The sequence below is a fragment of the Oncorhynchus nerka genome, linkage group LG22, assembly GCF_034236695.1.
Source record: "Oncorhynchus nerka isolate Pitt River linkage group LG22, Oner_Uvic_2.0, whole genome shotgun sequence".
Classification (NCBI taxonomy): domain Eukaryota; kingdom Metazoa; phylum Chordata; class Actinopteri; order Salmoniformes; family Salmonidae; genus Oncorhynchus; species Oncorhynchus nerka.
In genome coordinates this window covers 74,443,067-74,731,424 of record NC_088417.1, presented here as the reverse complement: position 1 = coordinate 74,731,424, position 288,358 = coordinate 74,443,067, and the positions used below count along the sequence as shown (strand labels likewise).

Genomic DNA, 288,358 nt, shown 5'->3' with positions numbered 1-288,358 from the left:
GAACCTACCCAAAGAGGAAAGGTGTGATGGGATGTTTTGTGTCAGTACCTACCCTCCATACCCATTGAGGAAAGGTGTTATGACAATGTTTTGTTTCAGAACCTACCCATAGAGGAAAAGTTGTGACTGGGTTGTTTTGTGTCTGTACCTACCAATATAGGAAGGTGTGACGGGAATGTTTTGTGGCAGTACCTACCCTACCTACCCATAGAGGAAAGTTGTGAGGGAATGTTTTGTTTCAGACCCTACCCATAGACAAAATGTGTGAGGGGGATATGTTGTGACCCTACCCAAAGACAAAAGGTGTGAGAGGGATGTTTTGTGACCCTACCCATAGAGGAAAGGTGTGAGGGGGATGTTTTTTGACCCTACCCATAGAGGAAAGGTGTGATGGGGATGTTTTGTGTCTGTACCTACCCTACCTACCCATCGAGGAAAGTTGTGATGGGGATGTTTTGTGTCACTACCCATAGAGGAAAGGTGTGATGGGGATGTTTTGTGTCAGTACCTACCCTACCTACCCATAGAGGAAAGATGTGATGGGGATGTTTTGTGACCCTACCCATAGAGGAAAGGTGTGATGGGGATGTTTTGTGTCAGTACCTACCCTACCTACCCATAGAGGAAAGATGTGATGGGGATGTTTTGTGTCACTACCCATAGAGGAAAGGTGTGATGGGGATGTTTTGTGTCAGTACCTACCCTACCTACCCATAGAGGAAAGATGTGATGGGGATGTTTTGTGACCCTACCCATAGAGGAAAGGTGTGATGGGGATGTTTTGTGTCAGTACCTACCCTACCTACCCATAGAGGAAAGTTGTGATGGGGATGTTTTGTGTCACTACCCATAGAGGAAAGGTGTGATGGGGATGTTTTGTGTCAGTACCTACCCTACCTACCCATAGAGGAAAGATGTGATGGGGATGTTTTGTGACCCTACCCATAGAGGAAAGGTGTGATGGGGATGTTTTGTGTCAGTACCTACCCTACCTACCCATAGAGGAAAGATGTGATGGGGATGTTTTGTGTCAGTACCTACCCTACCTACCCATAGAGGAAAGGTGTGATGAGGATGTTTAGTGTCATTACCTACCCATAGAGGAAAGGTGTGATGGGGATGTTTTGTGTCAGTACCTACCCTACCTACCCATAGAGGAAAGATGTGATGGGGATGTTTTGTGTCAGTACCTACCCTACCTACCCATAGAGGAAAGGTGTGATGAGGATGTTTTGTGTCAGTACCTACCCCACCTACCCATAGAGGAAAGGAGTTATGGGGATGTTTTGTGTCATTAGCTACCCTACCTACCCATAGAGGAAAGGTGTGATGGGGATGTTTAGTGTCATTACCTACCCATAGAGGAAAGGTGTGATGGGGATGTTTTGTGTCCCTACCCATAGAGGAAAGGTGTGATGGGGATGTTTTGTGTCACTACCTACCCGTAGAAGAATGGTATGAATAGGATTTTATGTCAGAATCTATCCTTAGAGGAAATGATGGGGATGTTTCGTGTCAGTGCCTACTCATAGAAGAAAGGAAATCCAGAAGAAACAATTATTCAAACGATATACAGATGTTCAGGGAGGGATGTGAAATATTTACTCTTTCTCTATCGCTTCTCTCTCCTGCTCTCTTTTTCACTCTATCACGCTCCCTCCATCTACCCCCTCTCTCTCTCACTTCCCTTTTTATGCATGGCCAGTGGACTGCCTGGACCCTCAGTGTTCTGGCCATGGTGTTTGTGTGAAGGGGGAGTGCCTTTGTTCTCCGGGGTGGGGAGGCCCAGACTGTGAGAGTCCCCTGCCAGCGTGCCAGGAGCAGTGTTCAGGCCATGGGAACTACCTGCCAGATTCTGGCACCTGTACCTGTGATTCCAGCTGGACAGGCTCCGACTGCTCCACCGGTGAGTACAAGAACCATGACGTACACTACTGTTCAAAAGTTTATGGTCACTTAGAAATGTCCTTGTTTTTTGTCCATTAAAATAACATCAAATCGATCAGAAATACAGTGTAGACATTGTTTATGTTGTAAAAGACTATTGTAGCTGGAAACGGCAGATTTTTAATGGAATTTCTCCATAGGTGTACTGAGGCCCATTATCAGCAACCATCACTCCTGTGTTCCAATGGCACTTTGTGTTAGCTAATCCAAGTTTATCATTTTAAAGGGCTAATTGATCATTAGAAAACACAATTATGTTAGCACAGCTGAAAACTGTTGTCCTGATTAAAGAAGCAATGAAACTGGCCTTCTTTAGACTAGTTGAGTATTTGGAGCATCAGCATTTGTGGGTTCGATTACAGGCACAAAATAGCCAGAAACAAATAACTTTCTTCCGAAACTCGTCAGTCTATTCTTGTTCTGAGAAATTAAGGATATTCCATGCGAGAAATTGCCAAGAAACTGAAGATCTCGTACAAAGCTGTTTACTACTCCCTTCACAGAACAGCGCAAACTGTCTCTAACCAGAATAGAGAAACGAGTGGGAGACCCCGGTGCACAACTGAGCAAGAGGACAGGAGTGATGGAACACAGGAGTGATGGTTGTTGATAATGGGCCTCTGTACGCCTATGTAGATATTCCATTAAAAATAATCTGTTTCCAGCTACAATAGTAATTTACAACATTAACAATGTCTACACTGTATTTCTAATCAATTTGATGTTATTTTAATGGACAAAGAATGTGCTTTTCTTTCAAAAACAAGAACATTTCTAAGTGACCCCAAACTTTTGAATGGTAGTGTACACACAACTTACGTACATGCAGAGTCATATATGAATATATACAAATGTCTCTATCGATATACTGTGTGGTTATTCCTACATACAGATACACACCCTTGAATACAGTGCTTTCAGACTCTTACCGCACATAAACAATTCACATCCTTAGAAAGGGCTGTAGTGACTTGTGAACAGAGTTGGAAAGTCCATTCCCAGACTCTTAGAGGGGAACCTTTGGAGATGAATCACATCCTTAACCTCCCATAAAAGGTTTAAATGTAGTCAAGCCGCTACTGTTGGTTTCTGTCTGGCTGTGATTTAGATTACGTTTTCTGGACATGACGCTAACTTTTGGTCTTACCTTTGACTGAGTGACACAGACCCTGGCCAATGTGTTTTTCTGCTTGTAATCTGCCAGCTCCTAGCAGAAGCAGAACTTCACACACCCAGCAGTCTATCAGACAACTGAGCAATCATTTCTCTGACATGCTGTGTGTAAATTGGACTACACACCATGGCTACCATCTAAGCCACTTCTTGTTTCTTTATCAATACTTGCATATCTTTTGGTGGGAGTCATGAAATTGATGCATACTAATGCTAGTTTATAAATTCTTCCTTTTTTAATATGCCTCCTCCAGGGAACAATAATGCCATGGTTAGGATTCATCCCGAGATATGCTCATTTGTACAATTTTAATCTGTTATTTTTAGCATACTGTTGGTGTTATCTGTTCATCAGCTTTTCGTATTTGAATTTAGGTCACCTTTCTGGCTGTTTATACAGAACAAATTAAAATTATCTTCACTGCACTCACTTGTTAGTACACTGCGACACTTGAAAAAGTAGAAAATGTCTTTGCATTTAATTTCAGTCTGTCTCTTGTTGAATACGTGGTAAACAGCTCTCTTACTGAAATGTTGAATTCATTTGTTTGAGTCAGAGGACATTGATAATGAGGGTTGCCACCAATGACTATGGTTCTTACTGATAGTAAACAGCGTTGACACAGTGGTTGTAGGAACGTCTCAGAGAAGCTGTGTGAGCCTCAAAGAAAATCATGAAATTTCATGTGAAAACATGTGTTTTTGGAATACTTCACGTGATCACATGGTTTCACATATGTAGTTTCATGTTATCACATTCATTTCACATAAGATCATGTGATCACATGAAAACATGTGTTTTTGGAATACTTCACGTGATCACATGGTTTCACATATGTAGTTTCATGTTATCACATTCATTTCACATAAGATCATGTGATCACATGAAAACATGTGTTTTTGGAATACTTCACGTGATCACATGGTTTCACATATGTAGTTTCATGTTATCACATTCATTTCACATAAGATCATGTGATCACATGAAAACATGTGTTTTTGGAATACTTCACATGTTCAGGTGAAATGCATGCATTTTTCTTTCCATAAGGGAGATGATGCTGGATATTCGTTTGTATAGTTTGTCATCTTTGTCTGAAAGTTGTTGTTTTTGTTTTGTTCAGCCAGTGATACAGATGTAGATCTCATGTAGCAGGCAGATCACAAAGGAGATCAGATTCTTCAGTAGCCCAGGGCCAGGTTTACAGATTAGCTGCCTGCTGCTATAGCTGCCACACAACACAACAACACACTAACACACACCCTACTGCTGGTGTCCCCGCTTATGGAGAGGGATGGAAACCGTGCCAACGATATTATGGAAGCATCCATCCTTTTGAATATAGGGTGCCTGTCATATACATTTTTCCTCATCTTCATATTATTAATGGTTCTCTTCCTTGAGTCAAGTAGTGCTACATGCCAAGCCTTTATTAAAGTTGGGTGAAAAACCTGAGAGGTGGGCTGCATATTAAGACATTCCTCAAAAGGCAAAGTAATCCCTCATTCTTCATTATTTTTCCTATCAATTGTGTTTTCAGTGATGGCCAAAGGGGAAAACAGCTCATGTGGAGGCTATTTCACTTTCCAATGAATTGAATCTTGGAGCATTGTGGTGCCTCGGTTTCCGTAACCATGAAAGAATTGGGCATTCACTCAACCCACACTTTTTTTCCAGCCTTCCAAAGCAAAGTTCAGGTTTTCTATCCAAAAGTGAAAATTGATTTTATGTTCACTCAAGTGTATGTAGAATTACTTGTAATGTTGACTGTGTGTGACTGCACTGACAATTTCATTACTATGGAGTAGACATACTGTAACCTCACTGTAAGACAGTGAATTATATCTATCAATGTGCAGTATTTGGTTTTTAAAACAGAAATATAAAGGCATTGAAGATAATGCCAACATTCAACCGTTATTATTAAATAGTTTTAGATGGAAAACATGTTGAATTCTATTGCAAGCAGATGCATAGAGAAGATGGATTAAATGTCATATGCTTAATGGTAGAAAAATCGAGATTAATAAAATGCAAATTGAGTTGTTATGGCATGATTAAATATGATGTATATTTAAATGGGAATGCCTTTTCCATGTGTGGGGATAAGTGGCCTTTCTGCGCCAGCAGCTCTTTCTTCTCCCTGCTGATTGGCTACTTGCTGATAGGATGGACAGTACTCTCCATATTCTGCTGAAATTATTCATTGAATACCATTAAACCTCTAAAACTTTAAGCATTGAATGTATTATAACAGCACCTGCAGCACTCTACATAGAAAGTATTGCCTGTTCTGTATTATAACAAACATTTTCCAATTCCTATTCAAAATTAAAGTTTCAAATCATGAGTATGTAGAGTAGAGATACCATTAGAATAAAAATGGTAATGATTTTCATTATATTCCTTTTTAAAATATTCATTTTTTAGTTATATTAGATGAACTAGCAAGACAAGATGAGTGCAGAAATGAGTCTAGGATCCTGAATTAATTCGTAGGAAATGATCACGTGTATTTTGGGAGCAATGATGCAGCTGACCTTTGACATGTCCATCTGGCCGATGTAGAGGTGTACTGTCTGTTGCCAAGTGCAGTAAGACCCCTGCCGGTCTCTCTCTCTGTCCGTGTGCAGAGGTGTGTCCGGTGCCCTGCAGTGCCCACAGTGTGTGTGTGGGAGGGAAGTGCCAGTGTGAGGAGGGCTGGGAGGGGCCAGGCTGTGACCTGCAGGCCTGCCACCCTCGCTGCCAGGAACATGGCCAGTGTAAGAACGGACAGTGTGAGTGCCACCCCGGCTGGGAGGGAGAACACTGCAGCATCGGTGAGTCTCGCCCCCGCCCCCCTCGGACTGACACTACCACAGGAGGTTAATACAGAGAGCATGTAACGTGACTCTAGTAGCTATTGTTCTGTTTAGGGGCATAGGGGCTGATTTACTGTACCTAGGTTTTAACATGTTGTGGCATTGGGACTATAAGGTTCTATATGTAAAGCATAGTTCTGAGATATTGAGAATCAAAATCTCAGAACAGTTTTGTAGTGAATTCTTCTTGCATAACCCATTAAGGTCCACACCGTAACGGTACCTAAAGTGCAGAATATCAAAATCCTGAGACATTTGTAAATCTTTTTTTTTAGGGGGTGCCATCGCAGATAGAACCTTATGGCTGAGTCCAGATTGACATTCCGTCTGTATTTGTTTTGTCTTGTGATTGGATTGCAAGAAGAGCCTTATAGCACTAAGTTCAAATGGGTTTATGCAGATAGAACTTTCTAGTTTTCTTCATCCAAAATGTACTTCGCAGACATATGAAGAACCATCTGAAGATCAATTATATGTGACTAACAAATGTTTGACAAAAATGTCAGAGAGAACGTTATAGTCCCGAGGTCGTAATGTCTTAATCTGGGCCACGCTTTACTAATGTTGTTTTTTTTGTACTAATGAAAGGTGTGTGAACCACTGATTTTTGCAGATACAAATCAACGAAAATGTAATCCATGTGCGTGCATATCACCACACATGTTAAATACAGTAGCAGTTTAGCAGACCATTCTCAGCCAATCATCCATCTGCTGTATAATATAGACTTGCAGTTGTCAGATGGAACCCATGAGTCCTTCTTGCCTGGTCCTTCACTCAGTCTGCTAGAAGAGAACAGATGAAACACTGGTACCAAACCTTAAGAGGGAGGGTCACATGTTACCATGTGTCTTAGAGCCACTGGCTGGGGTTCAAGTGATGTCAGTGCCCTGCCTGTCAGTTATACAATTTATCCACTTCATTGCCGTTATTTGAGAATGAAATATCAGAGTCACAATGGTTGGTTGCCGCCAGGCAAATTTTCCATCAGCCATGCCCTCCTCCCTAGAGTGGAGGCATTTTTCTTTCTCTTGCAACTGAATAATTTGCTCACCAAGTTCGAACGCACTCAATTAATGTGGATACACCTTGATAGAACACTGCAGTTTGTCATCTGGGACTAATGGAATTGGGTTTTGCCAAGTGACTGAAAAGCACATTTTGTGAAAGAACCAGAAAACTTCAGAAATGCAAGAAAACACTCCTTTGAAATCCTTCTTCTTGCCTTTAGAGATGGGGAATTGGAGATGGGCTCTGTGTCTCTGTGGATGTGTGAATCAAACCATAAAGCTTAGCTCCTGGCACATTAATAGGCTGTAATTATCTCTTCATGTGCCCTGGTGCTAGCATATATCTTTGAGGCTCAGTAATCTAATCTCAAACACTTTTTTCTTTCTTCCTTTTATCTTCATGTGGTATATAGCGTATTACCTGGATCTCGTTGTTAAAGGTAAGATGCGCTCTCATTCTTTAGGATTGAATTGTTTCATAGCAGCAGGGGTTTTAAAAGGTATTCCTGCACTACCACCAAAGCACATTTATTGAGATGTTAATTAATTCTAAGGAGAAAGTACGATGCCCAAAGCAATGGCAGAACATTCACTATATTCAATTTATGTAAAATAGAATATAACAAAATACACTCCCCTATGTATTTACTTGGACAGTGAAGTTAAAACTTTGAATTTGGCTCTATACTCCAGAATTTTGTGTTTAAGGTCAAATGTACAGAATGTAACCTTTTATTTGAGGGTATTTTGAGAATATCTATTTTACCGTTTATAAATGAAAGCACTTTATGTATGTAGTCCCCCCATTTAATGATGTCATAACTATTAGGACAAATTCACTTATAGTGTATAAATTTACTAAGACGTTTAGTATTTGGTCCCATATTCCTAGCATGCCATGACTACGTCAAGCTTGTGACTACACAGTTCTTTCATGCATTTGCAGTTTGGGTTGTGTTTTAGATTATGTGGTGCCAATAGAAATTAATGGTAAATACTGTGTGGTTCCATTTTAGGGTCACTTTTATTGTAAATAAGAATATAATATGTTTCTGAACACTTCATTAATGTGGATGCTACTATGATTACGGATATTCATGAATGAATTGTGAATAATGACGAGTTAGAAAGTTAGAGGCATAAATATCATACCCCCCAAAAATGCTAACCTCCCTTGTTACTGGTAATAGTGAGAGGTTAGCATGTTTTGGTGGCTTGATCTTTAACCCTAGTAGTCTCGAGACACCAGCAACAATTGTAGTTTCATTTATCTGACTTTTATTTATCTGCATGTCCAGCCCTTATATTTAGGCTCACAATGAAGTGTTTAACCATTTTATTTTTAAGACAATTTGACATAAACAGTTGCATTCATTAGTTTTATTGACAACAAAAAAAGTCTGCCAGAGCAAAAACATGATAAAAATGAATTGATATGAATGCTGTAAAAACAGAAATGGTTTGCTTAGTGGGAAATGAATATCCAACTAGTCAATGACAACTGTGTGGAATTTGTGACAGCAACTATGTGAGCTTATTACAGTATTATAGACACCTTGACCTGGGACTTTCTATGATCTTCTACGTAAATTAACCCCTTACCTTCTAACAACTCGGCTCAAAGTTCTGTACCCAATCTTCAAGGAGAATAGATTAAAAGGGCAGCATGTATCTCTCGTAGACGATAAACTGTATATTGCTAGCCATAGTAGGGATTGAAATAATATTTATTTTTTAAAGTAGAAAAGCAATCAAATTAAACAATTGTTAAATAAACTACAACTACTCTATAGCATTCAAGATAGGGAATGTTGTAAAATAATTATTTAACTATTTTAGAAATGGATAAGACGGCATCTGATGTATTTATTTGTTTATTGTCCTGTCCCCAACCCTATACCCTAGACACCCACCTGAGCGACCCATACACTAAAGAGAAGTCCTTATCTGTTTTATGGGCTTACTGTAAGTTGCCTATATGCAGCCAAAACAGAAAAAGGAATGTGGACAACGACCTACTGGAGCAGCACAGAGCCCTCAAGATTTTAAGCCTGCCTGGCAGGGTTGGTCCTACAAAGCCAGAGCCCCCTGATGGGAGAGCATAATATACAAGGAAATTATCAAAGCTACTAATGAGAACCTTGACAACCTTGTACCTAGCTGGTGGTGATTCCGGTGGGGTACCCCCACTCTGGCAGTGGCTGTGCTGGTTACACTGGCTGCAGTAACCAATGGGGAGGGGGTCACACTCGGACAACAGGGGGCATATTATTTTGACCATGGTGGCACAGAGATGCTTGGGGAAATGGTCACCACGGGGGAACAGTGTGAGTGTGTTTCAAGGGAAGGGGGTGTATCTGATCTCCATCACCTAGGACTTGACAATGGTTAATCAAATCTCCCAATTTTTGCAAATTTTGGTCAATGTCAGTATTTTTTAAACATGCAGTACCAGTCAAAAGTTTGGACACACCTACTCATTCAAGGGTTTTTCTTTATTTTTACTATTTCCTACATTGTAGAATAATAGTAAATACATCAAAACTATGAAATAACACATATGGAATCATGTAGAAAGCAAAAAAGTGTGAAACAAATAAAAAAAATGTAGATTCTTCAAAGTAGCCATCCTTTGCATTGATGACAGGTTTGGACACTCTTGGCATTCCCTCAACCAGCTTTATGAGGTAGTCACCTGGAATGCATTTCAATTAACAGGTTTGCCTTGTTCAAAGTTAATTTGTGGGATTTCTTTCCTTTGTAATGCTTTACGCTTCGAACACACCGACTGCGTCATTGCGTTTTGATAAACCAGAAGTACATTCAGAAAGTAGCTAAATGTGAATGTTGAATTTTTGTTGCACACATATCCAGTAAAAAAAATGTGGGATAACATAATAAAAACAGTTTGACTGGAGAATTTATTTTAAAAAATGTATTCATTTATTTACCAAGTATATTATTTATTCGAAGACATCCACAAATGAATTGTGAGAGCCTATAATATAATTTCGCAAAATGCAATAATAAATAGTCAAGATAGCAGAGTAGGCTCTCTCAACAATGAGACCAACGTTGAGGAAGGTGGTCTTGATCGCGCTGTTGGGCCGGGACCAGCCCCCCCGAAAGCACTGGTCTGTGTGGGTCCAGAGATGGTTAGAGTCCCGAAAGCAGGCAGGGGAGTTCCACCGTCTCATTCAAGACCTTTGACTGTTTGGAGAGGAATTCCGAAGTTACTTTTGTCTGGACTGAAGCCAGTTCGATCACCTGCTCCAGATGGTTGGAGCCAGGATCGCCAGGATGGATATCAACTACCTGGAGTCCATCAGCCCAGTTGAACGCCTGGCGATTTGTCTCCGGTAAGCTAAATTCTAGTACATTTTTAAAGCCTTTGATACCATAATTGACTGATATTTGATACATTGTTTTATGTGCAACCTAGCTAGCTAAAGGGCTCTGTAGTTAATAGTCCCTATTTGACATCAGATGTACTTTTACAGAATTTTCATTAGGACTATAACTTTTCCCAAAGTTGGTTTATAATCCTCTTTTAATTATGCAATGTTACCAAATGAAAAGAAAGTTGAGGTGCCTTCTGCCCTGATGAAGGTAGGCTAGTCTTCTCCAGGACCCATTGTTATTCAAGACAGTTACAGTCATTCATTACATTCTTATTGGACTCACATACACTCTTAGAAAAATTGATATAGTCATAGACTGAATTGTACTGTTTCAAGGAATTGTTAATGATGGTTGATGAGTATTACAATATAATTAGTAGAACATAATAAACAGTAATGAGGTAGCTATCTGAGTAGATATAATATGTGGGTGGAATTGAAGTTACACACAACATTGATCATTATTTTGAATTATATTTCAGATTCTTGGTGACAGGGGACACCTACAGGACCATCGGATTCAGCTTCCGAGTTCGATGGTCCACGGTGGTAGGCATTGTCCCCTCTGTGGCACAAGCCATTTTGGACTGTCTGGTTGGTGAATACATGCCAGTCCCCAAGGAGGAAGACTAGAGGGCCATTGTTGCCGAGTTCCTGGAGAGATGGAAATTGACGGGAAACATATAGTAATCCAGGCTCCACTGTGCTCGGGTTCACAATTCTCCAACTACAAGGGTACATATTAATTTGTACTCTTGGCTGTAGTGGATGCCATCTACTGTTTCCGTGTTGTCGATGTTGGTGCTTAGGGACCTTCTGGGACTCTGCCTTCTTCCAGGCACTTCAGGATGGCACTCTGGAGATTCCACCACCTGCATCACTCCCTGGGGCTGAAGACTTGGGACCTGTTCCCCACGTCTTCATCAGCGACGAGGCCTTCCCTTTAAGACCCAACCTCATGAGGCCCTACGCTAGACGCCAGCTGCCATTGCCAAAGCCTGTAAGGATCTTTAACAAATGACTGTCCAGGGCAAGGTTAGTTGTTGAATGTGCCTTTGGGATTCTGGCAGCCCGGTGGAGAATGTATCAGAGAGTGCTTGGTCTCAGCCCCTCAAATGTCGATGCCTGCGTGAAGGCCACATGTGTTCTCCATAACTACCTGCGGAGGTCATTCCAGGAGCCGCTCCGGGTGGAGATGGGCATGCCAAATGGTCACCTACCTGATGTCACCAGGGCAGGTGCCAACAACGCCCCCAGACAGGCACTCCAGTTGAGGGAGAAGCTGACCACTTTCTTCTCATCGCCAGCAGGTGAAGTCCCATGTCAGCAGCGTGGAGTGAAACAGCTCTTTTAAGAGCCTCCTAACACCAAGGTTATTTTAAGAACCATCCACCATTGTCCATAAAATATAATTTTTTTCCCCAGATTATTTTATGTATCGTTGTCTCTCTTCATTTGGAAGTTAAATTTAAGTGAAATTTGGGAGTAAAGACCATACCTTAACCCCTTCCCTCTCCCATTAACATCAGTATTATACACACCTGGCATGGTACATCAGGTGAGCAGTAGCACTAATTAAAGTTATACGACATACAGTTAGTATGATAACAAAGGGAAAGGGTAACCAAGGGTCCATACAAATAGTACAGTTTACCACCATGTTCACTGGCCTGACAAAATACAGGTGGAAAAGAAACGAATTAGGAAGAGAATGTGTTTTTACTTTCATCTTGTCTTAGATCTGCAAAGGTATAGGGAAGAAATACGCAGATTAAGTCTAAATGAAATATTAATAAACAAATGAAACAACTGACTATGAAAACATTATAATGTAATAAGTATTCAAGTACAGGAAAGAACATGACAGGTATGTGTGTTGTAAAAATGTTAAAAAAATAAAAAAATAATTGAAAGAGGTGTGTGTGTGTACGTGCGTGTAAAAATAAGAAAATGAATGTGTAACCTGTAATCTGTAAGATAACAGCAAGAGCATGTATTTTTGGCACAATTGCAGACAGACACAGGGACTACTTATAAAGCCTATACGTAGTTGGAGAACTTCAGACACGGCAATAAAGAGAGAGAGGGCAGGGCGCTTGGAGATCTGAGGTACAGAGAGGAGTGGAGGAGAGGTGTGTGTGTGTGTCTCTGTCTCTGAAAAAAATAAAATAGTGTGTAGCCATAACACAGCTAAACAAACAAATGGCCCCTGGATGTCATGGACCAGTCGATGGAACATAACTTCACAAAAAGTTTCAACACCCTGTTTTTCAAGTGGTTTTAAATTAAATACATACAGTGGGGCAAAAAAAGTATTTAGTCAGCCACCAATTGTGCAAGTTCTCCCACTTAAAAAGATGAGAGAGGCCTGTAATTTTCATCAGAGGTACACTTCAACGATGACAGACAAAATGAGAAAACAAATCCAGAAAATCACATCAATTTATTTGCAAATTATGGTGGAAAATAAGTATTTGGTCAATAACAAAAGTTTATCTCAATACTTTGTTATATACCCTTTGTTGGCAATGACAGAGGTCAAACGTTTTCTGTAAGTCTTCACAAGGTTTTCACACACTGTTGCTGGTATTTTTGCATATTCCTCCATGCAGATCTCCTGGGGTACAGTAGTATCTACCATTTCTATTACTATTCATCTGACATACACACTCACACTCTTTCAAACATGATTATTTGGGCAAGTTATCAGGGGTAGTAAACTAGCATCATTTATATTACTATTTTTTCGCACACACACACACACACACACACACACACACACACACACACAGCTCATTGGCTAGGTTAGCAAGCTAGGTTAGCTAGCTAGCTCACTACTAAACTGACCTGGCAATCCTACTATTGTGGACACTTGTCCCCAAGCAGTATTTTTTGTGTTCATGTCCCTGTAGCTGTCAGCAGTTGTGTCAAAAAGACACGGTTTTGAGGATACTGTGAAAATGATCATCTCCTCCATGTGTCCAACCGCATGCAACCATCTGCAAAAGATACCTGCATCAGTATAGTTGCCTAGCTGCACAAAATGTTATGCAGCAGTGATGCAATGAGACAGTTTGTGTGTTCGACGTGTTAGAGCCAATCAGTTAGTTGTGTTGTGACAAGGTAGGGGTGGTATACAGAAGATAGCCCTATTTGGTAAAATACCAAGTCCATATTATGGCAAGAACACCTCAAATAACCAAAGAGAAACAACAGTCTATCATTACTTTAAGACATGAAGGTCAGTCAATCCGGAAAATTTCAAAAACTTTGAACGTTTTTTCAAATGCAGTCGCAAAAACCATCAAGCTGTATGATGAAACTGTCTCTCATGATGATTGCCACAGGAAAGGAAGACCCAGAGTTACATTTACATTTACATTTAAGTCATTTAGCAGACGCTCTTATCCAGAGCGACTTACAAATTGGTGCATTCACCTTATGACATCCAGTGGAACAGCCACTTTACAATAGTGCATCTCCCCTGCAGAGGATAAGTTCATTAGAGTTACCAGCCTCAGAAATTACAGCCCAAATAAAAGCTTCACAGAGTTCAAGTAACAGACACATCACAACATTAACTGTTAATGAATCAGGCCTTCATGGTCAAATTGCTGCAAAGAAACCCCTACTAAAGGACACCAATAAGAAGAAGTGATTTGCTTGGGCCAAGAAACATGAGCAATGGACATTAGACTGGTGGAAATCTGTCTTTGGCCTGATGAGTCCAAATTTTTGATTTTTGGTTCCAATCTCTGTGTCTTTGTGAGATGCAGAGTAGGTGAACAGATTATCTCTGCATGTGTGGTTCCCACCGTGAAGCATGGAGGAGGAGGTGTGATGGTGTGGAGGTGCATTGCTAGTGACACTGTCTGTGATTTATTTAGAATGGCTACCACAGCATTCTGCATCGATACACCATCCCATCTGGTTTGCGCTTAGTGGGACTATCATTTGTTTTTCAAAAGGACAATGACCCAACACACCTTCAGGGTGTGTAAGGGCTATTTGACCAAGAAGGAGAGTGATTGGGTGCTGCATCAGATGACCTGGCCTCCACAATCACCCGACCTCAACCCAATTGAGTAGGTTTGGGATGAGTTGGACCGCAGAGTGAATGAAAAGCAGCCAATAAGTGCTCAGAATATGTGGGAACTCCTTCAAGACTGTTAGAAAAGCATTCCAGGTGAAGCTGGCTCAGAGAATGCCAAGAGTGTGCATCAAGGCAAAAGGTGGCTACTTTGAAGAATCTCAAATATAAAATATTTTGGTTACTACATGATTCCGTATGTGTTATTTATTCTACAACATAGAAAATTGTACAAATAAAGAAAAACCCTTGAATGAGTAGATGTGTCCAAACTTTTGACTTGTACTCTATATTATGTAAATATATTTGAAACGTGTATCTCATTATGGTAATTGTTGAAATAAGTATAACCAGTTTGAAATGGTTTAGCAGATAATAAGAAAAGATTAACAATATTGACCTGGCTTAAAGAGAAGGATTATAATATCTATTGTTTACAGGAAACTCATTCAACAATTTTAGATGAAGTTGTGCGAAAAAAGGAGGGGGGGGTCGAAATTGGGCGGGCGAAATTTGCTTCTCCCATGGGCAAAGAAACAAAAAGGGGTGATGATATTAATTAACAGTAATTTTGATCCTAATGTGCAAATTTTACAAACAGATCCTCAAGGTAGATGGATTATATTAAATATGTTATTGGATATGGCTCATTAACCTTTATGGACCAATAATGATGATCCACATTTCTTTGAAAATACATATACTGAATTATCAACTCTACAAGTAATACAAGACTTATTATGGTGGGAGATTATAATACTGTTTTAAATACCTCAATGGACTGTAAAGGAAATTACACTATAAACTATCACCCTCATGCTCTTAAGGAAATCGCGAATGTCATGGATATATTGGAACTAGTGGATATATGGAGGCTTAAATATCCTGACCTAGTGAGATATACATGGCGGAGGCTCAATCAAGCTAGTCGTCTTGACTACTTTCTTGTGGCATTCTCGTTGGCACCAAAAGTTAAAAAAGTGTTGATAGGTGAAAGAATGCGATCGGACCATCAGATAATTGGCATATACATTACTCTAACTGAATTTAATCAAAGCCTATTGGATGATAACTTGTTTTTAACTAGGACAGAGGTATTTATAATTGAATTTTTCCGACATAACATAGGTACAACAGATCCCCTTACTGTATGGGACACTTTTAATGTGCCTTTAGAGGCCATGCAATTCAGTACTCATCTCTAAAACAAAAGCAATTTAGGTTCACATAATCCATATTAACAAAGGAAATAGAAGGTCTGACAGAACAGATAGATAGCAATAAAACTGTACCTTAGAGAATAAGTTAGAAGAAAAACAAACAAAAATGGAGGAACTTATTTAAGAAAGATCAAGTGTAATATATTATAAAAAATAAACCAAGCAAATTTTTTAATCTTCAACACAGAAATGCTACCAAAAATAATTTACTGACACTTGTTACAAATGGAGTCACCCATGATTCACCAAATTATATTTTGAAAGAGGAAGCAAAGTACTTTAAGCATATGTTTTTGTTTCTGTCTCCTCCATCTCCTCTAACCGAAGCTAATTGTATGGATTTTTTTATTAATAATGTAAAACAAACAGCTGTACAGAAAGACTCATGTGAAGGCGACATTACAGAGGAGGTACTTCTTGATTTAATTAAAGCCTTTAAGTCCGGGAAAATTCCAGGGCTGGATGGCATACCAGTTACGATTTACCAAACTTGTTTAGATATACTCAGAGGACCGTTATTAGCATGTTTTATCCACTCCTATGTAAATGGTAGATTATCAGACACTCAACAAGAAGGTCTGATTTCATTATTACTGAAACAGGATATTGGTAAATATTGGAGGCCCCTTACACTTCAGTGTTGTGACGTAAAAATTCTAGCAAGATGTATAGTGCATAGAATTTAAAAGGTACAGTATTGTCGGATATTATTCATTCTAATCAGACAGGTTTTTTACATGGACGATACTTTGGAGATAATATTAGACAAGTACTGGAAACAATAGAACACTATGAAAAATCTGGGAAGCCAGTCCTGCTATTCATACAGTATCTGACTTTGAAAAGGCTTTTGATAAAGTACGACTGGAGTTTATATATAAATGCCTGGAACATTTGGAGAATCTCTTATAAAATGGGTTAAAGTCATGTATAGTAACCCTACTGTAGGTGTAAAATATTAAATAATTGCTACTCAGAAAGTTGTCAAGAGGAGTAAAATAAGGTTGTACACTTTCGGCATATCTATTTATTACAGCCATCGAAATGTTATCTATTAAAATCAGATCCAACAATAATATCAAGGGGTCCAACAATAATATCAAGGGGTCCAACAATAATATCAAGGCATCCAACAATAATATCAAGGGGTCCAACAATAATATCAAGGCATCCAACAATAATATCAAGGGGTCCAACAATAATATCAAGGGGTCCAACAATAATATCAAGGCATCCAACAATAATATCAAGGCATCCAACAATAATATCAAGGCATCCAACAATAATATCAAGGCATCCAACAATAATATCAAGGGGTCCAACAATAATATCAAGGGGTCCAACAATAATATCAAGGCATCCAACAATAATATCAAGGCATCCAACAATAATATCAAGGCATCCAACAATAATATCAAGGGGTCCAACAATAATATCAAGGGGTTAGAAATCCAGGGCTTAAAAACCAAGATGTCATTGTACGCTGATGATTCATGTTTTATTTTAAATCCACAATTTAGATCCCTGCACAGTCTCATAAAATATCTAGATACTTTTTCTAACCTCTCTGGATTACAACCAAATTATGATAAATGTACTATATTGCATATTGGATCATTGGAACTTTTACATTTGGAACTTTTACACTACCGTGTAGTTTACCAATAAAATGGTCTGATGGTTATGTGGAGATACTCGGTATACATATCCCAAAATAAATAAATGATCTCACTCCAAAACATTTTTATAGAAAGTTAGCAAAAATAGATAAGATCCTGCTACCATGGAAAGAAAAATGCCTGTCTATTTGTAGAAAAAAAATAACCCTGATTAACTCTTTAATCTTATTCCAGTTTACCTATTTGCTTATGGTCTTGCCTATACCTAGCTAACAGTCATTTAAATTATATGAGAAAAAATATTCCATTTTATTTGGAACGGCAAGCCGGACAAAATTAAACGAGCCTATTTAATGATTTTGCTGCAAGGAAACAGAATCATTAGATAATTTGTTTTGGTACTGCCCATTATGTAGCTTGTTTTTAGTCACAGGTTCAGGAATGGCTGAAGAATTGCAACATTTATCTGGAGCTAACTCTGCAGATAGAACTGCTGGGTGATCTGAAAAGTCATAGTCAGGAGGTTGAGGTTAGAGGAAGGACATGAGTAAAAACATACAAAATATAACTATTGTAAAATAGACTGTGCCCATAAAATGTATATAGTATGTATAAGCTGGAAGTAGAAGCCTAAGCGTTGTTGTTCACTAATTTGTTAGTGATGCAGACAATTACATTGATGGAAGCTACAATCTATCGGCAATATTTAAGCTGACCTAACCCCCCCCCACCAAAAGACTTGAGAGTCTCAGCTTTTGATAGATATATTTTTAAAGTTTGAATCTCAAACCATTCTGACTCTACAGACGTTTTTGTGAAAAGAAAGACAGCCCAGGCCCCTTCGGGATCCTCCCTCCACCACCCTAGCTCAGCCCCCGTTAATCACACAGACGAATGGTTGGTACCAACGTATGCAGAATAAATATTCAAATCAGTCAGTAGCACAAACACACAATGTTTAAGAGGGGTTAGAAGTTCAAAATCACACCAGCACAACAGTGGGATTCACTGGGTTGAGGATCTATAACTTTCTAACTCATCATTATTCACGATTCATTCATGATTATCCGTAATCATGGTATGTAGTGTTCAGAAACACTTCTATTCTTATTTACAATAAAGTGACACCACACGTTATTTACTATAGATTTTTATTGGGCACTACATAATATGAAACACAATCAAAACAAACTGTAAATGCATGCAAAAGGTTTGTAGAGTCACTCGCTTGAGTCACAAGTTAATTTGTCCAAATACTTGACACCTTCAAATTGAGGGACTGAATACGTAAAGTGCATGTATTTCTAAATGATAAAACAGATATTTATGAAAATACCCTCAAATAATTCTGTACTGTCGCCTCATAAAACATTTGATCTCAAATCCAAAATTCTGGAGAGTAGAGACAAATTAAAAGTTTTAGCTTCACTGTCAAAATAAATACGTAGGGGAGTGTATGTAGCAAATGTTCTCGAATGGCCAGACATCTGGATTTTATGTAAATTAACAGAGAGCAGCATCTGTCCCCATCTCCTTAATCATGAGGAATGACCCGTTGTTTCTGGCAGTGTTCTGATACACAGACTGTCTGTCTTCTCTCCCTTTCTCCATCCAGACGGCTGTCCAGGCCTGTGCAATGGCCACGGTCGCTGCACCCTGGAACAGAGCGGGTGGCACTGTGTGTGCCAGGCGGGCTGGAGCGGCATGGGATGCAATGTCGTCATGGAGACAGAGTGTGATGACAACACTGACAACGACAGAGGTAAGGTCCCTGTGGATGGTGGCCTGTCTGTGACTCAATAATGATTAATGACTTGACCTCCAGTGCCGGTGAAGGTCAGGATGAGGAAATATTTAGGACTCCACTTCTCCTTCCCTCCATCTGAGCCAACGAGCCTTTTCATTTTCCTTTTTGTTTTCCTTTTGTTAGATTCTCGCTACAATAGTTGCCATGGCTCTCAGACCAAGGGGACCTCTAGGTTTTCTCTCAGTAATTTGCTGATGATGTGCTGCCTGTTGCTTGGCTCCTCTGAGGATTAATTCTTGAACATAGCCCCTAGTGTTCCAGTGAACAGGGAACCAGATATGAGGCTTTGGAGCTCGGGTTCAATGCCCGTGTCTTTGAGGGAAACGTAAAAGATGGAGAAAAAGGCCATTTGTAAAAGCAAGGGGTAACCTAGTTGTTCACTGACTTACATGACATGTTATTGTTGTTTCAAAGTAAAAAAAAAAGAGAAAGTCAAGTTTACAATTATGTAATATGAAGTGTAAAACATGGTTGCGTAATGTAGTAATTACTGTAGTTTGGTAAAAAATACAAATTGTGATTGACAGGTTACAAAACATACTGCTTCTGTTTAGGCACCACGTCTCATCGAGTGCATGAGTCAGCTTCTTAATAGAAATGTCCCTCTGTATAGGAGGTGTACATTGGCTACACTAGACTGCATCTAGTTCTTTTGTATGTGGCAAAGGAGATAAAAGCATAATACAGTTGCTGTACAGTCAAGCTACCATCTGGAAACAGGGATGTGGTTGGAGCGTGAACTCCTTTTTCTTATGAGTTTATGATGATACAACATGAGGTGTAATATGTATAAATGAAGAGTCATTATGAAATCATTTAAAGTGACAGGCTCCAAAATATACTGATTCTGTTTGAGTACTATGTCTCATCCAATTCCACTACATGGGTCAGATGTTTAATTAAAATGTACATCTTTATATAAGGTGTAAATTAGCTACATTAGACTGCATCTAGTTCCTTTAAACATGCAGACAGGAGGCTGCGTTTACACAGGCAGCCCAATTCTGATCTTTTTTCAAGTAATTGTTCTTTTCAACAATCAGATCAGCTCTGAAAAAATATTAGATGTGAAAAGAGCTGATGTGATTGGTCAAAAGAGCAATTCGTGGAAAAAAGATCAGAATTGGGCTGCCAGTTAAAACATAGCCAAAGTGTCAGAGAAGGTAAATGCATAATATTGTGCACAGTCTCTACATTCTAGCTAGTGTCTGAAAAACAGGGAGATGTGGATTTGAGCGTGAATTCTTTTACCTCACCCACTCCTCAGGGTTTCCCGGCTCTGGCTGCTTTTACCATGACCTCTTACCTTGACAGTGTTAAGTCAGATCCTAGGAAGCTTCTAGATTGAAGCAAAACATGCTTCTTCACTTTATCAAGTCTTCATTCTTTGCTAATTTTCACAGTTTCTTTAGCCGTGTTAGTGTGCGTTCCCCTGTGTGTGCCTGTGCGTGTGATAAAGCAGGCATGTGCAGCGTGATGTTAGTGTATCTTTGTTTTGTTTGTGTTGATCCTAAATCATGCACTGTATTTTCTTTCCTCACCCAATACAATAGAAAATAAAATCACGCTCAGTTCAGTGATGTGCGGCAGCCTGGGCAGTAAACGTTCACTCTGTCATTCTACAACCTAATTGAGTGCTATTCACGGCAGCTATGACTCTCCCTTCAAAGATGATACCTCCGCATTGTGTGTGAGTTCTTATGACTGATGGGAATCTTGGATGATGTACATTCATTTTGGCCCTCCTTTGATGTAGAGGGAAATTGTAGGAGGCTCAAATTGTCCCGACACTCCAACAAAGGAGGAGGAAATAATCACCCCATGCCAATTACTTTCTCAAGCCAATATATATACATCACAACCCCAGAACATATTCCTATTTTCATCTCATCTCAACTCCATTAGAAATGCCATTTATATTCCAAATGAGGCCTCATTGGAGGCATTGTTTGAAAAAACTAAATGGCAAATGATCACCTGAAAAAGAGCAGTGATTAAGAGAAAAGATAATGACTTTTCCAACCAGCTGTAAATGAGTTGCTATAACCACAAATGAACATCCAGCCTTCATTATGAACATGGTGGCTGTGCACTGCTGATGCACTATGCTTTGTTTACTTTTGCAGCTGTGGAGTACATTAATTATACAACAATAGATCCAGAACATGGACAGCAATTCTCCCCCAAATAAATGTTTTCTTCATTATTTCATTGCATTGTTTATTTGTTGATTATCTAAGTATTGGTTATGGCTGAGCACCAGGCCTAGAATTTCCCAGGGGCCATGACTGTCGCTTCCCCCTTGTGTGGCTGTAATGCCCCCTAAATAAATCCATGCCTCGTGGCCATTGTGCCCTTGGGCTGAATATAATCATTATAATTCCCTTCTCCCTGCTGCCAATCGCCATGCTCCGAATCACCTCTCACTCACGTGATCGCATCCTTCTCACAGGCATCGCAGCTCCGAAGTAGGCTACAAGTGAAGACTGTGGCTTTCATATTGAAGATGTTTGAAGAACTGTCCACATTTACTTTTCATCAGCCAACAAGATGAGTAGGTCTAACAAACAGCAAAATCACTAGCCTATGTCAATCTACTATCCCACATAGTAGAGAAGATTATCAATTATCTTGGTCTGCTAGTCCTTCCTTCAAAAGTGCACAGCCAAATGTTAGCGGTTTCATATGACTGAGATGAAAATATCATTCAGAAATGTAGAAGGAGGGAAGATCTAAAGACGCAACAACTAGCATGGGTTGTTAATATGACTAGGATTATGTATTTTGCTGCTCGGCAATGAAAGAAAGTTGACAACATGACAGTTGCTAATAATCCCCTTAACATTATGGTCAGAACACGGTGAGACATGCCTCATAAAATGACAAAAACTTCCAGGTTTTAATAAACAATTACATTTATGGTTAAATAGTTTCAAAATGTTGACTGCCTTTGCTCAGATTGCAAGGTGGGTGATGTTGCAGTGCTCAGCAGGTACTGACCTTTCTCTCCTATCTGAATGAACATGCCTCAAGTATGTCGACAGAATCAAGCATTTAGACATTAATAATGATGCTACTTTAAATTTGTCAAACATGACTGGCGTTTAGCCTATATATAGAGTATGTAATTAAAAGTCTCATTGAAGTTTGGCTACATTTTCAGGCGACTCCCTCATGTCAGCATCAGTCTGGACATGAGGCTATAGCCAGTAGCATAATATCACCTACACTTCGACATGTAGGCAAATTTTTTAGTTACATACGCAATTTTATTGGCTATTGTCATGTATACTCCCTCTCGGGCCTCTAGGTCACCAGACTGCTAATTATTACGCACACTTGTCACCATCGTCACGTGCACCAGCGCTTATTGACACTCACCTGGACTACATCACCTCCTTGATTACCTGCCCTATTTATGTCACTTTATGTTTCTGTATCTGTTTCATGACGGTGCGCTGTTCGTGTTTCTTGTTTTGTTCATGTTCGTTTATTTATTAAATATATTCACTCACTGAACTTGCTTCCCGGCTCTCAGCGTACATCGTTACAGCTATTTTGGTTAATGGCCTTGGTGCCCTGGCAGATTCAGCAACTCTTGAAGGCCAAATGGCCTTGCCCCTAAAATCACGAAATTCCAGGCCTGGTGGGCACAGTGCCTCCCTTACTTTGGCAATCCAGCACTGGATGGGGATATTATGGCTCTCGGCCCAGTAGCTATGCTGTTGTGTTAGCCAGTAGTTTACTGAATTTAAGCTTGTCAATTTTATTTGGCACATATTGTGTCATTACACCTTGTTACATTATGTTAATATAGTTAGTATCTTATTACATTACCTTAGTATAGTTCCTGCCTTATTATATTCTGTAAACATACTTACTGTTACACTTTATTCTGAATTAATTCCACATTGCACTTATATTTGCCATCTCTAATATAAGTAACCACACTTTTAAAATGTGTTATGAGAAAGCATGTTTACATATCGCGGAAGGTATGTACAAAAGACCAAGAGACATTATTCTGCTTTTAATTACCAATGCAATTTTGCTGTGATGAATGTCAGCATTCACTTAAGCACTACTGAAACTGGCTGTGTGAGAGGAGTCTATGGATTTAATGGAACCAACGCGCTGCCTTTGCTCAGACCCACATTGTATTAGACATTAAAGAGAACATAGTTAGGAAGGCACTATATTGCAATTATAGAGCGGCAAGTAAGTGCAGTATACATGTACTGTATTGAGACTGTATAAATCAGAAGTGCGTTTTGCTCCTTGTCAGAAATGATCTAGATCAGGGATCTCCAACCTTTTCTAGCATGAGAGCTACTTTTAAATTATGAAACATGTCGTGAGCTACTCATAATTTTTTCCTAGCTTTCAAATAGGCACTATCTATATTTTCCTGAATTCTGTTTTTTTCCTCTTCAGGTTTTCACTCTCAAAATTACAATTATTCATTGAAGTGGAGATGCTGATGAATAACAATATATCTAGCTGCTAGATATATTGTTATTCATCAGTATCGTTATTCATCAGTATCTCCACGTTTTTCAAGTTTAAATCATCACAGCAAAGACATCTTGATTACTGTGTGTTAAAGGCTCAATAGGGTGGAGTGGATGTCCTCCCACTAAGGAGAAACATTATCGATTTATTCTATATCATTTGGAAATTTGATGTACAGTTTCAAACCACTTGAGAGATTTTATCTCAATTTCACATGGTCCTCTGTGCTTTGAATGTTATTCAACCCACCTGTATTACATTGTGAGCCTGAGATACAGTGTAGACTTAGCTGTGATGATGTTGTATTATTGTGTTGTTGTAGATGGCCTGACGGACTGTGTGGACCCGGACTGCTGCCAGCAGTCGAGCTGTCACAGTGGGCCTCTGTGCCAGGGCTCCCCGGACCCCCTGGACCTGATCCAGCAGAGCCAGACCCCCTTCGCCTCGCTCCTCTCACGCCTTTTCTATGACCGTGTCCACTTCCTGGTTGGGAAGGACAGCACCCATGTCTTCCCTGGAGACATCCCGTTCGACAGCAGGTAGAGTATATTATAGATAGTTTGCATGGATGAACAGAAATAGCTCTTATACTGTAGAATTGCACTGAACAAACATATAAATACAATATCTAAAGTGTTGGTCCCATGTTTCATGAGCTGAAATAAAAGATTGCCGAAATTGTCCATACACACAAAGAGCTTCTTTCTCTCCAATTTTGCGCATACATTTGTTTACATTCCTGTTAGTTAGCATTTCTTCTTTAGTAAGATAATCCTTCCACCTGACAGGTGTGGCATATCAAGAAGCTGATTAAACAGCATGATCATAACACAGGTGCCCCTTGTCCTGCAGACAATTAAAAGGCCACTCTAAAATGTCCCACAACACAATGTCACAGATGTCTCTCAAGTTTTAAGGAAACATGCTATTTTTATTTTATCTTCATTTAACTAGGTAAGTCAGTTAAGAACAAATTATTATTTTCAATGACGGCCTAGGAACAGTGGGTTAACTGCCTGTTCAGGGGCAGAACGACCTTGTCAGCTCGGGGGTTTGAACTTGCAACCTTCCGGTTACTAGTCCAACGCTCTAACCACTAGGCTACCCTGCCGCCCTGAATGCAGGAATGTCCACCAGAGCTCTTGCCAGAGAATTTAATGTTCATTTCTCTACCATAAGCCGCCTCCAACATCTTTTTAGAGAATTTGGCATGTAACCACGCCAGCCCAGGACCTCCACATCCCGCTTCTTCACCTGCCGGATGGTCTCAGACCAGCCACCCAGACAGCTGATGAAACTGTGGGTTTGCACAACCAAATAATTTCTTCACAAACTATCAGAAACCGTCTAAGGGAAACTTATCTGCGTGCTCACCGTCCTCACCAGGGTCTTGACCTGACTGCAGTTCGTCATCGTAACCGACTTCAGTGGGCAAATGCTCACCTTTGATGGCCACTGGCACATTGGAGAAGTGTGCTCTTCACGAATTAATCCTGGTTTCAACTGTACCTGGGCAGATGGCAGACAGCATTTTGCTGCAGTTTGCTGATGTCAACAGTGTGAACAGTGTGCCCCATGGTGGCGTTTGGGGTTATGGTATGGGCAAGCATAAGCTACGGACAACGAACACAATTTAATTTTATCAATCGCAATTTGAATACACAGAGGTACCATGGTGAGATCCTGAGGCCCATTAGCGTGCTATTCATCCCCCTCCATCACCTCATGTTTCAGCATGATAATGTAGGCCCCCATGTCGCAAGGATCTATACACAATTCCTGGAAACTAAACATGTCCCAGTTCTGCCATGGCCTGCATACTTACCAGACATATCACCCATTGAGCAGTTTGGGATGCTCTGGACCGACGTGTACAACAGTGTGTTCCAGTTCCTGCCAAAATCCAGCAACTTTGCACAGCCATTGAAGAGGTGTGGAACAATATTCCACAGCCCACAATTAACAGCCTGATCAACCCTATGCAATGTAAATGGTGGTCATACCAGATACTGACTGGTTTTCAGATCCATGCTTCTACCTTTTTTAAAGTATCTGTGACCAACAGATGCATATCTGTATTCCCAGTCATGTGAAATCCATAGATTAGAGCCTAATTTATTTATTTAATTTGACTGATTTCCTTATATCAGGTATTCCCAAACTGGGGTACTTGCAATGCCATCGGGGTACACCAAATAAAAAATGTGATTCACATTCTTCACATTTTCAAACAGTACATTTATATTTTCCAATGGGGCTATACATTTGGGTGAGTTTTTTTCTCGCCTGAGTAGCCTCGTTTCACTGCCAAAAATAAAATTTAACCATCTAGTGTTCAGCGAAATAACAACACAATGTCAAATACAGGTAGCCTAGTCAAATAATTAACATCAAATCACATTAACCGTTACTCTCTCGCAGGAAACATTCACTCTTACAGAGACATTTAGAAACGAAACATGACCATTTGAAAAATTAGCCATGAGAGTTTTTTGAGTGAGAATAAAGGTGACTTTCGAGTAGTAAGACATGTATAATAGCAACAGATACCGTTAGTAAGAAGGGGCTTGAAGCGTCTTATATGGTGAGCTACCGAGTGGCTAGGACAGGTAAGCCCCATACTATTGTGTAGGACTTAATTCTTCCTGCTGCCGCGGATATAGCCAGGACAATGCTGGGGGATAAGGCCAAAAAAACTGGCACAGGCTGGCACAGCTCCTGGTATATGTCCGTTGTGTTTATGGGGGGTCAATTAAGGAAGACATCCTTTTCTGCAAACCACTGGAACCATGAGAGGATATTTTTAAAGTACTGGACAGCTTTGTGACATCAAATGGACTTTGGTGGTCAAGATGTGTTGGTATCTGTACTGATGGCGCAAAAGCCATGACATAGTGACATAGTGGAGTGGTAATGAGCGTGCAAGCAGTTGCTCCCGACGCCACTTGGGTACACTGCAGCATCCACTAAAAGGCTCTTGCTATCAAGCGAATGCCTGACAGCTTAAAAGACGTTTTGGACACTACAGTGAAAATGGTTAACTTTGTTAACCTGTTGCGACGAGCAATCCCGTATCCGGGAGTGTAATTATAGCCTCAAGCTCATTACCATAACGCAACGTTAACTATTCATGAAAATCGCAAATGAAATGAAATAAATATATTGGCTCTCAAGCTTAGCCTTTTGTTAACAACACTGTCATCTCAGATTTTCAAAATATGCTTTTCAACCATAGCAAAACAAGCATTTGTGTAAGAGTATTGATAGCTAGCATAGCATTAAGCCTAGCATTCAGCAGGCAACATTTTCACAAAAACAAGAAAAGCATTCAAATAAAATAATTTACCTTTGAAGAACTTCGGATGTTTTCAATGAGGAGACTCAGTTAGATAGCAAATGTTCAGTTTTTCCAAAAAGATTATTTGTGTAGGAGAAATCGCTCCGTTTTGTTCATCACGTTTGGCTAAGAAAAAACCCTGAAAATTCAGTCATCAAAACGCCAAACTTTTTTCCAAATTAACTCCATAATATCGACAGAAACATGGCAAACGTTGTTTAGAATCAATCCTCAAGGTGTTTTTCACATATCTATTCGATGATATATCATTCGTGGAAGTTTGGTTTCTCCTCTGAATCACATGGAAAAATACATGCAGCTGGAGATTACGCACCAATTTCGACGGAGGACACCAGGCGGACACCAGGCGGTTCTGTGGCACTCACAGACAATATCTTTGCAGTTTTGGAAACGTCAGAGTGTTTTCTTTCCAAAGCTGTCAATTATATGCATAGTCGAGCATCTTTTCGTGACAAAATATCTTGTTTAAAACGGGAACGTTTTTCATCCAAAAATGAAATACTGCCCCCAGAGGTTCAAGAGGTTAAAGCAAGGCCCCTGAACTCTCGTGTATTTTCTGCGTTATGCAATGATATGGGCAGCGACCATGTAATAATTTTACAACATATAGAAGTGCGTTGGTTATCAAGGGGAAAAGTATTGACACGTTTTTTTTATTTGAGAGATGAGCTTAAAGTTTTCTTGCTGACCATAATTTTCACTTGTCTGACTCCATGCATGATGATGAGTTTCTCACATGACTGGCCTATCTGGGTGTTTTTTCTCACTTCAATGATCTGAATCTAAGTACAGGGACTCTCCGCAACTATATTCAATATGTGGGACAACATTGAGTCTATGATTAAGAATTTGGAGCTCTTCTCTGTCTGCATTAACAAGGACAACACACAGGTCTTTCCATCATTGTATTAATTTTTTTGTGCAAATGAACTCAAGCTTACAACAATGTCAAACGTGATATAGCGAAGCACCTGAGTGAGCTGGGTGCGCAATTACGCAGATACTTTCCTGAAACGGACAACACAAACAACTGGATTTGTTTTCCCTTTCATTCCCTGCCTCCAGTCCACTTACAGATATCTGAACAAGAGAGCCTCATCGAAATTGCACAAGCGGTTGTATGAAAATGTAATTTAATCAGAAGCCACTGCCAGATTTCTGGATAGGGCTGCGCTCAGAGTATCCTGCCTTGGCAAATCGCACTGTTAAGACGCTGATTCCCTTTGCAACCACATACCTATGTGAGAGTGGATTCTTGGCCCTCACTGGCATGAAAACTAAATACAGGCACAGACTGTGTGTGGAAAAGGATGTAAGACTGAAACTCTCTCCAATACAACCCAACATTGCAGAGTTTTGTGCATCATTTTAAGCACACCCTACTCATTAACCTGTGGTGAGTTATTCACAATTATTGATGAACAAATAAGGTTTTATATGTGAGATGGCTAAATAAAGAGCAAAAATTATTGATTATTATTATATTATTGTTTGTGCCTGGTCCTATAAGAGCTCTTTGTCACTTCCCACGAGCTGGGTTGTGACAAAAATTCACAATCATTCTTATGTTTAATAAATGTATCGTATAGTGTGTGTGGCAGGCTTACAATGATGGCAAAAAAAGAACATTTGAGATTGCGCTGACCCTGGTGCTAGAGGGGGTACGCAGCTGGAGGTTGAATGTTTGAAGGGGTACGGGACTATAAGAAATTTGGGAACCACTGCCTTATATGAACTGTAATGCAGTAAAATCTTTGAAATTGTTGCATGTTGCATTTATATTTTTGTTCGGTGTATAATTGCCACTGAAGTACAGATCCCATTCTACGTAGCTATTTGTAGGCTACCACAGTGTATGGATATAGCACTTTTGCATTTGTCAACTGAACTGGAAAACACTTCAACTTGTTATAGTAGAATGTATTTACCCAGTGAAATAAACCCTGCTCTCTCCTAGCCGAGCGTCAGTGATCCGGGGGCAGGTGGTGGCAGTAGACGGGACCCCACTGGTGGGTGTGAACATCAGCTTCCAGCAGTACCCCGAATTTGGCTTCTCTGTCAGTCGCCAGGATGGGAGGTAGGTAGATAGTGGTCAAGTATTGTATGTGGATAATAGTGGTGCAACGGATCACAAAACTCACGGTTTGGATGGATCACGGTTTTGAGTCACGGATCGGATCATTTTTCGGATCAGAAAAAATAAAGAGGCAGACAAATATAACTTTTCTTTACATTTATTACTTAAAGAACACTTAAAGCAAGGAACTTTTCGATGTTTAAATGAAATATTAAAATAAAATATACAATACTCAATTGAATTAAAGTGCAATATGAGGCAATATGGCACTTTATTCCTTTGAACAATAGTGAATGAAAAAATAGCCCGTGTCCACATTATTAAAAAAAAAAGTAAAGAAAGAAAGCAAAGCAGACCTGAGCTTATAACTTCAAATTATTTTTCAATAAGATGAGGATGTCTACATTGTCTGGGGAGAGGGTAGACCTCTTTGCAGTCACCATGTCTCCTGCCTTGGAGAACACCCTCTCGCTAGGAACTGAAGTGCCAGACACAGCCAGGTAGCGTCTTGCCATCATGGAAATGTGAGGGTATTTACACATTGCTTTTCCACCATGCCAGTGGATCACCATCCACTGGAATGCCACTTGCTGCCTTGTACGATGACACCTCCTCTTTGATGGTGTTGGCAAACGTCTTGCCTGTGTCCTTGCTCGCAAAGGTTTCCCCGAAAAGCTCCTTCATGGCCAAATTATTTTGTGGAGGAGATGCCTCTGAGTCTGCTCCTGTTGGCTCTGTGGCTTGAACCTTGGATCCAGTGGAGTAGATCTATGAAGGTAGTCCTGTACATTAGGGGGGTATCTGGGGTTCAGGTCCTCTCTAATGGCAGCCTTGACATATCTAGTGATGGTGCTGTCTTCCTCACTTGAGGTCATGGATTGTAGAAACTTTGTTTTCAGAGGTAGGATCATGGACAGACACTACAGTTTCAGTGCTCAATGTTGATATTTTCCTGTTCATAAAGATCTGGCACGATCTTCATACTGAAGTGGGTGCGCAAGGGGATTTTGTAGCGTGGCTCAAGCACTTTCACCATATTTTTAAACCCTTTGTTTTCCACAACAGAGTATGGCCTCATGTCTGCAGTGATAAACATCCCAATAGATTTTGTGATGGCTTTAACCCGGATTGGATTCTGCAGCAAAGGGCTTAAATGCCGCGGTGAGAAGTTGTTGTCTCTTGGCTGTGTTGGCTCCCGTCACTGACACACAAGGGTGATGACGCTTTAAATGTATGGCCATGCTCAATGTATTTCCATGATCATACGGCTTTCTTGTTGCACAATGCCTACACACCGTAATGGTGTTGCCCACCACCCTTCTTCCGACATCATATTTGACAGGGAAGCCAAAATGCTCCCGTACATGAGACTTAAATGAAGCGGGAGGCTTTGCCAGTTCTTCAGCTCCTCCGCTAGCCATGGCTGTTACTGCTCTTTCTTCTTTGTTTTTTGCAACGCGAGCAGCCAAGTTTGATTAGTTGGGATTCAACATGCCCCGTTCACGTGAACAGTACACACAACTGCTTTAAAAAAATAATCAAATCAACCTTCAGGCTTCAGATCACGCATCTGTCTTGTCTTTTATCTTTTCACTGCAGCTCTGCATCGAGATTTAGAGAACTATTACTTTAAAAAGTAACAGCGGCAGTAGAACTGTATTTCACACTATGATGGTTAAACTTTGCAATTGATCCGCGGTTCACATGCGTGCCGAATCGTGGGGGGGGGGGGGGGGGGGTGATCCATACAGATCACGGATCAACTACGGTCCGTTACACCACTAGTGGATACTATAGTAAACTGGCTTATGATGCTGAGATAGTCTTGCTCTGATTTGTGTCGATTCTGTTCCTGTAGTTTTGACCTGGTGGCTGCAGGGGGAATCTCAGTCTCCCTGATCTTCCAGAGGGCTCCCTTCCTCATGCAGAAACGCACCGTCTGGTTACCATGGAACCAGTTTGTGGTTGTAGAGAAGGTCACCATGGCGAGGGTGGAGTCTCGCCCCCTGTATGTGACCTGAAGAACCTGGTCAGTCCCTACCCAATCGTCCTCCCCTCCCCTCTCACCCGTTTCGCCAGCACCTGTGAGGAGCGAGGCCCAGCCATCCCTGAGCTGCAGGTACAGTAGACTGCCCACTCACCAGCCAGTAATAAACATAATATATATGGTAATATACAGTATTAAGTCCCAGTGGTACTCACTCAGCTTTCAATTACAACCTATACTCTACTCGGAATATCATGTTATGATGACTTCCAGGTGTAAGTGAAAAATGGTTGTTTTTATTCCAATTCCTAGAATTTTTCTTTAGTAGGATATTGAAATGTATTTTTTTTGCGTTCTTCCCGCATCATGTCAAATTTTCAGCAGGCTCATATTGTACCTGTGAATCATCTTAGAATCTCACACTAATCAGTTTCCGGGGCGCTTTATTCACAGAGCTGCCATCTGCTTGCTATTTTCTCCCCCGAACCCCCTGATATTCCTACCTCTTTGGAACTGTGTTTTGCAGTGTGTAGATGACTAGACGTCCTAGTTTGTTGTGGAAGATAATGAAACTGATAGTGATTTTAATGAGGACCCAGTTCAGAATGATTGAATCTGTGAGCAGTGAAGGGTGGGAGTGGGGGTTAGATCATCAGCAGTAATTAAAATGTCCTCCTGTACGTTGCTAATGATATAGGATATATAGTTGCTATTTTGTATTCCAGGGGCATAGTGTTACAAAGAATTTTCAAAGTTAAAAAAAGTGTCAAGTATCGTTATTTTTGATTTGCTTTCAAGAAATATACAGTACGTGCAAGTATATCTTGGAGCGAGTACAAACACTGAGTGATCAAAAATTCTTGTAAAAAGTTGTAAAAGTTTTCTATATGTACAGTCGGTATCCTTGGGGCTTTTGAAGCCTTTCCAACTCCTAGTTACCAATAGCATGTAATAACAGCAGGTGAAATGCTTTCTCCTCCTTCTCAGGCTGTCCAAGAGGAGATCACCATCCCTGGCAGTTTCTTAAAGCTCAGCTACCTGAGCACCCGCTCCCCTGGCTACAAGTCTCTGTTACGCATCATCTTAACCCACTCCATCATCCCCACTGGCCTCGTTAAGGTGCACGTATCCTCCGCCATCGAGGGACGCCTCTTCCAGAAGTGGTTCCCTGCTGCCCCCAACCTGGTCTATGTCCTGGCCTGGAACAAGACTGATGTCTATGGGCAGAAAGTGTTGGGCCTGGCCCAAGCTTTGGGTAAGACAGTATGGAGCACTTGAATCATATACATTCAGATTCCCTATATGGCAAATACAATGTGCTGTATTTCACTCCTTTGACAATTTACACCCAAGGGATGAAAGCAAGTAAGCATTCTCCATTGGGTAACTACGAGAGACAATCTGTAGCTAATGGAAGATAAAAATCTATAAAGACAGTATAATGTTCAACAGTGTAACAGAAGAACAGCATGTTACTTTTGTTATACTTTATCTTTAGATAATACAATCACACAGAGCTCTAAAGTGGTTGTCAGTGTGTTAATGGTCAGTAGTATGAAAGCCTGAGAGATTTATGAAGGGCCACATATAAGCTCTATATCAGTGGTTGATTTAATGTGCCGTCTGCCTATTGGGAGCACCAGCTCTTAATGGAGAGAGTGTTACAAATCTAAATGGAATAGAAAGCAGGAGAGACCCAGCTAGCACATTTGGTTCCTTGGAAGTTGTGGGAACGTATGTTTTTGGTAGCCCATTGGTTCTGGGAAGGTTCCTGACCGGTAAATCTGAAAGTAGTTTAAATGTTCTGAAAACGGGAAGTGAACATTTCAACTGTTCTGGGAACTAAAATGTTTAGTTGTAAAGGAGGTTTTGAGAACGTTTTACTATGGCTCCCTGAAATGTTTCCTGGTAGGTTTTATTACTGTTTTGAGATCGGAAATTATAGGTTATTTTGAGGTTTTTGAATTACTTACTTGAGGAAACCTGCCGAAAACGTTATGCTGTAGTACTGAAATTCCCACACGAGAACATTGTTTCATGAAATTTCTCTGAACTACTTGAGAACATTCCCAATGTCAAACCAGTTGGAGAACGTTCATAGAACATTACTAAAAAATGTAATTAAATGTAACCATGTTTAGACTTTTACGAAATGTTCTGTTAAAGTAATGAAATACCAAGAAAATAACTTTATTCTGTCAAGTTCCTTAAATGGGCTGAGAATGTTCCCAAGCCAAGCAACTATCCTGCTCCATTCCCAGAATATTGTAGGAAGGTTGTATGCAAAATAACCATAAGATGTTCACCAAGCTCTAAGAAACATATGGTTCTCAGAATGTCATGTGCTAGCTGGGCACTCTTATCTCCTTCACACTATGAGGATTTGTCTCTTGATTGCTCCATGTATTACTATCAGATAGCAGAGTGTTTCTTGATTGCCTGGCTGGTGTGCATGCGTTGGAATCCTTTCTCACTGAATGCACAAAATAATTTGTGTGTATTCAGCTCCTTGATGGTGGATATGATGCACTGTGGTTAATAGTCTGTGATATAAATAGGAAGTCCTGGAGATGTTACGGACCGAACACATGACACAATTAGGAACAACATCCAAACTAAATTCAAATTCAAAACACACATTTTGTTATAGGGCAAACATATTTTCATCCACACGAAACCAGAGGAAGAGATAAGGAAATGAGACAGGCTCTAATTTATTCATTTATCTTTATGTACCAGTGGGAATTGAGCTCTCTCTCTCTCATGCTTTCTCTCCCTCCTTCCTCCTCACCATCTCTCTCTCCATTGCCGATAGTAACAGGCTGATCTATCATGGTGAGACAGGCAGGAGCCTGTAGCTACTCTGTGTAACTGACTATATCCTGCTTGTTGTGTGTGTGTGTGTTTGCGTGTGCTTCCTTCGCATGTGTTTGTGTGGGTGAGAGAGGAAGAGAGAGAGACAGCAAGACAGAGTGACAAAAATTGTGTGAGCATGTACACATACTGGGTGGATGCAGCAGAGCATGATGGTATCAGTGATGCATTAAAAAGGCTCCGGAGACTCGCAGATTGTTAGCACACATCCAGGCTCCGCTATAACCACCGTGCTGCATCGTTCCAGCCTCTGCCTTGACCACAGCAACTCCAGATTCAAGCAATTGTACACTGTGCAGGAGCTAGCCGCACCATCACAAAAGCATTAGGGGTTGTTGTGTTCCAGGAATGTCTCTTTGTAAATGCAATAATAACAGCATAATGAATGCATTTGCGGCGTCACATTAACGGCCTAGTGGTCTATTGTGTTCCAGTCTCTGTAGGCTATGAGTATGAGTCATGTGCTGACTACATTGTGTGGGAGAGAAGGATGGCTCAGCTGCAGGGCTTTGAGATGATTGCCTCCAACCTAGGGGGCTGGTCCCTGGACAAGCACCACATCCTTAACCTCCAAAGCGGTGAGGGCTCTTTCTGTTTCTCTGTATCACAATTCCATTCAACAGTACTTTACCCTAAGCCTACCTGACCTGACACTATTTCATACCTGGTTATCCAGTAGCAATATTGTGAAGACATTCTTGCCAAACTATCATTTTTTTAAACTTCCATTTCAAATGACTTGATATAGACTAGTCATTCCTCTGGATTGGATTATAATTACTAGTTGTCCTTAAACTCCAGGTGTCCTACACAAAGGGAATGGAGAGAACATTTTCATCTCCCAGCAACCTCCAGTCATCCACACAGTGATGGGGACGGGGAACGTGCGCGCCATCCCCTGCCCCAACTGTAATGGGCCTGCCCTGGGCAGCAAGCTCTACGCTCCTGTCGCTATCACTTGTGGCTCCGACGGCAGCATCTACATTGGTGACTTCAACTTCATCAGAAGGATTCTACCCAACGGATTTGCTATTAGCATTCTAGAACTGAGGTGACACTTTAAGACTAACAGTTAAAGCAGCAATATGTAACTTTTTGGGCGACCCAACTAAATGCACATGGAAATAAATCAAATCAAATGTTATTTGTCACATACACATGGTTAGCAGATGTTAATGCGAGTGTAGCGAAATCCTTGTGCTTCTAGTTCCGACAATGCAGTAATAACCAACGAGTAATCTAGCTAACAATTCCAAAACTACTGTCTTATACACACAAGTGTAAAGGGATAAAGAATATGTACATAAAGATAAATGAATGAGTGATGGTACAGAGCGGCACAGGCAAGATGCAGTAGATGGTATCGAGTACAGTATATACATATGAGATGTGTATGTAAACAAAGTGGCATAGTTTAAAGTGGCTAGTGATACATGTATTACATAAAGATGCAGTAGATGATATAGAGTACAGTATATACGTATACATATGAGATAAATAATGTAGGGTATGTAAACATTATATTAAGTAGCATTGTTTAAAGTGGCTAGTGATATATTTTACATCAATTCCCATCAATTCCCATTAATAAAGTGGCTGGAGTTGAGTCAGTGTGTTGGCAGCAGCCACTCAATGTTAGTGGTGGCTGTTTAACAGTCTGATGGCCTTGAGATAGAAGCTGTTTTTCAGTCTCTCGGTCCCAGCTTTGATGCACCTGTACTGACCTCGCCTTCTGGATGATAGCGGGGTGAACAGGCAGTGGCTCGGGTGGTTGTTGTCCTTGATGATCTTTATGGCCTTCCTGTGACATCGGGTGGTGTAGGTGTCCTGGAGGGCAGGTAGTTTGCCCCCGGTGATGTGTTGTGCAGACCTCACTACCCTCTGGAGAGCCTTACGGTTGTGGGCGGAGCAGTTGCCGTGCCAGGCGGTGATACAGCCCGATAGGATGCTCTCGATTGTGCATCTGTAGAAGTTTGTGAGTGCTTTTGGTGACAAGCCAAATTTCTTCAGCCTCCTGAGGTTGAAGAGGCGCTGCTGCGCCTTCTTCACGATGCTGTCTGTGTGGGTGGACCAATTCAGTTTGTCTGTGATGTGTACGCCGAGGAACTTAAAACTTACTACCCTCTCCACTACTGTTCCATCGATGTGGATAGGGGGGTGTTCCCTCTGCTGTTTCCTGAAGTCCACAAATATGTGTTATAGATATGCCATTCTCATTGAAAGCAAGTCTAAGAAGTGATAGATCTGTTCTATGTGCGCTATTTCTATTTTTCCTGTTCTTAAGTTTAGTTTTTGCGCCTTTTACTTTCTGTTTTGTACACCAGGTCTAAAAGGTTGAAAATACAATATTTTTGGTTATGGAAAATTTATTTCACAGTGGTTTAGATGATAAAATTATTCACTGCACTATACTTGCTTGTTTTGTCACATGAACTGAAATTAGGCAAACTATTAGAATTTTAGCAACCGGGAAATGCAAAGCAATTTCTCCATAGTGCATCTTTAAATATGTTTTTCAGTGTTTTTACGTTTTTATGTATTTGTACATTATCACAAGCACTATTTGAGGTTGAAGCATTTGACATATACAGTATAATAAAAGTTGTTGTAGTGCTAGTTGCCCAAATATTTTGCTGTTGTTGTTATGACTGTTCAATTTTCAAGATCAAATGGAAAAAGATGAGAAAATAAGTAATTTATTGTGCATACAGTATACGAACAAACTGAACAGAAAAGTTTCATTGAAATGCTTTCATAAGTGTAATCATGGATCGAAGAAGAGACATTTCTCCAAGGATAAGAACTAATACTGTCTTTCTATCTCTTTAATACAACGCTGCTAGGAATCGAGATATCAGGCACAGGTACGTTTTCAATACCATATTCATTCATAATGTATTTTCCTCAAAACTGTTTTTATGACACTGCTGCATGAAGAGAGCGGTGCTTCAGTTGCAAACCGCCAGCCTCCCTTTCATGGATGAAAGAAGACGTTCTCATTTGGTTACAGAATACAGGATTAGAAGCGAGGAGAGTCAGTCAATATGGAAGTGTATTGACCTGGATTTAAAAGTAGCAGGGATCAGAAATGGAGAGAAATACTTTGGAGAAAAATACAAACGAGGCGAGGTCTTTAAAGGGTGCCTCTTATCATAGACAAGCCCCAGCCTTTCATGTGTGTTTAGATGGGAGAGCGCCCCGCTGAAGGCCAGTGTAACACTGTTGTGTTGGGATAGGCTTCTCATACTCTCTCCCCCGAACGAACAGGCTCTCATCTCTCCCAGAGATATGATTCATCTTTTCAAGCAGCTGTCATGTTCGCAATTGATTCTTTCTCAATCAAAGCCTGTAAAAAAAAATCACTGAACTAGCTGGGCTTTTTTCTTCACTGCTTGCTTGTATGGGATGGCACATTCAGCTAAAGCCTGAGATGAGTAATGTTCCTCTCCGAATCAGCATCTATAATCATAGCTTAATATTTACAGAGAGTTCACAAGGAAGCACGCCATCACACATAGCTCTTACACTCTGTCAGGGCTCATATTACACAGGCACTTAGGTTGCCTCCATCATTTTTGTCAGGATTTCAGTCCCCTTTCAGTTGCAGTGAATCAACTGTAAAGGTGATACAGCTGTCAGAATTAGCGCTGTAAGGCTTTTAATAATAACTTCTGATGAAAAGATGGAGTCTGTCTGTGGTTGGCAGATGTTTGTTTCACGTCAGCGAGATGTTAATGTCGGAGCTGATGACGTGGTTCCTCTTGAGCAACCATTTAATATGAAAGACTGTCAGAGGCAACTGAATTGGTGTTTAGTGATAAAAGCCAGCTCTTTGAAGATGGCTCAGTATTGTATATGTGTATTTCATACAAACAGTACATTGTTCATGTTTTTGGTACTTTAGACCTAAGAGACTGGGTAACATTTTGCTCACAAGTCTGTTCTTTTCAGCACCAGCCCAGCCCATAAGTACTACCTGGCCATGGACCCAGTAAGGGAGCTTCTTTACCTGTCTGACACCAGCAGCAGGAGGGTCTACAGACTCAGGACCCTCACAGAGCCGAAGGACCTGGCCAAGAACATGGAGGTGGTGGCAGGGACGGGGGACCAGTGCACCCCCTTCGACCAGGGCCACTGTGGAGACAGGGGCAAAGCCACCGAGGCCTCCCTCAACAACCCCAGAGGTACAGCATCATCATTACCTTAATATAGCAATTAGTCTATAATCCTAAAAAAAAATCGGGGCTACCTTATTGTTTTCAATTTGAAATTTTGCTGAATCTATTGTATTTTGTGAAGTGTGAGATTTAAAAGGACACAGCTATTTACAGTGCTTTTAGAAAGTATTCACACCCCTTGACTTTTTCCACATTTTGTTGTATTACAGACTTTGTGTCACTGGCCTACACACAGTACCCCATAATGTAAAAGTTGAATTATATATTTTTTATTTTTTACAAATTATTACAAATGAAAAGCTGAAATGTCTTCAGTCAATAAGTATTCAACCTCTTTATTGCATGGACTCACTCTGTGTGCAATAATAGTGTTTAACATGATTTTTGAATGAGTACCTCATCTCTGTACCCTACACATAAAATGATTTCTAAGGTCCCTCAGTCGAGCAGTGAATTTCAAACAGATTCAACCACAAAGACCAGGTAGGTTTTCCAATGCCTCAGAAAGAATGGCACCTATTGGTAGATAGGTAAATGTTTTTTAAAAAGCAGACATTGAACATCCCTTAGTAAAAGATGCCGGCGTCCTTCCTAACTCGTCCTTCCTAACTCATTTGACGGAGATGAAGGAAACCGCTCAGAGATTGCACCATGAGGCCAATGGTGACTTTAAAACAGGTAGAGTTTAATGACTGTGATAGGAGAAAACTTAGGATGTATTAACAACATTGTAGTTTCTCCACAGTACTAACCTAAATGACAGTGACAAGAAGGAAGCCTGTACCAGAATCCAAATATTCCAAAACATGCATCCTGTTTGCAATGAGGCAGTAAAGTAAAACTGCGAAGAAATGTGGCAAAGAAATTAACTTTATTTCCTGAATACAAAGCATTATGCTTAGGGAAAATCCAACAAAACACATCACCGAGTACCATTATTCATATTTACAAGCATGGTGGTGGCTGCATCATGTTATGGGTATACTGGTCATCGGCAAAGACTAGGGAGTTTTTGAAGGATAAAAAGAAATGGAATAGAGCTAAGGACAGGCAAAATCCTAGAGGAAAACCTGATTCAGTCTGCTTTCCAACAGACACTTGGAGTCAAGTTCACCTTTCAACAGGACAATAATCTAAAACACAAGGCCAAATATACACGTAGAATGTTCCTGAGTGGCCTAGTTACAGTTTGGCCTTAAATCGGCATTAAAATCTGTGGCAAGACTTTAACATAGCTGTCTAGCAATGATCTACAACCAACTTGACAGAGCTTTAAGAATTTAAAAAAGAACAATGTCCTAATATTGTACAATCCAGGTGTACAAAGCTCTTAGAGACTTACCCAGAAAGACTCACAGCTGTAATCACTGCCGAAGGTGATTCTAATATGATTGGACTCAGGGGGGTGACTTACTTACGTAAATGAAATATTTCTCTATTTCTTTTTCAATAAATTTGCTAACATTTCTAAAAACATGTTTTCACTTTCTCATTAAGGGGAATTGTGTATATGAGCGAGATACACTTTTTTATATCCATTTTGAATTCAGGCTGTAAAATGTGGAATAAGTCTAGGGCTATGAATACTTTTTGAAGGCACTGTATATGCATTCAGCAACCAGCCCTTTTCTGAACCTGAGAAGTATTATGATTCAGGGTCTGAATATTGACAGATATTAGCAGAGGTTCAATGTGCTTCTGTCTTGTCAATGGAAAGTCCTTGAAATTGGTTTGTCCACCAATGATGATCCCATTCATTTTCTGTTCTCAAACAGCGGCGGCTTTGAAGTTCAAACAGAGTGTCTCTCCTTTTTGTCGGGGTTGAAATTCTTGTCTGCAGTCTCCTCTCTACAGTGAACATGTGTAAGAGCCAAATTAGAGCAATGTGGGCACATCATTTAGACTGGCTTCAGCCCGGGCATGATTTTTTGGCTCCAGTGATGAGACGCTATTAATTCCAGCTATGTGCCCGCCCCTCCCCTCTCCCCCTCCCTTTCCCCCTCAGCCTTATCGTCTGGGCTGGGTGGAGCTTAGTTAGACCACACAGTACAGTATGGCAGCAATGGAAATGAATTTTGCTGCTCCTCCAATACACAATACCAGGGATCCCAGGCCCCGTAGGCACCAAAGTAATGCCCTTATCACAGGGGTGGGCAACATACGGCCCCACGGACCAAATTGAATGTGCTTGCGGTATGTATCCGGGGGAGGTTTGAGTAAAAAAATCTACAATTATAATAATAATAAAATAAATGGGGGGGGGGTATTATTTTGGGTAAAAAAACACTCCAGGCCATTCTTGAACATCTAAAAATAGATTTTAAAAAGTATGTAGAAATTATAATGGACCTCTACATTTGCAAATAACTGCCCTTTTTCTAGCCCACAAATTGCTTTTGACGAACAAATTGTTCCCCCAAAAAATCTTTGTGGCCCTTTGCTGAATTTTAAAATCCCGATGTGGCCCTTGAGACAAATGTATTGCCCACTCCTACATTATCAGGTGATAACACACAGTCCCTGCATCACACACAGTCCCAATAACTGACTCACCCCTGGTTTGTTCAATGTCATTTCAGCGAGCCATGACACCCAACATCTCAGATTGTTCTTGAATCATTTATGTAGTTAGAACCGGCCACATTATTTTGTTGAAATATATCTCTGAGAAATTAAGGTAATTGATTTTTACCCAAATTGGCCATTTTAATATATAGGGCGGCAGGGTAGCCTAGTGGTTAGAGCGTTGGACTAGTAACTGGAAGGTTGCAAGTTCAAACCCCCGAGCTGACAAGGTACAAATCTGTCGTTCTGCCCCTGAACAGGCAGTTAATAACCCACTGTTCCTAGGCTGTCATTGAAAATAATAATTTGTTCTTAACTGACTTGCCTGGTTAAGTAAAAGTTTAAAAATATATATATATAAATATTCAATAAAAATAGTACCTAATATCTGATTTGGACAAAGCTTTTTTCTAATAATGAGTAAGACACGAGGAATGGGATGGCAAGATGGCGGACTGAACACAGCAATGTAGATCACCTCAAGATAAAAATGTAATATTCAAAATCGGTAAGTTAGACCTAATATTAGTACTTCACAATCTGGTGGGTAATAACCTTCAATCTGGATAACAAAACAAATTATAAGACTAGAGAAAATTATTGACAAATATTACAAAAACAGCAACACCCAAACATGACGGAGAATAAGACTAAATCCAACTCAAAAGTGTACACCGCTTCGGACAGAGAGGACAGAGGTATGAACGCCCAATCTTTGCCAAATTTGCTTTCTTTAAAGATAAAATATTGGTTAAAAGCCTGGGTAAAAGACTTGTTGGCATGAAAATAGGCATAAATGACCAGTTCCCGAAGGAAATTGCAGAACGGCGCAAAGTTCTGTATCCAATTTTCAAGGAAAATAGATTGAAAGGGAAACGCGTAGCTCTCGTAGTCAATAAAATGTATATTGATAACCAATTGACACAAAGACTACTCCATGGCTATTCTAAAAATGAAGCACACAATACTAGCTTTGGTATGGATTGTAATAATACAACAAAACATATAGCTTTTCTATCTATCTTCAAATATAACTAATTGGAACACAAAAGCACTAATTCAACAGGGTGGAGATAAAAACACAGCAGACAGAAGGCACAGTATGTGGGTATGTGTGGAGGTATTGAGATGGATGGTGTGTGTTTTTTGGTGTTTAGGAAAGTGTGGCATTAAATGAGTGAGAAAGGAAATGGTTGCATATCCCAGAACCAATGTATGTCTGTGAACAGGTGTCGTGAGAGAGTTTTCAATTCTGTGCAGATGAGGGATATACATTTTATAATGAATTATACATCTTATTTATTATCCTATCATGGTGGAACAGCATTTAAAAATAAATTATACACCTAATTTATTTATTGTCCTATCATGGGGAACTACATTTTTAAAATAAATTCTACACATAACTTATTTATGGTCCTACACTACCGTACAAAAGCTTGGGGCCACTTAGAAATGTCCTTGTTTTTGAAAGAAAAGCATTTTATTTGTCCATTAAAATAACATCAAATTGATCAGAAATACAGTGTAGACATTGTTAATGTTGGAAATGACTATTGTAGCTGGCAGTTTTTTTAATGGAATATCTACATAGGCGTACAGAGGCCCATTATCAGCAACCATCACTCCTGTGTTCCAATGGCACGTTGTGTTAGCTAATCCAGGTTATCATTTTAAAAGGCTAATTGATCATTAGAAAACCCTTTTGCAATTATGTTAGCACAGCTGAAAACTGTTATCCTGATTAAAGAAGCAATAAAACGGGCCTTCTTTAGACTAGATGAGTCTCTGGAGCATCAGCATCTGTGGGTTTGATTACAGGCTCAGAATGGCCAGAAACAAAGGACTTTCTTCTGAAACTCATCAGTCTATTCTTGTTCTGAGAAATGAAGGCTATTCCATGCGAGAAATTGCCCAGAAACCAAAGATCTTGTACAACGCTGTGTACTACTCCCTTCACAGAACAGCGCAAAATGGCTCTAACCAAAATAGAAAGAGGAGTGGGAGGCCCCAGTGCACAACTGAGCAAGAGGACAAGTACATTAGAGTGTCTAGTTTGAGAAACAAACACCTCACAAGTCCTCAACTGGCAGCTTCATTAAATAGTATCCGCAAAACACCAGTCTCAACGTCAACAGTGAAGAGGCGACCCCGGGATGCTGACCTTCTAGGCAGAGTTGCAAAGAAAAAGCCATATCTCAGACTGGCCAATAAAAGGTAAAGATTAAGATGGGCAAAAGAACAGACACTTGACAGAGGAACTGTCAACTGCATCCTGGAGTTTCCTCTTCACTGTTGAACACTGTTGTTCAGAGGAGCTAGCCAACAACACAGCTAACTAAATCACTTCAAACTGAAGATGGAAAGACTGCAAACTAGCTGCACTTTGTTTTGTTTGACCTTTTTTCAATTGATATTTCTTTGTATGTATCCATAAAAATAATGCCAGCTGATTCATCATTTCGGAGAGACTATCAATGCACAAGGCGAGACCCAGATGGTTGGAGTCTTACAATGTTTATTAATCCAAAAAGGGGTAGGCAAGAGAACAGGCAAAAGGTTGTGTACAGGCAAAAGGTCAAAACCAGTTCAGAATCCAATAGGTACCGAAGGGCAGGCAGATTCAAGGTCAGAGCAGGCAGGATGATCAGGAAGGCATGAAAGTAGGCAGGGGTCAGAACCGGGAAGACTAGCAAATGAGAATAGAAAAGGAGTACGGGGAAAAACACACTGGTTGACTTGACTAAACATACAAGATGAACTGGCACAGAGAGACAGGAAACACAGGGATAATACACTGAGGAAAATAAGCGACACCTGGAGGGGGTGGAGGCAATGACAGGGACAGATGAAACAGATCAGGGCGCGACAGAGACAGAGAGCAAGGTTTTTCAAATATCCGCTGTTGAAAACTAAATGTTAGTCTAAAAGAAATGTGAGACAATGTGTAGCTGCTTTTTATAGTGGAGATCAAGTTTATAAATTGCTTGGCTGGGCTGATGAGACAGTGGATTGCGCAGTCAGGTGGAACAGAATAAATATGCATTTTAACATCAAATATTTAGCTGGAATGCAGTTTTAACCAATCCGCATTCAAGATTAGACCCACCTGTTGTACAGAACCAGTCAAAAGTTTGGACACACCTACTCATACCTGGGTTTTTCTTTATTTTTACTATTTTCTACATTGTAGGATAATAGTGAAGACATCAACACTATGAAATAACACATATGGAATCATATAGTAACCAAAACAAGTGTTAAACAAATCAAAATATATTTTATATTTGAGATTTTTCAAAGTAGCCACCCTTTGCCTTGATGACAGCTTTGCACACGCTTGGCATTTTCTCAACCAGCTTCATGAGGTAGTCACCTGGAATGCTTTCCCAACAGTCTTGAAGGAGTTCCCACATATGCTGAGCACTTGCTGGCTGCTTTTCCTTCACTCTACGGTCCAACTCATCCCAAACCATCTCAATTGGGTTGTGGTCGGGTGATTATGGAGGCCAGGTAATCTGAATATAAAATATAAAACACTTTTTTGGTTACTACTTGACTCCATATGTGTTTTTTCATAGTTCTGATGTTTTCACTATTATTCTACAACCCTTGAATGAGTAGGTGTTTCCAAACTTTTGACTGGTACTGTATAATTAAGTGATAATGCCTGAGAAGCCAGCGTTTGGAGGATATATTGGCACTGGTGTTGTTATGCCCGGGACGTATTTGAGGGCCGGCAAACCATGCTAATTGTTCCTCCAAACACAGGCTTTTATACAGTGGGCTGCCAACATATTCAAGTAATGATTGGCATATTTTCATTTAAAAGATTATTTTGATTAATTTATTCATACTATTTCATCCTTCCACAAGATATAGTCCCAACACAAATCTAGGGTTGCTACCCGAGCTGGCTGGTTGTTCGCTCTAACGCGACCCAGTCGTTCAGTCTTGTTGTTCTGTATCTATGGGTGCGACCCAGTTGCTTGTTCAAAATGTTCCTTTGCCAAACTGGCTGGCAACATTCTTATCCCTCGCTTGCTAGCTAGCCAAATACGGCTAATTTACAGTCACATCAAAAGGTGCAGCCAGAATAACAGCAAAGTAGCTGCATTTGCATTTGTTTAAGCTGTTTTCTAGTGACATTTATTTGGATACATCCTTAACAATGAGCTAATGAGGCGCGATTTCACCTGGCATAGAAAATGTGCTCACTCATCAGGACACTGTTGTTCAGAGGAACTAGCTAACAAGACCGCTAACACAATCACTTCAAACTGAAGCTGGACAGACTCAAAATTATCTGCACTTCATTTCATTTGACCTTTTTTCAATTCACATTTCTTTGTATATATCCATAAAAATGCCAGCTGATTCATGATTTAGACTGGCTGAGAAATGCCTGTCTGTCTCGTCATGACACGTTCATTACTATGGGACAGCAGGAGATCAAATTTGAATATTGAAACAATGTTGCAAATGTCGGAGAGACAGACAGCAAGGTTTATACAAATCTCCACTGTTGAAAACTAAATCTTAGTCTAAAGAAATGTGAGATAATCTCTTGATGCTTTTTATAGTGGAGATCAAGTTTATAGATTGCAGTTAGAAGGAACAGAGTAGTTCAGGGGCAGAATGACAGATTTGTACCTTGTCAGCTTGGGGATTTGAACTTGCAACCTTTTGGTTACTAGTCCAACACTCTAACCACTAGGCTACCCTGCCGCCCCAGTTTTAACCAATCAGCATTCAGGATTAGACCCACCCGATTAGACCACCCGATTAGACCCACCTGTTCTGACCACTAGATGGTGCTGTTTTTTTTTGTGTGGTTTTTTTTGTTGTATTTTTTACGTAAAATGTATAGTTCACCCAAATTACAAAATTACATATTGGTTTCCTTAAGCAGTCTATGGACAACGTATGATGCCCATGCTTTGGTTTTGTTTACCTGGCCACTCTTTCAAATAGGGGTCGTTGTTCTTTAAAAAATAAACTTGGAACAGCACCATCTATTGGTCAGAACTTGGTAATATTAGGCTGTAGGATGGAACATAAATCAAACAATTTAAAACTCGTTCAGGATTGGTGGGTCCCCTGTGGGACGGTTGAGCTAACGTAGGTTAATGCGATTAGCATGAGGTCTGTTGAAGGACTTCCGGGTTGGAGCGAGCGGTCGCATCCGAGCGCTTCGGTCTGCAGGTAGTATAACTTTTCATTACATTTCATTACATTTCATTATAGTACAACGGTTTGATTTGTCTAATCTTAGCAATTTCTTCTTAGCTAGCTACATAGCCGTCTTTGTATCAAAGATAATTGCGTAATTATTGTATTTCGTCGTCCTAACGTAGTCTACACTGCTATCTGCCCAGCAGCTAGCCAGCTAGCCAGCTAGCAAACGTCCACCGTCTTCCGAATAGCAGCACTGTAAAAACTATTACACTCAACTGAACGACTTGATAAGTGTAGTGTTAGCTAGCTACATAGTTGTCTTTGCTGTCTTCGTATCCAAGATAATTGTGTAGTTTAGAGTGTGTAGTCTTAGAGTGATTATCTTAATTTACCGAGGTTAGCTAGCCAGCTATTTGTCGTCCTCAACGTAGGAGACACTGCTAGCTAGCCAACAGCTAGCCAACGTCTACCGAATAGAACTTCCTCACTCAACAACCCGGTCGCATTCGCTCCACAGGTAGTATCACATTTTCATTTCATTACAGTACATCGGTTTGATTTGTTTGATCGTAGCTAGCTACATAGCTAGCTACATAGCCGTCTTTGTATCAAAGATAATTGTGTAGTCTAGAGCGATTTTCTAGGTTAGCTAGCCAGCTATTGTCGTTCTTTTAACGCAACGTAACGTAATCAACACTGCTAGCTAGCCAGCTAGCCCCCGAATAGCACCACTGTAGACACTATCACACTCAACGGAACGACTTGATTAGTGTAGTGCCAACAACGCAGCCACTGCCAGCTAGCCTACAAAGTCAACAACGCAGCCACTGCCAGCTAGCCTACGTCAGCAGTACTGTATCATTTTAATAATTTTAGTCAATAAGATTCTTGCTACGTAAGCTTAACTTTCTGAACATTCGAGACGTGTAGTCCACTTGTCATTCCAATCTCCTTTGCATTAGCGTAGCCTCTTCTGTAGCCTGTCAACTATGTGTCTGTCTATCCCTGTTCTCTCCTCTCTGCACAGACCATACAAACGCTCCACACCGCGTGGCCGCGGCCACCCTAATCTGGTGGTCCCAGCGCGCACGACCCACGTGGAGTTCCAGGTCTCCGGTAGCCTCTGGAACTGCCGATCTGCGGCCAACAAGGCAGAGTTCATCTCAGCCTATGCCTCCCTCCAGTCCCTCGACTTCTTGGCACTGACGGAAACATGGATCACCACAGATAACACTGCTACTCCTACTGCTCTCTCTTCGTCCGCCCACGTGTTCTCGCACACCCCGAGAGCTTCTGGTCAGCGGGGTGGTGGCACCGGGATCCTCATCTCTCCCAAGTGGTCATTCTCTCTTTCTCCCCTTACCCATCTGTCTATCGCCTCCTTTGAATTCCATGCTGTCACAGTTACCAGCCCTTTCAAGCTTAACATCCTTATCATTTATCGCCCTCCAGGTTCCCTCGGAGAGTTCATCAATGAGCTTGATGCCTTGATAAGCTCCTTTCCTGAGGACGGCTCACCTCTCACAGTTCTGGGCGACTTTAACCTCCCCACGTCTACCTTTGACTCATTCCTCTCTGCCTCCTTCTTTCCACTCCTCTCCTCTTTTGACCTCACCCTCTCACCTTCCCCCTACTCACAAGGCAGGCAATACGCTCGACCTCATCTTTACTAGATGCTGTTCTTCCACTAACCTCATTACAACTCCCCTCCAAGTCTCCGACCACTACCTTGTATCCTTTTCCCTCTCGCTCTCATCTAACACTTCCCACACTGCCCCTACTCGGATGGTATCGCGCCGTCCCAACCTTCGCTCTCTCTCCCCCGCTAATCTCTCCTCTTCCATCCTATCATCTCTTCCCTCTGCTCAAACCTTCTCCAACCTATCTCCTGATTCTGCCTCCTCAACCCTCCTCTCCTCCCTTTCTGCATCCTTTGACTCTCTATGTCCCCTATCCTCCAGGCCGGCTCGGTCCTCCCCTCCCGCTCCGTGGCTCGACGACTCATTGCGAGCTCACAGAACAGGGCTCCGGGCAGCCGAGCGGAAATGGAGGAAAACTCGCCTCCCTGCGGACCTGGCATCCTTTCACTCCCTCCTCTCTACATTTTCCTCTTCTGTCTCTGCTGCTAAAGCCACTTTCTACCACTCTAAATTCCAAGCATCTGCCTCTAACCCTAGGAAGCTCTTTGCCACCTTCTCCTCCCTCCTGAATCCTCCTCCCCCCTCCTCCCTCTCTGCAGGTGACTTCGTCAACCATTTTGAAAAGAAGGTCGACGACATCCGATCCTCGTTTGCTAAGTCAAACGACACCGCTGGTTCTGCTCACACTGCCCTACCCTGTGCTCTGACCTCTTTCTCCCTCTCTCTCCAGATGAAATCTCGCGTCTTGTGACGGCCGGCCGCCCAACAACCTGCCCGCTTGACCCTATCCCCTCCTCTCTTCTCCAGACCATTTCCGGAGACCTTCTCCCTTACCTCACCTCGCTCATCAACTCATCCCTGACCGCTGGCTACGTCCCTTCCGTCTTCAAGAGAGCGAGAGTTGCACCCCTTCTGAAAAAACCTACACTCGATCCCTCCGATGTCAACAACTACAGACCAGTATCCCTTCTTTCTTTTCTCTCCAAAACTCTTGAACGTGCCGTCCTTGGCCAGCTCTCCCGCTATCTCTCTCAGAATGACCTTCTTGATCCAAATCAGTCAGGTTTCAAGACTAGTCATTCAACTGAGACTGCTCTTCTCTGTATCACGGAGGCGCTCCGCACTGCTAAAGCTAACTCTCTCTCCTCTGCTCTCATCCTTCTAGACCTATCGGCTGCCTTCGATACTGTGAACCATCAGATCCTCCTCTCCACCCTCTCCGAGTTGGGCATCTCCGGCGCGGCCCACGCTTGGATTGCGTCCCTACCTGACAGGTCGCTCCTACCAGGTGGCGTGGCGAGAATCTGTCTCCTCACCACGCGCTCTCACCACTGGCGTCCCCCAGGGTTCTGTTCTAGGCCCTCTCCTATTCTCGCTATACACCAAGTCACTTGGCTCTGTCATAACCTCACATGGTCTCTCCTATCATTGCTATGCAGACGACACACAATTAATCTTCTCCTTTCCCCCTTCTGATGACCAGGTGGCGAATCGCATCTCTGCATGTCTGGCAGACATATCAGTGTGGATGACGGATCACCACCTCAAGCTGAACCTCGGCAAGACGGAGCTGCTCTTCCTCCCGGGGAAGGACTGCCCGTTCCATGATCTCGCCATCACGGTTGACAACTCCATTGTGTCCTCCTCCCAGAGCGCTAAGAACCTTGGCGTGATCCTGGACAACACCCTGTCGTTCTCAACTAACATCAAGGCGGTGGCCCGTTCCTGTAGGTTCATGCTCTACAACATCCGCAGAGTACGACCCTGCCTCACACAGGAAGCGGCGCAGGTCCTAATCCAGGCACTTGTCATCTCCTGTCTGGATTACTGCAACTCGCTGTTGGCTGGGCTCCCTGCCTGTGCCATTAAACCCCTACAACTCATCCAGAACGCCGCAGCCCGTCTGGTGTTCAACCTTCCCAAGTTCTCTCACGTCACCCCGCTCCTCCGCTCTCTCCACTGGCTTCCAGTTGAAGCTCGCATCCGCTACAAGACCATGGTGCTTGCCTACGGAGCTGTGAGGGGAACGGCACCTCAGTACCTCCAGGCTCTGATCAGGCCCTACACCCAAACAAGGGCACTGCGTTCATCTACCTCTGGCCTGCTCGCCTCCCTACCACTGAGGAAGTACAGTTCCCGCGCAGCCCAGTCAAAACTGTTCGCTGCTCTGGCCCCCCAATGGTGGAACAAACTCCCTCACGACGCCAGGACAGCGGAGTCAATCACCACCTTCCGGAGACACCTGAAACCCCACCTCTTTCAGGAATACCTAGGATAGGATAAAGTAATCCTTCTCACCCCCCTTACTAGATTTAGATGCACTATTGTAAAGTGGCTGTTCCACTGGATGTCTTAAGGTGAACGCACCAATTTGTAAGTCGCTCTGGATAAGAGCGTCTGCTAAATGACTTAAATGTAAAATGTAAATGTTGTAAGTAACAAGAAAACTTCCCAGGACATAGACATATCTGATATTGGCAGAAAGCTTAAATTCTTGTTAATATAACTGCACTGTCCAATTTACAGTAGCTATCACAGTGAAATAATACCATGCTATTGTTTGAGGAGAGTGCACCGTTCTGAACATGAGAAGTTATTAATAAACAAATTAGGCACATTTGGGTAGTCTTGATACAAAATTTAGAACAGAAATGCAATGGTTTATTGGATAAGTCTGAAACTTTGCTCATAACCTGATGCCATCTAGTGGCCAAAATCTAAATTGCACCTGGGCTTGAATAATACGTTATGGCCTTTCTCTTGCATTTCAAAGATGATGGTAAAAAAATATATGTAATAAATGGTTGTTTTTTTCTTTGTATTATCTTTGACCAGATCTAATGTGTTATATTCTCCAACATCCCTCTCACATTTCCACAAACTTCAAAGTGTTTTCCTTCAAATGGTACCAAGAATATGCATATCCTTGCTTCAGGCGGTTATATTTGGGTATGTCATTTCAGGCGAAAATTGAAAAAATATGGCCGATCCTACCAAATGACAAATATCTCTGAAAGGGGGGGGGGTCAACAAATTCACTGGGAGTACTTTACATAGGATAAAGAAACAATACTCTGAGCCGCAGCTAAACAACAGAAACAATTTCAGACCAATCTGAGATGGTGGGTGTTGAAATCCTCTTTCTTGTGCTTTTGAAGGGGGAATGACCCCCCTTCAACGTACAGGCCTTTACAGGACTGTTTCAACAACATGTGACACGGTCCCCGGTCCCATGCAGACAGTTTATTATTTTTTTGTGTGTGTTTTGTTGTCACATGGGAGTAAATGATGACAGCCAAATCAAAATAAAGATGTTACTGTAAAACCATGACGAGTGATGAAACTGTTCCTAAATCAGGGCACCCAGGCTGGGTGGGAGCAGAATAGTGTATTGCTAACAGGATTTAAGTGTGTCATGGCTTACAGATCTGCAACGGTAGGTGAGAGGAAGAGAGGCTGCGGTACTCCACGGCGAGGCATTAACCTTCAGGAATAATGGGTATTACTGGCTGTCACAGATACAGATGCAGTCATTCTGAAGCAGCTGCAGTCCATACATGCACTACTGTTTGGGCCTTCATTGATATTGATGTTGTATTGACACTCTCCTCAGTCCCACGGTTTTTGCAGTGTCCCCAGAAGCACATAAAACATTAGAACTATTAATTATAATAGCTCCCTGAACCATGAAACCACAACATCAGTTCATCACTGTCAGCTCAGCCAGCCTTGGATTCATCCTCATTTTGTGCATCCTGCTGAATTACGTTGTGTTGCATAAATAGGACACTAAGAGAAAGGGCTTTGGATTATGCGTTTTTATTCCAACTATACTCTTAACTCGTCTGGCTATACTATTAACAGGCAGTATTACATTTAGTAAATTGTGTTATGTTGTTTTTTGGGGTTATACGATCATCTTCACTTCCCCAATGTGTCATAATCAAAGTAGTTTTGTTTTATGGATCATTCTTTGAGGACATATAAGGGTGTGATTAAATCAGTGAAAACTATTTGTACAGGCACGATCAAAATCAAGGAAACTGTCAGGTCAATTGCAATGTGCAAAAACAGGGGTAGTAATAACATCAGATTATTCTTTGTCTGAGAAAGAGGTGTTTTACTAACCATGCCACACACAGTAATGAGGCTGATGCAACAGATCAGACCTTTTAGCTTAAAATGTTGATTCAGTTTTATTTCTTCATATAAGCTCGACAAGAAGTTTCATGAGACAAATATCTGTTTGAAATTAAGAAAGAGGGGAGATCTAAAGATACATCCACTAACATGGGTTGCTAATATGACTAAGATTATGTCTTTGGCTGCTGGAAAATAAAATAATGTTGATTTGAAAAACCATAGAACACGAGAAAAATGATTTGTTCAATAGTGTGTCTATAAAATAATTTTCTCAACATTTCTATGGTTATATTTTTGGCTAGACTACTTTGAAACAAGGGAAGACATGTCTCATAAAATTACAATAAAGTTCATGGTTATATCATTTCAAACCGCCTCCGCTCAGATTTAAGTCAGGTGATGAGCGGTGTGCGGTACTGTCCTTCGCTCAGGTCTTTTGACCATTTGACCTGAATGAACCGTACCTCCAGTATGTCGACAGAATCAAGCCTTTATCCTTCATTATATTTGTCAAATATGACTGGTGTTTAGCCTATATTTATGTAATTAAAAGACTCATTAAAGCTTGGCTACATTTTCCTCTTCCTCATGTCAGCATCTGTTTGGACATGAGGCTGTAGGCCAATATGCATATCACATACGCTTTGACATGTAGGCTTTTTTATTTAGGTACTTGAGAAATAGATTTAAATATTATTCCAATGTTGGCCTCTCTGATCAAAATCTGATCTGAGTAATTGTTTGATATTGTGATATTTGTGTGATTTATTCTTCTTGTCCGACAAATATTTTGACTTGTCCCGGACAAGAGGACAAGCGTTAATGTGGAGACCTGGGTTTATTTTAATATAGTCATGTGAGGCTGATGAATGGCTCAGACATGATGAGATGACACTCCAGATGGGGATGGATTAGTTGGTCTGTCGCTCATAACAACAGCGAAATTGAGATCAATCCATTCCCCCTGGTGAATAGATTCCCATGTTGTTACGGTAACTGCAAATACTACATTGTTCCACCTGCAAGCGACTGTGTACTGTACAAGCTAATGTTCCACTTGGCCTGAATAGAAATACGTTGCATTAATGTGTGGATTTTGTGATTAGTAATTTGTATGCTTTTGGTGATGATGGTTGGCAGGATTGTTGTGACTAGATGTTGTTAGATCTGGCATACAGAGGAAAGGTGCTGTCTATTTGCAGTTTGATATAATAAACACACTTTGCCAGAGCACCTCACACAGTAATGATGTATTATTATTCTTTAGAACAATGCTTTAAAATAACCCTGACCTTTAGCCCAGCACTTGTGAAGGGTTATTTTTTTTTTAGCTCCTTAAGACAGCCTGAGGGAGAAGCTAGATTATGAAAGATGACATTGGCACACTTTTTGCTAAATCAAGCAGTGAATCAATTAGGTGTGTTGGCGGGTCTTTAGTTGATGCTCTGTCATTGTCACACAGATTGTGAGTCTTCCTTCATCAGCTTGTCAGCCTTTCTGATTGACAGGAGAGGGTGCGAATAATGTAGGCAGATGCCTTTAATTTAATTTTTGAATGGTAAAGAGGCCTTGCATTGCCAAGTTAATGTAACACACAAAGACGTTTTCTAATTAGTATATGGGTTCATGTTATTTTCTTATGCATGTATTAGTAATATGCATGGCCTGCTGGTCTTGTGTATATCATATGTTTTTGCTATTGGTTGAAGTAAGGAGATTGGAATATGTGCAAGGCCAAAACTTTCTTCAGGGTTTTAAAACATTGTGATCGTGAAGCAACTTTTATGAGTTGATGTTTCCAAAGGAACCAGACTGAGCCTAGGTGTAAAAGTAGAGGGATTAAACAAAGTGGATGGCAAGCGGTACCGGAGCGCCAAGTCTAGGTCCAAAAAGCTTGTTAACAGCTTCTACCTCCAAGCCATAAGACTCCCGAACAGCTAATCAAATGGCTACCCAGACTATTTGCATTGCCGTCACCCCCCCCCCCCCCTCTTTTACGCTGCTACTACTCTGTTTATTATCTATGCATAGTCATGCTAACTCTACCTACCCTGTACATATTGCCTCAAATACCTCGACCAACCTGTGCCCCCGCACATTGACTCTGTACTTGCTCCTGAGTGGCGCTGCATCTCAGTGCTAGAGGCGCCACTCAAATCCAGTTGGCCCAGCGTCGTCCGGGTTTGGCAGGTGTAGGCCATCATTGTAAATAAGAATTTGTTCTTAACTGACTTGTCTATATGAATAAAGGTTAAATACAAATTATTTAAATAATAATATAGCCTCGCTACTGTTATTTTACTACTGCTCTTGAATTATTTTTATGTGTATTTTTTACTTAACACTTATTTTTCTTAAAACTGCATGTTGGTTAAGTAAGCATTTCCCTGTTGTATTTGGTGCAATTTGATTTGATTTGAAAAAGCTATTCTAACCAAGAGAACATCTGATATGCCATGAATAGCAACAGGTTAGGATATGTTATTGTAAACGTGGTAGTTGTCATTGTAAACATGGGAACACATATTCATTCCGTTGTTATATAACCAGGGAACTGTAAAGTTCTGAGGGTATTGATTGGTAGAACATATTAAAGTGTAAGCCAACAGACAGGAAACCAATAGACTGAACAAGGATGAGGTAGCGACTGACTGTCGTGGTTGGAACTTAAACATGGATAAGCAGTAATGTAGACTGGCTACTTCTTAAACCGAGTTCAAGTCTATCCATTAGTTAATGCATATCCAATGATCACTGGCGTAACACACACCCCTGCAAGGCAGGGAGGCCCACAGGCAGGAAATTATCTTTAAAAATGCAAAATTCACTCAGCCTCTACAAAATGTGTAGAATGACATGAGATGAACTATAAAATACACATTTTTCTCCCTGCCCTTTGGCAGTATGTGTAGCATTGCATGAAATGAGCTTTAAAACAGAAACAAAAGTTCTCAACATCATGGCAAAATGTGTAGAATAGCTTGATATTAGCTATAAAACTGCACATTTTTCTATTTGCCCCATGGTGAAATGTGTGGAATTGCTCAGACCTTGTGGGTGGGGGGGTTATGGCAAGAAACTGCAGTACGCCACTGCCAGTGATATCCTGTTGCTTGATGCATCTTAGCAAGAAGAGGGCAGAATAAGTGGATTTTTCCAACAATTGTATACTGAGTGACTAGGGCTCTTAAGGATGAACAAATGCTTTTAAAGAAAGATAAGGTCATTGGCAGACTGATTCAAATGTCTGATAACCTGACACCAGGTCCACATGCTTCATAATAGTCTACTCAGAAAAAAATGAGCTTTTAGAAAGTTTTGCCCCCCAAAAATTAAGTTGCACACTTCTAAAATATATTTTCAATCAATACACTCTTGACCTTAAAGCAGTCGATGGTCCTCACCCCACGGAAATCTGAGAGTTGTTCTTTTCTCACTCTAGATTCTTACCACAAAAATAGTGTAGCAGACAACAAAGTACTCAATACCATCATATCCAGAGATGTACTGTATATCGGATATAAATGCATTTAACTGACTGGAGGATTTCACTGTGTTAAAGATCATTGTTGAAATCCCTGGTTTACTTGTTTGTTTACTTAATGCAATGCCATTTAGATGCAGTGTAGAGGGTCTGTAGTGTCTGCTAGAAATGTATCTGATTCTAACAGTAGCAGCAGCTATCAAGCAGCAGCTATGATGTGGTTAAACAAACATTGGATTTACTTCACTTTCAGTGGATTCATATTGACTGGAAATATGGTGACGAACCGATTACAAACAAAAAATAAATGCAACACATTGCGCATTGATTAAGTATTTTCAAGCTGGAGAGAGTGCTTGGCCATGAAATAGATGTAGAAGTGTTTTTCTTCTTGATTATCCATAAAAAGATCTCCCAGAAGTAGGTCAACCACTAGGTTCCGTAGAGTATCTGGCAACACGTTGCCTCAAGTGGGCCACAATGTACTGTAAACAAATTGGTATCAATAATACTCCCTCCTTGTATTCCATTGTACAATAGCAGTAGTGGTAGTAGTAGTGTTTCAGGTGATATACTGTACCTCCCTTCCCAGTCTCAGAACACCAGTCACTTTAGCCCCCAGCCTTATTCACCCAAAAAGAATGCCAAACCCTTTGAAAGCCCACACTGGATCTCAATATTTTTCAATAACAAAGGTGGGCGTTAGCTATACCAGATACACAGATCCCATGGTTTAGTTTCAATGTGGCAGCATTTCAAAGAAATTTATAAGCATTTTCCACCACGTTTGTGGCAGTTCTCAACTTAAACATATATGTCCAATTATCGACCTCCCGTGTGGTGCAGGAATCAAGCTGCCACACACGAAAGCCCTCTCCAGAGAGAACAAGAGCTGTCCGTACAATCATTGCATAGGACGTGTACACTCCACGTTATCAGTGCGAGACGGCATGGAGGCTGCCAGTGCTGTTTTAATGAGGAAGCATGCATGAAAGTGGCAGGAGCAGTCATCTGTGAACACACGTACGCTCAGGCAGGACCCACATATCAGTCTCTCTGATGTGGAGCAACTGGCTGTGGAAGCCAGGGAGCGGCACCAGGCACCCAGTCATCCAGGCATCCCAGGCAGACACATTGCAGCTTCCTCCAACCAGCACTGGCCAGGCTAGGCTGCCCTGGATATGTTGCGTTTTGCCCCAGCAGCAGGGACCAGAGATAGATCAGGGTCAAGAGCTTCTCCTCAAAATTAATGTTTTACCTTCTTTATTTTATTAAATACATTGGCCGAGGTATTAACGCTGGGTCAGACCTGGTGACTGGTCAATTCATCATTTTATTTCCCACCTTTTCCCCAGGGCATCCACCTAAACTTGTGCTGTGAAATGTTACATGATACCCAGGGTAATAGCTTTGGACTCCTGGCATCTGAAGTAGCATTCTTTTTGTCTGTGCCATAAATTATTTGGTCTCTCTCGTTCAGCAGTGGATTTAACTCACCAGGCCGATGTTTGGGGGTCAAGGATTCAATGAGGTAACCTAGACATGATTAATTTACAGAAGGCTTAATCATATCTGGATGATTAATCTATTTAGCCCTACTTTTAGACCTCTCATATGCATAGGTATCAGGTAACAGTGTCAGTGTTCCATATATATTTTCTACCATAGAAAACGTATATTTGCATTTAAAATGATGCTTTGAATATATTTCACTATGACTATAGAAAAAAATATTGTGCGAACACTACAGCAATGCAACTACCACAAACAATATACCTGGAGTATAAGAGAGCTTTAAATATTAGACACAGTAAAAATTCTCCCCCTACTGTTATCCTAAAGTTGCTCTCAATATGTGGAAACTGGAGAAGACCTGAGGTAGTAGTGGTCAATAATTCCATCACCAGCATCACACAAATCAAAAGAAGTGGTTAGATTTGCTCCAACCCAGCATTTCTAGTATTCCTGCCTCTAAAACTGGAACTAATCCTCATATCCAACATGTGAGGGTAGCCAACCACTTCCACCACGCTCACCCTCAACACGGGGGCCCCTCAGGCATGTGTGCTTAGTCAACTCCTGTGTGATAGAAAAATTACATCTTTACCTGATCTATATGATATTAATGGTTAACAATTAATATTTAACTAATAGTAAGACATTTCTGTCCTACTAGTGTCTGTGTTTTTATGGTCTCCACTCTAGTTCCCTGTAGCTAATCTAGGCGTATGGTCACTAGAGATGGAATGAGCTGACAAATTAGTTAAAGACTGCATTACATTGACAAAAATGTATTTTACTAGAGATAGCTTAGGAGTAGAACAATCCCTCATTGTCTCAAAAGAATCCTTATAACGGTGAACCTAAGCCAGGGTGGGGTTAAGAAAACAACCCCGTGCAGATAATGACATGATGTACTCAGAGTTGCTTATGATGCCCTATTCTGCATGGGAGGGGTGGAACCAACCATGACTGAGCATTCTTAGTGTCAGCTATATAAAGAACTCTGCATTTGTGTAAAGGTTAGGCTACTCTGCCCAACAGTCAAGACTGTGGGGTTGACTAGTCTCATTATTACAATAATTAATATTAAATAAAGATGATTGTTTGAAAAAATGACAAAGTCTCAGTATGAATTTCCACGACACCTGTACTCTCTGTTCACCCACGACTGCTTGGCCACGCACAACTCCAACATCATCAAGTTTACTGACGATCACTGATGGTGATGAGACTACAGGGAGGAGGTCAGAGACTTGGCAGCGTGGTTCCAGGACAACAATCTCTCCCTCAACATCAGTAAGACCAAGAAGCTGATCGTGGACTACAGGAGAAAGAGGGGAGAGCATGCCCACATCCACATCGATGGAGCTGTAGTCAACATGACCTCAAAACGTTCTACAGCTGCACCACTGAGAGCATCTTGACTGGTTGCATCACCACTTGGTATGGCAAATGCAGCACCCTCGACCACAAAGCACTACAGAACATCACTGGGGCCGAGCTCCCTGCCATCCAGGACCGTTATATCAGGCGGTGTCAGAGGAAGGCCTAAAAAATTGCCAACGTCTCCAGCCATCAAAGCCATAGACTGTTCATTCTGCTACCGTCCGGCAAACAGTAAGCGAGCATCAGTCCTCGGACCGACAGGCTCCGAGACAGCTTCTGCCCCCAAGCAATAAGACTGCTAAATAGCCATAAGACTCCTAAATAGTTAATTAAATGGTTACCAAACCCTATATTGCACTATCTTGCACTGACTCTATGCACACTCACAAGGCTAAATAGTGCCTTCTGAAATTATTCATACCCCTTGACTTACTCCACATTGTGTTGTGTTACAGCCTGAATTCAAAATTGATTAAATATATATTTTTACTCACCCATCTCCACACAATACCCCATAATGACAAAGTGAAACATGTGTTTGTACATTTTTACTAATGTATTGAAAATTCAATATTTAAATATCTAATTTACATAAGTTTTCACACCCCTGGGTCAATACTTTGTAGAAGCGCTTTTAAGTCTTTCTGGGTACATCTCTAAGAGCTTTCCATACTTGGATTGTGCAGCATTTGCCCATTATTATTTTTTAAATTCTTCAAACTCTTTCATATTGTTTGTTGATCATTGCTAGACACCCATTTCCAGGTATTGCCATAGATTTTTAAGTAGATTTAAGTCAGAACTGTAACTTGGTCACTCAGGAACATTCACTGTCTTGTTAAGCAACTCCAGTGTAGATTTGTTTTAGGTTATTGTCCTGCTGAAATGTGAATTAATTTCCCAGTGTCTAGTGGAAAGCCGACTGAACCAGGTTTTCCTCTAGGATTTTGCCTGTGCTTAGCTCCATTATATTTATTTTCTATCCTGAAAAACTCCCCAGTCCTTAACGATTACAAGCATACACATAGCATGATGCAGCCACCACTATGCTTGAACATTTGGAGAGTGGTACTCAGTGATTATATTAGATTTGCCCTAAACACTTGTATTTAGGACAAAAGGGTATTATCTTTCCACATTTTCTGCAGTATTACTTTAGTGCCTTGTTACCAACAGGGTGCATGTTTTGGAACATTTGTATTCTGTACAGGCCTTCTTTTGACTCTGTCAATTAGGTTATTATTGTGGAGTAACTTCAATGTTGTTTTCTCCTATCACAACCATTCAACTCTGTAGCTGTTTTAAAGTCACTGTTGGCCTCATGGTGAAATCCCTGTGCAGTTTCCTTCCTCTCCTGAACTTATTTAGGCTTGCCATAACAAAGGGGTTGAATACTTATTGACTCAAGACAATTCAGCATTTCATTTTTAATTAATTTGTAAAGATTTCGGGGGAAAAAATCGTAATTCCAAATTTGACATTATGGGGTATTGTGTGTAGGCATGTGACACAAAATCTTAAATTCAGACTGTAACACAACAAAATGTGGAAAAATTCAAGGGTTGTGAATACTTTCTGATGGCACTGTACATACACACTCACACTACACTGACACTCTCACACAATACCCACACACATTCTCATGCATTACATACAAACGAACACACATACACTCACGCACACATACACACACACTTTTACACTCCTCATATGCTGCTGCTACTCTGTTTTTTATTCTACTCTTATTATTATCTATCCTGATGCCTATTCACTTTACCCTGCCTTTATGTAAAGATCTACCTCAACTACCTTGTACCCCTGCACATTGATCTGGTACTGGTACTCACTGTATATAGCTGCACATTGATCAGGTACTGGTACTCCATGTATATAGCTCCATTCTTGTGTATTTTGTGTTACTCGTGTTACTATTTTTCATTTTAAAACTCTGCATAGTTGGGAAGAGCTCGTAAGCAAGCATTTCACAAGAAAGACTACACCCGTTGTATTCAGCGCATGTGACAAATAAAATTGTATTTGAAGTAAACATGTTGCCCAGCGTATTAACAGCTTCACCCCCAAGGTCACAGATACTTGCATTTACATTAAGCTGTTTTGTATTTTGGAATTTTAATTAGATTAAACTAAGATGAGTTCAAATGTACAATGGGGGTTTCTGCTCTGCTCTCTATTTCGGTACGCTCTCTGTTATTTGGGTTTCTGCTAGATGACACAGCCTTAAAGTCAGATTATATTTTGGGTATTCATTTAAGGTTGTGGTTAGGCATAAGGTTACCAATGTGGTTAAGGTTAGGTTTAAAATCCAATGTTAAGAAGTGAAATTGTTGAAATGGGCAGGGTTTAGCCATAATTTTGACTTTGTGGCTGTGTTAACTAGTGACAACCTGTTATTTGGTACACTATGAAGGGTATGACAGGACCACATCATGCATAATTAACTAGATGATGAGGGTGATATGTCATGCAATTAAGCTCAATGATGAGGTACAGTATGTCTCTATACAAGTAGTATTGAAGCTAATGTTGTTCGAACATGAGTATTTTGGTTGAAATATATGGATTCTTAAATTATGCATTTAGAGTTCTATTATTCATGGAAACATGTCTGGCAATCAGTTAAAAATATCCTCTGCAGTATCTCTGTGTCTTAAACAGAATGAGCCCTTAAATTTGAGGATAAAATATGGACTGTGGAATTTGTTCAGAATGCTGAAGTAACATTTTCCAGGAAAGCCTAAACACACACAGCATCTGTAGGATTTCAGTTTCATCTTATTTCACTGTTGAAAGAAACTACTTTTAATTAGTTGGTTTCATCATTGATTGGTCAGAGGAGTGAGTCCAATCACCTGGCTTCTCAGGCCCTGACCAGAGTCTAAATGAGAGATAACTGGCAGCAGACAGACAGCGCCCCTGGAGGAGTTGGCTGGCCAGCCCTGATGTAAACACTGTGTGGACCTGGACACAAAACCAATAGGTTCAAGGCTAGTCCCAGTCCCATAGAAGCAGCCAACACAATGCCCTTCGGCCCACCAGGCTTACTAAGTGCCTGACTCAAACAGGATATCTCAACCTGACCTTGGGTGGTAGGGGGGGCAGGTAGCCTAGTGGTTAGACTGTTGGGCCAGTAACCGAAATGTTGCTGGATTGAATCTCTGATATGACCAGGTAAGAATGTGTTGTTCTACCCACCAGGCTTACTAAGTGCCTGACTCAAACAGGATATCTCAACCTGACCTTGGGTGGTAGGGGGGGCAGGTAGCCTAGTGGTTAGACTGTTGGGCCAGTAACCGAAATGTTGCTGGATTGAATCTCTGATATGACCAGGTAAGAATGTGTTGTTCTACCCACCAGGCTTACTAAGTGCCTGACTCAAACAGGATATCTCAACCTGACCTTGGGTGGTAGGGGGGGCAGGTAGCCTAGTGGTTAGACTGTTGGGCCAGTAACCGAAATGTTGCTGGATTGAATCCCTGATATGACCAGGTAAGAATGTGTTGTTCTACCCACCAGGCTTACTAAATGCCTGACTCAAACCGGATATCTCAACCTGACCTTGAGTGGTACAAGGATTGATGGCAGAATTGTTTTGTCAGGTTGTTCACACAAACATAGTAAAGAAGTCCATTCTATAGGCTCTCCATGCCAAGGCAATCCATTTACTGTGCTGTACCTCATAATTGTGTATTCCTGATAGACATGAAATGCACAACCATTGTAGGGGTGGCAGGTATCCTAGTGGTTAGAGCATTGGGCCAGCAACTGAAAGGTTGGTGGATCAAATCCCTGAGGTGACAAGGAAAAATCTGTTATTCTACCCCCAAGCAATGCAGTTAACCCACTGTTCCCTGGACACCACAGATGTAGATGTAAATTACAGCAGCTCCCTGTACCTCTCTGATTTAGAGAAGTTGGGTTAAATGTGTAAGACACATTTTAGTTGAATGCATTCAGTTGTACAACTGACTAGGTATTTGGCTGTTGTATGTCCCAGCTGTTCATTTCAGCTCCCAAGCCTACATCGACTACATCGACGGTCTTAGTTGAAAACCTACACATACAGTACCAGTCAAAAGTGTGGAGACACCTACTTATTCAAGGCTTTTTCTTATTAAAACTATGAAATAACACATATGGAATCATGGAGTAACCTATTTTCTTTTAAACAAATCAAAATATATGTTATATTCTTAGAAGTAGCCACCCTTTGCCTCGATGACCGCTTTGCACACTCACGACATTCTCTCAACCAGCTTCATGAGGAGTGTTTTTCCAACAGTCTTGAAGGAGTTCCACATATGCTGAGCACTTGTTGGCTGCTTTTCTGTCACTCGGTGGTCCAACTCATCCCAAATCATCTCAATTGGGTTGAGGTCGGGTGATTGTTTTGGCCGGGGTAGTCCGTCATTGTAAATAAGAATTTCTTCTTAACTGACTTGCCTCGTTAAATAAAGTTTTATTTTTTTATGTGGGGGCCAGGTCATCTGATGCAGCACTCCATCACTCCTTCTTGGTCAAATAGCCCTTATACAGCGTGGAGGTGTATTGGGTTCGTTGTCCTGTTGAAAAACAAATGATAGTCCCACTAAGCTCAAACCAGATGGGATGGCGTATTGCTGCAGAATGCTTTGGTAGCCATGCTGGTAAAGTGTGTCTTGAATTATAAATAAATCACAGACAGTTTCACCAGCAAAGCACCATCACACCTCCTCCTCCATGCTTCACGGTGGGAACCACACATGTGGAGATCATCTGTTGTCCTACTCTGTGTTTCACAAAGACACGGCAGTTGGAACCAAAAATCTCAAATTTGGACTCATCAGACCAAAGTACAGATTTACACCGGTCTAATGGCCATTGCTCATGTTTCTTTGCCCAAGCAAGTCTCTTCTTATTATTGGTTTCCTTTAGTAGTGGTTTCTTTGCAGCAATTCGACCATGAAGGCCTGATTCAAGCAGTCTTCTCTGAACAGTTGATGTTGAGATGTGTCTGTTACTTGAACTCTGTGAAGCATTTATTTGGGCTGCAATTTCTGAGGCTGGTAACTCTAATGAACTTATCCTCTGCAGCAGAGGTAACTCTGGGTCTTCCTTTCCTGTGGCAGTCCTCATGAGAGCCAGTTTCATCATAGTGTCTGATGGTATTTGCGACTACACTTGAAGAAACTTTCTGGATTGACTGACCTTCTTGCCTTAAAGTAATGATGGACTGTCTTTTCTCTTTACTTATTTGAGCTGTTCTTGCCATAATATGGCTTTGGTCTTTTACCAAACGTATAGAATTTTTTTTCAATGGTCAGTGTGTTAAAAACGTTAAATTCGTAACACCCTTTGAAACCTCAAAAGACTATACTTTTTTATTAACATTTTACTTTGACCATATATTTTTTTTTTGCAGAGAAGGGACTCTGTTGTGTTGACTATTTTGTCATATTTTTCAATTAACACAATTACAGAGGATGCTGCTCAATGCATGCTGCAACTAGCCAAATTGTTGCCTTGAACCTTTTCAAACTTAAATTTCAGAATTGGTTTTAAGGATGTAAGCTCCTCTAAGACGATTAAAGCTGCCTCGTTCATTGGGATTGGAGAGTGTTGGAGGAATGCGGCAGCCAGCAGCATGTGATCTGGAATCTGCATTGCTTTGTGAGCTCTAAAGACTCCCAACTTGCATTGCAAATCTCATCAAATAATACCCAGACACTTGATTAAATTAATTGGCTATTATTATCATGCAGCACACATCTCTGTGGGGAAAGGGGACTGATGACAGGGATAAAAGTAGTCACTCACTCCACCATGGAGCCAGGCTGTTCACCATAACAATGTGATGAGAGAGCGAATAGACTGCTGTTGCAATCTGTTACTCCTTAATGGGAGCTCTGTTTCAATACCATCTTGGTCCCGCTGTTCTTTGAAGGATTTTAGTTCATAATTCACTCTTTTTGAACAAACATGATTCAGACTCACTGTTGTCTACTGTAGGCTACAGTATAGGCATATTGTCCAATAAGGAATGAATGGGTGTATAAAGATGACATACAGCATTTCATTCTCTCCCTTTGAAGGTAGTTCAGTAATAATATGCCTATTTGATTGTTATAAACAGCCTTTATCACAAGACTGGTCTCTTCCATAATGTCAAAGTCTGGTGAATGTTGTCATAAAGTGTCATCACATGTAATGTCAAGCTTATAATATTGTCAGAATAATCACATCTATGACAACAAAGTGTTACTGCTGTTTCTTTGATACTGAGCTGTGCGCTCATGCATTGTCTCTCCTTCCCCTTCAACAGGGATTGCAGTGGACAAGCAAGGATTAGTCTACTTTGTTGATGGAACCATGATTCGCAAGATCAATGGAAAAGGAATGATATCAACTGTCATTGGTTCCAATAGCCTGACTTCCACTCAGCCATTAAGTTGTGACGCCCGCATGGATATTTCACAGGTAAGATGACTAGATGGCACACACACACACACACACACTCACTCACTCACTCTCACTCACTCACTCACTCACTCACTCACACACTCACACACTCACACACACACACAGTGAGCTAGGAATGTATGGTATCCCAAGCCTTGCATTTACATAGGGCAGTACTGGCAGACTGAACGGACAGAAAAGTATTTCAAATGAAATTATTTACCCCTTATCTATGATTGATATCATCCTCTGGTTCCAAGGATCTTATCATGCAACGATTCCCTTTTAATCTATACACAGTCATATATAAGTAGCACAGTTAAGTCATCAATAAGTAATGTAGCAAAGCATTAAAACTGATATTAGCGATGAGCAATTAGACAATAATGTCCAAGAGAAAAAAAATAAACAAGTAAAGACAGATCTTTTATCTATCTGACCTATAAAAATGGAGAGGCCTGATATCGAGAATGAAATTTCCTTTGAGACGTTCCCGCCATGATTAACTGGCCTTAGCGGCTGAATGCTCCCTCTCAATGGAGAGTTTTATTCTTGCTCCTGTCCCTGCTCTCATGAGCAACTGAGGCCCAGATAGGGCATGGGATGCACCCTGACTCAGAGAGCAATTATTCTCAGCCCTCAGACCTTGCCATAGGAAACCATCTTTATCAGAGTGCAAATTAGGCTACACCATGACATTCAAGGGGTTGGCGTGTGCACGGAATATTTTTAGCGGGCCTATAATAAAGGTCAAAATTCATTACCTTTTAATGTGGCATGAACACAACCAGTCATGATATTTTTATCTGATTGTCAAACAAATCACTTAAAAAAGTAGGCTTCCTCTGCATGTTTGTCCACTCCAAAATAATTCCAGCATCCAAACTGCATGTACAGTGCATTCAGGAAATATTCAGACCCCTTGACTTTTTCCACATTTTGTTACATTAATGGATTAAATTAGTAAAAATCCTAATAAATCTACACACAATACCCCATAATGACAAATACCCCATAATGACAAAGTATGCAAATATCTTAAAAATAAAAACAGAAACACCTTATTTGCATAAGTATTCAGACCCTTTGCTATGAGACTCGAAATTGAGCTCAGGTGCATCCTGTTTCCATTGATCATCCTTGAGCTGTTTTTACAACTTGATTGGAGTCCACCTGTGGTGAATTCAATTGATTGGACATGATTTGGAAAAGCACACACCTGTCTATATAAGGTCCCACAGTTGGCAGTGGATGTCAGAGCAAAAACCAAGCCATGAGGTCGAACGAATTCTCTGTAGAGCTCCGAGACAGGATTGCATCGATGCACAGATCTGGGGAAGGGTACCAACACTTTCTGCAGCATTGATGGTCCCCAAGCACACATTGGCATCCATCATAATTTTAAATGAGAGAAGTTTGGAACCACCAAGACTCTTCCTAGAGCTTACCACCCAGCCAAGCTGAGCAATCCGGCTCCCAAGTGGCGCAGCGGTCTAAGGCACTGCATCTCAGTGCTAGAGGTGTTACTACAGACTCTGGTTCGATTCCAGGCTGTATCACAACTGGTCGTGATTGGGAGTCCCATAGGGCGGTGCCCAGCGTCGTTGGGGTTTGGCCGGGGTCGGCAGTCATTGTAAATAAGAACTTGTTCTTAACTGACTTGCCTAGTTAAATAAGGGTTAAATAAACAATTTAATTGGAGGAGAAGGGCCTTGGTCAGGGAGGTGACCAAGAACCGATATGGTCATTCAGACAGAGTTCCAGAGTGCCTCTGTGGAGATGGGACAACCACCTTCCAGAAGGACATCTCTGCAGCACTTCGCCAATCAGGCCTTTATGGTAAAGTGCCCAGACGGAAGCCACTCCTCAGTAAAAGGCACATCACAGTCTGCTTGGATTTTTCCAAAAGGCACCTAAAGGACTCTCGGACCATGAGAAACAAGATTCTCTGGTCTGATGAAACCAAGATTGAACTCTTTGGCCTGAATGCCAAGCGTCACGTCTGGAGGAAATCTGGAACCATCCCTACGGTGAAGCATGGTGGTGGCAGCATCATGATGTGGGAATTGTTTTTCAGCGGCAGGGACTGGAAGAAAAGTCAGGATCGAGGGAAAGATGAACAGAGCAAAGTACAGAGATATCCTTGATGAAAACCTGCTCCAGAGCACTCAGGACCTCAGACTGGGGTGATGGTTCACCTTCCAACAGGACAACGACCCTAAGCACACAGCCAAAACAGTGCGGGAGTGACTTCGCGACAAGTCTCTGAATGTCCTTGGGTGCTTCAGCCAGAGCCTGGACTTGAACCCGATCAAACATCTCTGGAGAGACCGTAAAATAACTGTGCAGCGATACTCCCCATCCAACCTGACAGAGCTTGAGAGGATCTGCAGAGAAGAATGGGAGAAACTCCCCAAATACAGGTGTGCTAAGCTTGTAGCGTCATACCCAAGAAGACTCAAGGCTGTAATCGCTGCCAAATGTGCTTCAACAAAGTACTGAGTTAAGAGTCTGAAAAATTATGTAAATGTTATATTTCCGGGGGGTTATAATACATTTGAAAAAATGTCTAAAAACCTGCTTTTTCTTTGTTAATATGGGGTATTATGTGTAGATTGATAAAGGAAAAAAATGATTTAATAAATTTTACAATAAGGCTGTAACGTAAGAAAATGTGGGAAAAGTCAAGGGGTCTGAATACTTTCTGAATGCACTGTACACTCGTACCATTTGAAGAATCGAAATAGACTGTAACAAAACACCAAAAAGTGTTCTTGTTGGATGGATTGGATGCGCATTGGTGTTTAGCTGTAGGCTAGATGTCTCGTGAAATTGTCGACCGACCGTCATCAGCTGATCCAGGAAAGAAAATAAACATTGATAGAAAATAATAAAGCTACATAAATGGTCTACTACTTCTGGCCACGGATGGCGCGGAGAACACCAGTACCCGCACGCACCTGGAAAATAAAGCAATGAGCCTCTGAACAGCTGACTGACAAAAGCAAACAATGATAAATCCACAAATACATCTAATGCATTGAAATATATCAAGGATGCATGGCAAACAAATGGCAAAAATGAGGAAGTACAAATGAAATTCTATGTGTAAAGGAGCTCAGCTGAGGCCAAAATTAGGCATTACTGAGTGGACCAACCAGCTCTCGCAGTCTCACGTCCTAATTAGACATTCATCCATGTTTCTCAAACGTCAAATTTAGAAGTTGTTCCAAATCTTCGAATCATTAAGTTTATGCATTAATTCCACATTTTTAAGGTTAGGGTTAAGTTTAGGCATTAACTCCAAATTCTTAAGGTTAGGCATTAACTCCGAATGGTTAAGGTTTGGGATAGGCTTAAAACATAAATATGGATTCGAACATGCAGCCTTTGGAACCAGAGGCAGATGCTTACGCCCATCCACAACGCCGTAGGAAAAACCGAAACCTACTTGAAGGTAACAACGCTCACTGTTCCCCCTAGTAGTCAGTTTCCACGTCATCTCCCAATGTCCTCAGACATGGATGGACGTTGAATACTGACTTGTAACACAGGGGATCTGCCTGGAGTGGACAGCACTACCACATATAAATAAATTGTTTAAACCATGATAGAGATGTTTGTTTCATTTGGAAGCTTTATTTTAATATTTACCACTGTAAAACATATTTACCACTGCATTTAAAATAATAGGAGAATGGTTAAATTAGCATTATTTAGAGACTCCCCCCAAAGTCTAATTCAGGGAAGCTGAGCACCCCTCTGGCTCCCCTGTAATTCACACACTGATCTTTATTAAGTTCTCACCAAAAGTTGTACAAATGCTGAGGCTGTCTAACCTTCAGAGAGGGCTGCAGAGATATGCCCTACAGCAGTGGTCACCAAAGGGACTAGTGGTCGATCTCCAGGGCATTCCTAGTCGATCGGAAAACATTTCTATAAAAGAAACAATGATAAAGCCTTGCACTGTTTTCCCACAGTTCTGTTAACGACGGTGAGGGCAGGTGTTCAGCAGGCAGAAGCGAATGACACTGTCTACCAGTGCCGCTCCCGCTAGCTAGGAAGGAGGACTCCGGTAGGCGGGGACGAAATAGATCAGATTATACTTTTATTTCCCTTTTGACCCACATTGAAAAGTGTCACAAGCATGTATTGCTCGAGGCGGGGGCATCCATAGAGGAACCAATGGGATGCTTGAGGGAATGCCCAGAATTGCAGGCTGAAAGTACAAACTCCACCTACTCGGTGACTCGGTTCGCCGTCAGCTCGAAGACGGTGTCCCCTTTTAGGTCAATCTTAGCTGAGGGACGGTACGACGCTAGAGGACGAGACTGAACATCAGATGTAGGACAATCAGTCCAGTAAAATAAAGAAGGCATGTTATTTACAGTTGAAGTTGGAAGTTTACATACACCTTAGCCAAATACATTTAAACTCAGTTTTTACCATTCCTGACATTTAATCCAATTAAAAATTCACTGTCTTTGGTCAGTTAGGATAACCACTTTATTTTAAGAATGTGAAATGTCAGAATAATAGAAGAGAGAATTATATATTTCAGCTTTTATTTTTTTCATCACATTCCCAGTGGGTCAGAAGTTTACATACACTCAATTAGTATTTGGTAGCATTGGCTTTAAATTGTAGCCTTCCACAAGCTTCCCACAATAAGTTGGGTGAATGTTGGCCCATTCCTCCTGACAGAGCTGGTGTAACTGAGTCAGGTTTATAGCCCTCCTTGCTCGCATATGCTTTTTCAGTTCTTCCCACAATTCTATGGGATTGAGGTCAGGGCTTTGTGATTGCCACTCCAATACCTTGACTTTGTTGTCCTTAAGCCATTTTTTCAACCCTTGGAAATATGCTTGGTGTCATTGTCCATTTGGAAGACCCATTTGCGACCAAGCTTTAACTTCCTGACTGATGTCTTGAGATGTTGCTTCAATATATCCACATAATTTTCCTACCTCATGATGCCATCTATTTTGTGAAGTGCACCAGTCCCTCCTGCAGCAAAGCACCCCCACAACATGATGCTGCCACCCCCGTGCTTCACGGTTGGGATGGTGTTCTTCGGCTTGCAAGCCTCCCCCTTTTTCCTCCAAACATAACGTTGGTCATTACGGCCAAACAGTTCTATTTTGTTTCATCAGACCAGAGGACATTTCTCCAAAAAGTATGATCTTTGTTCCATGTGCAGTTGCGATCCGTAGTCTGGCCTTTTTATGGCGGTTTTGGAGCAGAGGCTTCTTAATTGCTGAGTGGCCTTCAGGTTATGTCGATATAGGACTCATTTTACTGTGGATATAGACACTTTTGTACCTGTTTCCTCCAGCATCTTCACAAGTTTCTTTGCTGTTGTTCTGGGATTGATTTGCACTTTTCGCACCAAAGTACGTTCATCTCTAGGAGACAGAACGGTATGACGGCGGCGTGGTCCCATGGTGTTTATACTTGCGTACTATTGTTTGTACAAATGAATGTGGTACCTTCAGGCATTTGGAAATTGCTCCCAAGGATGAACTAGACTTGTGGAGGTCTACCATTTTTTTTATGAGGTCTTGGCTGATTTCTTTTGATGTTCCCATTATTTCAAGCAAAGAGGCACTGAGTTTGAAGGTAGGCCTTGAAGTACATCACAGGTACACTTCCAATTGACTCAAATTATGTCAATTAGCCTATCAGAAGCTTCTAAAGCCATGACATAATTTTCTGGAATTTCCCAAGCTGTTTAAAGGCACAGTCAATCTAGTGTATGTAAACTTCTGACCCACTGGAATTGTGATACAGTGAAATAAGTGAAATAATCTGTCTGTAAACAATTGTTGGAAAAATTGCTTGTGTCATGCACAAAGTACAGTCTTGGTCAAACGTTTTGAGAATGACACAAATATCAATTTTCACAAAGTTTGCTGCTTCAGTGTCTTTAAATATTTTTGTCAGATGTTACTATGGAACACTGAAGGATAATTACAAGTGTTTCATAAGTGTCAAAGGCTTTTATTGACAATTACATGAAGTTGATGCAAAGAGTCAATATTTGCAGTGTTGACCCTTCTTTTTCAAGATCTCTGCAATCCGCCCTGGCATGCTGTCAATTAACTTCTGGGCCACATCCTGACTGATGGCAGCCCATTCTTGCATAATCAATGCTTGGAGTTTGTCAGAATTTGTGGGTTTTTGTTTGTCCACCCGCCTCTTGAGGATTGACCACAAGTTCTGAATGGGATTAGGGTCTGGGGATTTTCCTGGCAATAGACCCAAAATACTGATGTTTTGTTCCCCGAGCCACTTAGTGATCACTTTTGCCTTATGGCAAGGTGCTCCATCATGCTGGAAAAGGCAATGTTCATCACCAAACCGTTCCTGGATGGTTGGGAGAAATTGCTCTCGGAGGATGTGTACCATTCTTTATTCATGGCTGTGTTCTTAGGCAAAATTGTGAGTGAGCCCACTCCCTTGGCTGAGAAGCAACCCCACACATGCATGGTCTCAGGATGCTTTACTGTTGGCACAACACAGGACTGATGGTAGCGCTCACCTTGTCTTCTCCGGACAAGCTTTTTTCCGGATGCCCCAAACAATCTGGAAGGGGATTCATCAGAGAAAATGACTTTACCCCAGTCCTCAGCAGTCCAAACCCTGTACCTTTTGCAGAATATCAGTCTGTCCCTGATGTTTTTCCTGGGGAGAAGTGGCTTCTTTGCTGCCACTCTTGACACCAGGCCATCCTCCAAAAGTCTTCGCCTCACTGTGTGTGCAGATGCACTCACACCTGCCTGCTGCCATTCCTGAGCAAGCTCTGTACTGGTGGTGCCCCGATCCCGCAGCTGAATCAACTTTAGGAGACAGTCCTGGCACTTGCTGGACTTTCTTGGGCGCCCTGAAGCCTTCTTCACAACGATTGAACTGCTCTCCTTGAAGTTCTTGATGATCCAATAAATGGTTGGTTCAATCTTACTGGCAGCAATATCCTTGTCTGTGAAGCACTTTTTGTGCAAAGCAATGATGACGACACGTGTTTCCTTGCAGGTAACCATGGTTGACAGAGGAAGAACAATGATTCCAAGCACCACCCTCCTTTTGAAGCTTCCAGTCTGTTATTCGAACTCAATCAGCATGACAGAGTGATCTCCAGCCTTGTCCTCGTCAACACTCACACCTGTGTTAATGAGAGAATCACTGACATGATGTCAGCTGCTCCTTTTGTGGCAGGGCTGAAATGCAGTGGAAATGTTTTTGGGGGATTCAGTTAATTTGCATGGCAAAGAGGGACTTTGCAATTAATTGCAATTCATCTGATCCCTCTTCATAACATTCTGTTAGTATATGCAAATTGCCATCATACAAACTGAGGCAGCAGACTGTGAAAATTAATATTTGTGTCATTCTCAAAACTTTTGGCCACGACTGTAGATGTCCTAACCGACTTGCCAAAACTATAGTTTGTTAACAAGAAATTTGTAGAGTGGTTGAAAAACGAGTTTTAATAACTCCAACCTAAGTGTATGTAAACATCTGACTTCAACTATATATGTATGCTCACAAGTAATACAAGTGGTGATATATTACCAGTTTGACTATATACCTCGTGTTTTGAAATATAATTTGAAAATGGTCTGAGAAGAACAACATTGGCAAGGCAATTCAAGCATAGCCAATATGCAGTGATAAATGTATTGGGCATATAACCTACTACACACCTCATTGCTGCAAACTCTTTTGCATAGGCTTACGTTTTTTTAAGTAATGTTTTTTTTTTTATCTGAGAGGTAAATCTCAGCCCTTCATTTTGACTCAGTGATCTTGGCTCACAAAAGTTTTGGGACCACTGCATTAAAGTCACTCTCTACAGACTCTCTCTCTTGCTTTACCTCTCTCTTTCTACCCCTCTCCCTTCCTCTCTGTCCTCCTTCTATCTCTTTCCCCCCTTTTCTCTCTCTCGCTCTGCTATTTCTCTCAACATCTCTCTCCCCTTCTCTCTTCTTCACAGCAACACAGCACATTGACCCGCATCTGAGTGGGTCTCACAGCTCTGAATAGGCAACAGGAAATGAACTGCTGTGCCCCCATAAGGGCTTATCACATAAGAAGCGTGCAATTCCCCTCTTATGCACAGATTTGCTTCTTTAGAAAGATTATCCATGCGCATCACTGGACTGGATCACGTGCTGATGAACCCATCAAAGTGCTCATGAAAAGATACATAACTATATAACATCATTATGGGTGTGGGTTTTCTCCAGAGCATTTGCATTTTCTGCGGCTGATGGTGTAGAGAGGCTACAGGGACTTTGCATACTGTATATAACGTCTCAATTAAACCTTCATATAGGAGGATACTGTATACCCTATTTTGCATCACAATAAGCCAGTCATTGACACTGCCTATTATTCCCATAGACATTTGTCAACTGCTCAGTCATATGAGAAGCAGCAGGATGAAGCATTAAATTAAATGTTTGCAATTCAGATAATATCTTGCATGAAAGATTTTCTTTTACTGTCCATATTTCAGGCTTTGTGTTCCTGGCTTTCATTTTGTTGGTTTTCTGAATGCCTTTTACGCTGATGTATTATGCAGTGAAATTATTCCAAGCAACTTCATCCTCAAGATGCTCATTTGTGAGCTGGCTGTCTCCCTGTCCTCCTCGTGTATCTTACATGCAAAGTCTGATGTTCCACTGTGATGGAATAAAATGTCCAAACTTTCAGGCCAAGGCCTCTAATCACAGTAATGTGTGTTGGCCATTTTGAAATTGTGGTTGATACTGTAGTTTACATATATGTTTGGCAGTGGTATTTCCCTTTCTCCAGAATTCTCCTTGCATGTTTTCGTGGTATGCAAGGCTTAAGGCCTCTTAGCATGCACAGCCCCACAAACATATTCTTATTGCATTTGACAATCAATTTAAACTGTGTCCCCAGCTTGGACCAAAGCTGTGCAGGAGGAAAATTAAGGTTATTTCATTGTTGCATCACACTGGAAGAGAAACATTGTCTCATTCTCCAGAGCAATATGTTTCTCCCCCAAGCCATTCTGAAAACAATAGAAGGCTGGAGAGATCTAAGAAACAAAGAGAGTCCAATACTCCATCCAATCCACCACTCCAGGCTTTACGGTGCAATAAGGCATACCATTCTGGTTCCCATCCCCTAGCAAATGAGACCCCTTCAAGTGAATAATAAGGCACTTTATTATAAAGATTAGGAGAGAGTTGTATTGAGTCACTGCAAGCAGATTAGCATTGTGTGGGTATAAAGTGAATTTAAAGAATGGAATAGTTCAGTGATAGCGTATTATCATATATGTGACAGTTCTCACCATTCCAGATTTTCAGGCAAACAAAATGCAAGCATATCCCCGTTTTTTTTTTATGGAGCTCATTGCTTTGATTTTGCTTTTTAAAACGCAGGAGAAAAATATGTTTTGTATTGTCAATTTGTGTTCTTTTTGTGGGAAGTTATTTTCAAACACTGAGCTGCCAGTCTTCTCTCACAAGACAGACGTGTTAGGATGTGCTTTAAAACAATGGCTGCAGTGGGAAAACGTACCTCCAATTTCAATGTGCGGACGCTATGCTGTCAGTATATTTTGTTAACTGTGTAGAGAAGTGTCAAATTATTTCTGAACGGATTCCTTTCATTCACGGACAATTGACTTGCATACAGCCCCTTCATCAGATCATCTCCGAGTGCTTGAAGGTGAGATGGCAACTAATTATATCCTCCACCAATCTGAATCATTCACCCCTATTGTGCAGGAACACTTACCACCCATTATTTGTGGTGTAAGAATGGTTTTTCATGATCCAATTAAACACAGGGGCGATTATATGGGAAGCTTTCTTTATTAGGTCTTTGTCCAGCACCCTTAAGTATCCCACTCAGAATTAGTGAACTGTACCATGGAGCTTTTTATTTTAAATGTATCCTTAGCTGAGTCTTATGGGAACACAGTGTGAGCACACATCCAAAAATGACCTTACAGTGACATTACTACTTGTACAGAACGAGCACAGCGTACAGCTTTTTTTCTCAGTAGTCACATGCTATTATAAGGCTTTCACAAAATGTTCTCTATTATGAATTGCCCACTTGACATTTCTGAATATGTGACACAGACAGACAATGTCCAAGCAGTCTACACAGTATATGTGCTATTCTTACTACTACATTTACATAACATTGCAATATAATGCATAATCAAAGACAGTGGGACAAATGGAAAGGAAATGTTTCAGGAGAAACTGTGTGGCATCCATCAATATGACAAGTACACTGAGTGTACAACACATTAGGAACACCGGCTCTTTCCATGACATACTGGCCAGGTAAATCCAGGTGAAAGCTATGATTACTTATTGTTGTCACCTGTTAAATCCACTTCAATCAGTGCAGATGAACAGGAGGAGACTGTTAAAGAAGGATTTGTAACCTTGAGACAATTAAGACATGGATTTTGTGTGTGCCATTCAGAAGGTGAATAGGCAAGACAAAATATTTAAGTGCCTTTGAATGGGGTATGGTAGTTGGTGCCAGGCGCACCGGTTTGATTGTGTCAAGAACTGAAACGCTGCTGGATTTTTCAAGCTCAACACTTTCCCATGTGTATCAAGAATGGTCCACCACCCAAAGGACATCCAGCCAACTTGACACAACTGCGGAAAGCATTGGAGTCAACATGGGCCAGCATTTCTGCGGAACACTTTTAACACCTTGTAGTCCTTGCCCCGATGAATTGAGGCAGTTCTTAAGGCAAAAGGGGATGCAACTCAATTGGAAGATGTTCCTAACTTTTTGTACACTCAGTGTATATGCTTGTTAAACGGTGTTTTCCCTGCTCTAGGTTCGTCTAGAATGGCCCACCTACCTGGCTGTCAACCCGATGGACAACTCCCTGTACATCCTGGACAACAACATCGTGATCCAGGTGTCAGAGAGCAGCCAGGTGAGGATCGTGGCGGGCCGGCCCATCCACTGCCAGGTCCCTGGGATCGACCACTACCTGGTCAGTAAGGCAGCCGTCCACTCCACCCTGGAGGCAGCCAAGGCCATCACCGTGTCCCACCAGGGCACGCTCTACATCGCTGAGACGGACGAGAGGAAGATCAACCGCATCCAGCAGGTCACCACCAACGGGGAGATCTCTGTGGTGGCCGGGGCGCCCACTGAGTGTGACTGCAAGATCGACCCCAACTGTGACTGCTTTTCCGGTGGGTCCCCTACTGAGCACGCCATTATGCCTCAGACTCAATTCAGCAGTCTATCAAAGGCCTGCAGAGAGGCTCTCTGGATGGACATGCTCTGAAGCAATGATTTGGAACTATTATAACCCGCCCAATGTTTATGGTTGCATCAGTCTAGCTTGACAAAACAAACAAGCTTTAACGTGTGAAATAGCTCAGTGGAGTGGTGGGATGAACAGCGAGTTTATTTCCCTTTCACACAACACTCCTCACTTTATTGTCCCGGATGTATTATTCATAACAACTTTATTTGACATTCAAACTTGTCAAACACCACATTATTATTCAGTAAAGTATGAATACATAAATAGTTGTTTATGATTGACTCTCATTTGACTCAATGTATTCTACCTTAGCTAGTTAAGTGCTTAATTTCTTCATTGTCCTGTTCCCACAGGAGATGGTGGATATGCCCGTGATGCCAAGCTGAAGGCTCCCTCCTCCCTGGCTGTTTCCCCTAATGGGACTCTGTACATCTCTGACCTGGGGAACATCCGTATCAGGGCCTTGTCCCCCAACAGGCCCCAGCTCAATCAGAACAGCATGTATGAGATCACCTCTGTGGTGGACCAGGAGCTCTATCTGTTCAGTGTCAACGGCACTCACCTCCACACCCGCAGCCTGGTCACCGGAGACTACGTCTATAACTTCACCTACTCAGGAGAGGGCGACGTGAGCGCCGTGGTCACCAGCGACGGCACCATGGTCCATGTGCGCCGCGATGCCAACGGTGTCCCCCTCTGGCTACTGGTTCCCGGGGGTCAGGTCTATTGGCTCACGATCAGCAATGGGGGCGTCCTCAAGAAAGTCTCCGCCCTGGCGCATGACCTGGCGCAGATCAGCTACCATGGCAACTCGGGTCTCCTGGCAACCATGAGCAATGAGAACGCCTGGACAACAGTATATGAGTGAGTTTTCCACCATGCTCCTTCCTCTCTATTCATGTCAATTTCATTCTGCTTGATAATATCATCTATTAGCACCCTTCAGATCATAGCCATATTCTTTTTCCTGTCTGCCTGTGTGAAGCTGTAAGTGCTTCACCACCTACACTCCCGTTATACGGTAACATTTTGCTGCAGAATTTTGCTGCAGTTTTTTCAGAGTTGGTAATGTGTGAAATTTGAAGTGTGTGTGTGTGTGTGTGTGTGTATAAATTACATTGTCCGAAAAAATGAAATATACATGTATTTTCTAATAGATTATTTCCAAAATTATGTTTTTCTGTAATTGGGGCAAATCCATACGCTGGCCTGCAGAAATTGTCTTCTTTTTGTTGGCAATTCAAAGCCTCAAAGGGAACTGGGAATAGTGTGATTATATAAAATGTTTGCATAGGCATTTTTAGGGATTTGTTCAGGGGCGCTTTGGGTTTAAAATCCGTTCGGATGTCAGGGGCAAAGAATCCTTTTCACTGCCTCTTAATTTTGTTTGATCGGCAGTAAAACCCTCTCCTTTATTGTGTCTCTATGAAAAATCCTAAATCCACCGAAAACCCATTCTCAGACTGTCCTCAGTGTCCTGCGGTAAGACTGCCTTTGGAGGTCATACCTCATTGGCTCCTTTGTTCCAGCAGCATCATTATACTGCCTCCCAGTGGTGAAGCTGGGGAACTACACCTTTCAGAATAGGAATATTTTCGAATCCACTGAAATGTTACCATTTTACTACACAAGGATGTCACAATGATGTAAGATCCACATTTCAGACATTGGTAGGATGTTATTTGACTGAGTTTCATTTACCAGGTATAATTATGACGGTCATCTCATCAATGTCACCTTTCCAACGGGAGAGGTCAGCAGTTTCCACGGCAATATGGAGAAATCAGTGCGGGTGGAAGCAGACACTTCAAATCGGGAGAAATTCATCACAGCCACGAACTTCTCTGCTGCCAGCACTATCTATACATTACGCCAAGGTAGTAGTAAGGTTTCGTGTCATTTTCTCATCTGTTTTTTTTTCTCATTATCATGCAGTAGCTTTTTATGTTGTCTGCTCACTACCAATGATGAAGCAAATATATTCCTCCCTGTATCTGTTATTTCGGTGTCCTCAACACATTGTTCACATGCATGTCTTTATGAGGTGAACAATTTTAATAACGGCCCAACAGCAATTTTATAGAGCCTTAAAATAACAATGATATGGCAGGTCTGACAAAGTTGTAAAGAGTTGGTGAGGAAGTAAACAGGAAAGAAATGAGAAGAAGTCTCCTTTCACAAAGTCACACCTCTGTTCTCACATAGACACATACAGAGCCAGTGTCTCATCAGTTACTCAAGGGGATACCAATGAAATGTCACATGGCACATGCAATAATATACCATTCTGTTATCTCTACAATAAGAGCTGTGAAGAATATAATTCATGCATTTTATTGAAGAGATGACAATGGTATTACTGGATGCCCTGACTGCTATAACTGCCATGTATGGTATGTAGTCTACAGTTGAACCCGTCTTCTGTCACAATATGAGTTGTCCCTGTTGTAATACTGAATGAGTTTACTCTCTCTCACACACTCACTAATTCTCTGTTACTCTCTCGCTCTCTCTCTTTGTCCCATGGCCCCACACAGAGCATGCTCAGAACACGTACCGTGTGAGTTCGGACGGCTCTCTGTGGGTGACGTTTGCCAGTGGCATGGAGGTGACCCTGAACACAGAACCCCACATCTCGGCGGGCGTGGTCAACCCCACGGTGGGCAAGTGTAACATCACCCTTCCGGGCGAGCATGCTCACAGCGTCATCGAGTGGAGGCAGAGAAGAGACCAGGCTAAAGGGAACTATACGGCCTATGAACGCAGGCTCAGGGTGAGGAAGATGCAGAACAGACAGCGTGAACACAATACCCCTCACCATATGTTTGTGTGTGTGTGTGGGAGGAATGTCTACATATGGTATAATTTGGCAGCGTACATACAACAGACCTAATGTCACCCTATGGGAGTTTGATGACTCTTCCATAACACTGTAGGTCATGTTAAGAAGATGTGTGACTGACCGGCTCAATTTGGTCTTATGTAGCAAAATTTGAAAGTGATTTTTACATTGGAAAGAAGTAGTGAACTAGAAAATGGTATATCGTATACTACAGTTGAGGAACAATGGGGAAAGTCATTCTGCTTTGAATGTTGATAAACTTGTAACCCCACTTTTGAGAAAAGGGCCCATGAATGTTTTGGTACACATACTGGAGAGCTCTTCTTTCTCTACACCCATTCACAATTGTTCACACCTTAAGCCTTAGCCCTACCCATCTCTTTAAGGATTCACATGTGAGGCCATGTGCTAAACATAGTGAGTATGGTAGTGTACTAAACAACCAAAGATTTCAAGACTAAAGGCTGGTTTATGCTATGTCTGTAGACAGTTGTCGAAGTGACATCATTCATTTTTAGTCAAGTCAGTTAAGAACAAAATCTTATTTACAATGACGGCATACCATGGCCAAACCCAGACGATGCCGGGCCAATTGTGCGCCACCCTATGGGACTCCCAATAACGGTTGGATGTGATTCAGCCTGGATTCAAACCAGGGAATGTAGTGATGCTTCTTGCACTGAGATGCAGTGCCTTAGATCGCTACGCAACTCGGGTGCCCAACATTCTATTGTGGTCCGATATCAAACTTGTCATTATGAAAAAGTATAACTGGTATTTTAACACCAATAAACTCATCCTTTTAAAAAATAATTTAGTATATGTCAATCTAGCAAACCAGGCACCTAAAAGCAACTTTCTAAACAATGTTTCTATCTTGTTCAAATAATAATAATGTCCAAATCATAGAGCTGACAATGTCTTAACTTTAGCTCATTTGTATTCATTATTACAGGAAAATAAACTCACAACAAGGTCATTATTTACAAGTTAATTGCGAGCTTATTACAGAAAATGGTTTTGAGTGTGAAATAATAGCGGGGCATTCTACTGGAGAATTTCAGAACTTGGACACTGTCTCATTGGCCTAACGTTTTATAATAATTTGACTTTGGTGCAGGTCATGTTGTTCTTCACATTACCGTCTCTGGTAAACGCACACTGTATCAAATAAAATCATGTTTATTTGTAACATTGACAGGATACAGAAGGTGTAAATGGTACAGTGAAACGGTTACTTGCATAGCTACATTGATAAACAAAAGACTCCACTATCTTAACAATGGACCATAATCCCAACTCATAATGTTACTACCCTACATGAATCTGCTGGTAGCTAAAACTAACCAACTAGGTTCAATATTAGCTAGCTAGCTAACATTAGGCTATAACTAGCAATGCAAATGGCTCTGAGATACGAATAATGTTACTACACAGATCATACACGTAACGTTAGCTAGTAAACCAGCCAGCTAATGTTAGCTAGCTAGCTAAAAGTACAGTTTAACTTGCAATGACAATGACTTTCTGACACGTATAATATCTGAAAATGTAGCTAGCTAGACTCTCTTACTCTATACATGGATGAATGTTTCTCCCTCTATGTCATGGATGCCACAGTTGCCCTTCGTTTTGAAATGTATCCCAGAGACAGGTGTTTAATACAACAGTCTGCTTCCACCGGACATTCCACTGATTTCAAAACTCGGTCCTCCAGAAAGTGGAGAGCTGCATTAGAAAGGATTACCTTCACATACTGAGCAGCTTATGTTATAGACAGAAGCGTGCTACATGGCAGACCAATCTAAACTTATCTCTTGGTATGTCCAAGCCAATCATGGCTAGCGGGGAGGTTCCTACATTTTTCTGTGGCTAAACCAACTTGAAATTTAACTATTTTATTCCTATTTACAGATGGCATGCACGTTTGTTAAGGCACATGAAAGTTCACATGTTCCAGAAGGCATTTCTGCCAAAAAAAAAACACATTTTGAGCAAAAAAGTTTACATTCAAATGCCTCTCCTGTGAAGTCGTGCGCAACATACGCCTAGTTTACTGAAACGAGTCACATTTACACATGACTTGCTCAAATATTATGGTTCCCTAGAACTTCTTAGTGGAATATTTTTAGATTCAGGCAGTGAAAATGGAAAATCAATTGTAACCCAGACTTCATTGAACATGCACATAGAGAGGGAGAGACGATGATGACTCTGTCAGAGAGAGGAGGATAATGAGGGGGAAAGGGTGCAGAATGTTTGACTTATTCCTCCTCCAAATTAGGATTAAATGAAATAAAAGCATTTAGGGCCCATTTCTAGTTGAGCTGAGGCAGAGGGAACATTCAGCTCCATTACTGCCTGTCTGAATTGCTATTAATGGTGAAACACTCATTTACCATCACATTGAAGTCTTTAAAAGCCTCCATTTGAAATCGGCACAGTGGATTTGTTTTTGAAACATTTGCATCATTGTTATCTAGATAAAACGTCAAACTTTTGGGAGAAATAGTCGATAGCTGTAGTATTAGTCAGAGGAATGGCTGTACCACTCACTCAAGTGTCATTCTTGTCTCTCACCAACCCCAGGCTCACAACAGAAATGTGCTGTCCATAGACTTTAACCAAGCCACACGAGTGGGCAAGATCTATGACGACCACCGCAAGTTCACCCTGCAGATCCTCTATGACCAGATGGGTCGTCCCATCGTCTGGTCTCCCAGCAGCAAGTACAATGAGGTGAATGTGACCTATTCTCCAGCAGGCCTGGTGACTAGCATCCAGAGGGGTAACTGGTCAGAGAAACTGGAGTATGAGAACGGGAAGGTGGTTTCCAGAACATGGACCAGTGGGAAGATATGGAGCTACACTTTCCTGGAGAAGGTATTCAGTAATTTGCTAGACATGTGATGGCTCCAGAAAGAGTCCAATGCATAAAAATGTTAGTTTGTTCTGTATATATATATATATATATATATATGAATTAGGTGGCAGTCTGTAGCTCAGAGTATTAATCTACTTTTGTTTGTGTGTTCTGCAGTCGGTCATGCTGCTGTTACACAGCCAGCGGCGGTACACCTTTGAGTATGACCACACAGACTACCTGATATCTGTGACCATGCCCAGTATGGTGCGTCACAGTCTGCAGTCCATGCTGTCAGTGGGCTACTACAGGAACACCTACAGCCCACCAGACAGCAGCGGAGCCTCTGTGATCCAGGACTACAGCCATGATGGCCGCCTGCTCCAGACTCTGTACCTGGGCACGGGCCGCCGTATCCTCTACCACTACACACGCCAGTCCCGCCTGGCAGAGATCCTGTACGACACCACCCTGGTCACCTACACCTACGAAGAGGCCTCTGGGGGGGTGAAGACCATCCACCTCATGAACCAGGGCTTCATGTGCACCATCCGCTACAGACAGACAGGTACCACAAAACAGACCAACCTTCTAGTTAACTTAATGGGGAATAGCGCTGAAAAACGTTACAAACGAAAACAAGCCAGTTAAACTTCAGTAATGACGTATGATCCTCACATAATGACAAGAAGATAAGAGATTCAAAATGAATGGCATGCCATAAAGTAGCTTATTGATTTTTATAATGGAATGTATTATGACAGGTTAATGTAAGAAATGAAACCACAAATGGCTGTGCCTCTGCAGGAGTGTAATACAATAAACTATATGAGATGAGGAGGCCTTTAGGCATAGCTGAGGATTATCCTTTATTGTGAGTTCTTATCACTATAAGCAATTCTGATAATGCTTTATGTCAGACAAGATTTAAAGTTTGACATGTAAGTCTGCTTTGAGAGATTGAGCATACCATCATGAAGTACACTATTAGCACCTCTTGAAATATATCCTCAGGTGTATGGCCCCAATAATTCACCCATGAGAATGTATATATCCTATTCATCCTGCTAAGTTGAAATCTATTTTTGGAACCTAAATCCATGGACGACTCCGAAACTTTGTTGGGATTTGAAATCCCTATAAAGCCAATATGGAATTGCACACTGATTATATAGGGCACCAAATCAGAAACCATTCTGGATAGTTGGAGATTGGGAGTGCTGCTGTGCACTGATGAGCAATTTCCTCAGCTTCACAGACTTGTATTCTGTCCTTTTGAGACATACATGCCTCTCTGTTGGGGGTCACCATACTCTGCTGGTCTCTCCTGATCTCCATGCACAGATACACCTCGATTTTTCTCCTAACGAATTGACATGAACCTGTACTTAATAGTATCCCAGGTCCTCCACTGGCTGGGCCACAATAAGTCTGATTTGAAGCAAATAAGCAATCAGGGACAGCAGAGAGAGGGATGATGGTAGGCGAGAGCATGGATGAGAATACTTAAGAATGTATTATATAGCCTGGCCGGTGGATTTGGCTGGCTCAATGATAAGCCTGGATATATTACTAGAAAATGTAGCTGGGTCATTCCATGAAATGAGTGACTTTTGCGTCCCTTTGATATTTGAATATTGAATTTTAAAAGCCTGTTCGATTAAAAAAAGTGCAATTTTTAATATAGACCACATGGAGAATTAAATATGAATAAAGGTTTGCAATCGGGCCAAAATTCAGCATTTCAACATCTTTCTCTGTCAACACTGTCACTTCGATGAAGACATTAACCAACTTAATCCCAAAATTTCACCATTGTAAAGCCCTAGTTATTTTGTTGCTTTAAAGATTATTTATTTTATATGATTAGTGATTCATTTACATCTGTCCCTCATTTTAAGGTCAACCCTGTTACATGAACTGAACTCTCATTTTAAAATTGTGAAACTATTCCATTTTTAATATTTAGTTTTTCAAAAGAAACATCTAAAAGTCAAATCATAGAGTTAAAGCAGATTAGCTGGTTCTACTCTTTTTGGCCATTTTCTTGTCTTGTGGTGTTAAAGTGAACGGGTCGAGCATTACACGTCAGGCTACAGGATACTTCTGTAAAAGTACAACATAAAAGTAAATGCCATACCTCAAATTCCTTATATTAAGTAAACCAGGCATCCCCAAAATGTATTTTCTCTTTTTACAGAAAGCCAAGGACACACCAACACTCAAACATAATTTACAAACACAGTATTTATCGGTTTAGTGAGTCCACCAGATCAGAGGCAGTAGGGAATACAATGGGTTATATTGATGGAGGTGCGTGAATTCAACAATATTGCTGTCCTGCCTAAGCATTCAAAATGTAATGAGTACTTTTGGTTGTCAGGGAAAATGTGTGGGAGTAAAGTACATAATTTCTTTAGGAATGAAGTGACCTGAGTGGCGCAGTGGTCTAAGGCACTGCATCGCAGTGCTAGCTGTGCCCCTAGAGATCCTAGTGGTCACCCAGGCTCTGTTGCAGGTGACCGGGAGACCCATGGGGCGGTGCACAATTGGCCCAGCGTCGTCTGGGTTCGAGGAGGGTTTGGCTGGCTGGGATGTCCTTGTCCCATTGAGCTCTAGCGACTCCTGTGGTGGGCTGAGCGCTGACACAGTGTACTGTGTTTCCTCTGACACTTTGGTGTGGCTGGCTTCTGGGTTAAGCGGGCATTGTGTCAATGTCAACCTTTGCCTCTCCTGAGTCCGTATGGGAGTTGCAGCGATGGGACAAGACTGTTAACTACCAATTGGGTAAAAAGTAATATAATTTTAAAAAACAATGAAATCGAGGAAAAAATATAAACAGCTACTACTAAAGTAGTACCTCAAAGTATTTTACTTAGTATTTTACACCACTGCCTATTACACACTTTATCACTTCAGTAGTGTAGATGTCAAATGAATTAACCTTTTCTCATACCTACAGTACACTAAGTATCATACTGTAGGCTAGGCAGTCTTTTTAGTGAGGTCTCTGCCTTTTTGCTCTGAGTTCCTCAGCTGGTTTGAGCCCAAATGAAGGTATTGAATATGTTGTTAGAGGCCTTTACAGAGCTGAATGGGAGAGTGAATCAGCCCACATTAATTAACTGCCATTCAATTGCTTTGAATGTATCACACCCCTGCAATTTCAAGCATCACAGGTCAGCAGCCTCCAACTTCATTTGCAGTCACATAATATCATGCAACCATCTCAATGCAATTTTCATATCCTAAGGACAGAAGTGATTAAAATGTACAAGTCTTTAATTCTGCTTTAGTTCGTTAGTTTAGTTTAGGCAGACATACAAATACTTTGCCTCTGTTTTATCATGTGCAATCCATATGGGTGTGAACAAGACTGTTTGAGGTACTGGATTAGTCTTCTGGGTATCTCTGCTCTGCTATTGATGATACAATAAGTATGTCTTCAAACTTTGAAGAGCTGCTAGAGTCATGCAAATGTACTTCATTATAAAAGACTGTTTCATTTATGCCGGAGTTTTTTTTAAAGATGCAATTGTGATTTCATCTTATAAATGTTGAGAAATCTAACTTTAATTACCTCATCCTTCTCCCCACAGGTCCTCTGGTTGGGAGACAGATCTATAGGTTTAGTGTGGAGGGCCTGGTGAATGCCAGATTTGACTACAGCTATAATAACTTCCGGGTCACCAGCATGCAGGCCATGATCAATGAAACTCCTCTTCCCATTGACCTTTACCGTTATGTTGACGTGTCTGGAAGGATTGAACAGTTTGGAAAATTCAGTGTCATAAACTATGACCTCAATCAAGTGATCACTACACACATCATGAAGCACACTAAGATATTTAATGCGAACGGACAAGTAATTGAGGTCCAGTACGAGATCCTGAAGTCTATTGCCTACTGGATGACAGTGCAGTATGACAACATGGGCCGCATCACTATCTGTGACATCAGAATTGGTGTGGATAACAATATAACACGCTACTCATACGAGTATGATGCTGATAGTCAGCTCCAGGCTGTGTCGGTGAATGATAGGCCACAGTGGCGCTATAGTTACGACCTCAATGGCAACATTAATTTACTGAGTCATGGCAACAGTGCTAGACTCACACCGCTGCGCTACGACTTACGAGACCGCATAACACGACTCGGAGAAATTCAGTACAAAATGGATGAAGATGGCTTTCTTCACCTGCGGGGCAATGTCATGTTTGATTACAACTCCAATGGGCTGCTTGCAAAAGCGTTTGACAAAGTGTCAGAGAGGAGTGTTCACTACCGCTACGATGGCCTGGGCAGGCGGGTGGCCAGCAGGACCAGTGACGGCCAGCAGCTGCAGTTCTTCTACGCTGACCTGACCAAACCCACCAGGGTGACCCACATGTACAACCACTCCAGCTCTGAGATCACTTCCCTGTACTATGACCTGCAGGGACACCTCATCGCCATGGAGCTGAGCAGCGGGGAGGAGTACTACGTAGCCTGTGATAACTCTGGCACGCCACTGGCCATCTTCAGTAGCCGAGGACACATCGTCAAGGAGATGCTTTACACCCCTTACGGAGACATCTACCAAGACTCAAACCCATCCTTTCAGCTGATCATCGGGTTCCAAGGCGGTCTATATGACGCGCTGACAAAGCTGGTCCACCTGGGGAGGAGGGACTATGATGTGGTGGCTGGGAGGTGGACCACTCCCAACCATAACCTGTGGATGGAGCTCAGCATCAACCCGAAGCCTTTCAACCTCTACTCCTTCAAAAACAACTACCCGGTTGGAGAGTTACAGGATGTCACCAAGTTCACTACAGGTAAACTATGTCTACTTCCTGAAGACAAACATTTAAACTATAGAAAATGGACTCTCAATTGTGTTGCATGACAAAATCTCAAATTCTATGCCCTGTCATTGACTCCTCAATACCTTCTGTCTCCAGACATTAGCAGTTGGTTGCAACTGTTTGGGTTCCAGCTCCACAACGTTGTCCCTGGTTACCCCAAACCGGAGGTGGAGAGCATGGAGCAAACTTATGAAATGATGAGGACTCAAACCAAAACACAAGACTGGGACCCTAGTAAGGTGAGCTAAACCTAGACTAGGCCTAGACAGAGCCTAATCTCCAGTATGATCCTTAGATATTACATAACCTCCTCATAATCCTTATTATCATTAGATAACCATCCCATGTGTGTTTGTCTGCCAGGTTCTGTTGGGTATCCAGTGTGAGTTGCAGAAACACCTGAAGAACTTCATCTCTCTGGACCGGCTGCCTATGCGTAAGGTGAGTGGTCAGCTGGGGGCGTGGCATGGCCGGAGGCCCCGCTTCTCTGCCATCTCCTCCATCTTTGGTAAGGGCGTCAAGTTTGCCATCAGCGATAATGTCGTCACCACCGAAATCATTGGAGTGGCGAGCGAGGACAGCCGACGTGTGGCAGCAATCCTAAACCACGCGGTCTACCTCTCCGGCCTGCACTTCACGGTGGGCGGTCTGGACACTCACTACTTTATCAAGCCTGGCCTGTTGGAGGGGGACCTGGGAGTGGTCGGCCACACCGGAGTGGGTCGCGTCCTGGAAAACGGCATCAACATGACCGTGTCCCAGATGACGACAGTGGTGGGTGGGAGGACTAGGCGCTTCGCTGACATCCAGATGCAGCACGGGACTCTGTGCTTCAACATCCGCTACGGTGCCACAGAGGAAGAGGAGAGGGAGCATGTGCTGGAGGTGGCCCGGCAGAGGGCGGTGGAGCAGGCCTGGGTCATCGAGCAAAGGAGGCTGGAGGAAGGAGAGGAGGGCTCCAGGCTCTGGACAGAGGGGGAGAGGCAGCAGCTGCTCTCCACTGGACAGGTGCCCGGCTATGATGGCTACTTCGTGCTCTCCGTGGAGCAGTACCTGGAGCTCTCTGACAGTGCCAACAACATTCACTTCATGAGGCAAAGTGAAATAGGGAGGAGGTAACAGCGGCATCTTGCTTCTCTACTGCCGTGGGTTCCCCTTCACCAAAGACAGTCTGTTTTTAGACATACAATGATTTGTTGTACTGTTTTTTCTAGAATGATGACGATAAAATAAGAAAAAGACAACTGCCTTTAAAAGTGACAAATGATGGTATTTTGTTTCACCTGTGTTTGGATTGTTTAGTTTTTTCTGAGAATGAGTTGATCATTTGAAGCTCTTGACTGTCTTTCATTTGAGTGATTTAGCTAGCTTCTGTAATTTGACCTACTTTGTAAACTGTTAGATATGCTGAATCTGAGATGAGACGCTATATCAAGTTCATTACCATATAATTCATCTTTATACATACTGTATGTATAACAGTGTTGTGAATTTCTCTCATTTCAGTTTATACAGTACATATCTCTCTGATCTTTTGAGAAATGGTAGTGACAGCTACAGTCTTTTGTGACTACGAGACTGGCATCGGGGATTGCTGCTTCCTGCGTATTTGAAGTTCTGGTGGTACAATGGAGTAGATTGTGTGGGCTTAGACACATTAAATTGTATATAGCAAGTGCTTTAGCGAGATACAAGTGCTTAACTTGATGTGTTGTTACTGATTATTAATCGTTAATCCTGTCAATAGAAGTGATCACTGGAGTTACACAGAGCAACGGGAAAAAGTATTCATGCTGAAAACCTGTACAGTATAGTTTACATTATTATTATATATATTTTTTTTTTTTACAAATTGCTTATTGTAAAATATAATGTATTATCTGGGTGGAGCTTGTGCCTTTCTGCTCTTAAAAAAACTTTGAAGGATGACAATTCAAAAAACATCTTTCCATACCATGAAAAGTGTTATTATTTGTATAATTGATCTACTGGACTAGAATCCTTATGGAGTGGAGCTTGCAGGGCAGACTATAGTGGCCTATACAAAGTGCTAAATCATAGTGTAAATGCTGCAAATACCTCATCATATTGTAATTCACAGGTATTACATTCATTGTACCTTAATTATTCTGATGCCATTACAAGGCAATCTTTACCATACCCTGTTTAGAAAGACCGAAGTGTCCCAGTAATAGAAATATCTGAGCTAGCAAGTCAATTAAATAAGACCTACCTGGTTAAATAAACATGAAATAAATAAAAAATGAATTAGTAAGAATCAATCGTTTGCATGGTAAAAAAAAAAATGTCCATACATGTAGGACAAGGCACACTTCAAGTTTACCAAGTGGATAGAAATATAGACTTTACATCCGGAGCAGGACATCATAACAGGTTGAAAAGCAGCAGGAGAAGAGGACAAATTCACATTACGTGGCTGACGTAATATAACGTACCAGTTATAGGTCGAATATAGTGGATACGGAGGAGGATTTTTCAAAAAGAAATGCACACAGAGAGTAGCTGTTTCTCACAAATAAAACGAATTGGAAACCATCTTTCAATATTTACACATTTTTTTCGGTGCTTAATTTACTGCTAAGTCACATTGTGTTACAGTATTAGTCATTCCTATTCCTCTGTGAAAAGATTGTAAGTAGTGCTATATGCCTCTGTGACTAGTATTCCACAGAAATGATCTGAGGAATTTCGACATCCGCTACCCCATCTTCACAACAGCTAAAATATTTTCCATGCAGCCCTAATTAAACAAGCCTTAGTAAAGCAATAGTTTATTCAGTCCTTTGAAAGATCTAAGAAACCTCCTTATTTCCTAAGACTGACTTTCAAGTCTGGGAATGAATTTTAATAATTTAATTTATTTTGATCAGAGTATGACATGTTTGGAACCGAAAAAGAGGGGTTTAAAAAGTAAAATGTTGTCCAGCCATCCACCCTCACGCATTACCCACACACACAATTTGGTTGTATTGTTGTCAAGTAATTTTGTAATTGGGATCTGTATGGTTTGTGTGCTGACATTTGTTTTCTAAGCTTCTCATACGGAAATGAAACATTTAGCACTGTGGAAAAGTCTGAACCAAAAGCATGAAGTGCTGTTGGACGAAGCCAAACACCCTATATTCTGATATTCACTTTAATACTGTGAAGTTCATCAATATATAATTCTGTGCAAAACCTTATCTGTTGTTTTTACTTTCATTCTCATTGGGTTGTATTGCAAAAAAATCAATTGTATAAAACGTAGGCTATATGATATACTATATAACATATTTTGGGTAAATGAATTGATAGTACTCCCTATAATTGATAATTCTCTGCCCATTGGTGGTCAAATTGATGATACTGTCTTAGTTGGGTAACAGAGTCTGAGAGCGAAGATGATGAGATTGCCAAGATACATTTGTGATATACGGTATACTATGTAGACTGATTGGTATGAAAACACTATTGCTTGACTGCATTTTCTACTCTGGGCTTTGACCAAGCGGCATGTATTTTCTGCAAGCGCTCCAGGAAGTGGGTGTAAATAATGAGAAATTCATATATTGGGTGTGGAAAGTTCATGTTCAAAACAAGGTACTTTGAAGGTTTGACTTTTAATAAATAAATGTGCAAATTCTTTGTCCGTTATGTTTTGATGTTTATTTCATTGTATCATGAAATAATATGAGTACCACTGGTTTAAATTGAACTGGACATAAAAAAATAGTTAATCAAACAATGTGATTTAAACAATATACAAAAACAAAAAGAAATACACATAAATAATTTCATTTGAATCATTTCACAGTTCTTCAAATATATTGTTGTCAAAGTTTGTATCTTTGAAGAGGAGCCATCATCTCATGGCTACTGCAGGTCAGTGTGTTGGTTTTCAACTGGATAGAGGAGGGGCATCTCCAGGCCCTGGTTTGGTTTACCAAAGGCAGCTATCAGATTCCTTATCTTCCTGAATAATCGTGTGTCTACTCCAGGGTTTGTCTGAAACACAGAAACGCCTTATCTGTTCATTCAGGTCAAGTCAGGATAGAGTTTCCTATTTCCAAAATAACTATAAGGTAATTTAGTAGACCAGCCAACCTGGAAAAAGGTGCTTGCGTTTTTTGTTTGCTGCTACATGCTGTCATCCATGCTAGATCAAACAACAATTTATTTTTCCAGGTAAGTTCACTGTTCTCATTTACAGCAACAACCTGGGGAATAGTTACAGGGGAGAGGAGGGGGATGAAAGCACCAATTGTAAGTTGGGGATTATTAGGTGACCATGATGGTATGAGGGCCAGATTGGCAATTTAGCCAGGACACCAGGGTTAACACACCTACTCTTACAATACAATGACCTCAGAGAGCCAGGACACCCGGTTAACATCCCAACCAGAAAGACAGGACCCTACTTAGGGCAGTGTCCCCAATCACTGCCCTTGGGTATCAAGATTTTTTTTTTAATTGACCTGAGGAAAGAGTGTCTCCTACTGGCCCTCCAACACCACTTCCAGCAGCATCTGGTCTCCCATCCAGGGACTGAACAAGAGCAACCCTGCTTAGCTTCAGAAGCAAGCCAGCAGTGGGATGCAGGGTGGTATGCAATGGGGTGATAGATATAGTAAGGCCGGATAACGTGCTACGTATTATATACATTTTTACATCATGGAATTAGTAATAAATTTATGTTCAGTAAATTTGGTCAGAATCTATCCTATTTGGCTGCTTAAAAATTACATTTCAGTTTCAATATCTCTGGCCCCGAAAGTCAAGATTCTTACAAGGTAAAGCTCTCCTGGTTCAGTGGGGTCTCCCGTAGTTTTCTCAGCGTGTATCTTTTGTTTGTTTTTAGTCCCATCCTTCAACTACTCTCAACCCCTCCCATCTATCTCCGAAGACCATTCAGTTTATATTTCTATTTGTCATATATTTTCAACTGTGCTGTAAAGTTTCACAAATGTTCTGAACCTACATCGCATTTGGAAAGTATTCTGACTTTTCCGCATTTTGTTACGTTATTGGCTTATTCTAAAATTGACTAAATAAAACAAATTCTCAATCTACACACAATACCCTATACTCAAAAACAGGTTTTTAAAAATGTTTGCAAATGTATTTTTTTTTAAACAGGAGTATTTTATTTACATAAGAATTCATAAGAACCCTTTGCTATGAGACTCGAAATTGAGCTCTGGTGCATCCTGTATCCATTGATCATCCTTGAGATGTTTCTACAACTTCAAGTCCACCTGTGGTAAATTCAGTAGATTGAACATGATTTCAAAAAGCACATACCTGTCATATACAGTTGAAGTCAGAAGTTTACATACACTTAGGTTGGAGTCATTAAAACTAATTTTTCAACTACTCCACAAATGTCTTGTTAACAAACTCTAGTTTTGGCAAGTCGGTTAGGACATCTACTTTGTGCATGACACAAGTTATTTTTCCAACAAATGTTTACAGACAGATTATTTCACTTATAATTCACTGTATCACAATTCCAGTAGGTCAGACGTTTACATACACTAAGTTGACTGTGCCTTTAAACAGCTTGTAAAATTCCAGAAAATTATGTCCTGGCTAGAAACTTCTGATAGGCTAATTGACATCATTTGAGTCAATTGGATGTGTACCTGTAAATGTATTTCAAGGCCTACCTTCTAACTCAGTGCCTCTTTGCTTGACATCATGGGAAAATTAAAATAAATTAGCCAAGGCCTCGTAAAAAAAAAAATGGTAGACCTCCACAAGTCTGGTTCATCCTTGGGAGCAATTTCCAAACACCTGAAGGTACCACGTTCATCTGTACAAACAATAGTACGCAAGTATAAACACCATGGGACAATGCAACCATCATACCGCTCAGGAAAGAGATGTGTTCTGTCTCCTAGAGATGAAAGTACTTTGGTGTAAAAAGTGCAAATCAATCCCAGAACAACAGCAAAGGACCTTGTGAAGATGCTGGAGGAAACAGGTCCAAAAGTATCTATATCCACAGTAAAACAAGTCCTATATCGACATAACCTGAAAAGCCGCTCAGCAAGGAAGAAGCCACTGCTCCAAAATCACCATAAAAAAAGTCAGACTATGGTTTGCAACTGCACATGGGACAAAGATCATACTTTTTGGAGAAATGTCCTCTGGTCTGATGAAACAAAAATAGAACTGTTTGGCCATAATGACTATTGTTATGTTTGGAGGAAAATGGGGAGGCTTAGGCTTGCAAGCCAAAGAACACCATCCCAACTGTGAAGCAGGGGGGTGGCAGCATCATGTTGTGGATGTGCTTTGCTGCAGGAGGGACTGGTGCACTTCACAAAATAGATGGCAGCATGAAGAAGGAAAATGATGTGGATATATTGAAGCAACATCTCAAGACATCAGTCAGGAAGTTAAAGCTTGGTCGCAAATGGGTCTTCTAATTGGACAATGACCCTCCTATTTTGTAATCGGTATGGCAAAGTGGGCCTGCTTAGCAGCAGTGTCTGAGCTCAGTTTGGCAGCTGCGCAAGTGGGAGGGAGATGCCCGTGTGCTTCGCGTTTTACCTCATATTTTTTCTGCAGTTTTATTGTAGATCACTCGGCAACCCACACGCTGAAGCGCTGTCGTTCAGCAGCAGATGATGCGCCGTCAGCCACTCACTCACCTGCCATCACTCACCACTGTTATCAAATGAACTCAAGCTAGCCACCAGTTCTGACTGAACTCATACAGCGATATTTGATTTTATCTCTCTTGGTTTCATACAAACTTTGAAAAATAACGAGTGCCCAGAATGGGTTTGGTGCAGGGAAGTGCTTTGGAATGAGTCTCTCAAAACTAACAAATGAAAACGAAACATCCTGACCAAACATCCACAGCATGACGGTAAACCCAGGGAGTTATTTCAGAACAGGGCACAATGATTCAGGAAACAGTGCTTCGACAGTAGAAAAGTAAGTCAGCTAGCAAGGCATTGTTGTCAGAAATAAGGGAGTACTATCGCTCATAGTACTATATGTGATTTTTCTCTTTCAAACATTCCTCTTGTACACAGCTAATAGCTAGCTAACGTTAGGCAAAGCAAGTTAGCTACTGTACTGATAGTGCAACTCGTAAGTAACAGTACAGATGAAGATATAACATTCAGGCCTACTGTACATCTTACTGTAGAAATTACTGTTAAAAACAAGTTTAGGTTGGAACTCTTGCTGTTAAATTACAAGTAATACTTTTTATTCTGGAATAAACTGATTGAAGCAAGACGCTTTTTGAGGCAAACACTCACAATTTTGGGTTGCTCATCAACAGCAGGAAGCTGTCTCCTGCATGACTGAGAAAGCAACAGATGTTCTGTTCCAGTTTGGCACCACAATCATATGCGAGTCAGAGTTCTCAAATCTAGCGTACTTAAAAAAACAAGTACAGAAACAGGGTTGCACTGTCAAAAACTGAGCCCAGAATAGACATACTTGTTGATAACTTTAAACCAGCCACACACACCTCTCATTAGGACTGTGTGTGTGTGTGTTTTCTGGTCTTCATCTGTGTGATGTGATTAATCAGTTTATTCCAGTTCAAAATAAAATGTATATATTTTATTGTAATAGCAATAGTTCCAACCTAGACTTTTTTTCAACAATACTTTCTACGGTAAAATATGTACAGAAGGCCTGAACATTTTTCATCTGTACAGTTTTTTAAATCAATTAGTATATTTGAGTTTTACCATAATATTTGTTGTAATATTTCTTCTGTCTTTTCTGGTGGATTAAACTGAAATTGCAAACAACTTTCTATGGCTTGTTTTAAAAATAGTGATATTTTGGAGATTATTTCATTTTCAAATAACCGAAAGTGAGAGACTAATCTGATTTAAAAAAAATGTATATACATTTAACCTTTATTTAACTAGGCAAGTCAGTTAAGAACAAATTCTTATTTACAATGACGGCCAAACCCGGGCAACGCTGGGCCAATTGTTCGAACCAGGTACTGCAGTGACGCCTCTTGCACTGACATGCAGTGTCTTAGACCACTGTGCCACTCGAAGGGTAAAAGGCCATTCTTGAACACGGGGTGAGCCATTCTTACTAATCTGCTAGATCACCAGTTTGGTTTTAAGTATAGCTTTTGTATGACTGAAGCCTTTAGAGAGAGGTCTAATGCTTTAATATGTAATAATGTCTGCCCTCTGAATTCATATTCATTATATAAATAGGCCTGTTTAATTTTGTCTGGCTTTCCATTCTACATAAAATTTAATATATTTTGCTCATACAGTACCAGTCAAAAGTTTGGACACACCTACAGTACTCATTCAATGGTTTTTCTTTATTTTTACTGTTTTCTACATTGTAGAATAATAGTGAAGACATCAAAACTATGAAATAACACATATGGAATCATGTAGTAACCAAAACATTTTAAAACAAATCTAAATATATTTCATATTTAAGATTCTTCAAAGTTGCCTCCCTTTGCCTTGATGACAGCTTTGCACACTTGGCATTCTTTGGCACACTTCTTTCTTTACTACATGATTCCATATGTGTTATTTCTTCACTATTATTCTACAATGTAGAAAATAGTACAAATAAAGGAAAACCCTTGAATGAGTTGGTGTGTCCAAACTTTTGACTGGTACTGTATTTTTTAAAACAAGTCGTTTTAAAGGTGTAGGCATGGCCATAAGCATCTGGCCTAACTTCCATCTTTGTTTGATCTAGCATGTATGAGAGCCTGTAACAAGTAGAAAATAAATTAAAAGCAAGCACTTTTTCCTGGTTGGTTGGTCTACTAAATATCAATAATACAATACCATTTTATAATTTTGTATCTAGTGTTTTGAGGCCATACCTCTTATGGGATATGCTTTCTATAATTAGAATGTAAGAAAATGTGCTTGAATGTGCAGTATATTGTAGCAATTCATGTGTGTCCATGCAGTAATCTACTATTAACCAATGGATATTGATAACATTACTGTTTCTTCTCTTTACTCACCTCAACTGTCCAGGACCCCTCATTGATTTGGAACATTCTGTAGGTGTAGACAACATCTTTGCATCTTTTTGTGAAAATAGCAGAAAAATATGATTACAGCATTTCAATGCAGAGTTATTTTTTGTTTAATCGTACTGTAAATTACAGTCCAGTATTTATGGTATTCTATAGTTTGTGTAAATTGGAGTTAAATGAAATGGAACATCCAGTCTGTATGAGCATGATTCAGAAAGATGGAAACACAGGTGTGTGTCATACAAATATGCATGTCATATCATCTATCTGATGATTCATTCTGTAACATTGTTATCCACCGCCTTGCTGAGAAATTATTATTCTAAGTACATTTCCATCAGAACAGCATTGATGCAAATGTGAATTCATAGCATAAGTCAATCAAAATGGCAATAACTAAACCTACATGTTTAAAATATGTATGGTCACATGATGTTAGGTGGTCAAAAACATACAATGGATTAACAATACTGTTGAGGTACTCACAGAACACATAGGCAGTAGGTGTTGGGCAAACTCTCACTGTCTCGGAGTAGATAACTCCCATCTCTCCCCACTGCACCCAGGATCATCTCAGTAGTGGCCTTGCTGATAGCCCCGTGGTAAACAGAAACATTCTCTATGATACTGAAGCTTGACATTTCTTTGAATAGCACTGACACACATTCAGTATGGTAGTATTTATGGTATGGTACCACCTACAGGAAATCATATCATTTCCTGAGAGGAAAGAAAAGATCACACAGCCTGTTGTCATATTAAAAGGGATACTTCACCCAAAGTACATATTGGGTTCCTTGCTCTGTAAGCAGTCAATGGACAAAGTATGACAGCAGTCCATGCTTTGGTTTAGTTTCCCTGGCAATTGATAGCATTGTGGCACCAATCCCAATCAAGTCACGGGACCGATATTATAATTTTTTACACATCATGTTCAAATCATCCACTGTGAGTGACTTTGAGCTTTACAATCAATTTTAGATACTTTCAGATGATTTGGACATGGTTCACGAAAAATGCTAATATCTGTCCCTTGACAGATACTGCCAGGGAAACTAAACCAAAGTATGGATCGCATTTTGTAATTTGGGTTAACTATCCCTTTAAGGTTATGCCACTGCAGGAAACAGTATTGAAGTATGAGTATTTAGACCTACATGTCACCTGAATTTGCATTGAACTTTTCTGTTTATTGTAATCTTCATATAATGTTCATATTAGCTGATAATATGATGGGTCTGGATGAGTTTTAATAACTAAAATAACAATTTGAAGCAAAAACTATGGAATTATCATCAAAGACAATTACGTTGCATCTGCGCTTCTCAAACCCAGCCACAGAGTGGCAGTAAAACAGAGCCTATATCAATGCTTGTTACTCAGTATCTTCGTTGTCTCTATGATGGTTGCAAAAACAAATGTCAGGGGAAAAAAGAGGTTAGTTTTGATTGTATGGAAAAACAATGAAATGCATATTAAAATTGCTACACTGTGATACAAACTCTAGTCCCTGGCTTTCCCATGTTTGTTCAACTTGAGCATTGAATGGGGGTTTCATTTTCACACCAAGAAGACAGCCAGACAGTTATATCATTATGAATCCTTGTATTCTTATTAGGGCTGGCACAATCACTGTATAATCATTTAACTGACATTTATGGACAATAACTGTGAAAGAAAAAAAGAAAAATCTCCATAATCATCTTCATACATTCATTTTCAGAGGGGGAGGGTGAGGGGGATGCAACTTCATTTTCAAGTAGATATAGTTTACATAATATACATTTTCAAGTAGATATAGTTTACATAATATACATTTTCAAGTAGATATAGTTTACATAATATACATTTTCAAGTAGATATAGTTTACATAATATACATTTTCCATTTTTACATGAAGAGGAAAAGCTTCATACCCAAACGTTCAAAGTGGTCAAAACCATTCGTTTTTGAGATGGGGGTCACCAAAGCTGTGTTATAATATTTTTTTCAAAGATGCGTTATGATACATAACACGGTCCCAAAAAATGTTTTATGACAAGAATCATGATCATTTGCATGATAATTAATTATATAATCGTCACAGCCCTATGATATTCAAATGAAGAGTGTCTGGAAGACATAACTCATAGCGTATCCAGATAAGGGTTATACATTTGACACAATACAATGTTAATTATGGTTCAAGATAGACAAATTCTACAGTTTACAGTAAATGTTTGCATGTACCTTTTCTTGCGGTTTGGAAGGCTCTGTGTTGATTGACATATATAGTTTTGTTATGTATATACAATAAAACAACATATACATCACATTATTTTAACTAGGACAAAAGCACATAGTTGTATATTTCACACACAGTTAATATCACACTGGCCTATGAATCTCAGAAAACATGGCCAGTTTATCCAGCACATATACTTTAGATGCCCTCTGTCCAGCCTACAGGGTGTCCCTGATTAGGAGTAGATGAGGGGGGTCAATGTCCCCTGGAGACTAGGCCTGGGGGTGATCCTGGATGTCTGGGGTCAACTGTTACACATCTAACAGGAGTCCTCTCATAGTCCTGCCAGGTGATCCACTAGGGTCCCTACTGTGTTGTCCCAGAGTCTCCAGTGGCCCTGTATATTTGATGTTGCTGGAGAAGGAGCTAAGCCTGGTCCTGATGGAGTCTCTCTTCTGACACAGCCTGGGGGCCTTCTCATACAGCAGCCACAGCTGCTCCCAAAAGTGGATGCCCACAAAGCAGTAGAGTACAGGGTTGATGGCGCTGATGAAGAAGCCCAGGCAGAAGGTGAAGGGCATCAGGGTGATGATGGCCTGGTGCACCCAACAGCTGTGCATCACCCCCAGGGTGCTCAGGATGTCCATGAAGGTCAGAAAGTGAAAGGGGAACCAGCAGACGAAGAAGACCAGCACCACAGCCACTACCATCTTCATCACACGGTCCTTGTTGCTGGAGCTCTTTTCCAGGCCGGGCTGTGCCCCCAAGAGGTGCTTCCCGATGCAGCAGTAATAGCTGGCGATGACTGTGAAGGGTACCAAGAAGGCCAGGATGTTCTTTGTCAGGGCCAGGCCAGGGAACCAGTTTGTCTGGGTAGGTGGATATATGAGGGCACATGCCGTGACCCCCAGGTCGTCCAGGTGGTAGGTGTCTCTGAAGGCCTTGGTAGGGATGGTCATGAGGCCAGCAATGGTCCAGATCACACAGCTGACCACTCGTGCCCGACACAGGTTCCTGCTGCACTGAGACTGGAGGGGATAGACAATGGCTCTGTAGCGGTCCACACTCATACAGGTGATGAAGTAAATGCTGGCGTAGACGTTCAGAGAGAGGAGGCTGCCACACAGCTTACACATCAGCCCACCAAACACTAAGTTGTAGTCAACGGAGTAGTAGACTGCCCAGAAAGGCAGGCTGATCAGGAACAACAGATCTGAGAGAGCCAAGTTTCCAATGTAGGTGTTGGCCAGAGTTTTACGGTTGGACTTTTGACACAACACGAACACCACCAAGACATTGCCCACAAAACCAAAGACAAATTTGACACTGAAGATGGTTGGGATGAGCTTGTTCTGATGCAGAGAGGGAGATGGAATCACAGGAAGAAGAATTGTTCATTGGCACTTCTGATGAGTTGGTGGCCATTGAGAGATTAGAGAGTGTTGTTGCCTGGGGACTGAGGCCTGTAAGAAGATCAAGTCAAATCAGCAACATTTTAAATGAGAGAGTTGCAATAAATCCGTAACTGTAAAATACAATGAGACAGTTGTTTTGGAAAGCATGGTAATAAATTGCTCAATGTTACATGCTGACCACACCACTTGCGTCATGTGCGTGAGCGTTGCAAAATAAATGTACACATACATGTTATTCAATCATTGCATCACACTGCTCGTGCACGCCAGTGAGCGTCTGCATTGCCAAGCGCTAATATAGAAGTCAGTTCTATTTGTGACGCTGAACGCGGTGCAAGTCCTGCCTCTCCCATCTCCTCATTGGTTTATAGAAGCAGATACCCACGTGCCATCTCCTCATTGGTTATACCCACGTGGGTGATTGAAAGATGAACTGAGGTTGGTCGGTCGTGGTAATACACCTATGAAAGTTAGATGCCAATCGCCATATAAGTCGCCATATAAGTCCAAAGAAGAAAAAGCCTGGAAGGAGGAGAGATGACTAGAAACGATTCGGTTGACCGTTTTATGTGTGGATTTTTATTTATTTTGTTTTATTTCACCTTTATTTAACCAGGTAGGCTAGTTGAGAACAAGTTCTCATTTGCAACTGCGACCTGGCCAAGATAAAGCATAGCAGTGTGAACAGACAACACAGAGTTACACATGGAGTAAACAATTAACAAGTCAATAACACAGTAGAAAAAAAAGGGAGTCTATATACATTGTGTGCAAAAGGCATGAAGAGGTAGGCGAATAATTACAATTTTGCAGATTAACACTGGAGTGATAAATGATCAGATGGTCATGTACAGGTAGAGATATTGGTGTGCAAAAGAGCAGAAAAGTAAATAAATAAAAACAGTATGGGGATGAGGTAGGTAAAAAATGGGTGGGCTATTTACTGATAGACTATGTACAGCTGCAGCGATCAGTTAGCTGCTCAGATAGCAGATTAATTGTCGGAGTAGAGGACCTTGTGCATTTCAGGTATGCACGTTTACCTGTATATTCCAGGACAAATTAGCAAGCAACAGCAAGCTAGCTAAATAGGACAAATTAGCTAACAATTGCAAGCTAGCCAGATAAATTGCCATAAATGCTTTTCGACCTGTCCCCAAATTAATATAATTGGTTCAGAGTTTGTTTTGATATTTCAACCTGCGTGTCGTGATCGCGTTTGGTGTGGGGGGGGGATGTATTTGCATATGATGGTGCACGTGCGTGTCCAGTCTGGGCGGAGGAGAACATGTGGTTGGTTATTTTAGAGAACTCGGGATTCTGGGGTTGGCCATATTCCCCCCTCCAGGGTCCCTGTGCATGATCAACTCCCCTACAGGGGCTGGCCTATACAACCAGCAGTGCATGCTGTATAGCAAAGTAATGAGCATTACATAACATAGCATTGTGAACAATCTGAAAGTATTGTACAGGTATGTAATATATTTATAATGAACAAAAATATAAAAATGCAACATGCAATCATTTCAAAGATTTTACTGAGTTACAGTTCATATAAGGAAATAGTCAATTGAAATAAATTAATTAGGCCCTAATCTATGGATTTCACATGACTGGGCAGGGGTGCAGCCATAGGTGGGCCAGGGAGGGCATGGGCCACCCACTGGGGAGCCAGGCCCAGCCAATCAGAATGAGTTTTCCCCCACAAAGGGGCTTTATTACAGACAGAAATACCCCCCAGCCCTGTAGCATTGTGTGGCAAAACTGCACATTTTAAAGTGGCCTTTTACTGTCCCCAGCACAAGGTGCACCTGTGTAATGATCATGCCGTTTAATCAACTTCTTGATATGCCACACCTAATCAGGTGGATGGTTTATCTTGCCAAAGGACAATGCTCACTAACAGGGATGTAAACAAATTTGTGCACAACATTTTAGAGAATTAAGCTTTTTGTGCGTATAGAACATTTCTGGGATTTTTAATTTCGGGTCATGAAACATGTGGTCAACACTTTACATGTTGCGTTTATAATTTTGTTTGGTGTATATTTATTACATTGTGTATATGTATATATATATATGTATTACATACCAAATACACTGAGTGTACAAAACATTAAGAACACCTTCGTAATATTGAGTTGCCCACCCAATTGCCCACAGAACAGCCTCAATTCGCATGTTGACACCAACGCTTCCCACAGTCGTGTTAAGTTGGCTGGATGTCCTCTGGGTGGTGGACCATTCTTGATACACACAGGAAACAGTTGAGGGTAAAAAACTCAGCAGCGTTGAGGTTCTTGACACACTCAAACCGGTGCGTCTGGCACTTACTACCATACCCTGTTCAAAGGCACTTAATTATTTTGTCTTGCCCATTCACCCATGTCTGAATTGTCTCAAGGAATAAAAATCCTTCTTTAACCTGTCACCTCCCCTTCATCTACACTGATTGAAGTGGATTTAACAAGTGACATCAATAAGGGATCAAAGCTTTAACCTGGTCAGTCATGGAAAGAGCAGGTGTTCCTAATGTTTTGTACACTTGGTGTACGTTGAAACTATAGTAATACAATTGGAGGCGATTGTATAGCTGCAATTCATCACCAAATGTAAAATCTCTTGTCACATTGGGTATAGAAAATCTAACGGTTGATCGTTTTCTTCTTTACATACTTTTGCTGTCTTATGTATCATTTGTTTTTAAAATGTTGACAACCATGAATTAATGTTATATGTTATATAAGTAAGAGTGTGATCAAAACTTGTGTGACAACAAAGTCTGGCAATATGTCAAACTTGTGAAAGGAGTTCATAACAGAGTACAGTTCAGCTCTTGAAATGAAGAAAAAAGTTCAATATTCTCTGTAGGGTTATTTTCATATACTCTGCACTAATAATAAGAGGCTAATAACTTTCCCAGAGACATCATTTGTAATACTGATTAAATACAATTGTCCTAGTATCTCTGTAATTATATAATAATGTCACATTTTAATTATTCCCTTTGCACTATGATATGAATGACTTTTTTTCCAAGATTATCACACACACTCTATTTTTCAATTGCCAAATAGATACATTTTGTGTGACATCAGAAAAAATGTCAAAGCCACTATAACATTCAAAAAAAGTTGTACCTTAAATCCTCTCCTGTTCAGTGAAAGTTAGTCCCATGATGTGTTTGTGCCTGAACACTGCCTGTATGAAGACTTGGTTCTATGGTTTTTATGTTCTGACTGGCCCATAGGGAGTCATCCATGTCGATGAACTGGGAACTTGACCACGTGCCAGCAATGTGAGCCAGACCAGGCATTCATCACTCCTCTATGTCCCACTCCCCTCTAAAAACAAGCAGACAGTTTGAGAGATTACATTACATGGTTTTAGTTTGGAATATCACCTCAAACACAGGTTCAGTCCGAAGTTATTCAATAAGAGTTCAAGAGAATCTTACTGGGGGTGCAGAGTGGGTGGTTAAGGTAACAAGCATGTTAGTTGAAAATCCCACACATTATATAAAACAACAGCCAGAGATGTTCTCCTCAATTTGCAACATACACAATAATGCATTTGCTGCTGATTTGATTTCCCTGAAAGAGGCCAATCCAGAATTGAACTGCATGATAAAGGATGATGACAATATCAAACCATCTTGATTGCAATTTGCCTCAAGTCATATTGATTGCATCTCAAATCAAATCAACATTTTTTTGGTCACATACACATGGTTAGCAGATGTTAATGCGAGTGTAGCGAAATGCTTGTGCTTCTAGACCTTCCTGTGACATCCGGTGGTGTAGGTGTCCTGGAGGCCAGGTCGTTTTCCCCCGGTGATGCGTTGTGCAGACCTCACTACCCTCTGGAGAGTCTTGCGTTTGTGGGCGGAGCAGTTGCTGTACCAGGCGGTGATACAGCCGGACAGGATGATCTCGATTGTGCATCTGTAAAAGTTTGTGAGTGTTTTGGTGACAAGCCAAATTTCCTCAGCCTCCTGAGGTTGAAGAGGCATTGTTTCTCATTCTTCACCACGCTGTCTTTGTGGGAAGAAGGCAACACCATCTTGAGAGTGTTATGGTGTCAGAAGCTAAATAAAAATGACAGAAATTACAGCTCTGGAATTACTGAAAATTAAGCATTATGATTATTTGATTTGTAACAATACACCAGAAACCTGTCAAGGGGAGCGGTGATTGGGCAAGGTGCTGCTAAACAAGATAATGTTGTACATGTCCGTAACTCCATGACACTGAGGTCCGGACTGGTAATAAAATTTTTAAAAAGACATTGTACACAATAAAGAAAATCAATTACGGGTCAACATTTATATTGCTCACGGTGTTTATCAAACCTCAGAACGCCTATATTGTTTATCTGACCGTTCTAATCGCGCCTGCCTCTTTCCGAACGAGCGGAATCATGAACAGTGGTTTGGTCGTTATGTTCGCCTGCATCCCCTGGATTTGCCTTTTATCAGCATATGTAACACTCTCTCAAACAACGAACTACCCCAGCTCGCAGTCGGCTCTAGTCTAGAGGCGCTGCTGATGTCATGTCGAAACTTGACAGTTCATGCAGCTTTAGTATTCTGATCACAGGGCGTCTACTCTTGACACTTAGATGAGACTTCTGCTATCAGAATACGAAGATTGCATTGAAAAGTCGCTTTGTGGTCTGATTGTGTTCAGATCTGTTTGACCACTTCAGGTGGTGGTCAAGACTCCTCCCACAAGTCTCCAGAAAACGTGTCTTTTGGGATCGAGATGCACCTTTTCATTGTAATGTTGGAGGAAAAACGTGTGTCAAGCCCTCACCTTAGTATTCTTTGTTTTCTTTATTATTTTGGTTAGGTCAGGGTGTGACATGGGTGGTTATATGTTTTGGCCTGTCTAGGGCTTTTGTATGTTTATGGGGTTATAACCAGTCTAGGGGTTTTGTATGTCTATGGTTGCCTAGATTGGTTCTCAATTAGAGGCAGCTGTTTATTGTTGTCTCTGATTGGGAACCATATTTAGGCAGCCATATTCCTTGAGTATTTCGTGGGTGATTATCTATGTTGCACACTGTGTTGATAGCGGTCATGGTCGTTTTGTTTGTTTAGTGTACTTCGTCTTACATTAAAAGAATGTATTCACATCACGCTGCGCTTTGGTCCTTCGATCCTTACTACGCCTCCTTGTTAGAGGAGGAGGAGGAAGAAGAGCTTGACAGTGTGAGGAACGTGTTTGCTGGCCTCAAATGAACCCAGCGTACTAATATTTCAAATTTAAATTTTTTGGGGGCTAGAGTTATGCAAACTCGTTTGCAATCCCTTTAGGGTTGCTTGCTAGCTACAGAGGTTAGTCGGCTAGTTACCTACTGCCATCAGTTGTGTTATCATATTTAGCCTATTCCACCGTTTGTAGAATGCATACTGGCATTTGAATATAGCGGGAATCTGGACACAACTGTGGACACATGTAGGTGTGATTTTTCTCATGTAATTCTGAATGTGTTATGCGTCTACACCTACATTTAAATGTGTCTACAGTGTCCGGATTCCCTTCTCCCACGCTATACAAAACAGTGGAATAGGCTAAATAGGATAACACAAAAACAACTGGTGGCAGTAGCTAACTAGCCAGCTAACCTCTGTAGCTAGCCAGTAAGCTAGCAGGCAATGCTAAAGGGATTGCAGTCGAGTTAGCATAACTCTAGCCAGAGGTGGGACCAAGTAACTATTATTCAAGTCACAAGGTCCGAGTCTCAAGTCAACTACAAATCTGTCTATTTATTGAGGCTACCAGACAACATTATTTTGTCTATATGATATTTTTGTAAAATAGGGTCCTTTTAGCCGTCATAATGAAATGAAAATCGGACGTGTAGATTTATTTACAGGTCTTGGTGATCCAATAATGAAAGCACCATATCATAAAAGAATATACAAGTGGATTTACCAAATATACACAGGCAATAACCCAAAAGAAATAGCCTCTGTATCAGGCTTAACCTGCCCTATATGAATGAAAACCGGTAGATGGCAAGACTATACAGCCTCCTTTTGAGAAACCAAATTGAATCTGTCTAACTCACCAATCAGGCCCCGAGGACGAGTTGCCCAGGCCTACAGGAGCTCAAACAGGTAGGCCTACATAATAAGCACTTGGCCCCCAAGACCATACAATTATCCAACTGGGAATTACAACCAATAAACTGGTTCCGCTCTGTAAAAGGCAATTTCCACATCCATTGTTACATTCGTCTTAAATCAGACCTAATGAATATTAATGATATTTCAACACCATACATGGAACAATAATTGTATCTTAGTCAACGTTCTGACTCCAAAGCGTGGAGCGCAGGCCACGTAGCCTATTTCTATGCACACTGAGGCACGCATGCTCCTATAACGCACAACCAGAATGACAGAGACATAGGACACGGAACCTGACATAACCCGGAAAATATGAACAAAGGAAACAATACATTGAATTAAATAACATAACTTCTACCTCATGAATCTTGTGAACGTGCATGTGCACTATAAACATTGCGCCCACTCAGAGAAGGGTAAAAAATGGTTGGTTAAATAAAGATGTATACTAGACCAATCAAACATGAAACCATGGAACAGAAATGTCTCCGTGTTGCAATAAACGATACAAGGATGGAATGATGAAATGCTAGCAATTATTCATATACATCATTGAGTTAATAAAGTTGTATACACACATGGTATATTTTTGGGTTTCTTGAGTAAGGCAGCTCCAAAGTGCAGGTGTTTCAACCTAGCACAGTGCTTTCTGTGGTGGTGGGGCGAGCCAGCAAAAAAATTGAGTATTGCGCCGTGATTGGCTCAGTGATCTGTCACTTACGGGGACACTACGTCATCTCAAAGTTTATGTCCTTAGTAAGGATAGACATCCAAAATTTCAGCCCTTTGGGTCCTGCCATAGAGTTATATTACAAGTGCCCTTCCAAGAAGGCTCAAGGTCATTGGCCACAGATAAAATGACAAATCACGTTTTTTGTACAGTACAGTAGCTTTGATTGGACTGATCATGTCAACATCTTAGTTTCAAAGTTTTAGTTAGCAGTCATCATCATGAATCAAGTCGACAATCTACTGGCAAAACCTTTTTAATCCTTTTCATATGAAGAGAAATAATAAAGAAAAATGATGGATAAAACGTATCGGTGCTCTGATAGCAGATTACACAACAAGTTGGAAATTGAAAATTCAACAATGAGTCGTTTGGATGGAATCAGTGGCTAACTGCAAGCTGTACAAAGCAACCAGTAGCTTGCTATTCAATGGAGTGGCTGTGTGTTTTTTTTCCCAGAGTTCCGACCATAAATCTAGAGAATGCCAGACTTTGATGACAAAACCACCGCGCATGTTTAAGAGAGGACATCACAACCCATAGTGAGTCCAAAAATGTCTTGTATGCTGCTGCATAAATTATGTAATATGCAAGGGAGATATGTATACTGTAGCTAAGAAAGTAAAACTAATTGTATGTTCTGTAGTAAGCTGTTAGCAGCCCATGTGCCTCACCCTAATCATTTGGTCTATTTTCACCTCTTAATTTTGCCTAACGTTACTGTTCTGACTCGGTGGTGCTGCTGACTCGGTGGTAGCCTATAACCTGTTTTTGAGAAATGTCATCATCTAATATTGTAAGAGGTTTCATTGTCTGCTAATATGTCCCGTTTGTTTATCCTACAGTTCTGACTTGGTGTACAGGAAAATACTGTAAGAGCAGTCAGTGTTCTGCATTCTGTCGCTGTACATTTCAAAAGTGCTTAACACATTAACTCATTAATGTCTTAATAACCAGTTAAGCCTAGGGCTGAATACTGCCCCCTTTGGAGAAAGTGCGTGCCCATAGTAAACTGAAAATATTTTTTCCCAAAATTGCTAATATATGCATATAATAATTATTATTGAATAGAAAACACTCTAAAGTTTCTAAAACCGTTTAAAATTATGTCTGTATGTAAAGCAGAACTCTCAGGGCAGCCTTTCTCCCAAACTCTCTGTTGGCAACAGAAAAGTTGGGTCAACTTTGACGTCATCGCCCCCACCCTTCCCAGGCAGCTACCGATCTGGGAACAGTCTCTATCTCTTCAGCGCGATGCCTGCTTTCAAATGGCTCGTTCATTGCGAGAATGGCGCGCGCCCTCGTCTTTTGGCGGGCAAAAGTGCTGGGGTCACTCCCAAATACATGCACTCTATTGCGCACGGCCGATTTGGGGAACGTTCTTTTCCAAGATACACCTATTGAAGCCGGTTTGTCTGTTCGCGCTGATCATTGTTTTACATGTTAAAAACATCATAAAGTTCGATTCTGCACATAGTTTGACCAGTTTAGTCGACATATAATATGTAAATTTGAAGTTTTGATGAGCAAGAGTGCGGGACCAGAAGTAATTAAATTACGGAATGCCTCTTATCCGCTCATCGTTCCCTTACTTCAATTAGCTTTTGGAAAAGTCAATTGCCAAGGGGTTCACATACTTTTTCAACCCTACACTCTGAATGTTTACACGGTGTGTTCAATTGAGACATGAAAACATAATTGTTTGTGTGTTATTAGTTTAAGCAGACTGTGTTTGTCTATTGTTGTGACATAGATAAAGTTCAGATGAAGATCAGATCAAAATGTATGACCAATTTATGCAGAAATCCAGTTAATTCCAAAGGGTTCACATACTTTTTCTTGCCACTGTACATGCTAAAATCGCCACTGCACATTAAAAGTGTGAAAGCAACAGTAAACACAGAAAAAAGCACTCTCCACTGGCGGGAGTTTGGAGAGTGCAAGTGAATAATTATTAATAATAATTTTTTAAAATTATTATTATTTTACCCCAATTGGTAGTCTTGTCTTATCGCTGCAACTCCTGTACAGACTCGGGAGAGGCGAAGGTCGAGAGCCATGTGTCCTCCGAAACAAAACCCAACCAGGCCGCGCTGCTTCTTGACACAACACACATTAAACCCGGAAGCCAGCCACATCAATGTGTCAGAGGAAACACCGTACACCTGGCAACCTGGTCAGCATGCACTGCGTCCTTCCTGCCACAGGAGTCGCTAGTGCGTGACGAGGATAACCCTGCCCTAACCCGGGCGATGCTGGGCCAATTGTGCGCCGCCCCTTCGCAGAAGAGCCTGGGCTCAAACCCAGAGTCTCTGGTGGCACAGCTAGCACTGCGATGCAGTGCCTTAGACCACTGTGCCACGCGGGAGGCCCACAATAATTCATTTTAACAACATATTCCAAATGAAAGCTTCATAAGTAAATTATACATTTCAGGCAATTGTTACATACCAAAAGACCAGTAGGCCTACACTATATATACGAAAGCATGTAGACACCCCTTCAAATTAGTGGGGTTGGCTATTTCAGCCACTGAAGTTGCTTACAGGAGTATAAAATTGAGCACACCGCCATGCAATCTCCATAGACAAACATTGGCAGTAGAATGGCCCGTACTGAAGAGCTCAGTGACTTTCAACGTGGCACTGTCATAGGATGCCACCTTTTTCAACAAGTCAGTTTGTCAAATTTCTGCCCTGCTATAGCTTCCCCAGTCAACTGTAAGTGCTGTTATTGTGAAGTGGAAATGGGTCTGCCGCAAAGTGGTATGCCACACAGGCTCACAGCACGGGACCGCCAAGTGCTGAAGCGTGTCTGTCCTTATTTGTAACACCCAATTTCAAGTTCCAAACTGCCTCTGGATGCAATGTCAGCACAATAACTGTCCTTCAGGAGCTTCATGAAATGGGCTTCCATTGCCGAGCAGCCACACACAAGCCTAAGATCACCATGTGCAATGCCAAGCGTCGGCTGGATTGGTGTAAAGCTCGCCGCCATTGGACTATGGAGCAGTGGAAATGCGTTCTCTGGAGTGATTCACCATCTGGCAGTCCGATGGACAAATCTGGGTTTGGTGGATGCCTGGAGAACGCAACCTGCCCGAATACATAGTGCCAACTGTAAAGTTTGGTGGAGAAGGAATAATGGTCTGGGGGCTGTTTTTCATGGTTTGGGATAGGCCCCTTAGTTCCAGTGAAGGGAAATCTTAACGCTATAGCATACAATGACATTCTAGACTATTCTGTGCTTCCAACTTCGTGGCAAGTGTTTGGGGATGGCCCTTTTCTGTTTCAGAATGACAGTGCCCCCGTGCACAAAGCAAGGTCCATACAGAAATGTTTTGTCGAAATCGGTGTGGAAGAACTTGACTGGCCTGCACAGATCCCTGACCTCAACCCCATTGAACACCTATGGAATTAATTGAAACACAGACTTTGAACCAGGCCTAATCGTCCAACATCAGTGCCAGACCTCACTAATGCTCTTGTGGCTGAATGGAAGCAAGTCCCCGCAGCAATGTTCCAACATTTAGTGGAAAGACTACCCAGAAGAGTGGAGGCTGTTATATCAGCAAAGGAGGGGACCAACTCCATGTTAATGCCCATAATTTTGTAATGAGATGTTTGATGAGCAGGTGCCACATACTTTTGGTCATGTAGTATATGCTAGTAATTGTTGCCCCATTGCTGGTGAGCTTGCGAAGTAGACAGTTCATTTCCTTGATCAACAAACACATTTTGAAGCTGCATATTTATTTATTATGGCAATCTTCTCTCCCTACAATGTGACATTTGCGCTGCACTCAATCCTATAACTGTGTTGATTGACAGTTTGTTGGTCCAATCTGAGTGCCAAGTGTGCATTTCACTAGCCAATCTGTTGGAGTTTTTTTTTTGCAAGGGTGGTGCTACGGCTATTGTCTCAGGCTGCGTGTAGAGTAATCCGCGTAGACTGTGCCACAAAATGAGTGACAAAACAGTCAGTCTCAAGTCAAAGTCGTGTCCTGAGTCAAGTCTCAAGCTATTTTATTTTCTATCAAGTCGAGTCTCAAGTCATCAAATGTGTGACTCGAATATACTACTCTGACTCTAGCCAAACAAAAAACAGTTTTTCAAAATATTAGCTGAGGCCAACAAACACATTCCTCACACTCTAGGAATGCATTTCCTCCAATGTTATAATGAAAAGGTGCCTCTCGGTCCCAAAACACAAGTTTTTTTGGAGACTTGTGGAAGGAGTGCTGATGTTGTATCCCACTGTATGCGCTTTCGATAGCCTGATTGAGTCCAGAGTGAGGAGAAATCCACACACAATGCATCCCTGACCACCTCTTGAAGTGGTCAGCCAGATCTGAACACAGGAACAAAGCGACTTTTGTGTCAAACCTGTCTTTTCAATGCGATCTTTGAATTCTGATAGCAGAAGTCACATGTAAGTGTCAAGTGTAGACACGACCTTGGTCTTGTCTCAGTGTCGGATACATTTTCACTCGTAGGCAAGAGTGGGGGGAATTGTTTGAAAGTTGTACGCTCATAGTAAAGGGTAGACTATTTGTGCACTGGCGAACTGTGGCTTTTGGACCCAATGGAAAAAATCGTCCAACACTTTGTACCAAACTCAAAAATAAAGAAAAATAACAGAAGCATAGCATCACTTAACGCATCCAACTGAATCAAACAGGCCTGAGGCCAGGGCCAGCGTTATGGGTGAGCCTTAAGGGGCTTGGTCCACCCTAACTACTTGCCCGTCCAAATAACATTTAAATATTGATATTTTCTGTGATCAAGATGCTTGATGAAAGATGCTTTCATCTCAGATAAATCATCCGATCGGGTGAAACAGCGCCCCCCTGTCTCAGTATGGGTAGACCATGTATCTGAGGCTGTCTGGACAAAAAGAGTATGGCATGTCATACTATTTCTGGCCAGACAGGATCAGATACATGTGCTACATATAGTAAGACAGAGGGGCGCTGTTAATAGTTTCAGCTGAGAGGAGGAGGTGAAGCGTGAGGTCTCACTGTCACCAAAAATGGTCCAGAATACACCAAAAACATTTTTATGGGTGCCCAATGACGCCCATTGTTATTTAAAAAAAAAAAATTATTTAACCTTTATTTAACTAGGCAAGACAGTTAAGAACAAATTCTTATTTACAATGACGGCCTACCCCAGCCAAACCCTAACCCTATGTTAGGGCGGAACCATGAGCATCTTTTCATTATATACAGATCTTTGGTTTCAGCCTCTTGCGAATTGGAAAGGGAAGTTGGCAGGTGCACAGTGCACTGTTCGGATGCTGGCTTCCCGTAAAGTAAATGGATGATTTGCCAAAATTAAATAATTACTGTGAAAAATACTTCACTTCACAGAAGATCATTAGTTTCTTAAAAACAAAGCTGAGGATTGTTTCAAATCACAAGTGCGTAGGCCTATGCCTATTCAGAAAGCCCGCAATTTGGGCAGTGCATGTGGCAATTTTTTATTTAACTAGGCAAGTCAATTAACCTAGGAACAGTGAGTTAACTGCCTTGTTCAGGGCCAGAACTGCAGATATTTTACCTTGTCAGCTCAGAAATTCGATCTAGCAACCATTCGGTTACTGGCCCAGCGCTCTAATCACTGCCACCCCAAAGCTGATTGAGTTCCGGCTGTCAGTGAAAAGCATCTAAAATGTGTGAAGATAATTCGTCTTGAGTATCATTTAAATATGTTGCAACAAGAACGGAGTGGTGTGTGGTGAAGATATGGCACACCTCTCTCCAGAATACATGCACTCAGCTCTCCAGAAATAAGCTGTCAGCTGTCTCCGGCCAATTCTTGACGCATTCATTGTGTGAATTTTTTGCCCTTTGATTGTATATTTTGTATCAATTCCTCATTACATATGTCACCAATAGGCCTAGTAAATGTACTGTTAATCTTCCGTAATATGGTTACATACATTTCTGTTAATGCATATACATTGCATTCGGAAAATATTCAGAGCCCTTGACTTTTACCAATTTGTGACGTCACAGCCTTATTCTAAAATGGAATCGATTCAAAAAATGTTTTCCTCATCAATCTACACACAATACCCCATAATGACAAAGCAAAAACCGTTTGTTTATTTATGTTTGCAAATTTATTCAAAACAAAACTGAAAATACACATTTACATACAGCACCAGTCAAAATATGGTGCAAAGAAAGGTGTGGCTACTTTGAAGAATATTAAATATATTTTGATTTGTTTAAAACTGTTTGGGTTACTACATGATTCCATATTTGTTATTTCATAGTTTTTACAGTGTAGAAAATAGTACAAAATAATGAAAAACCCTGGAATGAGTAGGTGTCCGTATTAAAAATAAAACTGAAATATCACATTTACACACAGTACCAGTCAAAGGTTTGGACACCTACTCATTCCAGGGTTTTTCCTGGACCAGTTAGCTCAGGATATTTTCTACATTGTAGAATAACCTCCTCCATTCCTGCCATTTTTTAAAGATATCGTGATACCTCACATCTCAAAATAGAGCTACTTAATGTTAGATCCCTCACTTCAAAGGCAATTATAGTCAATGAACTAATCACTGATCATAATGTTGATGTGATTGGCCTGACTGAAACATGGCTTAAACCTGATGAATTTACTGTGTTAAATGGGGCCTCACCTCCTGGCTACACTAGTGACCATATCCCCTGTGCATCCCGCAAAGGCAGAGGTGTTGCTAACATCTACGATAGCAAATTTCAATTTACAAAAATAAATAAATAACGTTTTCATCTTTTGAGCTTCTAGTCATGAAATCTATGCAGCCTACTCAATCACTTTGTATAGCTACTGTTTACAGGCCTCCTGGGCCATATACAGCTTTCCTCACTGAGTTCCCTGAATTCCTATCGGACCTTGTAGTCATAGCAGATAATATTCAAATTTTTGGTGATTTTAATTTTCAGATGGAAAAGTCCACAGACCCACTCCAAAAGGCTTTCGGAGCCATCATCGACTCAGTGGGTTTTGTCCAACATGTCTCTTGACCTACTCACTGTCACAGTCATACTCTGGACCTAGTTTTGTCCCATGGAATGAATGTTGTGGATCTTAATGTTTTTCCTCATAATCCTGGACTATCGGACCACCATTTTATTACATTTGCAATCGCAACAAATAATCTGCTCAGACCCTAACCAAGGAGCATCAAAAGTCATGCTATAAATTCTCAGACAACACAAAGATTCCTTGATGCCCTTCCAGACTCCCTCTGCCTACCCAAGGACGTCAGAGGACAAAAATCAGTTAACCACCTAACTGAGGAACTCAATTTAAACCTGCGCAATACCCTAGATGCAGTTGCACCCCTAAAAACTAAAAACATTTCTCATAAGAAATGTTTATACAGAAAATACCCGAGCTCTGAAGCAAGCTTCCAGAAAATTGGAACGGAAATGGCGCCACACCAAACTGGAAGTCTTCCGACTAGCTTGGAAAGACAGTACCGTGCAGTATCGAAGAGCCCTCACTGCTGCTCAATCATCCTATTTTTCCAACTTAATTGAGGAAAATAAGAACAATCCTAAATTTATTTTTGATACTGTCGCAAAGCTAACTAAAAAGCAGCATTCCCCAAGTGAGGATGGCTTTCACTTCAGCAGTAATAAATTCATGAACTTCTTTGAGGAAAAGATCATGACCATTAGAAAGCAAATTACGGACTCCTCTTTAAGTCTGTGTATTCCTCCAAAGCTCAGTTGTCCTGAGTCTGCACAACTCTGCCAGGACCTAGGATCAAGAGAGACACTCAAGTGTTTTAATACTACATCTCTTGACACAATGATGAAAATAATCATGGCCTCTAAACCTTCAAGCTGCATTCCTTGACCCTATTCTAACTAAACTACTGAAAGAGCTGCTTCCTGTGCTTGGCCCTCCTATGTTGAACATAATAAACGGCTCTCTATCCACCATACCAAACTCACTAAAAGTGGCAGTAATAAAGCCTCTCTTGAAAAAGCCAAACCTTGACCCAGAAAATATTTAAAAACTATCGGCCTATATCGAATCTTCCATTCCTCTCAAAAAACTTTGAAAAAGCTGTTGCGCAGCAACTCACTGCCTTCATGTATACGAAATGCTTCAGTCTGGTTTTAGACCCATCATAGCACTGAGACTGCACTTGTAAAGGTGGTAAATTACCTTTTAATGGCGTCAGACCGAGGCTCTGCATCTGTCCTCGTGCTCCTAGACTTTAGTGCTGCTTTTGATACCATCGATCGCCACATTATTTTGGAGAGATTGGAAACCCAAATTGGTCTACACGGACAAGTTCTGGCCTGGTTTAGATCTTATCTGTCGGAAAGATATCAGTTTGTCTCTGTGAATTGTTTGTCCTCTGACAAATCAACTGTACATTTCGGTGTTCCTCAAGGTTCCGTTTTAGGACCACTATTGTTTTCACTATATATTTTACCTCTTCGGGATGTCATTCGAAGACATAATGTTAACTTTCACTGCTATGCGGATGACACACAGCTGTACATTTCAATGAAAAAAATTGCCCTCGCAAGAAGCCTGTGTTTCAGACATAAGGAAGTGGATGTCTGCAAACGTTCTACTTTTAAACTCGGACAAAACAGAGCTTGTTTTAGGTCCCAAGAAACAAAGAAATCTTCTGTTGAATCTGACAATTAATCTTGATGGTTGTACAGTCATCTCAAATAAAACTGTGAAGGACCTCGACGTCACTCTGGACCCTAATCTCTCTTTTGACGAACATATCAAGACTGTTTCTATGACAGCTTTTTTCCATCTACGTAACATTGAGAAAATCAGAAACTTTCTGTCCAAAAATTATGCAGAAAAATGTATCCATGCTTTTGTTACTTCTAGGTTAGACTACTGCAATGCTCTACTTTCCGGGTACCTGGATAAACACCAAATAAACTTCAGTTAGTGCTAAATACGGTTGCTAGAATCCTGACTAGAACCAATTTTTTATCATATTACTCCCTACACTAGCCTCCCTACACTGGCTTCCTGTTAAGGCAAGGGCTGATTTCAAGGTTTTACTGCTAACCTACAATGCATTACATGGGCTTGCTCCTACCTATCTTTCTGATTTGGTCCTGCCGTACAATTATAGGGACAATTAGACGCAGGCCTCCTAATTGTCCCTATACTTTCTAAGCAAACAGCTGGAGGCAGGGCTTTCTCCTACAGAGCTCCATTTTAATGGAATGGTCTGCCTACCCATGTGAGAGACGCAGACTCGGTCTCAACCTTTAGGTCTTTACTGTAGACTCATCTCTTCAGTGGGTCATATGATTGAGTGTAGTCTGGCCCAGGAGTGTGAAGGTGAACGGAAAGGCTCTGGAGCAACGAACCGCCCTTGCTGCCTCTGCCTGGCCGGTTCCCTTCTCTCCACTGGGATTCTCTGCCTCTAACCCTATTACAGGGGCTGAGTCACTGGCTTACTGGTGCCCTTTCATGCCGTCCCTAGGAGGGGTGCGTCACTTGAGTGGGTTGAGTCACTGACGTGATCTTCCTGTCTGGGTTGGCGCCCCCCCCTTGGGTTGTGCCATGGCGGAGATCTTTGTGGGCTATACTCGGCCTTGTCTCAGGATGGTAAGTTAGTGGTTGAAGATATCCCTTAGTGGTGTGGGGCTATGCTTTGACAAAGTGGGTGGGGTTATATCCTTCCCAATTGGCCCTGTCCGGGGGTATCATCGGATGGGGCCACAGTGTCTCCTGATCCCTCCCGTCTCAGCCTCCAGTATTTATACTGCAGTAGTTTGTGTCGGGGGGCTAGGGTTAGTTTATTATATCTGGAGTACTTCTCCTGTCTTATCCGGTGTCCTGTGTGAATTTAAGTATGCTCTCTCTAATTCTCTCTTTCTTTCTCTCTTTTTTTCTTTGTCTTGGAGGACCTGAGCTCTAGGACCTAGCATGATGACTCCTTGCTGTCCCCAGTCTACCTGGCCGTGCTGCTGCTCCAGTTTCAACTGTTCTGCCTGCGGCTATGGAACCCTGACCTGTTCACCGGACGTGCTACCTGTCCCAGACCTGCTGTTTTCAACTCTCTAGAGACAGCAGGAGCGGTAGAGATACTCTTAATAATCGGCTATGAAAAGCCAACTGACATTTACTCCTGGGGTGCTGACTTGCTGCACCCTCGACAACTACTGTGATTATTATTATTTGACCATGCTGGTCATTTATGAACATTTGAACATCTTGGCCATGTTCTGTTATAATCTCCACCCGGCACAGCCTGAAGAGGACTGGCCACCCCTCATAGCCTGGTTCCTCTCTAGGTTTCTTCCTAGGTTTTGGCCTTTCTAGGGAGTTTTCCCTAGCCACCGTGCTTCTACACCTGCATTGCTTGCTGTTTGGGGTTTTAGGCTGGGTGTCTGTACAGCACTTTGATATATCAGCTGATGTAAGAAGGGCTATATACATACATTTGATGATGATGTAACCTGTGTTATAAAGTTTAAACGTAACAATGTTTCACACACAAGTTATTTTCAAAGAGATAGCTAACTGCAAACAAGCTGCAATAAAAAACACAGTTCCACTCACCAAATGATGATCATTTAAATCTTAACTTCTTGTTGAAAGATGATCTTGAAAATGGTGAAGCTAACAAGTTAGCAATAACATCCTCTTCAATAACACCTTCTGCAAACTAGCCTACAAAAAAAGCTAGCTAGCTAGACCGTGCTAGCTAGCTAACTAGCTAGCTCCCTATATCGCAGTGACCTCCTTTGAGAAGGTTGAAGTTTCCATAATAATTTTCATTCATTACAAGTAGAAATGTCATTGGTTGATTCCACTACAACTCCAAAATTCGGCCCTAATTCAGTTGAAGGCAATGCCAAAGATTTTTTATAACTAAACCAAGCTAGACCACAGCCCGTCGTTTCAAATGGAACAAATAAGTCATAGTGGGCAGAACAAGTATGGAGGTGGGCAGAGCCAAGCACAAGCTAGTGAGATCCTATTGGCACGTTCTAGCGTTCATGCACATATTTCCGCTAGGGAATGCCTACTCTGTGCAATATCTCAATTGGCCTTTTCACTCCTTCTTAACAACACAATTTTAACAACTTTGGCAGAGTAAAGTCTATAAAACTTACTCAACTCTGTTCATAATGTATTTTAGTTTTGGGAACAGAATATAGTATTGAGATCAAATGGTGCGGGGGGGGGGGGGGGGGCGGGGGGACAAAGCTGCATGTGAGCTCTTGCATTTTTCATCAGTTGTTTTTTTAAATATAGATTTAGAGTTAGATAAACTTGGATTTTTCGGCGAGGACATATACAAGACACTACCCTCCACAACATAACCTTCACTCCAAATCAAAACTCCAAACCTACAACTTGATTTTGGACAAAATTACCTGGAAGGAATTCTACAAGGATTTCTACATCCAGGCCTTTGAAGCCCCCTCCTGATGTTTAGAGACCATCCATGGGCATTTTCTACAAGGAATCTGCCTCCAGAAAAAAAGCTTCTCCCAAGTGGGTGTGACACCTACTCCTGTTGCCTGCTGCACTGCTGCTTGGATTCCACCTGATGATCTGTTCACCATCTGCCCTGCCCGTTCTCCCTCTGTCTAGACTTGGTAATCGCTCCTCTTTCACCCCAGCTACCAAATTAGCCCTGGTTCAGATGACCATCTTACCCATGCTAGATTACGGAGATGTAATTTATAGATCGGCAGGTAAGGGTGCTTTCGAGCGGCTAGATGTTTTTTTTACATCAGATTTGCCACCAATGCTCCTTAAAGGACACATCACTGCACATCACTATAGTGCTCTGTAAACTGGTGATCTCTGTATACCCGTCATAAGACCCACTGGTTGATGCTTATTTATAAAATCCTCTTAGGCCTCACTCCCCCTATCTGAGATATCTACTGCAGCCCTCATCCTCCACATACAACACCTGTTTTGCCAGTCACATTCTGTTGAAGTACCCAAAGCACACACATCCCAGGGTCGCCCCTCTTTTCAGTTTGCAACAGCTAGCGATTGGACGAGCTGCAACAAAAACTCAACTGGACAGTTTTATCACCATATCTTCATTCAAAGACTCAATCATGGACACTCTTACTAACAGTTGTGGCTCCTTCGTGTGATGTACAGTCATGGCCAAAAGATTTGAGAATGACACAGACATTAATTATCACAAAGTCTGCTGCCTCAGTTTGTATGATGGCAATTTGTAAATACACCAGAATGTTATGAAGATTGATCAGATTAATTACAATTAATTGCAAAGTCCCTCTTTGCCATGCAAATGGACTGAATCCCCCAAAAAGCATTTCCACTGCATTTCAGCCCACAACAGGACCAGCTGACATCATGTTAGTGATTCTCTCATTAACACAGGTGTGAGTGTTGACGAGGACAAGGCTGGAGATCACTCTGTCATGCTGATTGAGTTTGAATAACAGACTGGAAGCTTCAAAAGGAGGGTGGTGCTTGGAATCATTGTTCTTCCTCTGTCAAACATGGTTACTGGCAAGCAAACACATGCCGTCATCATTGCTTTGCACAAAAAGGGCTTCACAGGCAAGGATATTGCTGCCAGTAAGATTGCACCTAAATCAACCATTTATCGGATCATCAAGAACTCCAAGGAGAGCAGTTCAATTGTTGTGAAGAAGGCTTCAGGGCGCCCAAGAAAGTCCAGAAAGCGCCAGGACCGTCTCCTAAAGTTGATTCAGCTGCGGGATCGGGGCACCAAAAGTACAGAGCTTGCTCAGAAATGGCAGCAGGCAGGTGTGAGTGCATCTGCACACACAGTGAGGCGAAGAATTTTGGAGGATGGCCTGGTGTCAAGAATGGCAGCAAAGGAAAAACATCAGGGACAGACTGATATTCTGCAAAAGGTACAGGGATTGGACTGCTGAGGACTGGGGTAAAGTCATTTTCTCTGATGAATCCCCTTTCCGATAGTTTGTGGCATCTGGAAAAAAGCTTGTCCGGAGAAGACAAGGTGAGCGCTACCATCAGTCCTGTGTTGTGCCAACAGTAAAGCATCCTGAGACCATTCATGTGTGGGGTTGCTTCTCAGCCAAGGGAGTGGGCTCGCTCACAATTTTGCCTAAGAACACAGCCATGAATAAAGAATGGTACCAACACATCCTCCGAGAGCAACTCCCAACCCTCCCGGAACAGTTTGGTGACAAACAATGTTTTTTCCAGCATGATGGAGCATCTTGCCATAAGGCAAAAGTGATAACTAAGTGGCTCGGGGAACAAAACATCGATATTTTGGGTCCATGGCCAGGAAACTCCCCAGACCTTAATCCCATTGAGAACTTGTGGTCAATCCTCAAGAGGCGGGTGGACAAACAAAAACCCACAAATTCTGACTAACTCCAAGCATTGATTATGCAAGAATGGGCTGCCATCAGTCAGGCCCAGAAGTTAATTGACAGCATGCCAGGGCGGATTGCAGAGATCTTGAATAAGAAGGGTCAACACTGCAAATATTGACTCTGTATCAATTTAATGTAATTGTCAATAAAAGGCTTTGACACTTATGAAATGCTTGTAATTATACTTCAGTGTTCCATAGTAACATCTGACAAAAATATCTAAAGACACTGAAGCAGCAAACTTTGTGAAAATTAATATTTGTGTCATTCTCCAAACTTTTGGCCACGACTATATTGTGTTGTCTAACTTCTTGCCTTTTGTGCTGTTGTTTGTGGCCAATAATATTTGTACCATGTTTTGGGCTGCTACCATGTTGTGTTGCTACCATGTTGTTGTCATGTTGTGTTGCTACCATGCTGTGTTGTTGTCTTAGGTCTCTCTTTATGTAGTGTTCTGGTGTCTCTCTTGTTGTGATGTGGGTTTTGTCCTATATTTGTATTTTTTTATTTTATTCTCCCAGCCCCCATCCTCGCAGGAGGCCTTTTGCCTTTTGGTAGGCCGTCATTGTAAATAAGAATTTGTTCTCGGACCCCTTGTCCCCCTTCTAGTCTCTGTCTTTTTATTTCACTAGTCAAGTCAGTTACGGCTAGGGGGCAGTATTCAGAAGTTCAGATGACTGACGTGCCCAAAGGAAACTGCCGGTTACTCAGGCCCAGAAGCTAGGATATGCATATAATTGATAGCAGTGGATAGGAAACCCTCTGATGTTTATAAAACTGTTAAAATAATGTCTGTGAGTATAACAGAACTGATATGGCAGGTGAAAACCTGAGGAGAATCCTTCCCCCCCCCCCCCCAAAATGTTGAGGTCACCACCCATTGAAATGCTTGTCTATGGGATATTCAAGGGATATCCTTCCAGATTGCAGCTCCTATGGCTTCCACTCGATGTCAACAGTCGTTAGAAAGGGTTTCAGGCTTGTTTTCTGAAAAATTACTTAGTAATTGTAGTTTTTCATGGTGGCTCTCATTTTGGACTGTAGTCTTGTGGCACGTGTGGATGAGGGCGCGCACTTTGTTATTTATCTCCGGTAATGATTACTACATTCCATCTTAAATTTGATCATTTATTTACATATTAGGGTACCTGAGGATTGATTAGAAACGTTGTTTGACTTGTTTGGACGAAGTTTATTGGTAACTTTTGGGATTCCTTTGTATGCATGTTGAACGAGTGGAACGGGTGGATTACTGACTCAAACGCGCCAACTAAACTGACTTTTGGGATATAAAGAAGGACATAAACAATCCCTTGGGATTGCAAACAGAGGAAGATCTTCAGAGGAAGAGGAAGATCCGGTCTTGGTGTTGAATCTATCTCACTTTAGGTGGTCTCGAACACAACACTGCCTGCCATGTCTACAGACATCACATCCCCCAAACAAACAGAAAACAACTCTTAGAGAATGAGTGCATATCTGGTAAATAGTCTTACTTTGCCAGTTAGAAGGATGAAGTAAGAAGCTAATATTAAACGGAGCGTACCTCAGCAGGAGCAAAAAATATGCTACTAAGTTTTCATAATAACTTTTCTTTACAGAGAGCAGGCTACTGAGACGGACAGTGATGTGGTGCTCAGTGGTGAGGCTGAGGCAGGTTGCAATGCATGCAGGAACCGCCTTTGCTGTCTCTGCCTGGCCGGTTCCCCTCTTTCCACTGGGATTCTCTGCCTCTAACCCTATTACAGGGGCTGAGTCACTGGCTTACTGGGGCTCTCTCATGCCGTCCCTGGAGGGGGTGCGTCACCTGAGTGGGTTGATTCACTGTTGTGGCCATCCTGTCTGGGTTGGCGCCCCCCCCTTGGGTTGTGCTGTGGCAGAGATCTTTGTGGGCTATACTCAGCCTTGTCTCAGGATGGTAAGTTGGTGGTTGAAGAGTGTGGTGTGGTGGCTGTGCTTTGGCAAAGTGGATGGGGTTATATCCTTCCTGTTTGGCCCTGTCCGGGGGTGTCCTCGGATGGGGCCACAGTGTCTCCTGACCCCTCCCGTCTCAGCCTCCAGTATTTATGCTGCAGTAGTTTATGTGTCGGGGGGCTGGGGTCAGTTTGTTATATCTGGAGTACTTCTCCTGTCCTATTCGGTGTCCTGTGTGAATCTAAGTGTGCGTTCTCTAATTCTCTCCTTCTCTCTTTCTTTCTCTCTCTCGGAGGACCTGAGCCCTAGGACCATGCCCCAGGACTACCTGACATGATGACTCCTTGCTGTCCCCAGTCCACCTGGCCATGCTGCTGTTCCAGTTTCAACTGACCTGAGCCCTAGGACCATGCCCCAGGACTACCTGACATGATGACTCCTTGCTGTCCCCAGTCCACCTGGCCATGCTGCTGCTCCAGTTTCAACTTCCACCTGACTGTGCTGCTGCTCCAGTTTCAACTGTTCTGCCTTATTATTATTCGACCATGCTGGTCATTTATGAACATTTGAACATCTTGGCCATGTTCTGTTATAATCTCCACCCGGCACAGCCAGAAGAGGACTGGCCACCCCACATAGCCTGGTTCCTCTCTAGGTTTCTTCCTAGGTTTTGGCCTTTCTAGGGAGTTTTCCTAGCCACCGTGCTTCTACACCTGCATTGCTTGCTGTTTGGGGTTTTAGGCTGGGTTTCTGTACAGCACTTTGAGATATCAGCTGATGTACGAAGGGCTATATAAATACATTTGATTTGATTTGATTTGATGCAGGAGGAAGCAGAGGAGACAGACAGAGAGAGAGAGAGAGAGAGAGAGAGAGAGAGAGAGAGGTTGGTACAGTTAGGAACTTTAAAAAAATATATATATGTTTCAATATGATCATCTCCGCATGGCCTATCTTAAAATGCAATCAAAATGCAAACAATACAGTTCTAAACATTTCATACATTTTAGTTCCGTCGCTGTCAGTGTAAATCATTTCACATATTTCCCCCGTTTCAGGAGTATAACATTACAATTGTTTAGCTAATACGCTATGTGGTTTTTGAAGATCGACTGAGGTAAATGAAACTTCAGCAGCCAAGGTGATAATGGCAGGGGTCATTTTCGGCTGTGTTTTTGCTGTTCTCCAAATAGTATTTTAAAGTTTTTTAATTGTATGGAAATGCAACAAATGAGCTGAAACTTTCCAAACAGTTCCTAGTTATTTCCTGCATTCTAGCCAAATTTACTCATCTGCTTGCATGTGCCTCCCCTAAGGTGTTTTGGTACTTCCCTTATGCTTTTCCACAGTCTAACTATATAACAACTCAATATAGTCAGATTGGTCTCATAGACTAGACGTAACTAGACGTAACATAGTAAATGTAAATCCATCCAATTGGGTTGGATGGGTAAGCACATAACTGTAATGTCTAGCAACCCAAAGGTTGCATGTGCAAATCTCATGACGGACAACATTAGCTTTTTAGTTACTTTGCGACTACTTGGCATGTTAGCTAACCCTTCCCCTAACCTTAACCATTTTAGCTAATCCTTCCCCAAACCTAACCTTAACCCCTAACCCATAGAGTTAGCGTTAGCCACATAGCTAAAGTTAACAACAACAAATTGGAATTCGTAACATATCATAACATATTGTACATTTTGATCATTCGTAACATATTGTACGAATTGCAATATGTAACATATTGTATGAATTTCAATTTGTAATATAGCAAATTAATTGTAATTCGTAACATATCATATGAAATTAATGATAGAGATCCATAAATTAGTACATACCATTCATAATGTAACATATTATGCTAAATGGAGTGTCTCGGATTTACATACAGAACAATACGAATGAGACCACGTTGATGACGTGGTGCTATGAGACCACATTGATATAGTCTACCAGTCTGTCTATCCTGCCCTCTATCCACCATTCATAGTGACAATAGTGGTAGGTGGTTCATTTGTCCAGATCTGCAATAGGCTAACTAGCAATAATACCACACATAAAATCATTCAAAGCTGCGCATATTTTCATTTATAAATCCACATACATTTTTGTGAGGTCTCCCCCCTTTCGAACCTCACTAAAACTTAAATTCATATTAATGGCCTTGAAGTTGTGTGATCAGTGAGGAGATGAATCATCCAGGTCTAGTGTTGAGCGATGGCTGAGGTAGGGAGGGAGAGTAGTGACCTGGTGGCAGGGTAACAGGGTAACAGGGAGGATATCTGTCCTATACATCTCATTACAGCCATCTCTCATTAGGAGAAGGGAGGATGGAGACATTACTTACCTCCATCTATCCCTCTCCAGCTCCCTCCCCCTCTCAGCCAGCCAAGAGTCAACAAGTTAATGTTGCACTTCAAAAGGGATGGAATTCAAAACCTCCTAACAAGCAGCAACAAGCAGGACCAGGTGCAAGTGAGGTGGTTCTATCTTTGAAAATCCAAGTACTGGAGATTAGGTAGAAATTCTCTGAAAGATCCACATATGTGGAGCTGAATTATATAATAATCTGCACAAATGTTTTGCTATAACTCTCTCCACAAACAAATATCCATGATGAAAAATAAAACCTCCATTGTATATAGCCACTACTCACAATATTTGTATTAACTAAAACAAACTTCACCCAAATGTGCTCTCCAGTGACTGTTTGATTCCATTATATATTAATTCTAGAGCATTTATGAGGTAAGTGTAACCTATAAGGCATATGGAGGAGAAAACATACAATTGTTTAAACAGATAGCAATCACTATGCAATACAGAGATTTGACTTGCACAAACTTCCTGTATCAATGTTTCTTCTAAAAACCCAGTGATGTTCCTGGGTCAAACTCTCTTCTCTTAGCCTCTAGCGAAGAGCAACATAGTTCCACAAATATCCCACCAGAACATGTCTGTTTGGACTCCAGAGAGTTGAGAATATGTACCACTGACTGTGAAGGCCGGTAAATGATGAATCCTCTATGCCCAGTTATGTCATAGGCCTGCTAAACTATTTGAGCGTTTGTTTGTTTTTACATTACATAGTTTGTATGTTTTTACATGATCGTAATGGAAATGTTTTAGCTGTGTGTCATTTACAGATTATGTAATTCAATACTTGTCTACTAATGCTGAATGGGGTGTTGACAGAGCACTCTGTGGTAAAGCTTACATAGTAGTCAGTCTGTCTATAATAGTCTGTATCAGCTTTAGTTTGACAATAAATAAGTAAATAATAAGTTCTGAAAAAAAGAGTGAAATACACTACTTGGCCAAAGGTATGTGGACACCTACTCATCAAACATCTCATTCCAAAATCATGGGCATTAATATGAAGTTGGTCCCTGATTTGCTGCTACAACAGCCTCCACTGTTCTGGGAAGACTTTCCACTAGATGTTGGTACATTGCTATATCGTCAAACCTTTATCGTCAAACCTTTTCTTTATGGACCTCGCATTGTGCTGAAACAGGCCTTCCTCAAACTGTTGCCACAAAGTCAGAAGGACAGAATCATCTAGAATGTCATTGTATGCTGTAGCGTTAAGAATTCTGTCACTGGAACTAAGGGGCCTATCCAGAACTATGAAAAACAGCCCCAGACCATTATTCCTCCTCCACCAAACTTTACAGTTGGCACTATACATTGGGGCATGTAGCGTTCTCCTGGCATCCGCCAAACCCAGATTTGTCCGTCGGACTGCCAGATGGTGAAGCGTGACCACTCCAGAGAACACGTTTCCACTGCTCCAGAGTCCAATGTCAGCGATGTTTACACCACTCCAGCCTACACATGGCATTGTGCATGTCTGCTCGGCCATGGAAACCCATTTCATGAAGCTCCCAAGGAACAGTTATTGTGCTGATGTTTCTTCCAGAGGCAGTTTGGAGCTCGGTAGTGAGTGTTGCAACCGATGACAGAGGGTTTCTACGCTCTACGCGCTTCAGCACTCGGTGGTCCCGTTCTGTGAGCTTTTGTGGCCTATCACTTCAAGGCTGAGCCGTTGTTGCTCCTAAATGTTTCCACTTCACAATAAGTTGACCGGGCCAGCTCTAGCAGGGCAGAAATATTACGAACTGACTTCTTTGAAAGGTGTCATTCTATGACGATGCCACGTTGAATCTCACTGGGCTCTTCAGTAAGACCATTCTACTGCCAATGTCTCTCTATGGAGATTGTATGGCTGTGTGCTTGATTTTATACACCTGATAGCAACGGGTGCGGCTTTAATAGCCGAATCTACTAATTTGAAGGGGTGTCCACATACGTTTGTATACAGTTGAAGTCGGAAGTTTACATACACTTAGGTTGGAGTCATTAAAACTAATTTTTCTACCACTCCACAAATTTTTTGTTAACAAACTACAGTTTTGGCAAGTCGGTTAGGGCATCTACTTTGTGCATGACACACAATTGTTCCAGCAATTTTTTACAGACATTATTTCACTTATAATTCACTGGATCACAATTCCAGCGAGTAAGAAGTTTACATACACTAAGTTGACTGTGCCTTTAAACAGCTTGAAAAATTGCAGAAAATGATGTCCTGGCTTTAGAAGCTTCTGATAGGCTAATTGACATCATTTGAGTCAATTGGAGGTGTACCTGTGGATATATAAACTCCGTGCCTCTGCTTGACATCATGGGAAAATCAAAAGAAATCAGCCAAGACCTCAGAAAAAAATAGTAGACCTCTACAAGTCTGGTTCATCCTTGGGAGCAACTTCAAAATGCCTGAAGGTACCACGTTCATCTGTACAAACAATAGTACACAAGTATAAACATCATGGGACCACGTAGCCATCAATCCGCTCAGGAAGAAGACGCGTTCTGTCTCCCAGAGATGAACCTACTTTGATGCGAAAAGTGCAAATCAATCCCAGAACAACAGCAAAGGACCTTGTGAAGATGCTGGAGGAAACGGGTACAAAAGTATATATATCCACAGTAAAACGAGTCCTATATCGACATAACCTGAAAAGACACTCAGCAAGGAAGAAGCCACTGCTCCAAAACCGCCAGAAAAAAAGCCAGACTAGTTGGTTGCAACTGCACATGGGGACATGTGCAGAAATGTCCTCTGGTCTGATGAAACAAAAATAGAACTGTTTGGCCATAATGACCATTGTTATGTTTGGAGGAAAAAGGGGGATGCTTGCAAGCCAAAGAACACCATCCCAATCGTGAAGCACGGAGGTGGCAGCATCAAACATGGAGGTGCTTTGCTTCAGGAGGGACCGGTGCACTTCACAAAATAGATAGCAGCATAAGGTAGGAAAAATATGTGGATATATTGAAGCGACATCTCAAGACATCAGTCAGGAAGTTAAAGCTTGGTCACAAATGGGTCTTCCAAATGGACAATGACCCCAAGCATATTTCCAAAGTTGTGGCAAATGGCTTAAGGACAACAAAGTCAAGGTATTGGAGTGGCCATCACAAAGCCCTGACCTCAATCCTATAGAAAATATGTGGGCAGAACTGAAAAAGTGTGCGCGAGCAAGAAGGCCTACAAATCTGTCTCAGTTACACCAGCTATGTCAGGAGGAATGGGCCAAAATTCACCCAACTTACTGTGGGAAGCTTGTGGACGGCTACCTGAATCGTTTGCCCCAAGTTAAACAATTTAAAGGTAATGCTACCAAATACTAATTGAGTGTATGTATACTTATGACCCACTAGGAATGTGATGAAAGAAATAAAAGCTGAACTAAATCATTCTCTCAACTATTATTCTGACATTTCACATTCTTAAAATAAAGTGATCCTAACTGATCTAAGACAGAGAATTTTTACTTGGATTAAATGTCAGGAATTGTGAAAAACTGAGATTAAATGTATTTGGCTAAGGTGTATGTAAAATTCCGACTTCAACTGTATATAGTGTACATGGATTACTGAACTATCTTATGTCAAACCCCCAATCAGCTACAGGGTCGCTTATATAAATATTTAGCATAGGTATGTCCAAAAAGAGTCAGTCAGAGAGATACATTTCACATCTCCTTTAATTAACTGGAGGTCACTGCAGTAGCTGTGGGAAACCTTACCCATGACATCCAAATCTAATTGACTTGTTTTCAATCATACAATCAGAGTGACTGATGGAGCCATGGAAAAACACATCAGTTATCCTATGGGACACACTATAGTCCATGACGTATGGCAGCATGAATGCAGAGAGATTGGCACGTGCACTCACTTAAACCAAACAAAATCCTTTTAGTGAATGTGTGCCCACGTCAATAGCCTACAGTCAAAGACCCATCTGTCATGTTACTACATTTTGGAAGTGTGTTTTTCAATATGGTGATGATGCGTGAGAAACGATGTCAAAAATGTTTGTTTTTTAAAATTGCTACAAGTATTGTGACTCCAGTGGTGGCTCAGAGAGAGAAGGACGAATGTCCTATTTCTACAACAATGGCATTGTCCAATCTGAGGCTACAGTGCCTTTGGAAAGTTTACAGACCCCTTGACGTTTCCACATTTTGTAAACGTTACAGCCTTATTCTAAAATGTATTTAAAAAATACAAATCCTCAGCAATCTACACACAATACCCCATAATGACAAAGCAAAAACAGGTTTTTAGACAACAGAAATACCTTATTTACACTATTCAGAGCTTTTGCTATGAGACTCGAAATTGAGCTCAGGTGCATCCTGTTTCCATTGATCATCCTTGAGATGTTTCTACAACTTTATTGGAGTCCAGTTGTGGTAAATTCAATTGGATGGACATAATTTGGAAAGGCACACACCTGTCTATATAAGGTCCCACAGTTGACAGTGCATGTCAGAGCAAAAACCAAGCCATGTGGTCGAAGGAATTGTCTGTAAAGCTCAGAGACAGGATTGTGTCGAGACACAGGTCTGGGGAAGTGTACCAACAAAATGTTTGCAGCATTAAAGTTCCCCAAGACCACAGTGGCCTCCATCATTCTTAAATGGAAGAAGTTTGGAACCACAAAGACTCTTCCTAGAGTTGGCCGCCTGGCCAAACTGAGCAATCGGGGGAGAAGGGCCTTGGTCAGGGATGTGACCAAAAACCTGATGGTCACTCTGACAGATCTATAGAATTCCTCTGTGGAAATGGGAGAACCTTATAGAAGGACAACCATCTCTGCAGAACTCCACCAATCAGGCCTTTATGGTTAAGTGGTCAGATGGAAGCCACTCCTCAGTAAAAGACACATGACAGCCCGCTTGGAGTTTGCCAAAAGTCACCTAAATACTCTCAGACCATGAGAAACGAGATGCTCTGCTTTGATTAAATGAAGATTGAGCTCTTTGGCCTCACGTCTTGAGGAAACCTTGCACCATCCGTACAGTGAAGCATGGTGGTGGCAGCATCATGCTGTTTTTCAGTGGCAGGTACTTGTAGACTAGTGTGAAAAATTACATTTCTTACCTCTTCCAAGAGGATGGGGTTAGTCTTTTTCACGCTCTTTGAAATGTTTCCTGAGGCTATGGTCTTGGGAGAGGAGTTAGTGGAATTCAGCAGTTTTACAGGTATAAAGGTATCAAGATTATGCCATAAACTACCAAATTAAATAAGGACTGTCCATTTTGTTTTTGTCATATGGCTTACCACACACACACACAACTTACTAGTTGTGAATATGGGTTAGTGCCAAGGTTTCTTAAAGGGGCACGCACACACATAGAATTTTCAGATTTTTTTCAGTTTTAATTGACCACGTGAATTATTTTGATAAAAATGTATTGAAGAAACTTACTGTAGACCTGGGATACGAAATGTATCTTCTGCACATCTATCACTCCAGTGTTTATTTGCTAAATTGAAATTATTTTGCCACTACGGCCTATTTATTGCCTTACTTCCCTAATCTTACTTCATTTGCACACACTGTATATAGACTTTTCTATTGTGTTATTGACTGTACGTTTGTTCATTCCATGTATGACTCTGTGTTGTTGTTTGTGTCGCACTGCTTTGCTTTATTTTGGCCAGGTCGCAGATGTAAATGAGAACTTGTTCTCAACTGGCCTACCTGGTTAAATAAAGGTGAAATAAAAATAAAAACAGCATCCAGTTGAAGTCATCAACTGCCTTTTTCTCTCTGGAGTTCAACAGAAGTCCACGTGGAGTGAGCATGGAGAGAGATCCGTTCCAAAACTTCTCTCATATTGCTGGTATACTGGTTGGCAAATAGACGAGACATAATGAGTTGTGGTGGGGTTGAAATTGGGACATTGTCATGGGCCATCCATTTTGAACTGTGAAGCTATATTAAGAAGGAAAATTAAGAATTGCCAGAATATTGAGTGCCGGAGAAGAGAGGGGGTTGGTCAACTGTACCCGTAATTGATTTAGGCTTGTCTGAAATTGTTATTGTGAGCTATCAGGTTGATTGAGGTCTACACTGCTAAATTGATAGTTATTTAGGCTAAGAATGCATTGAGATACTGATCTGTAATTATAACCCTGATGAGGAACTTAATACTAGAATTATGAGATTAATATGTTGTACATTTAATATAAATGTACATTCTGCCAGTATTGATATACTATGTTAAGTTGGGGGTTTTCATTTTGAGTGATATAACCAACGTGAATCAATGAGCAATGTCATTATACATTTTGGTTGGATAATTAATTGGGTTTTAATTATGATTTGGAAACTGAATGATTTCCCTGACCTATTCCTGACTACATCTCTGATGATGACCCCAATTCTGAGCATAAGGACCCAGATGTGGAGCTCATGTTCCTACTGAGTGTACAAAGTGCCCAGAGTTTCTGTCAGGAAGGGTTCGTTCTAAATGGGGTGGACATTTTTATCATGCTGACCCCCTACTTTTGTGTATGGTGCCAGTGGGATGACTGTCCGATTTACTGTAATGAAGCTTGTGTTTGATTTCATTTTTATGTTTTGTTTCATTTTCTGTTCCAGATTGACAGTGTTTCGATAAGAAAGGTTTAAAACTCAGCAACCCAAAGAAAGGTTGCTTACTATGGATGAAATGTCAGGATCCAGAAATATGTACATTGTTTGTTTAAATGTTTGTTTAACAATAACTATGTAATGCTTGTATCCTTTATTTTTCCAGAAGAAGCTTAGCTTCTTGAGGGGAATGTGATAGAAAAATTACATACTTACCTTATTTGTTTGATATTAATAGTAAAAGACTATATATTTAACTAAGGCTGAGTTTTTATGGTGTCCACTCTAGTTTCCTGCAGCTAGTTTGGGCATTGAGGAAATGGGTTTTACTAGAGGGTGAGAAAACTTTACAGCCACATTCTATCATTAGTGGTGCATGTGAGACATATGTCTCCGGTCTAACTGGGCCTGCATTCTATAGATGAGATTGTGTGTGTGTGTGACTCGAGATAGCCTGAAGGAAAAGAACAAACATTTCAGTGTTTGTTCTCATCTTTGCGTCTGGGAAACGTAGCCTGGGGCCAGCCATAGTTGAAGCAGTTTTAGGTTTGGTATATAAAGACCCGGTATTCTCTGTATGATTCAGACTCTCAGTCCAGCAGTCAAGACTGTCGGGCTGACGGTTTCATTATTGCAATAATTAATCAATATTAAATAAAGATGATTGTTTGAAGAAATTACCAAGTATCTCTCAGTACTGAAAAGGACAATGACCCTAAGCTCACAGCCAAGACAACGCAGGAGTGGCTTTGGGTCAAGTCTCTGAATGTCCTTGAGTGGTCCAGCCAGAGCCCGGACTTCAACCCAATCGAACAACTCTGGAGAGACCTAAAAAAAAGCTGTGCAGCAACGCTCCCCATCCAAACTGACTGAGCTTGAGAGGATCTGCAGAGAGGATTGGGAGAAACTCCCCAAATACAGGTGTGCCAAGCTTGTAACGTCGTACCCAAGAAGACTCAAGACTGTAATCGCTGCCAAAGGTGCTTCAACAAAAGGTACTGAGTAAAGGGTTTGAATACTTATGCAAATGTAATATTTCAGTTATTTGTTATTTATTTTCTGGGCAAAAAATGTAAAAAAAAAAAAAAAAGGGTTTTGCTTTGTCATTATGGGTTATTGTGTGTCGATTGATGAGGGGGGAAAGCTATTTAATCAATTTTAGAATAAGGCTTTATCGTAACAAGTCAAGGGGTCTCAATACTTTTCCGAATGCATTGTATGTATAGATAAATATTTACGGAGAAACAGGAGGATACATGCATCTCCATCAGTTCTCTCATGTTTATGTCCATTGGGAGCACCTGGGAATGACTAAGGCCTAATAGGCTTTTGCATTTACCGTCCAAGGACTCAGATTTGCACCAGTAAATTCCTGTAAAATCTTCACACATGCGTGTATCCAAGAGAAAATGTCTCCCCTGTGAGTATAAACCCTGATGGAACTGAAGAACTTGGGAATGTAGAAGCAATCTTGAGATTCAATTTTTAAAAAATTATAAATCATGGTGTTTTCCTGTCTTTACCAACATTTAAAAAACTGCACCCCCCTCCCCAACATAAAAATATATATATATTTTTTTTCTTGTTTCAAATATTTTTTATTAAAACACACACAAGAATGGTGTATAGGTATTCAAGACAGGTATACAATTCTTATCTAAACATAAAAGAGCATACAGGAACAACAAGACCCAGAGTTCTGGGTGCAAAACAAATAATACAAAACACGACACACAAAACAAGGACATGTAGAAAGAAAGAGGGTAGATGCCCCCCCCCCACACACACACTTATTCCCCCCTATCCCCCCCCCCAACTGCTCGGGTGGCAGGGCCAGCACATGCTGCCCAAGGGTAGATTAAAATATCACAATTGAGAGTGCGTTAATAAGTACAAATTCACAGCGTAGGAGTAGGAGAGGAAAGGCTGCCAGATTTGATCAAATGTTGATCATTTATTGTTCAGAATATATCTAATTCTTTCTAAGTGTACAGTGTTTGCCAATTCACTGAGCCATAATTTGGTAGAGAGCGCTTCCCTCCTTTACCAAAACAACAAGATCAGTTTTTTTGCCGAAATGAGACCGTAAGAGATTAGTTGTTTTGGGGGGTTGGTTAATCCGTTTAGGGACTCAGATACTCCCAGGATTATCAGAAGCGGGTCTGGATCTATTGAAGTCTCCAAAACTTCAGAGAGGATCCCAAAAATCCCACACCAATAACCATGCAAGCTAGAGCATAGGGCAAAGCAGTGGAGTAGTGTACCCTGCGCAGCCTGACATTTATCACATGTAGGGGATGTATCAGGAAATATCCTATGCAGTTTAGTTTTGGAATAGTGTAATCTGTGTAATACCTTGAATTGTATGAGACGATGTCTGGAATTAATGGAGCATGTGTGGATATACTCCAAGCTCTCTTCCCAGTCTGCCACCGAGATGTCAGTCCCTAGTTCTTCCTCCCATTTTGCCTTGATGGTATCTGTAGAAGGTGTGCTAACAGATTGAAAAGCATCATATAGACGCGATACCAGTTTATCTGAGGTGGGGCATATTTTTATGCATCCGTCAAACATGGAAGGTTTAGCATTCCCAAATGTTGGGAGGTGTTTTCTAACGTAGTCTCTAATTTGTAGGTATCTGAAAAAATTACTTCTGGGAAGATTATAAATTTCCCTCAGCAACTCAAAGGAAGCAAAGGTCCCTTCTATGTATAAATCCCCTATGGTACTTATCCCCAAGTCTCCCCATCGCTCAAAGTAGTTATCAAGGTTAGAGGGGGAAAAGGAGGGATTCCTGGCGACAGGGAGCATGAATGACATTGGTCTAAGCTCAAAGTGGACTTTAATTTGCTTCCAGATTCGGACTGTGCTATGTATAATAGGATTGTTACAATAAAGTGACATCTCCAGATTGACAGGCGACAAAATCACAGCGCCAGTAGAGAAGGGGTGACACTCCTCACTATCCATACTAAGCCAGCTGGATGTCGGAAGTGCGTCATCCAGCAGAAACGTAACAACGCGCAGGTTAACGGCCCAGTAATAAAATATAACATTTGGGAGAGACAATCCTCCTTCCATCTTGGATTTACAGAGGTGTTTTTTACCTATCCTGTGTGTTTTATAATCCCAGATGAAAGGATTGATAATTGAGTCCAGTTGTTTATGAAAGGATTTAGGTATGAATACTGGGATGTTCTGATATAGGTAGAGCAGTTGTGGGAGGAAGACCATTTTAATGGCATTAATTCTTCCGAGCAGAGAAATTGGGAGAGTTCTCCAAAATAGTATGTTTGCCTTGAGTTTTTGTATCAGAGAGGGGAAATTCTCTTTAAATAGTAAGGAGTATTGTTTGGTAACTATAATTCCTAGGTAGGTAAATTTTTCTGAAGATTTCTAGCCAGGAGGTGTTTTGCGACCGTATGGGCATTAATTCACTCTTGTTCCAATTTATTCTGTATCCCGAGAAGGTACCAAACAAATTGATCACATCAAGAATAGCTGGGATACTAGCCTGGGGTTCTGTTACATAGAGGAGGATGTCATCTGGGTATAGGGAAATCTTATTTAGAGTATCTTTAGTATTATAGCCGTGTATTGCTGCATGAGATCTAATCGTCTGAGCGAGCGGTTCGATAATTAGGGCGAAGAGCATAGGCGACAGCGCACAGGGGTTCCTATATAAAAGCTGCATCCAATTTATGAACCCATCTCCAATATTAAATTTCTGTAGGACCTTGAATACAAGGCCACTCAACTTGGTCAAAGGCCTTTTCGGCGTCAAGAGATATGACAGCAAGGTCCACGTTGGGTAACCTCTGAGAATACATAATATTGAAGAGGCGCCTGAGATTGAAGAATGAGTTTCTGTTAGGGATAAAGCCGGTCTGATCCGAATGGACCAATTTGCCAATTAAAGTGCTAAGCCTGTTAGCCAGAGTTTTTGCTAAAATCTTTTGGTCTGTATTAAGGAGAGATATTGGTCTGTATGACCCTACCTCTTCTGGATCTTTACCCTTCTTATGTATAACTGTAATGAACGCTTCGTCCAAAGTAGAAGGGAGAGCTCCATCCTCATTGGCCTGAACCAACATTTTGTGCAGGTAGGGAGAGAGCATGTTGCTGAATGTTTTATAGAATTCACCAGGGTATCCATCTGGGCCACTCTTTAGAGATTTAACTGTTTCTCAAATTTCATCAAGAGATATTTCCTTATTCAGGAAGTTAGAATCTTCCTGGTTCAGGGCAGGAAGATTACAGTCCTCCAAAAATGTTTGCATAATTAAGGGATTAGGATCCGCTTTAGATGTAGATAGAGTCTCATAAAACTGCCGGAATCTGTCATTGATGTCTTTGGGGGAAGAGAGTAATTCCCCAGATGCAGATTTAACTTTGTGACTCATTCGGTCACTCACATTTTTTCGAAGTTGTCTGGCGAGTAATTTGTGTGGTTTGTCACCAAACTCAAAATATTTTTGCTTGGCATAGAGAAAAGATTTAGCCATTTTAGCTGAGAGAATCTGATTATATTCAAATTTTAAAGAGGTAATTTTTTTATGTTTCTCCATAGATGGATGGCTAGCATTCTCCCTATCCAGTAAGTGAATTTGTCCCTCCAGTTCTTCCAGTTTTCTTCTGTTTTGCCTACTCCTGGAAGCCTGAAAGGAGATGATACAGCCTCTCAGATAAGCCTTCACTGTTTCCCACAATAATGCTGGGGAAGTCTCTGTGTTGTCGTTGGTATCAAAGAAAAATGTAATTTGGTCTTTAAGATATTCACAGAATGTTGGTTCTGTGAGGAGCTGAGGATTCAACCTCCAGACCCTCTCGTTTGGTACAATGTCACCCAATCTCAGGGAGAAGGTGGTCCGAGATTATAGTATCATGATACCTCACATTACAGGTATAGGGGAGTAGTCTAGCATCCAACAAAAAGTAGTCAATTTGAGTGTAAACATTGTGAACATGAGAGTAAAAGGAGTATTTCCTACCCGTAGGGTTAGCGATCCTCCATATATCAAATAAGTTAGAATTTTTTATTTAGGTATTCAAGAATTCGCTTGAATAGGAGGTAGGGGTTCGCCGGGTAGAGGATCTATCCAAATATTGGTCTAGCACACAGTTAAGGTCCCCTCCAATGACCAGGTTAGTATGGGAGATATCTGGAATCAGGGCAAGGACTCTTGAAAAAAGAGGGGTTATCAATGTTTGGCCCATAGATATTTAGTAGAGTTACTGAGGTAGAGTGGATTTCTCCTATTACGATCAGATACCGACCCTCTTTATTCTCAATAGTGGTTTTATTTAGAAAGGGAATTCCTTTCCATACCAGAATCGCTGTGCCTCTTGTTTTGGCAGAGAAGTTAGAGTGATAATCTTGCCCCACATACCTACACTTAAGTCTGCTATGAGAGTTATTCTTCAGATGGGTTTCTTGCAAAAATATAATATCAGACGAGAGTGCTTTCAAGTGGGCTAGGACCTTGCCTCTCTTAATTGGTTCGTTTAAACCCTTGACATTCCAGGAAGTGAATGTAAGCCCCGCCCTCCTCTCGTTTCCCCAACACTTACCCCCCCCCATCAACCCACATTTAACAGGCATACAAAAACAGGAGAGAAAAAAAAGGAAAAATAAAAATAATAAACACATTGTCTGGCTGATGCCAAAGAAGCACGGCGCGACCTCGAACAAGAGGAAAAGCAAAAATAAAATCCCAACGATACGTTTACCTCTCACTATCCTAGAACTTCTACTAACATGAACTGAGGAGGCTCCCGCGAATAAAGTGTTCACTTAGCATCTAATAAACCTAAACAGAATAAGTTGCAACTTAAACATATTGCGCATTTAAGCTTCATCCTGGGTCAATCCCAGAGATAAGCAAGATATAGCCTCACAAGATTATATTGCTAAGATTATATTGCAGGTCAAAAAATAAACCATCCGCAACAACTGTGTGTTGTTATTCTCTTTGACATTTGTCTTAGACATTTGTATTAAGAATATTGGTAGAAGTAATAATTTTTCATACAGTGAATAGTTTGTCTTGATTTCCTGAATTAGAAACAGAAACTGTCGTTCTGGTCAAACTTCTCTTTTGCTGCTGGTGTACTGGTCGGAAAATGAACAAGACATAATGGACAGTAAAGGATGGTGGCGGCTCAGGTGAGAGATTCGTCTGCTTGGGAAAATCAGATTATTTCCCAGATATTGAAATCAGGACATTATCAAGTGCAATTCACTTTGAACGAACTGAAACACTATTTGAAGAAGAAAATGAAGAAACACCAGAAGAGTGAGTGCCGGGAGGGAGGGGGGTGGTCAACCGTGCACATAATTAATTTAGGCTTGTCCAAAATTGTTTATTTGGAGTATCAGGCTGATTGTGGAGGTCTGCACACTCCAAAATGTATATTAACTTAGACCCAAAAAATATTGAGATGCCGAGCTGTCATTAACATGCCACAAGCGACAAAAACTCCAGCTGAATGTCATTGCCAGAATCCATAAATTAAATTGTGTAATGAAGCATATGTGTAACTGTATGAAGCAAAGGTCTTAAGTTAAAACATTCTACTGCAATGGTTTGAACCATGGAAACAATCTGAGTCTACAGATCCCTTGTGTGTGTTTTAGATTGTACGACCCGGAGTGAAGGGTTTGAAAGGATGAAGTGTCTGGTTTAATGTGTTGATTTCCAGTGGTGGAAAAAGTTCTCAATTGTCATACTTGAGTAAAAGTAAAGATCCCATTATAGAAAATGACTAAAGTAAAAGTCACCCAGTAAAATTCTACTTGAGTAAAAGTCTAAAAGTATGTGGTTTTAAATATACTTAAGAATATTATATTATTATTAGTATAAGAAAGTAAATGTAATTGCTAATATATACTTAAGTATCAAAAATAAAAGTATAAATCATTTCAAATTCCTTATATTAAGCAAACTAGACGGCAACTCCAACACTCAGACATAATTTACAAATGAAGCATCAGTGTTTAGTGAGCCCACCGGATCAGTCTGTAGGGATGTACTCTTGATAAGTGTGTGAATTGGATTTTGGGGTTCTAGTCAAGATTCTAGCAGCCGTGTTTAGCACTAATTGAAGTTTATTTAGTGCTTTATCCGTAAAGCTGTCCCAACAGCAGAGCTTTCTTTTCAGCACCATGGAGTGAATCCACCGCTAAACATGGCTAACAGTGGAGCCTTGTCTGGCAGCGAAACAGTTCATTCAGCCTCATTTACTGCCTTTGAAAAAACCTAGCTGATATGGCTGACTTGCTTAAACAAATATGGTTTCTAATGACATTTGAGATGTACAAACTATGGCATAAGGGAACGACGAGCAGATAAGAGTTCATCCGTAATTTCGATTAAGACATTAATGAGCGAGCAATGATAACGTAGTCGATATAACTATTTGAAGTGTACAATGACAGAATTCAGAACATTGGCCGTTCTTACAGTATTCTCCCTGTACACCAAGTCAGAACCGTACGATAAATAAAAGGGAGCATATAAGCAGACAATGAAAAATCTTACAATATTCGATGATTACAGTTCTCTATATATTTGTATGTACATATTCATATTCATTCCTTTACACTTGTGTGTATAAGGTAGTTGTGAAATTGTTAGGTCATATTACTTGTTAGATATTACTGCATGGTCGGAACTAGAAGCACAAGCATTTCGCTACACTCGCATTAACATCTGCTAACCATGTGTATGTGACAAATACATTTGATTTGATTCTAAAACAAGTTATAGGCTACATGTGCACCACCATGTCAGAACAGTAGGTTAAGTTATGGGGAAAGGGACCAAATTATTAAGGTGATGCACATGGGCTACTAACAGCTTACTACACAACATACACTTAGTATTACTTTCTTAGATAAGGCATACATAGCTCCATAGCATATTACATCATTTATGCAGCAGCATACAAGACATTTTTGGACTCACCTTGTGCTGTGCTCACTTGAACAGGAAAGTGGCGCGGCGGTCCTTCTTGAGGACAAATTTGGTCAAACTTTGCAATCAAAGTCTAGCATTCTCTGGATTGATGGTGCTTTCAAGACAACTGGGAACTCTGGGGGAAAAAACAAGGTTGAATCATGACATCAGTGATCTTCAGGTCGCAGCTCTAGAAAGAGGCCCGAGTTCCTGACTTAGAATTCCAAGTAAGATGACCTTTCAAAACGTATTTTTCCAGTCGGAGCTCAATTTTTTCCAGAGTTCCCAGTTGTCTTGAACTCACTGAAGTCTGAGATGTCCCAGTTCCCAGTTTTGGATACGGCAGAAGTCATGCTGGATTGACAGCATGGCCAATGTATTCAACCTTCTCTGGCCTATGATGTGTTGCAAGTGAATGTTAATCCTTTTAAGCTTGGAAAAGAGAGCCTTAAACCCAGACTTGGACCACACACACCCTCTCCACTGAATAGCAGGCTAGGGATTGCTTAGCGAAATTTACAGTTAGCCACTCATTCCCTCCAAACCACTCATTATTGGTTTAATATAAGCTTATCATTATCTGGGAACTCCTCTCTGAATTTGAAATAATCAAGTGTCCCTCATTCCAGTAAGTCCTTTTTGTAAACAACGTACTTCCTTCCCCTAAACATGGACTTGGTTCATACATATTCTGGTTTTGCCCGAAAGGCAGATATTAACACTATCGCCCTCTAGTGTTTGAAATCAAATACTCATATCATTCACAATTACTTTGCATGACTATCACAATACTTTATTTACCATTTGCACTTTTTCTCTGCTCTGATTAAAATGACAAAAAAAGGAGAATGAAGGAAATGCCTTTATTCCCTATTTGGCAATTCTATTGCACCAAAGAACACACATCTGAAACATGATTATCATTGTGAAGATCAGGGCTGGGTTGATTTCAAATTGAAGGCAGTCGATTCGTGAAGTGATTTTCATTTATAAAAAAAGAAAAGAGGGAGTGATAAAACATGTAAAATATGTCCTCTTGGCTGTACTGTAAAATAGCCTAATATATATATTTAAAAAAGTTTAAATATGTTGACAGTTCTATTAAAATACAAACAAATATGTTTGAAACATTTCCTTTTGAAAATACTAACTGACATCAAGTACAAGAACATTATTCCAATGATCCAAACACGCATATCAAACTGGCCAGTTCATAATGTAACATGACTTCCAGGTTCCTCTATGTGGGCTTATTTGTGAGTGTCTAACTTGTGCAAGAGCTGCACAAATCCATAAACATTGGGGTTTTACAAAAAGGTTCAACTCAGTAGTTTTATAAAGTCTTACAAATGCTATAAAAACATGGATGTGTGTTAAAACGGCTCACTCGTTTACGAAATGCCACATGGAAAATATTTGCATAGACTGACCGGACTAATAACAGGCATTCACCACTTGAATGTGGCTGACTAAAAAAGTGACAGCATAGCCGTGACCCAAGTAAAAAAAATATATATATATATTTAGTGTAATGGTCCAGTTTGGTTAGTAACATAATTTGTGGACTCCACAAATTGAGGCTGTTCTGAAGGCAAAGGGTGTTCTTAATGTTTTGTACACTCCGTGTAAGCGCTGGTAAGTAAACCTTGTGTTGTGGTGGATGCAGATGATGGCCTGCACCCTGCTCTCTGTGGGTGTCTTTGTAAACTGCAAGCTCCTCTGCAAAGAAACACAAATGACACTAGAGTTCAAATTCAAATACTGTATGGGTGCGTCCTGATTCTCTATCCTTCTCCGTGTAATGAATTCAAATCGGATTGGTGAAAATTTTGTCCGGAGGCGGGAGTTTCCACCATCCATGACAGGAAGTGTGCAAATACAAACTTGGGGAGAAGGGTGGAGAATCAGGACACCCAGCCTGTGACTAACTGTTCCCAATCATTAAGGTAAAGAGAGAAATAGGCACCTGAAAAACTTTATTTGCTTTAACAAATCACATTATTTTCCCATTTCTGTGGTTTTCCCTTATCCTTCCCGTCCCTCCCACGTCTTTCCACACACCCACCTCCACCTTCTCCTTTTCCTCATGTCGTTCTTCATCCACGCATGTTGTACAGGTCTTAATCCTCAGGGCTGACCTGGCCCAGGTCAACTAGCTTGGGGTCGGGTGCAAATTTGGGTTTCCCTGGAAATACCCAAAATATTTGCTTATTTCTTTATAGTCGATGTCAATATATGATATTAAAAGAAGATGAAGCCAACCGCCTAGACTAAATTATCTTCACATTGATTTGTGTGACTCACCAGCAGTTACTATTACAATCCCAGATGGCTCCTCTGCTGGAGCTGGAGGAGCAGCCTCCTCAACAGGTGTAGATGCCGTCTCTTCAGCTGTAGGTGGGGCAGCAACCTCCTCAACAGGTGTAGATGCCGTCTCTTCAGCTGTAGGTGGGGCAGCAACCTCCTCAACAGGTGTAGATGCCGTCTCTTCAGCTGTAGGTGGGGCAGCAACCTCCTCAACAGGTGTAGATGCCGTCTCTTCAGCTGTAGGTGGGGCAGCAACCTCCTCAACAGGTGTAGATGCCGTCTCTTCAGCTGTAGGTGGGGCAGCAACCTCCTCAACAGGGGCAGGTGGAGGAATCTCTTCAGCAGGAGGTGCAGGGGCAGGCTCCTCGACAAGGGCCGTCTCAACAGAAGGCACAAGGGCCGTCTCAACACTCTTGCAACACCACTGCCTCAGCTGCAGCAGGCTCAGTGTCAATATAACCCTCTGCAGGGGCCACCTCTGTGGTGGTCTGAGGGGCAGGTTCAGCCTCGGATGGAACACCCTCCTCTATGGGGACTGGAGCAGACCCAGGTTCAGAGGGAGGAGCCTCGTCAACAGCAGGCATGACTGGTTCAGATGATCCAGCTTCAGGGAGGGGCTTTGCCTCAGGTATTTCTGTCTCAGGGATAGGAGTTGGTGGGGCTTGCTGCTTCTAAACAGGAAAACATTGGTCAAGTTGTGTTTAATCCATAAAAATACGCTTTTCAAACTAAACTTTCCAACTTCCGAGAGAGCTTTAAAACAGCTTGTTAGATTTATTAATCATTGACCTAGCTACACTGAACAAAAATACTGTATAAATGCAACATGTAAAGTGTTGTTCCCATGTTTCATGAGCTGAAATAAAAGCACAGAAATGTTCCATATGCACAAAAATCTTATTTCTTTCTAATTTTGTGCACATTTTTTTTTACATCTCTGTTAGTGAGCATTTATCCTTTGCCAAAATAATCCATCCACATGACAGGAGTGGCATATCAAGAAGCTGATTAAACAGCACGATCATTACACAGGTGCACCTTGTGCTGGGGACAATGAAAGGCCACTAAAATGTGAAGTTTTGTCACACAATACCACAGATGTCTCAAGTTGAGGGAGTGTACAATTAGCATGCTGACTCAAGGAATGTCCACCAGAGCTGTTCACATATAATTGAATGTTCATTTCTCTACCATAAGTTGCATCCGTTTTAGAGAATTTGTTAGTACGTCCAAACGGCCTCACAACTGCAGACCACGTGTATGGCGTTGTGTGGGCGAGCAGTTTGTTGATGTCAACGTTGTGAACAGAGTGCCATGGTAGCTGTGGGGTTATGGTATGGACAGGCATAAACAAACTACAGACAACGAACACAACTGCATTTTATCAATGGAAATTTGAATACCAAGATGAGACCCTGAGGCCCAGTTTTGGTAAGGTATCTTTGACCAACAGATGCATATCTGTATTCCCAGTCATGTGAAATCCATAGATTAGGTCTAATTTATTTATTTAAATTGACAATTTCCTCATAACTCAGTAAAATCTTTTAAATTGCATGTTGCATTTATATTTTTGTTCAGTATAGAATACTGCTAAATGCATTTTTTCCACAGCGAAATCAATTTGAGAACATAGAGTAGATGAAAAATAGCATCTATAATGTCAATAGTCTGTAACTCAAGACTGACAGTTGGGGGAGTTACTTCTTTGGGCTTTGATTTAAAGGTTTATGCCACATATGAGGTGGTGTACTGGTTGGCTGCATACATCTTCTGCCCAGTCATCTGCAGAAGAAAAGCCACACATTGTTACAGATGTAGGATCTTAATTTGATCACTCTTTTGTTGCCGAGAATGTGCAGGAAATGGAAACTTGTACTGTATTTTAGTTTTACAAAATTTCCACTTTGAAATATCAGACTTCAGTTGCCCTAAACGAAAAAGTTATCAACCCCTATGTCCACTAATTATAAGCAACATAATAACTCACATATCCTGTGCTGCTGAATTATTTTCCTGCTGTAGCAAACTGGCTCAAATTAAAGATCTAACATCTGAATATGCCTATTTCATATCACAATAAATCCAGTTTCTGCTTTTAATTTGAGCTCATATGCACATGGATGTTACAAAACAAATTGACATACAACTAGATATTGTGCCATAATACAAAATGTGTTTTAACAGTCCAAAGTATTGGATCTCATGACATTTACTAGTGTGTAAAAAGGCCTCAGTGACAGTCGAAAGGAAGCTGTGTAATTGTTTTCTTTTTCCCTTTAATATGTACCTTTACAACAGTCACTGTCTGAGTGGGGTAGCACACGGTCATCCCAACAGTGACCATACCCAGAGGAACCCCCAACATCAGACGTGGCCCTGCAGGGGGAAAAGAAAAGTCAGCTACTCTACATAGTGGAACATGATACCAAAGAGACATTTGGCAACCTGCTTATTCAACCATTCTACTGCAAAGTGTACATTTTGGATTATCTACAGTGCCTATAGTTAGTCTACACCCCCTTGAACTTCGTGCACATTTTGTAGCATTACAATGTGGGATTAAAATAGATTTCATTGTCATGATCTACACAAAATACTCTGTCAAAGTGGAAGAAAAATTAGACAATTTTTTAAAAGATTAATGAAAAATAAAACAATAATATACCTTGATTAGATAAGTATTCACACCCCACTGAGTCAATACATGTTTTAAACACCCTTGGTAGCGATTACAGCTGTGCGACTTCTTGGGTAAGTTTCATTAGAACTTTGCACACCTGTATTGTGTGTATTTTTTAAACATTTTATTTCACCTTTATTTAACCAGGTAGGCTAGTTGAGAACAAGTTCTCATTTGCAACTGCGACCTGGCCAAGATACAGCATAGCAATTCGACACATACAACACAATTACACAGTTACACATGGAATAAACAAAACATAGTCGATAATACAGTAGAACAAAAGAAAACAAGAAGTCTATATACAGTGAGTGCAAATGAGGTAAGATAAGGGAGTTAAGGCAATAAATAGGCCATGGTGTCAAAGTAATTACAATATAGCAATTAAACACTATATGGTAGATGTGCAGAAGATGAATGTGCAAGTAGAGATACTGGGGTGCAAAGGAGCAAGATAAATAAATACAGTATGGTATTTGCCCATTATTTTTTTCAAAATTCTTCAAGCTCTGTCAAGGTGTTGGCGATCATGTGTTATGCAGGTGAGTGAGGACCCAAAAGCGGTTTAACAGAAACAGAGTCTTTTAATGTCCAAACACAGGGAAGACATAAATCCTCTTCAGATGTATCGGTTGACAAAATAGACAACCCGCAGAGAGGGCGACAAATAAATCATAAAGTCCTCTGATCTTTACAGGAGAGTCCCCTTCTAGCAGCAGAGGAGAATAGCAGGGTTAGCGGCAACAGACTGCTGGTCTCTCCAGGTAGGCGCGGGTTGTAGAGGACAGAGGTACCTGATCACACGTAGCATCTGATGAAGAGGCAGATTACGACAGGAAGGGACAAGGGTGAAGCAAACGAGAATCTGACAAAGACAGAAGCAGAAACAGAGAGAGAAATAGAGACCTAATCAGAGGGAAAAAAGGGAACAGGTGGGAGAGAGTAAACGAGGTAGTTAGAGGAGATGAGGAACAGCTGGGGGAAGGAAAGGGAGAGAAGGTAACCTAATACGACCAGCAGGGGGAAACGAAGTGAAGAGAAAGAACAGGAACAAGACATAACATGACAATACATGACATCATGACAGCAATTTTTAAGTCTTGCCAGAGAGTCAAGCAGATTTATGTCAAAGCTGTAAATTGTCCACTCAGGGACATTCACTGTCTTCTTGGTATGCAACTCCAGTGTAGATGCTGCTTTGTGTTTTAGGTTATTGCCCTGTTGAAAGTTGAATTCCTCTCCCAGTCTCTGGTGTAAAGCAGACTGAAGTAGGTTTTCCTCTAGGATTTTGCCTGTGCTTAACTCCATCCGGTTTCTTTTTATCCTAAGAAAATTCCCCAGTCTTTGCCAAAGTCAAACATACCCATACCATGATGCAGCAACCACCATGCTTGAAAATAAGGAGGCAGTTCATCAGCGTTTTGTTGGATTTGCCCCAAACATACAGCTTTGCACCTAGGCCAAAAAGTTTATTCCTTTGCCGTATTTTTCTGCAGTCTTACTTTAGTGACTTGTTGTAGTTTTAAACGTTTTAAAATAATTGTATTCTGTAAATTGTTCTTCTTTTCACTTTCATTATTGTGGAGTCATTGCAATGTTGTTGATCCATCCTCAGTTCTCCAATCACAGCCATTGAACTCTGTAGTGGTTTTTAAAAATCACTAATGGCCTCATGGTGACATCCCTAAGCAGTTTCCTCCCTGTCCTGCAGCTTAGTTGATCAATTCTACTACATCTTTAAGGTGTCTGGGTAGTTTAATGCATCATCCATAGCATAAGTATTAACTTCACCAAGCTTAAAAGAGATGTTCAATGTCTGATTTGTTATTGCTACCCATCACTGCCATTCTTTGAGGTGTTCGAAAAGCTCCCTGGTCATTGTTCACTGAACAAACATAAACGCAACATGTGAAGTGAGGACCAACACTTTACATGTTGCGTTCATGTTTGTTCAGTGAACAAAGACCAGGGAGCTTTTTGAAGAGCTCAAAGAATGGCAGTGGTCTTCTTGAGCTGAAATAAATAATCCCATACATTTTTCATATGCACAAAAAGCTTATTTCTCTCAATTTGTGCACACATTTGTTTACATCACCTATTTCAATCCTACTTTGTAGCTCAACAAAATATGCAAAAAGTTCAAGGGGGTGTATACTTTGTATATGCACTATATAATAAACTGCTGGTCAATAATCTGGGGAGTATTCAGTAACTCATTATTACCCTTCCTTGCCAGGATCAGACTAGCTAACCTAGAGACTGTGATCACACTCTACCCTCGGGAAGAAACCAGGAGGAGGATCTCTCAGGAACTCATATGTATCTAGGTAAAATAGACATGAAAAACAAAGTTGTTAGAGATTGAGATACTAGAACAGACCTACTGATATGTCAACAGAACACCCCCACTCCTCACCGTGTCCAGCAGTATAGACTGTTACAGCTCCAACCTTGACAGAGGTATAAGCATTCTGGAAAAACAATGGTCAGAAATGAGTACAAAATAAAACTAACAGAGCTGAGATATTACAAAATCACAAAAGCTGCCATTTTCAGAAAGTCCCTCACCGTCTATTGATCTCATGGCATCTCTAACACAAAATGTGAGTTCTCATTAAAAGTAGACAATTACTATAACTGAACTAAAGAGCCACTCCAAAACTTCCAGCGTGTCATTCTTAAAAACCCATATAGATGAATATTCAAATTAGCCAATACAACCAACAGTCAGCAGTGATAAGAGGCCATCAGAGCCATATAGTGTAAGTATACCTTAACGGCTCTAACATATGGCCGCAGCCCCACTCGGACCACACCCAGCCCACTCTGCAGATCTCCAGGCTGCTCATCCATGTAGTGTGTTGCAGTAGGGTCTAGAGCATAGATGGATAACTAAGAACAGAACAATAGATCAATTGATCGTCAAATGCATACAGTAAGAAGCATGGTGGTAATAGTCAAGTACATCCCGGTTCTTGAGTAAATTGAACATCATCTTGGTCATTTGATTACCTCTCTAGGGGAGAGCCGCACGGTTGCGGAGATCGCCGCCAGCTTCACTACCTGCAGACACACAAACAGACGTTTGTCAAGATAGGCCTAAAGTAGTCCATAGTTTTCCTGTCTTACATTCACATCTCATCAGTTATTGAAGAGAAACAGTTGAATCTAATACAACACAGGCCCACACCCGTTTTGTGCCATCTAGTGCTAAAACTATGGACCTATAATTGGACAATATTCTACTGTAACTGATGATGAAAATGATAGAATAATTATAATTAGGCCTAATGGCAATTATAATACTGTTACGCATAGTATTACAATTATCAGAACAGTACTTTACTTCATGAAACCACGGTTGCAACATTTTTTTAAACTAAGAATGCAATATCAATGGGATACTGATCAAAGAGATAAGACATTGAACTTGTTGAGGAGGCCTCTTCTAGATTAAAATAATTAAATTGATACATTGAGGACAGGTTAAGAAGAGGTGACCTCTTTCGCATTGAAAGAGTAGGCTATCTATGCTAATCCTGAAATACAGGGAAACACTTGACTACATCCATTCTATATCCACTTTAAAATCCACATTCGTAGCGATCGTTAACTAGATAGAATTTAGAGTCAGAACACAGCAATTTGCGTTTGGAGCTACAAGTTCTAAAAGATGCGTGTAGCAAACAATGTTGTATTCACGCAATTCTAATCGACATACACACATGTAAACGGATACACTATTCGACCTTTTAAAAACAACCTTCGAGTCCCAGTTCAAACTCAAGGAAAACATTGCTTAGGAAAGACTTGCAATGTACAAATACTCACTGGAGCCATTATGGTACTGGCAGTGTCCTACCGGTGGCGACCATGGACTAACTTTATCATAGGAAAACGCGTTAAATCCTGTTAATCTGTAACCACTTTCGTGCCCTCAAAGGCACTGTGCTATCGTTACATCAAATATTTGTGTAACTATACCCAGATAGACCACAGCCCGTCTTTTCTAAGGGAACAAATTAGTCATAGTGGGCAGAACAAGCAAAGAGATGGACCGAGCCAAGCACGAGTTCCTATTGGCTCGTTCTAGTGTATCTACATATTTCCGTTAGTGAACGGTGTGCAATCACTCAATTCGCCTTTGCACTCCTAAACAACGCAATATTTTACAACTTTGGCAAAATATAAAGTCTACAAAACTAGATCCACTCTGTTCATAACAGAGTTTAGTCTTGGGAACAGAAAACTGTATTGGGATCAAATGTTTCAGCAATGACAAAATGTGCGGAATGTTGAGCAAAATCCATCTCCTTTCATCTTCTCCCACTGCCAGCCAAGTTAAATTGTGAGTGGAAACACCAAGCGGATGTTTCACATTTATATATCCGGTGAAATACCTGACTCCTTGTTCTTCCATCATTGATTGGACTGAATCTTGGGTGCCGGTGTTGTGCCCAAAATTTCCCCCCTGACATAACCCCCCCCCCCCCTTTTATAATTTCCTTAATTTTATGGCTAGGGTCAAATACTTTCTGTGTGGCACACACATCAGGGTCAAATACTTTCTATAGAACAAACTTCACGTCAGGATAGGCAACCGAAATGAATAATGATTGTATGTGTATATTATATTAAACATAAAGGGGGGAGTAAAATGTTGGCAAGCAGAAAACATTTCAGAACAACTATGGCTGAGTTATTATCCTTACACTTTCAAAAATACTAGTCGAATAAGGCATCGGAGAGATGACTAATTTTGGCAAAGAGATGTATTTACAGACTAATAAAAATCAGGAGCGGATTTAGGTACGGGTGACATGGGCAGCCGCCCAGGACTTTCTGCTACTAAGATTGCCGGGGTCGGCACCGGGCCATACAAGCTAGAACCGCCACATACACTTGAAACAAATAGCCAAAACGAAAACCGCAGACAAATTTCTGCTACTAAGATCAGTGAAATGTAGGCCAAACTGACAACTGAGTGAAGAGCAGAAATCTCAACTAGCAAGCAAGTCGCAGCAATGAAGAATGCAAAGGGGGGTGATTCTGGATAAGTAGAACAAGAGCTCAAGTAGTTGAACCTTTGTGGTGGCGGTATCAGCTCCAGTGAGCTTCTGCCCAAGTTAAGCACTGTTTATTGGGTCAGTGAATAATGACCTCCACTATAACAATGACATACACATCACAATGTTAATCAGTTTTCTTTATTTAGAGTATTGTTCTTAATTCCTGATCCTATCCTGGAAAAGCCTGCCCATTATGTGGGTCCCTATGAGCAGGGTTGAAGATCTGCTTTAGTTCAGAGTACTGTTTTTGTTATCGAAATAAATAGACATGAATGCATTTATTTGTGCAGTAATTCAGTTTATTGGTTTTACAACTTCAGTTTTACAACCTCGTACTGTATATATTTCTGAGAAACAAAAAGGCTACTTTTGATTCATAGGAAGAATAAATGTATTTCTCTTTCTTGATAACACTTTTTTGAATCAGTTAATGTACAGATAACAGATAATAATATACTTCCAAAAAAGAGCAATATGTTCCTTTTTTTAATGTCGCAGTGCAACTTACATCTTAGCTACACACCTGCGCAGTTGTACTATGAGGTGCACACCTCCAAAATAACACAGTGGAACCCTGGACAGATTGGGCAGATTTCATGTACAATGTTTCAAAACATTGTGAGAACAATTACATTCTGGTTAAATGAAATACATTCTACAATACATGTACTGCTATTCATAAAATGTGAAAGTTGCAAGCAACAACTTGAGAGTAACTGCTGACACGTTTTATACATGTTAGTAGCCTAAATGTCTAATATGACATGTAGCCAAACAATGCAGGGCCTGTGTAATCATACTGTATCATTTGAAGTAGATTATACTGTATAACAAATGTACTGACACCTAAAGGCATTTTAAGTATCAGGACACAACACTGGATGATAACTGGAAGTGAATTGAAGAAATGTCAATATCCTGCCAGGAATAAGGGAACATGTATTAAGCAGCACAAAGAAAAACATTATAATTGAAATTTGATAGAAATTACATATTCCATCACAGGTAAAAGAAAGTCCAGAAAAAAGGCCTAAAAAGAATCAACCAAGTATGTCAAACTTTAAAAATGAAAAATGTGTTATGAGTTGTTGATCATGTATTTTAGGCAGAAGGAATGCAAACACATTGAAGTACTACTTCTTAACCTGTAGAAATAAACAACTTAAGCAAATACAATTCGACACAATTTCTGGGATCCTTTTGAAAATAAGCCAGTACATTCACGTAAAATCAACAGAGACACAGAAAGGGAACAGAATACATGAGCAAAACTCAAGACCTGAATCAACCCTGAAGATCAGGAGGTAACATCTGTGACAGGTGGAATGAAGCAAAAACAGTCATTCAGGAGACGCAATGCTTTTTGTCTTTTATATACTTTTTCTAAGAAAAATATAAGTAAAAAGATTCTGTCGTCACAGAATCTAAAGATTGCATTCACAAGTATATAGTTCACAGTTTTAAATAGAGGGTGCTGCTATGCAAACAATATCATATTTTTATTTAACACATTTCTCAACCTCAATGGCCACATGTACATGTTTACTACCATGCAGATGTTTGATTTCAAAAATAAATCTCACCAACAAATGCTATAATGATTGGCAAAATCAAAATAGCTACAAAGAGACATATCAATAAATGTAAAGTGTCATTCCGGTGAGCTGTGTTTGGCTAAACTACTTTGTTTAAATGTCAAACAAAATGTACATAATTATACATACATGTTAAACATGCAACATCCGTACATACAACAAAAATGTGTAATAAAACCCTACTGAGCTTCATACACTAAAAGCCCAAATACCTCCATCTCTTTCTCTCACTCTCTCTTCCTCACACACCCCTGTCCTCTCCACACTTATACAAACATACAGTGTGCACACTTTTACACAGATTGAGGCTTTCTTTCTGGGGGCTCAAGGTCACACAGTAACATGTTGGCCCAGTAGGGGGGTGCATTGTTGTAATCAGAATGATGCTTATAGCCCGTCGCTACATAGCTCTCTCTTCAAGCAGCATTAAAGGGGAAATAAAAAATGAAATAAAATCAAAGCTTGCTTCCTCTTAAGCAAGGAAATAAATAACAAAAATGAGAATCGAAGAAAAAAATGCACTGCATCAGCCAAAAACAGTTCTTGTCTTCTTTTTGTTAAGTTCTCTTGCAATCTATCATCTGTTGCATTTTCTGTTTTGAAGATAATAATGAAGGATAGTTTCTCCACACATGCAGAATGGCACCCCGTGGGAGCCTTATTTTATCCAATATACAGTATATACACCGACCGTAACTCTCTTCTGTTTGATCTCAGTGCGGTATGTACACATATTACAGTGATTGGTTTGTCAGTTCATTTGCTGTGAATGGTGACGGTAGACCCTGGCTGCATCGACGATTGGGGGGGAAAGAGATGATTGCATGATTCCACAGTGTCTTCCTGTTACTCTGTATCTGAGCACTCAAACGTGAGTTTCGATGAAGGAGTGGGTGTGCATCATCAGAGGTGGAGACAGGGGTGAGAGGTCGGACCCCTCAGGGTGAGACTCTGTCGGGGCAGAGCTGAACTCACAGATGTCCACAAAAAGCTCATGGTGTTGCTGCTTCCACTCCTGGAACTTCTGGGAGTTTAGACCGGGGTCGTCCAGCACTTGGCTGATAATGGCCAGATCACCCTCTTTGGCCTGTGGGAACACATCAGTTAGTGTTTGGCTTACATACCACCTAAATGACCCCACTCATATGCCACCTCCCTCGAATTGCTATAGACAGCCACCTGCTGGACCTGTAACATCCTATACCATTCATATTTGCCCTTTGCAGTGTTTTCCCTAAGCGCTGGCCGTTGGCTAACCAGCCGATAACAGACTGATTATTGTCCGGCTACTTTTTCCACTTCATAAATGAACTAGGCTTCTTTTCATTTAAAAGTTTAAATTCGCTAGTCAGAAAAGTCAGTATAGTCTTCTCCCCCTAGAATAAACAATATGCATCTTCTAGTGCCCTATTGGTAGGAAAGGCGCCAGTCAGTCATAAAGCGAGCAGGGAAACACTGCTGGTTTGTCAGTCTGCTGTCTGTCCCGACTCTCGGTACATGCTTCTTCGTCTCCTGTGAGTGAATTTACACGCCCCATGTAATGTAACTGGTAACGATGACTTGAAATCTATTTAATTTTTGTTTTGTGGCACATTCAACTATTTTATTTCATGTATTTTATATAGCCAGCCACGGAGTCGGGGCACAGGCTATTTCCTGTGCTTTGATTGACAATCGAACAGCAAGTGTTGACTAGTTTATTAATAGTGTCGAACTGACTGAATAAGTCAGTCTCCTAATGTATATACTTTGCTATTCATAAATCATACAATGTAGTTACATGTCCATGGTATCTCATCGGAACAAGTAAACCAAATATCTTGTTTGTATTTTCCTAGGACTCTTTTAAACTAAATTGAAAGAGTAGACTCGACTAGTTTCTCTGACTATATTACTAAGCTACCGCCTTCCCTCTAAGTCCAACCCCCTGTGAATGATTGACAGGTCTGAAACCCCACCAACTCTGAAACATCCTGCCCCCTCCCCTGACAATCCCACCCACAGTGAATGATTGACAGGCCAAACTGTTAAAGGGACAGTTCCCCCAAATGACAAAATGACACATTGGTTTCCTTATCCTTAGTGTCCACAGCCACAGAGCCAATAAAATACATAATTTGAAGAACAAACATCATTGTGGCAATTTATATCTTGCAGCAAAACTGTAAATATGACTTTAATCTCAAGAGAATACAGGTTAAAGGTTAAAAAAAAGCTTATTTTACCTAGGTCTAGATGATATCCAATGCAACACACTGAATTCATACATTTTCAGTCATTTTAATTGCAAAGTCATGTCTTTCTACTCAGTACCACAACTCATTTAACCAATCTGGGATGTAAAGTTCTACAAGCATTTCGCTACACACGCAATAACATCTGCTAAATATGTGTATGTGACCAATACAATTTGATTTGATTTTAACTATTCAATAATTTAGCTGTATATTTTGGATGGAATCAAGGCATTAGAATGTACCAGAGGCCACCAAAATAGAGCTTGTTCTGCAAAAACAAAATCCCCAGGAGGGAAAGCACCCCCGGAACCCCAAAGTCCGGAACTCCCTGGCTGGCTACTTTTCATATTTGGCTGGCTACTTCATATACTTGGGGAAAACACTGCCTATGACTGCCCCACAGCCTGCCCTGTGGCTGTGTCCCTTCCTCTCCGTACCTTGAGCGTGCTGCGCAGGGCACGAATGCGGTGCAGCTTGTCATTGATGACAGGGTCATTGCAGCGCTTGACGAAGGAGCGTCTGAACTCCTGTTTGGTCGAGGGCCTCTGCTCCCCCAGGGCAGACAGGCTGGCCTGCTCTATGGAGCGATACAGCTCATGAAAGCCATCCACTCCCTCATGATCATGGCCTCGCTCTTTAGACCGAGAATCTGAGCGGGGAAATTAGGACAGGATTTCAAAGCTCTGTACTAAACCTTATTCAACCATTTTAACTTGGATAAAAGCTTTACAAAGTACCTTGTCTAGGGTTGCAACATTTTGTGAACTTTCAATAAATTCCCTGATTTTCCAGAAATAGTGGTTGGAGGATCCAGGTTTTCTATGTACTCCTAATTCCAGGAATCATCCAACTGGGATTTCGGGAAACCCAGGGAATTTATTGAAAGTTCACCGAATTTTGCAACCCTAACCATGTCATCAAATGAATATATAATCAAGGCATAACCAGGTATATGTGTATTTTTAAACGGTAACTTGAAATCCGAGGAGTCCTAAAGAGAAGCCTGGCGAGAGCAGGAAGTACCTTGTTTTTTTTTGGAGTTGTGCTTTCTGAATGGCACCTCATCGTCCTCACTCCTCTCCTCTGAGGGTCCTGCTGGGCGCAGGCTGCCCTTGGTGCCCTGCACGTCCCTGTTCCGGGGCAGGCTCTGGCTGCGCTGCTTATGTGTACAGTGGTGGAGGCGCTGCTCACGCTCCTCTATGTCCACCAATGGGAAGGGCCCATCTCTGTCAGGTTGCCGGCGCCTCTGGGCGGGCAGCGTGGCCTGACGCCGGCGCTCGGGGGACATGAGCAGCTGACCCATTCCCATGTGGCCACTGCCGTAGCCTCCGTCGCCCCTGTCACCCTCCCCCGGCACCGTCTGCAGGAAGTGGAGGCCCGAGCTGGTGAGAGGCGTCTCAATCAGGTCCTGCCAGGAGCGGCGTTGGGTGTCACGGAGGGTGGGGCGGCAGCTGGAGGAGTGGGTGCTCCCGGGGACGTCCGGACGGGAATCCTCAGCAGAGGAGTGGGAGTACGTGGACTCACTGGAGAAGTGCCGCTCAGGGAACGGACTGGAGGAGTTCACCTGGAAGGGCACCAATGGACAGAGGTATTTAATGATAGGGTCATTATGTATTGTATGAGTGTAAGCATAAGTGTGCGTATCAGTGGAGGCTCTTCAGAGGAGGACAATCCTCCTCAGTGAATTTCATTAAAAAAAATGTTTTTAAACATTTAAAAAGTTATCCTTTTTAGATAAAACTGTACTAAATATATTCATATGTCACCAAATAATTAATTAAAACACACAGTTTTGCAATGAAGGTCTATAGTAGTCTCAACAGCACTCTGTAGGGTAGCACCATGGTGTAGCCGGAGAACAGCTAGCTTCCGTCCTCCTCAGGGTACATTGACTTCAAATGGTTCTCACCCCCTTCCAGTAATCATGACAACTTCCAGAGGACAACCTCCAACCTATCAGAGCTCTTGCAGCATGAACTGACATGGTGTCCACCCAATCAAAGGATCAGACAATGAATATATTACTGAAAGCATAAGCTACAGCTAGGAGAGACTCAAGGAGAGAGAGAAAGACTATATTAATTTCATTAAAAAAACAAAAACACTTTCAGTTTCACAAATGCAGCTAGCTAGTTTGGCCTACTCAAACACCCTGCTCAAACAGAGGGATGCTATGTTAGCTAGCTGGCTATGACTATCCAACACACACTGGGACTCTTCCAAGTCAAGGTAAGCTTTTGGTTTCACTCATTTATTGCCACCAGGACCCGCCCGTGTAACTGCTAAACTGCTTACTGACTATACACTGTAACGTTACTGCATGATTGTAGTCGGTTTACTAACGCATTAGTTCTATACGCGATGTTGTCTATGACGTTACTTTAGCTAATATGGTGACAATAATGTAGGTTGTGTGTAGCGGTTAGGATACGGTTTGGCTTGGAAAGTTTTTTTTCGCCTGGTCACATACAGCTGATGTGTTGTGCATTGAAGTCCACATACGAAGGGAAAAGGTGAGAGAGGGAGTGCGCATAGATGCGAGAAAGAATACAATGTGGCCGCTATGAAAGTTAACTGTGTTTACGTGTGATCTGGGGTGCATTCATTTCGCTGATTCTGTCGAAAAACATTTCTTAAACAGAAGCAAACGGAACGAAAATGGGAATAAACTTACCTGAACTTGTCCAATAGAAACTCTCTTTTGCAACTGTTTGACTAATGATTACACCCTAGATCAGCTAGATGCAGGCAAGAGCGTGCAAGGCGGTTTTGAATGTGTCACTATCTGTCCATGTGTCAGTGTCTTTTCTCTCTACCTGTAGCAAACTCATGATGGGTATAGGGAAAATTAGAGTATCATATAGTACTGTAGCTTAAACCTATCAATGTTACATTGAACTGAGTGAATAGAATATGAATCACAGTAATCCAATATGCTATAATAGAAATAAGGCCATGCTTGTGAAAAAGATAATTGCCCTCCCTCATCTTAAATAGCACCGACCGCCACTGGTGTGTATGTGTGTGTGTTCCAGAATGTGGACCAGATGCCTGCACTCACAGACGGGGTGCGGTGGTAGGTATCACAGCGTGATGACATGCCCTCTTGTTTCAGGGTCATAGAACCATCAATCTCATCCTGGTCACTCTCACTCCAGTAATCTGAAACACACATCAAAGTTGAACATCAATAAGATAAACAGCTTGAGTGACCTCATCCATGCCAATACTGTCAGTATTGCACTACAGTACAATAGGTATTGATCTAACACACTTATGTAACATTTTACGTCAATGTCCTAAAATCACTCAATTTCCACATCACAACAGGATGTTGTCTGATGTCATTAAACATCTAGTCAGATTGTCCTACCTTCATCAGGCCGAGAAACTTTATCTTCGGGTGTGTAGCCAATCGCTGCCAGCCCCAGCCGGTTCATCCATCTAAAATGGGTAAGAAGACAGGGTGCAGATACACAACATGAGATGGTTAATCGACTAATTGATACCATACTGGGAGTGCTAGGAAGTTTGAAATGTGTTGTGTTGCCAGACTTGCCACCTGAACAAATCAGTTGGAGGGGCCTTTGATTTCCACAGACGGACCATTTTTTCATGCGACCCTTTTCATGCGACCTTTTTCATGCGACCCTTTTCATGCGACCTATGTGTGCACGCACTTGCATACATTTTTTCAATGAATGTATTAGTAAAGACCATAGGCAGCTCGTGAATTTCAAGTTTGGGGAAGCTTACAATTCATCCTACCATTTCTACCGATTTGAGTGCCAGTTATGATTATTTTTAAATGCACATTTCATGGAACAGTTTCATTTAAAAAATGGTTCATCATAAAAATCCGAAGTTTGCCATAAATGATACAAATCTAAAACTATGGAGAGAACACTAGCCTCTGTCATAGACACACTGATACACTGCGAACCATTAGTGACTAAAGAAATGAGAGCATAGAACTCAGAGATAGCCTACAGGCCAATGCAGCAGTGGGCTGCATTTAGTAAAAAATACAGTTGAAGTCAGAAGTTTACATACACCTTAGCCAAATACAATTAAACTCAGTTTTTCACAATTCCTGACATTTAATCCGAGTAAAAATTATTCTCCGTCTTAGGTCAGTTAGGATAACCACTTTATTTTAAGAATATGAAATGTCAGAATAATAGTAGAGACAATTATTTATTTCAGCTTTTATTTATTTCATCACATTCCCAGTGGGTCAGGAGTTTACAAACACTCAATTAGTATTTGGTAGCATTGCCTTTAAATTGTTTAACTTAGGTCAAACGTTTCAGGTAGCCTTCCACAAGCTCCCCAAGATAAGTTGGGTGAATTTTGGCCCATTCCTCCTGACAGAGCTGGTGTAACTGAGTCAGGTTTGTAGGCCTCCTTGCTTGCACACACTTTTTCAGATCTGCCCACAAATGTTCTATGGGATTGAGGTCAGGGCTTTGTGATGGCCACTCCAATACCTTGACTTTGTTGTCCTTAAGCCATTTTGCCACAACTTTGGAAATATGCTTGGGGTCATTGTCCATTTGGAATACCCATTTGCGACCAAGCTTTAACTTCCTGACTGATGTCTTGAGACGTTGCTTCAATATAACCACATAATTGTCCTGCCTCATGATGCCATCTATTTTGTGAAGTGCACCAGTCCCTCCTGCAGCAAAGCACCCCCTCAACATGATGCTGCCACCCCCGTGCTTCACGGTTGGGGTGGTGTTCTTCAGCTTGCAAGCATCCCCCTTTTTCTTCCAAACATAACGATGGTCATTATGGCCAAATAGTTCTATTTTTGTTTCATCAGACCAGAGGACATTTCTCCAAAAAGTACGATCTTTGTCCCCATGTGCAGTTGCAAACCGTAGTCTGTCTTTTTTATGGAGGTTTTGGAGCAGTGGCTTCTTCCTTCCTGAGCGGCTTTTCAGGTTATGATATAGAACTCGTTTTACTGTGGATATAGATATTTTATACCTGTTTCCTCCAGCATCTTCACATTGATTTGCACTTTTCGCACCAAAGTATGAAAAGAGCCAGAACGCATCTCCTTCCTGAGCAGTATGACGGCTGCGTGGTCCCATGGTGTTTATACTTGTGTACTATTGTTTGTACAGATGAATGTGGTGCCTTCAGGCGTTTGGAAATTGCTCCCAAGGATGAACCAGACTTGTGGAGGTCTACCATTTTTTTCTGATGTCTTGGCTGATTTCTTTTGATTTTCCCATGATGTCAAGCAAAGAGGCACTGAGTTTGAAGGTAGACCTTGAAATATATCCACAGGTATACCTCCAATTGACTCAAATGTTGTCAATTAGCCTATGAGAATTTTCCAAGCTGTTTAAAGGCACAGTCAACTTAGTGTATGTAACTTCTGACCCACTGGAATTGTGATACAGTGAATTATAAGTGAAATAATCTGTCTGTAAACAATTGCTGGAAAAATGACTTGTGTCATGAACAAAGTAGATGACTTAACCAGCTTGCCAAAACTACAGTTTGTTAAGAAATTTGTGGAGTGGTTGAAAAATGAGTTTTAATGACTCCAACCTAAGTGTATGTAAACTTGACCTGTTCACTGTGATTACTATTATTTGACCATGCTGGTCATTTATGAACATTTGAACATCTTTGCCATGTTCTGTTATACACAGCCAGAAGAGGACTGGCCACCCCTCATAGCCTGGTTCCTCTCTAGGTTTCTTCCTAGGTATTGGCCTTTCTAGGGAGTTTTTCCTAGCCACCGTGCTTCTACACCTGCATTGCTTGCTGTTTGGGGTTTTAGGCTGGGTTTCTGTACAGCACTTTGATATATCAGCTGATGTAAGAAGGGCTATATAAATAAATTAGATTTTATTTAAACTTCCGACTTCAACTGTATATATATTTTTTTCTTTCTGTTTTGCATGTTATTTTGGCATCCATACGTGTCACATACCAATGTAAAATTTTTTTTTTTTTATGAGTTAATAAAGCCGCATACAAACATGTTCTCTGTTTTGCTTTCTTGAGTAAGACAGTTCCAAAATGCAGGTTTTTTTCAGCCTAGCTCAGCGCTTTCTGTGGTGGTGGGGCAGCCAGCGGAAAATAAGGAGCGTTGGGGTTGGTAATGTTCTCTAGCTGCACCGTGATTGGCTCAGTGTTCTGTCACTGATAGGGACCCTACGTCACCACAAAATCTACAGGTAGAGCTCGGAATTTAAGCCCCTTGGGTGCTGCCGTAGACTTACATTGGAAGTGCCCTTCCAAGAAGTCTCATGGTCATTGGCCAAAGATAAAATGACGTCAAATCACGTTATATCTACCGTAGCTTTGATTGGACCAATCATGTCAACATCATACTTTCAAAATCTTAGCTAGAAAGCTAGCAGTCATCATCATGCATCAAGTCGGCAATCTACTGGAAAATCCCTTTCAATCCTTGTAATATGAAGAGAAATTATAGATAAAAACGTATCGGTGCTCATCGGCCATTGGACAAAAACATAACACAACAAGTTGGAAATGACAAATTCAACAATGAGTGCTAAGGCGCCACTACAGTCCCGGGTTCGATCCCAGGCTGTGTCACAGTCGGCTGTGACCGGGAGACCCATGAGGCGGTGCACAATTGGCCCAGCGTCGTTTGGGTTAGGGGAGGGTTAGGGGAGGGATGCCCTCATCGTGCTCAAGCAACTCCTTGTGGCGGGCCGGTCACCTGCAAGCTGACTCTGCCAGCAGCATACCACCCTGCATACTACTGCTGGCTTGCTTCTGAAGCTAAGCAGGGTTGGTCCTGGTCAGTTCCTGGATGGGAGATCAGATGCTGCTGGAAGTGGTGTTGGAGGGCCAGTAGGAGGCACTCTTCCCTCTGGTCTAAAAAAATATCCCAATGCCCCAGGGAAGTGATTGGGGACACTGCCCTGTGTAGGGTGCCGTCTTTCGGATGGGAAGTTAAACGGGTGTCCTGACTCTCTGAGGTCATTAAAGATCCCATGGCACATATTGTAAGAGTAGGGGTGTTAACCCAGGTGTCCTGGCTAAATTCTCAATCTGGCCCTCAAACCATCACAGTCACCTAATAATCCCCAGTTTACCATTGGCTCATTCATCCCCCTCTCCCCTGTAACTATTCCCCAGGTCGTTGCAGCAAATGAGAATGTGTTCTCAGTCAACTTACCTGGTAAAATAACGGATAAATAAAATAAAATACATTTGGTTGTCAGTTCGACAGTGTTTCCTCTGACACATTGTTGCAGCTGGCTTCTGGGTTAAGCGAGCAGTGCGGCCTTGCTCTCGACCTTCACCGAGTCCGTAGGGGAGTTGCATCAATGAGACAAGATCATAACTACCAATTGGATTTCACAAAAATGCGGGCAACGCCATGGGCCTTAAAGGTTTGAATACACTTGCCATGCTGTCAATCCAACATGACTTCTGCCATGTTCAAAACAACTGGAAACTCGGAACTGAGAAATCTCAGACTTCATTGAGTTCAAGACAACTGGGAACTCAGATAAAACTAGCTGCGACTCTGAAAATACAGAAAATAATTTTGAAAGGTCATCCAAGTCGGGATTTCGGGCCTCTTTCTAGAGCTCACAAGAAGGATCGCCGCGCTACCTTCCTGTTGAAGTGAGCACAGCACAACAAGGTGAGTCCAAATGTCTTGTATGCTGCTGCATAAATGATGTAATATGCCAGGGAGATATGTATACTGTAGCCAAGAAAGTAATACCAAGTGTATGTTGTGTAGTAAGCTGTTATGTGCCTAACCCTAATAATTTGGTCCCTTTTCCCCTCATAACTTTGCCTACTGTTCTGACTTGATGGTGCACATGTAGCCTATAACTTGTTTTAGAGAACTGTAATCATCGAATATTGTAAGAGCTTTCATTGTCTGCTTATATGCCCCCTTTATTTATCCTACGGTTCTGACTTGGTGTACAGGGAGAATACTGTAAGAACGGCCCATTTTCTGAATTCTGTCGCTGTACATTTCAAAAGTGCTGAACAAATAGTTATATTGACTACGTCAGTCCTAGCTCGCTCATTAATGTCTTAATCGAAATTATGGATTGCCTCATCCGCTGATTGTTCCCCTATGCCATAGTTTACACATCTCACTTGTCAGTAGAAACCACATTTGTTTAACAAGTCAGCCATATCAGCTATGTTTTTAAAAAAGCCTGTAAATGAGGCTGAATTAACGGTTTCGCTGCCAGACAAGGGTCCGCTGATAGCCAGGTGTAGCTGTGGTAGGCCCTAACACGGTTGTGGGCATGGTTTGTCACCGTTATAGTGCAATGAATGTATTGTTTAGTGTTGTGTTGTGTTATGTTATGTAGTGGCTTTACTGGCATGCATCAAAAATAAATAATTGTTTGCCACACCAAGATTTACATGCTAAAATCGCCACTGAATAGGCCAATAACTTCCAACAACAATTAAGTAAAATACATAGGCCTAAAGCTGACAAATAAGAACAGTAGAAAATATCCAAATGAAAATTCTGGTTCTTTCAATCACATTCATCTCTCTTCTCCGCATGTCTGCCTCCCTTTCTATCTGTCTTGACTTGAGCTATTGCCAGTGAAGTTCAACATTGCATCAAATCATCAGAGGGTCCAGTCTGAAGCTGTCGTTAACAAACTTGCAACAGTGTATCAAGTTGCCTATTCCAGGCCCTTAAAGTTTCCTGCTCCAGTAAGCCCGGGAGAGTGTCCTGCTCCAGTAAGCCGGGAGAGTTTCCTGCTCCAGTAAGCCCGGGAGAGTGTCCTGCTCCAGTATGCCCGGGAGAGTTTCCTGCTCCAGTAAGCCCGGGACAGAAAGCAGCTTTTTATGACGTTTCCACTGGATATATATATATATTTTGCTCTTTTCACACAGAAGCCTCAAATACTGAGGAACTATCATGCGCAATGGATGTTAAAAACAAAACTGACTTTGTTGACTTGTGTGAGGCGAGGAAAAAATTAGTGGTGTACGTGATCAGTTAAGACAAAAATAATCGGCAAATGGGCCCTTCTTACATATGCATGCATTCTGAAATGAGACACACCATATCTTCACCACACTTCCTCCCCTTCTTGATGCCACATTTGAAATTATACTAAAGACACATTATCTTCACACTTATTTCAGATGCTTTTTACTGACAGCCGCAACTCAATCAGCTAGACCTATTGCCACGCGCACTAATCAAATTGCGGGCTTCCCATACAATCCACAGCCATTTTTTAAAAGAAGCTAATGATCCTCTGTGGATAAGTCATGCTCCCCGGTGAAGTATTTTGAATGATTTTATGTTGACAGGAGTAATTATATAATTTTGGCTAAACATCCATTTATTTTAGGGCAATCCAGCATCCTAACAGTGCACAGTTTATGGAATGTACTTATCATTAGGATCATAAGATCCTTGTTGTACATGCAATTCTGATGTACAACAATAACTTTCAGAGTTTTGGCAGTTTCATCTCACCAACAAAAAAAATGTATACCAAACGGCCTGTGAGGAGTGCTACACGAACACGCATAACACAGTATAAAAAACACGGAAGTCAGGGAAGCGGTATCCTGCATGTTTTCAAGTTAAAAGTCTCCATTCTCTATTACTCAGTTGAGTTTACTTCACATGTAGGTAGCGAATGTAATGGATTTGTTTGCCAGCACAAGTCTAGATAGCACTAGCTATATTATGCTTACAACAGTGAAGTTTCAGTCCACTAGGTGCATCTCTACAGAATGGGCATGTCTCTGGTGACATGGACATCCCCATGCATGCACCTTATCAAAATATGACTAATTCAATATTGCACCATCCCATTCTCTGTGTTCTGTCTGCAATCATAACCAGTATTATCAACCAGGAATAATGAAACATAGAATAATGATAGATGTTTGGAGAATCTATAAATGATGTATGACCACTGGAGTCTTTGCCACTCAAAATATATTTTTATGGAATATTTTGACATTTATTTATCACTCAAAATCATGCCAAAGCATATTATGTAGGAGGGGTTATTTATTTTTATGTTTAATCATTTGACATGATTTATATTCATCGGGTCACGAACATATGGACTTTGAAATTAACAAGGGAGACGTTAAATGTAGGCTAAGTCTGGCATAAGCTTATTCCCACACTTTACAATAACTCTGTTGCAGTGGTCTTAGGTAGTCTCCATATAGTCTATCCCCTCCATAGCGATACTGCTGCCCAGTTGAAGAGTGTGTGATCTCTATGCAGCACTACAGCACCATGCGCATTCGGAAAAGAACACCTCAGCCTCAGAATAATCCCTTCTGGGGGCATGAGGTCATAGAGTCATTATATCCTAATGGAGGCCTATTTGCCTACGAGCCAAATAAAATGCAGAGCGTGCGTGATGCGTGCAACTCGTCCTTCCAACATATTTGAACATTTAATTCATCCTTCATTCAGTTGTCAGTCAGTATGTCATCCATTCTGTCATTTGTCAGAGTTACAATAGGAACTAAATCAAAGAGAATAGAACAGTCTTACCCAATTGTTTATTGAAATCCATGTGTGTAATTCAAAATTATCTAAATTCTCCAAAGTTATTTAGCCTATCACTTTAATAATTCAATGTTTAATTTAGGCCTATCCAAAAACAAAAATAGGCCTTCAACTTGTATGCATTGCAATTTAGGCTATCATTTTGGGTACTGGTGTCTTGCGGAATAATTTTAGAACTCTGTGTTTTATAACTTTTTATTTTAGGCTTCCCCTTAAAAAGAGACCCGAGCTCACAGGCTTCTAAATATATTTTAAACAAAATAATTGAAGAAGCCCATGCAGTGGCCGATAGAGAAAACAGATCTGCCAATAAGAATAAGCTATAGATAGTCTTGACCATTTGGGACCTCTTGGCTATTTTGCTCAGGGCCGGTTATAGCCAAGACTTAATCAATATTTTGTTATGTCTCATTTATTGATATGGATATAGCCTCTGCATGATGGGGTTGTGCAATGCAAATGGCTATAACAAGCCTACATACAAAGTGGGATTCACAATGCAACAGTCAAAATGTCTAATATAAGACCTACAGTCCGTGCTCCCAAATACTGGAAAAAGTGTAATGCATTAGGTTACATGATCACCACAAGTAGCCCCACGCGGCTATAAAAATTAATTATGCAATTATATGGCCATTAAATAACACACAGCAGCATGGCATATTTAGATAGTGGAATAGGCCGAGCCTAAATCTTATTTACCTTCTATTTTGCAGCTCAGGCGGTTATTCTGGACAAGGCTCTTCTGTATCTTTCTAGTATCATTCTCACACAAGTCATTTGCTGAAGGCCCAAGCCTATACTACGCCATCTAGTTGTACTACGTTGTTATTGAATGCCGTTCTGAAACAAGCTCTTGACATTTATTTTGGAAATGAAACCGAAAGCTGCAAAGCAACTCTTACGTCTGGGCTAGAGTTGCTTGATTGACTAGCTACATTCAGTTCATGTCCTTTACAGATGCCACATTCCTGACAAAAGTTTGTATGTATAAAAAAGATCTGTAACCGAGTTAAGGGAGACATAAAGTAAGAATTGAACGTGTAAATGTTCATTCATAGTCGTAACATTGGGTTTGTACGTTTACAGATCAAATTTAACAGTTCGTTTCATGTTTCACGCATGGCTTTTCTTACGATCCTAACAATTTACGTATGGATTTTCTTACGATCCTAACGATACATACATTCAACCTTTTAGCAGCTATCTGGCTCCATAACTGTGCACCTGCCATCTTTCCTTTCTAATTCGCAAGAGGCTGAAACTAGAGATCTGCATATAATGACGAGATGCTCATGTCTCAGCCCAGGCGACAAGTTTAGGTCTGCATATTATTCCCATAGAAACGCATTGGTCTTATTTATACTGGACAGATTTTGTCAAGAGAGCCCTCTCGCTTTGCCTCTTCCTCTGCTGAAACTATATCACTGAAGAAACCACCCGAGCGAGCGAAACAGCACCCCTCTATATGTAGCCATTATGTCTCAGTATTGGTAGACCATGTATCTGATGCTGTCTGGCCAGGAATCATATGACATGCCATATTATTTTGGTCCAAACAGCATCAGATACATGGTCTACCCATACTGAGACAGAGGGGTGATGTTTCACTCACTCGGATCCTTTAACTGAGATTGATGCGTCTTTCTGTCGGCGCATGTCTGGGTCAATATTTAAATATTTTATTTTGACGGGCAAGGAGGTACGGTAGGGCGGGTCAGGCCCCTTTAACGCCGGCTCTGTATGTTGCACTATAGTCTATATTTCTTAAGAATATTCATAATTAAAGACCCAGTCCAGTAAAAAAAAACTTTATTTTTCTGTGTTTAATATATTGTAATGACCTGACTAGATCATAAATGAACAATTGTCCAGACAGAGGCTTGAGTTTGCGAATTGACGGTTTATTAAACCAACTTTACACAGGCTACTGTTTGGGCCGTAGCACACGCCAAATAGATGACAGATAACCCACAAGCCAATCGTGACCTTCTCTTGTGAAGCCCAGACGTAAGAGAGAGAGAACAAAGGCTGAACCTGGTCTTAACTTCCAATGCTCCACCCCCCTGCCCAACCCCCCTCCACGCCACTCCGCCAACCACCAGGATGCCCGGCATCAGAACATTCCAGGCATTCCCGTGATTGGCAGATAGCAGGTTGATTGACATGTCGGACCCCGCGAACACCGGGTACTGGTCAGTACAACACAACCACCTCCTAGCCTAGCACATAACACACAGCTGTCTGTGCGGGTCGCTACAATATATTGTAACAACCCTGGGTTTATAAGCGCGAATATCGACTCTGCCGCTCGAGCATGCTTTTGGGGCACAGTCGATAGCGCGCTGGTACCTGTTTCATTACATTGGTGTCAGAAGTGATCGGACCTTGCATCCACAAACGTGTGTGTGCTTGGCCAGTTAGCGCGTTCCTATAAGATGTTGAGTCGCAAGCTAGCGCGAGGATGCACTCTTTGAAAGGAGGGAGTTGTGTAATGATCCTGGCTTTATAAGCGAGGATATCGACTGCCCATTGAGCATGCTTTTGGGGCACAGTCGATGGCGCGCTGGACTTCGGGCTAGAAGGTTGAGGGTTCGAGACCTGCTCCCTGCCTGTTTCATTACAATATATATTTCCACACTATGAGGTTGGAATAATACTGTGAAATTATGATAATGCCATTTTAGTGTAAGAGCTGTTTGAAAAGTTCCTAAACCTCTCTGCCATGTAGTTCCATGTAGTTTTCAGTTTTCCCCTTCCCACTCAGGCCACTCCCAGACAGTCCTAGCAAAATTCTTGCTTAAGAAATTGCTATTCTCTAATTTGCTTTTTTGTTTATTCTTGACCATTTTAAGGTACTTAATTGTTACCCAGAAATGATTTGATATTGACATAAAAACGGCTGCATTGGACCTTTAACAGTCTGCATTGAAGAAAAGAATGTATATCAATGGCATGATATGCAATCTCTGAATCCTCTCACATCCTTTCTTTTGTTAGTGCTACTCAATCAATAAAAGGGAATTTGTGATCAACACTGCCACATAATTGCAAAGCAAAGAGCCAGAGATGATAACAAGTGAATCAATCACAACACAAGTGAAAGATGAAACTGTTTCTGATGAACAAAGCAGTAGCTGATGACCCAGAGGGTGCCTTGAAACAAGATACTTCCTGCTCTTTTTCATCTCAGTAGAAAACAAAGAAAAATAACATTTCAGTAGAACACAACTACAGATATCTAAAGTATGTTTTCATATTCCTCCTGTTTAAGAATGAACGGAGAACAATGGGCTGAAACAGATTACATTCTGTTGCAACCAAGAGAACATTTTATGAAATGAGCACACTAACTAACCCTACCATCATAGCACTGGTCTTACCTGTTCATCTCCTCCAAACAGTCTGTGGCAAAGAAGAAACTCTTGATTTTGGGATGGCAGGCTTTGAAGGCACTGTAACGGAAGCAGAAAAAAGATCCATTTAGTCTGTGTAATGTTGTAGTTCATCTGACGATTAAACATCTCAATTTAGCATAATTCCATTCCATTAGCCTTAGATCCAGACCACGTGGTACAATGCGAGCTTCAGAGCATTTGGTAATGGCCAAATAAGTGTACTGTATATGCAATGTGCTTATCGCCACTGTAGTCTCTGTAATAGTGGACATGAGGCCTGGCTGGCACACGCCACACCTAGCCAGTTGACCCCTCTCTGATCCCTATGTGACCCAATCAGCTTCTCAGGTGGAAACAGACACCTATTACTTCTACTACTTTGTGCCACGGCTATTTAAAGCTCTTATTATGAAAATAAAATAGTCATGCCACAGCATCATCTGTTTCTGTGTTGTCCCTTTGAAGCCAAACAGAAGCACTCGTGCTGGCAATAATGTATGATGCGTTTGTCTTTGTGTTTCATTTAGGCTTTGTGTTTTCTTTTAAATCCTCAGGTTCACTAAAAGTTTGAGAGACAAAATAAAACATGAATCCCAAAAACACTCACTGTTTCCTTCTGCATTCAATCGCTCGATCTATTCGGAATTCAGGTAGGCTGATGAAACCTTCAGCCTTCTCATCCTAGGGAAGGAGAAGTAAGGGAAATAAGAAGCAATACATTGCCATATGCCTGTAGAGATGACACACCTCATTAAGTATACCAGACACACTGGAATATGCTGTACACTACATGTCACTTCAACATACAGTGCCTTCAGAAAGTTATCACACCCCTTGACATTTCCCACATTTTGTTGTGTTACATCCTGAATTTATTATGGATTAAATTGACATTTTGTGTCACTGGTGTACAATACCCCATACCCTATAAATACTCCATAAATAACCCATAACGTCAAAGTGGGATTATGTTTTAAGAAATGTTAACAAATAAATTAAAAGCTCAGTCAATAAGTATTCAACCCTTTTGTTAAGGCCTAAATAAGTTCAGGAGTAAAAATGTGCTTAACAAGTCACATAATAAGTTGCATGAACTCACTCTGTGTGCAATAATAGTGTTTAACATTATTTTTTCATCTCTGTACTCCACACATACAATTATCTGTAAGGTCGATCAGTCAAGCAATGAATTTCAAACACAGATTCAATTACAATGACCAGGGAGGTTCTCCAATGCCTCACAAAGCAGGGCACCTATTGCTAAAAATACAAAAAAGCAGACATTGAATATCCCTTTCAGCATGATGAAGTTATTCATTAGACATTGGATGGTGTATCAATACCACCAGTCACTACAAAGATACAGACGTCCTTCCTAACTCATGATTTCACCATGAGGCCAATAGTGACTTTAAAACAGTTACAAAGTTTAATGGCTATGATAGGAGAAAACTAAGGATGGCTCAACATTGTAGTTACTCCACAGTACTAACCTAAATTACATAGTGAAAAGAAGGAAGCCTGTACAGAATACAAATATTCCAAAACATGCTTTCTGTTTGCAATAAGGCACTAAAGTAAAAGTGCAGACAATGTGGCAAAGAAATTAACTTTATGCCCTGAATACAAAGCGTTATGTTGGGGGCAAATCCAACACAACACATCACTGAGTACCACTCTTCATATTTTCAAGCAAGGTGGTGGCTACATCATGTTATGGGTATGCTTGTCATCGGCAAGGACTAGGGAGTTTTTATGATAAAAAGAAGCGGAATAGAGCTAAGCACAGGCAAAATCCTAGAGGAAAAACTGGTTCACTCTGCTTTCCAACAGACACTGGGAGATAAATTCACCTTTCAGCAGAGCAATAACCTGTAGATAATAGGCAGAATCTACTGCACACCCAAAGCTGATTTGAGAAGGTGCTGGAGGCAAAAGGCAAAACTGGAGAAACAGGAAGGAAATCTCTGCACACTTCCAGTCATATGCAAATGTAGTTTAATTAAGCTGAGCTTTCGGTCAGTCGACCTTCATCAGAGCATATCTCCACAAACAATAGTGGGACAAATACGGCCACAAAGTGAGCCAGAGCCAGTGAGCAGGACAATAACCTTAAGCACAAGGCCAAATACACACTGGAGTTGCATACCAAGATGACATTGAATGTTCCTGAGTGGCATAGTTAGGGTTTTGACTTAAATCGGCTTGAAAATCTTTGGTAAGACTTGAAAATGGCTGTCTAGCATTGATCAACAACCAACTTGACAGAGCTTGAACAATTAAAAAAATAATAATGTGCAAATATTGTACAATCCAGGTGTGCAAAGCTCTTAGAGACTTGCCCAGAAAGACTCACAGCTGTAGTCGCTGCCAAAGGTGATTTTAACATGTATTGACTCAAGGGTTGTTGACTACTTATGTGAATTCGATATTTATGTATTTAATTTTCAATCAATTTGCTAACATTTCTAAAATCATGTTTTCACTTTGTCATTTTGGGGTAGTGTGTGTAAATGGGTAAGGAAACATCAATTTTGAATTCAGGCTGTAATACATCAAAATGTGGAATAAGCCAAGGGGTATGAATATTTTCTGAAGGCACTGTAAATGGTTCAGTATCTGGAATATGGCCTATAGTGTTGCTATATCTGACAAACCTGCAGATCGTGTTGGTAAACAGCAAGCCTGTTGTGGATAAGAGAAAATAAAGTAATGTTTGACGGCTGCATTGTACTGTCAGAGAGCAGCTTACATTCTGGTTGGTGTACCAGTAGAGCGAGGAGTCCTTGAGGATGAACCAGTACTTCTTCCACTTCTGGGTGAAGTAGCCCTTGGCATCCTTCTTCTTCCACAGCCAGCCCTCACAGTCCCCATGGCCCAGGTCCTTACAGGAGATACGCCTGCGGCTAGCGCTAGTCAGAGAACCTGGGTGGAGAGCAGGATATCACAGGAAATTCTTATAGACACATGGACACACTAAACATTCCCTGGATGATACTGTATCCTTAATACTAACATCATTCCAACCCCATCACAAATCCTAATATAAAAGAAAACTATTGACAAAGGTTCACCAAAAGAAACCTCACAGTGAATGAGTTAATCCCTCATGTCTTACCTTTGGTTCTCTTTTTGGTCTTAGTCCTTAAAGACGCATAGTGAAATGACTGCAAGGAGAGGGAAGAAGAGAGGGTTTGATTAGAAGAGGTGTCTAAAGTACAGTACTGTACTCATATTAGGGGAGTAACAGTAGTACTAACTGTTTCATATAATTTGCTTTACCTTCCTCATGGATGAGCCTCCTTGTCTCTCGATGCCAAAACTAGCATACCTGGGGAAAGGGAAGATCAGGTGAGTAAGCATGCAACAAAATGGAGGCTAACCCTCTTTATCTGGGGATAAGCTGATCCTGTACTGCTATCAATGTAATGATACTATTCATAAATAAAGGGTAGAATTATAACTTGATATCTATGTGAGTAAAACACTAAATCATATATTCCATTGACATGAGTGCATGAGTTACATACATGAAACATTGATTTGTTTGAGTGTATCTCTTGATAGAATTAGTCCAAAAGAACTTAGTCCCCATTTCAGCATCTTTATCCTCCCCAGGGCTGGCCTGAATTCCCATCTGGACATGGCTCTACTGACAGATGGTACCATGCATGGTACTGGAACATGATGGACACTGACTGAAGAAATGGATATCACATATCATTCTCAATCTAAGTTTCACCACTTACTTTTGTGATATACTAGATGTAGATGTTATACTGGATGTCAGTGTATTAAGTAAAGCAGTATGTGTAGCATGCAGTATGTGTCACGACTTCCGCTGAAGTTGGTGCCTCTCCTTGTTCGGGTGGCGTTCGGCGGTCGGGGAGGTCACAGCTCCACTACGTATGATAACGTAGGAGGGTTATGAGGAGAGAATTAGTCTCTTTCTGATCGATTCTCCTGCTTTCCCTGTGGTGTTGGAGCTTCCCTCGTTGGCCTATCATGACCCCACTATTTCGTGGGAACAGGGGGCTCTTAAGGGATGGTCACGTCAGTGCTCAGGGAAGTGTGTAGGTGTTTCCATAGGTGCAACTACGGTGGAGTCCAAACCAGGTCTCCACCATGCACATCCCCCCTGAATATGCCGATTTGGCTCTCGCCTTCTGTAAGAAGAAGGCGACTGAACTACCACCTCATCGACGGGGGGATTGTGCTATAAATCTCCTGGTAGACGCAGCACTTCCCAGGAGTCACGTGTATCCTCTGTCACAGGAATAGACGGGGGCTATAGAAACATATGTCTCTGAATCTCTGGGACAGGGATACATTCGGCCTTCCACTTCACCTGCCTCTAGTTTATTTTTTGTGAAGAAGAAGGATGGAGTTTTACGCCCGTGTATTGACTATCGAGGTATAAATCAGATCACGGTGAAGTATAGTTACCCACTGCCTCTCATAGCCAGTATGACAGAGTCACTGCATAGGGCTAGCTTCTTCACAAAATTGGATCTCAGGAGCGCTTACAACCTATCCGGGAGGGGGAAGAGTGGAAGACGACATTTAGTACCACCTCTGGGCATTATGAGTACCTCGTCATGCCGTATATGTTGATGAATGCTCCATCAGTCTTCCAATCCTTTGTAGATGAGATTTTCAGGGTCCTGCAGGGTGTAGTGGTGTATATAGATGACATTATAATATACTCCGCTACACGCGCCAAGCATGTGTCCCTGGTGCGCAAGGTGCTTGGTCGACTGTTGGAGCATGCCCTGTATGTCAAGGCTGAGAAATGTCTGTTCTTCCTGGTCGACTGTTGGAGCATGCCCTGTATGTCAAGGCTGAGAAATGTCTGTTCTTCCAGCAGTCTGTCTCCTTCCTAGGGTACCGCCTGCCCGCAACAGGGGTGGAGATGGAAAATGACCGCATTTCAGTTGTGCGTAATTGGCGACTCCAACCACGGTAAAGGAGGTGCAGCGGTTCTTAGGGTTTGCCAACTACTACCGGAGGTTTATCCGGGGCTTTGGTCAGGTAGCGGCTCCCATTACCTCCTTGCTAAGGGGGGGACCAGTGCGACCGCAGTGGTCAGCTGGGGCGGACAGGGCTTTATGTCACCTGAAGGCTCTGTTTATCTCGGCTCCCGTGCTGGCCCATCCAGATCCCTCTTTGGCATTTATAGTAGAGGTGGACGCATCTGAGGCTGGGATAGGAGCAGTGCGGTCTCAGCGCTCGGGTACGCCACGAAAGCACCGCCCCTGTACTTTCTTTTCGAAGAAGCTCAGCCCGGCGGAGTGAAACGGATCGGGAGCTGTTGGCTGTTGTCAAGGCTCTGAAGGCGTGGAGGCATTGGCTTGATTTTCTAAGTCCTACCGTCTCCTTCCTTTGCCCGGTCTCCCTACGGCTCTACAGACTGTGGAGGCCCTGTTCACCCACGTCTTCCGGCACTACGGGGTGCCTGAGGATATAGTTTCTGATCAGGGTCCCCAGTTCACGTCTAGGGTCTGAAGGGCGTTTATGGAACTTCTGGGGGTCTCGGTCAGCCTCACCTCAGGTTTTCACCCGAGAGTAACGGGCAGGTGGAGAGAGTTAACCAGGATGTGGGTAGGTTTCTGCGGTCTTATTGCCAGGACCGGCCGGGGGAGTGGTTGGCTTTCATCCCCTGGGCAGAGATGGCCCAAAACTCCCTCCGCCACTCCTCCACTAACCGATCTCCTTTTCAGTGTGTACTAGGTTATCAGCTGGTTCTGGCACCGTGGCATCAGAGCCAGATCGAAGCACCTGCGGTGGACGTATGGTTTCGGCGCTCGGAGGAAACATGGGACGCTGCCCATGTGCATCTGCCAAGGGCCATCAGGTGGCAGAAGGCGAGCGCCGACCGCCACCTCAGTGAGGCCCCGGTGCACCGGGTCTGGCTCTCGACCCGAAACCTACCCCTTCGCCTGCCCTGCCGGAAGCTGAGTCCGAAGTTTGTGGGGCCATTTATAGTCCTGATGAGACTGAACAAGGTTTATTATAGGTTACAGCTCCCCCTGATTACCGTATTAACCCCTCGTTCCATGTGTCTCTTCACAGGCCGGTGGTGCTGGTCCGCTCCAGCAGTCTGAGGTGCGGGAGGTTCCTCCACCTCCTCTGGACATCGAGGGGGCCCTGGCATATACTGTGCAAGGCATCATGAACTCAAGGTGTCGGGCGAGGGGCCTTCAGTACCTCGTGGAGTGGGAGGGGTACGGTCCGGAGAAGAGATGCTGGGTGCCGGTGGAGGACATCCTGGACCCTTCCTTACTGCAGGAATTTCACCGTCTCCACCTGGATCGTCCTGCGCCCCGGGTTGTCCCCGAGGCCGGTGTTGGCGCGCTGCTGGAGCTGCGCATCAAGGAGGGGGTACTGTCACGACTTCCGCCGAAGTTGGTGCCTCTCCTTGTTTTGGCGGCGTTCGGCGGTCGACGTCACCGGCTTTCTAGTCTCCACCGATCTACATTTCCTTTTCCTTTTGTTTGGTCTTGATTGCACACACCTGGTTTCCATTACGTTATAATTTATTCCCTATTTAACCCTCTGGTTCAATCATGGTTTTGTGCGTGTTTATTGTTGTCAAGTTGTCTCGTTTATGTGCTCTGGAATTTTGTTCTCCTTGATGGAAGATTGTTTTTTGAGTAAAGTTACGATTATTACTCATCTCTGTGTCCTGTGCCTGACTCCGCCTTACCCACATCACCTAGACTATTGACAGTATGTATGTAGTGTATTTGATTTATATAATTATGGAGCTTTTCTTTGTTTGCTTTTGAGGAAACTAATAGGCTCTTTTTTTGGTGCATTGTTGAGTAGTATGAGTTTGTACATTTTTCCATCATACTGACACCTTGGTTTTAACATAATTACTCTAACACTGAGTAGGGCCTTCACCTATCCAGAAACTCTGTGTAAAACTGGGTGCTGCTGCATCCATTCTACCAATGAGAATGATCTAAAGCTTGATACATTTAGAAAAATAATGTATTGCCTCCAGCAAGTGAAAGAAGCAACCTAAACCACGGAGCAAGTGGCAGGAAATCAGGTTCAGCCAGTCTCTGTCTCAGTAGAACTCAGCACGACGCAACATAAACCACTTAGGGGATGCGCTACTCATGCTGGCTATCTTTGATGACCTTATTAGCTCTCATCACTGTAACAATGGCTGAGAGGAATTCTCTACTGCCAGACCCCCATTTTATACCTACATGGTTGAAGCACCCACTGAACACTGACTATAGGTAAGGTGTTGAATTGTAGCATAAATTAAAACAAAGCAGTGTTTTTTTTTAAATAGAACCAGGAAATAAGATTTAGGCCAATGAAAGGTAGAGGAAATATGTTCTGCTTGGCAACCCTCATGATTTATGTAAAAATCTCCTTCTCTTGAGGCCTATTGGCCAATTCCATAGCTTTTGTATAATTTCTGCCAGTAGTTTTGCAAGTAGTGCTCATGAGCCGTAACTGGTCCCCAAAAATGTTACACAATTATGTAGTACATCATCCGTTTCGTATGATATGTTTCATCCCAGAATGTTAAGCAATCCGTATGATATGTTACAAATTCTAATTCATACAGTATGTTAGGAACTGTTAAGTGCATGAGTTCCCAGACTGCATCTTTAAGTTAATACATTGTAACAACACACTGAAGGTAAAAAGTCCTCTCTATTCGAATAATTAACATGATGGTATGCAGGATAATGGCAATTTACTCACAAGAAGCAGAAGTAGGTAACTAATACAAAGCATTCACAAGATAAATGATCTATCAATTACATTTTGATAGGTTCTGAAAAGCTCTCAATTTACTTCAGAGGAAATAATACCAATTCATTTCAAATTAGCACAATTTGCCTCCATAGCTTAAGCAAAAAAACTCCCACACATCAATTTCTGAATCCGCAAATAAATCCATGTTCCTCACAAAACCATGGCAATATTCTCTGGCCATTGAGTTGGCCTGTCCTGTTGATCCCCATGGAGAAGAAATGCTCACTCACCTGTCAGTGTCAGCTCTCAGTGTGTCTCCAGCTCTCTGTGGAAAGGTAAAGAGCAGATTAGTGCATCACAGAAAGAGAGAGAGAGAGAGAGAGATCACAGCGCACTGTTATCTCAGAGCGTGGCTTTTGTTTCCTGTTGTGACCAGGCAGGCAGATCAGTAGATCTGGGGAAGGTAGAGTCCCTGGGCCCAGGCAGAAACCATGGGGTGTCTGGGGTTGTGGAAATAGAGGTGGTATGGGTGGCACTCTTCTGAGTCACTTTTTATTTCATATTGATTGTGACCTCAAAAAAGCTTAAACCACAGAAAAAAGGCACACATAGGTTGAATCTGTATTGTCAGACCATTATGCCACTATGTTAAGCTATAATATCCTTCTTGAACTGGTGCAGATGGATAAAATATAAATAGTAGCTGTGCTGACTCACGTGGTACATTGGCACAGTGTTGCTCTCAGGCAGTGAGAAGGGCAGGCCTTCTGGCGGTCCTGAGTCCAGTCTGACAGGCGGGGCCAGCAAGGATGGGCTGATGGGAAAGCTGGGGCTGCTGGGGTTGTGGCTCTTCTTGCGGGTACGCCGCCCAGTGTCCCGCTTGCATTCCCTGGACACGTCCGGCTCCTCCTGGATTACTAGGATCTTATCGTCATTCAGGTAACGTAGCAGGGAGTTGTCTGAGTCTAGCAGAGGTCAGGGAGGGAGGGAAAGAGGGGAGCAAAGTTGTGTCATTTGGAAGCATAGAGAGGTAATTATTTGTTCATTAGGAGGCCCAGAGTGCCTATCACATTAAATGCTTGATGGCAAAACAACCTCTTACCAAGCGTTTAGTGAAACAACATTTGGAATGGAAAAGAAAGTCAAAGTGAGAGCAGTATGAGGTAATGTTTCCCAGTCTCACAGACCAGCATGTTTCCACAGAAACCAACCTCTCTTACGTGACTTTCTATCAGTGAGGGCAAGCCCCAACAGTGTGTGGTTTCAGAGCAGAGGGAGGCAGATATGTTTTTGCACTCGCTATTTATAACACAAGTCATGGGAGTGAGATGCTATCACTACAGCCAGCTCAAAATAACTGCTGTACATAGTCTCACGAAGCTAAACAACACTGAAATCAGCCAAGTGCAAAACAAAGATTAGGTTTTCAACTTAATTCGTGCCTGACATGAAGATGTTGTCTATATTTAACTGATTGAATCTCCTTTTTTAAAATAGAATTGGTTGAGCTTCTTGTGATAGCTTCATCTTTATACAGTGCAGTTTGAAAAGAGTTCTAAATGCACAATCATGTTTCTGTCAAGATTCAGTGGTAATGTCAAAAGAAACCAGTGTATGTGTGGCAGTTCCAGTGAAATGAATGAAAGAAGCAGGCGATTTAGTTATGTGTTGTTGAAAGTGGGGACGGTGATTGGTCCTCATTAGGCGTCTGTACATTGCAGACGCAGTGAAGCCAAAACTATTTCCTTCTCTAAGTCAAAGCATTTAAGGCGGGGACTGGGGAGACTACCTGAACTGAAGGACCCACCTCTGCTACCTCTCTTGTACATATTTGGCTCCTTTGTCTCTGCCATCCAGTTGTAATCCGTTGGCATGGAAACTGGCCTGAGGTCACCTGGAAAGAAGTCCAAGTAGCATGTCAGCTAAGGTGTGAGTGGAGAGAGAGCTAGGAGTTGAGGGAAGACGGACGGACGGACGGACGGGGGGGCTGTCTCACAGAGGGATTGGAGAGGGTTGTAGAGAGAGATGGTGAGAGGGGAGTGGCTGTGCGTGGGTGGATGTCTGCATGACAGAGGTTAAAGTGCAGGCAGGGCAGTAAGGGGTATAAGAGAAGTAGGTTATAGCATGGGAATCCAGTTGAAAATAATTCATCTTTAGAGTGAAGGGAAAACGGTAGGCTTGTTGCACGTGTGTGAATGTGTGAGCAAGAGAGACTGTGATGGAGCCATGTCATGGCACCTAGTGCCTCCACAGACTGGGATGAGCGGAGCGTACCCTGCCTGGAGCCATTATGAGCTTGGAAGCAATCCACCCTCACTTCCCTGGCAGGCTGTTAACATGAAAAACACTCCGTCTGGCAGAGCCAAAGGGATTTATCCCTGCACCACTACACACTGTACAATACACAACAAACTGAGCCTCAACAGAGCCTCAACAGAGCCTCAACAGATCCTCAACAGCCAGGAGGGGGCTGAAACAATGCATCGCCTTCTCTCTGTCAGATGGACGGATAGAATACTGTACATTATCAACGGCTTTCATAGACCTCCTTTCCTTGTCTCAGTGTTGGCAGACAGTGTCACTCACTAAAGATTCCGGAGTCATGCCGTGCAGTAATGTGAATGAGCTCATTATGTGAAGTGCAGACAGAGGTGGCATGTAGAATATTCATCATGCTGCTGGCCATCCTACAGCTGCAGTGCTGCTGATGATGAAGGGGCAATGACAGGGGAAGGGGATGTCTGACTGTGGGGGTGGGGCTGGACTGTAAAAGGGAGAGGTTTATGTGAAACATAAATACGCTGGGGTGCATAATAATAATCTCTTCTATGCATAGCAATTGCCAATTACTGTACATTCTCCACGTGCCATTCACAGCTGGGTACACTGTATGATAATGCACTTAAATGAAGGCAGGAGAGGGGAGCTACCCACCTCGCCTGGCATTCCACCCTTCAATGCTCCTCTAACGTTAAACTACCGCCCAGATTGAAAAGGCTGATTGGTTGGTAGTGCTACATATCTGGGCTGGGTAACTCACCATGGGTGGGTGTCCTGTCCCTCCGCCTGACCCCCGTGGAGCGGCCCCTGGTCTCGTACTCCTGCCCCAGGGCCAGACAGTCCTCCTCCACCAATGTGAAGTACTTGCCCCCATCATGGTCCAGGTAGAAGCTGGGAGACTCCGAGCCTTTCATACCCATCTTCTCCAGACTGTATTTGTTGATGTCATCACAGGACATGATACCTATCTCGTCTCTGTGATTGACAGGTATGGTTATGGAGAAGATCAGTCAGGTGCTAAAGGACTAAAAAATGAAGTGAACATTAGCTGTACAGTTGAAGTCGAAAGTTTACATACACCTCAACCAAATACATTTAAACTCAGTTTTTCCACAATTCCTGACATTTAATCCTAGTAAAAATTCCCTGTCTTAGGTCAGTTAGGATCACCACTTTATTTTAAGAATGTGAAATGTCAGAATAATAGTAGAGAGAATGATTTATTTCAGAATTTATTTCTTTCATCACATTCCCAGTGGGTCAATTAGTATTTGGTAACATTGCCTTTAAATTGTTTAACTTGGGTCAAATGTTTTGGGTAGCCTTCCACAAGCTTCCCACAATAAGTTGAGTGAATTTTGGCCCATTCCTCCTGACAGAGCTGGTGTAACTGAGTCAGGTTTGTAGGCCTCCTTGCTTGCACACGCTTTTTCAGATCTGCCCACAAATTTTCTATGGGATTGAGGTCAGGGCTTTGTGATGGCCACTCCAATACCTTGACTTTGTTGTCCTTAAGCCATTTTGCCACAACTTTGGAAGTATGCTTGGGGTCATTGTCCATTTGGAAGACCCATTTGCGACCAAGCTTTAACTTCCTGACTGATGTCTTGAGATGTTGCTTCAATATATCCACATAATTTTCCTACCCCATGATGCCATCTATTTTGTGAAGTGCACCAGTCCCTCCTGCAGCAAAGCACCCCCACAACATGATGCTGCCACCCCCATGCTTCACGGTTGGGATGGTGTTCTTCGGCTTTGCAAGCCTCCCCCTTTTTCCTCCAAACATAACGATGGTCATTATGGCCAAACAGTTCTATTTTTGTTTCATCAGACCAGAGGACATTTCTACAAAAAGTACGATCTTTGACCCCATGTGCAGTTGCAAACCGTAGCCTCGCTTTCTTCTGGCGGTTTTGGAGCAATTGCTTCTTCCTTGCTGAGTGCCCTTTCAGGGTATGTCAATATGGGACTCGTTATACTGTGGATATAGATACTTTTGTACCTGTTTCCTCCAGCATCTTCACAAGGTCCTTTGCTGTTGTTCTGGAATTGATTTGCACTTTTCACACCAAAGTACGTTCATCTCTAGGAGACAGAACACGTCTCCTTCCTAAGCGGTATGACGGCTGCATGGTCCCATGGTGTTTATACTTGTGTACTATTGTTTCTACAGATGAACGTGGTACTTTCAGGCATTTGGAAATTGCTCCCAAGGATGAACCAAACTTGTAGAGGTCTACTATTTTTTTTCTGAGGTCTTGGCTGATTTCTTTTGATTTTCCCATGATGTCAAGCAGAGGCATTGAGTTTGAAGGTAGGTCTTGAAATGCATCCACAGGTACACCTCCAATTGACTCAAATTATGTCAATTAGCCTATCAGAAGCTTCTAAAGCAATGACATCATTTTCTGGAATTTTCCAAAGCTGTTTAAAGGCACAGTCAACTTAGAGTGAATGTAAACTTCTGGCTCACTGACATTGTGATACAGTGATAAGTTAAATAATCTGTCTGTAAACAATTGTTGGAAAAGTTACTTGTGTCATGCACAAAGTAGATGTCCTAACCGACTTACCAAAACTATAGTTTGTTAACAAGAAATTTGTGGAGTGGTTGAAAAATGAGTTTTAATGACTACAACCTAAGTGTATGTAAACTTCCGACTTCAACTGTATGTATGGGGTTTTCTAGGCTCACCTGTGTCCATAAAGGCCAGAGACTGGGGACAAGATGAAGACGTCATGGCCACTGTCCAGCGTAGAGGACATCCCCATGGTCCCCATGCTGTTGGGCGGGGTGTTGGAGTCACTGTTGGGACTGGTGGGGATGGGCTGTAGGGACAAGGGTGGAGTCATGTAGACAGCAGGACTGTAGTAGTATGAGACAATTTCCTAAATGTAATCATTTTTCATTCATGGCATCGTATGTCAAGATTCATGAGTAAAATCCTATAGAATTGCATACTCCATGTTTGAGCTAATAGAGGATTGTGGTGCAATGTCCCACAGTTCACTTAGTTTACTTAACACAGTGGCACATAATAAACACTATGCTAGTGAAAAGGATAGGATGCTTTGTTGAATGAAGTTATTGAGACAAGGAGAGGATGTGAAATGGCTCTTATTAACAACAGCAATCTCGTCCATAGCAACCAAGAAATTCTTGAGAGAGGTCTGTTGGAAACTATGGATGGGATAACAACAAGACCCCTAGCAACAAGGGATTATGTGATAACGACTATACATCATTAATGTCAAGATGTGTCAAGTGTGGTGAGCATGAGCCATCTCGCCCCAGGAGATGCACTTTGAAGTGTAACCTACTGTGATGACTAAACCCTTTGACCAACAACATCTGATTGGTAAAGGTCCTGTGACCATCACCTTCCGATGTGAACAACTACATTTTCATATATTTTCCTTTTCCTCTTTTGAGTCTACTTCTAAGATGAATCAAATCAAATGTAATTTGTCACATGCGCTGAATACAACAGGTGTAGAACTTACTGTGAAATTCTTAGTTACAAGCCCTTAACCAACAATACAGTTCAAGAGACATGCGCGGACAGCATGTCATGACACTTTTTGTTTTTTTGTGTAACAGATGTTTCTTTCCATTCACCACTGTTTGGAGGCTGTAAATACACTACATGGCCAAAAAGATGTGGACACCTGCTCATATGTCATGCCCTGCCCTTAGTTATCTTTGTTTTCTTTATTATTTTGGTTAGGTCAGGGTGTGACATGGGGGATTTATGTGTTTTGTATGTTTATGGGGCTGTTCCCTTTCTAGGTAGTTGGTATGTCTATGGTTGCCTAGATTGGTTCTCAATTAGAGGCAGCTGTCTATCGTTGTCTCTGATTGGGAACCATATTTAGGCAGGCATATTCTGTGGGTACTTTGTGGGTGGTTGTCTTCTGTTTTTGTGTCATTGCACCAGATAGGACTGTTTCGGTTTTCACATTTGTTATGTATTTTGTAGTGTTCTCGTGTATGGTCTTGATTAAACATGTTGAACTCTAACCACGCTGCATTTTGGTCCTCCTCTCCTTTAGCGGAAGAAAACTATTACATCATAAAACATCTCAATCCAAAATCATGTGCATTAACATGGTCGGGCACTGATGTTGGGCGATTAGGTCTGGCTCGCAGTCGGCGTTCCAATTCATCCCTAAGGTGTTCGATGGGGTTGAGGTCTGGGTTCTGTGCAGACCAGTCAAGTTATTCCACCCCGATCTCAACTAACCATTTGTGTATGGACCTCGCTTTGTCATGCTGAAACAGAAAAGGGCCATCCCCAAACTGTTGACACAAAGTTGGAAGCACAGAATAGTCTAGAATGTCATTGTATGCTGTAGCATTAAGATTTCCCTTCACTGGAACTAAGCGGCCTAGCCCGAACCATGAAAAACAGCCCTAGACCATTATTCCTCCTCAACCAAACTTTACAGTTGGCACTATGCATTCGGGCAGGTAGAGTTCTCCTGGCATCCGTCAAACCTGGGTTCGTCCATTGAACTGCCAGACGGTGATGCATGATCCATCACCCCAGAGAACGTGTTTCCACTGCTCCAGAGTCCAATGGCAGCGAGCTTTATACCACTCCAGTCGACACTTGGCATTGCGCATAGTAATATTAGGCTTGTGTGTGGCTGCTTTCAGAGGCAGTTTGAAACTTGGTAGTGAGCCGTGGTGTAAATTACTGAAGTAAAAATACTTTAAAATACTACTTAAGTAGTTTTTGAGCTATCTCTTTACTATTTATATTTTTGACAACTTTTACTAGATGAAGGAACATTGCTGTGGGGACTTGCTTCCATTCAGCCACAAGCATTAGTGAGGTCGGGCACTGATGTTGGGTGATCAGGTCTGGCGAACTTAACACAATTCCTTACCCTACATTCCTTAAGAAACAAATGTACTTTTTACTCCATAAATTTTCCTTGACACCAAAAAGTACTTGTTATATTTCAAATGCTTCGCATGACAGGAAAATGGTCCAATTCACACACTTATCAAGAGAACATCCCTAGTCATTCCTACTGCCTCTGATCTGGTGGACTCACTAAACAAAAACGTGTTGGAGTGTGCCCGTCTATCCACAAATAAAAAAATACAAGAAAATGGTGCCGTCTGCTTTGTTTAATATAAAGAATGTGAAATGATTTCAACTTTTACTTTTGATACTTTAGTATATTTTAGCAATTACATTTACTTTTGATACTTAAGTATATTTAAAACCAATTACTTTTAGACTTTTACTCAAGTAGTATTTTGCTGGGTGACTTTCACTTTTACTTGAGTCATTTTCTATGAAGGTATCTTTAGTTTTATAACAATTGGCTACTTTTTCCACCACTGGTAGTGAGTGTTGCAACCGAGGACCAATGATATTTACGTGCTACGCACTTCAGCACTCGACGGTCCCGTTCTGTGAGCTTGTGTGGCCTACCACTTTGCAGCTGAGCCGTTGTTGCTTCTAGACGTTTGCACTTCACAACAGCACTGTTGACCGGGGCAGCTATAGCAGGACAGAAATTTGATGGACTTGTTGGAAAGGTGGCATATCCTATGACAGTGCCAGGTTGAAAGTCAATGAGCTCTTCAGTAAAGGCCATTTTACTGACAATGTTTGTCTATGGAAATTGCATGTCAGCAACAGGTGTGGCTGAAATATTCAATCCACTAATTTCAAGGCGTGTCCACATACTTTTGGCCATGTAGTGTATGTTGCGAGTGAATTAAAATGCACGGGTAGCCTAGTAAAGGAGCCCTTTGAAGTGATTTTTTTTTACAATTAGATGAAAACTTATGCCACAATAAAAGATAATAGATTTTAAAAGTTAAATGACAAATCTTTATGACTAAGCCCATAAAATGGAGGCTTCAGAACATCTAGAGCTCACTCCTTCTACAGGACTTCTGTAATTAATAATAAATACCGTTCTACAAGAAAATCAAAATAGAATCCATTTTATGTTCTTCTTCATTATTAATACATTTCTACAAGAAAAGTAAAAAAGATGGCAGAAATGTGTTGGCTCAGTGCTGTCAAAAGAAAATACCCCAACTGTTAAGATTGTTCATGTCTCTCAGACCAAAGGAAGATAAAACAAAAATAATTTAATATGAAGCAGTGGGTTAGGAATGGGTCAAGAAACAAAACAAGAGATAAAATGACACTACCGTACAAAATAATTAAAGATTAAAGCTGGTAGTCCTCTCACTATGTCTGTGTCCTATCAGTCTGACCACGGCAGCTGTATATTAGGGGTTCTCAAACTTTTTCACTCAGACCCCCCTTCCAGCATTGGGGAACATCCCGCGCCCCTCCTGCATGTGTGCGCCATGTCTATTTCTATGGGCACAAGCATTGTTCACACCCCTCTTGTTGGTGGAGAAAATCTTGCATTCTTTACATTTTGCCATGTCTAATGTGTATTTGTGTGATATTTTCATTTAAATTGTTATTTTAACCCTTATTTAACCAGGTAAGTTGACTGGGAACACATTTTCATTTACAGCAACAACCTGAAGAATAGTTACAGGGGAGAGGAGGGGGGATGAATGAGCCAATTGGAAGCTTGACTCAAATATTTGAGTGACTAAAACATTAGAGTTCTATTAGAGTTCTAAGTTCTATGTGCTAAAAAATCTAGCTAAAAAACATTAGCTGACATGGGTTAGGTGACCTGGACATTTCTGACAAGTTATAAATGGCTCTCTAAGGTATGCAATGACTGACATGACAAGAGGAAAACTGATGATGCACTACCCAATTTCGAAATTGTACCTTGTGCATTCTACTACTACAACTTTCAAGAGTAAGTTGAAAGCCAGACTGAGTTCCGACCCCTCACGCCCCACAGTTTGGGAACCACTGCTGTATACTGGATGAACAGATGGCTAGGTTCAATCTTCAATGACTTATTCACGATTTGAAACACTGTGTGCTTGATAGGAGTTCACTGAAGACTCATTTCAAATTCATCTCACATTACATTTGTCCTCTACTACCTGGATTTTCCACATGCTTCTCTGTCATCATATGATTTGTAAAGAGTTGATTTAATAATAGAACATGCCTACCCTTTCTCCAAGCAGTGTTGAGCTGTCGTGGTTTGACTCTTTCTGACTGAAACATCCATCATAAACAGTCCTGGGAGACAAAGTCACCCTAACAATGTTCGTACCACATGTCAATGGCTCCTACAGCCACCCGACAAGCTGTCATTTAACTCTGAGGTGCTTCATTAACCAAACAGTGTTTGTGGCTGATTGATAACCTTTGTGTGTATTTGTTTGTGTCACCTGTAAGACAACAATGCCTGATTCCTCACGAAACTAGAACAAAAAAAGGACCATGAATTGTGGGAATTTCCAGAAATGTTATCCATAGAAGGGTCCTTTGGAGGAAGGATTGTTTCTTTAAGAATAAATGAGAAATAATTAATTGAAGTTGGATTAATTGAAGACTACATAATATTTCATCTGTAGATGTTGGGTCGTTCCACAAAATGAGTGCCTTTTGCTTCCTTTGATATTTTAAGTAGAAATTGTGCACCAATATTGAATTTTAAAAGCCTGTTATATTCAATTGAAGTGCCTTTTAATATAGACCACATGGAGAATTCAATAAATCTGAATTTTTATATGAATAAAGAAATGTCCCTCCATACACACTCTCCAGGAAGATTTTAACCCACTTAAAGGGGAAGTTTACCTAAAATAAAAACAATCCCAAGTGATTCCATACATTAGGTGGAGTTTGTCTTCTCCTCCTCTCTTTCCCTGTAGTCTAAAACTAGAAAGCTGAAAAAATGGGTCACGTGACTCGTGATGTGTCTTTGTGCACTGCTAGCTCTGCTCAATTATCAGTCAAAGAGTGATTGAGAAAACCTTGAATTGTGGACAAATTCTTTGTTTTATTGAAAGTGTACAGCCAAATGAGCTATTTTTTGAGTAAGGAACTTTTCCACCCAAAACAATCGCAAATATTTTATATAATTATGTTATGTGACTGCAACAACAGTGAAGATGGGTAAAAGCCGCGGAGATGGGTAACACCTGTGCATGTGCGCTCTCCTGGGGCAAACTCTGTGACGTATATGCCCTTATTTGGAGTTTGACATCACAGATCAAATCAAATCAAACCTTATTTGTCACATGCGCCCCGAATACAGCGTGTATACCTTACCGTGAAATTCTTACTTACAAGCCCTTAACCAACAGTGCAGTTCAAGAAAGAGTTAAGAAAATATTTACCAAATGAACTAAAGTTAAAAAATATATAAAAAGTAACACAATAAAATAACAGTAGTGAGGCTATATATAGGGGGTACCGGTACCGAGTAAATGTGTGGGTGTTCAGGTTAGTCGAGGTCATTTTTACATGTAGGTAGGGGTGAAGTGACGATGCATAGATAATAAACAGCGAGTAGCAGCAGTGTAAAAAACTAATGGGGATGGGGGTGTCAATGTAAATAATCCGGTGACCATTTGGTTAATTGTTCAGCAGTCTTATGGCTTGGGGGTAGAAGCTGTTAAGGAGCCTTTTGGTCCTAGACTTGGCGCTCCGGTACCACTTGCCATGCGGTAGCAGAGAAAACAGACTATGACTTTTTTTGGGGCTTTCCTCTGACACCGCCTAGTATATAGGTCCTGGATGGCAGGAAGCTTAGCCCCAGTGATGTACTGGGCCGTACTCACTACCCTTTGTAGCGCCTTACGGTCAGATGCTGAGCAGTTACCATAACAAGCGGTGATGCAACCGGTCAGGATGATCTCGATGATGCAGCTGTATAACTTTTTGAGGATCTGGGGCCCCATACCTAATCTTTTCAGTCTCCTAAGGGGGAAAAGGTGTTGTCGTGCCCTCTTCACAACTGTCTTAGTGTGCTTGGATGATAGTTTGTTGGTGATGTGAACACCAAGGAACTTGAAACTAATGCTTACAAATTGGATCATAACTCTAAAAGTAGCAAAGATTCTACTCTGGAACTTTGATATGCTCATACATATATTATGTTGAACAATATATTGAAAAATGAGCCAAATCAAAAATGCTATACTTTCAGTGCCTTCAGAAAGTATTCATACCTCTTGGCTTATTCCACATTTTTTTGTGTTACAGCCTAAATTCAAAGTGGATACAATTTATATTTTTTCTCACCCATCTACACTCAATACCCCAAAATGACAAAGTGAAAACATGTTTTTAGATTTTTTACAAATCTATTGAAAATGAAATACAGATTGACACCCCTGAGTCAATCAATTTTAGAATCACCTTTGGCAGTGATTACAGCTGGGAGTCTTTCTGGTTAAGTCTCTAAGAGCTTTGCACATTTGGATTGTACAATATTTGCACATTATTCTTAAAAGAATACTTCAAACTCTCTTAAGTTCATTGCTAGACAGCCATTATAACGTCTTTTCAAGATTTCCAAGCCGATTTAAGTCAAAACTGTAACTAGGCCACTCAGGAACATTCAATGTTGTCTTGGTAAGCAACTCCAGTGTATATTTGGCCTCTACTGGAAAGCAGACTGAACCAGGTTTTCCTCTAGGATTTTGCCTGTGCTTAGCTCTATTGCATTTATTTTTATCCCAAAAAACTCCCTAGTCCGATGACAAGCATACCCATAACATGATACAGCCACCACCATGCTTGAAAATATGAAGAGTGGTACTCAGTGATATGTTGTTTTGGATTTGCCCCAAACATTGGATTTTCCCCAAAGCTTTGTATTCAGGACATAACGTTAAGTTCTTTCATACATTTTTTGCACTTGTAATTTAGTTCTTTGTTGCAGGGTAGCCTAGTGGTTAGAGCGTTGGACTAGTAACCGGAAGGTTGCGAGTTCAAACCCCCGAGCTGACAAGGTACAAATCTGTCGTTCTGCCCCTGAACAGGCAGTTAACCCACTGTTCCCAGGCCGTCATTGAAAATAAGAATTTGTTCTTAACTGACTTGCCTGGTAAATAAAGGTCAAATTAAAAAACAGGATGCAGGTTTTGGACTATTTGTATTGTGTGCACGCTTTCTTCTTTTCACTCTGTAAATTAGGTTAGGATTGTGAAGTAACTACAATGTTTTTGATCCATCCCAGTGGCGACACGTCATTCAGGGCAGGACCACCTGTTTTGAGCCCCACATTTTTTGCGTGTTTTGCATGTTGTTTTGGCATTAATATGTGTCACATATCAGTTTGCAAACAATGTTAATAAAATATATATATATCATTGAGTAAATAAAGCCACATGCAAACATGGTCTCTTTTTTGTTTACTTGAGTAAGGCAGCTGAAAATGCAGGTGTTTCAACCCAGCTCAGTGCTTTCTGTGGTGGTGGGGCAAGCCAGCAGAAAATACGTAGCGTTGCACCATGATTGGCTCAGTGTTCTGTCACTCATGGGGACACTATGTCACCGCCAAGTCTATGGTTAGACCTCGAAAATTCAAGCCCCTTTGGTGCTGCCATAGAGTTACATTAGAAGTGTCCATCCAAAAAGGCTCAAGGTCACAACAAGTTAGAAATCGCAAATTCAACAAAAAATGGTTTAGACGGAATCCGTGACAGTGGATGTGTGGTCCCAAATCTGGGATTAAGGAGCTCTTTTCCAAGTTTAAAATGATAAACATTCAACATTGGCCATGCTGTCAATGAAGCATGATTTGTGCGGTGCTCAAAACAACTGTTAACTCGGAACTGCAAAAACTTGACTTCAGCGAGTTCAAGACAACTGGGAAATCGGGAATAAACGAGCTCCGACTGGATTCGACCTTGTTTCTTTTCAGAGTTCCCAGTTGTTTTGAAAGCACCATAAATCCAGAGAATGCCAGACTCACAAAATGTTCCCACAAAGGGCCTCCGCGCCACCTTCCTGTTCAAGTGAGCACAGCACAACAAGGTGAGTTCAAAAATCTATTGTACGCTGCTGCATAAATTATGTAATATGCCAGGGAGATATGTCTACTGGAGCTAAGAAAGTCATACTAAGTGTATGTTGTGTAGTAATATTTAGTAGCCCATGTGCCTCACCCTAATAATTTGGTCTATTTACCCCTCTAATTTCACCTACTGTTCTGACTTGGTGGTGCACATGTAGCCTGTAAGCTGTTTATGAAATGTAATCATTGAATATTGTAAGAGCTTTCATTGTCTGCTTATATGCCCCCTTTATTTTTCCTACGGTTCTGACTTGGTGTACGGGGGGAACACTATAAGAATAGCCCATGTTCTGAATTCTGTCACCATATATTTCAAAAGTGCTATTGACTACGTCCGTCCTAGCTCGCACATTAATGTCTTAATCGAAATTACAGATGGCCTCTTATCCACTTGTCGTCCCCTTATGCCATAGTTTGTACATCTCAATTGTCATTAGAAACCACATGTGTTTAAGCAAGTCAGCCATATCAGCAACTGTATGTTTTTTTAAAGGCAGTAAAATGTTGTGACTTTTTTCAGGACAGCTTTATGTAGGCCCTAACAGTTTGTGGGTACCGTTTGTCACCGTTATAGTGCAATTCATGTATTGTTTAGTGTTGTGTAGTGGCTTTGCTGGCATGCATCACACTTTATTTATTTCTTGCCCCACCCAGATTTACATGCTAAAATAGCCACTGATCCATACTAAGTTTCTCCTATCACAGCCATTAAACTCTGTAACTGTTTTAAAGTCACCATTGGCCTGGTGAAATTCCAGAGCAGATTCCTTCCTCTCCGGCAACTGAGTTAGGAAGAAGGCCTGTATCTTTGTAGTGACTGGGTATATTGATACACCATCCAAAGTGTAATTAATAACTTTCCCATGCTCAAAGGATAATCAATATGCTTTTTTTTACCCATCTACCAATACGTGCCCTTCTTTGCGAGGCATTGGAAATCCTCCCTGGTCTTTGAGGTTGAATCTGTGTTTGAAATTCACTGCTCGACTGAGGGACCTTACAGATAATTGTGTGGAGTACAGAGATGAGATAGTCACTCATAAATCATGTTACACATTATTATTGCACTCGGAGTTAGTCCATGCAACCTATGTGATTTGTTAAGCACATTTTTACTCCTGAACTTATTTAGGCTTGCCCTGAAGGGGCTAAATACTTATTGACTCTAGACATTTCAGCGTTTAATTTTTAATTAATTTGTAAAAATGTCTAAAAACATCATTTAATTTTGACATTATGGGGTATTGTGTGTAGACCAGTGACCCAAAATCTCAATTTAAAAACATTTTTGAATCAGGCTGTAACACAACTATATGTGGAAAAAGTCAAGGGGTGTAAATACTTTCTGAAGGCATTGCACATGTTTATATTTTTCAATATCCATGTTTATATTTTTCAATATCCATTTTTATATTTTTCAATATTAATAAATGTAAATGTGTTGTAAAAATGAAAATACTACTCATATTACAGAGCAAGCAGTAAAGCTTCATATGACACCAACTTTTGCTTGTAGCACCTACAGATGAAACATTATGGAGTACTAAAGGAGGCATGGGTAAGGCCAAAATGTCCAAAATATTCCAACTTAAATCATTTATTCCTCAATTATGCTTTAATATACAAAGGTCAAAAATATGTCAACAATAGTTCCTTCAAAGGACCTTTCTATTGATAAAAGTTCATGAGAATCCCCAAAATTATGGCAAAAAAAAAGAAAGAAGAGGAATCCAATACTCTTTTCTTTCTCCAATTCTTTTCAGACACAATAATTAAGCATAACTCAAGCAGAACCCTGTTTATTTCTAACTGAAAAACATGCCACCGTGCCAAATAATCAATACATAATTATTTCCCTGACATGACTTCTGTCACGCCCTGATCTGTTTCACCTGTCCTTGTGATTGTCTCCACCCCATCCAGGTGTCGCTTATTTTCACCAGTGTATTTATCCCTGTGTTTCCTGTCTCTCTGTGGCAGTTCGTCTTGTATGTTTCCAAGTCAACCAGCGGTTTTCCCCATTCGCCTGCTTTTTGCATCCTCCTTTTTCTAGTCCTCCTGGTTTTGAGCCTTGCCTGTTTCTGGACTCTGTACCCACCTGCCTGACCATTCTGCCTGCCTTGACCACGAGCCTGTCTGGCACTCTGTACCTCTTTGACTCTGATCTGGTTTTGACCTTTTGCCTGTCCCTTTGGATTAATAAACATTGTAAGACCCCAACCATCTGCCTCCTGTGTCTGCATTTGGGTCTCGCCTTGTGCCTTGATACTTCAGTGCTTATCTACACACCCCATACAGAAGCAACCATTCTGGCTTCACATGTTGAGACATGAGGATAAGGTGCTGATTATCTGAACACATTAACTGATTTCACTGCAGATGCCAAAGACACGTAACCACAGAAACGTTCCTGGGCGTCATCAAGGCAACCCATGCAGCATGAAAATGAGTGAGCTTAGTGCAGAGCTAAAAATAGCTCTCACGCAGTCCAGGGCTCCCGTAGAAAAAAACATCCAGGCAGTTATGATGTAAACCCCCAACCCCCCTCTAACCATCATCCTCCCCGGCTAGTGTTCTGTCTTTGTTCCTCCTCCTCAGGCAGTCCCTGTTTCCCCCAGCCAGTCCCACATACTGTACTGTCTGCACTCCATCCACACTGAGCAGCACAATAGATTCACTAACTCCATTCACTGATGCTCCACATAATCCATTAGAATTCAATTAAAGGGTGGCCAGGTATGGGGTACAACTTGCAGATAATTACCCTTAAATTCATCATGTATCATAATCTCATCTATTCACAATGCAGCCCCCATAAGGAACTACTAAGCCAGCTATGTTTCTTATCGCTCAAATTACACAGCTCCCAGGTGAATTGGTGAAAAAACGATATTCGTATCTACCGAAGGAATCCTAAACAGATATCCAAACACATATAGGAACCTCATTCTCAATATCACATCATAACACAATTACCTGGAGTGCAAGGGGTTTCCACCGTACATTCTTGAGCAGGGCAGGGGCAGACGTGAGAGTGTTCTGAGGTCTCTTCTTCAGCGTGAGGATGACTCCGTTGGGGTCTTCTCTGAGGGCGTTCACCAGGTTCTTCAGCTGCCAGCCCACCTGCACAAATATGCCACAGTGGAGAGAGACAATACAACACACTCAGTAAGGCTGATGAAATACTCAACCAATCATGAACTAGTAAATTGTCGTAGCTAGTTACTGTAGTTTTGAACAGCTTCTCTACCAACCATGTCTGAGATAATGACGCCGGAGATAATGACAATGAAAACAACTGCACTATCATTCCAATACCCTACAGTCCATTCCCACAAATTACAGTGCTTGGAAAATAATGGCGTCTGGCACAAAAACTGTTAGCTAAACAGTATGTGCTGGGAAGGGTTCATACAATGCAGACAAAATATTGTTCACATTATTTCCTTTCTTGACTGAACATAACAATTTTCAGAATTCTGTCCTGTTGTTACAACGTTATACAACGTGATACAACGTTTAACAGATTGTGTTGCACCTCGTGCCGACCTATAATGCGTCACAAAGCATCAGCACCATGCTCAACTGGGCTCTGTCCCGCAGCAGACAGACAGTGTGCAGCTGTGCTACAGTGAGCTTGGTTCTGCTGATGGCAGTGTGCTCCCAGGCAGGCTCCAGTAGAGGCAGGGGAGCAGAGAAAGCAGGTCACGTTCCCCTCCCTCCCTCTCTCCCTTCCTCCCTCGCTCTCTATGCTACGCTGAGCAGAGCACCTCTCTCTCTTCCTCTTTCCTTTGTTCAGTTCCCCTCAACTCCCCCGTGCACTGTAGAGTGCCAATGTTAATAATGTAACTTATCTGTAAACAGGTTACATTATTCAACTCAGGGACTGGCATGGCGACATAGTCAAACTATAAAAAGACCAACAGATCCCTCTACACACACACACACGCATTTCTGTTTGTCCGAGACACTGTCTCTGTGTTCACATCAGCTTCTGTGCTTACTGGAAACTGCAGTGGCAGATCACACTAGCATGTAATAAGCTAGCTAGTCTCTGGCCCCCTGGTGTGTCAGTTGCAACCTTCTATTGGAGGTTCACCCAGGCATATGACAGTTAATTGGCACATCCACTGTCTCATGTTTCTGAACACAGCATCATGTCATAAAATGTGTAATCTCTGTGATTGGTTGATTGGTAAACTAGTTGTTTTGTATTCTGCAGTAAGACAGGCTACTGCAACCACACCTTGTTAGTATGTCTTTGTTTGGGCAGGAGGAGCTATAGTGCCCTTTTTCTTTAAATATACATCACAAATGTGAAATTAGGCCTACTATAAATTGTCCCCTACCGAGCTAGGACACTGCCCCTGCTCAGTACGACAACATCACAAGTGACCTGATTAATGCATCCACCATGGTGACACAAACCTAAATCATTTACAGCAATAACCACAGTCCTCCCAGTCCATTGATTATAGTAGCTGTTTTTAAATGATTGCAAATGTATTAAAAAATAAAAAACTTTATCACATTTACATAATTATTCAGACCCTTTACTCAGTACTTTGTTGAAGCACCTTTGCCAGTGATTACAGCGTTGAGTCTTCTTGGGTATGAAGCTACAGGCTTTGCACACCTATATTTGGAGAGTTTCTCCCATTCTTCTGCTCAAGCTCTGTTAGGTTGGATGGGGAGCGTCGCTGCACAGCTACAGTTGAAGTCAGAAGTTTACATACACTTAGGTTGGAGTCATTAAAACTCATTTTTCAACCAATCCACAAATTTACTGTTAACAAACTATAGTTTTGGCAAGTCGGTTAGGACATCTACTTTGTGCATGACACAAATAATTTTTCCAACAATTGTTTACAGACAGATTATTTCACTTATAACTCACTGTATCACAATTCCAGTGGATCAGAAGTTTACATACACTAAGTTGACTGTGCCTTTAAACAGCTTGGAAAATTCCAGAAAATGATGTCATGGCTTTAGAAGCTTCTGAGAGGCTAATTGACATAATTTGAGTCAATTGGACTTGTACCTGGGGATGGACTTCGAGGCCTACCTTCAAACTCAGTACCTCTTTGCTTGACATCATGGGTAAATCAAAAGAAATCAGCCAAGCACTGCATCGCAGTGCTAGCTGTGCCACCAGAGACTCTGGGTTCGCGCCCAGGCTCTGTCGCAGCCGGCTGAGACCGGGAGGTCCGTGGGGCGACGCACAACTGCCCTAGCATCGTCCGGGTTAGGGAGGGTTTGGCCGGTGGGGATATCCTTGTCTCATCGCGCACTAGCGACTCCTGTGGCAGGCACAGTGCACGCTAACCAGGTCGCCAGGTGCATGGTGTTTCCGACACATTGGTGCGGCAAGCTTCCGGGTTGGATGCGAACTGTGTTCACTCCAGACCTGACTGCCCTCGACCAGCACAAAAACATCCTGTGGCGGACTGCAATAGCATCGAATAGTCCCCGTGATATGCAACTGTTCAGGGAAGTCAGGAACCAATACACGCAGTCAGTCTGGAAAGCCAAGGCCAGCTTCTTCAGGCAGAGGTTTGCATCCTGTAGCTCCAACTCCAAAAAGTTCTGGGACACTGTGAAGTCCATGGAGAACAAGAGCACCTTCTCCCAGCTGCCCACTGCACTGAGGCTAGGTAACACGGTCACCACCGATAAATCCATGATTATCGAAAACTTCAATAAGCATTTCTCAACGGCTGGCCATGCCTTCCGCCTGGCTTCTTCAACCTCGGCCAACAGCTCCGCCCCCCCCCCGCAGCTCCTCGCCCAAGCCTCTCCAGGTTCTCCTTTACCCAAATCCAGATAGCAGATGTTCTGAAAGAGCTCCAAAACCTGGACCCGTACAAATCAGCTGGGCTTGACAAATCAGCTGGGCTTGACTATTTCTGAAACTATCCGCCGCCATTGTCGCAACCCCTATTACCAGCCTGTTCAACCTCTCTTTCATATCGTCCGAGATCCCCAAGGATTGGAAAGCTGCCGCAGTCATCCCCCTCTTCAAAGGGGAGACACCCTGGACCCAAACTGTTACAGACCTATATCCATCCTGCCCTGCCTATCTAAGGTCTTCGAAAGCCAAGTAGACAAACAGGTCACTGACCATCTCGAATCCCACCGTACCTTCTCCGCTGTGCAATCTGGTTTCCGAGCCGGTCACGGGTGCACCTCAGCCACACTCAAGGTACTAAACAATATCATAACCGCCATCGATAAAAGACAGTACTGTGCAGCCGTCTTCATCGACCTTGCCAAGGCCTTCGACTCTGTCAATCACCATATTCTTATCGGCAGACTCAGTAGCCTCGGTTTTTCAGATGACTGCCTTGCCTGGTTCACCAATTACTTTGCAGACAGAGTTCAGTGTGTCAAATCGGAGGGCATGCTGTCCGGTCCTCTGGCAGTCTCTATGGGGGTGCCACAGGGTTCAATTCTCGGGCCGACTCTTTTCTCTGTATATATCAATGATGTTGCTCTTGCTGCGGGCGATTCCCTGATTCACCTCTACGCAGACGACACCATTATATATACTTTCGGCCCGTCATTGGACACTGTGCTATCTAACCTCCAAACGAGCTTCAATGCCATACAACACTCCTTCCGTGGCCTCCAACTGCTCTTAAACGCTAGTAAAACCAAATGCATGCTTTTCAACCGATCGCTGCCTGCACCCGCATGCCCGACCAGCATCACCACCCTGGATGGTTCCGACCTTGAATATGTGGACATCTATAAGTACCTAGGTGTCTGGCTAGACTGCAAACTCCCCTTCCAGACTCATATCAAACATTTCCAATCGAAAATCAAATCAAGAGTCGGCTTTCTATTCCGCAACAAAGCCTCCTTCACTCACGCCGCCAAGCTTACCCTAGTAAAACTGACTATCCTACCGATCCTCGACTTCGGCGATGTCATCTACAAAATGGCTTCCAACACTCTACTCAGCAAACTGGATGCAGTCTATCACAGTGCCATCCGTTTTGTCACTAAAGCACCTTATACCACCCACACTGCGACTTGTATGCTCTAGTTGGCTGGCCCTCGCTACATATTCGTCGCCAGACCCACTGGCTCCAGGTCATCTACAAGTCCATGCTAGGTAAAGCTCCGCCTTATCTCAGTTCACTGGTCACGATGGCAACACCCATCCGTAGCACGCGCTCTAGCAGGTGTATATCATTGATCATCCCTAAAGCCAACACCTCATTTGGCCGCCTTTCGTTCCAGTACTCTGCTGCCTGTGACTGGAACGAATTGCAAAAATCGCTGAAGTTGGAGACTTTTATCTCCCTCACCAACTTCAAACATCAGCTATCTGAGCAGCTAACCGATCGCTGCAGCTGTACATAGTCTATTGGTAAATAGCCCACCCATTTTCACCTACCTCATCCCCATACTGTTTTATTTATTTACTTTTCTGCTCTTTTGCACACCAATATCTCTACCTGTACATGACAATCTGATCATTTATCACTCCAGTGTTAATCTGCAAAATTGTAATTATTCGCCTACCTCATGCCTTTTGCACACATTGTATATAGACTCCCCCCCTTTTTTCTTTTTTTTCTCTACTGTGTTATTGACTTGTTAATTGTTTACTCCATGTGTAACTCTGTGTTGTCTGTTCACACTGCTATGATTTATCTTGGCCAGGTCGCAGTTGCAAATGAGAACTTGTTCTCAACTAGCCTACCTGGTTAAATAAAGGTGAAATAAAAAATAAAATAAAATAAAAAGAAGCAGTGCAGCTTGGTTGGGTTGTATTTCGGAGGATGCATGGCTTTCGACCTTCGTCTCTCCTGAGCCCGTACGGGAGTTATAGCGATGAGACAAGATAGTAACTACTAACAAATGGATACCACGAAATTGGGGAGAAAAGGGGGTAAAAAAAGAAATACAATTTAAAAAAGAAATCAGCCAAGACATCAAAAAAGAAATTGTAGACCTCCACAAGTCTGGTTCATCCTTGGGAGCAATTTCCAAGGTACCACATTCATCTGTACAAACAATGGTACGCAAGTATAAACACCATGGGACCACGCAGCCGTCATACCACTCAGGAAGGAGACGCGTTCTGTCTCCTAGAGATGAACGTACTATGGTGCGAAAAGTGCAAATCAATCACAGAACAACAGCAAAGGACCTTGTGAAAATGCTGGAGGAAACAGGTACAAAAGTATCTGTATCCACAGTAAAATGAGCCCTATGTCGACATAACCTGAAAGGCCACTCAGCAAGGAAGAAGCCACTGCTACAAAACCACCATAAAAAAGCCAGAATACAGTTTGCAACTGCACATGGGGACAAAGATCGTACTTTTGGAGAAATGTCCTCTGGCCTGATGAAACAAAAATATAACTGTTTGGTCAAAATTACCATCATTATGTATGGAGGAAAAAGGGGGAGGCTTGCAAGCCGAAGAATACCATCCTAAACGTGAAGCACGGGGGTGGCAGCATCATGTTGTGGGGGTGCTTTGCTGTAGGAGGGACTGGTGCACTTCACAAAATAGATGGCATCATGAGGCAGGAAGATTATGTGGATATATTGAAGCAACATCTCAAGACATCAGTCAGGAAGTTAAAGCTTGGTCGCAAATGGGTATTCCAAATGGACACTGACTCCAAGCATATTTCAAAAGTTGTGGCAAAATGGCTTAAGGACAACAAAGTCAAGGTATTGAAGTGGCCATCACAAAGCCCTGACCTCAATCCCGTAGAAAATTTGTGGGCAGAACTGAAAAAGCACATGCGAGCAAGGAGGCCTACAAACCTGACTCAGTTACACCAGCTCTGTCAGGAGGAATGGGCCAAAATTCACCCAACTTATTGTGGGGAGCTTGTGGAAGGCTACCCAAAATGTTTGACTCAAGGTAAACAATTTAAAGGCAATGCTACCAAATACTAATTGAGTGTATGTAAACTTCTGACCCACTGGGAATGTCATGAAATAAATAAAAGCTGAAATAAATCATTCACTCTACTATTATTCTGACATTTCACATTCTTAAAATAAAGTGGTGATCCTAACTGACTTCAGACAGGGACCTTTTACTAGGATTAAATGTCAGGAATTGTGAAAAACTGAGTTTAAATGTATTTGGCTAAGGTGTATGTAAACTTCCAACTTCAACGTTATTTTCAGGTCTCTCCAGAGATGCTTGATCGGGGTCAAGTCCGGGCTCTGGCTGGGCCACTCAAGGACATTCAGAGTCTTGTCGCGAAGCCACTCCTGTGTTGTCTTGGCTGTGTACTTATGGTCGTTGTCCCGTTGGAAGGTGAACCTTAGCCCTAGTCTGAGGTCCTGAGCTCTCTGGAGCAGGTTTTCATCAAGGATCTCTCTGTACATTGCTCAGTTCATCTTTCCCTCGATCCTGACTAGTCTCCCTGTCCCTGCCGATGAAAAACATCTCCACAGCATGATGCTACCACCACCATGCTTCACCGTAGGGATGGTACTGGCCAGGTGAGGAGAGTTGCCTGGTTTCCTCCAGACGTGACGCTTGACATTCAGGCCAAAGAGTACATGTTGGTTTCATCAGACCAGAGAATCTTGTTTCTCATAGTCTGAGAGCCCTTTAGGTGCCTTTTGGCAAACTCCAAGCGAGCTGTCATGTGCCTTTTACTGAGGAGTGGCTTCCATCTGGCCATAAAGGCCTGATTGGTAGAGTGCTGCAGAGATGGTTGTCCTTCTAGAACAGTGGTCACCAAACTACGGCCCGCGGGCCGGATACGGCCCGTCAGCACATTTGGCCCGGCCCTCTGAACAATACCAGAGACGCTATCGATTTTTTTTCCTATTTGGCCTCCAAAAAAAAAATCCTAGGCCCGGCCCTGTCAAAGAGAGAACGGAATAATGGCGAAAAGGTTAGGTAAGAGAAAAATTGATTCAGAATGCGGGGTATTTAACCTGCAGTGGACAAACGATTTTTTTTTTGTTCAATGCAAAGAAAAGGCTGTTTGTCTCATCTGTCAAGAGACGGTGGCGGTATTCAAAGAATACAATCTTCGCCGACACTATGAATCCCGTCACAAAGACAAGTACGATAGCTTGCAAGGCCAAATACGAGCAGACAAACTCTCAAAGCTAAAAAGTGGACTACTATCTCAGCAGAATACATTTGTACGCCAAGCTCAGCTGAACCAGGCATCCGTTCGGGCCAGCTTTCGGGTTGCTAAACTGATAGCAAGAAGCGGTAAGCCTTTCACTGACGGAGAGTTTGTTAAGAAATGTATGGATGCTGTCGCGGAGGAGGTGTGTCCCGAGAAGAAAGATGCATTTAATGCCGTAAGTCTGTCGGCGAGTACAATCACCAGACGCGTTGAAGAAATCGGGAGTAATGTATATGCCCAGTTGTCCCGTTCCCAGCTGAAAAGTGCGTGGAAGCACTGGAAATGCTGAAGGCGGAGTTCGGTGTGCGATTCAGTGAACTACATGTTCATGCAAAAGAAATCCGTCTTTTTCAGAACCCCTTTGTTGCCGACATCGATGAAGCCCAGCCTTCATATCAGTTTGAGTTGGCTGAGTTACAGAACTGTGATGTTCTGAAAGACGCATTCAAGCCCAACAGTCTCATTGACTTCTATGCCGCCCTCCCAAACGACACATATCCAAACATCAAAAAACACGCAATGAAAATGTCCACAGTTTTTGGCAGCACGTATATCTGCGAGAAAACCTTTTCTCGCATGAAACTGCTGAAAACCCCGATGAGATCAAGATTGACAGATGAACATTTGCATCAGTGCTTGAGACTGGCTGTAACTAGAATGGAACCTGATATTCAACTTCTCACCAGCCAGATGCAGGCCCACAGTTCACACTGATGAACATACATAGGTAAGCTCACTTTTCTGACTTGAATGAGTCATTCTGAGCATAAACAAATATAATCATAATAAAATCTACTGGGATAAAATCCATCTTTACAACCATACTGGTAGTGAAATGTATTGTGCTGTGTAGGTGCTGTATCACTTAGTTCAGTTTCTCAACCTGCTTCTTTTGTGGTTTTCACAGGGAAGTTGATGAGAGAGAGCTGCAAACAGCGGTGTCTACAAGCCTACTGGAACCTACAAAAGGATTATAAGGAAGGAACACAAGAACTTTAAGAGACTGCTCATATGTGTCAGAGAGATTCTGCTCTGACAACTGAGCTGAACTTTTATCTGTTAAGATTGTGCATGGCACGACAGAAAGTTAATGTTCCATGGATTTTTTTTCTATGAAGAACCCAGAGAGAGTTATTTAGTTATTATTTATTTCCTGTTTTTTCTGTGAAGAACTCAGAGAGGGTTATTTAGTTATTATTTATTTCATTAATAGTGTTATTATTTGTTTCCTGACTTTTTTTCTGTAAAGAACCTGGAAAGGGTTATTTGGTTATGTGTGGCTTTCTGGAAAACAATACATTTTTTAAGCTCCCCTACGATCGTCACACTTTTTCTGTTACAAACTGACACCGGCCCCCCATCAGAGAAGGGAAAAGTTATGTGGCCCTCACAGGAAAAAGTTTGGGGACCCCTGTTCTAGAAGGTTCTCCCATCTCCAAAGAGGAACTCTGGAGCTCTGTCAGTGACCATCGGATTCTTTGTCACCTCCCTGACCTTAGTGGTTCAAAACTTTGATATAAGAATGATGGAGGCCTCTGGCCTCTCTACGGACAATTCCTTCCACCTCATGGCTTGGTTTTTGCTCTAACATGCACTGTTAACTGTGGAAACGTATATAGACAGGTGTGTGCCTTTCCAAATAATGTACAATCAATTGAATTTACCACAGGTTGACTCCAATCAAGTTGTAGAAACACCTCAAGGATGATCAATGGAAACAGGACGCACCTGAGCTCAATTCCGAGTCTCATAACAAAGGGTCTGAATACTTATGTAAATAAGGTTTTGATGTTATATTTTTCTATTAATTAGTAAGAAATTCTGAAAACCTGTTTTCGCTTTGTCATTATGGGTATTGTGTGGAGGAACAGTTTTATTTAATCAATTTTAGAATAAGGCTGTAACGTAACAAAATGTAGAAAAAGTGAAGGGGTCTGAATAAATATTAACACAATAAAGTAACAATAACGAGGATATATACAAGGAGCCCCGGTACTGAGTCAATGTGTATGAGGTAGTTGAGATAATTGAGGTGATATGTACATGTAGGTAGGGGTAAAAATGACTAGGCAATCATGATAGATAATAAACAGAGTAGCAGCAGCGTGTGAGTGTGAAAGTGTGTCCATGTGTAATGTGTGTGTGTGTGTGTGTGTGTGTGTGTGTGTGTGTGTGTGTGTGTGTGTGTGTGCGTGTATGTGTGTGTGTGTTGGAGTGTCAGTATAGTATGTGTGAGTGTGTGGGTAGGGTCAAGTGAGTGTGTCAGTGCAAAAAGAAGGGGGTCAATGTCAATAGTCTGGGTAGCCATTTGATTAACTGTTCGGCAGTCTTATGGCTTAGGGGTAGGTACTGTACATGTGTGCTCAGAGTTAGCATGGTACAGGTGCACACAATGTTGGGAAAGCAAATAGGCCACAGTCCCAAACAAATATTACAATGAGGATAAACAAATGTGTACTTCTGGCAAAAATAGTATTGGAATGAATGCGGAGAAAACATTTATGTAGATAACATTGATGTAGAACAATGGTTTTCTCTCCGCCAACGAGTGGATTATGAACAGTTTGTGTCATAAACAGTGCTTGTGCCCATAGAAATAGACTTGGGGCGCGGGATGTTCTCCAATGCTAGAAAGGGGGCTGAGTGAAAAAGTTTGGGAACCCCTGATGTAGAATAACCATAAATAGGGTATCTATTGGTGAATATGGAGGAGTGATTTGACTGTGTCCTCCACTGAACTTTGCTGTTTAAAGTGAGATCAGGACCCATATCCACTAAGCGTCTCAGGGTTAGGGTTAGGGTTAGTGCTGATGTAGGATCAGGTCCCCATCTGTCCATATAATAGTATTCATTATGATCTCAAAGGCAAAACTAGATCCTAGATCAGCACTCCTACTCTGAGAGGCTTTGTGGATACCGGCCCAGATCAGAATAAATGGATTGCCCGCTGCTGTCAACCCCCTGTGGGTTAATTGAACGAACTTGGTTACTTTGGGAACTAAAAGCTCATTATCAATGAATGACTAACCAGTCCCCTGTATTTTTACGAGTACAACTCCCCTAAACTACCAGATACTAAATGATTAATTGAGGACTAATTAGGTACTAGGCAGCACTAAATAAGCACCTTGTTCTTGGCTTCCAAAGACAAAGCGTTTTGTGCCCAGACAGGCTGGGCTGGAGGAGTACAGAGTCTAGGAAAGCACCCGTTTCTCATTCATGATGGCTGACCTTTCCTGACCCAGACTGAACAGAGTGTCTTTCCCCCAGACCCCGAGAGAGATCCTGTAGGACTAAATGACAGTGCAGTACTCAGAGCTGTACTCAGTGCTTTACAGTGGAACATTCAGTCTGGACTCACCACTGTCTGGTGGTTGACCTGAATAACCTCGTCTCCTGCATGGATCTTCTTGCACTGGTCAGCTGGAGACTGCAGAGACAGTGACAGACAGAGACATGCAGAGGGGGTTGTCAATTATCAGCATTCAAGTAGGATAAGTAGAGGTTAGGACACATAGCCATCATAGCAATTACATTCAAATATAATGGTTATTAGAGACCTTTCTTTATGGTATAGCCTATATAGTGCTTTGGCCCAACTCCTCTGACTTCATTGTCATGCCTAGGACAACATCTATGGCATGATAATGAACAGAACAAAGGAGTTGGCTAAAGTACAAACAGGGCCTGCATCCACAAAGTACCTGTTTTAAAACACACAAAAAACTCCCAGGTCAAAATGGGGTTTAGATTTGATGTTAATTCACTGCCCAGACAAACTCTGAGCCAGGAGTAAAAATCAACTCATAAAAGTTTGTCTCAGATGGTAATCCCGACAGTTTGAGGTACCGCAAAGGAAAGATAGTGATGACGCGCATTGATATTGTTGCAAATAATGGGGAATAACCAATCATGATGAGGCTTCACCAGCTGTGAACTCTATAGCACGCTTCAGATAACCACGGTGACTGTGACTGTACATCAAATGTTGCAATGGTAAAACATTTCATATCATTTTTGCCAATCACTTTGTCTACTCTTAATGATTGCCTAATATGTTGGCAACCATAACCTTTATTTTTATTTTTTATAATAGCTGAATTTTGACAACATTACCGTTATATCAACACACTCGTCACTCCCGTTTAACAACTCTAAATCACTTCGGCACAGTAGGCATCAAGTCATTTGCCAATAATGTTGCAAACAACATTGCATACAACATTTGAAAGGTCTATCATTTTCATCAACACAATCAAAGGTAACATAAGCCAGCTAGATGCTTTCAACTGCGAACTTATAGGCAAGCCCAATTTAGGCATCGTTTTTAACAACATGATGTTGCGCTCCAAAGAGATAACTTGAAATAACATGATGTAGGTAATAAAATCATCGAAAGAAAAACCTGTTTTTTTATTAGCCTAGTGGTTATACATATTTACAGAATTAGGATCTTAATTTTAGACAGTTTACTGCAGGAGGAAAATAATGATGTAGATTATAATTAATGGATTGTTTTGGTAAGGGTTGATACATTTTTCGTTAGGGAAAATCAAGAGTGTCATTTTAAAGTGTAAATAACACACTTTAGAATCATTTTTAAACCTTGAATACCCTACAGTTTGAAATGCAGGAAAATTCTCAGAAACAAAAGAGTGATTAAATTAAGATCCTACATTACAGGTATATCGTGAAATAGGCCCCATGTGAAACCATTGTTAAAAGCACAAGAGATAGTGTTGCAATGTAGAGATTATTTATGTGTTGATCAAGATCCAAACATCAAATCATTATTTGAACAACTCCAAAGAGAGTGTACATGGTGCAGGAACCATTGACACCTGCTGGTAACTCTTAACTGATTAGGAGCGCTCATGAGGTCTCCTAAATATCTGTCAACTAGGTGGGACTCTTATGACTAAAGAGGCTTCATGCATAGCTTTTATTTTTAGGAGTGAAATGTCTCTATTCTAAGTACTTAAGACCAATGTTCTACTCTGAGATGCTTTGTGGATATGGGCCCAGTTCTGCAAGGACAGGCTTCCTTGGCACAGCTTTATAAGATAGATAAATGATGTTTTCCCCCAAAATGTCCAGTAAGTCTAAAGAGTGTTGATCTCAGCCACCATTTAGCAGCAATTGAAATGAGTCACATCACTTGGCAGAGAATCAAACATCACCGGCCTCTATACCTCCTCCCTTCATACCATGGTAGTACGACTTCACACTTTGTACAATATCACTAATAGTAACTATTTTCCTTCTTCAGGGGCTCGGAAATGATTCATGAACTGTCAGTCACAGGACCCATTCCCTCTCCATCTCCTCCAGAGGATCCGCAACATCCCAGTCATGCTTTGAACGTGTTGCTGAATGGAAGAGCTGTGGTTCTCTGTGCCATGCTGCCATCTGTAAGCCTGTGTCATCCCTCCTCAGTTGCCAACCCCAATTAAACACCCAGATGATAATTAGGGGTTCACTATTTGCTGCACTAATTGAACAGTTACCCCAGAGCCCCAACCAGAGCGGCGGGTCATTACAGGACTACAAGAGGCTCACGTGGAAAACGAGCAGGCCAATGGTAAAACAGAATAACAAAGTTATGGGTGCAAGAGTTGGTATGGTTAGCAGAGACTGTTTAAAGTAAAACAATTGTTTTACTACAGGGACACATGGTCCAGGAAGTAGACTTACGTTCTCAGTGGTCCCAGTGATGACATGAAGGCCGTCATATGTAGATTTGATGTACATTCCCTAAATGAGAGGAGAGAGGGTAGACTGTATTCAACTAAAAAGGAGAATAATGTAGTTATAATGATGAGACGTACACTTCATATCTTGGTATGCCATTACAAACAAGTAAAGGTAGCCTGTTTGCTCTGTCACAGAACTATCCTGACAGAGTCCTGGTTCAGGTATGATTGAAGGCGTCTATAGTGTAGTCTTAGTACTCACCAGGCCCTCGCTGGGCATGATGTTGGTCAGGTGCACAACCTCCAGATGGGCCGACTGGGACACCAGCGAATCAGAGGACAGCGAGATGATGTGGTCACAGATCCCAGACAGTGTTTTACACTGCAGACACAAGAAGACAGGATGGGATCATTCAATATGCTGCAGCTCACACTGTCAACTAGCTGATATGAATTACTGCCTGAATGTCTCTCATTCGTCAGATGACTGTGTGGTGGAGAGAAACGACACAGTGTAAGGTGAGCTTTGGGATCGTGCATCATTTCCTGGAGTTCAAGAGTACCACTTTGCTGGTGTAGGACAAAGAACTAACTGGGAATGTAGTGATGGGGAAAGTAGTGATGGGGAAAAACCAATACAGAACTTTACATACACTTAGGTTGGAGTCATTAAAACTCGTTTTTCAACCACTCCACACATTTTTTGTTAACAAACTATAGTTTTGGCAAGTCGGTTAGGACATCTACTTTGTGCATGACACAAGTCATTTTTCCAACAATTGTTTACAGACAGATTATTTCACTTATAATTCACTGTATCACAATTTCAGTGGGTCAGAAGTTGACATACACTAAGTTTGCTGTGCCTTTAAACAGCTTGGAAAATTCCAGAAAATTATGTCATGGCTTTAGAAGCTTCTGAGAGGCTAATTGACATCATTCAAGTCAATTGGAGGTGTACCTGTGGATATATTTCAAGGCCTACCTTCAAACTCAGTGCCTCTTTGTTTGACATCATGGAAAAATCCAAATAAATCAGCCAAGACCTCAGAAAAATGATGAACATACTTTGGTGCGAAAAGTGCAAATCAATCCCAGAACAACAGCAAAGGACCTTGTGAAGATGCTGGAGGAAACAGGTACAAAAGTATCTATTTCCACAGTAGAACGAGTCCTATATCGATATAATCGAAAGGCCGCTCAGCAAGGAAGAAGCCAATGCTCCAAAACCGCCATAAAAAAGACTGTTTAAAGGCAATGCTACCAAATACTAATTGAGTGTGTGTAAACTTCTGACCCACTGGGAATGTGATTAAAGAAATAAAAGCTGAAAGAATTTTTTTTACTCTTCTATTATTCTGACATTTCATATTCTTAAAATAAAGTGGTGATCCTAACTGACCTATTTTTAGGGAATTTTTACTAGGAATAAATGTCAGGAATTGTGAAAAACGGAGTTTAAATGTATTTGGCTAAGGTGTATGTAAACTTCTGACTTCAACTGTAAGTGTCATGATAATATCGTATTGTGAGGTCCCTGGCAATTCCTAGCCCTAATAACAGAGTGCATGGAGTCACTCTCTTCTCCTCCTGCCTGTGTTTTAGAGCAGAAAGAATAAAGCACTGCATGCAATTATCTGAGAATCTGACCCGCTTTTTAATGAGCGATTCTTTGGCTTATTCATCATCTGAAACACACATGGCATTCTTCAAAGGCAAGCTATGGCTTGTCATCCTGGGTTTAACAAGCTGAGGAGTAAAGGGGTCCTTATTGCTCTATGTAGCACTTTATTAGCAGCATTGGAGCCTGTCATGTCCTTCAGATGTCATGTTGAATGTACTGTATGTTGGTTTCTATCACTGCCACAAGTAGCACAGCGGCTAGAATTGGCTAGCTACAGTGAAACAGCCATGACTCCATCGATTCCCTTAGTCTCCAATCGCTCTCTCTCTCACTCACTCTCTCTCTCACACAGACACACACACAGACTGACAGACAGACAAACACACATCTGGCCTGTACATAGTTTGTCCTAGCTTCTCTCTCTCTCTCTGTCTAATTGCTGTAGGCAGGAATGCCCATGGGAGCAGCAGGGAGGTTCTGCATTATTCAACACAGACTGCCAACCAAAGGCCTTAAAACTGCGGCTTTAGAGAAATACACAGGCAGACTCACACACTCTTATTAATAACCCAAACCCTCTTCTTCCATAGTGCTGCCTGCCTGGCGATGAGGAGGCTGCATGTGACTGCATTATCACATGTTCAAGTGTGGGCATGTGCCCTAAATAAAGTAGAGAGAGAGTGTGTGTGTGTGTGTGTGTGTGTGTGTGTGTGTGTGTGTGTGTGTGTGTGTGTGTGTGTGTGTGTGTGTGTGTGTGTGTGTGTGTGTGTGTGTGTGTGTGTGTGTGTGTGTGTGTGTACAAACAATGGTGTTTCAAAATCATTGACCAACATATTGTTTGATGATTTATATGCCCCTGTTATTTTGAAAACATTTGTTAATTTGTGTCATGTGTAACCTTTATCATGACTAATGTTTTTTTATCTTATGACTGTAAATAAGATGGTAACACTTTTTTGGGATAGTCCATCTGTAGATGTTCTACAGACTATCTACAGACTATCAATAACATGTCAACTAACTATCTACAAACCCTATACTTACCCCTAACCTTAACCCTTATCCTAACCCTAAACCTAACCCTTACCCTAACCATAAACTTAACCCTTACCCTAAGCCTAGGCCTAACCCTTACCCTAAACTGTATTCTAAACCAAACCATAACCTTAGCAAGCAGTTGCTAATCAACAGATAGCTTGTTGATAGTATGGACAATCTGGACTATCCAAATGATGTGTGACCAATAATATTTGTGTAAGGTGCCAGTTAATGGTTGATAGGAAGATTTGTGGATCCTTGTGTGTCTTTGTGAGCAGTAAACCACATGAAAAAAGACTCAAAACTCACCACATGGAGAATCTTGTTTTCTGTCTCATACACCGTGCAGTCCTGCAAGACAATTAAAGACCAGTTAGAGAAGAAAAACTGATCGCAAGTTTAGTGCAATATATTTAGTTGGAAGACTGTCTATTGAGAGTGTTTAAAACAGGGAAGTTATTTTCAGTAGGCCATCTATTCCTGACAAAACTTGAACAGAAGTATAACATTGAGGTAGGTGTTCTGTGAGAGAAATATTGATGCAATAGTATCTAGTTAATAAAATTCCCTAACATTTTTCATACCCCTGGACAACTCACCTGTTGTACTATGGTGGTTAACTCCAAGCACAGTTGAACAATGTTGTTCTTTAGTAAGGAGTACTCTGTCACACTGACAAATGGAGATCTGGCAGGAGGGAAGAAAGTACAATATGTAGAGTTCAAAAAAATGTAATCTTTGCATAAGCCCTCTCCAACAACTTTACAATGAAAGAGAACCATTATATAAACTATAAGACACATGCAAATGAAGTTCCTCTGGGAATATTTTGTTTTTCTAAAGTGCTATTTATAACCTATGGAGACGGACCCTACGGAGCATAGCGCAGTGTCGCAATATCGTTTTTCGTCACAAAAGGGGTGGCTCCTTGTAGCACGCTTTATCATTCTACTTACTCCCGTGCCACATGAAAATGCTAACGTGCCATATCATTCCTTGCATAGCCATAGGTGAAGTGTTGTGTAGGCAATTAAGCTTGCTTGGTTCCTTGATCTGATCTATAGGGTATGCATCAAAGTAACCTTCACTGAACAAAAATGTTAACGCAACCTGCAACAGTTTAAAATGTTTTACTGAGTTACAGTTAATATAAGGAAATCAGTCATTTTAAATGAATTTATTAGGCCCAAATCTATGGATCACACATGACTGGTAATACAGATATGCATCTGTTAGTCACAGATACCTTTAAAAAAAGTAGGGGCATGGATCAGAAAACCAGTCAGTATCTCTAGCGTGCCAGTGGTCATCGAAGGTGAGCATTTGCCCACTGAAGTCAGTTACGACTCCAAACTGCAATCAGGTAAAGACCCTGGTGAGGACGACAGGCATGCAGATGAGCTTCCCTGAGACAGTTTCTGACAGTTTGTGCAGAACTTTCTCGGTTGTGCAAACCCACAGTTTCATCAGCTTCCTGGGTAGCTGGTCTCAGACGATCCCGCAGGTGAAGAAGACAAATGTGGAGGTCCTAGGCTGGCGGTCTGCGGTTGTGAGGCTGGTTGGACATAATGCCAAATTCCCTAAAATAACGTTGGAGGCGGCTTATGGTAGAGAAATGTACATTAAATTCTCTGGCAACAGCTCTGGTGGGCATTCCTGCAGTCAGCATGCCAGTTGCACGCTCGCTCAAAACTTGAGACATCTAGGGCATTGTGTTGTGTGACAATACTGCACATTTTAGAGTGGCATTTTATTGTCCCTAACACAAGGTGCACCTGTGTAATGATCATGTTGTTTAATCAGTTCCTTGATATTCCACACTTGTCAGGTACATGGATTATCTTGGGAAAGGAGAAATGCTCACTAACAGAGATGTAAACAAATTTGTACACAACATTTGAGAGAAATAAGCTTTTTGTGCTTACAGAAAATTTCAGCTCATGAAACATGGGACCAACACTTTACATGTTGCGTTTATATGTTTGTTGAGTAAATTTTGCATTGATAAATCAATATAATCTCAGTGGCTGTTTAAACAATAAACCAAACAATATTGTGGCCTTATTAGAATCCCCCCAAAATGTATTTTGTTTAGAAGTGATAATGTTGTTCTAGACTATTTGAAAACATACAAATAGATAGCCATGTGACATATTTTGCTGATATGAGACCGAATAAATTGAAGCAGCTTATCAAATTGGGATAATGTTGTAGGTTACAATGGCAACTATAAGTATTTGCCCGGACATATTTTTTTAATTATAAATCAGATTATTTCACATGGCGATGTGGGAAGCTAAAAGGCTAGCTAACCTACAGTGTTTAGCCAACTTGCTAGTAAGGGAAGACAACAAGAACAAGCCTTTGAGCAAGGCACTTAACCCCCTCACAACAACACCTCCCCGGGCACCCACACCTCTCCAATAAAAGACGGTAAACAGTGCCAGTCAAAAGTTTGGACACACCTACTCTTAAAAGGTTTTTTTTTTTTTTTACTATTTTCTACAATGTAGAATAATAGAGAAGAAATAAAAACTATGAAATAGCACATATGAAGTCATGTAGTAACCAAAATAAGTGTCAAAATATATTTCTTCAAAGTAGCAACCCTTTGCCTTGATGACAGCTTTGCACACTCTTGGCATTCTCTCAACCAGCTTCATGAGGTAGTCACCTGGAATGCATTTCAATTAACAGGTGTGCCTTGTTAAAAGTTCATTTGTGGAATGCCTTTCCTTCTTAATGCGTTTGAGCCAATCAGTTGTGTCGTGACAAGGTAGAGGTGGTATACAGAAGATAGCCCTATTTGGTAAAAGACCAAGTCCATATTATGGCAAGAACAGCTCAAATAAGCAAAGAGAAATGACAGTCCATAATTACTTTAAGACATCAGTGTGTCAGTCAATCTGGAAAATTTAAAGAACTTTGAAAGTTTCTTCAAGTGCAGTTGCAAAAACCATCAAGAGCTATGATGAAACTGGCTCTCATGAAAGGACAGGAAAGGAAGACCCAGAGTTACCTCTACTGCAGAAGATAAGTTCATTAGAGTTAACTGCACCTCAGATTGCAGCCCAAATAAATGCCTCACAGGGTTCAAGTAACAGACACATCTCAACATCAACTGTTCCAAGGAGACTGCATAAATCAGGCCTTTGTGGTCGAATTGCAAAGAAACCACTACTAAAGGACACCAGTAAGAAGAAGAGACTTGCTTGGGTCAAAAAACACAAGCAATGGACATTAGACCGATGGAAATCTGTCCTTTGATCTGATGAGTCCAAATTTGAGATTTTTGGTTCCAACCACAGTTTCTTTGTGAGACGCAGAGTAGGTGAACGGATGATCTCCGCATGTGTGGTTCCCACCATGAAGCATGGAGGAGGTGGTGTGATGGTGTAGGGGTGCTTTGCTGTTGACACTGTCTGTGATTTATTTAGAATTCAAGGGACACTTAACCAGCATGGCTAACACACAGTGAAGGCTCATCAGAGGAGGAAGGGGAGGACCATCCTCAGTGAAATTTTTATAAAAATAAAAATTGTGAAACATTAAAAAAGTTATCCTTTTTAGATAAAACTATACTAAATATATTAATATTTCACCAAATAATTGATTAAAATGCACTGTTTTTCTATGAAGGTCTACAGTAACGTCAACAGCACTATCTGGGGTAGCACCATGGTTTAGAGGACAGCTAGCGTCCGTTCTCCTCTGGCTACATTGACTTCAATTTTTATTTTTTTATTTGACCTTTATTTTACTAGGCAAGTCAGTTAAGAACAAATACTTATTTTCAATGACGGCCTAGGAACTGTGGGTTAACTGCCTGTTCAGGGGCAGAACGACAGATTTGTACCTTTCAGCTCGGGGATTCGAACTTGCAACCTTTCGGTTACTAGTCCAACGCTCTAACCAGTAGGCTACCCTGCCGCCCCAATACAATATAATGCAGTATAAACTGACATGTTGTCCATCCAATCATAGAATTAGGATCAGAGAATTAACCTAAGCTGTGTTCGAATACCCATACTAACATACTATACACTACATACTATATACTATTAGTTCATTTTAGTGTACTGTAAACAAACAGTATCCTTTCAGTTGGGCGTATTAGCTCTTTGCCTGTCTACGGGAAGTTGATGCTGTTGGTATGCAACCTCTTGCAAGCTAGTTAGCATAACAAATGCTACTAGTTAGACATTTTACGACTTCGGGTGTGTTCTTAAAGTCAATCTGGAGTGCCAGAGTGCGCTCGTAAATTCAGTGCGTCTCGCTCTCGGAGCACACACTGGACGCTCGGGCCGAGGAGTAGGGTTGATTTGAGCTTTCTGACTTTACAACGGCAGTCAAGCACCCAATCTAACGTTGGCTAGCTTGCTAGCTACTTCCAGACACAAATGAGACCACTGACCATTTTACTCACCCTAGCAGAGCTGGTTAGGCAGTTTTCATGTTATCCAGAGCAGTGTGACTGTAACTGTGCTGCGGTCAACAATTTAATTATGCGTTTTTTGCTGCCATTTACTGACACCGGCCATATTCAACGGGTGTTGAGCTCTCGTAAATTCAATATGCTGCATTCTGGTACACTCAGACGAGAGTGCTCTGAAATTGGAGTAACGTTAGATAGCCAGAGGGAATTTACGAAAGCACCCGAATGTCCATTGAGAACGCACAACGACTATACAAATTAGCTAAGCTAAGAATGAAGGGAATAATCAAGTCAATAAATGTTGGGTAGTTAGATAGCCTAAAGTTAATATACTGGCAAGTTTGATGTATAAGTAGCCAACTAACATTAGGTAGATAGCTAACATACTGGTACATACTGCTGTAATGATATGCTATGTGGTTGGCAAGGACAGCATAGCTAACAAATTGTCAGCCAACATAAATTGTAAAGTAACTTATTTGAAAAGTAATTACTTTATTACATTGTTTAACATTTTCATAACATACAGTGCCTTGCAAAAGTATTCGGCCACCTTGAACTTTGCGACCTTTTGCCACATTTCAGGCTTCAATGTGGCAAAATGAAGATATAGATATAAAACTGTATTTTTTTTTGTGAAGAATCAACAACAAGTGGGACACAACCATGAAGTGGAACGACATTTATTGGATATTTCAAACTTTTTTAACAAATCAAAAACTGAAAAATTGGGCGTGCAAAATATTCAGCCCCCTTAAGTTAATACTTTGTAGCGCCACCTTTTGCTGCGATTACAGCTGTAAGTCGCTTGGGGTATGTCTCTATCAGTTTTGCACATTCCTCCTTGCAAAACAGCTCGAGCTCAGTGAGGTTGGATGGAGAGCATTTGTGAACAGCAGTTTTCAGTTCTTTCCACAGATTCTCGATTGGATTCAGGTCTGGACTTTGACTTGGCCATTCTAACAACTGGATATGTTTATTTTTGAACCATTCCATTGTAGATTTTGCTTTATGTTTTGGATCATTGTCTTGTTGGAAGACAAATCTCTGTCCCAGTCTCAGGTCTTTTGCAGACTCCATCAGGTTTTCTTCCAGAATGGTCCTGTATTTGGCTCCATCCATCTTCCCATCAATTTTAACCATCTTCCCTGTCCCTGCTGAAGAAAAGCAGGCCCAAACCATGATGCTGCCACCACCATGTTTGACAGTGGGGATGGTGTGTTCAGGGTGATGAGCTGTGTTGCTTTTACGCCAAACATAACGTTTTGCATTGTTGCCAAAAAGTTCAATTTTGGTTTCATCTGACCAGACCACCTTCTTCCACATGTTTGGTGTGTCTCCCAGGTGGCTTGTGGCAAACTTTAAACGACACTTTTTATGGATATCTTTAAGAAATGGCTTTCTTCTTGCCACTCTTCCATAAAGGCCAGATTTGTGCAATATACGACTGATTGTTGTCCTATGGACAGAGTCTCCCACCTCAGCTGTAGATCTCTGCAGTTCATCCAGAGTGATCATGGGCCTCTTGGCTGCATCTCTGATCAGTCTTCTCCTTGTATGAGCTGAAAGTTTAGAGGGACGGCCAGGTCTTGGTAGATTTGCAGTGGTCTGATACTCCTTCCATTTCAATATTATCGCTTGCACAGTGCTCCTTGGGATGTTTAAAGCTTGGGAAATCTTTTTGTATCCAAATCCGGCTTTAAACTTCTTCACAACAGTATCTCGGACCTGCCTGGTGTGTTCCTTGTTCTTCATGATGCTCTCTGCGCTTTTAACGGACCTCTGAGACTATCACAGTGCAGGTGCATTTATATGGAGACTTGATTACACACAGGTGGATTGTATTTATCATCATTAGTCATTTAGGTCAACATTGGATCATTCAGAGATCCTCACTGAACTTCTGGAGAGAGTTTGCTGCACTGAAAGTAAAGGGGCTGAATAATTTTGCACGCCCAATTTTTCAGTTTTTGATTTGTTAAAAAAGTTTGAAATATCCAATAAATGTCGTTACACTTCATGATTGTGTCCCACTTGTTGTTGATTCTTCACAAAAAAATACAGTTTTATATCTTTATGTTTGAAGCCTGGATTGTGGCAAAAGGTCGCAAAGTTCAAGGGGGCCGAATACTTTCGCAAGGCACTGTATGTCATTATTAGTTAAAGCAATGTATCCGCTCTCGTTGTACTTCAGCTGTATACTTTCCGCCATTTTGTTCAAATGTGAAAACAATGTGAAGCCACGCCCATTTCCTTATAAATTGCTTCATGGGCCCTAAAGTACAGAAATAGTGTCCTCTGCATGTATACTTCATGTTTTGGCTAATTTAGTACGACATCCGGGAACCTTTGGCATACTAACTATATCCATACTATGACCAATAAGCATATTATATACTCAATTCATATCACAAATAGTACAGTTAGTGTGGTTAGTATGAGTATTCAAAGACCGCTCTAGTGTGTTGTATTGGGATTGTGCCCCAGAGCATTATGGGGGTTCTATGTGTTGAGAAGCTTGGTGACATTGTTGGATAGAGATTAAGAGTGACGAGTGATAGTTTATCATTTTGGGGATATTATTTCATTCAAATTAGTTTTTTCAAATTACAAGAGATGGAGGAGGTATATTCTAAATTGATTTCAGAACTTTATTTTTGTGTCCAGTTAGTGCAATTTATTTAGATTTGCCTTGCTAACTCCAGTAGCTAACGTTAGCTAGTTACCAGAGTGAGTATGTCGTTTTCTCTTCCAAAATGGTAGAATGGCCCACGCTGCTGAAAATGTTGTGGACTTCTTGTTGAAGAACCCCATTCATTCTCTGGGGTACGTGGAAAAGGTGCAAAATAAAAGTGGGGGGCCGACCTCTGGTCAGTTACATGAAGAAGGATGAAAAGGTGAGGGCGTTCAATACCAGCTGGTGTCAAAAGTATAACGTAAACTCACCCCATTCTGTACAAATGTGCGTAACCGCAACATTCGAACGAGGCTACAAATAAAACTAATGGGAGTGTAGCGACTGTGTTGACTTCAAATCGGGGGTGTGAACTAGGTTTCTATTCAAGATCAACATGGTAATGGCTCTATAGTATTGGAGAAAAGTTGAAAAAACAGACCCTCCGTTACACCGGGACGTGTCATGTCGTATCGTACAGCACGCATAAAGCAACTATTTCTGTCTTACAATCTCTCTCCACCAGGTGTAGCACTTCTATCATCCTTTAAAAACAAGAAATGGACAGTGACGGTGGTAAGGTACCTAGTCATTTTTTGCGTCATCATGCAATCATCATTCTCAAAGCTGCTGTTTACTTCTAAGATCACTTTAACACCGCCCTAAAAACCCGATTCAAATTCGACACAAACCTTCAAATAGGTATGTAATGACACATTATAAACTCTTTATAGTGTTTTATTTACATTTTAGAGGCGATAAGGTGATAAGTTGGACAGATCGACTGAAAAAAAGCCATTTTCCCACACATCTCTCCTTCTCACTATCACGCATTAGTTTTGCTTCCCTACCCGCCATTTTTAAAAAGACCCTACGCGCTCATTTCCTGCTTGAATTATGCAGAAACGGGCAGCGTTTAGGTCATGTGATTGATTATGTTGGAAAGGGGAGAAATTGTGCTTTACAATGGTATTGACATTACAGTTGATCTGGAAGTATTACGTTTTGGGGGCGCTAAAATAAGGGCAATTGTACAGACCAAGGCGATGTACGAGTTTACTATAGCTGGTTAACAGGGAGCCTTTCATCAAGCCGCCTGTATTGCTGGCCTTGCCTGCATTTTGGAAAGTCTGAGCCTTGGTCGAAAGGTGGGTACAGTGACCTGGAAAACATTGATTGTTCAGCCAAACGGCAAAACAAAAGCAGGGAGCATATAAATGCCCACATCAGATTCAAGCTTCTGGGAAAAAGCTGCATCGATTATGATGAAGTTCTGCGTATTCAAACTGCACAACACAACGATAAAGTAAGAAGAAACAGGGATGTTATCAAACTGCTTATTAACACCACTGCGTTTTTGGGTGTGTAATAATTTGCTTTTAGAGGACACGACGAGAGGGAAAGCTCTGCCAACAAAGGCAACTACAAGGAGTTTGAAGAGGTAATTGCACGTTACAATGCTTTACTTGCTGAACGTATGGAACTTTTGACTGTCTTTGGGATGTTGAAAACAATTTCGAATGATTTGATAGCTTCCATCGCATCATCCATTAAAAATTAGATTGGAGAGAGGTTTACACAGCACATTTTCTTCTTGTGCGCCCAAGTAGACTTTCCACTTTCCTCCGGTATTTATAAAGCAAAGATGATAACACATAATCATTCCGGACAGACACAAGCAAAAACTCATGATATAAATGTTGCAGCAGCCTAGGCTACACCTAAACATTAGAAATCTGACATGCTGCATGGGATGAAAATTTGACTATTTTTCAGTCTGATCAACTATAGGCTACTAATAAGAGCAGTTGCATACAGCCTATGCGAGCTGTCCATCTGGTCAGGGTATTTATAGTCCATTTGTGTGTCAGGAGAAAATGTGAATGTGATCTAATGTAGTTAATATTCAAAATTGGGCTGCCTATACATTATTAATCCAAAATGATCAACTGGAATTAATCAATCAACTTAATAGTGATGATGTGAGTAAATGTTTTATAAGGCCTACAGTTGCATAGGCCTGCATATTATAAACATGCATAAAGCAAGCTCAGCCCTGTGAGTTCTATTTTCTATCAGTTGTTGTCTATCTGTCTGGGTAGAGGAAATCCCCTCCTAATCTAGTCTAAATATAATTTAGCTGCAGTTTGACAGAGTTTTCATTCACCCCAGGGCCAGGAGTTTTTTTCAGGAGTTTTTTAAAACCATGTGACCTGATTAGGACAAACTTTTCGCATCATAGCCCATATAAAACCTTTTTACAACTGATGAATCACTGTCATACCTTATAAGGTCCAGAGTTTTCCTAGTTAGGTTAACATAAAAGGAAAAACTCCAGGTCCAAGGGGGTAAAAATTGCCCCACCGCTTTGGGACCTATGGTGCCACCAGCCTGCTTGCAGTTGTCAGTTATCGTCAGGTATGTGGATGATCAGGGCTTTATTCAGGAATGTTTCTTGGGCTACTTTGATGTGTCAAGTGGGCGAGATGCGTAGTCCGTGTTTGACTTTATGAGTTTTGAGATGTCTGAGTTTAACTTCATAGAGCAACTGAGTGCCCCTGTCAATTTTCTCTCATTACCGTATGTAGAGTCAATCACATACACAATCACGTTATTACACATCAATGATTTTACTCCTAGCTTGGAATAACTCATTCTTGGCTCTTTTGTCTAACTATGTAGTGTGTTGTGTTATTGTTTTTTGTCTTCTCAGTCAAATCCTGTCCTACACTGGTCAAGCCTCTGAACACCTCAACTCATGCCTCATACCCTCATTCAATCACTGCTGTGATCCCTTTCCAACACTGTGTAAGTAGCCCTCTCATACCCATTCCCCATAATATCGTACTATAAATGTCTTTATTAAATATTTTAGGTTAAAATAATTAGTATTTGATGATTTTTGAAACACACTTGGTCTTATCCATGCACACTTTGTCTTCTCCCACCCTCCTCAATTATTCAAGTCACCAGCCTCCACTGCTACCACAGCATTCTGCAGCGATACGGCATCCTATCTGATTTACGCTTAGTGGGATTATCATTTGTTTTTCAACAGGACAATGACCCAACACACCTCCAGGCTGTGTAAGGGCTATTTGACCAAGAATGAGAGTGATGGAGTGCTGCATCAGATGACCTGGCCTCCACAATCACCCGACCTAAACCCAATTGAGATGGTTTGGGATGAGTTGGACCGCAGAGTGAATGAAAAGCAGCCAACAAGTGCGCAGCATATTTGGAAACTCCTTGAAGACTGTTGGAAAAGCATTCCTTATATTTTTGTTATATTTGTTTAACACTTCTTTGGTTACTACATGATTCCATATGTGTTATTTCATAGTTTTGATGTCTTCACTATCATCCTACAATGTAGAAAATAGTAAAAAATTTAAGAAAAACCCTTGAATGAGTAGGTGTGTCCAAACCTTTGACTGGTACTGTATGTACAGTGTATTCGGACAGTATTCAGACCCCTTGACTTTTGACACATTTTGTTACGTTACAGCCTTATTCTGAAATGTATTAAATTATTTTTTCCCCTCATCAATCCACACACAATACCCCATAATGACAAAAAGAAAACAAGTTATGAGACATTTTTTGCTAATTTTATAAGAAATAAAAACAGAAATACCCTATTTACATAAGTATTCAGACCCTTTGCTATGAGACTTGAAATTGAGCATCATGTTTCCATTGATCATCCTGAGATGTTTCTCCAACTTGATTGGATCCACCTGTTTAAATTCAATTGATTGAACATGATTTGGAAAGGCACACACCTGTCTACATAAGGTCCCACAGTTGACAGTGCATGTCAGAGCAAAAACAAAGCCATGAGGTCGAAGGAATTGTCTGTAGAGCTCCGAGACAGGGTTGTGTCGAGGCACAGATCTGGGAAAGTGTAGCAAAACATTTCTGCAGTATTAAAGGTCCCCAAGAACACAGTGACTTCCATCATTCTTAAATGGAAGAAGTTTGGAACCACCAAGACTTTTCCTAGAGCTTGCCGCCCGGACAAACAGCAATCGGGGGAGAAGGGCATTGGTCAGGGAGGTGACCAAGAACCCGATGGTCACTCTGATAGAGCACCAAAGATTCTCTGTGGAGAAGGGAGAAACTTCTAGAAGGACAACCATCTCTGCAGAACTCCACCAATCAGGCCGTTATGGTAGGTTGGCCAGATGGAAGCCATTCTACAGTAAAAGGACAATGACAGCCTGCTTGGAGTTTGCCAAAAGGCACCTAAAGACTCTCAGACCATGAGAAACAAGATTCTCTGGTCTGATGAAACCAAGATTGAAGTCTTTGGCCTGAATGCCAAGCACCACGTCTGGAGGAAACCAGGCTCCATCCCTACGGTGAAGTATGGTGGTGGCAGCATCATGCTGTGGGGATGTTTTTCAGCAGCAGAGACAGGGAGACTAGTCAGGATCGAGGGAAAGATGAACGAAACAAAGTACAGAGAGATCCTTGATGAAAACCTGCTCCAGAGCACTCAGGACCTCAGACTAGGGTGAAGGGTCGTTGTCCTGTTGGAAGGTGAACCTAAGCACACAACCAAGACAATGTCAAGACAGCACAGGAGTGGCTTCGGGACAAGTCTCTGAATGTCCTTGAGTGGCCCAGCCAGAGCATGGACTTGAACCCGATCGAATATCTCTGGAGAGACCTGAAAATGCCTGTGTAGTGATGCTCCCAATCCAACCTGACAGAGCTTGAGAGGATCTGCAGAGAAGAATGGAGAAACTCCCCAAATGCAGGTGTGCCAAGAAGACTTGATGCTGTAATCGCTGCCAAATGTGCTTCAAGAAAGTACTGAGTAAAGGGTCTGAATACCTATGTAAATGTAATATTTCAATTTTTTAAATATATTTATACATTTGCTAAAATTTCTAAAAACCTGTTTTTTGTTTTGTCATTATGGGGTATTGTGTGTAGAACCTCTCCTTGTAGGCTTTACAGGCGCTCCCCACCTCTTGGCTGCAACCCTTCTAATTCAGTGTGCCTTGCATGCACAACCCATGTGGAATTACTGGTCTCTGGCAGCGTTTGTAACTGCCGATCTGCGGTCAAGAACACAGTTCATCTCAGCCTATTCAGTCCCTAGAATTTGATGGAGACATGGCTCAACCCAAGAAAACACTGCTACTCCAGCAGCTCCCTCTTCATCTGACTACATGTTCTCTCATAGTCCGAGAGCATCTGGCCGTCGCGGTGGTGGCACAGGGCTGCTCATTTCTCCTGGGTCGATGTTCTATTTTTCCCTCACTCACCTATCCATCTCATTTGAATTCCATGCTGTCACTGTCACTTGTCCACTCAAGCTTAACATTGTTTTCATCTATCGCCCACCAGGTACCCTTAGAGAGTTCCTTAATGAGCTTGACACCTTGATAAGCTCATTTCCTGATGATGGCTCACCTCTCTTCGTACTGGGTGACTTCAACCTCCTGACGTCTACCTGCGATTCATTTCTTTCCAACTCTTTCTTTCCACTCCTTGCCTCTTTTGACCTCACCCTTTCCCAGTTCCCTCCCACTCACAAGGCCGGCAATACACTTGACCTCATCTTTACTAGAGGCTGTTTGTCTACTAATCTCACTGCAACCCCCCTCCAGGTCTCTGATCACTACTTTGTTTCTTTTTCTTTTTTGTCTCCCTTTCCTCCAACCCAAGCCACTCAGCTCCTACCCAGATGGTCATGCGCTCTCCCAATCTTCGCTCTCTCTCATCTTCTATGCTATCATCGTGCCCGTCTGCTAAATCCTTCTCCTGATTCTGACTCTTCCACCCTACGCTCCTCCCTTTCCGCATCCTATGACTCGCACTCTCCCCTTTCCTCCCAGCAGGCTTGTCCCTCCCCTCCTGCTCTGTGACTGAGTGACTCATTGCGAGCTTACAGAACAGAGCTGCGGGCAGCTGAGCAAAAATGTGGGAAAACAACATTTCCGGAGGACCTATCATCCTTTCACTCCCTCCTCTCTACCTTCTCTTCCTCTGTATCTGCTGCTAAAGCCACTTTCTATCACTCTAAATTTCAATATTCTGCCTCTAGCCCTAAGAAACTCTTTTCCACCTTCTCCCTGTTTAATCCTCCACCCTCTCCTCCTCCCTCTCTGCGGACGACTTTGTCATCCACTTTGAAAAGAAGGTTGAAGACATTCGCTCCTCATTCAGTCTATTGAGCCCACTAGTCCCACTCACACAGAACCACCCTATGCCTTGACCCCTTTTTCAATCACTCTGACGTAAAAGAATAGACAGGTATCCCTTCTTTCTTTTCTTGTCATTTGACAAATAAAAATAATCTTGCTAGTTCATCCATAATAATCTCATCATGTAGAAGGCTTACTGCACTGTATCTGCGAGCTGTTGGCTAGAGCCCATGTACCAAGACCAGAGTGGGCACATTCGCTATATAACGCAACATTTTTGTGACAAAACCGTTAGTAGAGTTGAAAATGCGATGGAAACCCATTTAACTTGTATTTTCTATTCGGTACATGGGAATTTAACCACAAACGTTTTTAATTTATTTGCACTACGTCATCACGCACTGCCTTTTAGCCACAGCAAGTCAATTTGATGGAAACACATCTCTGGTGGGAAAATGCGCATATTGTTTTTATGCAGATTTTAGAATATTCGCATGAAACCCTGTCGCCAATTGGATGGAAACCTAGCTAATAATCCCCCCGAGGTAACACCCACCTGTCCAGCCAGGCCAGCAGGTTCTTGGCTGCTCCGATAAGGTCCACCACAGAGGTAAGGAAGTCGTTGGGCAGCCTGCGGGAGGCCCTGCCGTCATAATGGCCGCCTCGACGCCTCCCTGTGATGAAGTTTTGTAGGTTCTTTGCTGAAGCATTAAGCTTGTGGGATAGGGTACGCAGGTTCTCAGTCTCCAGTCCATAGTTCTGGAACAAAAAGTACAGTACCCTCATGGTTCAGTACGCTGCCAGAAGTGTTTAACTTTAAAGTTAAGATGTCATTCGTCAAGAAAATGTGGACACAGGGAGAAATAACAGTAACTTGCATGGACATTGTGGTGCCAGTCAACGTTGAATCAGCTCTGTTTCCACATCATTTCAAGGAATTTACGTTGAACCAACGCGGATTATACATTGAATTGACGTCTGTGTCCAGTGGGGTCCTTGTATTTGAAAGCTCATACAAAACAGTGCTATAGCAAATCTATAGTGGATATAAGATCTAAATGACAGAGATAAATAGAGAAAAAGTCCCTCCAGTAATATAATCTCATCTTTACCTCTTCATTTATCCACCAAACCAGGTTGATGGAGCTGTATCTTTTTGATCAAGTTATTCAAGTAAACATAAATGGATGATTGCCTCATCAGAGACACAATAAAGACCACTCTTCTGCTACACTTTGGTTAAAGTGTACAGAGCATCATGCCGTATTCCACTCTAACCGGAATGTAGGTTGTGTGTGTACGTAACTCTTCACAATGGTGTGTCTGTTGGAGATGTGTGCCTGTGTGTGAATAGCTGTCTCTCATTCTGTGGGTCTTGTTAGCAGTCATCGCTGTCACCATGGAGAAATGCCTCCTTCCTGTCTAACTCACGACTATGTAGCTTAGCCAGCCCGGTTGCCATGGTGACTCCTGGCTTTGTCACTCTTAATTACACCAAGCCCAGTGTTTCCATAGCTCCTTCTTCCCTTATTGATTTTCCTCTTGCTTCATTAAAAATATCAAAGTAATGCGCTGCTTTCTGATAGCCTTTATGGGGGCTTCTCCATCACTAGTCGGTTATATACGTCAATGCAGAGGATGACGAGACAAAAGGCGGGTGAGAATTAAATATACTTTACATTCATAAACATATACTAAGCAACACTATAATAATGCCTTGTCTTGGCAGTCGACCCACTGTAGAGGAAACACACTATTATGCTGCTAGGTGGTGGTGAGTACTGACCAGCTCAGCCATGTCCCTGCTATCTCCTTCCAGTGAGCCATTCAGGCAGAGAGAGGCTTCACTGCATGGAGAGGACACTTTCCTCTGATTGCTGTAATGTAATGGGAGTAAAACCCCAGTTGCCTCAACAACTCAGCAGCAGAGCCCTGTCTCTGTCTGTCTGGTCACTGCCGACTGATGAACAATTATCTAACTCCCAGCAACAAGCAACCCTCAGTTTGATGTCAAAGTGAGTCAGCAGTCACACTGACACTAAGCCAGCATTTTCTTTCAATCCATCACACTCACATAATCAACCCAAGAAGGAGAGATTCTTTCTAAAATGTATCTGTTGAGAGGCTTGTCTTTTGCAAGCAGAGCAGAGAGACTGACATCTATTCAGTTGACATCCATTTTGGACGGGCCATGTGATAAGGCTGTGTGTGTGTGTGTGTGTGTGTGTGTGTGTGTGTGTGTGTGTGTGTGTGTGTGTGTGTGTGTGTGTGTGTGTGTGTGTGTGTATGTGAGTGAGTGGGCGTGTGTGCGTGTCCTGTCCCTCCCGGCCCCTCCACCTGCAGCTCTCCCCCAGTGCAGTCATTACTCATGTCAGCCTCCTCTCAGCAGTGACGCAATGTTCAGCTCTAATGCACTCTGCCAGGATCAATGGGGACATGTCCCAGCAGCCAATGAGAATCACAGCACATCACCATGCTGGAGATGAGATGCAGAAGACACACTATACTGTGTTAACGCATATGCACACACACACGTTCACGCACTCAAACACACACAGTCGCACACCTACATTATAGCCCCCTATGTGAACAATCCAGTCTTCTCAACATTCACACACACACAAATCAAATTCTGACATACACACACACCCAGGCAGCCCCCACCGGACCGTCTAACTAACAGACACAGAATACATGTGTGTGGGTGTGGAGATGTTGGCCAGACAGGGTTTCAGGCAGTCCAGGCACGTTTCCCAAGCCTCTAATGATGCTCTGCTGCGGGCCGCTCTGTCACAGCGAATCATACACTAACCTCAGCTAGCTCCACACACGCCGCACACACAGGAAGCCCCACACACACACTCCCTCCCAACTGCTGCTTTCTAGGCCTATGGATCCATTACCAGCCCATCAGCGAGGACGTGTGCTGTGTGGCCCCTTTCTGATTCAGTCAAATCAATACACAGCTCTTAGCTTGCTCTAACAGGGCTCTTCCCAGGCCCACGCCTAACTCTCTCTGTATGACTCATCATACACCAAGGCTAACGACACCCACTTCATGCCACCCTTACTGATGTACACAGCACAGGCTCCTGCCGCTCCACCTCTATCTGCCTGTACAAGGATATATCACCAATGAATCTGAATTAGCCTTCAGCTCCAACGAACACAAATCATCACCGTAGCCTCTCGCCTTAGCCTTTTTAGCCCTGTTTACTGAGCACTGTACCTGACCCTCCCCTACTCAGCAAATAACATTGATGACGACTGTAGATGAAACACATGTTGTTTTTTATAATAAAGGGACAATTTTTACTAAACTTCAATCTTGTCTGTCATGCCTTGCCATACCTTTTCTGTCAAATGGTGCACAAACAGATCTGGCAACTAGCTGGACATCTCCTGCATGTCTGCTCTGTTCTTCCAGTTCGAGCACCTTGACTGCACTGGCTTGGTTGCACAGGAAGTCATCGATAGTAAAGTTATTCCATCATGTCTGTGCACCAGACCTCGAACTCTACAGCCCTATCTCCTGACCATCCTTCCTGACTCCAACTCTTTATGTCTCGAACGACTCCTCACCAGAGCACAGAGTAGGTCCACGGCCTCCAGGATGAGCTCCTGGTGTCCGATGCGGGTGACCCCCAGCTCCTCCAGCTCCTGGTGAGTGATGTGGAGCAGCTGCTCCCCATTGATCTTCTCCCGCTCAAAGTTCTTAATGTACTGCTGTAGACAGTCATCCAGGCCTGCATGGGGGACAGGCAAGAGAGCATGAGGGGGGAAACTATGTTAATTAAGCACACCTTTGTTCTAATAGTATGTATTTGTCCCCTTTACCATCAACATCCAAGTCATTTGCTAGGTGTATAGGATGTGGGTTGTGATGGTTTATATACCTTTCAAAGGCATAAATATGACAGAGCTGTATAACATGCAGTGTGACTGGCAGATTCAGAGTAATTGCTGTAACAAAAAAGATGCATATCAAACTCCCGAGCGACTAAAAAACTATTTTCCATTTCAGTCACTTTGTGTGTTAGTTCCTACATAATACCAGAAGCATGCTTCCAACCATAAACATGTTTCAAGTCCTGAGTGTGCTCTTACCCTCTAAGCAGAGAGAACAGACTTTTCTTTCAACTCCAGAGAACTGAGCAGATCCAGTCTACCATTTGACCTGCTCTTTGTGTAGAACAGAGCAGAGCAGAGCAGAGAGAAATGGGACTAGTCTAGGAGATCAACTGCTCTCACCACATCGTATTAAAGCCATCCTTATCAGAGCACAGCAGAGCCACACAGACACACAGAGTCCTCTGCAGCATTCTGTTTTGGAGCCATGTACAGCGGTCCAGGCAGCACAGAGAGAGCGACAGAGAGAGAGAGGAGCCCAGATAGTAGCAGAGCAGACTAGCAGAGTCTCGGCTTTCAACCACAGCATCCATCCATGGCTCCCGGGAGATGAGTCCTCTCCGGCCGCGGAGCGGGCCACAGCACAGAGCTGACCCACATTACACACACTGGCTGGGCCATGTCAACACCGCAGCACAGCACACACACATCCATGGACACAGGCATTCAACGAGACAAATTAGCCTTGGTAGATCAAAGGATGGTACATTCAAAGACATATGCTGTATCTAGATGGCTCTGCATAGTCAGGTGAATCATCTGAACTAAGTTTCCCATTTGTATGTGGCAAACACTTGTCTTGCCGTGTTGTGTGCTGCTGCCTAGTCCTCTGTTTCTCTGAGCACACAGACAGGTCCGTAGCCTTGAGACAGGTCCGTGGCCTTGAGACAGGCCCATGACCTATGTTCGTGGGAGTGAAATTCATGAAAGCATGATTGCGTAAGTGTGTGTGTGGTGTTTCTTTGTGTGTGCATGTGCATGTGTGTGCGCACAAGTTCATGTATCCATCTAATGATCATGAATGGCTGCTTTCATTTGAGAGCTTGCTGCTTGTGGGATTTCCATTCTGTTGCTTTCCTCTAGCTATCAAGGCTCCATGGCAACAGTTGCCGGGTGACCAAGAGGTAAGCCCCCTTGAAGAAGTGAATTATCAGCAGTACTTCATTATTGCCCTCAGACCTATCACAAAATGAAATTAGACAAGTATCTAATATTCATACTAAATTACATTTTACCCAAGGGAATAATCCTGAGCCCTCAATGCCCTCAAAAACAGGTCAGTCCCTCCCTCTTACTCTCATGGGCATTGAACCTACTCTCATACACAGCAAATAGTTGCTATGAAATAGATGCAGTACAGTTCAACTAGCTTGCCAACTGCTCTACCTCGAGCCACAATGTTGGAACGTAGTATCAATGTAAGGCAGCATTACCAAGGCAGGATCGCTGTCCATGGTGCTAGTTTTTCTTGAATGCCTCAATTGATGCATTGGTGTGTGTGCATACTTGTGTAGGTAACACCTAATATTTAGATTTTGTTCTTTGTAACAAGAAGTGCAAACTCCTAATCATAAAATTACATTTTCACAACTATAGGATCTCTATTGCCCTAATGATCTTTCCTTTAGAAAAATCAGGTGAGAAGCAACAGTCTCTATTGAGTGGAGTTCCCCTTTCACTTTACGACTGTGTCCACTGACCACCTCTCAAGAACCCCTCAAGAAGAAGAGAGCCAAAGCAACCAATAGCATACCAATATCATCCTGTGTGAATATTCTGTACAGCTGTGACAGCACAAATACATTTCTCAACTGTCCTATCAGCATCCTCTGTCTCAACTTTAATATGCCAACAGATGACATATATGTCACTTGTGTCTGCACTTCCCATTGGTGTTTGGTGTGGAGGATTTGAGACTGAACTGAAGTTCCTAGTTGTGTTGTGTATCAGCTGCACAGAAGTTGTGCCGTAGGCGAGCCCTGCCCTTGGTACGAAGGCTGGAGACACATCTGTGACAGTGGCGCCAGAGGCAAGCACGGCTGTGCACTTCTGGACTGACACTTGGCTGGCATAAACTATTGTGTACAGTACGTGGGAAAACATAAACCATGTCTGTGTTGACACATCATAGCTCCTTTAGTTGGATGATAGTAGACCTAAAATAAATCCCTGTGCCCTGGTGAGAGAGAAAGTTATTAAATCAAACCTGTGCTCGGATGTTACAGTAACTAGGTCTTTATTTGGAACATTATTTAAACATTTAGATAAGCATTCAGCTCCTCGTCCTAATTTTTTTCTAAATGAAGGCTGAAAATAAAGAATTTGTTGTCAGTCAGCGTCTCGCCTTCTGAATGACAGATGTCTGCCACTACTAAAGTAACGGTGCCCACAATTTGTTTATGGCAGGTAATATAGCGCAACAATTATTTTGTCATCCATTTGGTCTTACCTAAGTGTTATTTCACCTCAGCTGTACTGTTGGCCAACACAATAAGAAAAACAACTATAGGTAAGTATGTTTTCTCTCATAAAAATCTTAATGTTATGGCAGATAGTGGAGAATTTGACTAATAGTCTTGATCATAAGGCATCTTTAAAACATACTGAACAGCATAACGCCAACCATTTTGAATTCAGTATAACAGCATATCTAAAAGATCAAATTGACTACTGTGTTGCAAAAGCTGCTGTACAGTTAACTTGCAATTACCTTGCAACCTGCAATATGTTCCCTATCCATATCCACAATGCTGAATTGCAGTATCAATGTAGTAATGTGAATCATTGTCTAGGTCAACACAATATCAGATGTCCATGGTTCTAGTTTTGGGAATAACTCAATTGTTGCCAACACTTCTTCAACCTGTGTGTGTGTGTGTGTGTGTGTGTGTGTGTGTGTGTGTGTGTGTGTGTGTGTGTGTGTGTGTGTGTGTGTTTTGAAAGAGAGAGTGTGAGAGAGAGAGAGACAGAGAGAGCACCTGTCTTTATGGTATGAGGTAATCTAAATGTGAACATTATATAGGTCAACTGATTGTTTTACACGTAATGCGTTGGTCTCAGTATCTGGTTGGTTGTCTAGAAATGCGTAGCCTATCAGGCCAGGGTGATAATTACACTAAATAGCGCTTCCATCTGGGTTGGATACACAAAATGGCACACGTTCAATGTTTCAATGCAAGGAATAGCACCGTTTTAGCTCATAACACTTCCATTGAACCAGTCATTTAGAGAAAATAGAAAATATCTGCACATATCCATGTTAGTCGTTTCTAAATGTAGTCTGTCAAGCAAATTAAAATAAACATGTTGTATAAACATTACCTTTCATCCAATCCAGCACTTGCTTGGGTGTCCATTTGCTTATAGGTTCCATCACCAGAGCCATCATCGATGTCTTTAAATCCTTCAAACGAGGACTTGATCGAGCGTGAAAATCGTGTTAAAAATCAGAAATGTTGTATCGGTATACAAGAGAACACATAGCACAGGTGCACCTTACTGGGTAAAGGCATGGCTGGTGACAGTATCCTGGGTAAGGAATGCGATGGTGCAGTCCACGCGCTCACAGAAACGACTCCCCCGCCCATCTCTCTCTCTCTCTCGCTCTCTCCCCCCCCCCACACACACACACACACACAAGTACCTGCCGACCACTGTGTGGAGAAGCGAGTCTCTCTGAGTGAGAAAGTCTTGCAACCCCTCCCTCCCCTGCACACCGCAGCATCACATGCTTTTTTCCCAGAGACAGAAGGAATGGTGCAATAATACATAATTACCTGACGCCTTTATAGAGAAGCAATGGCAGCTGAGCGTGATGCATTATATTTCGATTGGACATTTCTGTTAAATATAATATCTCCACTTATAATACCGTTATTATCAGAAATATGTTCACCTCCTTAACTGACGTCATTTCCAGCCCATTTGAGTTGGAACCGAAACGAATCTATTGTGTTTTAACCAATAGAAAACTAGTGATGCCTGCATCAAGCCTGTATGGATACAGTATGGGGGGAAACCATATGAATCTGGGTCACCCTGCAATTAAAGTAACGATTCTAAATTGAAATAATAATTATTAAACAAAACATGAAAAACTATTGATTGTCCAAGTCGTTTTTTAAAGTTAGTTACAAGATACCTCAGTTGCTGTAAAACCACATCACATCATGACAAATGGTGGGATGTGTGCTAATGAATCACTTCTTTCTGATGTCCCCATGCTTAATTATTAGGAAAATAAATGTAGTACATAATTATTAAGCTATAGTCAATAGTCACCATTACAACTATAATCAACTATTTATGGTGTGTGCACACTGTGTGAGCCTGTGTCCCACTATGATATGGTTAATAATTCAGTCCTTGCTATGCTGGGCAGCATGATGACACATCTTTACCTAATACTGTACCTGCTAAGCCTGTTACTGACTCTTTGAAGATCTGGCCATTTCTTGTATCTTTATTCAAGTCTCCCCATAGGTTTCACTTCATGGTGATAAATGGAATAAACCTCAACGTTTTCTTATGGAAAATGATCAGAGGTATGGGAATAGTCACACACACACTCTCACACACCCACACATACACACACACACACACACACACACACACACCCACACATACACACATACACACTCTCACACACCCACACACACTCTCACACACCCACACATACACACACAAACATGGCCACCACTCTCCCTAACCATTACCCTCTCCTCTGCTGCTCCAACAGTGCCATGCTAATAGTCCTTGGCATGGCTGCTGTATGACCCAGTGGCTCCCGACAGGGTGTGAAGTGGTGGCATTGGCTCTCACTCCTGACACACACTGGTTTACTGTTAATCCTCTCAGTCTAGTTCCCAAGCAGCATGCCACTATGATCACCAGCAATGTCCAGATTGTCCATCATAGTCTACCCCTAGACTAAACATGTGCTTAATGTTGTTCAATACTGTTTTACACATTAGATGCACCCAACTGAAAGAAAAATGCATGCATACCTAACACATGCTATCACATAGTCACACTCACGTAAACCCTGACAGCCATACATCCCTGCTGAGAATTCTGAAATGAACCTACCCACAAGTCATGCCAGCGATCCAGATAGATATTTTACAAATTAAGATCAAGAGGCTCACTCAGGCAAAATATAAACCCACCATGGCTAAACCAGTAAGTGTATATTATAGTCAACTGCAACCCCCATTCCAATGGCCAATACAGTTTATTCTCCACAAGACATGACTGCAATAACTCAGTTCTTTAGCATATTAATATTTATTATTTATTCAGTCGCATTCAAGATTAAAACGCATTAGAAATGTGGCACAGCATGATATGTTTATCTGGCACAGATGTTGTGTAATATCTTTCTTGTCAAAATGCACAATGTGACACTTGCAGTAAACATGCAATGCTTTTGTATGACAGCAGGTGGCAATATTTTTCTGCTTTGACAACCAAGTTAGGAAAATATTTTTTTTCTTTGGCGTTTTGTAAATCTGTGTTTAAAACAATATCATTTCAAATCAGCAGTATCTGTGAGGAATCATTTCTCAGAAACAAGATTCTTTACAATAATTCTTCACAGTTCCCTGTCTTTCTACTCTTTGTCTTTAAACTCGAAAGCTTGACATTGTCTCAGGCACCCAAGCATGACAATATAGCAACTGGTTGCATTTATGTAGTAAATATTTGGGACATTGTGACATTTTCTAAAGATATTTCTTTCAACAATTCAACAAAATGAGGGGATCTCCTTCCGAATTATCAATTGAATTTTCCACTTGAATGCAATACAACTGACCACCAAGTATAGATTCAGTGGAATGCTTTAGCATTGTCAAGTACGTTAGAGTTGGCAGACAAAGTAGAAATACTGCTAGTTTCAGTCAGGTGGGCTTCTTCCTGGGCTCAGGGTTGGGGATGCGTAGGTTGGAGATGCGCAGGTCGGGAGAGCTGAAGTTGGAGCTGGCCACGGTGCAGGTGCTGAGGTAGTGGATGACGATGCTCTGGGCCGTACTGGAGTCTAGGCCGTGGTCCTGACAGAGATACTGGCTGAGCTGCTTCACTGGTTCTGGTACCAGGCCCTGTGGAGGGGTCTGGACCAGGGGAGAGCTGCCCCGGGCCAGGCTGTCCTGCATATGCTGTCTGTACACCTCCAGCAGCTTACTCTCCAGGTAGCCGTTCAGCATGGAGTTGGACAGAGGTTCCCTGTTCAGGGTGATGATGCTGCTGTCTATGACCAGGTTACTCTCATCCTGCAGGGTCTGGGACTCCACCTGTACCCCAGGCTCCACAGGCCCTGTGGGTTCCAAGGACTCCAGCTCTCCCAGGTCCTGAGATTGAAGAAGTGGCCCTTGGAACACCTCACTCTCCAGCCGCAGGCTCATTGAACTCCTGTTTCCCACATGGTCCCCTCTGAGCTGCAGGTCGGGGTAGTCTTTGCAGAAGGTGGTGCAGCACCAGGAGCGATAGAGCTCCAGGTCACCATAGTCATCACTGTGGCTATTAGGGATGGTGAGGGCATCACTGGGCCTGGTTGTCGCTCTAGGACCAGACTGCACCAGGCCATCCATGTTTCCTGTGCAGCCCACACACCAGAAGCACATTTTTAAATTTGAAGTTCAAACAAAAATGAATGAAATTATTAAACATTGTACACATGCCTGGATGCGCTTAATCTCATATGAGCCTTCTAAAATGCAGCATAGCCAACTGATCCAGCGAGGCATGCAGTATTTCAGACAAATCCAAAATGCTTACCTAACATTGAACCTTGGTTCAGAACGATATTGGGAGCAGGGTGTGGTGGACGTTCCTGAGCCTTTGTGGAATCACAATCACAATCCTCTTTACTGTACCTGAAGACTCTGATGAAGGCTTCTCCCAACATGGCAACCACTACACAACAGTGCATATTATCTCAACACAACATAGCAGCAAACCACACCAACTAGCACTTTCAATTGTGTATTTCCACAGATTTTATTCCAGAACTAGCATTAATCTGGTTCCACCCCAAAGTATTATGCTACCATGACATTAGCTTATCAGGCTCGAAATATACATAAATACTCAGATAACTCTTGCCAGGTCACATAAAACATAAATAGTATAAAACACAGGACAAGTACTGAGAATATCCCTACCTCTGTTTTTACAATAGATGATGTTTTCTTCAGTCTGTCCACTAATACAAGGTTTACAAGTTAGCTATAGATGTCTCTGACTGGTAAGCAGCCACGGTATTGTGCTGTCCCTATTTGTATTGAGCATCTGAGTAGCAAATGTTTAAAACAGGAAGTATGTCAGAAATAAAGTGAGAACACTCACTACCCCTGCTCTTCAGCTGCTGCCTTCTGTGATGTGACACATCAGTTTTAGAATGTAAGGAGAACTGAAACAATATGTGACGGGGTGGCGGTCGGTGCCGTTTAAGGTGAGGGAGGACAATATTTTTTTTTATGAGCATGGCCTTATTTATTTTACAGCATATTGAATGACTGCCATTCATATTCCATTCACGCAGCTCACTGTAACATCAATAGGTTTAGGCTACTACATGATGCTGGAATTTTCCATACATCCATCATGAGGTTGCTACAACATAGCCTATGAATGAAAGTTTACAATGTAGGTGCACAGGCCAAGATTTAAAAAAATACTAATAAAGGTGACAGACAATGACACATTTAACAACACTTTGCACACTCTTACCTGCATCTAGTTGATCTAGGGTGTAATCATTAGTCCAACAGTTACAAATGAGAGTTTCTGTTGGACAAATTCAGGTATGTTTAGCCCGTTTGGTTCCGTTTAAGAAAGGTTTTTCAACAGAATCGACAGAATTAATAAACCCCTGATCACATGGATAACACAGTTCACTTTCATAGCAGCCACATACAAACAGCATGACCACATAATTCTTTCTCGCATCAACGCGCTCTCCTCCTCTCACCTTTTCCCTTCGTTTGTGGACTTCAGTGCACAACAAATCAGCTCTGTGACCAGGCTAAAAAACCTTTCCAAGTCAAACCTTAATATCATAACCACTACACAGAGCCTACATCGCTGTCACCATATTAGCTAACGTCATAGTCAACATAGCTACTAGAACTAAGGTGTTAGTAAACCCGCTATGATAATGCAGTACAGTCAGAAAGCAATTTAGCAGTTACACCGGCAGGCCCCGGTGGTAATAAATCAAATAAAATGCTTGGACTTGGAAGAGTTTCAGTGTTGGATAGCCATAGCCTGCTAGCTAACATAGCATTCCTGTTTGAGCCGGGTGTTTGAGTAGGCTAAACTAGCTAGTGAAAGTGAAAGATTTTTAAAAATACTACAAAATATAGCTAGCTCTTGCTCTCTCTTGCTTCTACTTCAATTTAAAGAAATTAATTTGTTCAAAACTGTTCCAACTATAGTCTTTCTCTCTTTGAATCAACTTCACACCACATTTTATGCACTGCAGTGCAAGCTAACTGTAGCTAATGATTTCAGTACTAGATTCATTCTCTGATCCTTTGATTGGGTGGACAACAAGAGCTCTGATAGGTTGGAGGACTTCTTCCGGAAGTTGTCATAATTACTGTGTACGTCTATGGAAGAGGATGAGAACCATGAGCCACTTAGGTTTTGTATTGAAGTCAATGTACTCAGAGGTGGACGGAAACTAGCTGTCTTCCAGCAACACCATTGTGCTACAAGAATAACAAGGAAACTGGTTAAGAATAAGATAGACTGAGTAGTGAAGTAACACTATTTTATTATCAAAGTTGAAAAATATCTCATTGAATTAAATATTCTCAAATGTGTAAAGCATGTCTATATGATCTACTAAATGCCTAGTATTTGGGAACTCATTCTGCCTTGATTTCAAAATCATATTGAACACTGGATACTGCCCATCATTGGCTTGAACTATTGAAACATTACAAGGTTATCACATTAAATACATTGTCATACAACACAACATTTGGCCTTGCTCCGTTGGTCAATTTGATACCAGACTGGTTACATTTTACAACAAAATAAAGCTCTATGATTGGTCTGAGAAGACGTGTTCCAGACGAGCACTGGCAGGCTGCTGTAGAGCTGACTGGAAGACGCCAGAAGAGGGCACTGTGGTCCGCTAACCAAAACCATATGGCTACTGTTGCTCCTGTCTGGCCAAGGCCTCTGCTTCCTGTGGGTGGTATGAAAACAGTGCTAAGAAAATGATACAAAACCAGGGTTGAGACCAACTGCAATTATGCTTCCACCAAAAGGTTCATGTCATTTTAAAAACACAATTGTGTGTAAGTGTTGTAATGATATAGTACAGTAGTCAACAGAACAGTCTCGACCTGCTGCTTAAAAGCAGGTCAGCATTCATTGCCTCTATATTGTGCAGCAGAGCTGTGAAATACATGGTAAGAGGAAACACTGCCTGGGAATTGGAAGTAACATGGAGATCTTACAATGAACTACTCACAACTACTCTGTCCCTGTAGGATCAACAATGTTATTGTGAATCAATAACTACTTTGTTATTACGAATCAATTTATATTGCATGCCTCTTTTGTGAGGTATTTATATTTTCCTGGACAAAAAGCAAAACATCATTAAAGGGGCAATCTGCATTTGCTACATCCATTTTTGGACTTATAAATTAATTATATGTACCTGTTGATTTTTGAAGATTATAATGTATATAAATGAGCTTAGATCAATTGTTGTACCCCATCGGATCCCAAAATATAAGCTTGTTTTAATCCAATGTTTGTAAAGAAAGTAAACACTATATAGCCTCAAAACATGGTTAAAACTATCATTTTTATATCATGGATTGTCAGTCATTGCATCCATACCACTGTCTATGAAATTGAGGGTGGTTATATTTTTCCAGCTCCATCCCTCTGCTTTCTACCGAATCAGCGGAGGGGAGAACAATAAGTTAATGTTGCAACTGCTGATTGCCGCTTTAAAACTCAGTCATTGCATAATGGCCATTTAAGATACATTCTGAGACCTCAGAGAGAAGTACAACAGGTAGAAATCTAAATATACAGCTAAAGCCAGTTGAACCAGATACTAAACACGTGTTCAACACATGGAGATGAATTGCATAATAACATGCCACAAAAACCTTCCTCCAGAACATGAATTTACATTTCATAATATATCATGAGTGTTAGTCACATGCTTTTGAGCTTATTTTTGGGACAAATGTAACTTATACACTGCTTGTGTTGTAGTCTAACTGTGTGGTTGAATATCATTGTCTTACGTCAGATGTCATCACTCTTACGTGACGCTCTTCCCTCAACCCGATAGAACAGTTAATTAGGCCACACATACCCATTGGCCAAAAATAGCATTCCAGTCATTTTATAATGGCTGTATACAGCTATGGCCAGGGGGCAATTTAGGACCTTTAAGCTACAATCAGCACTGTAAGGTTCACTTCAAAACAACAAGCAATCAATTAAAAGTAAACGGACTGGTCACCTGTGGTTTTGACAGACTGAGTATGTCCATAAGACCATTGTCTTTACCTTGGAGCCTAGAGGGGCTGTTAGGCCCAAAAAGGCATACACTGCGTGCTCCTCACGGGCATCAAAGAAGGCTTCATAGTTCTGTAATGACAATACAAGGGAAGCGGACTCACTAAGTACGTTTCATTAGGTTATCACACAAATTGTTACAGAAGGTTGTAATATTCTCACGAAGTATGTTGAGAATGTGTACTTTCAATTAGAACAGAATAAATATTAACCAGGCACTCACTATGCAGTTGCAAGCCTACTGTCCTTTGACCTCTCATTATCAGTTCCGGGCAGTAAGCTTCACTACACAGTGATGGGGTCAGTACAGTACAACACTCACCCCACAGTATTGTTCTTCATTAAATATCTGTGGAGGCAGGGGGACACCCGTCATTGGTCTGAAGTCTTCAGGTACGTTCTCCCTCATCCACTTCCTGTTGTCTTCACTAGTGACGATGTCACACTCCTCAAAGTCAATCTTGTTGACAGTAAGGAAACCCATGATGTCTTGCTGCTGCTTCTTAATCTACAGGCAGAGAGGGGATATAGATATACTATGAGTTGTTGTAATAATGATATAATAATAATATGGTCTGGGTGGCGTATGGGGAGAAAAGTCTCTATTCACTTTGCAGAGCCTCTGCTGCCGGGCTGCATTCTACATAAGAGCCTGAGGACTAAGACAGACCCAATAAGGCCTCTCCACAACCAGGATCAGCTAAGAAGTCAGGCACAGACCAAATATGGCAGCAGGATGAGAGCCCAGTGTTCCCATGCTACCACTTATGTTCTGTCTAAACTGCGCTGCATGACTTTAGTTAAGAATTAGAGGAAGAATACTTTGGAATATGACATCAAATTATATAGATGAAACATGCTGTCAACTCTTGTACACAAAGAGGCCTGGCTTTACAATTAGGTATACATAACAATTTCTGTATGGTCATTGTTGTGACTTGCAAATTCACAGTAAGCAATAATATCCGTCTTTCAGACCAGATAATTCAGAGGTTGGCTGAGGCAGTCGTTCTGTAGCCATTGTGCTTTTTGACTGATTCTTTAGAGGGTGACGTACTGTAATTGGGTGAGGTATGAAGCTCAGATGCCCAAAGACTGATCCTGTCCAGCTATTCTGGCCCAGAACCCCCCTGGCAACAGTAGGAGTGTTGTTTTACAGTATGTAGGGAAGGAGTGGTGGGCCAGGAAAATGGAGGAAGGTGGTGGTGAGGGAGTCAACATCTGCTGAGAGAGTCTAATTAAGCCTGACCCCTCACCCTCACCACTTGGACTAAAACAGTTGCTTGAAAAAATCTGATATGTTTCACCAAGTGCTTCACCTAAACATTCTTGTCTGCATGCTCACTCATAAAAAATACTCCAACACAGATGGGTTTGAGCAGGAGTAAGTGACTGCTATTCCTACAGACAAATACGTGACTATCTTTCCTCTTATATTATACTGTGTTGTACCTGCATTTTAGATACAATACAATCATAGCATTGTGCTAATACTATATTAACACTATGCAAATGAATACAATAATAGTCATAACAAATCAATATCTCCAAAATGGCAGGTCCTCCTTGTTTTAGGGCCATTACAATATGCATTGTCATGCATGAGAAGCCTATAGAATCTAGTGTATTTGTGCAGCTGTCCAGCTTCTACTCTATCGCTTGGGACATCCCATGCACAACTTGCAGAACTTTCAAAAGCAAGTTTATGTCGACGCTAATTCAATACTCGATAGAGCCGAATTCATATGATAGTATCTGCGTAGCTACAACAGAGCAATAGCACACTCGTATGAGCCCGCCACACCTACATAATCATGCAAATACATGTCATTTGAATTCGCCAAGAAAATGAACATAAACAGTCAATCGGCTACAAAGCTTACTCAATACTCTAGGTTTCTTACCGCTGTCGATCCAGAGGATGATGCTATAAAGACTTTTATCACCATGGCTGTTTGATTCACTCCCCAAAACCAAGTGAACGGTGCACACTGCACCAACGTCTCCAAATGATCTCGTTCTCTCTCTCGCTCTCTCTCTCTCTCTGTAACAACCGATGGAAATCAGATATCTAAAAACAATTGGGAACACTATCCCAGTGCTTTCGAAACGTATTTCCAAAAGCGTTTGACTACGTTTATATTTCTTACGCCTATTTACATAGCCTAATAAACACGCATCCCATATATTTAAAGTAAGACTTTTAATAAGTATACACTAAATAAAGCAAATATACATATGCTCTGACATAAGGAAAACAGTAACAGGTTTACAACATACTAGCTACCCAAATGTAGGCCTAAAGCTGATAAGAGAATATAGCCCTATCAAAAATCCGGGTGATTATTTGGCGGCATTGTTTTTCTTTTTAAGAATAGCCTATATTGTCTTCCAACATTTTAATGATTTCATCTCATGGTGGCTGAACAACACTAAGCGCATGAATGCAAGCAGAATAGCAACATTAACGTCTGTGATTTCTTATATTTTCTTGCGCCACTCCGTGAATATGCCTAACTGTTACAAATGATAAACACGTCATTCACTTTCACTAGGAATTTCGCGCGTAAATGAACTACATTGAAAATCTGTTTCTTTTGTGACACCTTGTGCCATCCTTTGATTGGCCAAGCATAACATCAGTCAACATTTAGCCGCACCTACCCCCACCCCCATCCAACCACTGGGTTTAATGTGCTGTATCTTTACTACAGTATTAATAAGAAGACGCCAGTCTCTGCAAACTGTGAACTCTGAATCACAAAATATAGCTATATCTTTAGTTTCTATTAAAGAAGAAAACCTACAAATCCAACATGCCCAAGAGAAAGGTATGTAGAGAGCCTAGATTACAGTATGCGGATATACTTTTTGCCCTGTATAAATCAGTCTTGATATTATGAAGCCTTCGAGACAACGGAGATTAAATACAAATCTGACGTATGTATTTATGTTCACTCTTGCAAAAAAATCATTTGATATAATTATTAGATTTTTTTGGTTTGCAAAGAGCGTCTTATTTCGCCGAATTTAGAATGTTTCGAGGGATTTCTTGAGAGGCGCACACAATCTTCTGTCTGGTCTGAAGTCAAGCTGGATCTCCATGCTATTGAAACCACAAGCAGCCATGCTTTGCAGTTCCTACCCACATCGCGAACACAGCCAAACAAAACGGATGCCTTTTGATAGTTAGACCGTGTAAATCTGCATGTAAATGGTACAGAAAAATAAAGTAAAAACTCTTCTTTTCTTCCTCAATATAATTTAATTCTAAGACCGTCGCAAAAATGATCATTTTAATGTTTTCTTTGTTCGCGTTAAATGGGTGCTATTGCGCCTTCTTATCGCCAGGGGGCGGAACACAGTTGATTCTGCCCCTCCCCCTAAAATACATTTGGTGAAAACAGATGAGGACTAATGTCCCAATGAAAAAAAAAAAACAGGTCCACTGCTTCTTCTACTCAAAGCGTAGAACATGAAGCGCAAATCTAGAATGAGTAGAGGCTGGCTGTATAGGCAAAGTGTAGGCTATTGCCAATGTTTGCAAGCGGCTAAGTTTCTGTGAACTTGCAGTTACACATTTTAGACAATATTTAAATATTCAGCAATATATATTATGTTTTAGATACGCATGCTATTGTTTCCAATCATTTTGAGTAATGTATTTTTTCATACATTTTGCAGGGAGCCGATGGAGATGTCAAGGAGGAGGTAAGTGATACACACACACAAAGACTCACACATGAATATCACCCTTGTAGAATAGGCTACAGGTTGCAATCTTCACCATTATTGAAATCATCACTAGTGATTACTGGTGATTGATTTTATCACATTATTTGCCCGTAAAAACCTGAAAATATTAAATTTGTTGAAAAGTATAATGCATTCTTGAAATAGTGAAATATTCAATTGTCTGCATTATGAAGATGAAGCAAACATCCTCATTCAATTCATTTTTAAATGTTTTCACACATCTTTGATTGAGTAATGTTATTCTCTTTTCTTACATTAGCCTTCAAGGAGATCTGCACGGTTGTCATCGGTGAGTACATTTTGTTTCTTTAAAGCTACCGTTTGGAAATGTAATATGTATATAGGCATCAGCACTACAACTATTTAACCTTTAACTAAAAATATATTTTCTTCTTTTCAACTATCAAATTAAAATCATATTTGTCACATGCGCCGAATACAACAGGTGTAGGTAGACCTTACAGTGAGAGGCTTACATACAAGCCCTTAACCAACAATGCAGTTTTAAGAAAATACCCCAAAAAAGTAAGAGGTAAAATAACAAATAATTAAAGAGCAGCAGTAAAAGAACAATAGTGGGGCTATATACAGGGGATACCAGCACAGAGTCAATGTACGAGGGCACCAGTGTCAAGGTAATTGAGGTAATATGTACATGTACGTAGAGTTATTAAAGTGACTATGCATAGATAATAACAGAGTAGCAGTAGCGTAGAAGGGGGGGCAATGCAAATAGTCTGGGTAGCCATTTGATAACTTATATATTTTTTTGTTCTGTTTCATGGTATGCAATGCATTGCTTTGAGAATCTATTGTATCAATATACTCTTCCTTCTGTATTTTTCAGAAACCAGCCCCTCCCAAACCAGCACCAAAACCAAAAAAGCCAGCTAAAGTAATACTTACCTGTCTTCAACATCTACTCATTCAATATAATTATGCATGTCATGTGTTTAGCATGTCATGTTGTCTTTTCAGCACATTCACACCCATATTAAGTGTCTAGACAATTACATCATTCTGAGGTTCCAGGCAGAGAAGATTTGACAGATATGCATGTAAATTGTCCCCACAGAAAGAAAAAGAAGTAAATGACAAGAAGAAGGAAGACAAGAAGAAGGTGAAGGCAGCAGCAGTCGAGGAGCCTAAAGAGGAGACCCAGTCTGAAAATGGCGAGACCAAGACAGACGAAGTATGTCATGCCATATCACTGATTGTTAATATAAGACTATCATTTTTAATTGGAAGTATTATCTCGAGAATGTTGTTTTTAGTTAGTTGTATCTTACTATTTCTAGAGGCAAATCCATCTAAAAACATGAATCATTCAGGATTCTCAGTGTCTCACAGTGAATGGCTCTCAAGGTCTTACTTTTGTCATCTTACAGGTAGAGACTCCAGAAGAGAAGACTGAGTAGCACCTATCCTGTTCGTCCAATCCCCTCCCTTGTATGGCCCCCCAAGTCTCATGTGTTTTCCCTTATTAACAGAGGAATATTTTTATCAACAATTTTGTAATTATTGGTACAGGTTTTTAGCACAAAACAAAGCTAAATATGGAAGATTGTTCTGTTGTGCAGTGGTCATATCAAGTGTTTTTAAGCAAACATAATTACGGTTTCGTTTTTTTATTAGTGTTGGTACCTTGTTGGGAGCTCAAAAAATAATGCTGGCTGGCAGACTAATTGCAGGTGGTATAGTATCACATTGTAGGTTTGCCAACTCACAACATTTCACTTTTGTTGGTGGTTGTATTTTTACCCTTGATATGTGCAGTGTTTTTTCTTTATGTGGGGGTTTACTTATTTTCAACGTGAATGTCTGTAAGAGGAATTTAAATATTGAAAAAATATTGAAAACATTCCAGGCTTAATAATGATGTGGGCATAACTGCTTTTGAAATAATCTTGCTCTGAATTATTTTGATGACAAATTATTTTAACGGCAGAAGAGACTTGTTGGAAGTCGCTAATGCTTTTTGAAACAAATGTTGGGATTTTTTATTGAAATATGCCGCCATCTGTTGTGTTCCCACAGAAGTTCTGGATGTCTAATTGGAATTTAATAAAATAGTCATTGGAATTTTCCTCATGAGGTTGCACTCTGTCTCATTACTTTACGTGTCATTATTACTGTATCATTACCATATCATATATAAACAAACAATCATCTTAAATTAATGACTGATGGAAAACTTTTGGTCAGAGGTAGCATTTTGCAACATACTTTCTGGATTTGTTTGCTGACCAAAACTCAAAATGAGAGTAAATGGACCCTAGGTACAATACATGACCAAAAGTATGTGGACACCTGCTCGTCAAACATCTCATTCCAAAATCATGGGCATTAATTTGGACTTGGTCCCACCTTTGCTGCTCTAACAGCCTCCACTCTTCTGGGAAGGCTTTCCACTAGATGTTAGAACATTGCTGGGGAGACTTGTTTCCATTCAGCCACAAGAACATTAGTGAGGTTGGCCACTGATGTTGGGCGATTAGTCCTGGCTCGCAGTCAGCATTCCAAAGGTGTTCGATGGGGTTGAGGTCAGGGCTCTGTGCAGGCCAGTCAAGTTCTACCACACTGATCTTGAAAAAACATTTCTGTATCGACCTCGCTTTGTGCACAGGAGCATTGCCACTGTTGCCACAAAGTTTGAAACACAGAATCGTCTAGAATGTCATTGTATGCTGTAGCGTTAAAATTTCCCTTCACTGGAACTAAGGGGCCTAGCCCGAACCATGAAAAACAGCCCCAGACCATTATTCCTCCTCCACCCAACTTTACAGTTGGCACTATGCATTGGGGAAAGTAGCGTTCTCCTGGCATCCGCCTAACCCAGATTCGCCTGTCGGACTGCCAGATGGTGAAGCGTGATTCATCACTCCAGAGAACGCGTTTCCAGAGTCCAACGACAGCTAGCTTTACACCACTCCAGCCGACCCTTGGCAAAGTGCATGGTGATCTTAGGCTTGTCTGCGACTGCTCTGCCATGGAAATCCATTTCATGAGGCTCCAGACAAACAGTTATTGTGCTGACGTTGCTTCCAGAGGCAGTTTGGAACTCAGAGTTGCAACCCAGGACAGACAATTTTTTACGCGCTTCAGCACTCGGCGGTTCCGTTCTGTGAGCTTGTGTGGCCTACCACCTCGCGGCTGAGCCGTTGTTGCTCCTAGACGTTTCCACTTCACAATAACAGCACTTACAGTTGACCGGGGCAGCTCTGGTAGGGCAGAAATTTGACGAACTGACTTGTTGGAAAGGTGGCATCCTGTGACGGTGCCACGTTGAAAGTCACTGAGCTCGTCAGTAAGGCCATTCTACTGCCAATGTTTGTCTATGGAGATTGCATGGCTGTGTGCTCGATTCTATACACCTTTCAGCAACGGGTGTGGCTGAAATAGCCAAAGCCACACATTTTAAGGGGTGTCCACATTCTTTTTTATATATAATGTATCATGCCAGCTTACTTGTATAGAGCCTACAAATCACCACAAAGACATGATTTTGCATGTCTTGCAAAAGCATGCAATTTTTCAGCTCTTAAAATTATAATTGTTTGACATGCAAATTGGTAACCTTGCTCTAACTAGGGCTAAGTAGTGTTTGGCAGTACCCATTAGCCGTAGCTTTTGTGGAGCGATGGGTAATGCTTCGAGGGTGACTGATGTGTGCAGAGCGTCCCTGGTTCGCGCCCAGGTCAGGGCGAGGGGAAGGATGTAAAGTCTATACTGTTACATATGATAATATGGCGTTATTTTTGATATGGTAAGTTTTGTGCTTGTCTGAAAATAACCCTATAGTTGTAGTTGCAACTTAATTTAATATTTGGAAGTACATAGTCTAAAAGTGAAGGCAAGACATTAGATCAACATCCATGAAATCTCATCAGTAGAATATAATAGGCCTTACTTGTTTATTTATTTGAAATGACAATCTCAATACCCCAGAATATGCTCTACTCTCAGACAAATTAATTGAGGTCGATAAAAACAACTTTATCTACAAATATGTCCTCAATAAAAGGTCTCTGTCCTGGGCTCGATTTCCCAAATGCTTTTTAAGGATACATTAGTCTTTAGAACCATAACGATGAACTAAGCCTTCAGATGTTTTTGGGAAACCGGGCCTAGTACTAAATGACCCACTATATGGTATGAACTCCTCACCAAAACCAGGTGGTATGGCCACCAGGTGTCTCGTGCTGGAATTGCAAATGTTCTGTCATTGGTCGCGGGAGGGCGCTAACAAAGCTGTGAGATAGCTTGAGAAAGGAAAAGGCCAAACGCTGGGAAGCAATTCAAGTGGCTATTTTCCAAATACACCTAAACATTAGTGAATCAAATGTCGATGTTCTTATCAAGTGATGGCAGAAGAACAGTGTTCACAAATCGAAGCTGGTGAGTGTTACGGGTCTAGCTATTTCTCTCTTTAAAATATTAACGCAAACACAGTTTAGGTCTTGAGTCAGTTAGCCTAGCTATCTAGTAGTTAGCATAGCTGGCTAGCTTAGCAAGCTATTGAATGGCTTAATAATGCGCCTCTCTATTTTCAGAATTGTATTACCTCATTGCCAGATTTCTCCAGTCGGGACCGTGTAAAAAATCGGCACAGGTAGGAATGACAAGTTATATCAATAACTTTAACTACAATTGCTATCTATCTAAATATCTCAATGTGTGCTAAAGACTAGCAACTCTCTCCATAGATCCTGGTTGAGGAACTGGAAGAGTATGAGGTAAGCTGCGCCCGCTCTCGTCTATATTAGCTGGTTCTCAGGTCTCGTTTCCGCGATATTGGGGCGCTTTCTACTTTTATTGGTATTGTGTGCTTTGTTATTGATAGAGGCATGAACAATACGGCAACTATATTATTGTATTTATTGAGTTTTGATGCATTTATCTAACCGCGTGTCTTCCGTTTAGTTGATCCCGAAACGATGGAGTTGGGACGGCAAACAATACAAACGAAACTTCCAAGACTGGGTGAGTGTTATTATAATAAGTTCATAACCGGCTATCCAATCAATCGTGTAACTTTTGATTGCGAGAATACATTTGTATATCAATATTTTGTCGGCTTTCAAATGTTTTTGTTCAGTTGATGGATGATAGTTATTTTTAAACCATCTGTGCGTTTGAGTAAAAGCCGGCATTTGATTACTTCAAATTAATATTTGGTCAGGAATTATAGCGGTGTTGTGTGTGGGCAAAGAGGAGGGGTAAACAGAATGAGGCTGTACAAAGGCTTAGGAAACGTCCATCTTACCAGACAGCCAATGAAATAGCAGTTAAGGCGTCCCCATGCTTTCCACCCGAAACAGTTCTTGCATATATTATGACGACATTTTGTGACGTTTTAGTATCGGCAAGGGTTTTTTCGGCTGTTCGTGCACAGGACATATTTTTTTCTCGAGGCAAAACGAATGGTGCTACGAGGACAAAGTAGGTAATATTATGACGTCATGGATTTTTAGGTCGGAGCTCTAGAAAGATGGCATATTTCTTGACTTGGAATTCCGAGTTTGTTGACCGTACAAAACGATTTTCCCAGTCGGAGCTCGTTTTTTTCCGAGTACCCAGTTGTTTTGAATGCTCGGAAGTCGGAGTGTTCCGAGCTCCCAATTGTTTTGAACGCAGCAGAAGTTCGGTCAGAGAAATCTAGGCCCCTTTGTCAGAGATTGGTCAACATTGGGGATTATTCAATGAAGTGTTTGTCATTGAGTGAGAGAACTCGTTTTCATGTACGTTTTTTCACTTGAGAAGTACTCCACCAAACATCTTAGCTAGATGTAAAATTGCGCAACTAAGAGCTCTGCAAAAGATGAAAGACCGAGATGAAAGACCGATTTCTTGAGTTATTTTTGATTAATTAAGCCTATACTGGCTAAGGCATCTCATGATGAACAAACGGCACTATTGCAGTTTTTTTTATTTTCTAGCGAAGGTCTTTTAATATTTTAAGGGAGTATACACGGCACAAATCTTCACTTAGCACAGCCGAGTTCTGCTAGGCGCAAACCGAACCTAGTATGCAGAGCCTTTACTATTTGAGACAGCTGGGAGAAGGAAGGTGATTCAGATGGCTAACTGCAGTGTGTGTGTTTCCCAAATCAAATTGTATTTCACATGCCGAATACAACCGGGTTAGACCTTACAGTGAAATGCTTACTTACAAGCTCTTCACCAACAATGCAGTTTTACTAAACAAAAAGGAAGAGATGATGATGATAATAATAACAAATAATTAAAGAGCACTAGTAAAATAACAATAGTGGGGTTATATACAGGGGGTACCGGTGTTGAGGTAATATGTACATGTAGGTAGAGTTATTTAAGTGACTGCATAGATAATAATAGAGAGTGGGGGGTCAATGCAAATAGTCTGGGTAGCCATTTGATTAGATGTTCGGGAGTCTTATGGCTTGGGGGTAGAAGCTGTTTAGAAGCATCCTGGACCTAGACTTGGCGCTCTGGTACCGCTTGCTGTGTGGTAGCAGAGAGAACAGTCTATGACTAGGATGGCTGGAGTCTTTGATGCCTGGTACAGGGGTCCTGGATGGCAGGAAGCTTGTCCCCGGTGATGTACTGGGCCATACGCACTACCCTCTGTAGTGCCTTGCAGTCGGAGGCTGACCAATTTCCATACCAAGCAGTGATGCAACCCGTCAGGATGCTCTTAATGGTGCAGCTGTAGAACCTTTTGAGGATCTGAAGACCCATGCCAAATCTTTTCAGTCTCCTGAGGGGGAATAGGTTTTGTCGTGCCCTCTTCACGACTGTTTTGGTGTGCTTAGTGTGTTATTTTGTTGGTGATGTGGAAGCCAAGGAGCTTGAAGCTCTCAACCTGCTCCACTACAGCCACGTCGACTAGAATGGGGGCGTGCTCGGTCCTCCTTTTACTGTAGTCCACAATCATCTCCTTTGTCTTGATCACATTGAGGGAGAAGTTGTTGTCCTTGCACCACACGGTCAGGTCTCTGACCTCCTCCCTATAGGCTGTCTCATTGTTGTCCGGGATCAGGCCTACCACTGTTGTGTCATCAGCAAACTTAATGATGGTGTTGGAGTCATGCCTGGCTGTGCAGTCATGAGTGAACAGGGAGTACAGGAGGGGACTGAGCAAACCACTAATTCCTATGATTAATAGTGTTAAACAGTGTTAAATCACACTGAAAACAATATTTTTTTGTGAAAATATTTCATTTTGTCATTATAACAAGATTGGTAGCAACATTTGAAAATTGTGTGGAAATCAGTTAAAATCATATTGTCATTTGCTTCATAAACAACAAGTGTTGACTAATTGCTTACTTATGGGCCCTTCCCAACAACACAGAAATAATAACACTAGGAATAAATACACAATGAGTAGCGATAACTTGGCTATGTACTCAGTACCAGTACTGAGTCAATGTGCAGGGGTACGAGGTAATTGAGGTAGATACACTACTGCTCAGAAGTTTGGGGTCACTTAGAAATTTCTTTTTTTTTTAAAGAAAACACTTTTTTTAATCATTACAATAACATAAAATTATGTGCGAGCCCCCGGTGCACAACTGAGCAAGAGGACAAGTACATTAGTGTCTAGTTTGAGAAACAGACACCTCACTAGTCCTCAACTGGCAGCTTCAGTAAATAGTACCCGCAAAACACAAGTCTCAACATCAACAGTGAAGAGGTGACTCCGGGATGCTGGCCTTCTAGGCAGAGTTACTCTATCCAGTGTCTGTGTTCTTTTGCCCATCTTAATCTTTTCTTTTTATTGGCCAGTCTGAGATAGGTTTTTTTCTTTGCAATTGCCTAGAAGGCCAGCATCCCGGAGTTGCCTCTTCACTGTTGACATTGAGACGGGTGTTTTGCAGGGTACTATTTAATGAAGCTGCCAGTTAAGGACTTGTGAGGCATCTGTTTCTCAAACTAGACACTCTAATGCACTTGTCTTCTTGCTCAGTTGTGCAAATTCTAAAATGATAAACTTTGATTAGCTAACACAACGTGCCATTGGAACAGAGGAGTGATGGTTGCTGATAATGGGCCTCTGTACGCCTATGTAGATATTCCATTAAAAAATCTGCCGTTTCCAGCTACAATAGTCATTTACAACATTAATAATATCTACACTGTGTTTCTGATCTATTTTAATGGACAAATTGTGCTTTTCTTTAAAAAACAAGGACATTTCTAAGTGACCCCAAACTTTTGAACGGATGTGTATGTACGTATAGGTAGGAATAAAGTGACTAGGCAACAGGATAGATAAATAGTTGCAGCAGCGTATGTGATGAGTCAAAATAGTTAGTGCAAAAAAAGGTAATTGCAGATAACCAATAGCTACCTGGACTAACTATTGAACTTGGGAGTATGAGCTGTTCAGGGTCTTGTTGGTATCGGACTTGGTGCATCTGTACGCTTGCTGTGCGGTCGCAGATGGAACAGTCTATGACTAGAGTGGCTGACGTCTTTGACAATTTTTAGGGCCTTCTGACTGCCTGGTATAGAGCCACACAGTGGAGGTGTCGTAATACCTATAAAATATAGTGGTCAAACAGGGAAATTAGTTTTTCCCCAAAGGGAATTTTAGAAACACTTAAAATAAGGGCTATGTTTTGTGTAGGCTTACCCTTGCGTGACGTTTTGATAACCATGTAAATCTCTCAGACAAGGTGACTTGTATCAATATATTCAGATCTATTTTCTCTGATTCGAAAATGCTAATTAGCATCAAATTAGACATCATGCAAGACTACAAATTCCTGCAAGCTCCTGCACATGTCAATTTAAAACTTGCACAAGACAATGCACAGAATTGTCCATTTTAAATCATTTTTGCCAATTTATTATTACTACAGTTAGCTAACATTTGATAGTTAATCTAGAGATTCTTACCATTGCCTCGATTCTTCAGTTTAGTCCATATCATCATGGCATTTGTAGTTCTTTGATAGCCACATTAGCAGCTAATTTTTGGGGGGTAAATACAAGCAAATATATTGATAAATGTCACCTTCTCTTAGAGAGATTTACACGGTTATCAAAATGTCATGCCAGGGTAAGCCTACGCGAAACACAGGCCTTATTTTAAGTGTTTCTAAAATCGCCTATGGGAAAAATGAATGTTGGAAAAACGATTGGAACCATTTTCTTGTTTCTTTGGTGGGGTTTTAACGGCGGTTAGCATCCAATGTTAATGGTGCATTACCGCCACCAACTGGACGGGGTATTGAATAAGAAACAACAAAAAAAACACTGGGAAAAGGGCATCATACCAAAACACACGGCAACTTAGAAAACCCATCACACTTCTTCATTCACAGTCCACTCTTCCAGAATACATCCCTACACAGGCTCAGGGGTCTGTGATGGTGGTACATTCACCAACAGGATTTCTTGCACGGCCTTGGCTGTAAAATCACGAAGACTCCAAAAAACGTTCAGCGGCATTCACTATGATTCCAATTTTCTTAGACGACTTCTCTGCTTGTGCTGTACAGTTTATGACCATTGCAATAAATAATACAAAGTCCAACTTTTTTACATGTAGCATTTTACTATCCCTCGGTTGATGAGAAACCTTCACTGGTCAGGGTGGCTCTACTACCATTTCTTCTTCCCTGCCACTCCAATCTTCTTACCGTCTCCAGATAGGAGACACGCTGGACACTTCTTACCCATGCCACCTCATTCTCCTACACCCTAACAGGGCACTCTAGGAATTCGGGCGCATGTTCACCTCCACAGTTGCAGCATTTCCCTTCATCAGGCATACGATACTCTTCCCTTCTGCACACACTTGAACAAATCTAGGAGATTCTCTCTGAGTTCAACTTGCAGTTTGCCTCTGCCCAGAGTGAGTGCAAAGTGCGTTGCTATAACAACAATGGCCCTTTCTCAAATTTCTCAGACGCGCATTGCGAGATGGTACTTGAAGGAGAAAATTTGTTGAATAATTTGGTAAAATGCCAAAGAATGGGACATGTAGCTGCTCAGTGTTAAGGAAAGAAAATATGTGCCAAGTGTGGAGGGGCACATGATTATAGTGATTGGGGAAGCAATGTGAAGGTTAAGTGCTGTAATTGTGGAGGAGAACACAGTGCAGCATTTACTGAATGTCAGGTATAGAGCGCGGTATAGGATCAGATATAGATATAGGATCAGTCATGATGTATCATATGCAGAGGCCGTAAAACTGATGGGATGTTCCTGTAGTAAGTGGAGCTACTGTCGGTGAAGTTACTAGGGAATAATTTATTTATTTTATTTTCATGGTAGTTAGATCATGATTTATTGAACAATCCATCACACTAGGTGGCAGCATGCACTTAAACAATTATTTGCGGACCTCCATGATATCATAGAAGAATATTTTTTTATTGTACCTTTATTTAATTGTGGGGCAGCAGGTACCCTAGTGGTTAGAGCGTTGTACTAGTAACCGAAAGGTTGCAAGATCGAATCCCCGAGCTTACAAGGTAAAAATCTGTCATTCTGCCTCTGAACAAGGCACCCACTGTTCCTTGGTCGTCAATGAAAATAAGATTTTGTTCTTAACTGACTTGCCTAGTTAAATAAAGGTTAAAAAAAAACATTTTTGGCAAGACCGTTAAGAACAAATTCTTATTTACAATGACTGCCAAACCAGGACGACACTGGGCCAATTGTGCGCCACCCTATGGGACTCCCGATCACGGCCAGTAGTGATACAGCCTAGGATCGAACCCGGGTCTGTAGTGATGCCTTAGAATGCTGCGCCACTCAGGATCCCCTAAAAAGAATTTGGTACACTGTTTGGATTGAGCACATCTAAACGAAATATATATACTTGGTCATGGCGATTTATAAACGGATGGATATATTCTAGACAATATGCCCATACCATATGTTGGCTGATTTGACAATATCTAGGGCAGGCAATTGTTTTAAATGCTTTTTGATAGGGGATAACACACTATCTCCACTGACGGGAACCATGTAGCTATGGCGCGTTCCTACACAATTTCCTGATTTCACAGACAGACAACTTAAAGTTAAATCATGGGAATTGTTTTATTTTACTCACTGATAGGACATGGGTTTTCACCAAATGGACAGGAGTTTCATGATTTTTATTTCATGGGGTGGATTATCCCTTTAATACATGCAAACAACTGTTTAACTGTGTGTGGCATTTGTGCTTACGCTCCAATTTCACCCCTGCCCAGTGTCCGTTTTGGGCAGAACATAAAATCTAACTAAAGATGTATTTTGACATCTAGTTTGTAAATGTAAGGCATTTCAAATATTAAAGTGTCTAGGGATACGGTTACATTTTCCCTAATGTTGCTTTGATGACATTTTCCTACTGATTCCACTCACAAAGGTCTATATGATGACTGTTGTCTCTGATGTGTCCACAGGTGATCTTGAACCAGCACATCCCAGCAGACTACCTGCTGAGAGTATGCCAACAGATCGGTCCTCTCATAGACAAGGAGGCCCCACCTAGCGTCCCTGGAGTCCAGACCCTCCTGGGCTTGGGAAGGCAGTCTTTGCTTCGCACAGCTAAAAGTGAGCCCCCCCCCCCCCAATTCACTGTTTCTTTCTCTAGCCATCAAAGACCAAACAAAATAATGTCATCATCACTAATCGAGGTGCTTGATTACATGATTACACAGATGCGGAATACATGCCCCAGACTCCCAGGTCATACAGTCTGTAATGCTTTAGAACCATGTGTTCTGTTAGGTTGTACCCACACAGAATGGAGCGGAACTGCTGTTGCTGCGCTGCACCGGGGTCGCCCCCCAGAACCACCAGTCAGCTTTGGGAAGCCCCCCAGCATCGGTAAGCTGTGCTGTAAAAGAATATTCCTGAAACCTGTAAATTATTGGAAACACTACAGAGCAATACATATTTAATTGTAAATTCCTTTACCTCTGCCCAACTGACCTCTACCCTCTCGCTGTCTAGTGTCCATCATGGGTGCTCGTCAGGCTACTGGCACTGCCCGCTTCGGCCATGCCCTGCCGTCCTACACCTACCAGCATATGAAGATGCACAGGCGCATCCTGGGCCACCTGTCCTCTGTGTACTGTGTGGCCTTCGACCGCAGTGGCAGACGGATATTTACGGTAAGAGTCTGACAAAAGACGAGAAGATATACCAAAGACAGTTGTTGTCCGTTCCCTCTGAAGTGTGTCAGTCTCTATGCCGCCGGTGTCTCATCATGACCTCTCTCCTTCCAGGGTTCTGATGACTGTCTGGTGAAGATTTGGTCCACGGATGACGGCCGGCTGCTGTCCACCCTGCGTGGCCATGCGGCCGAGATCTCCGACATGGCAGTGAACTACGAGAACACGCTCATAGCCTCGGCCAGCTGTGACAAGGTCATCCGAGTGTGGTGCCTGCGCACCTGCGCTCCCATCACTGTGCTGCAGAGCCATGCAGCCTCCATCACCTCCATTCAGGTCAGGACAAGTAATAGGAACCTAGCTAGTTATACCCTTCATTATTCATTCATGTTAGGTTCACCTAACACCTTTTTTGCACTATTGGTTAGAGCCTGTAAGTAAGCATTTCACTAAGGTCTACACCTGTTGTATTTGGCGCACGTGACAAATAAACTTTGATTTGATTCATTTACCTTCTGTGATGTAAAATATCTTGCATGAGGTCTGTTTTTTTTTTTGCAATTTTGTGACCCTTTCGATTTGAGAAATATCAGTGTGTTTGACACCCCCTGTCCTCCTCAGTTTTGTCCGGCGGTAAAAGGACCGATGCGCTTCCTGGCCTCCACTGGCGCAGACGGCATGGTGTGTTTATGGCAATGGCACTCGCTCAGCATGAAGTTTGTGTAAGTGTTGGACAGTGGAGGTTGTCTGAGGCATCCAGGGAGGAATGACAAGGTGATGGTGTCTTTATTTTCAACAGATCCTTTTTGTGGCCTAAGTGACCCTAACCTGTGTTTTCTGTTTCCTCCTCAGTGACCGGCCAGTCAAGTTCATTGAGCGGTCAAGGCCTGGGGTCCAGATTTCCACCTCCTCCTTCAGCTGTGGTAGGTGGCCCCTAATAAACAACATGCTTTACATTATAATTCCTCATCACATTTTCACAGACTTTATGGAGTTATTTGCAAATGACTATTTGAACAACATGAGTCAAGGTAAAGTTTTCACAAAGCCACAGAACTAGATCAGTTTGTTTAATGTACTTACCTGTTGCTCTTTGAATCAGGTGGGATGTTCCTGGCCACGGGCGGTACTGATCATGTGATCAGGGTGTATTACCTCGGCTCTGAAACACCCATGAAGCTGTCTGAGTTGGATGCTCACATGGTAAGACAGAAGAGAAAAGAGAGCGGAGACAGAAGAATAAATAGCGCTATAGCACTTGTACTGTTCAGTTTGTTTCTCACTACTCCTTTTGTTAACTCCTACCTCTCTTCTTCCAGGACAAAGTTGTGGTGGTCCAGTTTTGTAACAACAGTAACAGGTTAGTGTGCACACTTGTCTCTTTACTTTGATAAAACTATTTTGATTTGTTGCTGTGTGGGCTCTAACTGCTGTGTCTGTCCCCAGCCTGAGGTTTGTGAGTGGCAGCCGGGACGGCACGGCTAGGATCTGGCATTACCAACAGCAGGAGTGGAAGAGCATTACTCTGGACATAGCCACCAGACTACCAGGGTAAGACAATGCTGTCTATAATTGTCTGTGCTGCTGCAAATGGGTGTATGGGTTTGTTTGTCTCGTTAGTAAGTGTACTTAACGTATGGCTGTGTCACAGGAGTGCTGTTGTGAATGGCGAGGACAAGACCAAGCTGGTGCCGACGATGGTGGCCTGGGACCGCGGTGACCGCACGGTCGTCACAGCGGTCTCTAATTACCTGCTCAAAGTGTGGAGCTCTACCACGGGCCAGCTGCTGCATGTGCTGTCTGTGAGTAGATGTCTCCATCTCCCGTTGGTCTCCTCTGCAACCGGCTGGAGACCTCTGGCTCTGTAGAAAGCCATAGAACCGTCTGGTCTCTTCAGTGAGTGTGACCTGTTGGGACTGAATGTGTTGTGTTCCTCCTTCAGGGTCATGATGATGAGGTGTTTGTCTTGGAGGCCCACCCATTTGACCGCCGCATCATGCTGTCTGCTGGTCACGATGGCAACATCTACATGTGGGACCTCGCCAAGGGAGCAAAGATCCGCAACTTCTTCAACATGGTGAGAGCCTGACTGCTGTTCCAGTTAGCAAAGGATCTTCATATGTACTACACGGTGACCGTGTTGGTGGCGTACCAGTGTTTTCACCCTGGCCGACATTCACACAAGCCTTCCTCTGTCTCAGATTGAGGGCCAAGGCCACGGTGCAGCGTTTGACTGTAAGTTCTCAGCTGATGGACAGCACTTTGCCTGCACTGACTCCCATGGCCACCTGCTCATCTTTGGCTTTGGCTGCAGCAGACCCTATGAGAAGGTGAGTGTCTGGCCTTTACACATGGCTCATTTGAACATAGATATGTTAATTCCATGTCATCTAATTGCTTGTAAAGAGAATAACAAATCCCCATCTCCTCCAGATTCCTGACCAGATGTTCTTCCACACTGACTTCCGGCCCCTGATCCGGGACGCCAATAACTTTGTCCTGGACGAGCAAACCCAGCAGGCGCCCCACCTCATGCCCCCTCCCTTCTTGGTGGACGTGGACGGTAACCCCCACCCCACCCACTACCAGCGCCTGGTGCCCGGCAGGGAGAGCTGCAAGGAGGAACATCTGGTGCCCCAGCTGGGCTACATGGCCAATGGTAAACCTCCTTATCAACGCTTTCAACAATGTTTCTTTACCTGGCTCTGGGATCAAAATGTGGGTAATGTTGGGAATTGTAACTTCTCTGTTGCTTAGGTGATGGTGAGGTGGTGGAGCAGGTGATTGGCCAGCTAACAGCAGATGAGGGTCAGGGAGAAAGCCCATTGGATGTCCTGATCAGACAGTTGCAAAACCAGCCGGAAGAGAGGCGGGACCAAGAGAGAGAGCCTGAAGGAGAGGGGGGTACGTTCCACAGTTTCATATAACACACTGTATGGAATGACCCTCATACAGTGTGTGCATATTGGATTTCAATGTTGTAGTCATTAATTAAATATTCGCTACACTCGCATTAACATCTGCTAACCATGTGTATGTGACAAATACATTTGATTTGATATGTGTAACTCTGTTTTTCCTCATTTGAAGCTGGTGAGAGACCAGAGGTAGTGGGATCGCCCCCTAACGTGGGCCTGAGGAGGAGTGGTCAGGTGGAGGGGGTGCGTCAGATGCACCACAACGCCCCTCGCAGTCAGATGGCCACAGAGAGGGACCTGCTGGCCTGGAGTAGGAGGGTTGTGGTCAACGAAGTCCAGCAAGGGGTCCTCCGGTGAGGCTGACTGACCAGACAGACAGAGCCTACCTTAGATGGCCTTGAACCTTGTGTTCTAACCAGTCCTGCCCATCTTCTTCATTTTGAGCCTTGGACCATTTGTAAGATTGGTGCTGAGGTAGATATCCCCCAGTGGCTGACTAAAGCTGTTTGCGTTGTGTAGGGTGATGGAAGAGACCAGACGGGCCAAAGGTGAGGTGGAGTGTTCCATCTACAACACAGAGAGGAGGAGGAAGCCTGTACCCAGTTCTCCTAAGGTGACTACACTACTGTCCCACAGCTCTCTATTTCTTTCAGGACAAATGTGTGCCCCTTTGTTGAATTCTACCAATTGCTTTACTTTCTTTTCTATCATTCAACAACGACTTCTCCCCCCTGTAGACTGAGCAGCAGGCTCCCTGCAAGCGCTCCCTGCGGCGGACCCAGAGGAAGAAGAAGCAGACCAGACCTCCACCAGCGTACCAGACCCGCTCAGCAGGAGAACGTCGTGTGAACAGGGATAGGATCTCTGACAGCCAGATGGACTCGGACAGCGATGGAGAGGTGGGGAGATTGTAGTCTGTTGTTCTTGAAGTAGCAGAGGACTCGCGTTGTCACGTCAGTGGAGGTCTAATTATGTTTCTGTGTGGAGCAGGCAGAGGAGCAGGCAGAAGCCAGCGACGCTTCCTCTGATGGGGAAACGCAGTGGCAGAGTGACAGCAGTTCCAGGTAAATGCCTGCCATCTCCTGAAAAGTCAGTATACTGCAGGAACATAGGTATCCATTCATTACTCTACCTTATGTCTTTGATTACAAAATACACATTTTGATACCACTTCTCTCCCTCAGTGTCTCCTCCAGTGACTACTCTGATTGGACAGCTGATGCGGGGATCAACCTCCAGCCCCCCAAGCGGACCAGCAGAAGGCAGGTCCGACCGCCCGGTGGCTCCAGCAGTTCAGAGGAGGCCGAGGGCCAGGGAGAGGAGGCCGGAAGGAAGCAGGCGGAGGAGAAGAAGAAGAAGCCCAAGCAGACCAAACAGAAGGTGTGCTCACGGAACGTACAGTAGAAACATGGGAATGTCAGGAAATGGCACAGCCAACTTGCTGCTTGGAAATGGCATATTATTATTGATCTTGTCTATGTTCTCAGTTACTGTCTGTACGGAGTGTAGAGCCTTTGACTTTGTTTGACTTTGATGTGCTGAGGTCTCGTGACTGAGGGCAAGTTCCCTTAAGAGTGTGTGTGTTATTTCAGACCGTTTAACCCCCTGTCTCTGTGCTCAGAAACCTAGCTCGTCTCTGTCTCTGGCTGGGTGTGATGCGGAGGAATGGCTGCCCCCCTCCTGGATCATGGAGACCATTCCCCGCCGCTCTCCTTTTGTGCCACAGATGGGTGACGAGGTAAGGAACCCTACTGCCTTACGGGCCTTAGGTCCAACAGAGTACACCAGAAACCTTGGGACTATAAGGTTCTATCAGCAAAAAAGATGATTCTGTTATAATTGGCTTGAAAGTTCTAAACCCTCATTGCTTTGAATGCTGTCATAAATGTTTATATTGTATTCTTTTGAACTTAACAACATGAGTAGGTAGAGAACATTGAACAGAACAAGGCTGTGTCAGTAACAGATTTTTGACAAAAAATGCTGATAGTCACAAGCTCTCGAATTGAGCTAAATCTGTACCTAATTGAATACAATAGTGCAAGGTTTGCGTCATAGTTAATAGACACGTGGCCTGTGTGGTGAGCCTCTCCACCTGTTCCTCTTCAGCTGATGTACTTCAGGCAGGGCCACCAGGCCTACGTCAGGGCAGTGCACAGGGCCAAGGCCTACAGTATCAATCCTCAGAAACAGCCCTGGAACAAGCTCAACCTCAGGGTAAGACTAACACTGCTTCCTTTATGTCTACCACATACAGTTGAAGTCAGAAGTTTACATACACTTAGGTTGGAGTCAACTTGTTTTTCAACCACTCAACAAATTTCTTGTTAACAAACTATAGTTTTGGCAAGTCGGTTAGGACATCTACTTTGCATGACACACATCATTTTTCCAGCAATTGTTTTCAGACAGATTATTTCACTTATAATTCACTTTATCACAATTCCAGTGGGTCAGACGTTTACATACACTAAGTTGACTGTGCCTTTTTAAACTGCTTTGAAAATTCCAGAAAATTATGTCATGGCTTTAGAAGCTTCTGAAAGGCTAATTTTACATAATTTGAGTCAATTGGGGGTGTACCTGTGGATGTATTTAAAGGCCTACCTTCAAACTAAGTGGGGGAAATCTGGTTCTTCCTTGGGAGCAATTTCCAAATGCCTGAAGGTACCATGTTCATCAGTGCAAACAATAGTACGCAAGTATAAACAGGCAGCCGTCATACCGCTCAGAAAGGAGACGCTTTCTGTCTCCTAGAAAATAACGTACTTTGGTGCGAAAAGTGCAAATCAATTCCAGAACCACAGCAAAGGACTATGTGAAGATGCTGCAGGAAACGGGTACAAAAGTATCTATATCCACAGTAAAACGAGTCCTATATTGACATTACCTGAAAGTCCGCTCAGCAAGGAAGAAGCCACTGCTCTAAAACTGCCATTAAAAAAACAGACTACGGCTTGCTGCTGCACATGGGGACAAAGATCATAGTTTTTGGAGAAATGTCCTCTGGTCTGATGAAACAAAAATACAACTGTTTGGTCATAATGACCATCGTTATGTTTGGAGGAAAAAGGGGGAAGCTTGCAAGCTGAAGAACACCATCCCAACCGTGAAGCATGGGGGTGGCAGTATCATGTTGTGGGAGTGCTTTGCTGCAGGAGGGACTGGTGCACTTCACAAAATAGATGGCAGGATAATTATGTGGATATATTGAAGTGACATCTCAAGACATCAGTTAAAGCTTGGTCGCAAATGGGTCTTCCAAATGGACAATGACCCCAAGCATACTTCCAAAGTTGTGGCAAAATGGCCACTCCAATACCTTGACTTTGTCCTTAAGCCATCACAAAGCCCTGACCTGAATCGTAGAAAATTTGTGGGAAGAACTGAAAAGGCGTGTGTGAGCAAGGAGGCCTACAAACCTGACTCAGATACACCAGCTCTGTCAGGAGGAATGGGCCAAAATTCACCCAACTTATTGTGGGGATCTTGTGGAAGGCTACCCAAAACATTTGACCCAAGTTAAACTATTTAAAGGCAGTGCTACCAAATACTAATTGAGTGTTTGTAAACTTCTGACCCACTGGAAATGTGATGAAATAAATAAAAGCTGAAATAAATAATTCACTCCACTATTATTCTGACATTTCACATTCTTAAAATAAAGTGGTGATCCTAACTGACAGAAGACATGTCATTTTTTAAATGTCAGGAACTGTGGAAAAACTGAGTTGAAATGTATTTGGCTAAGGTGCATGTGAACATCCAACTTCAACTGTATGTTTTTTTATGTATTACATATCCTTTGTGAGGCCTCTCTCTTATTTCAATATATTTTGTTTGTTTTCTCGTCATTCAGGACCAGGAGTCTGTGAAGGTGGTTGGCATTAAGTATGAGGTGGGCCCTCCCACCCTCTGTTGCCTAAAACTGGCCTTCCTGCACCCCATCTCAGGCAAAATGACCAATGAGTCATTCTCCTTAAAGTGAGTCATCCATCTTTATTCTCTTGTTTGAAAAGAATATGGTAATATCCAACAATAAGTGGCAATGACTTTCCTTGTTCTCTCAGGTACCATGACATGCCGGATGTCATTGATTTCCTGGTGCTCCAGCAGTTCTATGACGAAGCTAAAGAGCACAACTGGCAGACTGGTTAGTGTTGCTTCACTCTAACAGGCTTATGTACATGGTGGTTAGAGGCTAGCAGAGTATCGGTCCAGCTCCCTCGCTTACATGTTCCACCTCCTCTCTACTTTGTGCCATATAAGCAGTGTGGTGCGCTCTCCCACATACATTTCTGTTCTGTGGGATGTACCTTTACAGTTCATACTCCCATACATCTGTGCTCTGTACGTATGATGATTCACGGACCAGCTGTTGTCATGTACTGAAACGAGCAATGTTTTATCCCGGCTAGGTGTGCGCTTCCGGAGTATCATCGATGACGCCTGGTGGTTTGGCTCGGTGGAGGACCAACAGCCACTCCAGGCAGAGTACCCAGACAGCCTGTTCCAGTGCTACGCTGTCAAGTGAGTCAATGTGTACCCCGCACTCAACAGGTCTGATTAACACGTCTGACACTAGATTTAAGCTTACAGTCTGGAGTGGTACATCCCAGTGTGACCCTCAAAAGTTCATACTGTAGCTTACACTCAATAGGAATGCATAAAATATAAATGTCTTATGATACTGAATGCTGAGGTGTGGTTTCTCTTGACTAGGTGGGATAATAGCGAGAGGGAGAAGATGAGCCCTTGGGACATGGAGCCCATTTCTGATGAAGGTTATTATCACTGCTTCTATCAATGGCTCCTCACCCATCTCAGGTCATCTACTGGAATAATGCAGTTTGTTTTCAGTCAGTTTACACATTCAAGTGTCTTCCTTGCTAGCTCATTCAACATAACACATGCAGTCTCTATCTATATCAGGTTATTGATAGTGAGACTGAGCTGCCAGCCAATGAGCTGATGTTGTCTCTGACTGGTGTGTTTTAACCCAATGAGCTGATGTTGTCTCTGACTGGTGTGTTTTAACCAACGAGCTGATTAATGGTTTCTGACTGGTGTGCTGCGTTCCCTCCCCCAGCGGAGTTGCCAGAAGAGGTTGGTGACGGGGTGGTGGTGACAGAGGAGGAGGTGAAGGCTCGCCTCTACAGCCCCCAGGAGGGGGAGTGGGGGGCTCACTCACGGGACGAGGACTGCCAGAGGGTCATCTTTGGCATCAACGATCTGCTTACACTGGGTAGGTCACTGCTACCACACAGGAACAGCTTTCATGCTAGGAATTCTGCGTTAAATAGATTGTAACTGGAAGTGAACTTGCATATGGATTGGTATTGCCTGATGAGTGTGATGGGCTGTATATTTTGTATGTAGACCTGGCCAAGGCGTTTGCTTCACCTGTGGACCTGCGGGACTACCCCCTCTACTGCACTGTGGTGGCCTACCCCACTGACCTCAGCACCATCCACAGACGGCTGGAGAACCGCTTCTACAGGTCAGCACTGACCTCTCCACACTCGCACTGTAGTCATCCCTCAAAACAATTGTAATTGTCGCTAATATTCCATTTATCCTTGCTGCCCCGTTGTACCTCTGTGTTGGGACTTTGGTATGTGCCCGTTTGGGGAGATCAGTGACTCTCACTCAACTTATCCCCCCCCCCGGGTGTTCCTCTCTCCTAGGAGGATCTCGGCTCTGATGTGGGAGGTGCGCTACATCGAGCACAACGCCCGCACTTTCAATGAGCCCCAGAGCCCCATCGTGGCAGCAGCCAAGGTGGTGACTGATGTGCTCCTCCGCTACATCGGGTAGGGCACCCCTGACATCGTACTAAAATGAAGGGTGTAGATTTCCACAATGTGAAATCTACTTAAATAACTTGGTTTTGACTGCAAATATGACAAGTTGTTGTGTGGTTTTGTCAGGGATCAGAGCTGCACAGACATCTTAGATCTGTGCCACAAGGTGAAGACTGAGCTGAGCAGTGGAGAGGATGAGGTGAGACATGGAGAAGTCCATGTACACCCCAAAGGAGTTCATAGTGATATTTAAATGGTATTGGTGGTCTATTAAACTGTACTAAGAGTACTTGTCTCTCTGTTGGTGTGCAGACTGCTGAGGTGGACGTGGACTCTGACACTCCAGGGACATCCACAGGACAACAGGTAAGGGAGGGTTTAATCTCAAACATGGAATATGCATTGTTTTTGCTATGACTGTGATTCCTCCTCCCTGTTGTCTTTCTGCCTCCTGTTTTTATTTACCTAACCGGAAACCTTCCCTCTCTCCCACTTTCAGCGGGCCAATCCCAGTCCTAAAAAGCGTGGGGTTGTGTTAGACGTGCGTGCGTGGCGGGGCCAATGTCGGGAGCTGTTGCGGCGTATGATGGACGGCCCTGACTCTGAGCCCTTCAGACTGCCTGTGGACCTCTTCACCTACCCAGTAAGGCTTGTTATTATAGTCACTGCCACTCCCACAGAGACATGATAACATCCCCTTACAGGATGAGTGCCTTAGGATCTGAGTGCTTTACAATCTGGCTCATTTAGTCCCGTAACAAGATCAAACCTGCTCCTGGTCTAAAAAGCAATGGCGATTCTTCTTTGAAAATACTTTTCATTTTAGGATTCGGTTTAAACTGTTTCTGGGAAACCAGCCCACTGTGTCATTTCAATCAGAGAAGCTGATAGTCTTATTAGTCTGACTGTAGTGGTTCAGAAGTATTACAAACTATCTGTCCTCAATTCTCAGTTGTGGTTTCAGACGTCCTAAAAACTACCCTCTCTCCCTCCTCTCCCAGGACTATCGAGACATCATAGACACTCCCATGGACCTGGGGACTGTTACAGAGGCGCTGGTCGTCGGAAACTACGAGAACCCCATGGAGTTTGCCAAAGACGTCCGTCTCATTTTCAGCAACTCCAAAGCATATACACCTAACAAGAAGTCACAGGTTAGTCTACTCATTCTGACAATTTTTGGGGTTTCACCTCGACTCACGTTGGTTGAGCACTCCCCACTTCTTTCCAAGTTTCAGGGGGGTGCAGTGGGTCTTATAACCCCTGACCCTTATGTGTTCTGTGAGAGAATGGGGTTTTGATCTTCATTGTTTTATCTTCAGATCTACACCATGACCCTGAGCCAATCAGCCTTCTTTGAGAGACAAATCATCTCCATCATCTCCGACTACAAGTCTGCAGTCCAGAACCAGCGGAGGAGGAGTCGCCAGAGTGTCAGCTACAGGAAGAGGCTGAACAGTGGAGGCAGCTCCCCTCCCACCAGTCGACCCTCCAGGTACTGGCCTGGCTGGAATGCCTCTCTACAACTTTAACCCTTACCACTGTAATAAACACACCTGTTATTTACCACTCCTTGTAGGATCTATTTAGATTTCACCTCAAACACTATATTGATGTCTTCTCTCTAGTCCTAAAGGGAAGCACAAGTCGGGGAAGAAAGCAACACCCAAAAAATCCCAACCCTCATCTAAGAGCCTGTCTCGCAGGCCATCTCAGGGTAAGTCTTGTCGTGTATGTTTGTGTCTGTGGCGGTATGTGTGAAATGTTTGAGGCGATGGGAGGTTGGGTGATAACGTGAGGTGCTGCTATTGCAGCGTCGGAGTCGAGCAGCGTGGTGGTGGAAGAGGACAGCCAGCCCTCGTCCTCCTCCAGCTCCGGGACAGGCAGCCACATTGGGGGCCCAGGGGCCGACCGTGTCACCCGCAGTCGGACCACACCCATCAAGAACTCGGGTATTACTACACAGGGTAACCAACACCAAAAGGCAGTGGATAAATAGTCCTTCATAGAGATGTTTTACCACGCCATCAAGACAAATGTCTTTAGTTAGTTTCCCAACTACTTGAATGTTTGAAGTCAACCTGGTTAAAACGCAGCAGTTAATGGTGTTATTGCTATGTTTTTCAATGCTACCAAAATCACACAATCAGAAAGGGTTATCATGTAAGCCTACTTGGTAGCTGTTGCTGGAGGCTACTTTAGTCAGTGTTGCTGTGATCTGTTTAACAGGGAGACGATCTATGTTTGTCTCTCCAGAGCGTAACAGACCTCTCACCAATGGTGCCAGACAGAGCCACCGGCGAAGAGTGCTGCAGGAGGGGGAGGAGTCTGGAGGATCCAAAAGCTCCTCTTCATCGTCATCTTCCTCATCATTGTCCTCATCAGACAGTGATTCAGACAGTGAGTCGGAGGTTGGGAAGTTCGTGGAGGGAGGAGATCACGACTACAGCAAAGCTCCCTGCTTAAAGACCCGCCACAAAGCCATGGGCAAGATGGACGTTTCTGGGAAGAGGAGGCGGAAAGAAGAACAGGAGGCGGAGGAGGCTCCAGAGAGAGCCAAGAGAGCACGAGTCCAGGCAGAGGATGAGGAGGAGGAGAAGGATGAAGAAGATGACGACGAACAAGATGAAGACAATGAGGAGGAGGAGGAGGAAGAAGAGGAGGAGGAGCCACAGCCGCAACCGCAGAGAGAGGAGGAGGATGACGAGGAGGAGCCTGAGGAGGAAGAGGAGCCTGAGGAAAAGGAGGAATCGGAGGACGACTCTGAGCAGGGTGAGGGTGGGACAGAGGGCGGTCAGAAAAGCAGTAGCCGCAGTAAGTCTGGTCAGGTGAACACCCGGAACCAGGGCCGCAGGACGGTGTTGTACAACGACGAGTCAGATGAAGAGTCGGGGACCACAGAGGACCCCCTCAACCTAGGCATGTCCCGCTCAGGACGGGTACGTCGCATGACCGAAAAGGCCCGTGTCAGCCACCTCATGGGCTGGAACCACTGACAAACACAGCCCCCTCAAACTTCCTCAAACTGGGCTTTCTAACCCCAACCAACCACCATCTACCTTACCCACCAGGCGTGATACTGAGACTGGACTCTGTTCAATTGACTAAATTAATACTTCAGGGATTTCTTTTTTTAATGATTTTTGCATAATTTTGCTTTGTGTAGGAGACTGTTTACGACTCTACTGGCAGTGGTGCTCCTGATAATCTTGCCAAGGAACCTCCCTCCCTGGTCTTCAGGGTTACTCATCAACATGGACCTGGTCAAACTCTCTTCCACCTAACTTACTGCTCTCCTGGGCCTTAAAGACTCCTTACTCCTCTTCTATCAACTCCTCTCATCTGCTTTTCCTCTGCCATCTGTCTACTTGCCCTTGCATTCTCCCTTCTTCCTGGTCGTACTACTACAAAGTTTCAGAGATGCCAAAAACCGGTGCTCATGTTATATCTCAAGGAGACTGTACGGTCTGTTTTTCTCTACCACCTGGGTGACAGAAAGTGATATTCCCTCTACTCTGTTTGTGTCCTGTCTGAACAGTACATCTCTCCCTAAATGACCCTCTTCCACATGACCCCCTCTGTGTCGGGTTGTCTGATTTGACGCTAACCCTGTCACTATTCTTCATCCTCCCAAATCCTCACCCTTCTCATTGAGAGGTCAACTCTGGTGTGCTCATTCACTGCATAAATGTCCCCTTTCAGGTGTCCAGGCTAGGTCATAGAGGCAAGGTGATTCTGCGGGTTTTAGTTCAAGACTATCTTCGCGTAGGAACTGATTGATTCTAATTAGTTGAGGTGGTGACTTCCTACATCATTAATTATGTCTCGTTATAAAATGCTGCATGCCTACAGTAGACTGTTCCGCCATTGAATCAGAGACAGATGTATCTCCTTAGTTAACTCCTGGGCCACTGAATGTTTTTCATGCTATATTCCCCCTAGTCCCTATCTGTTCTGTAGAATTTGTATATTTGCACATACAATAGTTTTATAGAGGCTTGGCCATGTCCTCATCCTGTGGCATGTGGTTGTTAGGGTTGATTGATGTCTAGTGTGCTAGTAACATGAAGGAGTGTGGGTAATTGGAAAGGAGAAATGCAAAGCTGTTGTATAAGGATTGGAACCATTGTTCTATTTCTGTTAGTCAGAATATACTTTTATGGATCAAATGAACACATTAGTTTATAATTTCCAGGGCACTGTCCTTCAAACCAGTCATTGGTTCAAACACCAATGTGAATCATGGTACTTTTTGGGAGATGTTCGCCCATAACCACCACTCACTTCCACCTTAGTGCTGAGAAGGGCATTTTTTACTACAGAAATTTGTATTTTTTTCACTGTATTATACACTTTGCAATTCTTTCTTAGCTAATACTAATGATGGTGAAATATTTGCATATTTATCTATTGTGTGGCAGCTGAATTTGAGAAGGCTTTTGTTGGGCTGAGCATCCATTGCACCTCTGATTTCCTCTTAATTGGACAACCAGAAAAGCTACAAAGAGCGAAGGCCTTTTTTTTTCATGCAGTTTTAAAGAACAAAGGACTTTATTTGTGTGTACAAATCACAGATACATTTTGCCTGTAATATTCACACCTTTGTATACAAATACATCTGATCAAGTTGTTGTGAGCATTACTGATCAGACGGTTGTGTTTGCTGGCTTGAAGGTCGGAGCGACGGGTCTGCCTTAGGAACAGACCGCATGGCTACAGACAGGCAGGTTCTCTTCTCCTTTCCTTCCACTTCCTAACATAAGGTGGTGTGTGTGTGTGTGTGTGTGTGTGTGTGTCAGTGTCATACAGTTCCATGACTTCACCCAATGCTCCCAGGATCCCCCCAGCTCCTCTGCCCCATGATTCCCCTACTACACTCTGGTTTAGTGGCTCTGAACTCTCATGTGTCATGTGGTGGTCCATGCTATTGCTAGTCATGTTGCCACACGAGAGAAGGAGATGGGACTCTGGGAAGTCAATTCATTAAGCAAGGTTTTGGTTAGTCAATCGCCAGCCAGCAGTAACTCTGTCTGCAAACTCTTTGTGGGTGTAGAGTTTGAAAAGACCTCAATTGTGCCAATAGATAGGCCTAAATACCTACTCAATATTTTGGGAATGTGCTCTCTTCATATAATAGATGGTAACTGGACTGGCCTCCTAGTCGTTTCTGAGTTCAATGATGACATTCTAGGTGTAATAAGTGTTTATTTTTTCCCCCTACAAAATGTTGTTTTTTTTCTAAAAAATAAAGGAGCAACAGATTTTCTCCAAACTTGGCACCCCTGGTATTTCGGTTTAATTCAGTCACATTCTATAAACACAAACATGTTTTTACCATGATTTACATGTTCTGTCACTTCTCATGGAAAGACGGGACTGTGAATTCTCATTTCCTCTAGCTAAGTGTTCCAGCCATTTTCTCCTGTACCTCCATATTTGCTTTCCTAAACCCCTTGCTGTCAACATGCTATCATTTGAGTTATCACGACATTGTTTGCACATCCTGCCAGTCAACACACTTGGTACAAACTGAGCTGCCACTCTTCTCCAGGCCCTGTAAATTTGACTATAGCCACTCTTGTCTGGCTGTTTCAAACCTATCCTGGGCTTGGTGAGTCATCTCTGGCTGCCCCTTCAAAGAGCAATGATGAGTCACAAAGATGCACCATATCTCTGCAGTGATGTCAATCCTACCTGTCCCTGACCACACCACTTTCCCCTCTGAGTGGCCTACTCTACCTTGGAGAAGTAGTAGCAACAGTCTAGGCATTGGATAGGGTATGGGATCTAGGAGGAGAGTGGAAAAATGTGGTGGTATGGTTGGTTTGTTTGCAGCCAGTTAGCCTTGTGATAGAGGTGACTCAGCTAGCTGGGCTATGGACAACCAATCTAGCTAATGCACTGGAGATTGGAAAGGTGAGTCAGATTGCCAGCTAGCAACCATACTTAGTGCTCCTCTGCTGCATGTTGCTCCAGCACTCCCGGAGAGACTGCACTGCAGTGATGTTGAGTTTCTGGATGGAAGCAGGCAAATTGATCAATTTGGATTATAAAAACCAAGTGTGTTACTTCCCCTCGAATGTTGAAGTCACCTCAGCTTTGCACGTGTCTGAAAACCGTGATAATTACGTTCAGCATCAACCAGACACTTTTCTCCAGGGAAAATAGTATCAGCATCCCTGTTTGGAGGCTGAATGCAAGAAATCTGAGGGGGCTATTTAAGTGCGTAAGGTTTATTGTCAAAATGACCATACAAATTCAGCAAATTTTGAATATGAATACAGAGATCATGAAAATACCAGATTACTGCAGTTACATTTACATTAGACTTTCCTCAATATTGAATTGGTTAATCACAAATACATCCGCTACATCTATAGTTCACTAATCAACAATAAGGTTGCGTACGTTTACGTTGTGCTTCAGTTTCATTTGCCTCACTGCCATGACTGTGCTGAAAATACATGTTGTAGATCTTTTACAGTACCTCTTGTTTATCTTATACAATGAAATGCCACACGCTGGGAAATAACAATTGAGAGTGAATCTACATTTGCTGCAAGTGTCATTGTCGCACATGGTCAACTTATAACTATCTGTAAACTACCACATAAGAGAAATTGAGGGGTGATGGTTTAAACCACTTTGGAATCTCATCTTAATGACCCTGATTTTTGCCCTGATAAATTACCTTTGTCATTCATTAGACACTAAAACATTCACCAAGGATGCAATCAGACATTGTTAACACCCAGATAACAAATCAATATGTACTCCACATTTTCCTAATACCTAAGCACAGCTTATGTCATATCAAGATTTGTGATTACAATACAATATTAAAGTATGATCACTTCAAGAAAGTTAATTCACTTAAATTGAAGAACAACTGACGCTATATTGAGGTTCTCTAAAACACAGAAGGCTTGATCAGATACTGTCTCATTTGTACATTGTGTGTTGTGATTTGTCTATATGGTATGTCTAATTTGAAGTGTTTCTACCTTCATTCACTGCAGCATACTTGACCCTCATCTACCTCACTATAGTATATTTAAGCAATATTGCCTGAGGTGTAGTATATGGCCAATATACCACGGTAAAGGGCTGTTCTTAGCCACGATGCAACACGGCCACAGCCCTTAGCCATGGTATATTGGCCATATATCAAACCCCAGAGGTACCTTATTGCTATTACAGTGGGGCAAAAAAAGTATTTAGTCAGCCACCAATTGTGCAAGTTCTCCCACTTAAAAAGATGAGAGGCCTGTAATTTTCATCATAGGTACACTTAAACTATGACAGACAAAATGAGAAAAAAAATCCAGAAAATCACATTAGGATTTTTAATGAATTTATTTGCAAATTATGGTGGAAAATAAGTATTTGGTCAATAACAAAAGTTTCTCAATATTTTGTCATTGCCAACAAAGGGTATATAACAGAGGTCAAACATTTTCTGTAAGTCTTCACAAGGTTTTCACACACTGTTTCTGGTATTTTGGCCCATTCCTCCATGCAGATCTCCTTCTAGAGCAGTGATGTTTTGGGGCTGTTGCTGGACAACATGGACTTTCAACTCCCTCCAAAGATTTTCTATGGGGTTGAGATCTGGAGACTGGCTAGGCCACTCCAGGACCTTGAAATGCTTCTTACGAAGCCACTCCTTCGTTGCCCGGGAGGGGGGTTTGGGATCTTTGTCATGCTGAAAGACCCAGCCACATTTAATCTTCAATGCCCTTGCTGATGGAAGGAGGTTTTCACTCAAAATCTCACGATACATGGCCCCATTCATTCTTTCCTTTACACGGATCAGTCGTCCTGGTCCATTTGCAGAAAAAAACAACAAAGCATGATGTTTCCACCCCCGTGCTTCACAGTAGGTATGGTGTTCTTTGAATTGCAACTCAGCATTCTTTGTCCTCAAAACACGACGAGTTGAGTTTTTACCAAAAAGTTATATTTTGGTTTCATCTGACCATATGACATTCTCCCAATCTTCTTCTGGATCATCCAAATGCTCTCTAGCAAACTTCAGACGGGCCTGGACATGTACTGGCTTAAGCAGGGGGACACGTCTGGCACTGCAGGATTTGAGTCCCCGGCAGCGTAGTGTGTTACTGATGGTAGGCTTTGTTTCTTTGTTCCCAGCTCTCTGCAGGTCATTCACTAGGGGTGAGAGCTTGCGTGGAGCCCCAGATCGAGGGAGATTATCAGTGGTCTTGTATGTCTTCCATTTCCTAATAATTGCTCCCACAGTTGATTTCTTCGAACCAATCTGCTTACCTATTGCAGATTGTCTTCCCAGCCTGGTGCAGGTCTACAATTTTGTTTCTGGTGTCCTTTGACAGCTCTTTGGTCTTGGCCATAGTGGAGTTTGGATTGTGACTGTTTGAGGTTGTGGACAGGTGTCTTTTATACTGATAAGTTCAAACAGGTGCCATTAATACAGGTAACGAGTGGAGGACAGAGGAGCCTCTTAAAGAAGAAGTTGCACGTCTGTGAAAGCCAGAAATCTTGCTTGTTTGTAGGTGACCAAATACTTATTTTCCACCATAATTTGCAAATAAATTCATAAAAAATCCTACAATGTGATTTTCTGGATTTGTTTTTCTCATTTTCTCTGTCATAGTTGAAGTGTACCTATGATGAAAAGTACAGGCCTCATCTTTTTAAGTGGGATAACTTGCACAATTGGTGGCTGACTAAATACTATTTTTGCCCCACAGTATACAGTCTGATATACCATGGCTGTCAGCCAATCAGCATTCAGGACTCAAACCATCCAGTTAATAATATAAGAAATGCTAGGTCTACACTTCATACAGTATTTCTGTGATGTTAAACAACTTTCTCATTAATTGACAATCTAGGATCCCCCGTCACAGGAAGGTGACAAAGAACTTGTTTGACATTGTAGCCGACAGTGCTGATGACTGATCTACAACTAATTTTGCATCATAAATACCTACTCATTATTATTTGTAAATCATTCAGTCAACATTTACCCACAATGCATCACAGATTTTATGCTCTTGAACACGGCCAAAGCCTGCCTGCCTGCCCTGCTGATGCAGCTAAAACAGCCATGTAAACGGTTCTTTCCCTCTGACATTTTCCCTCACAGCTATTCTCTCTCCCATTCAAAACAACAACAAAAAATTGAACGATGACGTGGTGGCCGGCCTTTATCTAAAGAACTCCAATCCTCCCTATTCTGTGTCCACTGTCTCTCACGTCATAGGCAGTGTCTTTTCAAAGCATTGAACAAACTGTGCTCATGCAGCCTGTTTTCTTTTTTTTAATCTATTTTGTGCCTCTGGTTACAGAGTAGAACCATATAGAACACAGCCCGCATGCTCTCCCCCACTCACATGCTGGGACCTACACCAGGCCGGTCTGCATGTGGACATGTAAAGGGTAGGTGTGGTAAAGGAGGGGGGGTTGTGCTGCCTGGGGAATGTAGTAGCTGCTGAATATGGGGTCAGCCATGTAAGGTGCAGGCTGGTAGAAGCAGGTGATGTTGGCAGTATTGGGAATGGCATTCTGTTCCCCCAGCACCCTCAGAGCCAGGACCGTGATCATATTGAGTGTCTGCCTCCGCTCATGTCCCATCAAACACACTGTACTATCATCTATCACCCGACGCAGGGTCATCAGAAAGTCATATTTGCCCGTCTCCTCATCGCCAATAAAGTGGCAGCGCAGGTAGGCCTCGATTTTGCGCTGCTGCTCGCTGAGGTCAGGAAAGTCAATAAAGAAGCGGGAGCACATGTAACGCTCAAGGGACTTGATCTCTGTCTCACTGGCTGGCCTGAAGTTCCTCACGAGCAGGTCACTGTACTTCAGAAGTCCACCTCCTCTGATCTCCTCTGGGTTATGGGTGGCAATGAGTCGGAAGCGCAGGTGATCCATGGCTTGCTCAAAGTCACCGTACATGCACTCTGCTACCACAGTGATGCTGACCCTGTCTTTTAAGGCCGAGCTTGGCCCTGGAAAGACTATGGTTGTCTCTGGTGGCCCTGGTTCCTGAGCAGCAGCAGGCTCAGACTCTGGGACTCTGTCCCATGTGGTTTGAAGGGACACTGATTCCTGAGTAGCTTCTGAGTTGGGAGGCTTTTTTGAGTATTTCACCCTGACTATTTGTTCTATGTTGTGGGGTGATGTGTTTTTATCTTTGGATGAAACAGCTGGAGTAAGGTGATCTGTGAGTGTTTTAGTGCTCTCTGAGTTCCTCTGTCTGGACCCTGAGGAAGATGAATAATGGCCTTGATCAGTGTCTATTAAAGAGGGATTTGGTTGTATTTCTATTGGCTCAAACAGCTGTGTTGTCAGATCTGACAGATCTTTTAACAAAGACCATTTTTCAGGGAGTGATGAAGTGCTGCTCATCTTTCGTGACATCTTCCTTGGAGATTTAGGTGAGGGGCAAAAGTCAGGTACAACTTGCTGGGATGTGTCACAGGTTTTCTTGGCTGGGGGAAGGAATGAATGTTCAAGGTGTACGTTTTGTGTGACAGCAGTGCAGTCTTGGGATGTGGATTGAAGTATCACCTGAAGTTGAGCTTGCTCTTGTTGCAGTGCTGAGTTCTCTGTGAGCAACATGGGGGATGGATTGATGTCTTTTGACTCAGAAATCAATGACTCCTCTGTGTTACTTTGAGGGTCTACAGATGTATTTGGCACCAGAGGTTCCATCTCTTCTGTCATTGTTTTGGAGGATATAACTGAGAGGTAATCTGTATTCTGAACAAATTGTATTTTTACTGTATCAACTGTTAACACCACCACCTCTTCTACCTCTTCCTCATCCTCCAGAGATCCCAGGTCAAGCTCTGCTTTCGCTAACACTTCCTGTTCCTCTTGCTTTCCAGTTGCATGCACATCCATCGGATGCGATGATTCTTCCTTTTGAACAATAACCTCTTCACTGTGGCACAGACTGTCAGTGAAGTGTGTCATCATTGAGTCATTGTCTTTATGTTCTTTTAGATTCACAGAAGGGTACTGGGGTTCCATTATAGTTTTCTCTTCCCCTCTATCCAGATATAACACATTGCCATTGTGTAACTCCAATCCCTCACACTGACCCTCTTGCCTCCTCTCAGTCTCCCAATATGCCTCCAGCATATGGTCCAATATAATCTGGAAGGAGTCCACACTGAATTCAAACTGTCGTCGCAGGGAATTTACGAACCTGAGCCCCACAGTCTTACCCCGGTTATTGGACAGTGAGATTAGGCTCCAGCGGTCGTGCTCATTGAAGACCTTGACCATCTTCTGTACGTAGGCCTCCTTCATGGTGAGGCAGGTGATCTTGCGTCTGTTGACCCCATGGGGAAGGAGGTCACGCAGGCTGCCCAGCACCACCTCCTTGATAACCTGGAAGTCCTCCTGTCTGGGCAGCTCCACTCCAAAGATGATGTCCAGGTCTCTGTAGCCCGTGCCGTTGTCCCTGACCATCACATAGCTGGCGGTGGAGCCATTGAGGCGGATGTCCCTTACCCTGATCTCCCTCTCCACCAGCCGGTCCTTTACTACATGGATGATGTCCATGGGTCTCACCTCCAGGGTGGGGAAGTTCCCTCGGCCGTGGATGGGGATCACCTCTGTCAACACCTGGTCCAGAGTCTGGACTTGCTCCAGGGTCAAGTTGTGGAATCTTCTATCCATTTGGAGCTCCATTATCTTGGGTTTACCTGCAAAAGGACACAATATTGTATTTAGAAGAACCTGTGTAATTTCATGCCACAAAATGTGTGTTCAATGGGAAAGATTCTAATGCATTTTACAACAAGTGAAGAAATACTATCATTCATTCATTCACATTGAGTTCAGGGGATGTCAATGTCAACACTGAAACACAAGAGACACCAAAGGCACAGATTGCACCATTCCAAATGAAAAAAAAGCTGTGTTGGTACTACTAAGCATAAGATACTGCCTCAGCAGGATACAAGGCACCATCTATGGAATATGCTGTAGGATGCCTCCTCCAACTCACAAATCTTGCCAGTTACTGTCACACATGTGCATTACCCCCCCCCCCCCCCCCCCTTACACCCACATGAACACATGGGGGTGGAAGATGTCAAATGAAAAATTTATCAGGAAGGTAACCAGCTAGGAACTTCCTCTCAGAAGAGAAGTAATATGAGCAAACCGTGTCCTTGTTGTTCTAGTTTGCACAATATCCTCTGATCCAAAGGTAATAGTTTTATTTTCAACTGCTTAATTTGTGTATTTTAAATTTAGTGATAAATGAACTCATTAAATAAAAAATACTCTTGGCTGTCTATAAACAAATCAATAAGGCTACGTAAACATTTGGAAATTATATCCCACAAATAAGATTAGCCTGATGTCGCCTACACAGATTTAACATGAACAGTGGTGGGAGGTCAACAGCTGGGGTATGTATTGGTACTTTCCCACAAGAGCCAAAAGTTTGCATGGACAGTTCTTATGGAATCCATCATGTACTGGAATAATAGTCTCATGCTGCAGAATTTTAGTCTCATGTGCAACCCCTTCTCGCCCGCGCGCCTGCTCCCACTCTTTAGATAAAACTGTATGAGTCATACAGTCACTGAATAAAGCACCCCTCGCCGCGTCTTCTGGATTTTCTGCATGCGTGTAAAAAACATCGCCACTTCTCACATATTCCCATTGTATATTTGAGACTTATGCTATACAAATATGGTATTTCAAGCAAAGAGTCCAGTTGTTGATAATCAGAATCGATCAAGTAAAATATTGCGTAGGTTATCAATCTGTTCTCTTGAGATTTTATTTTACATCCTTATTAGACTAAATACTCAACGACGTGATGCCGCGTATGCACAGTCTATGCAATTTACCTAAATAATATTTACAAACCTTTTATTAGCCTAGTGAACACTCACGGGACAGTGAATAGACCACGCACGTAGACTACATAAACATGCTTAACAACAGCTAAATATTTTATTGAACAGAAACTAATAAAATATACAAAATAAAACATTTTGGTGAGTTTAGTCTACACCTCTTCTCCCACGTCTTCACCTGATGCAATGTTGTTAGGTATAATTTACACACTGGCCAACATTGTTTGCTATTGTTTAATCCGTCCATGGACAATGCAAATCATTAGCCTATCAAATGTACATATTTGTTTGATCCGTTTACATTCAAATTGTATAAGCACAAACCTTATGTATTTCGAAATTATTCCTGTATCAAATGTAACATGACAATGATCATGCAATTAAATAATTGACTTTAGCCTACTCACCTAACTGCTGAATGAAATGGTAGAACTTAGCCAAACTATAGTGATAAAAACAACAATAAGTGATATCCAACAGGTTTAATTGGATCTCCGAGTCGTAGACACAATTCGTTATTATCTTGCTAAACTGTAGGTTCGTGCGTGATCGCTGTCCAACAAGACAGTGGTGCTGAAACAAACTGAAGTTCAACCACGCACTGTTTTCTCTCAACTGGGAGCGTAATGTAGTTTCCATGGCAATCTGGCGTCACGATGTTACGGTAACTGAACGATACCCTGTCTGTTCATTATGGGATTGTCTATCAATCAATCTACATATACAAAAGTATGTGGACACCCCTTCAAATTAGTGGATTCGGCTATTTTCAGCCACACCAGTTGCTGACAGGTGTATAAAATCCATCATTGGATGCCACCTTTCCAATAAGTTAGTTCTGCACTGCTAGATCTGCCTAGGTCAACTGTAAGTGCTGTTTTTGGGAAGTGGAAACATTTAGGAGCAACAACGGCTCAGCTGCGAAGTGGTAGGCCACACACGCTTACAGAATGGGACCGCCAAGTGCCGAAGCATGTAGCGAGTAAAAATCATCTGTTCCAAGTTCCAAACTGCCTCAGGAAGCAACGTCAGCACACTGTTTGTCGGGAGCTTAATGAAATGGGTTTCCATGGCCGAGCAGCCAATGGTGGCAAGCCCAAGATCACCATGTGCAATGCCAAGCGTTGGCTGGAGTGGTGTATAGCTTGCCGCCATTGGACTCTGGAGCAGTGGAAATGCGTTCTCTGGAGTGATGTTTCCATCTGGCAGTCCGAAGGACGAATCTGGGTTTGGTGGACTCCAGGAGAATGCTACCTGCCCGAATGCATAGTGCCAACTTTAAAGTTGGGTGGAGGAGGAATAATGGTCTGGAGCTGTTTTTCATGGTTTGGGCTGGGTCCCTTCCAGTGAAGGGAATTCTTAATGCTACAGCATACAATTACATTCTAGACGATTCTGTGCTTCCAACTTTGTGGCAACAGTTTTAGGCAAGGCCCTTTCCTGTTTCAGCATTACGATGCCCCCCGTGCACAAAGCAAGGTCCATGGTTTGTCGAGATCAGTGTGGAAGAACTTGACTGGCCTGCACAGAGCCCGGATGTCAACCCCATCGAACACCTTTGGGATGAATTTGAATGCCGACTGCGAGCCAGGTTAAATCGACCAAAATCAGTGCCCGACCTCACTAATGCTCTTGTGCATGAATGGAAGCAAGTCCCTGCAGCAATGTTCCAACATCTAGTGGAAAGCCATCCTAGAAGAGTGGGTATTGTTATTGCAGCAAAGGGGGGGACCAACTCCATATTAATGCCCATGATTTTGGAATGACATGTTTGAAGAGCAGGTGTTCACATACTTTTAGTTATGTAGTTTATCTGTCAATGTTTTCATACCCCTTGACTTATTCCACATTTTATTGTTACAGCCTGAATTCAAGATGGATTAAATATAGTTTTTTGACCCATCTACAGGTAATACACCATAATGACAAAGGAAAAACAAGTTTTTAGAAATGTTATCAACTGTATAAATCAAATAAACTGATCACATTTACATAAGTATTCAGACCCTTTACTCAGTACTTTGTTGAAGCATATTTGGCAGCGATTACAGCCTCAAGTCTTCTTGGGCATGACGCTACAACCTTGGCACACCTGTATTTGGGGAGTATTTCCCATTGTTTTCTGCAGATCCTCTCAAGCTCTATCAGGTTGGATGAGGAGAGTTGCTGCACAGCTATTTTCAGGTCTCTCAATAGATGTTCGATTGGGTTCAAGTCCGGGCTCTGGCTGGGAAACTCAAGGACATTCAAAGACTTGTCTCCAAGCCACTCCTGCGTTTTCTTGGCTGTGTGCTTAAGGTCGTTGTCCTTTTGGAAGGTGGACCTTTGCCACAGTCTGAGGTTCTGAGCGCTCTGGAGCAGGTTTTCATCAAGGATCTCTCTGTACTTTGCTCCGTTCATCTTGATCTTGACTAGTCACCCAGTCCCTGCCACTGAAAAAACATCCCCACCACATGATGCTACCACCACCATGCTTCACTGTAGGGATGGTGCCCAGTTTCCTCCAGATGTGATGCTTGACATTCAGGCCAAAGAATTCAATATTGGTTTCATCAGACAAGAGAATCTTGTTTCTCATGTTCTGAGAGTCTTTCGGTGCCTTTTGGCAAACTCCAAGTGGGCTGTCGTGTGCCTTTTACTGAGGAGTGGCTTCTGTCAGGCCACTCCACCATAACAACCTGATGAGTGGATTGCTGCAGAGATGGTTGTCCTTCTGGAAGGTTCTCCCATCTCCACAGAAGAACTCTGGAGCTTTGTCAGAGTGACCATCGGGTTCTTGGTCACCTCCCTGACCAAGGCCCTTCTCCCCCGATTGCTCATTTTGGCCGAGCGGCCAGCTCTAGGAAGAGTCTTGGTTGTTCCAAACTTCTTCCATTAAAGAATGACGGAGGCCACTGTGTTCTTGTGGACCTTCAGTGCTGGAGACATTTTTTTGGTACCCTTCCGCAGATCTGTGCCTCGACACAATCCTTTCTCGGAGCTCTATGGACAATTCCTTCGACCCCATGGCTTTGTTTTTGCTCTGACATGCACTGTCAACTGTGGGACCTTATATAGACAGTTGCTTTGTCATGGGTTATTGTGTGTAGAATGATGAGGGGGAAAAATTGATTCATTCAATTTTAGAATATGGCTGTAAAGTAACAATGTGGAAAAAGTCAAGGGGTCTGAATACTTGCTATATACAGCAATAGCTGAATAGGATGACATTGACTGGAATACAGTATGTAAATATTATTAAAGTGACTAGTGTCCCATTATTAAAGTGACCAGTAATTCCATGTCTATGTACATAGGACAGCAACCTCTAAGGTGCAGGGTTGAGTAACCAGGCAGTGATACAGCCCTAGCTGGCTTTAAATGTGACTTAGGGTTGAGATTGAAGAGCTGCTGGCTAGTGATGATTGTCTGATTTAACAGTTTGATGGCCTTGGGGAGATATAAGCTGTTTTGTTGATGTTGAGGGAGAAGTTATTTTCTTGGCACCACTCCGCGGTCCCAGCTTCTTGATTGCAATCCTACTACTGAAACCTGGAGGCCTGCTGGCCATGCAGTTATGGGTAAACAGGGAGTACAGGAGAGGGCTGAGCACGCACCCCTTTGGGGCTCCTGTGTTGAGGATGTTGTTTCCTACCTTCACCATGTGGGGGCGGCCCGTCAGGAGGTCCATGACCCAGTTGCACAGGGCGGGGTTCAGACCCAGGGCCCCGAGCTTAATGATGAGCTTGGAGGTTACTATGGTGTTGAAGGCTGAGCTGTAGTCAATGAACAGTATTCTTACATAGGTATTCCTCTTGTCCAGATGGGATAGGGCAGGTTGCAGTGCAATGTAAAGTGGGTCTATGGTGTCAGGTAGGGTGGAGGTGATGTGATCCTTAACTAGCAAAGGAAAAATGGTGGACATCTTGAAGCGGGGACAGCAGACTGGGATAGGAAGAGATTGAATAACACTCCAGACAGCTGGTCTGCACATGCTCTGAGGATGTGGCTATGATAGTGTTATGGGAGTTTGTGTTATTGGGAAATTGCACTCCTCCAGGATTGGAGAGGGTAGCAAGGACAAACTGAATGGTCCACTCAGCATCATGAACCTGGAGGCTGGAAATTCGCTGTGTCACCGCCTGGTACAGATGCACACTGCTCCTGCCCTCAGCCGTAGCCACCATGGGATAGGGCAGGTTGCAGTGCAATGGCGATTGCGTCGTATGCATATCTATTGAGACTGATGAGCTATGGAGGTTACTATGGTGTTGATGACAGAAGGGAATGACCAATGAACAGGAAAAATGGTGGACATCTTGACACATGTCCAGTGTTATGGGAGTTTGTGTTATTGGGAAATTGCACTCCTCAGAGGGTCTTCAGTGATGCATCCTGGCGGGCTGTATCACCGCCTGGTTCACCTCTCCAGAGGGTAGTGAGATCTGCACAACGCATCACCGGGGGCAAACTACCTGCCCTCCAGGACACCTACACCACCCGATGTTACAGGAAGGCCATAAAGATCATCAAGGACATCAACCACCCGAGCCACTGCCTGTTCACCCCGCTATCATCCAGAAGGCGAGGTCAGTACAGGTGCATCAAAGCTGGGACCGAGAGACTGAAAAACAGCTTCTATCTCAAGGCCATCAGACTGTTAAACAGCCACCACTAACATTGAGTGGCTGCTGCCAACACACTGACACTGACTCAACTCCAGCCACTTTAATAATGGGAATTGATGGGAAATTATGTAAATATATCACTAGCCACTTTAAACAATGCTACCTTATATAATGTTACTTACCCTACATTATTCATCTCATATGCATACGTAAATACTGTACTCTATATCATCGACTGCATCCTTATGTAATACATGTATCACTAGCCACTTTAACTATGCCACTTTGTTTACATACTCATCTCATATGTATATACTGTACTCGATACCATCTACTGTATCTTGCCTATGCTGCTCTGTACCATCACTCATTCATATATCCTTATGTACATATTCTTTATCCCCTTACACTGTGTATAAGACAGTAGTTTTGGAATTGTTAGTTAGATTACTTGTTGGTTATTACTGCATTGTCGGAACTAGAAGCACAAGCATTTCGCTACACTCGCATTAACATCTGCTAACCATGTGTATGTGACAAATACAATTTGATTTGATTGGATTTGATTGGTGATTAAATGCCTCAGTATCATTTAGGGGTGAATGAGCAGACATTCATAGAGCAGAGCAGGAGGAGCTTGGGAGGAATGCACTGGCTGCCTCAGAGGGGGAATATTATATCAGACAGAGGGTGAGTCATCCCCTCACTCACCACCGTGATCCAGAGACGCAAACCTAATCATCAATCAAGCTCGATTCCCGCCCACTTCCCACCCAGTTATGCCACCACCAGCACAACTTGTCTTTGAGGAGAACCCCCAGCACTAACCTGATTGGATTGTCTCTGCACTGACATACCACCAGAGATAAGGGATAGAGGGAGGACAAGGCTGTGCACATAATAGATAGCAATATTGTGGCAAATGTAATAATCCTGAATAAATGTAATAATTCCAGAACTTTACACGTCCATTCAGACATCCACTGACAGAAATAAAATAGTTATTTTTTGGGGTTGTTAGTGACGTCAAATGCAACGCACCCCCTGAACATGTGATGGTGACGTCATATTTGGGTAGTGTGCCCGGAAGTATCAACGATAGTCAAATTAAAATAGGGAAAGCAAGTGCTGCATTACGTTTAAATCGAGAAGAATAAGAGCAATAACAAGATATTAATTATCGGACCATCAAGGACCCTACCAGCATGTCGAATATGGATAGTATCCTTTGGAAGAGTGTTAGCTAGGCGTGAAAATGGCACCAGGAAATATAGGTAGACAAGGAAGGCCTTTTAAGTTCATGATAAAGCCTCGTCTGAATAGGATTTTAAAATACATATATAGCTATCAGGTTTAGATTTGTATTTAAGCATAAAGTTTATACTTGTATTGCTTGGTGACAAAGGTAAACGCTTGTTTGCTCTTATTGATATTGTAACGACATCTGCCAAAGTAGGCATAATCTATAAATACACAACCAGTTTAGTAAACAATTTTACTAGTCTGAAGACACCCAGTGCCTGGTAGTATGACTGGCATTTTCAGTTTATTCACATGTCTACATCACAGGTATTTCATTTCGGTGGTGGAAGCACGTCACCATCTAGTAAAGTTTGTTTGTATAGAGGGTATGAAGAAAGTTTCAGTATTTGTGCCCCTTTGGGTTTAATTTATGTATGACAATTTTGACACTGTCTTTAACGTCACGTCACAGAGCATCTCTTCAATCTCAAGTTTTCAGCCAAAGAACTGCAACGAAACTCTAAGAAATGTGACAAAGAGGAAAAGGCAGAGAAGGCCAAAGTCAAAAAAGTAAGTAGGCTTTTTACATAATTAGTCAATCCCTGAATCACCTCACCTTAACTCTGAACATATCAACTGAGAATGTAGGGATACTGAACCTTTATCCTTGCCATAGGCTATCCAAAAAGGAAATGTGGAAGTGGCACGGATCCATGCGGAAAACGCCATCAGACAGAAGAACCAGTCGGTCAACTTCCTTAGGATGAGCGCTCGGATCGATGCAGTGGCCTCCAGGGTCCAAACAGCAGTCACAATGAACAAGGTGCAGTTGTTATACATACCTATGAGACTTCACACAGCAATGTTCTTGTTTTGTAGATAAACATTTGGTCACACTTTACAACATGTAAAACATTGGTTTGGATGTTCAAAATGGAGACACTAATTCTGCTTCAGATGGTTCCACACTTTTTTACTTTGGAGGGAAAATTTGGTGCAATGTTGTGTGAAAGTGCAAGGTAACTATGGCAACAATGGCTGTGTCCAACCACACAGCAAGGTACCTTTCTATTTAAGTAATGTTGGTTATTTCTACAGGTCACTAAATCTATGGCTGGAGTGGTGAAAGGCATGGATGCCACACTGAAGAGTATGAACCTGGAGAAGGTAAAGTGTGTATTTTTGAATTTGATTTGGATCCCCATTAGCTGTTGCAAAACCAGCAGCAATTCTTCCACACAAAACATGAAACATGGCACAATACAGAACATTAATAGATAAGAACAGCTCAAGGACAGAACTACATACATTTTAAAATGTCACACACAGCCTCCACATCAGTACAGCCGTCTTCATCGACCTGGCCAAGGCTTTTGACTCTTGTCAATCCCCGCATTCTTATCGGCAGACTCAATAGCCTTGGCTTCTCAAATGACTGCCTCACCTGGTTCACCAACTACTTTTCAGATAGAGTTCAGTGTGTCAAATCGGAGGGCCTGTTGTCCGGACCTCTGGCAGTCTCAATGGGGGTGTCACAGGGTTCAATTCTCGGGCCGACTCTTTTCTCTGTATACATCAATAATGTCCCTCTTGCTGCTGGTGATTCTCTGATCCACCTCTACACAGACGACATCATTCTGTATATTTCTGGCCCTTCTTTGGACACTGTGCTAACAAACCTCCAAACGAGCTTCAACGCCATATAACACTCCTTCCGTGGCCTCCAACTGCTTTTAAATGCTCTAAGTGCATGCTCTCCATCCGATTGCTGCCCGCACCCTCCCGCCCGACTAGCATCACTACTCTGGACGGTTCTGACCTAGAATATGTGGACAACTACAAATACCTAGGTGTCCGGTTAGACTTTAAACTCTCCTTCCAGACTCACGTTAAGCATCTCCAATTTAAAATTAAATCTAGAATCGGCTTCCTATTTCGCAACAAAGCCCCCTTCACTCATGCTGCCAAACATACCCTCGTAAAACTGACTATCCTACCGATCCTTGACTTTGGCGATGACATTTACAAAATAGCCTCCATCACTACTCAGCAAAATGGATGTAGTCTATCACAGTGCCATCTGTTTTGTCATATTTGATGCCAAACCCACTGGCTCCAAGTCATCTATAAGTCTTTGCTAGGTAAAGCCCCACCTTATCTCAGCTCTCTGGTCACCATAGCAACACCCACCCATAGCACGCACTCCAGCAGGTATATTTCACTGGTCATCCCCAAAGCCAACACTTCCTTTGGCTGCCTTTCCTTTCAGTTCTCTGCTGCCAATGACTGGAACAAATTGCAAAAATCACTGAAGTTGGAGTCTTATATCTCCCTCACTAACTTTAAGCATCAGCTGTGTACAGGTACAGTGAATCTGTAAATGGCACACCCAACTACCTCATCCCCATATTATTACTTACTCTCTTTCTCTTTTGCACCCCAGTATCTCTACTTGCTCATCATCATCTGCATATCTATCACTCCAGTGTTAATGCTAAATTGTAATTATTTCGCCTCTGGCCTATTTATTGCCTACCTCCCTACTCTTCTACATTTGCCCACACTGTATATACATTTTTCTATTGTGTTATTGACTGTACGTTTGTTTGTGTAACTGTTGTTTTTGTCGCACTGCTTTGTTTTATCTTGGCCAGGTCGCAGTTGTAAATGATAACTTGTTCTCAACTGTCCGACCTGGTTAAATAAAGATGAAATAAAAAATAAAAACATGCACACAAAATATATAGGTCAAATAGGGGAGAGACTTTGTACCATCTTTATCGTTTTTTAAATCCAGGTTTTGCTGTTTACTTGAGCAATCACAGATGGGAGTTCCGTGCAATCATGGCTGTGTGTGTGCACACTCATCATGCTGGTAGTCAAATACAGCTATTTGATAGGTGTCACTCTCTTTTTAGACAGTATACGTCTTATGTTCTTCACAATCACAATGAGAGGGAAATTGTGTAATGAATGTCTCATCTCTCTAGATCTCAGGCCTCATGGACAAGTTTGAACATCAATTTGAGACATTGGATGTGCAGACAGCCCAAATGGAGGACACCATGAGTAGCACAACCACACTTACCACACCACAGGTAATGATGCTTTTCTGTGCTCCTGCTAGACAGACCTTTTGTCTTTGACCAGATGTGTGGCCTTTAATCTTGAAGTCTGTAACAGTAAATACACACCCAAGTGCAGATCATGGCGAGATACATTTATTTGGATTAGTTTATTCTGCTCTGTTCACAAACAATGGAGATTAACAGTCAGTGACGTGTTTCAGAATCAAGTGGATTCACTGATGCACGAATTGGCTGATGAAGCAGGGTAAGTATTCCTCATTTTGTGGTTTTCTCTATTCTTGAAAAAACGTGTATATAAAGGATGGAAATGTAATGAATAGCAATTTGTTCTTCTGTTTCTTTATGTTTAGTTTGGACCTGAACATGGAGCTCCCACAGGGGCAGACTGGATCAGTGGGCACCAGCGTAGCATCAGTAGAGCAGGTACAGAAACAGGCCCTGAACAAGAGCCATTATATACCCTACCACACTTTCAATTGTCTACTGAACAGGATATTTCAAATAAATTATTGGGATAATAGAGCAATGATAACATTGCTGATATTATTATTGTAGCTGTGCCTCAGGCTTGCAGAAATATTGCCCTCAGCCCTACCTCTCACCCTTCTTACACAATCAAATAAGTTATATTTTTTAGAGATGTCTGACTTACTGCATCTGCAACAACATAACACCTGTTTTTCTTTTGTTTTCAGGATGAACTGTCTTCAAGGCTTGCCAAACTCCGAGACCAAATGTAAAGGAAGAACTCAGTCTGAGACCTGAATGCATGGCCTGAACTGGCCTAAACTGGATAAAAATCCAAGACCTGCTGTTCTTTTCATAATGTCTTTGTCTCTCATTTAGTTTCTCTTTAAATGTATACCTTTAAGAGCCTTGTCCTTGAGTCCTTTATTGGTGTTCGAAATGTACTATTTTATATAGAGAGTATGAAGGTAGGAATATAGTCCACCAGCCTACTAACACAGACTTATTGGTTATGGAAAAAATGATTTAAAAAATACAATAACTGGTATACAAAAAGCATCAGTTGGAGATGCAACCATATCTTTTTTTTTATTGTGTTGTAGTTTGGCAGACCTCTCTTGTGTCTTAAAATGAAACTACAATGTTATATGATGCGTTTCTTTCCGGTGTCCCTCCATTTACCCATTTCCTGACAAGATATTTTATTCACGTGAATAATTGTGTTTAAAAAAAATGTGTATATATTCTCCTATCCTGTATCAGAACGGCATGGTTTTATGAAGAGATTGGTTGGTTGATTCTTACATTTGATAACTCTTGAGTTTTGGGGTTGTTTTTTGTGTCTACACAGTTTAGGGTATTAGATAATACAATTTTATACAGTAGGCCGTCATTGTAAATAAGAATTTGTTCTTAATTAACTGACTTGCCTAGTTAAATAAAAATAACACTTTTAGCCTCTTGTACCTTTTTCAGTCTCATTTCCATGTACATCTCACCCTATTTGCATGTATGTAAACAATGTTGAAAATTATAGGGTTTAAAGCAGTGCTTGACTTGGACCGAAATAGGTGCCTGTACTCATTTGGGTTCTGGTACTGTTTATATTTAAGTGCAGGAGCGCAACAATACTTTTGAGCTAATATTATATTTAGAGGAACAGGAGCTCAAGCAGTAAAACATGTGAGGTGCAGGTACTAATTCAAGCTCTGGTTTAAAGATAAATGTTGAATGCACATGTCAAAATGACATATAGTCTGATGAAATTGGCCACGTTACAACAAAAATATCCCCAAGATTTGACGTTTTGGAACGCACTCACACTTACGCATTCTTGGGTCACGTGAATTGCCCCCTCCCAGCTAGTAATCACGTGAAATGTCTAAGACGCTGTATAGACAGTGGAGTTAGTTTCTGTACCTCTCGCTACTCAACTAACCAAATATTTATAAAAGTCGTTTTTTTCTGTTATTATTTTACGAGCCTCGACCAGCCTCTTCAGGTGATAACGCATCAGATGACCCGTCGGTAGTATAATCGTAACCGAATGATATTGCATGTTTTGTGGGCCTGCCAGTTAACGTTAGCTAGCATCAGCATGTTTGTGGAGGCTTAAACACAGCAAGCAATGGACCTGTCCGCTCGCTAGCTATCTAAATCAAGTAATGTATAAGCTATTTTAAATCGAAAATATTCACATAACTATATAGTTACTGAATATTTTGTCAATAATTTAGCCATTTTTCATCGCAAGCGAGTAAACTAAACCTTTTCTGAATGTTGTTTAACGTTATTAGCTTGCTAAGTTCGTTAGTTAGCTCACTTGTTGTACATAGCTAACGTTAGTTTTATGTAGTTAGTTCTTTTGATAGTTGAGAACGTAGCAAACTACACCAACATTGTAGGACATCTCTGGCTACACTTCAATACCAAAGTTACACTTCCCTTTTTTTCATTTCACTTTTTATGCTGTATCCCCTTTTGTAAATACTATTTGCTAATTTGTGCAATGTATAACACTGGTAGTGCAAATGCTTTAATTGAAATTTTTCACATATCCTAACTATATCTGGCCCTCTAGTGTCATATAAGCTAGTAATCATATACTCTTGCAATCTAGATAATTTACCTATTATGTAGCTAACATTTTTTTGACCTTACCAACTGTTTAGTTTTGGTGATACTAGCTAGTAATTACATCACATTAGAGATAATGACATATCTGTATTTATTCTGCATGTTATTTCTTCTGCTGAAGCTGTAAGTGATACGAACAGAAAGCCTGCTGAAGAGGGCCAAAGTCAGACTGACTAGATTTCAACTTTCTGCAAACTGAAAGATTAAGGGGATGTCAAGCACAGCCATGAAGAAAAAGGTAGATAAATAAAAAATGAACTCTACACTGGTATTTGTAAGAATTTAAACACAACATTTTCAGTGACAATAGACACTGGGGGCTCAGAAGAGTTGTAGGAGTCTGTGGTTGTCCCCCTATAGAAATTCCCCTTATGCAATTGGTTGACGTTCTCTAAAGGTGTTGCTGATGGGCAAGAGTGGGTCTGGGAAGACAAGCATGAGATCGATCATCTTTGCCAACTACATAGCCCGAGACACACGCCGCCTTGGAGCCACAAGTAAGCACTAGCTGAAGTTTCTAAACTAAATACATTACTAAATACATTTTTAAGCCAGTTGAAAATGTAATAATTTCAATTGTTGTCAGATAGCTAAGTTGTGTTGCATTGATGCTCACCCTATTCTAATTATTGAATTTTCTTTCTCCTGTCCTCTTGCGACTTAGTTGATGTGGAGCACTCCCATGTGCGATTCCTTGGCAATCTGGTTTTGAACTTGTGGGACTGTGGAGGGTAAGTCAACCAGTCTCTTTCAGCCTCATTTGACAAGCTGTAGGGTGTTTCTCTATGTGTATCACCACAATTAACACTCTGCTTCCTGTGTCTGTCAGACAAGACACTTTCATGGAGAACTACTTTACCAGCCAGAGAGACAACATATTCAGGAACGTGGAGGTACTGATCTATGTGTTCGATGTGGAGAGCCGTGAGCTGGAGAAGGACATGCATTACTACCAGTCCTGTCTGGAGGCGATCCTCCAGAACTCCCCCGACGCCAAGGTCTTCTGCCTGGTGCACAAAATGGATCTGGTTCAGGAGGACCAGAGAGACCTGGTGAGCTGGGGTTCACACAAAACACCATGCCGATCAGACACTTAATGTTTTAATGCATCAAACTCATATTCACTTATTCATACACACATTGAATTTTAAGACATATTTTACTAGGAATCTGGCTTAACACTTTTGTGGCACTCAGACATTCCTTCAAATGGCCAGAGGGCTGCACCACTAACCAACCTGTTAGGAGGCTATTTATTTAGTATGGGGGTGTACTCAACTCTTAACACCTATGTGGAAGAGTGATTGTCCTCCCTTTTTCCAGATCTTTAAGGAGCGTGAAGAGGACCTGAGGCGTCTGTCCAAGCCATTGGCTTGCACCTGCTTCAGAACATCAATCTGGGATGAAACACTGTACAAGGTAGCTGTTCTGTCTGTATGACTGTTTATCGCTGTTCCCTCAGATAAGTCTCTAACATCTTGTTTCTCTCTTAAGGCATGGTCCAGTATTGTTTACCAGCTGATCCCAAATGTACAGCAGCTGGAGACAAACCTGCGTAACTTTGCCCAGATCATTGAGGCAGACGAAGTGCTTCTGTTTGAAAGAGCCACTTTTCTGGTGAGCGCTGCTAGCTATTGAAAACGGCTTTGTTGAAAATCTGATGGTTGGATGAGTAGGAAATTATGTAATTTCTGGTGGTAATGTTTGTTACAGGTAATCTCTCACTACCAGTGCAAAGAGCAGCGTGATGCTCACCGCTTTGAGAAGATCAGCAACATCATCAAACAGTTCAAGCTCAGTTGTAGGTGAGGTCATCCTCCAGAAGGAACATGTCTCTGTGGTGACCTTACTGCGTCTCGACCTGGTATCTCTCTTTGGTGTTTTCATGATGCAGTACTTTGGTGTTTGCAGTAAACTGGCAGCCTCCTTCCAGAGCATGGAGGTGAGGAACTCCAACTTTGCGGCCTTCATTGATGTCTTCACCTCTAATACATATGTTATGGTGATTATGTCGGACCCCTCCATACGTAAGTATAGCCATTATTACTATTATTATTATTAAGGACTTGTTTGTACATGATAAAATATATATACTGTAAGTCAATCAAATATATTTACAAAGCCATTTTTATATCAGCAGATGTCAAGTGCTATACATACAGAAACCTAGCCTAAAAGCCCAAAGAGCAAGCGATGCAGATGTAGAAGCACGGTGGCTAGGAAAAGCTCCCTAGAAAGGCAGGACCCTAGGAAGAAACCTAGAGAGGAACCAGGCTCTGAGGGGTGGCAAGTCATCTTCTGGCTGTGCCGGTTGGAGATTATAACAGGCCAGAATGTTCTCAAAGATATTCAAACATTCATAGATGACCAGCAGGGTTAAATAATAATCACAGTGGTTGTAGAGGGGGCAACAGGTTAGTACATCAGGAGTAAATGTCACTTGGCTTTTCGTAGCTGGGCATTCAGAGGTCGAGACAGCAGATGAGGTAGAAAGAGTTGAAAACAGCAGATCTGGGACAAGGTAGTACGTCCGGTGAACATGACACTCTAAATAATGTTGTCTCTACTTATAGCCTCTGCAGCCACACTCATTAACATCCGCAACGCCAGGAAACACTTTGAGAAGCTGGAGCGTCTGGATGGACCAAAGCACAGCCTGACCATGCGTATGCGCTAAGCACTGCATCTGGACCAGGGGGTGCCAGCCAGCTGAACCAATCAGTCCACAGACAGCTAACTACAGGCTGTGGTCCAGCCTTGACCAACGCATATGAGCAGCCCTGCACTGTGCTACCCTGTCTCACTCAATCACATGTTTTTCCTACAGAAGATTCTGTTTTCCTTTAAGTCAAATCTTTGTTGATCTCATGTATCATGAACTGTGATGCTTTTCTCAGACATGTCAGATTAAAAAAAAATCTATATAGAAAAATCTATTAAATGCTCATATTTTACTGTTAGGGGATACCAATGCTGTCTTGGTCTGTCACAGTCACTCTGTAAATGGAAGCACAGTATGTTGATTAAAAAAAGGAGCCTCAGAAATTATTTTCTGCTTTGCATAGTCAAGTGACTATCTTTACAATGATCTGCTGTTGTCAAGGCTAGTGTTACGTTACTATGTGGATGTGATGAGTGCTACCTCACCATGCCATCTCATGTAGTCAAGGCTTTGACACTGAATTCTATGAATGAGGGCTCTAAAACCCTGTTCCTGGTGAGCTATGGTCCTGTAGGTTTTCACTCCAACCCCTAATATAGCACACCTGTTTCTAACAATTAGCTGGTTGATAATCTGAACCAGATTTGTAACAAATGGGGTTGGAGCAAAAACCTACAGAAGGGTAGTGCTCCAGGAACATGGTTTGAGACCTGTCATCAATGCTTTGAGGTGATGGAAACTGGTGAGGGGTGGGATATGGGTGTGAGCTCAACAAATACAGTATCTCACACTGTTGAACACTGGAAAACACATTTTGTGAAGACTTTAAACCTGGAATAGTGCATTCATGCATAAATAAAACATATTTAGAAATAAGTCTGGTGTGTTCTGCAACATGTGACAAGGAATATAATATGGGGTAGGTTTTGTTGAATTTTTTTGTACTTTTTACACCCTTTTTCGTGATATTCAATTGGTAGTTAGTCTTGTCCCATCGCTGCAACTCCCGTACGGACTCGGGAGGGGTGAAGGTCGAGAGTCATGTGGCAGGGTTGTCCTTCGAAACACGACCCTGCCAAGCCACACTGCTTCTTGACACACTGGTCGCTTAATAAGGATTAGACCCTTTTAAAAAAAAATATATTTTTTAAATTCGCCTAAAATGACACCCAAATCTAACTCCCTGTAGCTCAGGCCAGGATATGGATATTCTTTGTACCATTTGAAAGGAAACACTGAAGTTTATGGAAATGTGAAAGGAATGTAATAGAATACAACACAATAGATCTGGTAAAAGATAATACAAAGAAAAAAACCAACTGTTCTTTTGTATTTTTTTTGTACCATCTTTGAAATGCAAGAGAAAGGCCATAATGTATTATTCCAGACCAGGTGCAATTTAGATTTTGGCCACTAGATGACAGTGTGTGTGCAGCATTTTAGACTGATCCAATTAACCATTGCATTTGTTATTTAAAAAAAAATCAAGACTGCTCAAATGTGCCTAATTTGTTTATCTTTTCATGTTCAAAATTGTGCGCTCTCAAACAATAGCATGGTATTTGTTCACTGTAATAGCTACTGTAAATTGGACAGTACAGTTAGATTAACAAGAATTTAAGCTTTCTGTCAATATCAGATATGTCTATGTCCTAGGAAATTTTCTTGTTACTTACAACCTCTTGCTAATCGCATTAGCTCAACCGTCCTGTGGAAGGGACACCGATCCCGAAGTTATTAAATAGTTAGGACTTTTCAATCCACATAACGGAAGTTTAACTTTACAGCTTGAATACAATTTAAAGGCAATGTTCCTGCTTTAGTGGAGATTCGCGTTCACGATAAACTGCATATATCGGCTAGATCAGAAATTGACCCCTTTTGCACAAACTTATCACATAAACAGTGTACAAAACATTAAGAACACCTACTCTTTCCATGACAAACTGACCAGGTGAAAGTTATTTGATGTCACTTGTTTAAATCCACTTCAAATCAGTGTAGAAGGGGAGACAGGTTAAAGAAGGATGTTTAGGCCTTGAGACATTGTGTATGTTTGCCATTCAAAGAATGAATGGGCAAGCTAAATTATATGTGCATTTGAACGGGGTATGGTAGTAGGTGCCAGGCACATCGGTTTGTGTCAAGAACTGCAACGCTGCTAGGTTTTTCCACAAGGGATCCCGTGTATATCAAGAATGGTCCACCACCCAAAGGATATCCAGCCAACTTGACACAACTGTGGGAAGCAATGGAGTCAACATGGGCCAGCATACCTGTGGAACGCTGTCGACACTTTGTAGAGTCCATGCCCCGACGAATTGAGACTGTTCTGAGGGCAAAGGGGGGTGGGGGTGCAACCAATGTCCCCTCTATTCCCGGCACTGGGCACATTTCAGGTCTGCTGAGCGCTAACTTTAACATAGTGAACACGGAGGCTGTACCTGCTTTAGGTTGCCAGGTCGCAATTGTAAATGAGAACTTGTTCTCAACTTGCTTACCTGGTTAAATAAAGGTGAAATAAAAAAAAAATAAAAAACAGTATTAACAGAGGGCAAGTAGGCTACTGGGGCTATTTCATCATAATGTAGGCCTAACAGAGTGGCCTACCATCAAAAACAATGGAGAAAATGCATCCCATAACGTTTTAACATGGAAATAGCTGTTATCATTCAGCCTACAGTAGCAGCAAATGTGCGGTGTTCAATGTAGGCCTACATTCCTTGAGACGTTGGAAAACAAACATGCACCAATTCTGCTACCCTCTGCCTATTGGCTACTTTCAAGACCATCTTAAAATATGCTGGCCCTTATAGACAAAAAAAAAGAAGCTATTTACCTGAAATGCACACATTTTGTGCTCTTTTAGGAAGCAACTATTCCCCTATTGTTGATTAGAAATTAGCTGTAACTGGGCTAATAACTCAGTAACTGGCAAATAATATTAACAAATATGCACACATGTAGCTCCCGCTTTGATCTCAAAACAAGAAAATCTGCAGGTTTGATTGGCTATGGCGCACCAGTATTAAGAGTATGGGGCTGAAAGGCGCTGGTCAATCTGCCGTCTGCATTGACTTTACAGGATTTATGGTGATAAGGCCTCTGCAGAAGTCAAGGCATTCATGCTTCTTGCGCTTCGCAAAGCTGTTATGAAGGAAAATGTCAAGGAAGCGAGTTTGTGTTTATACAAAACCTCCTGCCCTCCCCCCACCGTCAACCAATCATGTCAATGCGGAGCTATACGGAGACCTCCGCGCTGTTACATTTGAGAGGCGCACAGCGATGCGGTAAACGGCTAAATTTGGGCTCTGCGTCCGTCAAGACTTCGCAATTGCGTCACACTGTCCATACGGAGCTCCTGATCAAATGTTCGTATCAAGCATAAATTAGCATCGAGTCGTACATGTCAATGCAATTCTACTCCAAGGCGCTCTGCCAACAAGATAATTCCTTGCGGTTAGTTCATTTTGTTTCGGTATGTTACATTGAAAGTGGCTAGTATGTTGATTCTAGAACAAGTTCGACAGCAGCGCGAAACGTTGATCGTGTTAAAGGGGAAAACTAGTTGACTTCAATGTCGTGATTCTCTGCGGAATATTTAATCTGCGCGGCATATTAGAAAGAAATTTGGGTGCAACTCA

At 41.9% G+C, this 288,358-nt stretch overlaps 9 protein-coding genes, 3 long non-coding RNA genes and 2 pseudogenes across 20 annotated transcripts; 7 read left to right on the top strand and 7 right to left on the bottom strand.

The window, feature by feature from the left end:
• Nucleotides 1-32,029: 32,029 nt before the first annotated feature.
• LOC115105726 (teneurin-1-like) lies at nt 32,030-89,961 on the top strand. Its single transcript, XM_065006823.1, has 15 exons — nt 32,030-32,318; nt 34,372-34,515; nt 34,739-34,988; nt 36,781-36,801; nt 37,889-38,121; nt 64,334-64,488; nt 75,320-75,686; nt 76,117-76,627; nt 77,468-77,640; nt 78,301-78,536; nt 81,195-81,488; nt 81,646-82,036; nt 85,068-86,288; nt 86,415-86,557; nt 86,682-89,961. The coding sequence occupies exons 1-15, from the start codon at nt 32,030-32,032 to the stop codon at nt 87,435-87,437; spliced, it is 5,184 nt and encodes a 1,727-aa protein (XP_064862895.1). The 3' UTR covers nt 87,438-89,961.
• Nucleotides 89,962-90,233: 272 nt separating this feature from the next.
• LOC115105725 (uncharacterized) lies at nt 90,234-95,841 on the bottom strand. Its single transcript, XR_010460562.1, has 4 exons — nt 95,815-95,841; nt 95,314-95,377; nt 93,596-93,716; nt 90,234-90,323 (listed from the first exon to the last, which is right to left on the bottom strand). It is a non-coding gene; the product is annotated as an uncharacterized LOC115105725 (long non-coding RNA).
• Nucleotides 95,842-97,223: 1,382 nt separating this feature from the next.
• Nucleotides 97,224-99,022, bottom strand: LOC115104790 (type-2 angiotensin II receptor-like; annotated as a pseudogene).
• Nucleotides 99,023-140,138: 41,116 nt separating this feature from the next.
• LOC115105724 (calphotin-like) lies at nt 140,139-147,328 on the bottom strand (annotated as a pseudogene).
• Nucleotides 147,329-148,378: 1,050 nt separating this feature from the next.
• LOC115105723 (connector enhancer of kinase suppressor of ras 2-like) lies at nt 148,379-226,024 on the bottom strand. Its single transcript, XM_029628043.2, has 24 exons — nt 225,821-226,024; nt 222,173-222,336; nt 219,147-219,349; nt 205,920-206,007; nt 205,630-205,671; nt 202,921-203,040; nt 202,660-202,719; nt 200,327-200,395; nt 189,809-189,955; nt 178,578-178,711; nt 176,640-176,854; nt 175,407-175,493; nt 174,317-174,564; nt 173,890-173,924; nt 169,157-169,205; nt 168,993-169,041; nt 168,627-168,799; nt 166,482-166,555; nt 165,860-165,931; nt 155,307-155,377; nt 154,995-155,095; nt 152,957-153,497; nt 152,371-152,582; nt 148,379-150,783 (listed from the first exon to the last, which is right to left on the bottom strand). Exons 1-24 carry the CDS (start codon nt 225,885-225,887, stop codon nt 150,562-150,564), a joined length of 3,243 nt encoding a protein of 1,080 aa, XP_029483903.1. The 5' UTR covers nt 225,888-226,024; the 3' UTR covers nt 148,379-150,561.
• On the top strand, nt 174,456-179,898 carry LOC135563820 (uncharacterized). Its single transcript, XR_010460561.1, has 3 exons — nt 174,456-174,538; nt 178,056-178,196; nt 178,572-179,898. It is a non-coding gene; the product is annotated as an uncharacterized LOC135563820 (long non-coding RNA).
• LOC135563895 (uncharacterized) lies at nt 213,576-215,990 on the top strand. The gene is made up of 3 exons (XR_010460639.1): nt 213,576-213,870; nt 215,143-215,237; nt 215,488-215,990. It is a non-coding gene; the product is annotated as an uncharacterized LOC135563895 (long non-coding RNA).
• A 1,742-nt stretch (nt 226,025-227,766) lies between the features above and the next one.
• LOC115104709 (TLR adapter interacting with SLC15A4 on the lysosome-like) lies at nt 227,767-229,890 on the bottom strand. 4 transcript variants are annotated; one of them, XM_029626061.2, is made up of 3 exons: nt 229,660-229,890; nt 229,274-229,411; nt 227,767-229,091 (listed from the first exon to the last, which is right to left on the bottom strand). In XM_029626061.2, the coding sequence occupies exons 2-3, from the start codon at nt 229,401-229,403 to the stop codon at nt 228,400-228,402; spliced, it is 822 nt and encodes a 273-aa protein (XP_029481921.1). In that variant the 5' UTR covers nt 229,404-229,411; nt 229,660-229,890; the 3' UTR covers nt 227,767-228,399. The 4 variants fall into 4 exon arrangements, with proteins under 4 accessions (XP_029481921.1, XP_029481923.1, XP_029481920.1 ...); XM_029626063.2 differs by having other exon boundaries at nt 229,274-229,334; nt 229,660-229,889; XM_029626060.2 differs by having other exon boundaries at nt 229,274-229,890.
• A 1,368-nt stretch (nt 229,891-231,258) lies between these two features.
• Nucleotides 231,259-235,550, bottom strand: LOC115105720 (adapter SH3BGRL-like). Of its 2 annotated transcripts, none has more exons than XM_065007401.1 (4): nt 234,961-235,550; nt 233,379-233,564; nt 233,001-233,128; nt 231,259-231,695 (listed from the first exon to the last, which is right to left on the bottom strand). In XM_065007401.1, exons 1-4 carry the CDS (start codon nt 235,003-235,005, stop codon nt 231,524-231,526), a joined length of 531 nt encoding a protein of 176 aa, XP_064863473.1. In that variant the 5' UTR covers nt 235,006-235,550; the 3' UTR covers nt 231,259-231,523. The 2 variants fall into 2 exon arrangements, with proteins under 2 accessions (XP_064863473.1, XP_029483900.1); XM_029628040.2 differs by having other exon boundaries at nt 231,574-231,695; nt 233,048-233,128; nt 234,961-235,185.
• Nucleotides 235,551-235,713: 163 nt separating this feature from the next.
• Nucleotides 235,714-238,903, top strand: hmgn7 (high mobility group nucleosomal binding domain 7). Its single transcript, XM_029628042.2, has 6 exons — nt 235,714-235,887; nt 236,741-236,767; nt 237,072-237,101; nt 237,660-237,707; nt 237,888-238,004; nt 238,201-238,903. Exons 1-6 carry the CDS (start codon nt 235,873-235,875, stop codon nt 238,228-238,230), a joined length of 267 nt encoding a protein of 88 aa, XP_029483902.1. The 5' UTR covers nt 235,714-235,872; the 3' UTR covers nt 238,231-238,903.
• Nucleotides 238,904-241,057: 2,154 nt separating this feature from the next.
• LOC115105719 (bromodomain and WD repeat-containing protein 3-like) lies at nt 241,058-262,917 on the top strand. Of its 2 annotated transcripts, none has more exons than XM_029628039.2 (40): nt 241,058-241,210; nt 241,366-241,424; nt 241,519-241,548; nt 241,736-241,795; nt 248,206-248,356; nt 248,534-248,632; nt 248,759-248,919; nt 249,034-249,255; nt 249,541-249,641; nt 249,772-249,842; nt 250,022-250,122; nt 250,239-250,279; nt 250,366-250,470; nt 250,571-250,721; nt 250,862-250,996; nt 251,121-251,249; nt 251,353-251,578; nt 251,677-251,823; nt 252,010-252,190; nt 252,357-252,450; nt 252,575-252,736; nt 252,828-252,901; nt 253,022-253,217; nt 253,459-253,575; nt 253,947-254,054; nt 255,697-255,821; nt 255,908-255,990; nt 256,256-256,367; nt 256,560-256,621; nt 256,927-257,082; nt 257,217-257,337; nt 257,525-257,650; nt 257,768-257,840; nt 257,954-258,007; nt 258,141-258,284; nt 258,643-258,795; nt 258,964-259,136; nt 259,270-259,358; nt 259,456-259,593; nt 259,898-262,917. In XM_029628039.2, exons 1-40 carry the CDS (start codon nt 241,177-241,179, stop codon nt 260,635-260,637), a joined length of 5,304 nt encoding a protein of 1,767 aa, XP_029483899.1. In that variant the 5' UTR covers nt 241,058-241,176; the 3' UTR covers nt 260,638-262,917. The 2 variants fall into 2 exon arrangements, with proteins under 2 accessions (XP_029483899.1, XP_029483898.1); XM_029628038.2 differs by having other exon boundaries at nt 259,456-259,608.
• Nucleotides 262,918-267,025: 4,108 nt separating this feature from the next.
• Nucleotides 267,026-269,314, bottom strand: LOC115104708 (terminal nucleotidyltransferase 5C-like). The gene is made up of 2 exons (XM_065006822.1): nt 268,732-269,314; nt 267,026-267,612 (listed from the first exon to the last, which is right to left on the bottom strand). Exons 1-2 carry the CDS (start codon nt 269,312-269,314, stop codon nt 267,026-267,028), a joined length of 1,170 nt encoding a protein of 389 aa, XP_064862894.1.
• A 6,864-nt stretch (nt 269,315-276,178) lies between these two features.
• LOC115105718 (charged multivesicular body protein 1b-like) lies at nt 276,179-280,871 on the top strand. Its single transcript, XM_029628037.2, has 8 exons — nt 276,179-276,338; nt 276,832-276,929; nt 277,036-277,182; nt 277,458-277,526; nt 279,350-279,457; nt 279,649-279,692; nt 279,799-279,871; nt 280,144-280,871. The coding sequence occupies exons 1-8, from the start codon at nt 276,323-276,325 to the stop codon at nt 280,186-280,188; spliced, it is 600 nt and encodes a 199-aa protein (XP_029483897.1). The 5' UTR covers nt 276,179-276,322; the 3' UTR covers nt 280,189-280,871.
• A 406-nt stretch (nt 280,872-281,277) lies between these two features.
• On the top strand, nt 281,278-285,590 carry rraga (Ras-related GTP binding A). Of its 4 annotated transcripts, none has more exons than XM_029628035.2 (10): nt 281,279-281,417; nt 282,174-282,290; nt 282,450-282,549; nt 282,717-282,783; nt 282,882-283,104; nt 283,376-283,471; nt 283,547-283,669; nt 283,766-283,857; nt 283,964-284,079; nt 284,626-285,590. In XM_029628035.2, exons 2-10 carry the CDS (start codon nt 282,264-282,266, stop codon nt 284,727-284,729), a joined length of 948 nt encoding a protein of 315 aa, XP_029483895.1. In that variant the 5' UTR covers nt 281,279-281,417; nt 282,174-282,263; the 3' UTR covers nt 284,730-285,590. The 4 variants fall into 4 exon arrangements, with proteins under 4 accessions (XP_064863472.1, XP_029483895.1, XP_029483896.1 ...); XM_029628036.2 differs by having other exon boundaries at nt 281,279-281,443; XM_029628034.2 differs by having other exon boundaries at nt 281,279-281,577.
• Nucleotides 285,591-288,358: the final 2,768 nt, after the last annotated feature.

Bases quoted from the DNA above. Each gene is read 5' to 3' on its own strand.
- hmgn7 (XM_029628042.2), top strand. The intron at 236,768-237,071 runs GTAAGTGATACA...TTCTTACATTAG, and splicing joins ATGGAGATGTCAAGGAGGAG to CCTTCAAGGAGATCTGCACG. The intron at 237,102-237,659 runs GTGAGTACATTT...TGTATTTTTCAG, and splicing joins GATCTGCACGGTTGTCATCG to AAACCAGCCCCTCCCAAACC.
- rraga (XM_029628035.2), top strand. From the start codon at position 282,264: ATGTCAAGCACAGCCATGAAGAAAAAG. The intron at 282,291-282,449 runs GTAGATAAATAA...CGTTCTCTAAAG, and splicing joins GCACAGCCATGAAGAAAAAG to GTGTTGCTGATGGGCAAGAG. The intron at 283,670-283,765 runs GTGAGCGCTGCT...TGTTTGTTACAG, and splicing joins TTGAAAGAGCCACTTTTCTG to GTAATCTCTCACTACCAGTG.
- LOC115104709 (XM_029626060.2), bottom strand. From the start codon at position 229,427: ATGCACTGTTGTGTAGTGGTTGCCATGTTGGGAGAAGCCTTCATCAGA. The intron at 229,092-229,273 runs GTAAGCATTTTG...TGGGCTGCACAG, and splicing joins GAACCAAGGTTCAATGTTAG to GAAACATGGATGGCCTGGTG.
- LOC115105718 (XM_029628037.2), top strand. The intron at 276,930-277,035 runs GTAAGTAGGCTT...TCCTTGCCATAG, and splicing joins AGAAGGCCAAAGTCAAAAAA to GCTATCCAAAAAGGAAATGT. The intron at 279,872-280,143 runs GTACAGAAACAG...TTTTGTTTTCAG, and splicing joins GCGTAGCATCAGTAGAGCAG to GATGAACTGTCTTCAAGGCT.
- LOC115105720 (XM_065007401.1), bottom strand. From the start codon at position 235,005: ATGGTGATAAAAGTCTTTATAGCATCATCCTCTGGATCGACAGCG. The intron at 233,565-234,960 runs GTAAGAAACCTA...CTCTGCCTGTAG, and splicing joins CATCCTCTGGATCGACAGCG to ATTAAGAAGCAGCAGCAAGA. The intron at 233,129-233,378 runs GTGAGTGTTGTA...TTGTCATTACAG, and splicing joins ATGAAGAACAATACTGTGGG to AACTATGAAGCCTTCTTTGA.
- LOC115105723 (XM_029628043.2), bottom strand. From the start codon at position 225,887: ATGATGGCTCTGGTGATGGAACCTATAAGCAAATGGACACCCAAGCAA. The intron at 206,008-219,146 runs GTGGGTGTTACC...CCCTCCTGCCAG, and splicing joins CTGCTGGCCTGGCTGGACAG to ATCTCCATTTGTCAGTGTGA. The intron at 155,096-155,306 runs GTAGGACAATCT...TGTGTGTTTCAG, and splicing joins AGTTTCTCGGCCTGATGAAG to ATTACTGGAGTGAGAGTGAC.
- LOC115105726 (XM_065006823.1), top strand. From the start codon at position 32,030: ATGCTTTCTCCTCCTTCTCAGGCTGTCCAAGAGGAGATCACCATCCCT. The intron at 77,641-78,300 runs GTAGTAGTAAGG...GGCCCCACACAG, and splicing joins TATCTATACATTACGCCAAG to AGCATGCTCAGAACACGTAC. The intron at 86,289-86,414 runs GTAAACTATGTC...TTCTGTCTCCAG, and splicing joins TGTCACCAAGTTCACTACAG to ACATTAGCAGTTGGTTGCAA.
- LOC115104708 (XM_065006822.1), bottom strand. From the start codon at position 269,314: ATGGATAGAAGATTCCACAACTTGACCCTGGAGCAAGTCCAGACTCTG. The intron at 267,613-268,731 runs GTCAGTGTGAGG...CGGCCTTAAAAG, and splicing joins GACTGAGAGGAGGCAAGAGG to ACAGGGTCAGCATCACTGTG.
- LOC115105719 (XM_029628038.2), top strand. From the start codon at position 241,177: ATGGCAGAAGAACAGTGTTCACAAATCGAAGCTG. The intron at 252,451-252,574 runs GTGACTACACTA...TCCCCCCTGTAG, and splicing joins CTGTACCCAGTTCTCCTAAG to ACTGAGCAGCAGGCTCCCTG. The intron at 253,218-253,458 runs GTGTGCTCACGG...CTCTGTGCTCAG, and splicing joins CCAAGCAGACCAAACAGAAG to AAACCTAGCTCGTCTCTGTC.